The sequence below is a fragment of the Toxotes jaculatrix genome, chromosome 2 (genome assembly GCF_017976425.1).
Source record: "Toxotes jaculatrix isolate fToxJac2 chromosome 2, fToxJac2.pri, whole genome shotgun sequence".
In the NCBI taxonomy this organism is placed as follows: domain Eukaryota; kingdom Metazoa; phylum Chordata; class Actinopteri; family Toxotidae; genus Toxotes; species Toxotes jaculatrix.
In genome coordinates, this window is record NC_054395.1 from 19,242,210 (window position 1) to 19,530,567 (window position 288,358).

At 42.4% G+C, this 288,358-nt stretch overlaps 7 protein-coding genes across 11 annotated transcripts; 1 reads left to right on the forward strand and 6 right to left on the reverse strand.

Moving 5' to 3' along the window:
- Positions 1 to 13,298: 13,298 nt before the first annotated feature.
- wnt5a (wingless-type MMTV integration site family, member 5a) lies at positions 13,299 to 25,870 on the reverse strand. 2 transcript variants are annotated; one of them, XM_041055593.1, is made up of 5 exons: positions 25,405 to 25,870; positions 21,696 to 21,844; positions 19,117 to 19,364; positions 15,845 to 16,137; positions 13,299 to 15,249 (listed from the first exon to the last, which is right to left on the reverse strand). In XM_041055593.1, the coding sequence occupies exons 2-5, from the start codon at positions 21,830 to 21,832 to the stop codon at positions 14,791 to 14,793; spliced, it is 1,137 nt and encodes a 378-aa protein (XP_040911527.1). In that variant the 5' UTR covers positions 21,833 to 21,844; positions 25,405 to 25,870; the 3' UTR covers positions 13,299 to 14,790. The 2 variants fall into 2 exon arrangements, with proteins under 2 accessions (XP_040911527.1, XP_040911519.1); XM_041055585.1 differs by having other exon boundaries at positions 24,808 to 25,869.
- Positions 25,871 to 46,718: 20,848 nt separating this feature from the next.
- LOC121192311 (ERC protein 2-like) lies at positions 46,719 to 192,441 on the reverse strand. 3 transcript variants are annotated; one of them, XM_041053946.1, is made up of 16 exons: positions 192,353 to 192,441; positions 188,726 to 189,867; positions 184,230 to 184,976; positions 172,323 to 172,490; positions 159,143 to 159,310; positions 139,959 to 140,096; positions 135,937 to 136,125; positions 131,966 to 132,007; positions 131,011 to 131,204; positions 123,607 to 123,700; positions 118,295 to 118,447; positions 114,130 to 114,290; positions 89,308 to 89,455; positions 84,780 to 84,941; positions 80,481 to 80,546; positions 46,719 to 47,922 (listed from the first exon to the last, which is right to left on the reverse strand). In XM_041053946.1, exons 2-15 carry the CDS (start codon positions 189,587 to 189,589, stop codon positions 80,520 to 80,522), a joined length of 3,255 nt encoding a protein of 1,084 aa, XP_040909880.1. In that variant the 5' UTR covers positions 189,590 to 189,867; positions 192,353 to 192,441; the 3' UTR covers positions 46,719 to 47,922; positions 80,481 to 80,519. The 3 variants fall into 3 exon arrangements, with proteins under 3 accessions (XP_040909880.1, XP_040909895.1, XP_040909888.1); XM_041053954.1 differs by lacking the exon at positions 46,719 to 47,922 and adding an exon at positions 58,656 to 58,689; XM_041053961.1 differs by lacking the exon at positions 118,295 to 118,447.
- Positions 192,442 to 215,833: 23,392 nt separating this feature from the next.
- tlr9 (toll-like receptor 9) lies at positions 215,834 to 220,708 on the reverse strand. Its single transcript, XM_041051338.1, has 4 exons — positions 220,630 to 220,708; positions 219,625 to 219,683; positions 216,349 to 219,321; positions 215,834 to 216,233 (listed from the first exon to the last, which is right to left on the reverse strand). The coding sequence occupies exons 2-4, from the start codon at positions 219,625 to 219,627 to the stop codon at positions 216,027 to 216,029; spliced, it is 3,183 nt and encodes a 1,060-aa protein (XP_040907272.1). The 5' UTR covers positions 219,628 to 219,683; positions 220,630 to 220,708; the 3' UTR covers positions 215,834 to 216,026.
- apeh (acylaminoacyl-peptide hydrolase) lies at positions 219,926 to 228,456 on the reverse strand. 2 transcript variants are annotated; one of them, XM_041051361.1, is made up of 23 exons: positions 228,381 to 228,456; positions 227,767 to 227,896; positions 227,540 to 227,666; positions 227,346 to 227,433; positions 227,089 to 227,164; positions 226,891 to 226,982; positions 226,180 to 226,254; positions 225,924 to 226,061; positions 225,708 to 225,799; positions 225,572 to 225,612; positions 225,247 to 225,368; positions 224,968 to 225,028; positions 224,781 to 224,878; positions 224,563 to 224,614; positions 224,346 to 224,434; positions 224,025 to 224,163; positions 223,026 to 223,109; positions 222,573 to 222,653; positions 221,928 to 222,016; positions 221,471 to 221,661; positions 221,029 to 221,131; positions 220,831 to 220,937; positions 219,926 to 220,737 (listed from the first exon to the last, which is right to left on the reverse strand). In XM_041051361.1, exons 1-23 carry the CDS (start codon positions 228,390 to 228,392, stop codon positions 220,632 to 220,634), a joined length of 2,193 nt encoding a protein of 730 aa, XP_040907295.1. In that variant the 5' UTR covers positions 228,393 to 228,456; the 3' UTR covers positions 219,926 to 220,631. The 2 variants fall into 2 exon arrangements, with proteins under 2 accessions (XP_040907295.1, XP_040907285.1); XM_041051351.1 differs by lacking the exon at positions 228,381 to 228,456 and having other exon boundaries at positions 227,767 to 228,054.
- Positions 228,457 to 228,897: 441 nt separating this feature from the next.
- On the forward strand, positions 228,898 to 232,152 carry capza1b (capping actin protein of muscle Z-line subunit alpha 1b). Its single transcript, XM_041051100.1, has 10 exons — positions 228,898 to 229,024; positions 230,208 to 230,271; positions 230,419 to 230,470; positions 230,603 to 230,666; positions 230,746 to 230,952; positions 231,036 to 231,115; positions 231,245 to 231,323; positions 231,436 to 231,507; positions 231,679 to 231,741; positions 231,897 to 232,152. Exons 1-10 carry the CDS (start codon positions 228,986 to 228,988, stop codon positions 232,035 to 232,037), a joined length of 861 nt encoding a protein of 286 aa, XP_040907034.1. The 5' UTR covers positions 228,898 to 228,985; the 3' UTR covers positions 232,038 to 232,152.
- A 428-nt stretch (positions 232,153 to 232,580) lies between these two features.
- On the reverse strand, positions 232,581 to 248,930 carry cttnbp2nlb (CTTNBP2 N-terminal like b). Its single transcript, XM_041051088.1, has 5 exons — positions 248,817 to 248,930; positions 246,139 to 246,246; positions 238,137 to 238,388; positions 237,451 to 237,558; positions 232,581 to 236,081 (listed from the first exon to the last, which is right to left on the reverse strand). The coding sequence occupies exons 1-5, from the start codon at positions 248,820 to 248,822 to the stop codon at positions 234,780 to 234,782; spliced, it is 1,776 nt and encodes a 591-aa protein (XP_040907022.1). The 5' UTR covers positions 248,823 to 248,930; the 3' UTR covers positions 232,581 to 234,779.
- Positions 248,931 to 262,690: 13,760 nt separating this feature from the next.
- Positions 262,691 to 267,060, reverse strand: LOC121197987 (cytochrome P450 3A27-like). The gene is made up of 13 exons (XM_041061786.1): positions 266,911 to 267,060; positions 265,871 to 265,964; positions 265,712 to 265,764; positions 265,506 to 265,605; positions 265,281 to 265,394; positions 265,071 to 265,159; positions 264,778 to 264,926; positions 264,559 to 264,686; positions 264,384 to 264,462; positions 263,739 to 263,899; positions 263,430 to 263,656; positions 263,180 to 263,342; positions 262,691 to 263,084 (listed from the first exon to the last, which is right to left on the reverse strand). The coding sequence occupies exons 1-13, from the start codon at positions 266,979 to 266,981 to the stop codon at positions 263,001 to 263,003; spliced, it is 1,512 nt and encodes a 503-aa protein (XP_040917720.1). The 5' UTR covers positions 266,982 to 267,060; the 3' UTR covers positions 262,691 to 263,000.
- Positions 267,061 to 288,358: the final 21,298 nt, after the last annotated feature.

Consider the following 288,358-nt stretch of genomic DNA (forward strand, 5'->3'; position numbering starts at 1 on the left):
TGTGTTTGTACCAGGTATGTGACTGTGTGTGTGTGTGTGTTCAATCACAGAAGTTTATGTAAACTGCCAGGTGTGTGTCTCGTCACCGGTAGTCAGTGGAGTGCAGAAAGTGGACCCAGCAGGCGAGTGTGTCTCATGTCACACAGTGATCACAGTTGACAACTGCCAAGACCTACCTCTAAATATCAAACACACCTGTTTTGGAAGCAGAGGGTTCCAAGCTGAATTTAATGCTTAAATCTGATTGTTCTGGAACGACGGTCATCCACTGAGGGAATCACTGAGCAGCGGAAGGTGTGTGTGTGTATGTGTATGTGTGGACTGAGGGTGGGGCAGCTGGAGCACAGTGTGAATGTGAGTTAGATGATGATATGTTGTTGGATAAGATCTCCTCTGTGCAGATATAACAAGGAATATATCATTGTTCAGCTCTTCCAACCCGCTTATGTTGCCAACAGTCTTGAAATTGACAATCCAACCTTCTGAGGTCATATCCGAGGTTAAGCCTGTGCCTCACTCCTGATCTGACAGTTCACATAAAAAGCAGGGTGTCACCTTTATTAGTGTGGTTATCCACAGGATTCTTGTTATTCAAAAGGCTTCATTGCTCAAGCATCATGTTTTGGTTTTCTTCTCTCTCTTTCTCTGTTTTTCCATGGATGTATACCGTAAGCGTGTACATGATGTTTCATATGCTTGTGCAGAGTCACGTCTGTCATCCGAGGCAAAACAAAGTTAAACAGTCCCCTGCAGATGTTATTGTGGAGTGGAAAACATTTTGTCACTTCTTTGAATGGCTACTCTGGTGATGATGTTTAGCTGGTAATCCCCAATTTTTCATTCCACAAAATTAATGAAAAAAAAAAAATGCCACCATAGATAAACACAAGTCACAAATATTGATATACATCTGTAGAAATATGAGTAATCAGTGATGGTAGAAGTAATAGATTTATTGGATCAAAAGTTCTGTTATGTCCAAACTGTCAAGCACAAATAGTCTTTTTAAAAATGCTCACAAAGATTTAAAAACAGAAAGATAAAAACAAAAAGATGCTTATAGGGGGTAATGAGAGAGAATTAAAGCTTACTGCACTAGTGGTGCACTCAGCTGGTCTGGATAAGAGTGTCAGCTGAATACCTAAAATGTAATGTTTTCATAACATGAACTATGTTCTATGATAAAACTCACCAGAGTTTATTTTTGTAAATGTTTAATGAATACCCACTTCCCTCATTAATCTCCCAGCTAAGCACAAGAAAGATAAACAGTAAAGCTGTTAAACAGCTGAGCTGTCCCGTTTTTTTTTTTTTTTTCACCCTGATACTCATACCTTCTTATAAAAACCTGGAGGGCCGATACACACTCCAAACTTGGCAGATCTGACTTTGGTTTGAGGACTTCCCTAGTCTTTCTCTCCCCGTACTCTCTGTAGTTCTCTGTCTCTTTCTCTCTCTCTCTCTCTCTCTCTCTCCCTCTCTCTGTCTCCCTCTCTCTTTCTTTTTTTTGGAATTCACCTCCATAATTTATTTCATGCAGGAAAAAGACATTGTGGGCTCATAAATCAAAAGCACTTTATATAAAAAGAAATGAAAGCCGTCTGCATATGGGATGTTTTAGCTCACATTCTTAGCAATTCGACATGTAATAAAAGAAATATGGAATTTTCACCTCAGGTCTCTATCAATAAAACAAATGTGAGCACTGAATATGCTCTGTGTTTCTGCACTCACACCGTATCATGGCATTTACATAACTTGATTTGTTAGCCACAGGAGTGGATGTGTGAGCTAGTCAGGCAAACAGAGTGCAAGTACAGTAACTCTGTGTGATCTACACCCGTGCAAAGATAATTCTTATCATAGCAGATATATGGTTAAAGACCCTTTGATGACTGAGTTCCCAGAACACTAAAAAAGGTTTGTACACAGACAGGTTTATACTTGTTTCTCATTGAAAACTCTTAAATCTTTTGCTCTGGAATTACAAGTAAACTATTTTTTCTGGTTTCCCAAAACAAAACCAGACAGACTAAACACACTCTTGTTGGAATTTTCTGAGCGACCCATACAGCTTCTCAGCAGTCACTCATTTTTCTGAGATGCAATCAAAACAAATTAAACGTCAGATGTTTTTGATGTGTGTACACCCTTAAAACTGTATACCTGTGGTCTGAAGCTTATCTGGGCACTCTATGTGGCAGCTCCATTTTATTTTCCCCTGTCAGATTGAATCTATCATTCTGCATGCCATTTGACTTATAGCATAACTGCTAGTCTGCTAAAGCCAGCACTGATCACTTTAATCTGTGCTGCTGTTTGCGGATTTGAAACGATCAGGTTGTGTGAAGCTGCACTGATCTCCCCCATGGAGAGATCATGTTACCCTGGGACACCACTAATAGCTCCTACTACTGTCTCTTGCGCATTTATTATTTAATGGTGCTAGATGGCCACTTATCCTCTCCACAACTTAAGCTGAACTATATAAAGAAAGCATGGTTTTCTAGCAGTATTAAGGCAAAGGCAGGCGTTTGATTTTTAAATTATAGAACTAATGGGAGAGGTTGGATCAAATTGCCATTGTCACCTCTGCTTCCTGAGTCTGCTTCGTTTCATAGATGTGAGTTGTTTCTTTTAAATATGCCTCTAAGGGCTACTCAGGGTCACAGGCTCATCTGAAACCCTGCTAAAGCTGGAAGGCATGTTTGTGTAGCTACCTGTGAATGTATGTGTGAGCATGCTTACATCTATGCAGGGTGGTGATTTGTGTTTTCTTAAAGCCCTCCGTGCTCAGGGGAACAGTCATATATTACCACAGTGGAAAAGACAACCGTGTCCTCCTCCTGTCTCTGTACCCCCCCCCCCCCCCCCCCCCCCCCCCCCACCTTTTTTCTCTGCCCCTCACTCCTTTTCTAATTGCCATGAATGTTATGCTGTCTGACTTTTACAGCAGAGGCCGCAGAATGCAATTGATGACACTATGACAGTTGCAGATATATTCCTGGAAAAATGGCGCACGTCTACGGTGCTGTGAAATACAGTTCTGTAGAATTGCCATGTAAATGAACGGCAAAAGAAGGCTGCGAGTTGGTGGCTGCAGTAGGTTAAGTTAGCACAGTCTCCCCAGAGCTACAAAGAAGAGGGACAGGTCGAAAAGGAATGTCAGTCTCCTAAAACCCTTCGGGTAAGGACTTAGGAACCACGGTCTGACTGAAAACACCTGCACCTTATAGAGGCCAGTGTACAGAGAGCTTCAACATCCTGATCCAACATACACATTCATGAATGTACGCTTTCACACAAACACACGTGCATAGGCTAAACACACATGCACACACACACACACACACACAAATATGCATAAAAGCCATTTGTGCTCACACTCACAGCGATGCAAAAATCCCTGTAAATATTGCATATACTTCATAGCTTGTGTCATCTTTTCCATGCCTGCCTAACCCTCTCTAACATCAGCAACATTTTTTTGTATCTTTGCCTTCAATAGGTAAAGTGCAATGAAATACTATCCATGCGTTATAGACATGGACAAGACCCAAAAATGCTCTACACTCCCAACGAAACTTCCCCTCTGCTCCTTTTCAGTCTTTCGGGAGGAAAAAAAAAACTCTTCTGTAGACAGTGAGTTATTTGTACAGGTCTGCAGCATGTCTGCATGCTTGCACTGGACTGTCACTGGGATGGGTGACTGGTTTTACTGGTCTACCTCTGCTCCCTTCAGCAGGAGCCACAGGAGAGGGGCGAAGTGAGCAAAACAGCATAACCGGGCGTAGCAGTGGAAACAGTTTTCCTGGGCAGACCTGTATGTGGGGCCATGCAGGCAACTTCCTCATTAGTGTAGCTTGCTAAAAATCCCATTGATTGCACAGGATGTCCTCAGACCGAATTCAGATTTATTAAGTCTGAGATTTCCACACAATGTACAGAAGCATGCTCGGTCCTTGCATGGTCAGTCAAAGTATAACACCTGGTATATTTCAGGTTCCCCTCCTAAAGACTAGAGTTTAGTTAAGTTTCAAACAAGTTCCAGTGTGTGTGTTTTGGGTTCTTGCCATCTAATGCGACCCAATCTGAGTCATATAAAAAAGAGGTGGCACAGCAGGATACCTTTATAATCTAAGCGCGTCTCATTAGCCTGGCCTCAGGTCTGATGGCAGACTGCACTATATGCATCAGGTTAACACACTGCCTTAGTTAGTCTTAGCTTGTTTTCCTAGGCAGACGTTACACTGTGGTGCTCCAGCAGTCATTAAGAACCACAGCACGAGTGATGAGCTAAAGGCTGAACTGGAGACTGGCCGGGAATCAGAGCGTTAAAGACACACACATAGCTTTCATAGACAGTGACGGCTGGGCCCCATCCAACACCAACCTTTAACACTGTAACACCTGATGTAGCTTGTAAAAGAAGTACACATGTATGAGGCTCCACTAAGGACAGGATGATACCGGTGCCATGTGTTGTTTGGGGACAGAGCACTGCTCTCACTTTTGTTTCAGGCTGTCTTCTGTATAAACAGGAAATCGTATTTCTCTTTGTTGACATCCAAAAGAAATCTTGGGGGAGCCAGGGGGGAGGAAGAGAAGAGAAATACAAGGGATTGTGTGAGAGTGAAGCACAGAAAGAGCGAAAAGTAAGGGGCTGTGAGGAGAAGAGAGACAGTGAGGGAAACATTGGCACCAGATATTTCCTTATTGTATTGCCCACTAAAAGTTATTTTTACCACTAAAGCCAATCTGACACACTTTCAGTTTTTTTTTTTTTTAAATCTTATTTGCATTTCCTTACATTCAAGAGTTGTCATCATTACATTTTTTTCTTTGCCACTATTAGAAATATACACATTGGTAATCAATAAGAACTAACTGGATTAGTGCCACATTAAGTTTGTGCCTACAACCAGTACAGTTGAATGTGCTTTAGGGAATAATATGCCATGGCTCATGCATTTTACTTGTAGTATTCAAAAGTCAAACATGATTTCTATGCCATTTAGAGTTGCTGTTTCATTTTGTTTGCTGTGAAATCAGCTTCCATTTTGGCATAGGGGCAAGAGTGGAAAATGGATAAGGATTCCAAGTGAATATGAGGTATGTCTTTCCCATAAATGAGATAACTGGCCTTTCTAGGCTCTGAACTCAAGTCAAGTCAGACTATATGAATTGAAGTCAAAGTATATGAGCTCTCTGGGTTCAAAAGCACATTATTATTCTTTATGTCAGTAATGAATAATGTTTTCCATCTCTCAAGGATGAAGGCTCAGGAGAACTTCACATGTAATGACGTGCGCTATTGTGTGGTATGCATATGTGTGTGTGGGGGTGTGTAAATATATGCTTGTTGGTGGGTGTGTGCTCGCATTTCTGCATGTGTCTGAGAATCTTAGAGACCCCGGGGAAGCAAATTTCTGGGTGTAAGAAGACCAAAAGCTGGTCCTCTCATTCTGCCTGACATTGTGGCCAATCATAATCTTTCTCTAGGTTCCCTCTGTAACTCAGATCAAGCTTAAGGGGGCCTTAAAGCCACTCCATGTGCTTGCACACACACATGCACACACAGACTCACACACATCACCAGCCCAGTGCCAGAACCCATTCATCAGGCCCTCATAGCTGGGCCCTGTCAACCTCCAGCCCCAGGCCTGTAGGCCTCATTCCAGGGGCTCGAGTTCCGGGCTCCCCGCCAGTCTGTCATGGCGCTGGGCCACGAGCCAGCCCTCCATCAGCTTTGATGTGAGCTGGATAACCAAATGGCTGAAGAAGGGTGGCCCCTCAGCACAGGAGTTACACAGCACACTGAGTGGGTCAGTGAGCTACCACAAGCATCGAGTATGTGCATACACACACATGCGCACACCAATAGTAGATGCCTCCAAAACATGGCTTAGGGAAAAGTTTTAGATTTTTTTATTGAAATTTCCATTGCATATGCTCCCTATTATAAAATTAAATTAACGCTTGAAATATTTTGTATTCTAATATGATTAAGTGGGCCTAATTGTTTGATTTGGAGGCTTTATAGAACTCTACCTAATTAACATTGCAATAAATACACATTTTTTATTGCTCCACATGCTGAGCTATAATTTGTCAGATTTTCATCATGTTGAAGACTGAAATATGGCGTTTTATGGCACTGGAGGCCTGTGAGATTGATTACATTGGAGGAAAGCAGGCAAAGGCAACGAACTGTTGAATTATGTCGTGTTTTAAACTAGTGTGCCAACTCTCATCTGCATAGACAGGTTACTACCCACTCTCTGCCTCGCTCTCTTTCACATGACACATAAATACCCGCAGGCACCCATGTACAAAAACCTCACATTCAGACTCTCAGACGCACCACCAGAGCACAAATCTAACAACGCATTGTGCAATACGCGTTGCAAAATATTTTGGTCGACTTAAAACAACATTCATGTTTCAAAAACAACAGTCATTGATAAGCATGCTCGTGCTGATTGACAGTTGTTGAATATTTTCAGTGTGATATGAATTATGAGGGAAAAACTCGTGGTATTTCGATCTAATCTAAACCATAGTTTAGTTAACCGTTGTCTGACCTTGATATTGTTAGAGGAGGAAATGATTTTACCAAAATGCTGGACTGCAGCATCACATCATGTCATATCTCTGGCTGCTTTTTTGTTTTGTTTTGATTTGGGTCCCTCTCGATCTCACTTTTCCTTTATCTTCTGTTTTTCTTTTTTTCTCTTCCTGCACTATATCACAAGGAATGTTTCTGAGCAGTTCCTCTGTCAGCTTGTTAAACATAATCAGTTAGTGATGATTAGAAAGAGTATTCATCTTTCTTGGAGGTCAGTAAGGCCAGTGGATCACCCAACTCCAGTTCATTGCTGAGAGTGTCACTCTCTCATAAACTCGGTTCTTCTTTAGAGAACCTGATAAACAAATCCTGTATGAAGAATTCAAAATCTCCCTTCCAGTGTTTATCTGTGGGTGTGGTCCTAAAACAACAGTAAAGAATTACTACCAAAATGTAACAGCAATATTTTTGAAAAGCTTCAGTCCTTGCCAAATCAGACAAATAAACACGACATACAATATGTGGGAATAAGGCGGCCTTTCCGAGCTCCCCTCTAAGAAAAGTCAAAGCCAATAGGAAGTATGAATGTTCCACGAGCAGACACAGGGCCTTACAGAGGGATATTCACCTTTAAAAAGGTGTTAGGTTTATTGGATCTAGCAGGACATTACCTGCATATCCAGCTATTCCATTTTTCCGTCTGCACTGTGTTGATTCATTAACCACAAAGACCTTAGTGTAAAGCCCCTGTTTAAACACCTTATTTCATTAAGTGCTTTTTAATGAGGGCGCTAACTAGCCTGGGTGTCAGTCATCAGGAAAGAAATGGCCAAAGCTGTTGGAAAAATATGTTTTTCTGTGGTCTATTACATTTTTCTTGTGATGGTAAAAGTTATGATGAGTGTGTGTGTGTGTGTGTGTGTGTGTGTCAATTCTTCTCTAGTTCTCGGTCCAAGCGCATCCTGTTTGACCTTATGTGAGGGATTTTTTGCATTGCTGTTCCTTAACATTGAGGCAGACAGTGGCACAGTTCTCTCTGTTTCACAATTGCATGACTGCGCCTTCACGCTCACTTGCTGTAATAATACGGTCCATTTGCTGTATTTCTTTTCAACACAGCAAATTAGTAGGTTTGTCTATTTCTCTTATTTATTTGACATTTCTTGAGACGATGGTTCATCTTCAATCAGGACTTAATTCTTGGCACTTAGTTTTAATCCATTTAGAGTATCAGATTTTCACCCAAAAAATCCATGTCCCAGACTACACACCTGTCATTTACATTTCCAGGTTCTCTGTATTATATGTAATCCATATTTTGTTTTCTCATTCAGCATAACCACTTTCATGTCCATGGCAGGTAGAAAGATTCATTTTTCTTCTTGGTCTTGTTACACCATTCTCTCTAAAATACTTCAGAACCTTTATGCATCACATTGGTGGGATTGATGAGCATCTATGTGAGAACTGGCTCTCAGCTGATTGATTGTCTCCGATGGCCAATGACTCACTAGGATCCCTCTTAAACCTGAACTTCAACACTTCACTGATACGCTTCATTAATATGAACATTAAAGCAAATGACTTCATCTCAGAGACCAGGAGTGCATCAGTCACTGCCTGTCTGCTTCCTCTGCCATTTCCCATTCACCCCCTGTGATTTTTTTTTCCCTTACAGTTTCACTCCTCACTCTGATGAGAGCAAGAGTGTTCAGTTGATTGTGATGTATGACATGAATCTATCGAGAATTGTCACAGCTTTTTCTTTTGTCCATGTTGTCATCCTGTTTCAAATTAAAGGCAGCTGATCCAGATAACTTTCTTTACAGAAGGACGAATTCTGCGAGGCTGAGGGTCACATGAGGTGAAATTTGAAGAAAGGGATGGATATACTGCTGAAATCAGTAAATTCAGATTTTGAGGTGAGTTTGACATAATTTGTTTAAATTATTATAAAGGATATATTCTGTACTGTTAACACCCCAAAGGGTTGCCAGAAAAAGAAGTTTGTCATGGGGAAAAGCAACAGGTTGCACTTATCTTGCAGATTCCCTAAGTTCTTCAGTTTCTGCCAAAGTTCCTGCATGTACCAGGAGTCTGTTCAATTGGTATTATCTCTTTGAACTTCCTGTTTGCTGTGTTGAATGGCACAGCTTTTAAGAGTCAGTTGAACCATCTCTCGTAGATAGAGCATGGAGTTATGATTAGAGATAGACAGATTATCTGCACCAGTATTCGGCATTTTGATGCATTTTGGCATTGGCCTTTTTTTTAATCTGACGGCCACTTGACCTGATGAGGAAGTGTATAAAAGGCAAAACCACAACAGAGGTGGGTGGCGGGCTTTGGGGCCTAGCCTGAACTCCCTGCACTTTTTGTTAGAATTTTAAAACAAAGAAAAAAGCCTTTAACGTGTTGCAAATCTGAAAAGCTGTTTAATAAACATATGCTTAAAGGCATTTAAACGAAATTAAGTGTTTGAGTTTGTATTATTCAAAATTTTGATGCCAAATTTTCACTTTTATTTTAAATGAATATTGGCTCCAAATATTGGTTATTGGCCTCCTTGACTACTAATAATCTGTATTGGTATTGGCCCTGAAAAAACCATATCGTTCTATCTCTAGTTATGTTAGATGTAACGTTAGCACTAGACACGGAGGACAAGGATGGAAAAGGAAGCTCAATAACTGCAGTATGATACTTTAACCATAACTGGGCAGAGCTGCACTGATGTCAGAGCAACCCCAGGGGCCCACTTTAGTATAATCCATGAAGGCTTAACAGGCTGACAGAATCACTCAGCTACTGGCTCTGACCTGGCACTCATCTTCGTGTGGGGCAAAGCTGCACGCACACACACACACACACACACACACACACACGAATGCACATACACAGATCACCACCACCACCAGGGAAAAGAAAAGATAGAGAAGATCCCATGGCAAACCACAAACAAGCAAGTCAGTTCTGGGCTTGTAAACATGTCTGATTGTGTAACATGTTGGATGCAGTCTGAAAGGAAATTGAAGATGCGATGACAGTGAGAGTGTATGTAACCTACACTGCACTAAAAATGGAGCTGTGTGAGAGCAGGGCACTGAGATGACAGGAGTGCAGAGCATCAGAGCCTATAAGAACAACAGATCAAATGTCAGAGTGGAATACTCCACAGTGAATATTTACCTTTTTCATAAAACTTCTGTAAAATCTATCAAAGTGCTTCTATTCAGAAAAACTTCATTTGGTAAAGAGGTCATTTTGTATGACATTTAAGACAGAATAACAGATTGTAATCCTTTACTGTCATAGGAAGGTGAATATGTTTCCACATCTGTGAGCAATCAAGCAAGATGAGCTGCCGTGCACTGTACCACACACACACACACACACACACACACACACACACACACACACACACACACACACACACACACCAACAGCTATTCTGCTATGTTTACCTTTCCATTTGCAATTTTCTCCTGGGATATCCTTGATTCTTCTCCCTTGCAACTGTATTTAGTACTAAAAGCTCTAATAATCATGGTTATAGGACATGGTGGTAATTCATAATTGAGTAACCATGGTGACCAGTTCAGTGCAATACAAACTTCTGGAATAATGGTATTGTTGGGATAAGAACAGCAATTGAACTGAAATTGATTTATCTTAATACTCATTCTTCCATTTCACTCTCTCTCTCTCACGCACACACTCACACTCACACAGAGACTCATACATGTACACACAAAACCCTCAGTCATGCACATTGAGAAATTGTGACCTCTATGTTTAACCTTTCTATTTTCAGCCACAGTTGTGCCCCATTGAAACAACTTGTGGTGTGAGTGGTTTCGGGGGGGGGGGGGGGGGGGGGGGGGGGTACTCTGGGATAGAACTGGCAGTGAAAGAGGATGGGGCCGGTAACTCTGTGGCACCGACCCGTCCCTCTGATCCAGTCCAGACTGTTTGCGACGTCACAGTGCAGTGTCCTGCCCTCTTTCTCTAAAACACACAACCACAATCCCAAATAGCTCTAAATGCAGCTCTGCTGGCCGCTCTTATTTTGGCCCAGTTGTTGCTTTATGAGAGTTTTACAGTAAGAGCCGGGGAATGGAACAAGCTCCACTTTGGCTCAGAGAGATGAGCTTTGCCAGAGTAGTTGTGCTGACAGTTCATGCATTCTGTATTGTGAGGCTTTAGAGCACGAAGCTGACCAGCACTGATCACACAATAGAGACTATGTGTTTTTATCTAACTCTAGGTGTTTTCTGCAGTGACAGTTTTATGGTGCTTGAGGTTTGATGTAGTGATGTGAACAGGATTAAGACTGTTCCTATATACCTCAAAGTTCTTCTGGCCATGGCGTAGCGTGGTTAAAAAAACAAACAAACAAAAAAAAAAACAGAAAAAAAACGGAATAGGCCAGAGTTCAGGCTGAGGTTTTGTTTCACAGATGGTAAAGTGTGGTGTAAGTGTATTACATCAATATGTGTAGCCTGGTATATTGCAGTTACAGTAGAACATTAGTTCAGCCTTTTCTATTACAGGAACAGAATCAACAAAATATTTATGAATCTACAGAGTTGTGGTCGACAGATCTGGCTTCAGCAGAGGGAGGTTGACTTACATCGACCAGCTGCTTTGTTTTAGGAAAACATAACTTGTCACGTAATCGTCCTGAAGAACCTCTGAGGAATTTTAATGCAGTGGAAGAAGAATAGAGTAAAACCACTCAGTAAGCTGTGTGGACCTCAGTTTTTATCCAGCCTGTTCTCTCCATCGTCATAATTATCACCTTTGCATGGATACAAAAACACATATGCACGCACACAGAAGCAAAGAAGCATTTAATGCGCAACAAATGCTTGAGTTATTTGCAAATTTCCGCATTTTGAAAATGTGAAGCCATGAGAGTTCCTTTTGAGATAAAACCATTTCTGCAAACATTTGATTCTGTTTATTTTCTGTGAGAAAAGGAGATTGAATAAGGATGGAAATATGAGAGCAATGTGAGATAGATGGAGGAAGGCTACATTTAGACAGGCTGTTGTTTTCTTAGATAAACTGCGAAGAGCTGATGACAGAGATGGCAAGTTTTACACCAGCTTAAAATATCTGCCGAGCACCTCCTTCCTCTTAAGTGTGTGTGTGTGCACTTTTGAAGCTACAAAGTGCTCTTGTGGTGAACAGTTAATTGTGTGTGCTAACCTAAATCACAACCATATCACCCTGAGACCACAGCCACAAAAAGACGTTGTTGTTCTCTGCAGAACAGGCATATAAATATTTACACAGTCGCCCGCATTATCTATCTAAGCAGAGCAGAGAAAAGGGACAGGCGGAGAAAGGCCTGCCAGATTTAGACTTCCAAGTATTTTTGTTTGAACATTTGGAAGTATCCTGTGCCTCTTTCTTTAAATGAGTGTGTCAGGTAAGTCATACCTGTGCACCTGTGGGTTTCAGGTTTCGCCCGCCTGCTGTATCAGCCTGCTGTGCACCTGGATTTCTGTTTATGCTAACAGTTAGACGAGTCCTGCTGGTATGAAGTCAGTCAGTCACTCAGACATCCAAGGAGCCTCGTCCAGCATGTGCAAGTAGTTTCTGACCTTCGTGTACGTAAAAAAATACAAAGTTGAAGGGTGATTTCATATCCTTATAAACCCTGCTGTTGACAGAAGGTTCAAATATGTAAAACTTCTTGCTGGCCTTGGTTTCCTTTGAGTTTTTTTTTTTTACATTTTACTCTTGTTCACTTTCTCTCCCTTCTTGCTAACTTTGTATCTCCTGCTTTTGCTTATTGGCCTGCATGACACCAATCAGAAATGTAAACACTTGTCATGATGTAACATATTTTGTGCAAGTGGGTGCATATGCAAGTATGCAGACACACATATGGGGCCAATTGACAGGGTCACATATGGGATGTGCTCCTAAAGTCAGTATCATTTTACCAGTGTAAATATTAGTCAATGTCAGGAGCGTTTACACTGTAATGGCAGTCCTTCAGCTCTACTTTCCTTATAGCACTTTCTCTCTGCTCCTCTCCCTTGGGCCTCTCCTTTCACAACCCCTCTCCTTATTACTCCCCTCTCATCCAGCACTCATGTAATCCCCCGTTTCTCATTACCCAATCTTCTCTCCTGTTCTCTGCATCTCCTCTTGAGCTCCGGCAGTCTCTGACAAGGCCCAGTCGTCTTCCAGACGGCCCCGTTCCCCCTACATTGAAAATCCCCCTCTTCCTATTCTCCTGACACAATATGATTAATCATCCCATTAACTGATCCACTGTCATTGGATTGTTGAGGGGTGCTTATAATACAACCTCAACCATCCCCCTGAGAGACACCCAATCTCCAGACTATCTTCCAAAGCTCTCAAGCAAACTCTCCTTGTCTTTGTTCACTCCACGTCTAAAACAGCTGTCATCCAGTGTGGGTTTGACTGTCTGTTACTAAATCTGCCCATGGGTGAGGAGACTGAATGAAGGAATGTAACTGGTTCGTAAAAACCCTGAAATGCTGCTCAGTCTTAAAGAAAAGATGATGTCTTATTTTATGGAAGCAGTAGTCAAATCCCTACTAAGGAGAAGAAGATACACTTATTTAATGATGTACATGTAGAGAGAAAAAAGGTTTATGTCAGGAGATTAAAAAAACAAAAAAACAAAATCAAAGGCACAAACAAAACTGGAATAAATACTGTGAGTTACTACTTCTCTGCTGGTTTTACATTTGATATTTATTGAAACAAAGTAGAGCATTGAGCCAATTTGTAAAAAGTAACAAAATATCAGCTATAACACATTAAGTTTAACAAACCTCAAATTCATGGAGAAGCTTATAAATATACATAATTGGATTGGTAGAAATAGTTTTGTCTATTGAGAATCATCACAGGGATAGTGAGCAGTTAACTGAGTGGTTTCGGAAATTTGTGGCATTGATAAAATTGGAACATCTGTGACATACGTGTGTAACAGTAAAGCTGAACGTGAGTGAGGAAAAAAAAAAGAATGTTTCAAAACAATAAGGTGCTTTTCCCTTTACAAAAAAAACCAAAACAAAAACAGTGAAGAGCCGCATTAGTGAGAAGAAACTTTTAAAAAGTGACTCAAAAATCTGGGGATGTCCAACTAAATATTGATCTCTGACAGAGATGCTTTTCTGTTTTAAGCTTAAAGGAGGATCTGGCTAAGGAAAATAAATACAGTTTACTGATTGGTTGGATAGACATACTATATACACAGAGCATGGAATATTTCACCACTGTAACCACAACATTGCCCATATATATTCAAACCATGTTAAGTATTGTAGAATAATGTTAAATGGATAATCTGAATTAATATGGAAAACAATGATGGCTATAATATTGATATATTTGCTGATGCACTGTAGTAAAAAAACAAAAAAAAAACAAAACAGCTGAACAGACACGTACAGACGGGTTTAAGCCTCTGTATCAAAGTGCATAATGGTGGAGGGCTTGTTGCAGCACCTGGGGAACTCTAAGGCTTCTGGGACAGCTTAATAAATGGCCCAATCCCCAAAACAGCCCTCTTATTGTAGCCACTGTACTCCAAGGACTCGAACGAATCAGCAGCGTTCGTTACTCTACATGCGATGAGAGGGGACAAATAGACTTCGTTAAGGATGTGAAGGCTTGTTTGAGACTGGACCCAAGAAAACACATCCATACACTAGAGCACACAGGCGTTCTCCTCTCAACACAGTCTCAAAAAAAAAAAAAAAAAAAAAAAAAAAATCAGGACCGCTTAGTCAATTATGCCACAAATATAAACCTCTACTCTTGTTAGGAAATGGGAAGCACAGTCCAATTTTGCAATCAGTGTGACCCATCTGAAATTTTAAAAAATGGTGCAGGTGGGATGGGGGAAGATTTCCAGCCATAATCAGGCACTTGAAGGGGTTAAAATCAGCTGGTGATGACTGGGCCAAAATAAAACATAACAATCTCAAAATAAATATTTCACGATACTCTCAGTTTCCGAAGACATAAGATTTTTTTTTTTTTTTAGAAAAAAAGAGTCAGTCTTTTCGCAATGGCATAATTGTTTAACTCTATAAATATAATTTATATAGTTTCTTTCTTCCATTCTCTCACTGTGTTCAACTCCTTTGCTCCTCTGCTCATGAATACACACAGATGTACGCCCATCGTCTGCAAGCAAACACACACAGGCAACACTCGTCTTCTCACTTGCAGACGAATTGGTCTACGATTTTGGTGCAGCGCTTGCACTTGACATAGCAGCACCAGTGGAACTTGCAGTGGCAGCGCTCCACTATCTGGGCCTTGTACTGGTCATAGCCGCGGCCGCAGCACATCAGCTCACACCCATCCATGCCCTCCGAGGTCTTGTTGCAAAGGCGCCCCACTGTGCCCAGGGAGCCCGTGCTTTGGTTCTTCAGGCAGTAGTCTGGACTGGACTCAATGTACACCAGGTCATGGCTCGTAGGAGCGTTGAACTTGCTGTGCATTTGCACCAGCTTTCCGCGCGAGTTGAGCTTCATGGCAGCAGCACTGTCATACTTTTCCTTCAGTGCATCACCCACCTTGCGGAAATCAGCCAGCTGCAGCCAGCAGGTCTTCAGGCTGCAGGAGCCTGATACCCCGTGGCACTTGCAAGACACGTGGGCGAGGTCCGACACCGTCTGAGAGTGGAGGGGAAAAGAAATACTTGATTTAAACAGATGAAAAACTTGCAAAAGTGCTTATTTTTATGGGGGAAATTACAGAAAAATAACATGTCCAAGTGACACATGCTTCATATTTCTAATTTGTCCTGTCTGCATAAATATTTGCACAATAAGCTGCTCATGATCTCATAAACCATTAATTTCCCATAAAGGACCAAATGATCCTGTCCATGTCTCTAGTGGTGTACTGAGTAAAATGTTGTCCACTCATTTGTCCAACTTGAAAGAGAACAGCCTGGCAACAGATATCTCGTATTACGTTTCCTTTGAGGTGGTTTCAAGATGTTTGGAAAGGAAAAGAAACCCCAGAGCTGCCTCCAGTGACTCCATCTCCCCACAGATCAAAGCCTCAGGAGGGGAGAGCAGACAGAGCTGTTACACAGATGATCAGCGGAGACCTATCTGATTGACCTGGATTGTCTCACTTCCAAACTCCTCATGCTCTTTCTATCACTGGTTGGTCTCACTCTAGGGCCTGCACTTTATATCTTTCTGCTTGTTTCTTATCTGATGACATCCTTTTATGAGTGTATCTGTGCATGTAGCTTACCCTCCTTCCAGCCTCGTTATTGTGGAGATTCATCAACAGCCGTGCGCTCTCATACGAGCCTTTGGGGTAGCTCTTCTCCCTCTCGCGTGCATCCACAAACTCCTTGGAGAACCTGTAGCCGTAGTTGAGGTTGTCTCCGCAGCCGCCCCACAGCCAGTCTCGGGGCAGATCTTTGGGGCGAGCCGCACGGCTGCACCCACAGCTGGAGAGCTCCCCCTCTCTGCAGGCACGGCTAACCGCGTTCACCACCCCTGCTGCGCTGATGGCATAAGTGAACGCTGTTTCTCGACTGCCTGCAGAAACACAAAACCAAAACATCATGTCACATTTGACACAATAAGAGTCAGAGTGAATTATAAATGTAAAAAGGCATTTTTTATTATTTGGTAAATCCATCCACTGTTTCAGTTTTTGTTGGTTATGAATGTGTATTTATTTTGTACTGAGTGTGTCTCACTGTCACTTTGCTTTAAGTCTTTGCACAGTGTTATGAGATGTGATGTCATATGACAGCATTCACCATACACTTTAGATTACAGAGCGCTTCAGCCAAGTGCTGCAGGCTCCTCATCACCAACATTTTGAAAAGTGGAATCTGGTTTGCTGTTATTGGGCTTCAGCCAGAGAGAAGAGAGCGCCCTCTAGTGACAGAGATCCTTCTTAACAAGCAGCTGCCATTTCACCCAAATTGAAAGTGACAATGAATCTATTATTTTATCTGTCACGACTGAGAGATTCTGGAGCCATTGCTCATTAACTCACGCTGTTTCTAACCTCAACTTAAAAAAAAAAAAAAGTAAGAAAAAAATACACGTAAGCAGTTTTTTCTATCACCAAATGCTCTATCCATTACTACCACTGTACAAAGCCACAGTCTACAAGAGAAAACCAAAATGAGGAGATAAGCAACTCAAGACGAAACAGCTGACATTACTATGAGGCTTTGTGTTGACAGTGAAGACAGGGGTTGCTGCAAAATAAAAATGCACAGCTAGTATACCTGCTGAGCTAAACCTTTAGAGAGCGTGCTATAATGGCAGTAACAGATGGACAGAGAATGGGAGATGAGGGAGGAGAGAGAAAAGACGACTGAAGAGATAAGAGAAAGACATTGGAGGAAAAAAAGCAGGCAAAATGGAAAAGGAGACAGATGCATGCACTTAATTTCACAACAGGCAAACAAAGACAATGATATAGAAAGAAACTCTGGCAGGAGGTGATCAGAGAGGTGCGGCGGGGGGATTTATTAGTCTAGTACAACTTTTAAACCAGCCTAAGGATACTGGCCTAATAGTGGACCTGTAGACAGACAAACTGTTGTCTCCCACATTGCAGCCTCCCTTCTCCTGTACCCCACCCTGGAGCTAGCCAAGCCAGGCAGGGGAGAGGGTCTGAACCCAACCACGCCAGCACCCCCTGGAGCTCAGCTTTAAATCACCAACAGTGTCCCAAGCCAGCAGACAGACAGTAAGACGGGTGTTCAGATAGACGGACATGCAGTATAGGGGAGGACATGTTTACTTGGCCCAGAGTGGTCTGAGATAGGAGCAATGTTGACGAGGGAGAGGGAGGGGGAAGAGGAATGGGAGACCGGCTGCTGATGAGGTTTCTATGAAGACTGATCTGTGGTTAGGGACTCAGCAGTGCCAGAGCCACAGACAGGCAGAATCACCAAGAATGGTGTAAACACACAGACCCATGTGCATGCATGCACACTTTGGCATGCAGGGTAAGTTCACAAGCACAGCACATTTAATGGTTGGTTCACCTAAACCAAAAAAACCAAACATTAGTCCTTACCCCGAGTGGTAACTATCGATGCAGATAGTTTCAGTTTTATACGCTGAGGTTTTGAGATGTCTGTCTCTGAGATTTCTGCCACTACACCAGTATAAAACAAGCAAATGAAATTTTGTTTTAGTTGCTCACAATGTTACACTCACCGTCAACCTCTCTTTCCAAACGGAACATGGTGTGATCAGTTTTCAGTGGAACTACTTTCTACAAAAAAACCTTGTCACTATGAAAACTGTTGACAGCATGTTCTGTGAATTACCCAGAGCAATGGGAACATTATTTCTGGAAAGACAAGTTGCCACCGCTGATCGCATTAAATGTTGTTTTTTTTAAAGCTGTGAGCACCAAAAACAAAATTCCATTCACCATATATTCCATTAGTTGCATCATGGTGTGGTCAGAAATCTAAGAGATGGATATCTCATCTGGACAAATAAAAAAGCAAAACTTCCAGCATGCATAGGCAGGAAATAAATAAATTTATTTATTTATTTATTGCAAATTTGGGTAAACTGAACCTTTAAAGAGTACCAACATGGAGAAAACGCACATCTTTCTGCAAGCATTACGGAAGAGGAATTTTGAATAACGGCAATATGTGAGCACCGCAAGAGCTGACTGTTATCAAAACTACAAAATGGGGCCTCTAATGCAGCCAGACCTGCTGTTATGATCCTAAGACAGACATTGTATAGATTCATTGTAATTCAGCTGGAGAGTTATGATCAATAAACGGTAAACCACCTTTACATTAGCCCCTGAGGTGAAGGCAAACATCCAAAGCAAACTAAAACAAACCATGTGAAATGATAGGATCCAGGAGGGGGAATCGCTTTTAAGAGAGGATTGTAAAGCTCTTGACTTTTCTATAAGAGATCTGAGCACACTGTATGAACATGCACACACACACACACACACACACACACACACACACACACACACACACACACACACACACAGTGTAATCTCTGACAAGGTGATATATTGGTGCATACACTCACTGCACTCTTATTACTTGTAAATACAGGGCAGCTACAGTCCAGCTCCACAGCGTGTGCGCCCGTGTGTGTGTGTGAGAGAGTGTGTCAAATTGTCTCCCATTCATCAGGGGAAAAGCAGATTCTCTGCCTCCCTCCTGCTCCATGTCGGGAGCTGGTTTAGCAGGCCAAAGCCACATGTGATTTATCCAGCAACCTCACCCACCAACTATTCCCTCCACACAGCTGCTGAGAATCAGCAGCCCCATACATTTCATACACACACACACTTTCACAAACACACACAAAAGAGGGTCAGTGAGTCAGAGAGTGGAAGAACGAAGAAAAGTAAGACACACAATGTACGGATACTAAATATTAGTGAATATCTACTGCAAATGTGAATATGGTGATATTCGTGAACACAGCTGTGTTTGTATCTGTATTAATCCCATGTGTGTACATGTCTGAATTCTTACAGCTTTCCCTATTTCTTACCTATTTGCATGACTCGTCCAAAAACAGAGGAGTTGTCGACTGTGCTGCAGTTCCAGCGCCGATGTCTGAACTGGTACTGGCACTCTCTGATGCCTGTCTTGGCACCTTCACCGATGTACTGCATGTGGTCCTGGTAGAGCTGGCACAGCTTCTTCTGGCCCTGCGACAGGCCCACCAGCTGGCTGCACAGAGGCTGGGCACCGATGATGTAGGCCTCCGGGATCAGTATAGGGTTCATGGCTAGAGACCTGGATGAGCGGAACACATAATGCAGTTGTTTTCACTTGTGTGCCATTGTAACATGTGTGCAAGTTTTCAAGCCAAATTCACAATCAGCAGCTGATTTCATTTGATTGGTTTCTCCCTCTCACGGATGGAGCTTTGTTAATCACTGAAATGAGCTGCAGTTAGTTACTGGATGGAGTGAAATCCTGCAGACTCCAAGAGCATAAGTGTAAATGGAAGCATAAACAAGAGAAGTAAAAAAAAAAAGAAAAAGAAAAGAGGAAATGAGGAAAATTTAAAGTAAAAAAAGGGTAAAACAAAGAATACATCAAGAAAGAAAGAGTTAATCTGAAACAAGCACCATTTTTGTAACTTAAAGCACTGGTTCCCAACCTTGTCAACTCAACTTGTGACCCTTTATAGTTAAGCAATAGCTACTTATGAACCCCACAGGTTGCATACTGTACGCCTATGAACTGTGAGTATCCAAGACCGTTTCAATTTTATCATTTTTTATTAGAGACCTTAGGAGCCAAACCTCTCCGGTATTTTACACAAAACAAAGTCAGAAAACATACAGTTTTGTGCGGCAAAAATGTGATTTTCCTTCTTTCTTAACTTGTTAAAGAGTCCACAATCCCTTCAGATTTATCTTGTGACCCCATGGTGTGTTTCCTTAAGTTGGAAACCACTGTCTTAGCGGGTAATATTTAGCTGACTATTCACAGACTATGCTTGGTAAAAAGAAACAATGAATTTGGATTTTTTTTTCTTGCTGAAATGTTTGCCACTGAGCAAACAGCTCTTAGCTATGAATGCTGTATACCCTTTCGTGGTAAAATCGGATAATTTCATCTACTGCCCCATTCAGTTCTGTCTGAGAGAAAGAAAGAGAAATAAAAGATGAACTGAAAGGGAAAGAGACAGGAACAAACATGGTTGAAACAGAGGGAGAGAGAGAGAGAGAGAGAGAGAGAGAGAGAGAGAGAGAGAGAAACACTAGTATGAGCATCTGGTTCCAGGCCACAGGACAATTAGAGCAGCCCATCCCTGAGCCCCAAGAGAGAGACAATTAGCCCCCAGTGTAACCTGATCGACTGGGGAAACTCAGCAGCAAGGGAATGCAGACTGAAAACACACACAACATATACACAGACGTACACACATAAGCACCAAGACAAAAAAAAAAAAAAAATCAACATGCACACTGTTAGTATGCTCTGTCTCATACACATGCAGTCAGCAGATCCTCTGCTCTGACACTCTAAATCATTCACACCTGTATCCTCTCAAAGAGGAAACTCAAAGGCATACACAGTTTGTTCCTCAAACCCAGCTTTCCAAAACGTAACGTGCGAGTCCTCAGCTGGGTCCGTAATCCGACTCATTATTTCAACTAATGTAGTCGCCTACTGAGCTAAGCCCATTAAAATATGTTTATCTATAAAAATCCTCTACAAATTAATTGTTTAAATTATTATTTTCACATAATCAGGCCATCACCACATGATGTCACCGCTTCCTTTGATCTGCTCGTTTTAAGTAAATAAAATTCTATCACAGGAAGTGTGGGTTTACTGTAAAAGCTTCATGTTCTTCCACAAGCACTCAAGTTTGGATACACAATTATGCACAAGTGCACAATTAGATGAAAACACAGAAACAACCACAGGATGTGAAGAGTTGTGATTTGCTTTAAGTAGTGCTTCTATGGTGACTGGTAAACAGTATTTTCCCCTCTATCAGAAGTACTCAGAGTGTTTAAGTGCAGCATGCTCAAATATAGACTTTTCTCCTAATGGCAGCAGGACACATGTGTACACAGGCACACACACACACAAACACACGTGCAGTCACACACGGTGTTCGTGTTTGCACATATTTGGACACCAACTCGTAGACCACAGCATTCTATGTTTTCTATAATATTCATAATTTTGGTTTGGCAATATGTGAAGAAAGAAAATAAGGGAGAAAAAAAAGTTCTTCCTGAAAAGCTAATGTGCCACAGTCAGCATGTTGTATTACTTCATAATATGTGGTACAACTGAAGTTGAGGAGGATTACTTAGCAAACACGCACACACAAGCCTGAAATTGACTCTGAAACTAAGTAAAAAGCAAATATAAACAGTAATTAAATTTTTTTATTTTCAAAATCAATATCAATCTAAATCTTTAGGTTTTTAGGCACCATTTACAAATGTGATTTGCTTATGAAAGAAAAGTGAAAAAAAAAAGCCTTTTGAAAGCTGACAATCTCCATTCGCCATTTGACACACACAAAAACACACTGTGCCCAAATTAAGACGCATGCAGAAATACTGTACATATGGAGAGAAAATTAATGCATACCACCATGAGTTGGCCTCCACCACCACCTGCATGAGGAGTGTGAGGAGTGTGAGGGCAAAGACGCAGTGTCTGGAGTCCAACACGCTGCCAAAGGGCCAGCAAACCGGCCGACACACACAGCCCAACCCCAGATTCATACTGCCGCTGATCTGAGGGAGGACAGAGAACAGGATGCATGTCAGTCTGCCTGCCTGTCTGGATGTTTGTCTCTCACACACAGTTTATTATGCATAATACAGAAAAAGACAGGGACAGACATATGGGATGTCAAAACGTATATATATGGAGAAAGTAGGAAAAATTCTTTCAGCTACAAGCCTGTGTATTTAAACTCTCTCCTTTACATGCAAACAGGACTGAGATTGTGTGTGTTTGAGTGTGTGTGTGTGTCATGAGTGCCTTGAGGCTATCAGTGCTCGCTCTGCAGAGCAGTCATTTGGCAGCAGGTCTGAGTGTGAATCACATAGGACTGATAGATGTACAGCCGGAGAAGACACAATGACCATGTAACCACAACTAGACACATTCCTGACAGTCCACTTTACTCAGAGAAAGAGACACACAAAGGCAAAGATTTATGTGAGGCCTTGTCACAGACCGTGTGCGCCTGCACCTTCTTTTAAAAACTAAATCTTAAATTTTAACCCATAATTAGGATTGCATTTTAAATGCAAATATGATTCAGTTTAAAAAAAAAAAAAACCTTAAAAGACTTAAAATAAAATCCATCATTTTGGATTTCTGTAAATAAGAAACAGGTTTTGGGGGGAAAAAAACAACAAAATTTTATATAAATTCGTAAAATTAGCTTTCATTATAGTTAATTAAAAACGTTTTAATAGGATTTAGCAAGAACAAAAAAAAAATAAATAAAAAAATAAAAAAAATAAAAAAATAGGTTTCTCTGTCAAAGAAATTTCGCATTTGACAAATAAGTGCCATTCCGGTCTATAATTATAGTTAATTTTTATATTTATTAATTGATTGTGAATCGGTCTGTAAGGAGCCACGTCAGCGGATGATGGTGTATGGTCTGGTTATATTGTGCAGCCTTTTGCCTAACGAAAACTACAAGGAATTAAGAGGGAAAAAAAGTACAGAATTATGTACAGACAACTGCATGGCTTTTGTGATGCAGTTTGGCTGCTGTGTAGGCAGAAAATGAGTTAAAATAATTACCCCGAAATTTGCGAGTTAAACCGACGTGCCAGCCTTCCAGTTGGGCCGTGTGTGAATTTTGGGTCTGAGAGCAGCTCTAATTTGTCATGCTGCGTTATTTTCCAGGGTTGAGTCGTGGAGACCTGGGTCTGCCTAATACTCATTAAAGACAAGGCCAAGTTCACCATCATTCACCCGGCGCGCACGCGTGCACGCACGCACGCGAGCATGTGCTTTCAGTTTGTGCACTGCCCCAGAAATAGTTGGTGAGGTTGTGTTGTGTTCCTCGCAGTTCATCCACATAAATTTAAGCACTAATCCACAGAAGGCGGCGGTTTTTACACTGATTTTAAACCAGCAAATTGGAGATGTTCCTTCCGCAAGGAAGAGGATTTGAAAACGTGCTTAAATTTATGTTTAATTAAGATCTCCAATTTTTTTCTTTTTGCCAAACTGGACACTTCATCGGCAATAAGCCGTCACTAGTGGAGGTACGGAGGTTTGAGTCTGAATATTCATATTTAAATTACCTGTCACGGAGCCACAGGTGCGCGCAGTTAGGCCTAACATTTTACAACATACTGAGCCAATCAGTGGAGAGAACAGTAGTGATTCGTTTTAAAAGAAACAATGGAGGAGTTATTTATGAATTCATATCTCTTATTGCTGTTTTAATCCTTTCAGTGGCTGCAACTATTTAACCGTGCACACAACTTTATTATTAGTATTATTATTATTCTTTTCGTAAACTTACATTCCTGCATTTGGCATCGCCAGTGAAAGCTGCGTAAATCCTGCGCTCCGTGACCCCTAGAAACGATCTGACCCGAGTAAAGTATTCATAGGACTTGACCGGATGACTGATGACTACCCTGCTGATTTCTGTCGGTAAAAGTGGCATCAAATTGAGCAAATTACAGGAAGAGAACAGTTAGAATACCGTTGTCAAAATGATAAAACATCGAGCTCTGCTGTTGCATTGGATCATTTAAGAGGCTATTTCAAGGGACTAAATCGATATGAGAATTACGGAAATTACACAGCTCTTTTCTTATAAAATTAGGAGAAAAACGTCTTAAATTAATTTAAAATTTTAGACAAATCTCCTTTTGATTTTCTCTAACTTGAATCTTTGGTTCTAAAATCTAAAATATTATTTCAATGAAATATAACAAAATCTAAATAATTGTGATGTGATTGTGATGAAAATGTGAAGGGAAAAGCATCAAGTCGCTTTGAGTGTCGAGTTATGGCAACTTCTAATGAATGACCGGGTTGTTTTTGAGTGATAACATTTACTGTATGGTCTGCGCCTTTAAGCCTTTGGATAATGTATATGCTGACAGTCAATTTTTTGGAGGTATGGATGTGTGGGTGCTGGGCAAAAATAAAATATAATAAATACACCAACATTTATATAGCAACTGAATAAAAATTACAGCTTTTCCCAAACTGTGCGGCACCGTAATTTACTGACAAATGAAGTAAATATTATCCGCATTTAACAGATCAAACTGATGAGTGTCTTTGCCTGCCTGCCCTGATGATTAAAAAAACCAGGAGAGGGAGCCAGGTACAAGGATTTGAAGAGGAGAAGCAGCACAAAGAACAGTGCCTGACTTTAAATAGGCTCTGTTAACAACAGAGAAGAAAATGAAGACTATTTTTAAATAATCTCTATGTATTACTTTATATCAAATAATATGACTTATTTTTGCTGAACTTATTATTTGCCTAATGCAGGATACTGACATATGGGTCACAGTCAATGCAGTTGGGGATTGGGGGGTGGGTGCATGTTTCACACATCACATCTGTCAAGAACTTTTATCCAAACCCAAAGAACCACTTTTAGTCCAAAAAAGTCCGCACAAAACACACATTTTCCACTGTTTAAGTTAAATCGCGGCTGCATGGAAAACTGAGTGAACCAGGAGACCTATAGGCTACTCACCAGGGAGCACAGCCCGTTAGAAGTTGTAATCCACTTTCTGCAGACGATATCAAACCAATAATCCCAGTGCAGGCCAGGTGGATTTAAGATTTCCTTTTCCGCTGAAGTGAAGACAGGTCTCGTCGTTTTATCCGGATCTCTTGGAAAGTGCTTTGTTGGGGACGCAGAAAGCGTAATGCTAAAGCTAAGAGTTCTTCAGGTTTTGGTGTTTTTGGTGAACACGGACGCCCCAATTATCAGTGAATGCGCTCCGTGCGCCAAACAGCTTAGAGGACTGGTAGGAGGCAGCGAGATGTATAAAATGTCCAAGGACAGTGTGTGAGGAAATGATCAGTTCCTTTAACGAGTCAGTGTGCGACTTTGCGGCAACTATTAACAAATAAAAACCATCTACGGCAACCCAAAGTGCAACTGGCGGAAACGTCGCATGAACTTTGTCGATTCTCTTCTAATTGAAAGCGGCCTACTTTTATAGTCCCTATCCAAGTGAAGACTGTTCCAGGTTATACCTAAGCTGTATCAAACCAAAAGCATGTAAAATATTGTTAGGAGCATTAAATCCAACCGCTCGTTCGCTCAGGTCATAGCGCGTTTTACCTGCGGAAAGATCCACACGGTGATCCTCGCCACAAACGACTTGTCAATTTACCTTCCATTCTGTGCAAAAGCGACTTTGACAATCCCTCAGCTTGAGTACAAAGTCTTCACATGCATAACAGTAAATCGTCCGCCTCGTAAAAAAAAAAAATATATATATATATATACAAAAAACAGATGCAACAATTAATCGGCTCCAGGCAGTATGCTCCAAAAAACTTTCCGCGCGGACTATCTCCAAACAGTGAGGCTTGGCGAGCGCGCACCGTGCCAGGGGGAGTAAAAGAACACAGCGTGTGAACAACAGCGGCTTTTCTGAGGCTCCAGGTCTGTCGTCTTCCCACACCGTATGTGTGTGTCTGTGTGTGCTGAAGTGCAGAAAAGTATCGCCGACTATCCCTCCCTCTCTCTCTCTCTCTCTCTCTCTCTCTCTCTCTCTCTCTCTCTCTTTTTCTCTCTCGCTCACCTGCTTCAGTCGCCTCCTCTCACAAACTAGCACACTGCAGCATGGATGCGCAGCGCAAAACCTTCAGATGGCGCATGCGCTTCACATTTCTCCTGAAATCCCTTTTTTCTTTTGCCAGTCACCAACTTTGGAAAAGTAAGGAGTGTAGGTAAAATTGTAGAGAGAGGGAGAGAGAGACAGGAGCGAGAGAAGGGCGGAACAGGCTGTAACAAAACAAGCGTCTCTATTACCTAAAATAAACTTATAAAGCACCCGAGGCTATTACCCTATCCATACCAGAGCAAAGTTAGGATTTTCACTGGCAGCAGATCGAGTTACCACTCAAGTAAAATCAAGACAAGCAGGTCCATATCGAGTGCTTATACAGGCTGCTCTCATCACCTGAAGGCCTGCGAGCATTACGGTAATTACGGTAATTATTATTTTATGGTACATTATCCCAAAACATGCGGCAGGAATCCGTCGCCTTACAGTTCGATATTTTTCAGTGAACCCGGTGATGAGTGTCAGAGGGCAAAGTGTTTAATAGTTTAACGTGTGTCACTGTAGATTTTCAGTCTGTACACAATGAAGGCACTGAAGGGTGAAAAGTGGTGTTATTTTCAGTTGCGCGGGGACAGAATTTCATGTGGATTGAGGAAATAGAGATAGAATAACAGTCAGTAAAAGGAGTAAAACAATTCTAAAAATTAATGGAAGGGGACAGTTACCCGAATATCTGGCTGTATGCCCGAAATAAAGACTTGCCTCAGGTGACAGAGGGAGGAGAACGAGAGAGGGGGAGAGAAATTCATTCAGACTAGTGATGTATCTTTTCTGTTTTTTTTTTTCTCTTTTTTCTTCAAACCGCACGTGATTGATCAATATGTGTTTGCGGCCTGTGTTTGCGCTGAGTAGAGGGCGGAGGGGGGGTAGATACACTTACATACTTACATACTTTAATATGGCCTCAAAATATGCCCAAAAAAGGTCATAGTATAGTAAGGTTTCAAAATAGGCCAAAAAAAGTCATACTTTAGGATGGCCTCAAAATGTCATAAAAATGGTCATAGTATAGTAGGGCTTCAAAATAGGCCAAAAAAGTCAGGTTTTAGTAAGACCTCAAAATGTCATAAAAATGGTCATGGGGGTGGGGGGTAAGGCTTCAAAATATGCCCAAAAAAAGTCATATTTTAGTAAGACCCCAAAATGTCGTAAAACACGTCATGGGGAGGTAAGGCTTTAAAATATGTCAAAAAAAGTCATATTTTAGTAAGACCTCAAAATGTCATAAAAATCTTCATAGTATAGTAAGGCTTCAAAATATGCCAAAAAAAGTCATATTTTAGTCAGACCTCAAAAAGTCATAAAAAACGTCATAAGGTGGAAAGGCGTCAAAAAATGCAAAAAAAAAGTCATATTTTTGTAAGACCTCAAAATGTCATAAAACATTGTCAAACGGCCATAAGGCGTCAAAAAGTCAAAACATTTTTTGACCTCAAAATGTCATAAAAAACGTCATAGTATAGTAAGGCGTTAAAATCGATCAAAAAAAGTCAAAAATTTTTTGACCTCAAAATGTCATGAAAAATGTCATACGGCCGTAAGGCGACAAAAAAATGCCAAAAAAACTCAAAAAATTTTTTGACCTCAAAATGTCATAAAAAACGTCATTCGGCCGTAAGGCATCAAAATCGGCCATAAAAAGTCAAAAAAATTTTTGACCTCAAAATATCATAAAAAACGTCATAGTATAGTAAGGCGTCAAAATCGGACACAAAAAGTCAAAAAAAATTTTGACCTCAAAATGTCATAAAAAACGTCATAGTATAGTAAGGCGTCAAAATCGGACAAAAAAAGTCAAAATTTTTTTGACCTCAAAATGTCATAAAAAACATCATAGTATAGTAAGGCTCAAAATCGGACACAAAAAGTCAAAAAAATTTTTGACCTCAAAATGTCATAAAAAACGTCATAGTATAGTAAGGCGTCAAAATCGGACAAAAAAAGTCAAAATTTTTTTTGACCTCAAAATGTCATAAAAAACGTCATAGTATAGTAAGGCGTCAAAATCGGACAAAAAAAGTCAAAAAATTTTTTTACCTCAAAATGTCATAAAAAACGTCATAGTATAGTATGGCGTCTTTTTCGGACAAAAAAAGTCAAAAAAATTTTTGACCTCAAAATGTCATAAAAAACGTCATAGTATAGTTTTTGTCAAAATCGGACAAAAAAAGTCAAAAATTTTTTTGACCTCAAAATGTCATAAAAAATGTCAGTATATTATGGCGTTTTTTCGGGCAAAAAAAGTCAAAATTTTTTTTGACCTCAAAATGTCATAAAAAACGTCATAGTATAGTAAAGCGTTTTTTTCGGACAAAAATAGTCAAAAAAATTTTTGACCTCAAAATGTCATAAAAAACGTCATAGTATAGTATGGCGTTTTTTTCAGACAAAAAAAGTCAAAAAAAATTTTGACCTCAAAATGTCATAAAAAACATCATAGTATAGTAAGGCGTTTTTTTTCGGACAAAAATAGTCAAAAAAATTTTTGACCTCAAAATGTCATAAAAAACGTCATAGTATAGTATGGCGTTTTTTTCGGACAAAAAAAGTCAAATTTATTTTTGACCTCAAAATGTCATAAAAAACGTCATAGTATAGTAAGGCATCAAAATCGGACGAAAAAAGTCAAAAAATTTTTTGACCTCAAAATGTCATAAAAAACGTCATAGTATAGTATGGCGTTTTTTTCTGACAAAAAAAGTCAAAATTTTTTTTGACCTCAAAATGTCATAATAAACGTCATAGTATAGTATGGCGTTTTTTCGGGCAAAAAAAGTCAAAAATTTTTTTGACCTCAAAATGTCATAAAAAACGTCATAGTATAGTATGGCGTTTTTTCGAGGAAAAAAAGTCAAAAATTTTTTTGACCTCAAAATGTCATAAAAAACATCATAGTATAGTATGGCGTTTTTTTCAGACAAAAAAAGTCAAAATTTTTTTTGACCTCAAAATGTCATAAAAAACGTCATAGTATAGTATGGCGTTTTTTCGGGCAAAAAAAGTCAAAATTTTTTTTGACCTCAAAATGTCATAAAAAACGTCATAGTATAGTAAGGCGTCAAAATCGGACAAAAAAATTCAAAAATTTTTTTGACCTCAAAATGTCATAAAAAACGTCATAGTATAGTATGGCGTTTTTTTGGGCAAAAAAAGTCAAAATTTTTTTTGACCTCAAAATGTCATAAAAAACATCATAGTATAGTAAGGCGTCAAAATCGGACAAAAAAAGTCAAAAAAATGTTTGACCTCAAAATGTCATAAAAAACGTCATAGTATAGTAAGGCATCAAAATCGGACAAAAAAAGTCAAAAATTTTTTGACCTCAAAATGTCATAAAAAACGTCATAGTATAGTATGGCGTTTTTTTCGGGCAAAAAAAGTCAAAATTTTTTTTGACCTCAAAATGTCATAAAAAACGTCATAGTATAGTATGGCGTCAAAATTAGACAAAAAAATTTAAAAAAAATTTTGACCTCATAATGTCATAAAAAACGTCATAGTATAGTAAGGCGTTTTTTTCGGACAAAAATAGTCAAAAAAATTTTTGACCTCAAAATGTCATAAAAAACGTCATAGTATAGTATGGCGTTTTTTTCGGACAAAAAAAGTCAAATTTTTTTTGACCTCAAAATGTCATAAAAAACGTCATAGTATAGTAAGGCGTCAAAATCGGACGAAAAAAGTCAAAAAAAATTTTGACCTCAAAATGTCATAAAAAACGTCATAGTATAGTATGGCGTCAAAATCGGACAAAAAAAGTCCAAATTTTTTTTGACCTCAAAATGTCATAAAAAACGTCAGTATATTATGGCGTTTTTTCGGGCAAAAAAAGTCAAAATTTTTTTTGACCTCAAAATGTCATAAAAATCGTCATAGTATAGTAAGGCATCAAAATCGGACGAAAAAAGTCAAAAAATTTTTTGACCTCAAAATGTCATAAAAAACGTCATAGTATAGTATGGCGTTTTTTCGGGCAAAAAAACTCAAAAATTTTTTTGACCTCAAAATGTCATAAAAAACGTCATAGTATAGTAAGGCGTCAAAATCGGACAAAAAAAGTCCAAAAAATTTTTGACCTCAAAATGTCATAAAAAACGTCATAGTATAGTATGGCGTTTTTTTGGGCAAAAAAAGTCAAAAATTTTTTTGACCTCAAAATGTCATAAAAAACATCATAGTATAGTAAGGCGTCAAAATCGGACAAAAAAAGTCAAAAAAATGTTTGACCTCAAAATGTCATAAAAAACGTCATAGTATAGTAAGGCATCAAAATCGGACAAAAAAAGTCAAAAATTTTTTGACCTCAAAATGTCATAAAAAACGTCATAGTATAGTATGGCGTTTTTTTCGGGCAAAAAAAGTCAAAATTTTTTTTGACCTCAAAATGTCATAAAAAACGTCATAGTATAGTATGGCGTTTTTTTCGGGCAAAAAAAGTCAAAATTTTTTTTGACCTCAAAATGTCATCAAAAACGTCATAGTATAGTAAGTCGTCAAAATTAGACAAAAAAATTTAAAAAAAATTTTGACCTCAAAATGTCATAAAAAACATCATAGTATAGTAAGGCGTCAAAATCGGACAAAAAAAGTCAAAAATTTTTTTGACCTCAAAATGTCATAAAAAACGTCATAGTATAGTATGGCGTTTTTTTGGGCAAAAAAAGTCAAAATTTTTTTTGACCTCAAAATGTCATAAAAAACATCATAGTATAGTAAGGCGTCAAAATCGGACAAAAAAAGTCAAAAAAATGTTTGACCTCAAAATGTCATAAAAAACGTCATAGTATAGTATGGCGTTTTTTTCGGACAAAAAAAGTCAAATTTTTTTTGACCTCAAAATGTCATAAAAAACGTCATAGTATAGTAAGGCGTCAAAATCGGACGAAAAAAGTCAAAAAAAATTTTGACCTCAAAATGTCATAAAAAACGTCATAGTATAGTATGGCGTTTTTTTTCGGACAAAAAAAGTCAAAATTTTTTTTGACCTCAAAATGTCATAAAAAACGTCATAGTATAGTAAGTCGTCAAAATTAGACAAAAAAATTTAAAAAAATTTTTGACCTCAAAATGTCATAAAAAACGTCATAGTATAGTAAGGCGTCAAAATCGGACAAAAAAAGTCAAATTTTTTTTTGACCTCATAATGTCATAAAAAACGTCATAGTATAGTAAGGCGTTTTTTTTCGGACAAAAATAGTCAAAAAAATTTTTGACCTCAAAATGTCATAAAAAACGTCATAGTATAGTATGGCGTTTTTTTCGGACAAAAAAAGTCAACTTTTTTTTGACCTCAAAATGTCATAAAAAACGTCATAGTATAGTAAGGCGTCAAAATCGGACGAAAAAAGTCAAAAAAAATTTTGACCTCAAAATGTCATAAAAAACGTCATAGTATAGTATGGCGTCAAAATCGGACAAAAAAAGTCCAAATTTTTTTTGACCTCAAAATGTCATAAAAAATGTCAGTATATTATGGCGTTTTTTCGGGCAAAAAAAGTCAAAAATTTTTTTGACCTCAAAATGTCATAAAAAACGTCATAGTATAGTATGGCGTCAAAATCGGACAAAAAAAGTCCAAATTTTTTTTGACCTCAAAATGTCATAAAAAATGTCAGTATATTATGGCGTTTTTTCGGGCAAAAAAAGTCAAAAATTTTTTTGACCTCAAAATGTCATAAAAAACGTCATAGTATAGTAAAGCGTTTTTTTCGGACAAAAATAGTCAAAAAAATTTTTGACCTCAAAATGTCATAAAAAACGTCATAGTATAGTATGGCGTTTTTTTCGGACAAAAAAAGTCAAAACAATTTTTGACCTCAAAATGTCATAAAAAACGTCATAGTATAGTATGGCGTTTTTTTCGGACAAAAAAAGTCAAAACTTTTTTTGACCTCAAAATGTCATAAAAAACGTCATAGTATAGTAAGGCGTCAAAATCGGACAAAAAAAGTCAAAAATTTTTTTGACCTCAAAATGTCATAAAAAACGTCATAGTATAGTAAGGCGTCAAAATTGGACACAAAAAGTCAAAAAAAATTTTGACCTCAAAATGTCATAAAAAACGTCATAGTATAGTATGGCGTTTTTTCGGGCAAAAAAAGTCAAAATTTTTTTTGACCTCAAAATGTCATAAAAAACGTCATAGTATAGTAAGGCGTCAAAATCGGACAAAAAAAGTCAAAATTTTTTTTGACCTCAAAATGTCATAAAAAACGTCATAGTATAGTAAGGCGTCAAAATCGGACAAAAAAAGTCAAAACTTTTTTTGACCTCAAAATGTCATAAAAAACGTCATAGTATAGTAAAGCGTCAAAATTGGACACAAAAAGTCAAATTTTTTTTTGACCTGAAAATGTCATAAAAAACGTCATAGTATAGTATGGCGTTTTTTCGGGCAAAAAAAGTCAAAATTTTTTTTGACCTCAAAATGTCATAAAAAACGTCATAGTATAGTATGGCGTTTTTTTCGGGCAAAAAAAGTCAAAAATTTTTTTGACCTCAAAATGTCATAAAAAACGTCATAGTATAGTATGGCGTTTTTTTGGGCAAAAAAAGTCAAAATTTTTTTTGACCTCAAAATGTCATAAAAAACATCATAGTATAGTAAGGCGTCAAAATCGGACAAAAAAAGTCAAAAAAATGTTTGACCTCAAAATGTCATAAAAAACGTCATAGTATAGTATGGCGTTTTTTTCGGACAAAAAAAGTCAAATTTTTTTTGACCTCAAAATGTCATAAAAAACGTCATAGTATAGTAAGGCGTCAAAATCGGACGAAAAATTTAAAAAAAATTTTGACCTCAAAATGTCATAAAAAACGTCATAGTATAGTAAGGCGTCAAAATCGGACAAAAAAAGTCAAATTTTTTTTTGACCTCATAATGTCATAAAAAACGTCATAGTATAGTAAGGCGTTTTTTTTCGGACAAAAATAGTCAAAAAAATTTTTGACCTCAAAATGTCATAAAAAACGTCATAGTATAGTATGGCGTTTTTTTCGGACAAAAAAAGTCCAAATTTTTTTTGACCTCAAAATGTCATAAAAAATGTTAGTATATTATGGCGTTTTTTCGGGCAAAAAAAGTCAAAAATTTTTTTGACCTCAAAATGTCATAAAAAACGTCATAGTATAGTAAAGCGTTTTTTTCGGACAAAAATAGTCAAAAAAAATTTTTGACCTCAAAATGTCATAAAAAACGTCATAGTATAGTATGGCGTTTTTTTCGGACAAAAAAAGTCAAAAAAATTTTTGACCTCAAAATGTCATAAAAAACGTCATAGTATAGTATGGCGTTTTTTTCGGACAAAAAAAGTCAAAACTTTTTTTGACCTCAAAATGTCATAAAAAACGTCATAGTATAGTAAGGCGTCAAAATCGGATAAAAAAAGTCAAAAATTTTTTTGACCTCAAAATGTCATAAAAAACGTCATAGTATAGTAAGGCGTCAAAATTGGACACAAAAAGTCAAAAAAATTTTTGACCTCAAAATGTCATAAAAAACGTCATAGTATAGTATGGCGTTTTTTCGGGCAAAAAAAGTCAAAATTTTTTTTGACCTCAAAATGTCATAAAAAACGTCATAGTATAGTAAGGCGTCAAAATCGGACAAAAAAAGTCAAAATTTTTTTTGACCTCAAAATGTCATAAAAAACGTCATAGTATAGTAAGGCGTCAAAATCGGACAAAAAAAGTCAAAACTTTTTTTGACCTCAAAATGTCATAAAAAACGTCATAGTATAGTAAGGCGTCAAAATTGGACACAAAAAGTCAAAAATTTTTTTGACCTGAAAATGTCATAAAAAACGTCATAGTATAGTATGGCGTTTTTTCGGGCAAAAAAACTCAAAAATTTTTTTGACCTCAAAATGTCATAAAAAACGTCATAGTATAGTAAGGCGTCAAAATCGGACAAAAAAAGTCCAAAAAATTTTTGACCTCAAAATGTCATAAAAAACGTCATAGTATAGTAAGGCGTCAAAATCGGACAAAAAAAGTCAAAAATTTTTTTGACCTCAAAATATCATAAAAAACGTCATAGTATAGTAAGGCGTCAAAATTGGACACAAAAAGTCAAAATTTTTTTTGACCTCAAAATGTCATAAAAAATGTTAGTATATTATGGCGTTTTTTCGGGCAAAAAAAGTCAAAAATTTTTTTGACCTCAAAATGTCATAAAAAACGTCATAGTATAGTAAAGCGTTTTTTTCGGACAAAAATAGTCAAAAAAAATTTTTGACCTCAAAATGTCATAAAAAACGTCATAGTATAGTATGGCGTTTTTTTCGGACAAAAAAAGTCAAAAAAATTTTTGACCTCAAAATGTCATAAAAAACGTCATAGTATAGTATGGCGTTTTTTTCGGACAAAAAAAGTCAAAACTTTTTTTGACCTCAAAATGTCATAAAAAACGTCATAGTATAGTAAGGCGTCAAAATCGGATAAAAAAAGTCAAAAATTTTTTTGACCTCAAAATGTCATAAAAAACGTCATAGTATAGTAAGGCGTCAAAATTGGACACAAAAAGTCAAAAAAATTTTTGACCTCAAAATGTCATAAAAAACGTCATAGTATAGTATGGCGTTTTTTCGGGCAAAAAAAGTCAAAATTTTTTTTGACCTCAAAATGTCATAAAAAACGTCATAGTATAGTAAGGCGTCAAAATCGGACAAAAAAAGTCAAAATTTTTTTTGACCTCAAAATGTCATAAAAAACGTCATAGTATAGTAAGGCGTCAAAATCGGACAAAAAAAGTCAAAACTTTTTTTGACCTCAAAATGTCATAAAAAACGTCATAGTATAGTAAGGCGTCAAAATTGGACACAAAAAGTCAAAAATTTTTTTGACCTGAAAATGTCATAAAAAACGTCATAGTATAGTATGGCGTTTTTTCGGGCAAAAAAACTCAAAAATTTTTTTGACCTCAAAATGTCATAAAAAACGTCATAGTATAGTAAGGCGTCAAAATCGGACAAAAAAAGTCCAAAAAATTTTTGACCTCAAAATGTCATAAAAAACGTCATAGTATAGTAAGGCGTCAAAATCGGACAAAAAAAGTCAAAAATTTTTTTGACCTCAAAATATCATAAAAAACGTCATAGTATAGTAAGGCGTCAAAATTGGACACAAAAAGTCAAAAATTTTTTTGACCTCAAAATGTCATAAAAAACGTCATAGTATAGTAAGGCGTCAAAATTGGACACAAAAAGTCAAAAAATTTTTTGACCTCAAAATGTCATAAAAAACGTCATAGTAAGGCGTCAAAATCGGACAAAAAAAGTCAAAATTTTTTTTGACCTCAAAATGTCATAAAAAACGTCATAGTATAGTAAGGCGTCAAAATCGGACAAAAAAAGTCAAAAAAATTTTTGACCTCAAAATGTCATAAAAAACGTCATAGTATAGTAAGGCGTCAAAATCGGACAAAAAAAGTCAAACATTTTTTTTGACCTCAAAATGTCATAAAAAACGTCATAGTATAGTAAGGCGTCAAAATCAGACAAAAAAAGTCAAAAAAATTTTTTGACTTCAAAATGTCATAAAAAACGTCATAGTATAGTAAGGCGTCAAAATCGGACAAAAAAAGTCAAAAAAATTTTTGACCTCAAAATGTCATAAAAAACGTCATAGTATAGTAAGGCGTCAAAATCGGACAAAAAAAGTCAAAAATTTTTTTGACCTCAAAATGTCATAAAAAATGTCATAGTATAGTAAGGCGTCAAAATCGGACAAAAAAAGTCAAAACTTTTTTTGACCTCAAAATATCGTAAAAAACGTCATAGTATAGTATGGCGTTTTTTTCGGACAAAAAAAGTCAAAATTTTTTTGACCTCAAAATGTCATAAAAAACGTCATAGTATAGTAAGGCTTCAAAATCAGACAAAAAAAGTCAAAAAAATTTTTGACCTCAAAATGTCATAAAAAACGTCATAGTATAGTAAGGCGTCAAAATCGGACAAAAAAAGTCAAAAAATTTTTTGACCTCAAAATGTCATAAAAAACGTCATAGTAAGGCGTCAAAATCGGACAAAAAAAGTCAAAATTTTTTTTGACCTCAAAATGTCATAAAAAACGTCATAGTATAGTAAGGCGTCAAAATCGGAGAAAAAAAGTCAAAATTTTTTTTGACCTCAAAATGTCATAAAAAACGTCATAGTATAGTAAGGCGTCAAAATCGGACAAAAAAAGTCAAAAAAATTTTTGACCTCAAAATGTCATAAAAAACGTCATAGTATAGTAAGGCGTCAAAATCGGACAAAAAAAGTCAAAAATTTTTTTGACCTCAAAATGTCATAAAAAACGTCATAGTAAGGCGTCAAAATTGGACACAAAACGTCAAAATTTTTTTTGACCTCAAAATGTCATAAAAAACGTCATAGTATAGTATGGCGTTTTTTCGGGCAAAAAAAGTCAAAATTTTATTTGACCTCAAAATGTCATAAAAAACGTCATAGTATAGTAAGGCGTCAAAATCGGACAAAAAAAGTCAAAATTTTTTTGACCTCAAAATGTCATAAAAAACGTCATAGTATAGTAAGGCGTCAAAATTGGACAAAAAAAGTCAAAATTTTTTTTGACCTCAAAATGTCATAAAAAATGTCATAGTATAGTAAGGCGTCAAAATCGGACAAAAAAAGTCAAAACTTTTTTTGACCTCAAAATATCGTAAAAAACGTCATAGTATAGTATGGCGTTTTTTTCGGACAAAAAAAGTCAAAATTTTTTTGACCTCAAAATGTCATAAAAAACGTCATAGTATAGTAAGGCTTCAAAATCAGACAAAAAAAGTCAAAAAAATTTTTGACCTCAAAATCGGTCATAAAAAACGTCATAGTAAGGCGTCAAAATTGGACACAAAAAGTCAAAATTTTTTTTGACCTCAAAATGTCATCAAAAACGTCATAGTATAGTATGGCGTTTTTTCGGGCAAAAAAAGTCAAAAATTTTTTTGACCTCAAAATGTCATAAAAAACGTCATAGTATAGTAAGGCGTCAAAATCGGACAAAAAAAGTCAAAATTTTTTTTGACCCGAAAATGTCATAAAAAACGTCATAGTATAGTATGGCGTTTTTTCGGGCAAAAAAAGTCAAAAATTTTTTTGACCTCAAAATGTCATAAAAAACGTCATAGTATAGTAAGGCGTCAAAATCGGACAAAAAAAGTCAAAAAAATTTTTGACCTCAAAATGTCATAAAAAACGTCATAGTATAGTAAGGCTTCAAAATCAGACAAAAAAAGTCAAAATTTTTTTTGACCCGAAAATGTCATAAAAAACGTCATAGTATAGTAAGGCGTCAAAATCGGACAAAAAAAGTCAAAAATTTTTTTGACCTCAAAATGTCATAAAAAACGTCATAGTAAGGCGTCAAAATTGGACACAAAACGTCAAAATTTTTTTTGACCTCAAAATGTCATAAAAAACGTCATAGTATAGTATGGCGTTTTTTCGGGCAAAAAAAGTCAAAATTTTATTTGACCTCAAAATGTCATAAAAAACGTCATAGTATAGTAAGGCGTCAAAATCGGACAAAAAAAGTCAAAATTTTTTTGACCTCAAAATGTCATAAAAAACGTCATAGTATAGTAAGGCGTCAAAATTGGACACAAAAAGTCAAAAATTTTTTTGACCTCAAAATGTCATAAAAAACGTCATAGTATAGTATGGCGTTTTTTCGGGCAAAAAAACTCAAAAATTTTTTTTGACCTCAAAATGTCATAAAAAACGTCATAGTATAGTAAGGCGTCAAAATCGGACAAAAAAAGTCCAAAAAATTTTTGACCTCAAAATGTCATAAAAAACGTCATAGTATAGTAAGGCGTCAAAATTGGACACAAAAAGTCAAAATTTTTTTTGACCTCAAAATGTCATAAAACACGTCATAGTATAGTATGGCGTTTTTTCGGGCAAAAAAAGTCAAAAATTTTTTTGACCTCAAAATGTCATAAAAAACGTCATAGTATAGTAAGGCGTCAAAATCGGACAAAAAAAGTCAAAAAAATTTTTGACCTCAAAATGTCATAAAAAACGTCATAGTATAGTAAGGCTTCAAAATCAGACAAAAAAAGTCAAAAAAATTTTTGACCTCAAAATGTCATAAAAAACGTCATAGTATAGTAAGGCGTCAAAATCGGACAAAAAAAGTCAAAAAATTTTTTGACCTCAAAATGTCATAAAAAACGTCATAGTATAGTAAGGCGTCAAAATTGGACACAAAAAGTCAAAATTTTTTTTGACCTCAAAATGTCATAAAACACGTCATAGTATAGTATGGCGTTTTTTCGGGCAAAAAAACTCAAAAATTTTTTTGACCTCAAAATGTCATAAAAAACGTCATAGTATAGTAAGGCGTCAAAATCGGACAAAAAAAGTCAAAAAAATTTTTGACCTGAAAATGTCATAAAAAACGTCATAGTATAGTAAGGCGTCAAAATCGGACAAAAAAAGTCAAAAAATTTTTTGACCTCAAAATGTCATAAAAAACGTCATAGTAAGGCGTCAAAATCGGACAAAAAAAGTCAAAATTTTTTTTGACCTCAAAATGTCATAAAAAACGTCATAGTATAGTAAGGCGTCAAAATCGGAGAAAAAAAGTCAAAATTTTTTTTGACCTCAAAATGTCATAAAAAACGTCATAGTATAGTAAGGCGTCAAAATCGGACAAAAAAAGTCAAAAAAAATTTTTGACCTCAAAATGTCATAAAAAACGTCATAGTATAGTAAGGCGTCAAAATCGGACAAAAAAAGTCAAAAATTTTTTTGACCTCAAAATGTCATAAAAAACGTCATAGTAAGGCGTCAAAATTGGACACAAAACGTCAAAATTTTTTTTGACCTCAAAATGTCATAAAAAACGTCATAGTATAGTATGGCGTTTTTTCGGGCAAAAAAAGTCAAAATTTTATTTGACCTCAAAATGTCATAAAAAACGTCATAGTATAGTAAGGCGTCAAAATCGGACAAAAAAAGTCAAAAAATTTTTGACCTCAAAATGTCATAAAAAACGTCATAGTATAGTAAGGCGTCAAAATTGGACACAAAAAGTCAAAATTTTTTTTGACCTCAAAATGTCATAAAACACGTCATAGTATAGTATGGCGTTTTTTCGGGCAAAAAAAGTCAAAAATTTTTTTGACCTCAAAATGTCATAAAAAACGTCATAGTATAGTAAGGCGTCAAAATCGGAGAAAAAAAGTCAAAATTTTTTTTGACCTCAAAATGTCATAAAAAACGTCATAGTATAGTAAGGCGTCAAAATCGGACAAAAAAAGTCCAAAAAATTTTTGACCTCAAAATGTCATAAAAAACGTCATAGTATAGTAAGGCGTCAAAATCGGACAAAAAAAGTCAAAAATTTTTTTGACCTCAAAATGTCATAAAAAACGTCATAGTAAGGCGTCAAAATTGGACACAAAACGTCAAAATTTTTTTTGACCTCAAAATGTCATAAAAAACGTCATAGTATAGTATGGCGTTTTTTCGGGCAAAAAAAGTCAAAATTTTATTTGACCTCAAAATGTCATAAAAAACGTCATAGTATAGTAAGGCGTCAAAATCGGACAAAAAAAGTCAAAATTTTTTTGACCTCAAAATGTCATAAAAAACGTCATAGTATAGTAAGGCGTCAAAATTGGACACAAAAAGTCAAAAATTTTTTTGACCTCAAAATGTCATAAAAAACGTCATAGTATAGTATGGCGTTTTTTCGGGCAAAAAAACTCAAAAATTTTTTTTGACCTCAAAATGTCATAAAAAACGTCATAGTATAGTAAGGCGTCAAAATCGGACAAAAAAAGTCCAAAAAATTTTTGACCTCAAAATGTCATAAAAAACGTCATAGTATAGTAAGGCGTCAAAATCGGACAAAAAAAGTCAAAAAAATTTTTGACCTCAAAATGTCATAAAAAACGTCATAGTAAGGCGTCAAAATTGGACACAAAAAGTCAAAATTTTTTTTGACCTGAAAATGTCATAAAAAACGTCATAGTATAGTAAGGCGTCAAAATTGGACACAAAAAGTCAAAAATTTTTTTGACCTGAAAATGTCATAAAAAACGTCATAGTATAGTATGGCGTTTTTTCGGGCAAAAAAAGTCAAAAATTTTTTTGACCTCAAAATGTCATAAAAAACGTCATAGTATAGTAAGGCGTCAAAATCGGACAAAAAAAGTCAAAAATTTTTTTGACCTCAAAATCGGTCATAAAAAACGTCATAGTAAGGCGTCAAAATTGGACACAAAAAGTCAAAATTTTTTTTGACCTCAAAATGTCATCAAAAACGTCATAGTATAGTATGGCGTTTTTTCGGGCAAAAAAAGTCAAAAATTTTTTTGACCTCAAAATGTCATAAAAAACGTCATAGTATAGTAAGGCGTCAAAATCGGACAAAAAAAGTCAAAATTTTTTTTGACCTCAAAATGTCATAAAAAACGTCATAGTATAGTAAGGCGTCAAAATCGGACAAAAAAAGTCAAAATTTTTTTTGACCTCAAAATGTCATAAAAAACGTCATAGTATAGTAAGGCGTCAAAATCGGACAAAAAAAGTCCAAAAAATTTTTGACCTCAAAATGTCATAAAAAACGTCATAGTATAGTAAGGCGTCAAAATCGGAGAAAAAAAGTCAAAATTTTTTTTGACCTCAAAATGTCATAAAAAACGTCATAGTATAGTAAGGCGTCAAAATCGGACAAAAAAAGTCCAAAAAATTTTTGACCTCAAAATGTCATAAAAAACGTCATAGTATAGTAAGGCGTCAAAATCGGACAAAAAAAGTCAAAAAATTTTTTGACCTCAAAATGTCATAAAAAACGTCATAGTATAGTAAGGCGTCAAAATCGGACAAAAAAAGTCAAAAAAAATTTTGACCTCAAAATGTCATAAAAAACGTCATAGTATAGTATGGCGTTTTTTTCGGACAAAAAAAGTCAAAAAAACCTCAAAATGTCATAAAAAACGTCATAGTATAGTATGGCCTTTTTTTCGGACAAAAAAAGTCAAAAAAAATTTTGACTTCAAAATGTCATAAAAAAGTCATAGTATAGTAAGGCGTCAAAATCGGACAAAAAAAGTCAAAAAAATTTTTGACCTCAAAATGTCATAAAAAACGTCATAGTATAGTAAGGCGTCAAAATCGGACAAAAAAAGTCAAACATTTTTTTTGACCTCAAAATGTCATAAAAAACGTCATAGTATAGTAAGGCGTCAAAATCAGACAAAAAAAGTCAAAAAAATTTTTTGACTTCAAAATGTCATAAAAAACGTCATAGTATAGTAAGGCGTCAAAATCGGACAAAAAAAGTCAAAAAAATTTTTGACCTCAAAATGTCATAAAAAACGTCATAGTATAGTAAGGCGTCAAAATCGGACAAAAAAAGTCAAAAATTTTTTTGACCTCAAAATGTCATAAAAAATGTCATAGTATAGTAAGGCGTCAAAATCGGACAAAAAAAGTCAAAACTTTTTTTGACCTCAAAATATCGTAAAAAACGTCATAGTATAGTATGGCGTTTTTTTCGGACAAAAAAAGTCAAAATTTTTTTGACCTCAAAATGTCATAAAAAACGTCATAGTATAGTAAGGCTTCAAAATCAGACAAAAAAAGTCAAAAAAATTTTTGACCTCAAAATGTCATAAAAAACGTCATAGTATAGTAAGGCGTCAAAATCGGACAAAAAAAGTCAAAAAATTTTTTGACCTCAAAATGTCATAAAAAACGTCATAGTAAGGCGTCAAAATCGGACAAAAAAAGTCAAAATTTTTTTTGACCTCAAAATGTCATAAAAAACGTCATAGTATAGTAAGGCGTCAAAATCGGACAAAAAAAGTCAAAAAAATTTTTGACCTCAAAATGTCATAAAAAACGTCATAGTATAGTAAGGCGTCAAAATCGGACAAAAAAAGTCAAACATTTTTTTTGACCTCAAAATGTCATAAAAAACGTCATAGTATAGTAAGGCGTCAAAATCAGACAAAAAAAGTCAAAAAAATTTTTTGACTTCAAAATGTCATAAAAAACGTCATAGTATAGTAAGGCGTCAAAATCGGACAAAAAAAGTCAAAAAAATTTTTGACCTCAAAATGTCATAAAAAACGTCATAGTATAGTAAGGCGTCAAAATCGGACAAAAAAAGTCAAAAATTTTTTTGACCTCAAAATGTCATAAAAAATGTCATAGTATAGTAAGGCGTCAAAATCGGACAAAAAAAGTCAAAACTTTTTTTGACCTCAAAATATCGTAAAAAACGTCATAGTATAGTATGGCGTTTTTTTCGGACAAAAAAAGTCAAAATTTTTTTGACCTCAAAATGTCATAAAAAACGTCATAGTATAGTAAGGCTTCAAAATCAGACAAAAAAAGTCAAAAAAATTTTTGACCTCAAAATGTCATAAAAAACGTCATAGTATAGTAAGGCGTCAAAATCGGACAAAAAAAGTCAAAAAATTTTTTGACCTCAAAATGTCATAAAAAACGTCATAGTATAGTAAGGCGTCAAAATTGGACACAAAAAGTCAAAATTTTTTTTGACCTCAAAATGTCATAAAACACGTCATAGTATAGTATGGCGTTTTTTCGGGCAAAAAAACTCAAAAATTTTTTTGACCTCAAAATGTCATAAAAAACGTCATAGTATAGTAAGGCGTCAAAATCGGACAAAAAAAGTCCAAAAAATTTTTGACCTCAAAATGTCATAAAAAACGTCATAGTATAGTAAGGCGTCAAAATCGGACAAAAAAAGTCAAAAAATTTTTTGACCTCAAAATGTCATAAAAAACGTCATAGTAAGGCGTCAAAATCGGACAAAAAAAGTCAAAATTTTTTTTGACCTCAAAATGTCATAAAAAACGTCATAGTATAGTAAGGCGTCAAAATCGGAGAAAAAAAGTCAAAATTTTTTTTGACCTCAAAATGTCATAAAAAACGTCATAGTATAGTAAGGCGTCAAAATCGGACAAAAAAAGTCCAAAAAATTTTTGACCTCAAAATGTCATAAAAAACGTCATAGTATAGTAAGGCGTCAAAATCGGACAAAAAAAGTCAAAAATTTTTTTGACCTCAAAATGTCATAAAAAACGTCATAGTAAGGCGTCAAAATTGGACACAAAACGTCAAAATTTTTTTTGACCTCAAAATGTCATAAAAAACGTCATAGTATAGTATGGCGTTTTTTCGGGCAAAAAAAGTCAAAATTTTATTTGACCTCAAAATGTCATAAAAAACGTCATAGTATAGTAAGGCGTCAAAATCGGACAAAAAAAGTCAAAATTTTTTTGACCTCAAAATGTCATAAAAAACGTCATAGTATAGTAAGGCGTCAAAATTGGACACAAAAAGTCAAAAAATTTTTTGACCTCAAAATGTCATAAAAAACGTCATAGTATAGTATGGCGTTTTTTCGGGCAAAAAAACTCAAAAATTTTTTTTGACCTCAAAATGTCATAAAAAACGTCATAGTATAGTAAGGCGTCAAAATCGGACAAAAAAAGTCCAAAAAATTTTTGACCTCAAAATGTCATAAAAAACGTCATAGTATAGTAAGGCGTCAAAATCGGACAAAAAAAGTCAAAAAATTTTTTGACCTCAAAATGTCATAAAAAACGTCATAGTAAGGCGTCAAAATTGGACACAAAAAGTCAAAAATTTTTTTGACCTGAAAATGTCATAAAAAACGTCATAGTATAGTAAGGCGTCAAAATTGGACACAAAAAGTCAAAATTTTTTTTGACCTGAAAATGTCATAAAAAACGTCATAGTATAGTATGGCGTTTTTTCGGGCAAAAAAAGTCAAAAATTTTTTTGACCTCAAAATGTCATAAAAAACGTCATAGTATAGTAAGGCGTCAAAATCGGACAAAAAAAGTCAAAAATTTTTTTGACCTCAAAATCGGTCATAAAAAATGTCATAGTAAGGCGTCAAAATTGGACACAAAAAGTCAAAATTTTTTTTGACCTCAAAATGTCATCAAAAACGTCATAGTATAGTATGGCGTTTTTTCGGGCAAAAAAAGTCAAAAATTTTTTTGACCTCAAAATGTCATAAAAAACGTCATAGTATAGTAAGGCGTCAAAATCGGACAAAAAAAGTCAAAATTTTTTTTGACCTCAAAATGTCATAAAAAACGTCATAGTATAGTAAGGCGTCAAAATCGGACAAAAAAAGTCAAAATTTTTTTTGACCTCAAAATGTCATAAAAAACGTCATAGTATAGTAAGGCGTCAAAATCGGACAAAAAAAGTCCAAAAAATTTTTGACCTCAAAATGTCATAAAAAACGTCATAGTATAGTAAGGCGTCAAAATCGGAGAAAAAAAGTCAAAATTTTTTTTGACCTCAAAATGTCATAAAAAACGTCATAGTATAGTAAGGCGTCAAAATCGGACAAAAAAAGTCCAAAAAATTTTTGACCTCAAAATGTCATAAAAAACGTCATAGTATAGTAAGGCGTCAAAATCGGACAAAAAAAGTCAAAAATTTTTTTGACCTCAAAATGTCATAAAAAACGTCATAGTATAGTAAGGCGTCAAAATCGGAGAAAAAAAGTCAAAATTTTTTTTGACCTCAAAATGTCATAAAAAACGTCATAGTATAGTAAGGCGTCAAAATCGGACAAAAAAAGTCAAAATTTTTTTTACCTCAAAATGTCATAAAAAGCGTCATAGTATAGTAAGGCGTCAAAATCGGACAAAAAAAGTCAAAATTTTTTTTGACCTCAAAATTTCATAAAAAACGTCATAGTATAGTAAGGCGTCAAAATCGGACAAAAAAAGTCAAAAAATTTTTTGACCTCAAAATGTCATAAAAAACGTCATAGTATAGTAAGGCGTCAAAATCGGACAAAAAAAGTCAAAAAAAATTTTGACCTCAAAATGTCATAAAAAACGTCATAGTATAGTATGGCGTTTTTTTCGGACAAAAAAAGTCAAAAAAACCTCAAAATGTCATAAAAAACGTCATAGTATAGTATGGCCTTTTTTTCGGACAAAAAAAGTCAAAAAAAATTTTGACTTCAAAATGTCATAAAAAAGTCATAGTATAGTAAGGCGTCAAAATCGGACAAAAAAAGTCAAAAAAATTTTTGACCTCAAAATGTCATAAAAAACGTCATAGTATAGTAAGGCGTCAAAATCGGACAAAAAAAGTCAAACATTTTTTTTGACCTCAAAATGTCATAAAAAACGTCATAGTATAGTAAGGCGTCAAAATCAGACAAAAAAAGTCAAAAAAATTTTTTGACTTCAAAATGTCATAAAAAACGTCATAGTATAGTAAGGCGTCAAAATCGGACAAAAAAAGTTAAAAAAAATTTTTGACCTCAAAATGTCATAAAAAACGTCATAGTATAGTAAGGCGTCAAAATCGGACAAAAAAAGTCAAAAATTTTTTTGACCTCAAAATGTCATAAAAAATGTCATAGTATAGTAAGGCGTCAAAATCGGACAAAAAAAGTCAAAACTTTTTTTGACCTCAAAATATCGTAAAAAACGTCATAGTATAGTATGGCGTTTTTTTCGGACAAAAAAAGTCAAAATTTTTTTGACCTCAAAATGTCATAAAAAACGTCATAGTATAGTAAGGCGTCAAAATTGGACAAAAAAATTCAAAAAAATTTTTGACCTCAAAATGTCATAAAAAAACGTCATAGTATAGTAAGGCATCAAAATCGGCCAAAAAAAGTCAAAATTTTTTTTGACCATAAAATGTCATAAAAACGTCATAGTATAGTAAGCCGTCAAAATCGGCCAAAAAAAGTCAAAATTTTTTTCGACCTCAAAATGTCATAAAAAACATCATATTAAAGTAAGGCCTCAAAATCGGCCAAAAAAACTCAAAAATTTTTTTTGACCTCAAAATGTCATAAAAAACGTCATAGTATAGTAAGGCCTCAAAATCGGCCAAAAAAAGTCACATTTTTTTTTTACCTTAAAATGTCATAAAAAACGTCATACGGCCATAAGGCGTCAAAAAAATGCCAAAAAAAGTCACTTTTTTTTTTTGACCTTAAAATGTCATAAAAAACGTCATAGTATAGTAAGGCGTCAAAATCGGCCAAAAAAAGTACAGCTGATTCTATCCACCAAAATGTTTTCAGATCACTCATGATCCTTTTGTGAGGGCCGTCATTTTGTCTGAATGGGTGTCACAAAGTGTGTTTATCCTTTAGGGTTGAAACTCTTCATGTGACTGTGAATACCTGCGGCAGAACCGAGAGTAAAACGCCAGCAAATCTTGCATGAGTTCTGTTCCCAGCTAATGTTACTGTGGTGGATGCTGGAGAGGCTGTGACTGCGTCAAGGGGCGCTTAAAACATGCTCAGCCACATTTCTGATCCCCACTCACTCCCTCACCATGCTTCACTACCCCTCACTCCTCCATCCTCCCACGTTCCCCTAGGAAGAAAACTGGGCAACATCTGGCTGAGTTTATGAGAGAGAGACAGGGAGAGAGAGAGAGAGAGAGAGAGAGAGAGAGAGAGAGAGAGAGAATTGGTAGACCATGAAAACTGGGAAGAATTCTTTCTTGGGCAGTGCAAGAGTCTATTGTTGTAGTTGCCATTAGTGGCGGTGAAACTTTAATCTTGTGAAAATACCCATTGTTGCACTCAAATTTACCAATAACACTGACGATGTCAATGTTCACATTATTGTCTTCCTGATAAAACACATGTTGCAGTTCTTGTGAAAACAACTTTTATTCAAACAACAGAGACAAGCTGACCACTGCAAAACACTGTGGAACAAGTCAAGGGTGAATACGGTTACCCCCAAACTTTCACAGTCATCACAATCATGACAGCAGCACAAAACCATACACACAGACACACACATGCACACACACACTGTACAAAAACTGTACATATTAGGTAAGGGCCAAATGGAAACACTGTTAAATTGAATCAAAACACAACAATACTGTTATATAATCGTCACCTCAGATCCACCTCCAGTACAGTGAAAAAAATAATAACACAGTGCTGTAAAATGAAGTCACTTCATTATAAACAGATTAGCCACTCAGATTCACAAGATCAATAAATAGACGACAAAATAATACATCACTCATCAGCGTATTAAGTCACACACAGCTGTTACAACTTCAAAAAAAGAAAAAGAAGAGTGGCACTCAAAACTGTTTCGGATGTAGAAAAGCCAACAGAACATGATATTGGTTCATTAAACAAACGCACAGCAGGCTAAAAGAACACAAGGAGAAATGTATAAACACACTGTTCTTACAGTAATCTGGCTGATTTGAGGTCAGCTGCGTTTCCTCCCCTGTTAATTAAGGTCCTGATTTTTAGAGAAGGTGTAAACTGATCCTCAGAACTGTTTTTTTGTGGGGAATCTTCGAGCCCAAATTTGACTTTTCTTGTTGATCTCTCCGCAGGAAGTGGGAGATAGTCAGACAAATGAATAACTGGGTTGGTTTGCTGGGTAGTCCAAATGATTTAAATGTAGTCCCATTTCAGTAATTTGTTTCAGCCGACAGGGACGTCTCCTTTGGCACGGTACATTGAGAAGGTCTCTGTGGATTTTGAGGTCCATGTTGTGATATTTACAAAAGTCTGATATTTAGCTGCAGAAGTAAGCACAATCATGCCATCATAAACCAGCTTAGAACTGGCATGGGTTTACGGCTAGTTCCAAGGGCTCAGCTTAGCCACGCTAGTAGTCAACAGTGGTTATTGTCAGTTGATGTGAAGCCAGAACTCTGTAGCACCGTGGTACTGTAAAATGAATCCAGCTCCTAGTCTATTGGAAACAGCTAGGGAAATCAAGGCAGTGGACTGCTTGCCAATACCTTGAAGCTGCACACTGATGACTGATGCTCCGGTGGGGGACTTTCACCCACAGCGGGCCACTGTGCATGTCAGTGAAGGTAACACTCCTGCAGTGTGCGTATCTGTTTATATGTATCTCTGGTGGTTGTGATGTTGGCAAGTTATGGGCCGGTCGAGCGTGTACGCTTGCAGTTGAAGCTCTCGAATCTCGTGGTACAGGGCTCTACAAGCGACTGTGGAAAGAAATATTGAGAAAAAAACAATCAGTACAAGAGGTCAACCACAGAGAATGAAAAACAAATGCAGAAATCCACACAGGGATGTGAAGATACATTATCTAGCCAAGGATTTTAAGTTGTTTTTAATTTCCTTGGTTGTCTCCTAAAAGGTTACATCATACAATTACACTGCCTGGTAATGGATAAAAAGAACTCAGACACTCAGGTTAGTTTAGATATTTGAGCTATAGCTTGACCATTTTCTTCCTCTAACTGTCTGGCAATTTTCCAGAGCTCCTTAAGAATGCTCTAAATGCAGTTGGCAGCGGCCCAAACATCAAGTGCTCATTAATAATAAAAAAAAAAAACTATCGGAATGTGTCTGTTATTCAGGCTCTGCACAGCAGTCAGCAACAACTCACTTCTTTCCTGAGGGTTAGGTTGTGGGAAAAAAAAAAGAAACAATGATGTATGTCTAGCATGCTGGGGGCGCCTCATTGGCTGAGCAAACAGGCCCCAAAATAACTACCAATCACTGAAGACGTTATCATCAGTCACTCAGAGAGGGCATGGTGAAACCACTTTAATTCTACATAGGTAAAGTTTTGGAGTATTCTGTGGTGGAAATGATTTGGCTTGTCTGTTGACCCAAAAAAGATTATGCATAAGAGGACACCCAGTTTTTAACAGTGGCATCTTAGGTTAGTGTGTGTTGTGTATAAAGAGGAATGTCAGGTTGTAAGGAATGTGTCTAGTTCTGCAGGGCTGTTCACACTCTTCCTGTCTCACTCTGATTGGCTGCCAGGCAAAGAAGGACCATCCATTACATCCAGGAGTAAATAAACAGGCACAGCAATTAAAGTGCCATCATTTGTTATGCAACACAGGGCGTATGTGTGTGTGTGTGTATTCCTGCTTGTGGCTTGTGCCTAAATGTGACCAAATATGTGTCTGCGCATGTACATGCTTGTGAGTTTGTGTATGTGCGTTGGACGCCATTCTCAGGTTTCTTTGCCGTCGTCTGCACTTAAATTAATGATTTGGGGGCCAGAGAATCAACAAATATGGCCCCCGGCAGGGCATAATGGAGAGCATGACCTGCCTGTGGATGTGTTTGAAGACCGCTCCTCTTTCTTCTCTGTCAGCACCTCCCTACCTCTACACAACAGACGCATTCACTACGCAAACTCACGTGACGCCTGCGTTCATGCTGTTAATGAGGAAGCGTGTGTCGCTATGTGGTCATGAATGTGTGTATGCTTATCGGCCAGTGATTATTTTACATGTCAGCATGTTGTGACAGAGTGTTAAAATCAAAAAGAATTTTATGTTCCTGAGTTCAAGTGTTGCATTTGTGGTCACGATTATGCCCGATTTAGAAACATGTGACAAAGCAAAGCATATTATATCAGTCAAGAAAGCCAGAACCATGCTCTGGATAATTTAGTGAGCTCAAATGGCTCTGACAGGCTGCTTAAAGCTCTTTAAGCCCAAAGGTCATTGTCCACAATTTTCTGCATCATCAGCTGCTAAAAGCACCAAAAAAAAAAGAAAAAAAAAACCCTGCCAGCTACATGTAGACTGCAGTGCACAATGAGAACATTTTAACAACTTGTACGCTGTTGTTTTTCTGAGTAAAAGTGTAAACCGCAGCTGTGTGAGGGAGCACTCGTCACTATTTCTGCAAATGATTTAAAGAAAATATTGAAATAAGTACAATATGATTGAAAACAACTGTAATTAAACCAGCTGCTCTGACTGTTTGAGTCCAGACATTTCAGCAATTTAAACGTCTTGTTCCAGTGGATATTTTTCCAGTGTTGGAATAACATGGGACATAAAACGAGGCTTGCAGATGATTCTTTAGGCAGCGATGCCCACAAGGACTTTGGACATGAAGCGGTGAACACACATAGGGTTTCCATTTATCAAACAGACACTAGCGATGTGCAGAAATCTGGCCACATGGCTAGGAATGTGATGAATTGCACTGCAATACCCAAACCCTGACCTGAATCTTCACAGGAACAGCTACTGATAAAACTAAAACATTAACACTTGACACTCACTCCAACAGATCAGACGCATCCCTTCCATTATCATACTGAGCTACTTCATATAAAGTAGGTTCAGTGAGAGGGAAAAAATAAAGGTATTTGCTAATGGCTTTATTCCCACAAGTATGAATTTACAAATTTCAGACGCTTTTGTCTTTTTGTTTTAAATCACGATTGCTTGTACAGTCCTTTCAAATTAAAACTTTGCTGCCACATCAATGCATTCCTTTAAATGGCAAAATAACATTTCCTTCTCTCCCTCACAACACTCTGCCATCATGTCCTACTCAAATCAGCCATTCCTATCTTCTCCTCCCTGTGTAACCCCCCCATCCTCCTCCCCACTCCTCCACTCTGTGTTCTTGATGGTGGGATCAGACAGGGTGAGCACTTTCTCATATTAATACTGCTTTATCCTGTGTCTGGAGACAGGAAAATGATTGACTTATCAAAATTTTCAGTTGCCTGCTACAGAAACAGGGTTTTAGTTAAACTATTTATACTGCCTGATGTGTTAATGAAACAGTACTCATCTTGTTGTCAAGATTAACTGGTATCATATAAAGTCTTTTCAAGTGAATAGGTGAACCACAATTTGTTCTTACTCAGTTATTCTACCTGTATTTTTCCTACTAGTCTGTCTCTCTCTCTGTCCATCTGTCTATCTTTGGCTTGAGGATTGCATATCAAGCCTGAGAGTCTCGATGCGAGCGGCTGAACCCCTTCTTGTCTTTAAGTGCTACTAATATAAACTGCCTGTTAAATGGATCCTTGCAGAGTTTTGGGACCACCAATGTCAGAGTGCTGCTCTTTCACTCGGAATTACCCTGTGGTTGGTGTTCTTTCACTCCTACAGAAAAAAGAGAAACACACCAAATTCAATTACCAGTACAAAGATTCGCCACCCCCACCCCTCCCTCCTCATCCCACTCTACCAAGAGGAGAGACATAAAAGAAGCCATTTGGTGGTATGAAGGGGCATATTTTGGGGGTGAAATGCAACGGGGGGGAGAGAGAAAAAAAGTGACAACTAATGGTGGAGCTGAGTTTCTCACCGTTCTGTTTAAATAGCCCTACATATTTCTTTGTGTTGAGATACTTTGTGAATGCAGGCCTAGTATGTGACAGAAAATATCATGTTTCAGAAAGGATGGTCTACTTAACCTAGGAAAAGAAGGTCAGAAGAGAAGCAGTTTTGACAAAATGCCTTGCAATGAAAACAACAACATAACAAATCACCGCTCTTATCGTATGTCTGATTTATTGAATGGAGAGCCTATGGTGTAATGGTGACTCAACACAGCCACTGATGGTTAAAATATCAGCATCTCCATTGCAAGGAAGCAAATGTGAAAAGAAGCACGAGCAAGATTTGGTCCAGTTCCAATTCATTGATCTGAAGTCTAAAGTTCCCACGAACTAAAAACTCAGATTACATTAGACGGGTAAAAACATGGATGGCACACATTCCAATCCAATCATTCTGAAACCATAGCCTTTTAAAACTCTTAAAAAATATGGTCTACATCAAGCCGTCCCAGGAAGAGAGAACATCTCCTCTGCAACAATTGCTTCAAGAGCTTGCTCTTTCTTCCCTACATTTCTCCTTTTTTTCCCTCTCTTTCTTTTTTTCTGCCTGACTTTTACAACTTCCTCCTGGTTGGGGCTGCAGCTCTAACCCAAACAAAACTCCATTTTTTAGTTATTGGCCCTCATGGCATGTAATGGAGAATCAAGCTAATTATCCCTACAGCTGTTTTCACTTGCTTTTTATGTAAGCAATACCTGGCTGATCCAGAGAGCAACAGTGAGGCCCTTCTTAGCGCTCCAGGCCTCCAGGCCGGCTGGAATTAGAGAGCAAAATGCCAGGTCCCCCCCCCCCCCCCCCCCCCCAGCTACTGCCCGTGTGTACCCCCGCACCCATCTCCCAGCACACAACCCGACCCAACCAAAACCCACCATGACACAACCCCCGCACACCCAAAGCTTCCATTTCCACTCCCTCATACACCTCAGAAACTCCACCTTTGATGTTTGACAAAGCTGCTCTTCAACAGCTAAGATGGATCTGTATGACAAGTGCTCGTTTTGTTCCACTGATGGTCCCTGGCAATTAATGAAGGAGGTGAGCTAGGGTGTGGCTGGGATTAAATTGGAACCATCTCCTGCTGTCATAGGACTAGAGAGAGAGAGAGAGTGAGTGTGAAAGAGAAGAGGGAGGGAAAGAAAGAAAGACAGAGGGGTAAAGGCAGAGAGCTGGGGGGGGGGGGGGGGGGGGGGGGGGTAAAGAGTGAAAGAAAACAATCCCTCACAGGCTAATTACATAATTTCCTTCATCTGAGCAAACACATGCTGGGTGAAAGCAAGTGTGAGCAAGCCTCACAGATGCCAGGCCAAGAGGTGCTACTAACACAGTCTACAACTGCTCTCCAGCAATGGACAGCCTATGGCACCAAGGCATTGAGCCAGGTCTCAGAGGCAACATTATCTGCACAGCTTGTAGCTTTTGAGGGTTTCATATCAAAAACCTAACTAGTGATCTTCCCTTTCCCAGCAATCTCAGGGTAAAGTGACTCAGCGCAGATAAACAATTGCCGGTGTAATATTTCCCTCCCAACAGCTCATTCCTCACTGCAGCCAGAAATCTGTTCAGCACAAACACCACTAGGTGGAGTTGACTGTTGATGAAAAAAAATATATCTCATGTATCAAACTCATTAAACTCCCATGGAGAGGCAGCGTGTATCTGTGAGTCAGAAGAGGTGCATGCTTCACATGTGCCATTTCCAGAGCTTTCCTCTTGTTCAAACACTGCTTTGCTAGCGTGCATCGACTCCTTGTGCCTCCTCAAATTGACATCTGGTTTAAAATTGACAGAGACAGAGAGGGAAAGAAACAGAGGGAGACACTGGTAGCAATTTTAAAACTTCTATTATTTCAGCTAAATTATGGTAAAGTCTCTGCCAGCTACAAAAAGTTAAAGCGCAAACCCTGAAACTTTCTCCCTCTCCCTTTCTCTTTTTTTTTGTCTCTAATCCTGTGAGGAATGATGGAGGGCTCTCAGTGGAATGGTGGTGAGTTCCCCGGGTCCAGCCAAGGTGTGCCAATGAACAAATGATACGGGTGGAATCTGCAGTACCTACTCCTAATGTGAAGATTGTTTTGACTTACTTTGCACAGACCCACACAACCCTCTTTGCACACACACACACATATGTGCATATGTATGCTTGAATAAAAAGCAGCACAGCGTCTTGAAATCCACGCATAAAAATACAAATACATCGGAGATGAAGATTGAAAAAATGTTATTGACAGGACGTGCTAAAATATTCATTTATCTCTTAAAAGCCCCAAGGGGAAAAAAAAAATTCATAAAAGTGCATAATGTTCATGCAGGTCCAAAATACAGGTTTGCGCAACAACAATAAAAGGTGCATGGAATTCTATCTATCTGCTCCCAAATTCCTCTCTCCTCCTCCTCCTCCTCCCCCCTTTATCTGTCTCTCTTAGCGCTCAGAAGTTCTTCTCTAACTAATCGCACTCATTTATTCCTTCAAGCTTTTTTGGGGGGGACTTCTCATAGGATTCCTTCTCTGTTCCTCTCGCTCTGAGCACAGTGTGAGTGGCAGTGTTTACGTTACTGAGAGAGAGGTCGAGAGCTCTACTGTGGGCCAGCTGCATGTGTGTCAAAGTCTGCCTGTGAGTGCCTGAATAGCTGTGTATACAACCCACCAGCCACCTATTTTTCACAATAAGAATAGTGTGGGGACCCTGGTGAGCTTGTCTCCCATAACAACACCTTGACCTGGAGCTAAACTTCGAAGTGGAGCAGCAGTGGCCCATCAGAGCCCAGGCCGCAGAGCCTTGAACCCGCCTGCATCCTGACACCAGCGCAGGCCCAACCAGACAGGGGAGACAAGTGAAACCCGAGCCCACATTAAAGCACCTCCATCAGGTAGGAGATCAGGGGAGGCCTCCATGCTCTCAGTGTCTGCGGGGGTCCGGGCCTCTGAGACCCTATCTCACCTCCATCTGGAAAGAGAATCTGAGGGTAGTCTGATGGTCCGATAAGAGGCCATGTCGACTGACATGGTAACAGCCTCTCGCCCCCATTCGGAAAAACCGGAGTGGATGCAAGCCTGGCTGCGGTGCACTCTCATGCGGGTATTGGAGGGAGGGTGGAAACCTTTGGCTGGGGTTGTGGGTGCATGGTGGCATTCACTTTGCTTTGAAGGTTTGACCCAGTACCCTGAAATGCATGCACAGGCACTACGTTTACAGAAACAAGTTTACAGTAAAAAAAAAAAAAAAAAAAAACTTTCCCTCGTGCTTTCTTCGCTCTTAGAGAAGTGAAACATCGAGGTATACACACACAAATGTGGGTAAAAGACATGTCTGACATGATGTCATAATTCATACTTGTGTTTTATAAGGGGAGGAAAGTTTCCGTGAAGGAGATACAGTGTGGGTTGGAGTCAAGACCTTGTTCCTGAAAGATGGAAAAGAAGGACAGAGAGCCAGACAACTGGTGAAAGTCCTACTTTGCACAGGCATTAATGTTACTGAAACGCATTTTTATTCACCGCAAGTGTTTCATCTATTCTAACTCTCTTTCTTCCTTTTCACATTTGTGTTTGTGAGTTTATATTACAAAAAAATACTGCTGTGCTCATTCATGCAGTCACCCCTCTGTTGTCTGTTGTAAGGGTGCTATTAATGTTCCACCCTCCTCCTGATGTCTTCTCAAGATGACTCAACTCCACTGACCCACCAGTCCTCACTCCTGACCCAACTAGTCTCTTCCTCTCTCTCACTGCCCACAGACTCACCGTTTCGCCATCTGTTCTTTATTGCCCGTGGTCCATTTCCCTCTCTTAACTGATTTGCCCTTCTACCACACCAGGCTTGAAGACACAGAAGCATCTTTTTTTTTTCCTGTTCTGTGTTTCTATAACTGAAAACTGATTCCTAAAAGGCTAAGACTGAACACACAAATTTGACAGAATACAGATGATAAAAACTGAACTTCACATTTTGTAAATTCCTGTCTGACTGGTGTAACACACATGAATAAGAAAAGGCTGATTACTGAGCTTCATCTTGGCCACAGCAATAGACATTTTTGGACAAGAGCCTAATATTTATGTAGAGCAGGGAGTGAAATCTCTGTGTGTATGTGTGTGTGTACTTGCTATAAATGGGCACAGAGACAATGAAGCAGCAGCTTTGGATTTAAAAAGATTTGGTTTGGTCTGGTTTGGTCATCTCTATTTAGGATCACTTGAACAAGTTAAGAAAATAAATGTGATCCTTCAGATCTCAATCTGCTCTCAAGGAAAAACAGGCTCACCTTTACGTAGGTGTGTGTTACTGCGTGTATCTGTGCATGCATGTGGATCGGTGTGTTTGCCTATGAATCTGTATATGTGTGTGTGTGTGTGTGTGTGCAGGACACTTGTGTCAACAAAATCTGATAATAATGTCTATTCAGTAGCTACAAGTATTTGAGGTGGACAAGTTCAGACAGGGATTTACACAGTCAGCTAAGATTTGTGTTTGGTCATCAAACATTAGAGCCCCTGCCCATCCAATGTTAACAACGTGTTCATTTATTCATCCATCCCACTTGGACGTGGGCTAACTTATTTTGTTTTGTGCTTCATTCTCTCTTTATTAAGTGTGTGCCTCCTTCTTGCACATCATGGATAGGTACTGTCTATTTTTTGAAGTTCAAAATGTGTCTACAAAACAGGATTTAAGACAGAGTGACAAAGTCGAGATTGATGTCAAGTGGAGTGAGTGTGTTTGTGCTAGCACAGCTGCAATGTGGTGCTTAATACTAGTTAAGTCCGGTCTCAGGAAGAACCAATCATGTTATTGGCGGAGTCTGTTGGTGCTCCTGGGGTCAGTATAGCCCGAGGACATGAGACACATAGAATATACGCTGGGGATAAAGAGAGAGGCTTTCACATTGCCTGGTGGTCTGCTAGTGATCTCTACCTCAGTATGACCTCTATGTCAATGCGTGTGAGAGCTCAGGGTGAATGTTAAAAAAAAAGATGCCAAAAACGTACTTTTAAAGCTGAATTCTGAGCAGTGCTCTCTCACTTTTGATTCTTTCAACAAATACAAACGTCAGACGAAATGGAGAACTGTATTTTTGTGTGTCTGTGTTTGTGTGTGCAGTAAGTACACCTACAGCAGTGATAGGAGTGGGAAAGAGAAGAGGTGAGGGCGAATGTTTTTTGTGAGGAAATACCCACTTTTTCAGCCTTAGGGTAGAGAGATGAGGTGTGTGGTGGGGCCTTGTGGGTGAGACAAAGTGAGGGAGAGGGGTAAAAAGATACAGGATAGGATACAGGATACAGGCAAACTTGACAGGAGAGGGAGGCCAGAAAACACACACATTTAAGTGAAAAACAGTTAAGATATTTGAGTCACTTGTGATTCCTGAGATTTCTCTGAACTATAAAAAGGCCTCCAGAGCGCTGTAACCCCCCCTAAACATGTAAATTCTTCTCTCTGACTAAAACCACCGACACTCCTTGTGCAGCCATCTTGAACCTTTAACAACCTTTTCGAGTGCTCTGTGTGACACTTTGGAAGGCCCTGCCAGTGAAACTTAAAGGGAGATACTGCGGATCATAAATAAGCATCGTAGAAAGTGACAGAGGTCTGGCTCTCTGCTCAGATAGAGAGTAAATAATCCTCATTAGTTTTGACAAAACGACTCATAGTTTTGTGATATTTACTGGCGAAACATACTGTACCCATTAAACAAGCACTGATAGAGTCATCCACACTGACAGCGCAAAGGCTAGCACTTAACATTTAGTCTTGCTGTGGGATTAATGGAACAGGTTATGATGCAGTGGCTGGGTAAATACTCTTTGTTATGATAGCCAAAGATAGAGGGGAGTTGGGACTGTAATGTATGTAAACCTGTCCTCACCGTGTATATGAAAGTCTGTGATGTGGAATACTGATGTGCTGGCTAAGTTAGAGATCCTTTTTCAACTCTGGTTCATTTAACTCAGATAACTAAAACTCAGAACATTCTGTTCCAAACATCTTATTGATATGAGGACTGAAAAAAAAGAGATAGCTGATAGTGTGCGCTAAAATGACCTGTGAAAATGTGATTTAGTGACATGTGCACAGACTTCCAGTAACTCATAAAACCTGCAGTATGAAATATTGGAGCGTGTGTGTTTGTGTAGGTTTGTGTGTGAACTTGGTCCATTTTGTCTGGGTTGTGCTGGGAATAGTATCGGCTTAGGGCTGAAAGAATTCAGGCCTCCCAAGCAAGGTCATGTGCTGATGTTTAGTAGGAGCTTTCTCAGGTCACAGACTGTGACTTTCAACCATCACTCACATTACCCCACATCTTTGAGTAGTTCTGTTTAACTGGCATACCCCACAGCTCTACTCCAGTTTGCTGTAATGGCAGGTGACAGCCATCTCAGTGCACTTACCTAGTTGAAGGAGAAGTCAACCCAAATAGTTGCTAGATGTGAAATGGACATTGCATAGTAGATAGGTTGTGTAGCTTTGCAAATATGTGTGACATATATTTAGACTCAACTTAAAAATGTGTAATTTGGAATTCCTAGAAAGCACCTCCATGCCTTATAATAATATTTCTGTATTTAAAAATGATAAAGAAAAAAAAAACATCAACAGAAATGTGAGCTCCTGGTTTTGGATTGATTCTTCCTTTTCATTTCCCTCAACACGTAAACACTTAAAGATGTAACTTGTGATAAATATTGTACAAAACTAAAATGGCTGGGCTATGTACTCAAACCTTAAAGGATAGGTTCACATTTTGTCAGGTATATCTAAAAACAGCACTCACATGCCCATATGAACATTGAAACAACTTTTGCGTGCTATAACCACGCTGTTTCATAGCTGTTTTGAGAGATCTATGCCAGTAGAAGTCCTCATTTTGTGCTAACATGCTCTCCAAAATTCTGATCTAATCAGAATTAGCTAGTCTGAGGTTTCTTTACCCTAAGTTATAAAAATGAAGAGGGTAAATTAAATGTTTTAGTTTTTTTTTTTTTTTTTTGGTACAAAATTCCCTCTCTGGTTTCCTTGCTGAGCTTCACGGGGGGAGGAGGGGATAGAAGTCAAGACCTTGGGGGATAGTAACAAAAAGAGAGAATCTCATACTAAAAAGACTGTAACACTAGAGGATAATCACTTGATTTGTCTAAGTCAGACTGCTGAAGCTTTATCTTTAGTGAGATGCAGTGGCTACACATGATGTTTTCTATGGTTACACAAGCCAGCTGAGTGGTAAAAGTGTCCAGCAGTGGTTAACCAAACAGGGACTGCTCCCTGAGGTGCCCTGGCCCTGCCACACTCTCTACAGTAAAGCTCCACACCACAGCTCTGATTTCTACTCTTTTGAACTGAGACTAATTCTGCAATAGTAAAAGATTTTCTTATTTAACTCAATTAAAAGCCCCACCATCGCTTCTCATTGTCCCTTTGGCTCTGTTCCCACTGTTGTTGTCCTTCTTGGTCTGCAGAATACAACACTTAAAATAGTACAGCTCACCACAATAAATTAGCATCAGCCCCTGTAACTGCCAGTACACGTGTGTAGTGTTTGCTTTACATGGATAGTGTTTCACAGGGATAATTACATTGTCTCTCTCCCCACCTGGACTCTGACACATGTTCAGCAGCTCAGACAGCCACGCCCAACCACCTGTAAGAAATAACACACCAGCGTGAGACGGCCAGAGCATAGAGCAGAGCATAGAGAAAGACGGAAAGGGAGCGAGAGACGGAGTGTTTCCCTTGTCTCTCCTGTTAAAGTTATAGAGAGACAAACTGAGGTGCTATGTGTTATTTCTCACATCCACAACCCTCTTCAATTACAGTCACATGCTCTCACACATGAATGGAAATAAATGTGCAACATTTACAGAAATATCATACGTATCATTGTATCAGGGCCAATTTGTCCTCTTTGAAATGTGGGAACAGTGATAAAGGAGAATAAGCTCCAGTGCTGTCCTATTCATTTCCACACCTACCTCTACACATCTGGTCTTTAGTAGCAGCATGGGTAACCTTGGCTTTGACTGCAGGATTTAGTGGCGTTTTGACTCCAGCTACGACTGAATGCAATGGCTACTGCAGTAAATATTACACAAAATCCCCTCCAGTTTCAGATTTACAGTATGGACACTTGCAAGCACATTCATAGCATATGTACGTAAGGAAGCAGCAAATGACAAAGACAGAACAAGACAAGGAGAATGAGAGAGAATAAGAGACAGAGACAGAAACAAGGAGTGATGTTTAAAAAAAAGGGGGTGTAATAACAGTGGTTAAGGTCTGCTCTTTCATTGAGTAAATCTGGCCGGGGCTATTTCACACTGTAGGAATCTCCTGTCGACGAGATCAAAGGCTCGCCCAGAGACAGGGCTTGTACAGAGCACAAGGAACAGGTGACAGCTCCGACACACACGGAGGCATTTACACGTGCACACACAAACCCTCTACCACCAACACCACACACAGACACACATATTTGAATGAACACACAGTGAGATCAGAAAAGCAGAGAGTGACAGCTTCTTTTGTGTCCAGATGAGCCTGTGGGGGGAAGTCTTTGTGAGGAACCAGAAGAAAACCATACATCTATCATCCGAGCTCCGAAAACCACTTAAAGAGAGTCAATACAGGCTGCGCACACACTAATACACACACTAAGTATGCAGTGGGTATGACAAAGTAAATTCAGACTTTACAAGTATGAGCGTGACATGTACCATATGAGTAGAACATTGATGAGACTAACACATGTACAGTGGACATCTAGCTATGAATGGTATAGGAAGCATGTGGGACTCGAGTGCAGCCTTATGATGGATAGATGTAATATAGAGTAGGCCATATCCAGAGGGGGTGAACATAAGGCTATGTCATCACTGGCCCATCTTTCTCCATACCTTCCATCACTTTTCACTCCCTCCTATAAACAGCAGGATGGGGGTTACTGTAACTCCCACACACAAGGACACACACACACACACATAGACACATGCACTTTCAGAAAAACACACAGAGATTCAGGCATATGTGCACACAGGCCTACTCATTTAATTGCAGGAGAGTCCAGACATGCACACAAACGTATGCATGCATATACACAATAACATTTTCACAAAGAAAAATTAATCCCGGGTGGTCTCAGACGCAGCAATGTTTCCACTTGAGAAAGCTCTGGTTTTGAAATCACGCAATCCACCACATTCAGGGGGTTCAAACTGCATTCATACACATATACACACATAACTGTAGAGTAATTTTGGTGGAATGAAATAAAAGAGAAATAAATGTGTACAGTAGAGCATGGAGACAGAATATATGACTGCAGGGCTTCTGGTATACACCCAGCATTACACACCCCACCCTCTCTCTCTCTGCTATTCAGTCCCAGGCCGTATCAAGCTAAGATGCTGTATGTTTAACATGGGAAGGTCCCACCTTAAACATGGCCATTATGGCCAATAGCTTTTGCTGTTTTCATAGAATATGAGAAGATTACACAGCACTATGACGGGCCAATTACGTCCTTCACTAAAACACACCTCTGTACCAACAACTCTCTAATGATGATGGCTTAAACGTTTTCACCAATAGCGCTCTTTCAGCTGCCCAGGCAGTCACACACAAACATACTCTGCTGGTATAGTTAAATACACACACACAGGCACACACACACCCACAGATGCTGACTGAGTCAAATTGAATCCTTGTGTAAGTGTATAGATCATCCCTCCATACCACAAAGGGCTGTCTGTTTTTGTGTGTGTGAGTGTGTGTATGTGTATGTCATCCCCACGGGCCAACTTCTGCAATCAGGTCAAGGATTGCTTAGTATTGGAAGTGAGGAAGAAAGAGACGGAGGCTGAGACAGACTAGAAGGGCCAGTCTTCCTCTCACATCTTCTCAACATCCTTTCTCCATCCCCCTCTCCACTCAAACCTGTGTCACCTCTGACCCTGGTCCAATTCACTACTGTCATTATGCAATTAACACCAATTAAGTCATTTGGCTGTAAGAATGTGTGTGTGTGTGTGTGTCTGCATGTATGTACGTGCATGCTTGTGTGTGTGTGTGTGCGTTAAGTATGTGGATGTGTGTACGCGCGCATGATAGGGCAATTACAGCAGCACAAGGGAGCCTTTTGGAAGCAGAGAGCACTGCAATCAACCAATCAGCCTTCAGATGGTTTTGACATGAAAAGAGAGCGTGGCCTCTGCTAACCCTGGGGGTCAGCCCCAATTTACTCTGTTTACCCACTCAGGAATGACTCTCTGTGTGTGTGAAGAAGGAGACACAGACAGGGAGGGAGAGGGAATGATGAAGAGGTATGGAAATGTCTATGTTAGAGAGTGGGACCGAAATAGAAAAGGGGAGAAGGGAAGGAAGGGAGGGAGTAGGCAGAGGGATGAGAAGCCTTGGGGTTGTTGGGCAGGTGAATAGCAGTGGGTGGGAGGGTGGTTGAGGTGAGGGTGGTGGGGGGGTGGTTGAGTGGAGAGAAGGGAATATGGGGAGAGGCCTTCAGGTTGTGTTTGCAAAGCTAAAAGGCCAGCAGTTGGAGCCCATTTGCTAACAATTTCCCCTTGGAGAGTGGCTCTACACAGACACACACATACACACACACACTACACACACACTTTTCCTGTCCTACGGAGCACAGATGAGGAATGACAACTTTACACTTGGCTGGAGCTGTTAAACAGTGAGATGCTCCATCAAGATAATAGGGCTGTTTCTGCTAAACAGAATGTAAAAAATTACTAATATAACAGCGAGGGATTATTAGATTACGCCAGCCTCTGTCAGTTGTTTGGAACCACTTTGTTAATAAGACGATACTTTTGCATGTTTTGCATGATTTATCCCATTAAATGCAAAGTTTATACAAATACAAATCATGTTCACATTACTGCTGCCCATTTTTGCATACCAATGCACTATGAACATTGTACGAAAATTCTAGAGAACTCTAACCCTTGAATGTCTCAACAAAAAAAAGAAAAGATGTAATAGATCACCTATCTAAAAATTTAAACGAATGGAAACAAATTCTGGCTGTCTGGACAGTAGTACATTTTATCTCATGGTGTTTTTGGCAGAATGGCTGGCAGATATGTACAAATATATGCTGTCCAGATTCTAGAATAAAACATGCAAAACTGCTTATATGGTTCTGTAACTGCTGGATCTCAACTGAAATCAACAGACAAAGAAGGTTTTTGTTTCCTCAGCCTCAAATTTGAAATTAGTCAACCTGTATTGATTTAACAATCGGAAATGTCACTGTTTGTGTTGCTTTCCCCACAGAACTAACCAACTCGTTAATCAATAGCCCTGCGTCGAAGCCTAGTGCCAAGGCTGGGCTGCAGATCATTGAGTAAAATACAACAGGATCAGTCAGCCCCTCATCACACCAAACAACCTCCTGGCTACAGAACAAGGGACGGCAGAAAAACCAGAAACAGACAGAGAAACTTAAAGAGAAGAGAAGAGAAAAGAAAAGAAAAGAGAAGTAAACACAGATGCTCGGTATTTCCAGTGCTCCTGGTCAATAATATCACATATCTGACGAGAGGGACACAGGTTATTCTATATCTATTGTGTGTGTGTGTGTGTGTGTGTGTGTGTGTCAGAGCAAAACTGTCCTGCTCCAGGGGTCTTAGATGTAGTCTGTAATCAGGTCCACATGACTCTGCCACAGGAAGTCCTCAAGCGAAGGACAGGAAGCAGGAACACAAGGACCACATCATTAGTTTCGCTAGTCCCAAACCCCACAGCCGATACAAGTGTATAGTATATGTCCACGAGTGTGTACATGTACAATACATTTGCATTTGTGTGTGTGGAGCCTGCAGGCTGGTATTAATGAGTTATTTGTTTACTAAGTGTAATGAGTCCAGGTTGTGTGTGTTTAGTAGAGTCAGAGCAGAACTCTGGAGCAGGATTGGGCCTATCGCCAGAACACTGGAGCTAAGTTAGTACAGCGCGCGCACACACACACACACACACACACACACACACACACACACACACACACACACACACACACACACACAGATCCCCAGACAGTGCAGACAAATGAGAAACAAATGGTTCCATTGTATGGTATATACCTTGTCTCCCCTTTTCTCTGTCTTATGATGGTGCAGTAAGAGTGCAGTTTTGAAAATGGTCAGTCCAAATATCCTCCACCGCACACACACACACACACACACGCACCTCCTCAAAACATCCACCAACAGCCCTCCTACCACATTCTCACCGCCCCTTCCTTCTCTGTTCTGCAACCCATCAAAACTAAAGAGGCTAATTTCTGTCGATGGCTTACAGGTGGCCAGTGCAAGGTGAACCACATCCACTCTGCTGGCCAACACACAGACACACACACACGCACCAACACTTTGAAAAAATTCATGCCTTTAAAAACCAACCCTTTTATAAACCCAATGCCAAACATCAAAGAGACAAACACACTTAAACACACCTCAAAGGCACCAGAGACACACAGTTACACGTGTGACACACACACACACACACACACACATATTACAACATCCAACCTCAAACATATACACACTCGTAAAACTTAAAGCACGAAGGATTCCCAACAAATGGTTTGAGGGTCAGTCCTAGGCCTGGGACTATCTCATGTTTCCAAACAGAGGAAAAGCCTTCCAGTGCTTTCATAAAAATCTTGTACGTTTTAGAAATTTTTACGTTCTAGCCTTTAAAGACCATTGCTCGGTTGCAAAGAGTTACCAGCTTCAATCTGAAAATGAGACTATGAATCTTTTCTTTCATCCTGGAAAGTTGCCTTTTGGAAATAGAAATTCTTTATCTGACAGCAACAATCTACTGAGTGCGAGGCGACTGTTACAAATGACAGCAATATTATGTGGAATGAGGTTTGCTCCAGCTCTAAGCTTGCTGTAATTCAGTTCCCACAATTTGCCCATTAGCTCTGAAATTTCATCATTCCTCCAACTTAGCACATGTCACCTTCAATATATATCTGTGTACCAGAATATATCATGACACAGAGACAGGCTCTAAAACACAAAGCAAAACACAATCCTTAAAGTGTCTGAGGTTAACAACGTCTTGTGAAAAATTATACATTTGTTCGAGCGGAAAACATTTCAGTTGAAACTGAAATTTCTCGTCAAATTTTGTTTTTGATCGTTCACTCCCTTTCATACAAATTTCACATTCTTGGATATCAATCGGTCTCAGTCATCCTATGAAGGTTGTGCTGCCAAATTACAACACAGGGTCGAGGGACTGAGTTCAAACTCTTTCATTTCTTCCAACCAGCAGAGGTGTATGTGTGTTGTGAGTGCATGAGTGTGTGTATGTGTGTGTGTGTGTACATCTGCACATGTAGATTGGATTGCAGCTCTTTGAAGCCATGCCCTTGCCTTCATTAAACACAGTCCTAGAGCCTGGAACAGCTTTCTGGGAATGTGTCGATAGCTCACACAGACACCCACACACGCACAAACACGCACGCACCGCAGTGCCAGTAAAAATGACCAGAACTCTTTGAAGCCTGTGTCACTGTGCAAAGTGATAAGATGAAAGTTGATCATCTCTTTCAAAGATTCTTGCAAAACATCAAGTGCACACTATGCTGACAAGCCTGCACCTAGGCCAGGAGAGCTTGGCGGGTGCCAAGCTAACCGCTACATGCCACACTTATCAGCTGCTATCTGATTGGACAGCGATTGTAAGCTGCCACTTGGCAGTTATAGATTAAAAATGGACAAGATCTTCTGACAAAAAAGGTCCTTTGAAGTTCTGTGGCACACATGGATTCCAGATCTGACCTTGAGAAACAGGTAAATGGGTGAAACTGAAAGAATGAAATGTAAAATCAATGTGGATATAAATATATTCAGTTTTTTCTCTCCCTCATTGAGTATATACAGTATGTATGAGTGTTTTGCATATCATGGCTATGATAGAAGGCATGGAGCTGGGAAAAGACATAATAAATTGACTATATTGAAATCTATAGAGGTAAGACAACCAAAACACAATACCCACCAATGTATATGTTTTTTTTTCAGTCCTGACAGACATAAACACACACTGAACAACTGAGTAAATGCAGAGGACACACACTGGACCACCTTTCAAATCCTGTGAGAACCTGTACCAAAACAGGAACAATTTGACTTGCTAATTAAAGCTGTGATTTATGTAGAAAGGATAGTAACAGAACATTCTGTCAATGCACTTGCTCACTATTTTTTGTCATTTTATAAATGTGATTATTTCTCCTGCCACATTAAGTAGAAAGCAAATAATATTATGATGAGCAGTAATGTGATAATGAGGTAAACCACTGGCTTTCTGATTTCATCTTCTAATTACCAATGCCATCTTGCTCAGACTGGAACAAAATCCCAACTTGGAGCGATCACTGCCGACAACAAAATCTTATTACAATCAACAGTCATTAACATCTTTAGGAATGCTCTTCAAGCCAGAAGAGTCTGACAACAGAGAGCGCAGTCCTGGCTCAAAAGACAGTTCATAAACTCAGTCTCTTTCTTTGTATACACAGAATATGCTCAGGAACACACAAATTAGAAACAGAAAAAGAGAGAGGACAAAAGAGATTGGGAAAGAGACATAAGTGGAAAAAAAAGGAAAGATACAGTGAAAGTAAAGAGGGGTAATCCCTGTACCCTCCCTGTCGAGGCGTCAGGCAGTGATGGAATGGCCTGTTCACACGCATTTAAACAGGGGCTTATCCCAGCACTTTGATACACCTCTCTATAATTGCCTGTGTACCTGTCTGTGTGTATGTTTAGAGTGCATGAGTGTGTATGTGTCTGTGTAAGTGTACAATGTTGTCCTGTCTGTCATTCTTGCTCATTATGCTTAATCCCAGGGATGACACTCTCAATCCTCTCTGTCAACCTGGGCCTTTGCAGCACCACTCAGGCAAGGAGCTGGGTTTAGCACTTGCTCACTCTCTCCACACACGCACGCACGCACACACGCACGCACACACAACACACACACAACACACACATACACACTTGTCAGGTAACACCAAAGCGGGTCACAAAGAGAAGAAAGCATTTTTGCTTGGCAAGAAAAGCAAACAACTATCCCACATCTGTATACGTGTGTGAGAATGTGAGTGAGAAAGGGGAGAGGGAGTGAGTGCAACAGGGAGAGAAAGAAAGAGGGAAAGACACATGCACACATACACACACACACACAGACACACACACATGGACTTCAGACACAAAGAAAGAGGAAATCAAGCAACACTTCCTGTGTTTGGAAATTCAAAACTGCCACAAAGCGATGATAGAGAATGACTACAGGGAGGCTTACACTGATCACTGAACAGCAACACAGTTTAAAACCCACAAAAATATCTATAGCCATTCATTATTCTGTTGACTCCCCCCTTTTTCTTCCCATCTCTCCCCTTCTCTCCTCTCTCCCTCTCCCTCTCCCTCTCATCTCTCCCCATTTTTCTTTGCACCAAAAGGGAATCCGAGAAATGTCCACAAAACATCTTTCACCAGTTGTTAATACTGTTTCTGCTTTGCCATGATAAAGTCACGGTATGTTGCCTCATTCCATCCACCCTACCCACACACAGACACACATATACACAAACTCACACACATACTGTATACAACAAAGGTGGACCTCATGCAAGCAGGCATACAAACATGCACTCACTTGAAGTTATTTTGTAGCGCGATGATCAGCACACACAAATGGATCTTAAGCCATTTGACAGAAAAAAAACAAAAACTAAAAATGCTGAACTTCTTTCTGCTTCATCCAACACACACAAAATTTAATCAGTTTCTCCACTCGCTCTCTCTTACATCTGATGATAATGTGCATGTGTGGCGGTGGGATGAGGCAGAGGTAGGGCTGACATAACAGCTGAGATCACTGATAAAAACCTCTGGCTGTGTGTGGTACTCGACTCACCGACTGGCAGCAGCAACGCAGATCTGGCAACCCCTTAGCTGATCTGGCAATTATTGGCCCCCGTTGACCCCCCCAGAATTGAGGGGAAATATTCTCTCAGTAGGTGGTGTGCATAGGTCTGTGTGTGTGTGTCTGTTACACTTCCAACCCTCACACGGGATCAATGAAGCCTATCAGTATGTAAATGATACTAATCAGTGTATTTGAACTTTATTGGTGCACAGAGGCTGTGTTTTGCAGACTTTTTAACAGCCAAAGTTCTTCTAATTTCCATTTTGAGGGAACAAACGGAAATCTGAGACTAAAGGGGAGAAAGAAACAAAAAGACGAGACAAAAAACCATTCATTTGTGAATGGCTTGTTTACAGGTTCAAAGGGACGGGCTTCTCTTTATGTGGATGAATGTGTAAAATGCAAGGGAGTTATTCTTTTGAATGCTCACACACACGCACACACACACACACACACACACTCACACACACACAGAAACTTACAGACACACAAACATATATGCACACAGACAAACATACACGCAAACAAATTATGGCTAAGCCCAGTTATTACCTCAGCAAACAGAGTAAGTCTGAATGGAATGCCTGCTGTGAAACACACCAGTTCCAGACACAAAGCTTTGCGTTACAACAGGGAAGCAGACACACACACACACACACACACACACACACACACACACACACACACACACACACACACACACACACACACAGAGTTTCGACACACACACACACTTTAAACCCACTGTGTAAGAGAAATAACTATGTGTATATGTAATTAGAAGGCAAAAACAAAGCAAACACATGTTTGGGTCTTGTTCACTGGCCTGCACTTCACTTCATTTGCAGTGTGGCGCAGAAGGTTTCTGCTAAGCTATTGTTTTCAGTTCTGCTAAACACATGGTGTCTTGCTCGAGTAGCAGGAGGTTGAAGCTAGCCAAGGATGTTCACACACACACACACACACACACACACACACACACACACACACACACACACACACACACACACAGTGTGTGTGGAGTTGGCTGGGGATTATTATTAGCACAGAAAAAATAAATACTGTAAATATTGGTTTTATCGAGCAGTGAGTGTTTAGATTATATTCCCAAAAAGATTTTGGTTTTTCTTTTGTGTTGACCCGAACATATGTATATTCAGAACGGCACACACACAATCACACATGGACACATTATGGTTTTCTATTCCAGAAGACAAACTTTATTGGTTAGGAGCTCTTGCTAAATAGGAGCGAGTGCGTGTCACATTTTTGGTGCATGTTCACAAATTCCTCTTCTGAAATATCTCTAAAGAACATTCAAACAAATAATTTAAATAGCTTTAAGCTTACATTATCAGTCGCAAAACATAAGTGTGATGAAATCGACGTCAAACCCAACATTAAAAATTGCTTCAACACTGCTCTGATTTACCTGTTATTGAAAATGTGTTGAATAATTACTCTGCACAGCCATTATTCACAGAGGGGGAGATAAAAGCAGAGAGAGAAACAGTGGGAGGGTGTAGAAAAGAAAGAATGTGACTGAAAGAGAGGAAGGCTGAGAAATTAAATTGAGACTCAGAAGAGAAAGACAGATTGCGTCCGCTCTGGTATGCCATCTTTACGATCTGTCTGTGAGAGAGCTAGTGAAATTGAACTCAGGTGTAGGGTGATGCAGAAAAAGCCATTTCCCCATTAGGGCTACGGAATCTCACATAAACAAATTACACAAATACTTTCTCTATAAAGGAGAGGGTGAGCTTTCTCTAACTGTGCAGTGAAACCTGAGCGGGACCTTGTTTATGTGTGTGACAGAGTGTTTACATTGTCCTCCGCTTCCATCCCTTCAGGTGGGGAGAACGCCAGGCCGCCGACAGCTCTGCTCCTGTCACACTACCTGTCTGTCTCTGGGATTTCTGTTATGGAGAACATGTGCTGGCTCTGTACGTGTCAGTGGGTGTGTGTATGTGTGTGTGACTGGGAAATGCCTACCAGTGATCTGTCCCCATTACAACCAGTTTAACCACTCAAGAGTGGGGAGTTCAAGGATGCAAGGCAAGTTAGGAAGGCAAGGAAGAGAGAGAAAAACATATGACTAATGGTTGTGACTCTGAGCTGCAAATTACCTGTGATTATAACTCTTCTATGTAACATCACACACTCGTCACAAACATGACAAACTGTTCTTTTTTTCCCCTACCCTTTAATTTATCCAGTAAGTTTACTAATGCCAGCAACACCTCACCTCCCCTGATAAACTGTTCTGGCAGCTGACAGTGACACCAAATACACTCAGCACACATGTCAATCACTTCACCTTGTGGACTGATCTGCCTCGTTCAAAACAGCAAGACTCACCAATATCCAGGCAATTTCAGAGAAAGGGTGAGACTGACCTTTCATCCAGGAGGTACTGATTTTTGCCTTTTTTCATGTTTGCATAACTGCATGGTGAATGAAAACAAGCACCATCTGGATGGCTGGCAGTGAGTGCAGGGACAGGGTAAATAAAATGTTTGATAAAAACAAGGATCATTTTCAACCTGTGGAATGCTAATGTTAGCTGGCTAGCTGATACTTGCAACCCTGCCCACACTATTTCCTGTCCCGCCTGCCGTTCGCCACAGCAAGCGAGTCAATTTCGAGTTGCCAGTACTGGTCTGACCGCGGCATAATACAACCACAGCTTTCGAATATTGGCCACTGAGAAGTAACACTAGAGCGCAAGCAGAACCCATTCACCCAGCCAACTTTTCTCAACAAGACGAGGGATACAGTCCAACAATCTTCAAGTCACAAGACCCTTTGTCTAACCTTGAGGCTTTTCTCTCATAATCAGTTTACAAAAACAATTGCAATATGAAAACATATTCAATTGAAGGCAAATATCAAGTACAATAAGCTTGCAATGGCCGGACCCAACCTCAGTGGTCTGACCTGATTCATAATCCTGACACCAGAATGAGCGCACTGTAAATTGTGATGCTGTTCTGGGATCAGCAGGAGGAGGACCACCCAGCAGTGGAGCTAATCCCATAGCTGCAGGGTTGAAGCCTTGCTGCGTACACACTCTGACAGGCTAGGCCACTCCTGGAGAGCGGAGCTAAAGTACAATAGCACCTATTGATGACTGGTGTTAGGTTTTATCCTGCCATGCTCTACTCTGCTTTTAGTGAGAAAGAGTAATCTTGCAAGCCTCTCTTGCCCAGTTACCTCTCTCTCACACAGTTCATGTTCAACACAGATTTTTATTACAGGTGGGAGATGGTAATGTTTTTAAAGACCAGGTTGGGTGTCACAGGAAGATTAATGTGGTTCCTCTGAGTATTCTGATTTCAAATGTTAATATCCTCCCCATATTTTCAGGCCTTCTCATGGCAATAGTGTGTAGTCTGAACAAAATACTCAGCATAACAAGTATAATCTTCATAAGAAGTCTTTTCTAAAACGAATAAAGGGTTAGAAGAACATGCTATTATTATCACTCAAGGGTTTTCACAGAAACTTGGATGACATACTCGCACTAGTATCAAAAAATCCCTAAAAATACTCAGTCTTAGCCCTAATTCCAAAACCCACTTCTAACTCTGTCAATCAATACAACCACTCAGTTTTGATAAGGCACATTATAACTGACCACTTAGCACCTAAAGTTGCTGTGGGCAACCCTCTCTACACCGAGCATTGCTGGCTGGGCAGAAACACAGCACAGCCCACTGCTGGTTCTGTTTTAGCCCGTCAAACACACTCACATCAAACACACAGCTAGCGGCACTCTGTAAGATATAGAGATGGAGAGGGAGAAGAAAAGAAACAGAGAGAAATGGAGAGGGAGTGACAGAGATGCACTGATTCAAAGAAACCCCCAAAGTGGAAGCCCCAGGATAAACAACCAATCAGAAAAGGATCGCTGTCTTGCCCAATCAGAGCGCATTCCAATGAGAATCCTCTCCAGACCCAACCAACCAACCAACCCCTGGAGGTATGCACAAAAAATAAGACACATACACACAATTTGACCTAGATACACAGCAGCATCTTAACTAAGGCCCTGACCATGTCTGGCTTTAGTATGACTAAAACCCAGGGAGTCTGTGTTCAATCTACCCCCAGTCTCTATCCCCTCTCTCTACTGTAACAGTTCATCTCTTTGTCCATCCTGGCAGTTCTAGTACATACAGTGTGTGTGCGTGTGTGTGCGTGTGTGTGTGTGTGTGTGTGGGGGGGGGGGGGGGGGGGGTGGGGGCGCCTTGGGCGTGGTAGGGGTCCATGATTCCATTGCAGACAGATGGGATTGGTGTCTGGGCTCATTCATGGCAAAGATACTCTTGTTTCATAGAGAAGAGCAGGGATGATCGTTGTGGGATGTGAGACAAAAGGATGTCAATGTGTGTATGTGTGTGTGTGCACATGCCTGTATGTGCTGTGTGTGTACATGACTGTGTATCACTGTGTTTGTTGCTGAAATAGACTTCCTTTCGTCTGGAGTAACAAGAGGACGACATGCTAAGCAACGAGAGTGCTGGGAGGTGTGTAAATGTGTGGGAACCAAATGAGTTGGCGCTCGCCTTTTTATAGTATGTGTGTCTATGTGCATGCAGTTGTGTCTCTGCCAGTGTGTGTACAGGGTTGCATGAAAGTGTGTGGTTGTATAGATCTCCTCTTGGCAGCAGCAATGTAAGCTGAGGAGGGTCTTACATGGGCTTTAATCCTGTGCTGAATGTCATCGTACAAGTGTGGCTTTTCCACAAGCCCAGATAAGAGAGAGAGAAAGAGAGGGAGAGTGAGTTCTCTTGCACATGTGTAAGTTGTATGTATGTGGGCATGCGAGCATAAGTGCATACGTGTATGGGAAAGACACCCTTGTAAAGTAGTCTGACCTATTGGTTTGATTACAAGGATTACAGCAGTGACATACAGTAAGCTGTGAGGGACACACAGAGCAGCTACAGCACTAATCTGCTTGTCTGAGCTGATCTAGTGACAGAGAGAGGCCACTCTGGCATCCATTTCTAAGGTTTCACTGGAAAACACAACCTGGCTGAAAACACACCAGCTTGTTGGACTAACTTTTGCTCAGGCCAGGGGTTTATACTCTTTTTTTTTTTTTTTTTGCAGAGTGGGGCCCAAATGAGAAGTTTATTCTGTAGCCTTAAGACTCAGGGGCTTTAAAACATTTTACTACCCATGTCATATGGGTACCCTGCAGCAATAAGCCTGTGACCCATTTTGGGATTTGAAGCCTAAGTTCAACAAACATTATGCAGGTTTGAAAAGGTCACTGATATAGAATGTCAGTGACTCTTCTTTTGAGAAAAAGAAAGCTATCATAACTAATTACACTGCAAGACATCAATTATGGAGGAAAGTTTTGTTGCTTTGACAAATGGCAACACAGCACATCTCAATTTTTACAGGCTTCCTAGATGTGGACGACCTTTGGGAAAGTGTTGGGCTAGCGTGAGAAATAAACTGCAGCCTACTGTTATACGAGGCCTAATTAGTGGTCAGCCCTTAATGTTGAGTGGCAGTGCAAAGGTTGTTGATGTTATTACAGTAGCTCGGTGATAGCCCAAGTTTTGAAGCCTCTCCTCTGACTCTGCACTGGGATGACTTTCAGTGCGAGGAAACAGGTAAATTCCTGTTAGTTTTCCTCTTCAAATTCTACATAGAGTGTCCGATAGCAGCTCTGGCATTTCTAGTATAGGGAAAGAAAACAGTGAAATTCCTTCTACTGTTACTTATTAAAATACATGTAGTGTTATTTCTCTGCCACAGTATTTCCGTTGGTGTCAATCTTGATCATAAATGTTTGCTTTCTATTAGGCGATTTAAGTGTACGCATGTCTGCGTTTGTGGGCGGGTCTGTGTGCAGTGGGGCTGGAGTTGAGGCATTAGAACTGCTGTATGTTGCAGGGTGTGACATCCTTTCAGCAAGTGGTACAATATCAGCAGTAAATAAATTGTCACTTCTAGTAAAGTCAGCAGGTGTGAGTCTTCTAGTTTGCAGCAACCCCACTATCACCTCCTTCTCTCTGACCCTGAATATCACTCTCTGCCTTGGAGCAGTGTCCACGTCTATGATTGGCAGCCTAGGGGTGGGTCTATATGTTGAAAACACCACGTTTGGGGAAACAACAGAGGCCTTACCCAAGACCTGAGGCTGTGTGGTATTTTTAGTGCTTTCAGTGTGTGTGTGTGTGTGTGTACATATGTCTATGTGTGTTTGTTAAAGAGAGAGAGAGAGAGGAGCACAGGAAGTCTGAAGAAAATAACAGGTTTAAAGTGAAAAGGCTGTGATTCCCTTTTCTCTGTCTCCAAATCCCTATACCTACCACCATCAGAAAGTCTTTGTGGATATTCATACTTTCTCTTTGGGATCTAATCCAGCTTGAACAGCCGATCTGACCTCTAGAGCATCCTTGCGAGAGGTCTCTTATACAAAGTGATTTTGCTCTTTATCTCACACACGCACACACATACCCACGAACGCACTCAAATGCTCACAAGTGCCTCCCCAGGTGCAAGTTTCTCCTGAGGGAAGGGCTTTTGTGTGCTGCTATCTCCCTAAGCTCACAAAACACCCTTATAATCCTGCCAGGATCTCTCCCTCTCTTGTCTCTCTTTCTTGATTTCTCTTTTACACACACACTCACATTCACACACACACACACACACACACACACACACACACACACACACACAACCAATTTTTTCAATTTGAGCTCAGCATCATACATTTCCCCCACAACATTTAGATCTGCATCTCTAATATTCTTGGTCTCTGTGAGAACACCACAAAAGTACTTGGATGAATCTTGTGGCAATGGCATTTGAGGCGATGGAGATATCTGATAAAAAGTAAAATAGACTGTTTTTCCCTTTATCAGTTTTCTCCATCGGAGTGAGAGTGAGGTGAAAAATAGCAACAGCTTGAGGTGTACAGATTTATGACTGTGTACTGGCTGAGCCATTTCTGCAAAGAGAGCAAACCAGAGAGGAGAGGCTGAATCACACCTGACATGTTCAGACAGAGGGTAGGATGAGGTGGTTCAGTAAAAGTATTTCAGCTTATTGACGTATTGTATCTAAACTTTGAATGTTTAAGTAACAGTTCAAAAAGTCATGTATATGCCCAGTCAATCAGGACAAACCCATTTTTGAGGGTTAGTATTACTTGCACAAGGAGAGCATGTTTGAGATTATGAGCCCGAGCCAGAGAATTAGTGGTCATAAAGGAAAAAGCACTAAAGCGTCATTTCAATTACATACCCAAGAAACAAAAGTAAGTGCTTATTGTCTTTTGGCAGATGTGTTTATGCACTTGAACTAAAAAAACCCAACAAATGTCAGTGCTACCCTCAACTGCCTACACAATCATGTGTTTTAAAGAAGAGACACATGCCTAAAAGTTAGCTAACAATGCCAGACCAGCACAAATGGAAAAAAAAAAAAAACACTGAACCACCACATTTTGTAGCATCATGCTTTAATAAAGCTGGTGAGATCAGAGCACTCAGAAGAATAAAAGAGGACACAAGCTGGACTGAGATTATTTGTTGAATAGGAGATGTCAATAAAAGTCAGTACTTCCAAAACCAAACTGGAACTAAAGTGCTAATAAAATGAAATCCATAAATAATATTAAAGCAAAACTCATTTTAAAAACTTGGGGCACTGGACAACATGACAAGTGATACTATCTGTTCTCATGACTCCACTCTGCTCACAAGAGGATGGCAAATCCCATTTTGGTCCCCGTTGGCCGGCTGGATGACAGACAGGCCTGTTGCTTTTAAAGAGATTTTTACATGACAGGCCTCTAAATCGCTACCATCATCTCCACACTCAAGCAGACAGCAGACCTGTTAGGGTCAGTTGAGTGAAGGCAGAGAAGGGGCTTATACAATTAATTGGCTGCCAAGCTTGTCAGATTTGCATGTTTCGGCTGTGCTGCCGGGGTTGCCCACACAGGGCTTCACAGATTCCTTCTGATTAGATGAGCACACACATGCAAATTTTTGCTGCATGGATAAACACTGATCGGTAGGGATTTGCCTGTGATAACAGAAGCAGAATTACAAAAACCTATCCTTGTTCCTGAACATTTGCAGGTTTGCACGAACGATTGTGTGTGTGGCCGTGTCTCGGCGTGTGTAATGAGTGTGTTGTGGGTGGGGAAAGGGAGCTTACCCAGACAAACTGCCTTATGATCCGCACATCAGGTGTCTAACTGTCCTCTCCTTCATTCAACTTCAAGAAAACCACAAAAAAAAACATGAATAAACTTGTCTGCTTCACAGTGATTGCCCGTCCTTCCTTTTTTCCCTCAGTCCCTATCCCTGTCTTCCTCCCTCACCCTCACCCACCCCCACCCCCCCTCCTCTGTCTCTGGGTCCTGTCTGTCTACAGCTTCACATTGCTGACAGTGACAAAGCAACTCTATTGCTGCTCTTCATTTAACTACTTAAGGGTGATATTGTGCATGGCATTTAAACACCAATATGTCTTTGTCAGATCAATCATGATGCCACAGAATAACAGCAGTAAACAAATGAGACTGTGGTGGAAATGACTGAGTTTGAGTTCCTGTCTCACATATTTCAATATGGTTTTCTAATTTGTGCCATTTATGCCAAATTCTTGCCCTCCTCTATTACACAATATATTTTTACATAGATGATTACTAACATTTTATTTTCTTATGGGGTTTTCTAAACTGCTGTACTGATGGGTAAAAATCAGAGCCCTTTTTCACATAATTATTTTTTTGAGGATTCAAGAACAACTGCCCACATTAGTGCTTATTTCTGAATGCTCCCACTATATTTTTTTTTCCTAAAGTCTCTGCACCCATAAAGACCCATAAAGACGGAAAGAAGTAAGGCAGTTTAGAAAATGATTCAGGTGTTGTGTCAGGATGCAGTGAAACAGATATCAACGTACAGCCCACTCAGATGTCAGTGCTCAGGTGTTGCTGAGTTATTGACTTCTCTCCACTCATGTTCAACCTGGTGGAACAACCTTTGACCTCAGAGACTGATGATGATGACAGCTGGCTGAGGGATGGCCTCGGTTAGACGCCTCTGCTGACCTCCAAGCTGTGGTTCACTAGTCACCAAAGACACATAGCACAGCACGGCTACACATATGTGCGAGGACATATCCCCATACCCAAATATTACCCAAATGCACACACACATGTGTATGCACATGTGCACACGTTTGTTTACATTCAATGGCACACACACACACATTAGTGGAACTTCGGACTTTTTGGGCACTTGCTCAATGGGCTGAAAGACTACAGCCTGGAACTTAATATAGATGTTTAATACTTGAATTGAAAGATATTTCCATGACTTAAACTCAGGGTTTCTGTATGTTCTAGAAATCAAAAGTGTACTTTGACCATATATATCCAACAAAAATGCAATTTCAAAATAAAAAGTGTGGAATAATTGAGATCTTCCTAGAACAGACCAAACCATGAATAGCAAATGAAGTATAGTAGCTTAAATTTAAAGTCAACAAACCATGAAAACATGATGGAGAATACTGGAATAAGACTAAACCATTATTCCTGTATTCACTCCTGAATGTCTAGAAAATCCATAATTAGACCAGTGTATTCATAAATGAGCACTTACTGAGTTGTGTTGAAAACATGGGGCAGATATTTCTTTAGGCGACTTGTAAAAATATGTGCCATCAGCTTGTAGTAATCATCGCGTGGGATAATAGTTGTTTACACTGGAGATTCAACCTCCTGGCACACAGGGCAGAAAAAGTGGCAGGGCCTGCTCGACCATTTCAGATGCCGCTGGCAAACTTGCCAATTATAATTCATTAAACCTGACATTTAAGGCATGGTAGTTTGTTCACTCTTAAAATGAATGTGAACACAGTGGCATTAGAAGCAGACACATCTGAGCTGCAAACTGTTATGACAATACTTGCAAAACCGAAGACACTGAGAGGTGATTTAATTTCACACAGGCAAAACCAATGCATTTTTATTTTCCATTATCACTTCTATGTACTGTAGGAGCGTTTGGTTTTGAGGTTTCATTAATTTCAACTGCTACAGGCCAAAAACTATTGTGATCTCAGCTAGAACTGTGGTTACAGAAAACTGACTTCACTTCTAACAGCCGACATTAGCTGTGATTTCCGTTGGACTGCATGTATGGTCTGTACAAGCTCATTTCCAATTCCATATTAAGTATATACAGAAAGAACTCCATATGTACGCTGAAGTTGTTGTTTTATTTATTTTTATCATTTTTTTTAAACCTAATAACAGTAAACTGCAGCAAGAAAGAAAAACCTCACAGTATGTCAGATGTACCCACTAAATGTCTACAGACTTGACTGACTTTACCAGTTTGAATGAGAATGTATTGTGATGGACCCACAACCTTATAGAAATCTACAGATATTTGTACAGTACTCTTCTCCATATTTCATTTCACTACCAGTATATGGTGAAAAACATAATACTCAGTCTTAACATGATAAATGCTGGATGAAACCTATGTGTACATTCAAAGGGAAGGCTTATCTGTACAAGGCATCCCTATGAGTCTTCCAGTTCCCCACAAAACTCCTGACAAGAAAGTAGAAAGGCCACCAGGTGCCTCCCACAGTCAGCCACTGGAGGGGTGGGTTGGGGGGGTCTATCATCTTGTCAATAAAATTCACAGTTTCCTGCTTGCTTTGCTTCCATGGGTGCTCTAGTTTGGGTTCATGAGTTACATAAGTTGGCAATTTCGGTAGAGAGGAGCCCTTGGACTCGAAGGCAGAACCAAACAGAAACAGCCGATCAAGAGTCAAGCACAAACATTTCTGTGACACTATAACTAAACTGTTTTTTAGAATAATAAGTGGGATTGAGAATCTGCTGTCCAGTTTCAGTTTCCCACCAAATTTACACTCCTTTTTCTTGACTTGCTTAAGTCGTGCATACACGAGTTTGATACTTTCTGACATTCACAATGCAGGCATACAAACACAGCATTCAGAGCAAACACAGCATGGGCAAATGAAAGCCATCTTCTTGACTTGTTTTAACCTGAACAAGGCCTCACTCCTTGCAAGCACACACACGCACACACACGCACACACACACACACACACACACGCACACAAACATATTTCTGTCCCCACTTGGAAAGCCTCTCAGCTTCTTTTCGCTTCATTCAGTACAAATAACTTCACGGTGGGATAAAAGCATAATGTTTCCAGAAAACCTCTCCCCCCCCACTCTGCTTCACTCTTTTGGCCTCATGTTCTCCTTCACTTTTTCCTCCAACCCCCTTCTCTTGTGCTCTCTGTCCAAAAGGACATTCTTATTTCATTAGAGGGGGGTCCTGAAGGCCAAGAGGGTAAACAAAACCTCTGTAATCAACAGCAGGACATATACAACCACAATGAGCCAATCAGAGCCCAGTGTCCTCTTAGACAGAACCACGGCTAACCAATACAAATCCACACCTGGACGCTCAGAACTCAAACTTGCCAACTCAAACTCAACACTTCGGTTTGTGTGGAATTCAAAATGTAGCCTAGCACTGGGAGCCAAGGCTATCCATAAGAAACACCAATCAAAGCTAACATGTATGCCTGCAAAGACACTGATATACACACATGCACGGAGACATGCAGAGCTCCGGCTATTTGTCTATCGGTGCTGTCATCTCTGTTTGCTCATATTAGGGAGGGCTCACTCAGGGACAGGATATGGGGATTAGGTCTGGCCTTATTGTGCTGTAGCTACACACCGCTAAATGGCTCCCATCTGTTCTCCCGTAGAGGATGGCTAATACACGTTAGCTGCGCTCGCGTTGTGCACTGCCAGAATAACAGCAGTGGATAGATGAGCAGCACTGATATCGCTAGCCACAACACCACTCTGCGCTAAAGGCTAATGTGCCTGGCTTATTCTATTAGATTGGGATAAGAAGCACTAATACAGACACACATACACACACACACAGACACACACACACACGATATCTGATTGGAGATACCAAAGCAGTAGGCTCGTCATGGGTCCAACTCTAGGTTTACCTTGAAGGAATATACGTTAAAGCAGGGCAAGCTAAAAATCTGAGTAGAGGTGGAAAGAACGGGAGTTATGGAAAAAGATGGAGAGATGGAAAGAGAAAGAGGGCAGTGTGGTCTGTTTCATTACGGTGAATCCTGACACTACTGCATTCTCAGCACACATGGACTGGATTATAGGCTATGTGGGCTGCTCCGGCACTGTATAGCTCAGCGACGCTCTCTTGCGCACACATACTCACACGCACATGCACACACTTGCAGATGCACACACAAACATCATGGCTAAACACACTAAAGTTTTGCACTGCAGGAAGACAAACTATTTTGCTCACACACAAGCTATATGACTCTTAATCCCAAAAGCAGCGCTGGGGCAAAGTGCACAACTACTAAGTCATTGAGGTTAGAGACAGATTTTGCTTGTGATGGTCCACCTGTGGATTACTGGGGGAAAAGAATGAGATGCACTGGAAACTATGAGTATACCATGCTGCCTTGTTTTCTCTCTCGCTCCCACATAAATACATAAGAACCCTTCCCCTTTCCTCCTCTTTCCCCTTCTCTCTTTCTCTATCTCTCTTGTCTCTCACATGTACATTTATAAATCTCTCTTTTTCTTTGTGTCTCTTTGTCTTGCACACACTTGTATTAGCTCCAAGCAAACCATAAACCTCCCTGCACAGACTTCTTTCCGCACATCTACGTTCAAAGGCATCCTGAGTCTATGGGGGGCTTCGATATAAAACCCCCAAAACAGGAATTATCCTTTATGACTCTGCATTCTTCACTTTATGCTTTTTCAGCTCGCAGCCTTAAAAAAAGGCTTCATGACTGTTCTGCGTTGTATTGTAATTAACTACCCCACACACTGGCACACAACGGGGTGGGGTAGCGCGGTAAAACTTTACTACAACTGAAAAAGCGGGGCGTGGAGAGACAGAGTCGTCCATCTCTGGTTTTTCTCACCATGTCGTTTTTATCACCTTTGGGCCCTGGTACGTTTGCTTTAGGCCGCTGGGTGTGTATAGGTCTAATACCACATAGTTACCTATATGGCCACGGCATGACCAACATATGAACACTACACAGAAAGCCAGCCGTAAACCTCTGAATCAACTGAGGCTCTTAAGTCGACTGAAATTCATCAGCAATGAGACAAGAAGCCGGGTTCTATTACACTCTCTTCTGTCAGAGCTGGGTAATGGTGTGGTTATTGTGGTACCATCAATGTTCCCGGCTAATGGTTACTTGAGCCCACTGAAGAAGCCTATTGTGTAGAAGATCATTAAAATATTTGGAGCAGATATACAGTACTACACACTGGCATGGAATATATTAACTCTAAAATTAGCAAAGAAAAGTAACAGTCGCAGTGTAAAAGACACTTACTTTGAACAAATGGATGCCGGATTCCCATGGAGGTGGCCATCACGCCCATATTCCTTCTTCATCATCCTGTGAGAAAAACAGGGGGAACATGTTGTCATCGTCACCATCCATCCATTGACCATCAGTTTACATGTTATACTTCAAAAGACACACAGTATGTGGCAAGAAATGGCTTCCCCTCAAAACAAATGATTACTGTACAAACTGGCTCAGTGGTTATGTCTTTACAAGTACAGTCTCATTGTTCAATCTTATGGTCCTCCTAACCCCCTGTGGCTTTTAATCAAAACAAGCCTGTTCATGTTCCTCATTCAGAAAAGCTGCGCATGATATCATGAAATGCTTTCCTCAGTGTGATTGTTAGGAACCAATAACTAAACACACAAGGGGTTTCCTTGGGGCTGAAACTGTGCAGACAAGAGCCCTGCTAACAGGAAGGCTAATTCACTCAGACACTAACATTACGATGGTTAGCATGAGCTGGCAGCTCACTATAGCCAAGCCCATGCCTGCATAATGCTAAACTAAGCTCCAGCAAAGCAGAGTCTATGCTAACGCTGAGCAAAAAAACACAAGGAACTTGGCTGCAGTCCACAGTGGCTTTGGTTGGACTGAATGGTTGTGACAGGCTCGGTAAACTCAGTAGGCTACACCTAAGCAGCTAAGCTATAGATATAATGGCCTTTCAATGGATCATGCTAGATGCTAAATGCTAACATGCAATGAATGGCAGTGACAGGCCCTGTAAACAGAGCCAGACCTATAACCACTCATTCTGCCAGGTTAAACACACACACACTCTAGGACACATACACACACACACACACACACACACACACACATACACATACACACAAACAGGCCAAATACCATGTGCTACTTCTCATAAACCTGAAGCAGGCAGCATGTTAAGGCTTAGAAAAAAATAACAACAACCCAAAAGAAAAGGCTGTATAATTCTGTCTCTGATAAACACTTTATGGCTGTTTTCTATTTCCTTCCGAGGCTGCTGCCAAGTATCTGGCAGTGGTGCTGGCATGGCTAAATGAGAACAACATGAACACAATATGCCCGTCAAAGTGCACACACTCCATGCTGAGATGCAGACCTAGGGTGCATCTCAAGAGGCTAAATCAACTTCCTGTGCTTGTCCACTCCGATTAAATTTCACTTGGCCAATGACTAAGTCCATCACGGATTAAGTACTGGGTGTATATTCAGAGGATTGGGATGGACCCACTAACTGTAGCAATGAGCTTTGAATGACATTTGTTTTGGATCATTGAAAAACCTTGAAGTGTGTTCTTGGGTCTGTGTGTCCACTATTCCAGTGCATTCATTCATGATTACGTGTTTCAAATGTGTCAGTTGACAGTGAGTACTGTGTGTATGTGTCTGTGTTTGAGCACATGCAAATGCAAAAAAAAAAAAGAAGAAAAAAGAAAGGGGCATGCGTGGTCACTGCTATGTTATTCATGGCCCTGGCTGTATCTTGGAAAGGCACTGCGGTCTCCAGGGTGAGCGTGCAGACCCTCTTCATCATCATTATCATTATCATCATCAATCATCCTTCGAGTGGCGTTTCTGGACCCGGCAATGCACTGAACCACTGGCCTGGCTGTACTTGGATATTGTATTTGAAAAGAGAATGATGGAGGGAGAGGGGGGACTGAAGGAAAGAATGAGAGACAGGGAGAAATGGAGAGAAAGAACATGGGTGGGAAGAAAACACACCGGGAAGAAAAGTGATGTTAAGGGGTAAAAGAAGAGACAGAAGAGGTATGAGAAAACCAAGTGAGCATAGTGGAGAAAGGAAGGAGAAGGCAGTAACATAAGAAATAAGAGACAGACAGAACAAAGTGTTCAAGAAAAACAAACAGGGTAATTAATCACATTTAGATGAAAGAGTGAGATTAAAGGAGATGTGAAGTCCTGTGTTTAGAGGGAAAACAGTCTCACCTCAGGGACTTCAGTGACATCCAGACTGTGTGACCTGACATCCCCCATCACCAGTGCGCGCGCACACACACACACACACCTTGGAGGCCTTGCCCTGGACCTCTGTTGAACTTCCCCATGAGGTCAAAGATCAGATATGAGGAAAAGCTCAGAGACAGAGGTCATTGGCTGACCTCTGTCAACGGGTTCTGTTGGCTGTTTCTGACGAGGGTGTGTTGCACAGAAGATCAGTTTTGTTGTAGTTTGTGAACAGAAGGGGATGATGATATCTTGCTACACATATTTGATTAGGACATTTATACATATAGTTGTAGCCCTGCGATTGACTGGCGACCAGTCAACGGTGTACCCTGCCTCTCGCCCATAGTCAGCTGGGACAGGCTCCAGCTCCCCCGCGACATATAGTTGTGCCTCCTTTAGAAACCAGTTTAACTTTAATTTTTTCCTAAATGTTGCATGTAAAGTATGAACCACTACATTTGTAGACCTAAAAAAGATCAACTTTAATAGAAAGAACACTTCAGCCAATCAGCATGGATTTATGAGTTATTTGGTTATTCTTTAGATTCTTAACAAGATTTCCCATTAATCCTAATCATACTTTCTTTGGCTTTTTCAGTTCAACTTGAAAAGCTGAAAAATCACATGCAGAGAGCTACTGTTTCATATGTCAAACACTATAAACACTGCTGCAGTAAAACAGTGTTGTGTAGCCATATTGAGGGAAAGATATTTATAAATGCAAAGTGAATGGGAGTAATGTGTGATACTAAAAAGTCACCCCCTGTAGCTCCAAGTTTAATATAAAACGTGCTGTGGTCACAAGTATTCTGCAATACAAAAGTACAATACAGAGACTTAATAGATGGAAAATATTATTTTAGCAAGTCAGATGTAAAACATAACATAGCATAACCTAATAACTACACAGTAAGAATTTAACAGTGGTCCTTGTGGGATTACAAGGTGATTTTGAGGGTTAAGCTACAGTGTGTTCCATGTCAGTTTCTTCAGTTTAAACTTCCCTATATCAAAGCATGTGAATGCCAAAAAATTAGATGTAGATTCATTCTAAAACGCCTGAAAAGGATGCAAATGCCCACATAAATATACTCTACTGTAATATATAACTCAAGTGTGTCTGAGGTTCTTGAGTGAAAAGTGTGCATATGGATGTCAATCAACCCCAGACCCTCACATTCTTTTAGGAATCAAAACCAGAGTCCTCCCACAGGCGTAAAAGACAAAAAAAAAAAAAAAATTAAAACCAGCGATCCTGTCCTCTGACATACTGCCAAAGTATGTGTGGGGTAACACATGGATATGACTGTATGCTTGTACGCATGCGTGTGTGTTTTGGAGATATTAAGGACAGGGAATCCCCAGTGCATGTTTGAGTCCAATTTAGACAGCAGTTTCAGAAACATTTATAAAGTCTAGAAACATGTAATACCACATATCAAATAGAACAGATGTTGGAATATGGAAATCCCCAGGTACCAGCTATTTGTCTTAAACCCCCAACACACACACACACACACACACTTCATCCTCATAGTTTGGAATCCCCCCCAATCACTGCCTCTTGACAACAATAGGGCTGTGATGGGTTTATATTGCATTCAAATAATTAGAAGCTTTAATCAGCTAATGGAAAGATAGTGAAATCACCTCTATCTTTCTTTGAAGATTGCTTTCTCCCGTTAGCGATTTCATCTGGGTACATAGTATCAACTAAGACTCAGGTGTGAATCTCCACGTGCATATACACATGCACAAGTACAGGCACGCGCCTATGTGCACTGAGATGCGCTCATGCTCACACAAATACAAAACCACTTTGTGCTGATAACAACAGTTTGCTCTTCAGCTGTCTTCAAACAGACAAGTTTGTCCTCAGGGCAGTCTGGATATGATACTCAGACAGAGAATAGGAGCTCATATGAGAGATGAATGACACATAAACTAATCTTAAACACAAATCCCATCGATCAAAAACACTCATTTGGCAGTTTTCCCCTTCAGGCTTCTTATCTAAATGAAGAAACCGAGTTGGCAGAAAGTAATGGGTTTGAAGAAGAAGAGAGAGAGGGAAATTTTATGCTGCTGTGTCCAACTGCAACTGACTAGTGGCGGGGATGACAACTATAAAATTGCATCAACTTTAAAAGCATGAGAATGAGAGCCCACAACATGTCAACTTATGTAAACAAGTCCAAGCTTTAAACTCATTGGTGTGGGTGAGTGTGTCTGTGTGTGTGTGTGTGTGTGTGTGTGTGTGTGTGTGTGTGTGTGTGTGTGTGTGTGTGTGTGTGTGTGTGTGTGTGCATTCATATTTACCTGGTCCATAGGGGGTCGGTGGTTGGCATGGGGGGCCCCTCTTGGCAGGCTTCGGTGGTGCACGTTTGCTGGATGCAAGTGGTGAGCATGGTGAGGATGATGCTGGGGGTGGATGTGATCTTCCTCGTAATTATCTGCTATCAGCTTCATTCTGCTCTGAGTCTGCAAAAAAAGGAGATAAACAAGAAAATGTATGACGCAAAATTATAACACGCATACACTAAGCCATTTATTTCCCCAACACTACTTTTTTGTTTCTTGAAAATGATCTCGAGGTCTTAGAATGATTAGGCTGAGGGATTCTTGGATGGGGGAAAGCATGTTGAAAGCCATCGAAGATGATAAAAAAGTAGCACTAACAACACTTGACAGGTCATAAATTGAGTGAGTCGGAAAGCCTGATGAAAATATCGTAAGTCTGTCAAATGTCATCCATATAGTAGATTATCATTTAATTGGATTAGACGAATCCTAGTAAGAACAGTTAGTGAGTATTTCATGCAGCCTAAGGCCACAGGCGTCCTGGCTCGGCTGAAGCAACCTCATTTTAGATGTCACTGATGAAAATTGCACTCAAATATGCATCTTTCTGCATGCCTGTAAATGACTAAGTAAGACTATGTGTCCTTTGTTTGTGCGTGTGTCTGTGCATCTGTGTGTATTTGTGTGAGTGTTTGTGGAATACGCTGTCATACTGCCAACATCATTGCTTTGGAGAGAGATAACAGCCTAGGCTGACTAACATTAACAATCAGCCTAACTCCAGTGAGGCCAGCAATCTGGGAGACAGACAGAGACAGAGTGGGTGCAGATATATTGACAGGCTCAGCTTTATTCCTTTAACGGCAGATACTTCCCCCGAGAGCGGATATGACTGCAGAGCGGTAGGTGGGATTGTGTATGGGATGAAGATGATTCGAATGAAAGATATGCACACGTCTCCCATCCAAAATGTTGTGGCTTTCCTTGTTTAAATGAGAGACAGCCGCTGCAGGAACAGACAAAGGGCCTGAGTCAGCTGTGGAGGTAGGAGGGAGATGGTGTTACAGTAGTCACCAGCCTGGGGACATCATTGCTGAGATAAGGAACTGAGGCCTAATGACTGAGGAAACGAGCCAGTCAGGATCACAGGAGAGGATGTGGCTAGTATTAAAGAGGTTAGCAATTAGTTTAAACTCAAGAAGTGCAGCTTAGATAAGGTGAGAACACTGACACCATGGTGAGAGGGCAAGAAAGAGAGAGAGAGAAAAAGATGAAGAGTGAGGGATGGAGGAGGGCTCAGACAGACACCAGACCAGTGGTTAGAGCAGTTAAAGGCTAGGTTGAGGTGTACGGCCCTCCATGACCTCAGGTGTTGACACTAGCAGGTGTTACTGGGTGGAGCTGGCCTCAGTGCAACAGTTACAGAGCTGACACCTGTCATTGAGGTGAGGACAATAACTATCATATACCATGCAGCTGATGAAACAACTGTGCTGCTGCACAGTGTATACTGTAGGTGCTTCCACACAGACTCTTGACAATGCTGTTTAGCTCTCACAGAGAAATATTTTCAAAACTAATTTGTGGCTGAGGGTCAAACAGGCTGATGTGTGTTTAGTCCTTACTGCTAATCTAATAAGAACCATATTACTTGTTCCTGTTCATATAATTACAAACATATTTGGTAGCATAAGAAGCCAAATATCCTAGAATGTGCTTGTGTATATATATATGTGTGTGTGTGTGTGTGTGTGTGTGTGTGTGTGTGTGTGTGTGTGTGTATACATACTTAATATTTAATGACCTGAGACACAAACACGAATGAATGGAGTGATGAATTGCTTCTGGAACAGTGTGACTGTGTGGTCAGGACACCCCACATGTGGCCATCCAGTTTATTCAAACACACACACACACACATTCACTCTGCTCTTACGGACATATTCCTGTGTGCATATGTAAAGAAGGTGTGCACACACAAAATGTCTGCGTGGTGGAATGTGTGTGTTAATTAGTGTTAATTAGTGGCTTTACAGTGTAAACAGCTCAGTAATGGCCTCCAGGCCTGCTTGCAGATCAGGCAGCCTGGAATAGACACAGGTGGTACTACTGGAGAAAGAGGAAAAGAGAGGAGAGTTCTTAATTGACATCTCTAACCATAACAGATTTGGCCTGTACTGTATGTCTGCGCAGTGCTTGTGGGTCTGCATGTGTATCAAAGTGCAGCTGCTGGTGTAAACATGGCAGTGATGATTCCGCTGCTGTGCTTACAGCTGCATCCCAAACCTCAGTCCAAGCCCTCTGTAAATCACAAGCCTGTCCTGATTAGAGCAGGGCTGTATTAACACATATGGACGCAGGAGGCCGACAAGTAAGGCCTTAAACAAACAGGCAGCTGGGGAAAGCGACGTACTCCTTTAATCAGGTCTGTGTGTGCTTATGTGCATGCATACAACATTGCTATGCTATGCCAGTAAAAAGAGAGTAACACAGTGACCCAGCTCTAAGCAGCCAGATTGTTTTACATAAGCTGTTCTCAATGGCACATCTGAGAACACAAAATCCATCTTTTCAGCAGGGAGAGAGACTGGATATTTGAGTGCATCCAAAAATGAAAGGGAAAGAGTAAAGCAATGAGGCAAGAAAGAGAGAAAGTCATAGAGAACGGCACACAAAATTCATCTTTTCTCAGCTTCAAAGCACCACTGACTTCCACTGGCCATCCATCACTAGGATAGGACCACTCAGAGAATTCCCACACGGGGACACATTTGTTCTGACTCTCTCCTCAGGAAGTCTAAACACTATACTTTTCGTGTGTGTTTGTGTGAGTGTGTGGCTGTATATTTGTATATGTGTGTTTGTCTGTGCTGAAGAAGGCCTATACCTCAAAGGGAAGCAAACTGACGGAGAGAGGAAAGTTTGTCTTAGACCGCCTGCTTTATGCACACACGCACACAAGATCTTCCAAAGGAGGGATGTGGGGAGGTCAGACAGGGCACTGCTATCTGTAAATCTATCTGCTGTCTACAGATCAGCTTTCTCCTTAGAGACTCTGAGTCCCATAATTCTTTGGCATTTCCTGGGCAGTTTCCTTCCGCCATTGGCTTTTGAGGACCTAAGGAAGGCAACCTATCCTGATATGTGTGTCAGTGGGTCAGAAGACAGAGAGTTGGTGTGTGTCATGTTGAACAACATAACCTCCAGAGAGCTCATTCTGTGAAATGGAAGGAACCCTAGTAGTGCAAAGAGGAACTACTTACCTTACAGCATCCATAACATGAATAGATGACAAAGTTCCATACTTTTAGGGCCCTTGTGCTAGGTGGCCAAAGCACTGCCTGGTATACAGTTGCACTTAGTTATAGCAGTTTACACTGTATGGATTTACACTGTATCCATCTGTGCCTGAAGACTTTCTAAGAAATCAGGTTTGCATGCATGAGAAACTGGAGACAAAGAAAGTTTATGTTTGTGTTGATCACTCCTCTCACATCCCTGCTTTTCTTTACTTCTCCTCCTTTCCCTTCTTTTCTCCGCTCCACTGCTCCAGACCCGGAGGCCACATCATGGAAATTAGAGCTCATCACATCATCAGGTGGACTTTAATTGCTTGTTACCCAACGGGAAAACATGACGCATCCAATGGCGATAAACAGATAATAGGCTTTCCTTGAAATTCCTCAAATGGAATGGCACCCCCTAGGAACTGTTTACCGTTTACGAAACACGAGCAAACATAGGTTCGAACTTAAATGCATACCCTGGCACTGCATCTGTTGACTTTTAAATGCACCATCGTTTCCCAGAAGCTCCTGTGACTCAGGAGATTGTACATGTTTACTCCCTGCTGTTGCCTCATTATCGTTAGCATTCAAGTTTGCTCAGTCACTGATGTGGTCTGACCAGACCTTAATGACCCACATACCTTCATCAGCCTTGGAACATACTGAGAACCAGGGCAACATGGGAAATAGGTGTGTGTGCATAGGTATGTGTGTGGCTGTGCGCTGGATTTTTGTCTCTTTCACCAGAAGACATCAGAAAGAAAAGTCTGCCGGTGACTCACCAATGATACCAACCTACATCTGCGACTTGAGTGCATCTAATAGCTCTGATTGCAAAATTATTTTTAAGAGAATAGCCGTCCTCATGTGTTTATGTGCCTGGATTTGGAATCTTAGCTCCTGCTTGACTGGTTTGGCTTATGATGACTGAACGCAGTAAGTGTGGTTTGAGGCAGGGAAGTCTATTCTGTTAACTACCAGGAACCATTAACTTCTATCTGTTCCTGGTTTTAAAGTTCAAAAGTCTGCCCATGAAGCTGTTTTAATGCAGGCAAGGCTTAACCATCTACAGCAGGTTTGAATTTGGAGTCCTGCTTTGATACACAAAGCCAGAATCTGTCCTAAACGGCGACCGCAAGGGCAGGCTCCATTTGATTCATGTGCCGGCCAGTCAACCTCTTAGACCAGGAGTGCTGAAAATTTGATTCATCGTTTATATGCATGTATAAATAGCTTGTGGTCACATGTGGTGAATGTACCTGCTGTTTGAGCTGGTGCATGAGCCTGTCTTTCTCCCTCTTCAGAGCCATCACTTCCTCTTGGGCTTTCTTCCGTTTGGAGGAGGATAATTCCATCAGGGCAATGTTAGCATCTTTCTCACTGATGGCTGCCAGCAAAGCCTGCTGCCTGGAAGGGGTGAGAGTAGGAAATGTGGGTGCAAAAGGTAAGAATGTTATCATATAAGGAAAAAAATGTTATATGTTAACATAAAACGTAAAAATAAAAAGTTAGAATGTGGAAATATTTGTTTTATAGTTTGAGAATACACAGGTGGACAACACAGGGACACAGATCCACACAGCACCCACATCTACAGCTGTAGGCCCTTCTGTGTATGCAGATGTCAGAGCAAAGTCACTCATTCCAGAGCTCCTTAAACTCAGACAGAGATTCCACAGAAAAGAAGCAGACATCTTTGAAGTGGTCTGCTAAGTGCTGTATTAGTGGTACCTCAGTGTGACTCATGGGCATGTAATAGTGTAATGGATCTTAATAGACTAGGCTGAGGAGGATATGACATCTTTCTTCTGTCACCACTGGTTACCACAGTGAGTGTCTGTGAGTGTGTTTTTGTGTGTGTGTGTGTGTGTGTGAGTGTGTGTGTGTGTGTGTGTGTGTGTGTGTGTGTGTGTGTGCATGGGGGGGGGGGGGGGGGGGGGGGTGACAACAAATGACTGTCCACAGGTGCAGGGGGGAAAAACTCCACTCAAGCGTCATCATACACACACCAACCAGATGCAGAAGTTTACTCCCACAGGATTTAAGTGAATGCCTTGCGTAACACGTCTACAGAGCAGATTGGTGATGACTATCCTCGTCATCAAGCAGGATGTTGTAAATCCAGTGTTGTGACAAACACATGTTATTCGCCCACTCTTGTAAACTCAGACACACAAACATATTCGCATTGATAGCTAGGCAGACACACCTTCTCTACTTAAGCCACTGACCCCACTGTATAAATATGATTAAAAAAGAAAAGGCGAACCTAGAAATGCACATTTTTTTGTACGGTGGACCGTGGCTTAATTTCTGTATGGGTCTTTGTCTCTACAAAGTTCATCTGAAAGACCATCCCAGGAGTCTCAAGCTCTGAGTTTAGGTTCTGAAGGTATTTTAAGTTAGATAAACATACCATGGCTGAACTCCAGACTGTTAAATCACATTTGAAATTAGGAAGGCATTAAACCGGCATGGTAAGGTAACGTGTGTGTTTGTGTGAGGTGAGGGTTAGAGGAAGAGGAGGAGGGAGGGTGCATTCAAAATACACTTTGGACTCAATTAAAAATTGACCTGCATTGGAGTGTTTTTATTCCATGATTTAAGTCCCTGCAGAAATAAATCAATTGTGAAAATAAACATGCTGAACTCAGAATAAAGTCTTGCTGCTCTGGGACTTCACATTTGGTGTTTTTCGTACAATTATCTGCACGCCGCATCTGGATTCTGGATCCTCGCATTGAAGGCCTTTAATAGGCCCCTCTGTGTTTGTGTGTGCTCAAGTGTGTGCTCGCATGTTGTGTATGTATTTGCGTGTGTATGTGTGTGTGTGTCCTGACATGGATCGGAGCAGCTAATCACACCATTCATCACAGAGCTGGACCAACATGACACTTTTCGTCTCCCCACACCTCCACTGTTATTCCTTTTAATGCTCACTGTAATTGGAACACACACACACACAAACACATACACACACCTACACTGGACTTGTACCAGAGCAAGTGCTTTAGACTGTAGGCTTATTCTGCTAGACCTGGCAACTCACAATATAAAATGGTTCTTAAAGTTTAGTAAATCCACAAATAAAACAAAAGTGTGACAGATTTTTAACTCCTTCAAAAGGTCCACTTTTTCATCCATGGCCTAACAAACATAATGATAAATTTTGCATTTTTGTGACTGGTATCCCAAATCCATTACTTTATCTCTGGTTGTGCTTAACAGAGTGAAAAGGTGATACACAGAGTCATATATGGGCAAGGAATGTGGCACAATGTGTCGCTGTTCATAAACAGTGTGTCAGATTAACAGCCCTAACCTACTCACAGCATGGCCATCTTTGCACCACACTGCCGAACTTGGAAACTCAGCAACATCAAATAATGTCCCAGTAGTCTCATAGCCACACCATTCCTTATTTCATTCAGGATTAACTGCATGCAAACACAACTTGAGAATTTTGTCTATTAAGGTCAGTATGTAACTGTGAAAATCTACACATAATAATTACACTTTTCTGTCCATTTCACCGAATTATATAGTCACCATTAAGAATGAGACAGCATTTTTAGAATACTTGGGCAATTTAAGAGGGTGATGCATGAAATGTAGGGACAATATGGTGCACGAAGGGTGTGGTAAAAGGTTGAGACCACTAACCCCTACCCCAGTTAAAGGAGAGGTTTATCTTATCTCTGTATGCATCTCAAAATGCCAAAGAGAGATCGATCTTTTCCTGACCACCACTGAGTCACTTTATCAAGGATTGTCACACTCCCATTTATCAAGCCTCCTCCCCTGAATCAGCTAATGAAAGACATGGTTTGGGTGCTAGATTAATCACAAAAAGATAATAATGAGTGACACACTATCAGTTTTCATAACAAAATCTGAGACAAAGAAAAGCCATACAAAAAACCTGCTTAACCTAACCTAAGTTATTTCCGTCTGTCTGATATTTTAGATCTTATATGCTGCAACTGTGACCCTCTGCAAGGAATTAATTTCTACAGTTACTGTATGCTGTCTATTTATGAGCAAAGCATACTATGTGCTGCTGTCTGTGAAGACATGGCTCTCACATTCATCTCACCTGCACTCCTTAGGTACAGACTTTCCCAATGAAAATTATCAATTGACCATGGGACGTTCTGAGCCTGATTGAATGAAACCTCTGAAGCAAAGTGGCCGCCATGCTTCACTGCAATCTAAATCACTTCCAGTCTCTAAATTAACACAGTGGATTACGGTGCTGTCTCACTGTGGCTGCTCTCTGAGTAGTAACTGCAGGATTCTGCTGAGTGATGTCTTCCTAAAACAATAAAAGGGGGCATTATTGTGATTAGCCAGCCTGTAAACTCTGTCTCCCACATCCTCAATCAGTGACTGTGGGTGTGTGGTGTGTGTGTGTGTGTGTGTGTGTGTGTGTGTGTGCGTGTCTGTGTGTGTGTGTGTGTGTGTGTGTGTGTGTGTGTGTGTGTCTGTGTGTGTGTGTGTGTGTGTGTCTGTGTGTGTGTGTGTCTGTGTGTGTGCTGATTAATATTACTAACAGTCTTTGAACCTGAATCACATTAGAGTATTTAATCACATCTAATTTGAATGGCCATTTGGTATTTGATGTAGAACATGCTTGCAATGTCCATAAGTCAAGCAGACAGGATTCATCTATCTGATACACACACACACACACATACACACACACCATACACACACGCAAAGACAAATGCTTGTACTGTATCTGCTGGCTGATCTTGAGTGGGTGAAGCCTCTCTTTTTCCTCCCTTCTTGTCTCACTCCCTGCTGAACTTAGACTTGGCGTGTCCTGGACAAACAAAGGATTATCTTCATTTCCCCTCCAATTGAAAGGGTGACAATGAAATGTTTTTTTCATGACAAACTTGTGATTAGTCTTCATAAAAGTCAGACCCCTTGATCTGAGAAGTCAAAAGGCACTCCAATAAAAGGACAAATAAATCCCACTGCTGCACTGCCAAAACACTCATCTACTTTAGTTTTTCTATTCTATGAGAATAGAAAGGCTATATTTTGGCTGTTAAGATGAAGATGATGCTCACATAAACAGCTGTGCATTTATATACATCTCACACATCTCATATTTGATTTCAGTGTTGCGAGGGAGAATGCAAGGCTCTGTAGAATAGCATAGGCTATACTGACATCTTATTTACAAACGGTGAAATTCTCTGCTGGACTACAACATGTGATTCTAATTGAACCTTCATGTTCCCTGGGACACATTGAGACATTTGGATCTACAGAGGTGGGAGATGGATGGCTAAAGTACATGACCATGCGATGAGAGGTGAGAGGGAAAGAGGGAGGAGGGAGGTCAGCGGAGACAATATGGAAAGAAAAACTGGAATGCAAAGAGTGGAAGAAGAGAAGGGTAGGGAGATGTGAGGCGGAAAGAGATAAGTCAGGGCGAAGGAAAGAAAAATGAGGAAAGAAGACTTTGATGAAGACATCTTAGAAGTGGGGCTGCTGTCGAAGGATTGTGCGTCACAGGGCAGATGGGAGACTGGCAAGCCAGACAGACAGATTTCTGGGTGACGAGGGGTTAAGAATGGGTCAAGAGTGAACATAAACACACACATGCGTACATTTGCGTAAAACAAATTCAAAGGAAAAAGATGTGAAGTGATGTCTACTGTAGCTGTGAAGGAGCGGAGAAAGCACGGCAGAGCCAACAGGTCAAGAATAAAAACAATCAAAAAGAGAAGACATGGCAAGAGATGAAGGCAATAGAACAAGGGCAAGTATGTGTTAGACAGGAGTGACTGCCACCTGTGCTGCATGAGAGAGAAAAGAGGGAAGAAAAGGAGAGGAAGAGGACAAGAAAGGAGCAAAGGTAAAGATTTAAGAGTCCCAGACTACTCTAAATCAGCTCAGCGTACTCCATGTTGTTATTCGTAGGCGTCACGGTTGAGGGATATGTGTTTATAATTTGTGTTATGACTTACTTGAAATTATGAGTGTGGAGAGTCAGTGGGACAGAAACAGATGCGTCCGTGTGATGCCCGAGGGAACCATCAATACTGTCTGCCCTTAAGTGCAGTGTGTGCTCACACACACACAGCACTTAGGGGTGCATTTGCCTGTCTGTGCACACGTTTGTGCTTTCATGTCCTCAAGTGCATGTGCGATGTATTTTGTTAGCAAAAACATGGGGAGTCTACTAATATCTGTTCCCAGAACATCCATTATGAGTCCTTCTAGTTTGTGATCATGCATTTCCACCACTTAACTGTGCAGCTCTGCAGAAACATTCCACAAGCATTTTATGGCCATTCCTTGATTGTGAGTGTGTGAAGGTGCGGCACAAAGCTGGGGGCCCCTGGCTAGGCGGTACTAGAGGCCTGTGGCGAGAGCAAGCAGAGGACATGAGAATGGGGCATGGTTGAGTGACACTATTATTTATGGCCTTGGAAGACTATGTTATTTACAACTGAGGAGGTAGGGAAAATGTCTATTTCCAACATAAAACACATGCTCTGGCTTCATTTGGTAAGCTTACTGCAAAGCCTGTTGAGATGGTAAATCTGTGTTTCAACCTTAAATGCGGGTTAAATGCATTTTTATGAGGTCCAAGTTTTGGCTACCTTAGGTGGGATTAGCTCCATGCTAACCTGTAGCAGCTAACCTGCAGCCACATGCCAGATCTACCTATTACCCACTTCCTTCTGTTTGCTTCCATGGATTAAAGACTTTATCTATCTTAATCTGTAAAATAGGATTTATCCATACCCACCACAAACAAAATTTGTATGCCTGTCTTGTTTGGAAATTTATGTCAACTCCAATATTCCTTTTGCGCAGTTGTATTAGACATTACATGGTAATCCTGAGCTTCAAGCAAGAATGCTAAACTTAACATGCTAACCTCGAGCTGTGCTTCCCAAGAAAAATCCATGACAGCAGATGGTTCTACCAGAACTTGGCCAGGTTGTGTGTGTTTTCACTTCACTAATAAAATATACAACCCACTTACTCTGCTCACCCCCACTCCCACACTAGTGCGCTGACTGGTGGGATGGGGTGGGGGGTTGGGTCTAATTGAAAGAGTATGTATCAGTTTTACAGCAACAAGGGGGAAAATACGAGGGGACAAAAATCAACAAGTCTGCCAAAACTAGCCAAATGTTTAGAGTGGGAGCAGGGTCGAGGAGAGATGGCTGACTGCTCCCAGAGATGAGCAGGACCAGACGACCACCACTGCATTCCAGTCAGAGAGAGGGAGAGAGAGACAGAAAGACCCAGACAGAGAGAGAGAGTGAGACCAGGTGGCTGTGCATGTGTGTGTGTGTGTGGGTGGGTGTGTGTGTATGTGTGAATGCAGACAGATGAGATGAAGAAAGCATTTTAACTTCCTCTCAAAACTTCAACTATCTTGTCAAGGCAAAAACAATATCTAAAAGACACAAGGATGTAATTTAAATTTAATATAATATGTTTTATCAGTTGTTCATTTTTGCATTCTTTCCCAAGAAAGTGAGATAGAAAGACTGATGTTAATCTCATGTCTGTGTGTAAGTCCACAGCTAGACTAAGAACAATTAGCAAAATATGTATATCAATGTATCTGAAGCTGACTAGTGAACTGGCAATGAAAACTACAGCTGGAGATGAACTGAGCAGATTAAAAAAACGTTGTCTGTCAAAATATACAGCAGCTCCTACACTTAACTCCCCTTAAAATCGCAAATTGACATTTTGTGTTTTCTGTTCATGTAAGGATTAAACAAACAATTCCCTCTTTTACAGTCTTTTATGCTAAGCTCAGCTAAACACATCCAGCTCTATTTAATGCACAGACATAAGACTGATATCGATCTTCACATCTAACTCTTTGAATGAAAGCAAATAAGCATATTCCCTAAAGTGTTGAACTGCTGAAGCACAGACTGCAGACAGAACAACTGGTGGAGGGTTCGTGTCCTCTCTTTCTTCTAGCTCCATTGCATCACCTTTTGAGGATCAGCGAGGGGCTGGTGGATTCCTGTTGTTGTAAAAACAGGATGGATAAATAAACAAGGCATAGTGGGATGTCAGTGAAAATTATGAAGTCACCAACAGCTTTTTCCCATTTGGATGACCTTGGGTATCTCCATGTGTGCCCGTGTTGGCTTGAGTACGTGTGTGGGCGTACTTTTTTCTGTGTAACCTCGGTGTTTCACATTAATGCGAGAAAAACACAATCCAAATCAGATTAGTCAAAGCCTCTGCCAATCTCCAGAGCTGTCTGGCTCAAGGCCCGCCTACACAGTTTCAACCAATAATGTGAGCTCTGACCCTAAACCTCCAGGGACCCTACCAATAGTCGAGCAGCAATTTTCATTCTGTTAAAGAGGAGGTTTGTTTTCTGTCTTTATTGTCGCTCAGCTGACTGACAGTGTCTCCCCAAGGCACAAGAAACAAGACAGGGGGTGCTACACTGTACCATACACATGTAGGACTCCCCTGCCTCCCAGTACATGTCTGACACAAGTACAGGCACAGGCACACAGACACAGACACACACACACACACACGCACATGCACACGTACACACATACAGCAGCTGGGTTGTTTAAAGCTCCCTGTCATCTGAGAGAGAAAGGTGAGGGTCACAGAATGAGAAACACTGCTCCAGTCACACTACTGTAAGAACACACACACACACATAGACAGAGGGAGGGGGAAACATACACACATATGCAGCGTGTTAAGAAAGAGCACTAAGGCCTCAGTATAAACACTGATGAGTTATGTCCCCCTGACTTGTCTGTCTCTGATCCTACCAGAGCGCTGTCCCACAACCCCCTCCTCCCCATTTTTTTAAACATCAAGAAATGAAACTACAACATGTGGCAAAAGAGAAGGTGGTTTTTTTGAGGTCACATTAGAAAAAAAGGAGAGCCACCTGTCTCTCACAGGATGAAAAAAATGTGAAAAACAATAATTTCCCAGAGCTCAATGTGAAATCTTAAACTTTCTTCTTTTGTGTGACCAAACCTCTAATTCCGCTCTTAACCGGTTATCAGAATTGTTGTTGTTTCATATTCTCTCGGCTGACAAATTTATAATTCGATTAATCATAATTTCAGCACTTGAAAGCAGATCCTCTATCACATTTTTTTTCTGTTCCCTTTCTGTGTAAAATAAAAATGAAAAGAAAAGAAAATAAGCTATATTTGCATATTAAGAACAAACAGGAGCATCATTAATTCTCTAACTCTTTATCTCTCTTTCTGTTCTGGGATGAGACGAGCTACAGTAAAGCTTTTACTCTAAACTGTCAGTAATGTAAACTGAAAATACCAGGAGGACACCTTCTGCATTGCGTCATTTAAAATGGAGGTCCTCTGTGGTGTCTTGTGAGTTCCACTGTGTTGAAATAATCCTCTGTCAAGTTCATCATAGGCTCTCGGGCAGGAGGGCCACCACAATATGTGGTCTTTTTCTCTCTCCATCCTCATTCCATCACTCTTTCTCTCCCTCCTTTCTTTCGCTAATCAAAGAGAGGAGCCACTCATCAGAGGAGAGAATGGCATCACCTCCGCCTTGGACTTGGACCTCTCTATCATTCGACTCCTCACTCCCTCTATCATTCTCCATTTGGCTCCGTCGTGCCCTATACTCACTCCAGAGTGGGGCTAAATATTAAGTTCAAGGAGGTTATGCAAACACGTTGAAACAGCCATCCTTGGCCTAAGTATTACCCTGAACCCTTCAATTACCCGCCTTGCTTTCCTCTCTCCCCATCCCTCCTGCCTTTTCCTGTCCTCTGTACGGGTTCTCTCACTCCGGTCATCTAACTGCAGCCTGGAAATACAGCGCACACTCATGACGTGGGGCCAAAAAGCCTTAAAATATCAGGGGCAGAGAGTACAACATAGTGGCGCACTATTACACATGCACACACACAAATGTGGACTAACCAAAATACACACGTACACACAAACCGATGAAAGACGGGTCCAGAAAACAGAGGGAGCGAGTACCCCTGGTGTATTTTCTGTGTTCCAAATGTAGGGCCTGGCGGTGGACCACAGCTGAACCACAGCCGACATGCGGTGGAATGGGAGGCCACCACACTCACTTCCCTTAAAGGAGCCATAGAAACACATACACATACAGGCGATTACAGAATAACGCACACACAGACACACACATGCTTAGACACACATATCCACACATGTTCAACAATTTCCTGGATAGCACTGTCATGACGATGGGAGTCCATGTTTAAAAAGTGGTTTGAGGTGAAGGGACAGATCTGTATGGGCTGTTTCCCACAATGCTTTGCCAGACAATTACACAACCCAATTAATGTGGTTACTACAGCACAGCTAGGACTTTGCTCGGTGCAGGCCGAGTGTGCATGTAGGCGTGCGTGAGAAAGAAGATGTGTGTATGCTCCTTTGGCCTGTATTACTCTCAGAATTATAGCTTTCCTTGGAGCTTGGACTAGTCGATTTCCCGTCAGTGTGTAAAGGACACGCAAGGTCACACTAACATTCACCCCACACTCCATCAGCCAATCACAGTTATTTCCAATCACAGCCACATGAGCTCAACCATTATAAAAGCTGCAAAGCTGGAAAACTACATAGAATACGTCTTTCCAGAACAGAGCTCTGTTTCTTTCATAGAATGAAACCTGAACCATAACTAAATGATGAGAGAGATGTTCTTTTTAAAGGAAAACATGGTTTTGAAACTTAATTATATAGTGTAAACATTTTTAACGGATACTGCAACATAAATCCTTAAACAATGTGCACAGTGCTAAAAATAAATGTAATACATACATTCTGTCATGCTCTGTAATACAACCTTTCACAGACTCATATGTAAACAATGCGACGCACCTGTCTACCTTTGTTGAAACTGTTACTACAATGTAAAGAATACTCCATTACAAGTGAAAGTCCTGCACTCAAAGCTGCAATGATCCTTCCAGTAAAGGAAATGTATTTCTTTTCTTTTTATGTGATTATATTGTTTTTACTTGCGGTAGCATTTTAATGTTCTATCTGTTTGAGGTGGAGCTAATTTAAATTAATTTATATACTGTTGGGGGGGGGCTAAGAATAAGACACTTCATCACTGTAATCATGAGCTGACCATAGATTTGACATGTAAAATTACTACACCTGTCAAATAAATGTAGTGAAGTCAAAAGGACAGTATTTCCTTCTGACACATAGTGGCGTCAAAGAATTAAGACGCTATGGAAGTATGTGTCCTTAACCGCTGTGCTTGAGTAAATGTACTTACCACCTGCATGTACAAAGCTGCATGCAAGTAGATTACTGCATAGACTGAGCACATACACATAGAGTATACAGACACATCTGCTAATAATAAGCAATCCTGTGATTCCAACCTTGGTTAATAGTTTTCTTTTGATGAAGGATGGTAAAATGTAAGCAAAAAAAAGCTCAAACTGCTCTGCTTTGTGTTGAAGCAGCAAGAACCACATGCTTTCTTTACAGTCTGCTACACAAACACACTCTGACCACATACTAACTTATATAGACTTCATTAGCCCAGCTTTAAAGTGCTTTAAAGTGTGGAGGGGGGGAAAATACATTCAAGGCAAGAAATCATGAAAGAGAGAGATGCAGACACAGAGACAGACAGTCTTTCTCTCTCCCTCTCTCCCTCTCTCTCACTCACACACACACACACACACACACAGTGGTCTGGGTGAGGGTGCTGATTAGAGGAGCTGTTGCCAAGCCTGGACAGGTCTGCTGTATATTTAGACAGATCAGCGAGGATCATGGGATCAAAGAGTGACATGATTACTACCTGGCCTTCTGATAAAAAAAAAAAAAACCTCACTATTATTTCCCTGTCAATACACACAAGAAAACACACACTGCGCAAGTACATACATCTGAGCACTTTCAGACACACACACTCTGATAAACTTAACAGACATGGGTTCCAACATTAAAAGACACACTGAGCTGTACTGGCACACAGCAGACACACAGGTAAACACAAGAGCACACAGAGGTAAACACAAGAACACACACACATACACACACAGACATATACACCCACACCGCTCTATAATCTGGGTAATTTGTACGTTGCAGCTAGTGTAGACAGATCATGCCTCTGGTACATTGAACCTGTTGTTCCATTGCATTTTCTTGTTCGGCAGCTGGTGTGAATTCCCAATAGAGACATACCCTCACTTGTAAAGTATAGTTATGAATAAGCTTTGTGTGCGAAGACACATTCAAACAACTCGAGCTCTTATCATAATGGCACTTCTTGCTTGTAGAAAGTCGAATGCGTGTTTATATGTTTTACGAGAGTACGAAAATTGAAGCTGCAATTGTGGACGCGAGTGTACACACACGTGCATGCAAGCATGAAACAGCAAAAGTGAGTGCCTTGTAATCACTGCAGCAAAAAAGTACACATGCTCTTTGACCTTTCTGCTCCAAGACTCTGGTTTTCTTACTGGACTGAATACAGTTTCCTTTAGTCCTTGTTAGGTCGTGTCTGTAGTCTGCTTTTTCTCACAAAATCAAAACATGCATAAAAAATATAAAATGATTCACAGACAACATACGCACATAAACCCAGGCTGTGCTGTACTGAACTGTGGTAAGTGCTCAGCCAAGCCCTCCCACACCTGTGCATGGACTCCAGCATATGTCTGGTTTTTAATAAAGAGACCAGTGGTAGTGTGCAGTCAGATGCTGCTGACAGACTCGCTGATTTCCAGATAGATAACACGCACATACACAGCCAAGCCAGCTCCCTTGGTAGATTACATCACAGTTATTTTAACAATGGCTTCCACTCAGTGTTTTTGCTGGCTATGGTTACATTCAGGAGTGTGTGTATGTGTGTGAACAAGTTGTTTTATTTCTTTTTCTAGTTCTTGATTCTTAAATGATCATTCCGTGGGCACTCGAATGTGATGCCCTGAGTTTCAGTAGGAATTTAAGTTTGCTATAATGCTGCACTAAATATATGCCAGGCCTCTTAAAATGGATACATAAACATAAAACACAGAAACAAAGTTGAAATGTGTTTGTGTTTATATGCAGAGGAGGGACACGGCTTGATGCATCGGCCTCTATCTGTGTGAGTGCGAGTGCGCATGCTGTGTCCAGGCAGTTAAGAGTATTATGATGTGTTGTTCTGCGTAAAAACGCGTAATGCGTAAATGCGCTCCACTGACATTGGAGAGTTGTGGGCGAGAGCATGTTCATTAACTAAATGAGTTCCTCATGTATGCTCACATTTGCACTCTCACTCTCTCTCTTTCTCTCTCTCTCTCACACAGACATACACACACAAAACTATGGACTTATGGGGGCACTGCACCTTTGCTGACCTTACATCACTCCTCTCTTTGTGAATGCCATTCAGCTATGACACTCGACATTACATCTTCATAGGTATACCCCACATATGAAAGAGAAAATTCAGACTTCATCTCAGTTTGCTTAGGTATGGGTCCCAGATTGAACCTGCCATCAACTTCCTCATACAGATCTGCACGTAATCATCAATAACAATAACTGACAATAAATTCAAACCTTCAGTATTGTATTTTATTCTCTGTTATTGATTATCAGAAGCACATAAACACCATGATGCCATTTTGCAAGTGACAAAATTTCCTGCGGATTTCTTGACAACTGTGACCTAAAAACACTCATAGACTACAAGCTTATGCTACAGTGTAAGAAGGTGCTATGCGTGGTTCTCAGTGTGCCTTTAACTTTGATTGGCTGATCATACAGTAACAACTCATAACTGACCTACATACAGGACGTCTTTCTGTTCCCTCTGAGAACAACTGAATCTGATTAGACTGTAAAGACAGTGCTTTGTCTGCATGCAAAGATTTGTTTAGGTGTGTGTGAGTGTGTTATAAATATTGAGAGCATGGTGTCTGTTTCAGAGTTGTTAGGTCTCCTGCCACTGTTAGATACAACAGAGAGAATGCAGGTGTGTTTTTGTGTTTCCTGGAACTAAGGAGAAACCTACTGAGAGACTGCAGAAATGGACTATTACATGGAAAGTGGCATATAGTCAGATGGGAGAAAAGAGTTTAAGAAAGATCACATCATTGCATCACTTGCAACTCAAAAAGCTACAGCTACACTATGATGGCATGGTGTGCATTAACAAACAGCTCTTATTTCTGTGCAGAGGATGGACTTGAGACCACCTCAGAGCTCCAGAGGATCCAAAATAGACTGCGTTGGGAAGGGTTCAGACACACGTACAAACATTTTGACATGAAAATCTGTCTGTGTCACAGAACATCAACTTTAAAAGGAGGTGAGGAGCATGTGAGGAATATGAGTTAGCAAGCAAAGAAATGTTTATTGCTCTTTTATCTGCAGTCATGCAGTCAGACATACCAGGAAGCTGCTTAGAGGTTTGGGGAAACACTGGCACGAAACACACTGTGACTGACATGTCAAGATGTCTGCAGTATGGCGTGCGTGCAGATACATGTGGGCTTGTGCTTCTGTGTGAATGTGTATGAATGGATTTAGTGTTTATCCTGCATGTGTATTGTTTGTGCCAGTGACTCTGTGTGCAAGCGCATGTGTTTATTGTGCATCGAGCTCCCAAAGTGACATGTCAGGACACTGATGTCAGGAAACTGAGACACTCTGAGTCTGATAAACAAACCATGCCAGGAGGAGGATCTAAACAATGTGCCGCAATTGCTTTATTACTCAGTGTTTGCCCTAGGTGTCATGTTACTGAAGTCTTCAACACCATAAAAGCCTCCTCTATGGTTCAGCACTGTGTTTGTGTGTGTGTGTTTGCTCTGGCAGAGGCTCCCCTGTGACTGGTTATATTGGACATGCTCAAACAAAGCTAAACACACAACAGGAGCCGCAAGCAATTAGGGCCTGCCATAGTGCATAACTCCTCTCTGAACACCCTCAGTTTCCCCCTCACCATCCACGAGTCTATGCTACCATGAGCCTCCATCCACACACACACTTACATATCAGTCTCAACAACACTTGCGTGCTGACTCTGTGCTGGCATCCTGTGTGGCATCAGTGGCAATAATTCTGTTTGTGTGTGTGTCATCTTCAGCATTAAATGTTAGCCTCAGTGGGCAGAACATCGCTGACTGGCAGGGGAATGCATGCAATGCTAGCAGGCAGCCTAATCCTCTGGATTAATACACATTAGGATGGTTTAGCAGAAAGCCGGGTGGGCCCTGTGTCTCCATTTCATCCTGTCATTGGGACAAATTTGTCTCTTTCCACATTATGATGATACACCTACTTGCTTTCCTGGCTGAACTATTGTCTGATGCAGTTTAAAATATACATTTTTTATTTCTTAACCCTCATTCGATTCTAAGCTCACTTCTGCACAGTAGATGATTAAGACATCCTGTTGTGGCAGAGCAAGGCCACTCAAAGTGACTGATGGACATCCAGTTTGAATCAGATCCTCTGGAGCCTGAGCAGAGGGTGATATCTCACTGCCTGTGGCTTGGACAGCAGACACAGTGGAGATCTGTTTCAAATCAATGTAAGAAAAACGGGTAAACTAAATCTGGGTCGACCTCTTTCTCCCTCTGCACCCCCCCCCCCCCCCCCCCCCCCCCCCTCCCCAACTCTATCCTCCCCTCTCTTTGTCTTTCTGTCTCTCTCTTGCTTTATTTGGGTGTTTCTTTGGCCTTCTGTCACTAAACACCTCATAAGGGAGACTTCTCTTTCTGCAAAAAGTGAAAGAGGACAGGATGGAGAGATGGAGCAGTGTTGCAGTTGTAGAGAGGGTGTTGGGTTAGGGTGTGTGTATCTGTGTAGTGGGGGTACGCCTGTACCAGTTGTGTACTAATAAAGCTAATGATTGCCATCTGGCCAGCGAAACAGATTCCTGAATTCTTGTTTTTTTTTCATGTCGCAGAGTTACCAGGCCCTTATTGCAACCCAGCCTGTGTGCCACTTTTTTAAACCAAACCATTACTTGAAGCTTAAGACCCAGTTAGAATGAATGAATGTGCTCAGATGTTACTGATAATGTCAAAATGATATACATATGGGTATGTGTATTTTTGTGGATATGTGCATAGGCATACTACAAGAACTCCGAACAACGACGCACTTTGGTGCCTACTTGCACCACAAACACACACACAGCAATGTTTTGGTGTGTGGGCATACGTATGTGTACTTGCACTAAAATGCTCATCAATTTGCGGGTATGTCAAGAGACTGCATACCTCTCTATGTTTGTCCTATGTGTGTAAACCTTTTGTAGTGGCTTGCGTAGCTCTCCTGTTACCCACACACACACAGACACACATGTTCTTTATGGGTTGGCTAATGGAGCTGAGCTCTTCCTGCCTCTGTGATGTGGTTTACTGTTGTTTGATGTGCTCAGGAATCCTGCATAGGAGAGCACCCAGAGCTGATCTTATCACATAAAAGCCCTTGCAATGGAAGAAGACACTCAACTCTCTTTTTTAACTTAATAGAGATCTGTGTCCCTGTGAGGCTGTGTGTGTGTGTGTGTGTGTGAATAAGTTAGCCCTTGTGCACATGCACACCATTTCTCTAATTCAATCGAGTGTGTAACCCAAGGCCAAACACACACATTTGATTTCAGTAAATGCTGAACCCAGGGACCTGTGGCTAGAATGGACCAGAGACATGTCAGATATGGAAGTGCAGGTTACTGAGCTTGTATGTGTGTGTGACAGAGGGAGAGTAAGTAAAGAAAACAGGGATTTTAGTTTTGTTATTTGTTTTTTGATTTCATATTCAAATGATATCATGCGTGAGAACTGTATATTTAAGACGCACGCATTTAAGTGCACCTGCTCAGTTGGTGTTGGTCGCAGTTAACCCTTTCAAAACTTTGAAGGCTGTTTTTTTCTCTCTATTTATGCACATTCAGTCCATGTCTTAGCTAGGCATGCCATTTATTGTTATTCGCTACGTAAGCTAGGCAAGTTAGGAAATCCCAACATCAGGCATGTTAGTGGTGTTAACAGTTCACTGCAAGTTTAGCAGGTTTTGGAATTTGTCATTCTTTTTTTTTTTAAATTTACTCTTTAACCTGATGAGGGTGTGATGGTAGACACACTGTAAATAAAGTACAGTGATTGGCCGCTTGCAGGATCATTTGGCTCTTTCAGTCACGGCTGTTGATCCAGTGCATTCCCTTATAAAACTCCCTGTTGTGCAAGTACTTAGTAGTACTATAATATTTTTATATCATGGGAAACGTAGGTTGCATCATTTTTAAAAGGTTTCTGGAAAAGTCATGCTCTTTTAATGACTAGCAGTGCCTGTTCGCACTGTTACCATGGATGTACAGATATCATCTCCATTATGTTTGATACTGAAGAAAAAAAATAGATGATAAAGAGGCAAGATCTTAAGTTCTAGGGAAATCTTTTTTTATACTGTATGTCAAGTAATTTTTGGAGATTCCTGCACCGTGTGTATGATGTTTGTGCATTCCAGTTCAACTACGTTATGAGAAAATAGTGTTTTTTCATGCAAAACGCATCAATGGGTTCTACAGGTTAAGCATAAACACAGACAGACATAAAAGGAAACACACCACATCCTCTGTAAGAATAATGTCAACCTCATGCTCTCTTCAAACGCTTAACACTTCATAATAACAGAAATGTATACATATTCAAAAAACCGAGGTATCAGTTACAGTACTGTCAGGGTACACACATACTGTGTTGTTCAAGCTTTGAATATTGCATGTTAAAATCACACGCCAAAATGACACAACAATATATCCCACAGTTCTGACTTAAATTACTCCAGACATAAACATGCATATCCCTCATATCAAGACATTCATGAATGCCCCCATTTTCAGTCACGCATACGCACACTGTCTATATTCTGTGTTTCATCTACAGCCTGAAAATCATGCCATTGTCTTTGCTCACACTCCCTCCAGTCATTCTTGTCTCTGCAGGATTCCTGTTTTGTTTGTTTAGTGGTGACCAGTCCTGTCTCTACGCAGTCTGTCCGCCCACATGAAGGCCTATTCTGTCTTACTGATGCTAGCTTTAAAGATGAAGGACTACACAGATTAAACTGCGGTTGCCATTTTGAATACATGTGACGCTTGCTCCAAATAAACTTTGGGTTTTACTTTTGTGTGTTTTTTTCCTCTTTCCTTTTCTTTTCAGTTGGGTTTGCTCTGCTTTTTCATGGACATCAACTCTGATATCGTAAAAATGAGACAAAACTTTTACTGCAGAGTTGTGAAAGTTAACAGTGTCTGTGATGCTTGTGAATGGTAATTTCTGTCCACAAACAAATAAGACAAATGTAGTTTTTGTTTTTATGAGATTTGAATTCCAGTGGCCCCTTCTTTCTCTCCTGATTTTATCTTTATTTTCTCCTCCTCTTTCTACCCGTCTCTTTTCATTCCCTCTTTGCCAACTATTCCTTTCATTTCTTCTTTTCCTCCACTCTTTTCCAGTCCCAAACTCTGGATACCCACCAGCCCCAAAAGAAGTCATGTTTCCAATATGTCTCCATTTAGCAAAGACCAAATGAACAAGAGCAGGGCCAAAACAAGAGCAGGAAAAATCATCACATCGCCACTGGCACAATCTGCTTATCTTTCACTACTAATAGCTCTCATGCTCTTCACATCATTACTTCACACACACACACACACACACACACACACACACACACACACACACACACAGAGAGACAAATTCATGTATGCACATGTTGTCCTTTGCACACAAACACATTCAGTGCACATCAGTAAAGATACACATGCTCATCCAAACTTGCTTGGGCTGTTTCCTGCCACTGCCGAGAAGTACATAATGATAATTACAGTTTGGGTCTACATCCCTGAATTAACCAGATCAGACACACACACACACACACACATACACACATAGTCCAGAAGTGCCAGGGGCTGCTGTGGCGTACAGTGACTGGTGTGCAGTGTTGGAGCAGCCCAGTGCTGGGAAGTGGTCCGTTCTACTATTGTTCTCTATTAAAACCTCCTGGGAACCATCTCGGCAAGACTGAGAGATGTGCAGGGCCAATAAAACCCCAGTCAAACAAACAAAGAGTCAAAAAGACTAAGCCCTTTCTGAAGTCTTTCTATAACAATATGTTACTGTGATTGATGAAGACTAGATGAGATTGTGTAGAACTAAAACTGCAGAGAGATGCAGAGAAAGTGCAAAACATTCTGACATTAAGAGAATTTCTAATCTGATGTGTACAAACGTGAGAAATGAAAGGAGAGAAAGACACAGAAACAGACTGATAAAGACAGAAGTACTTACACCCAGATAAAGACAGACATATGCAGCCAGAGAAGCCGCAGAGGAGAAAAACAGGAACCAGAGCTCAGGTGTGTGTGCCAACCACAGAGGCTTGGAGGTGTTTACAGTGTGTGAATATATGCCAGTAAGCCCCACTGACTCACTTGTGTGGGTACACCAGCATTTCATGTGCCCATAATGGTAAACCATGAGGGCATTTCACTAAGCCACTGTTTTAAAAGCTGTTTTACAACGCAGCACATCCAACAACATATTACATGCAGCTGCATTTAAAATAACCCATACCTCCTCCTTACTACAGTCTCTCATTGCTGCAAACTGTCTTTGCACGTTCAATTAACCCTTCCTCCATTTCCATCTCTGCTACTATCTATCTGTACATGTATCTCTGCACATCTGTGTATCTCTCTCTCTATTCTATACACACACACACACACACACATATATACATACAGATATATATCTGTCTGTGTATATACCTCCTGGCTTGACTCACCCCCTCCTTCCCCTCATTCCTCTGGTGACCCTGAGGGCAGGACTGCCGTTAAGGAGGCCGTCACTGGTCACCTCTCAGTGCTGTGTCCTAGGCTGTCTCTTTATGGCTGCAGGGCCCATCTAATCAATTGCATACTCATGCACACACTTAAATGCTCCCATGCATACACACACACATGCATACACACACACACACACACACACACACACACACACACACACACACACACACACACACACACACACACACAGGACTTCCAATCAATTAGTCTTGAGATTTATACAAGCAGGTAAACTTGGGGGTGTTAGTCTCCCTAAGGCCAATCAGATTGGGCTTTCCCAAGACTTCTACACCAGCCAAATGACACTAATTAGCTTTGTGTGTGTTGTGTGTGTGTGTGTGTGCAGACAAGTATGTGCACGTGCATGTGTGTTTGCGACTGACACTAATTAGCAGGCCTAGTGCACCCACTTCCTCAGGACCATTTCCTGTGATAGTAATTATTAGGTATGTGTGATAAATTCCAGGCCTTGTTCCACCCGTCCAGAGATACAACAAGACAAAAGGAGAAAAACAGACAAAAAAGAGAGGGAGGTAGACCATTACCAATACTCAGAGGAAGTTAAGGAGGTCAGTGTTAAAAGAGCTATGAAGTAAAAGTAAGAAGAGAGAGAATGAAAGAATGATGTTACTCTAGTGGGACAAACTGTGAGTCAGTATGGAGATGAAAGCAGTTTGCACATGCAACATCTTCCCATTGCTTCTTTGACATGGCCTCCCTATCTTCCTCTCTAGTTGTCAATCATTACATTCTTTTCTGTTTTTGTGTGTCACATTTGCCCCATCTTCACAATGTCAGTCTTCAGATTAGGACAAGAAGTTCTTTCTGTCTCTGGAAAGACTCTTCCATCTCTGTCTATCAGTTTAACTAAACACAACTAAACACACACATACTTGCACTATCTCCCCTTTTCGACCGATGTCTTCTGAATGTCAACATATCTTTCAGTCCAACATCAACTTCATAAGACAGCTCAAGCCTTCCAGTCACTAATTCATTGATTTTAAGAGACAATGTCATTTCACCCAGCCACTCCATAGCTCACAAAGGCACCCCACTATGTCAACAAACTAGCAATTACCATACTGTAGGCAAACAGAGTGTACATACATCTGTGTGCCAATTTTATAAAAACTTAAGTCAGGGTTTACATACTGTACAGGATGCAAAATGTCCAATTCATATTTGCTGGGTGGGCCATTGCTTGCCAAAAATACTATGTGGAATATAAGTGCCAATAAAATATTAATAAGTAGTGATAAAAAACATAACCATAATTGATGCTAGATCAGCCAAACCCTGAGAGAAGTGAGTTCAAGACATGACTGTTGCAGAGTGTAGTCCAAGAGAATAACATGGTCTGGGAAAATGGAATTTAAGGCACTTAACTTCCTGTTTCAAAGACAATGGCAACGAACAGTGAAATATCCAATTCAAAAACTCACTGCTCTAAGCAAACTTCACACGCGTGTCTTTGGACTGTTCTCTCAACCCTTGAGGCGTACTGTATGGGTCCCAGGTAGAAGTCTGTCATTACTGTACCATACTGAACAAGGACTTAGAAGCAGGGATTTCCATGTGATGAAGCCCTCCATTGACAAAACCTTAAAGGAGGAGGAGGAGGAGCAGGGTGGAGCATGCCTAGGCCCTGACATAATAACACACCTACAGGCCCAACAGCCGACACACATGTCGAAGGTAAATACGCGTGTCAGAGGGCACGGGAGCATGGACAGACATGATGAATGGCCCGAAGATCCCACGAGGCGACGCACATACAAACGTGCTTGGAGAGAGAGGAAGGTGATGTGTGGTCAGCCCCTCCTCATCACTGCAACACAGAGAATCCCATTCACACACTGCACCGACCCTCTATGTCTCATCATTACCTATCATAACAATGGCACTGTAACACCATACGTTTGTGCATGTGGCTGTGTAAATGTGCATACGTGTGTGCATATCCTATGCGTTCTTGCATATGTTTCTGTGTGCTTGTAGCTATACATGTGAATTTGCCCAGTGAGTGAACGCAATGCTGTTTGGCTGAATATGTGATTGTGTAAATACAGTTTTTCAGTGTGAATGTGCTGTGTGTGTGAATGTGCGTGAGTGCATATGCTATATATGTGTGTCCAGGCCCCTTAGAGAGATCAGTGAGCGGGGACATGACCTTGCCAGTACAGCTGGTCTCTCTGTGTGTTTAGTCAGTGTAACCATGGCGATGGCGCTCTGCAGACAGGATGTCTATGATGGGGATTTGAAAGTCATAACGTCGCTACTGCTCTAAGCTTCATTATGCCATGGGTTACTGTAACTAGCCAACAAATGGATATATGAGCACACTTGAACTTCGGGGTTACAGGTTGGGGCTTATTACATTTCCATCATGCAGAATAGCTCATTTGTCTTTGAGTGAGGTTTTTGATTTAATGACATGATAATAAGGAATCAGAAGAAGATGAAGCAAAAGCAGGCACCTACGGTAACACTGTCATTTATTTTAAATCATTTAAAACATCTCTTTCCATTGTACCTTTATTTATTTATGTATTTGCATCCACATTAGTTACCAGTGCAATAGTTGTTCTTCCTGGTGTGAACAGAAAAATACTACAACAATTACACATGATTATTTAAATAAAAGTAAGTGAAAGTAATATTATATACACAACCGTTTATATACATATATGCCATATTTAAGAACTAATTTGCATATAAAACATGTAACTACATTTAGAGTTTTAATTTCTTGCATTTCCATTTAAGCTTTCTTGTGTGGAAATGAAAATTTATATCAACAGGTGTATGAGCACATTCTTTATTGTCTGATGTGGCGCAGGTGGTACATGTGTACGTGTGTTGTGTTGTTTTTAGTTATTTTACTCTGACCCATGCGTCTCCTTTTCTCTGGCCCTTTTCTGCTAACCAGATTCGGCTCTCTCCCACCCTTCACAGCTCTACTCCATCTTCTCCCTGTTCTTTCTTCCACCACTCCCTTCATCATTCTCCTCCTCCCTTCCTCCATCCATCACCCCCTCCATCAATCACTCTCGCACTCTATCATCTGTTTTTTTGCGTCATTTACTATTTCCTCCCTGACTCTCTACAGCTCTACAGCTTCTTTCTTTTCCTTCTCCTACTGTCTTGCAGAGTGTATAGAGCCTAGAAATGTGTGCATGATTTCCCCTCCATCTCTCAAATTGTCAACTCTGTCCTTCTCTGCCTCTAATAATTTCAACATTGTCAGTTCTGCATCTCTTTATGAGCCTGCTTAAAAGCTGCCGCTACCATTTCTTTGCTCTATCATCATTTTCCATCACTAAAATGTAAACAGAGATAATATCAGCTACATTCCCAGTGTCTACGGGAGGATCAGGTTCAGCAAGCCACTGTGATGTTGTGGCATGTAGTATTATCCCATTCAGACTATGGAAACATCTCAATGACTAGCTATTCAAAATGTCCAAACACATAATTTCTCTATTGTGCACCTACTCCCCATGACCCTAGACTCATTTAATGACTAGCTCCTCTGGAGGCCATCTGTGTGTGTGTGTGTGTGTGTGTGTGTGTGTGTGTGTGTGTGTGTGTGTGTGTGTGTGTGTGTGTGTGTGTGTGTGTGTGTGTGTGTGTGTGTGTGAATAGTGTACAGTATGGAGGAAACCCAATCTGGTGTGGGGTGACAGAGCAGACCCTGCAGCACTCCTTATACATCAAGCATTCGGCTCTATATCTGAAAAAGGTCGAATATGAAAATTCTCTGTCTCTCACACACACAGAGAGAGACAGAGAACACACACACACACAGACATACAGACACAGACACACACATACACACAATAAGAGCTAGGAAACCCAGCATGCAATGAGAGGATATTGAAAATGATTTTTTCCCCTCTTGTCTCTTTCATTAACAGTGTTGAAAAGCCAAGATTCTGCTCTCTCTGTCTCTAGCTAGCTACACACACACACACACATTAAAAACACACAGAGAGCTCCCCAGTTCACTGGGGAACGTGCCTCACATGGTTTGCTTCAGCTGGTCTTCTTGACAAATGCCACATTACAGCGGAGAGAAGGAGAAACTTGGCATGCAATCAAACTTCTCTCATGATTTCTAAGATTTGAAATACTTCAGTTTGTATAGCCCCTCCATTCCATCCTCACCTCCCTCTCATTCTCTCTCTGTCTCATTTTTTCTTGCTTTCACTCTAACTCCCTTTCTCTCTCTCTCTCTCTCTCTCTCTCTCTCTCTCTCTCTCTCTCTCTCTCGTTACCTTTCTTTCTCTGCCCTATCTTTCCTGTTCAGTTTTCCTTGTGCTAACTTGGACCAGAGCTGTGCTGTGGGAATATGGCCCCCTTTTAAAGGAGAAAGCCAAAGTTTGTGTAAGTGCGTGCGTGTCTGCAGACATGAGTGATTATATGTGAGTTCCACAGAGATTGTGTGTACATTCTGCGTGCGTATCTTTGTGGCTTGTTCAGATGTAAGTCAGTCTCACGAAGCTTCGCTGCTTGCAATTCAACAGTCCTTTAATCCTCATCACCAGTGACCCCAAACCCCAGCCTCCGACCTCTTCGTACACACAGACACACACAGAGTCCAATGCACGAGAGACCACACACATACTCATGCCCCCTGTGCCCCTTCCATTAGTTCTTACCAGTGTCGACTTGTATTCAGTCAAAGTCCCAAACACAAAGGCAAAGAATGCCATCTACTTTGTTGGTGTTTACGTCAACCAACCATCACACTAACTTTCTTTCTCAGACATCAATCTAATGGTGATATAATAATGATTTATGCCTAGTGCCAGTTAAATACAAAAGTATCATTCACATGTCAGGTCTGTGAGTGTTTTCCCAATTTCACGTACATACCTGGAAGCCCGGATTGTGTCTGTATCATATGTAATACATTTCCTCTGTTAAACATCCCTGGTAATGTTTGGATGGTGGAAATTGGAACAGACAGGAAGATGATTTATATCACGTGTGTGTGTTTGTGTGTGTGTGTGTGTGTGTGTGTGTGTGTGTGCACAGATACACAGGGAAGGGCACTGTCTTTTACAGTCTCCAGCAAACTGTACACACACATACAGCAGGCAGACAGACACATATACACATTCTTTTAGAGTTAGTGTGATCAGAGGAGCTTGTGAGGCATAACTGATTTTAAAAGTTGTGTTTTCAATACATATGTGCCAGCCTTCCCTTTTGTACTGTACTGAGTGGCTGACATTAAAGGCAGTTCTCTGCCGCACATGACAACCAGATATGTGGCTCCATGCTCCTTCAATCAGAGCGCTCAAAGCAAACACACATGTAGCCACTCCACTGACAGATCACTGAACTCGCTCACACATTCATACATACCCACTGACACACACTCACACATGGAAATGCAGCCAGTCCTGCAATACGTTTTGTTTTTTTTTTGGTTTCCTCCTTCTCTAACTCTCTCTTTGTCACACACCCAGACATCCACATGAAAAAAAACAGCTGCACACATATTTCTTCTGACCTGCTGTCTAAGGCTGCACCACCTGTCCTCAATAAATGTAACTTTTCACAAGGCAGCGAAAGACAACGGCTGATCCTGCTTCAAAACACACCTCAGAGCTGATGTCTATATAACACTCAGATGCACAGATGCACATGTGAACAGGTGAGTGTATAATACAGCCTAATACAGTATTAGACACAGGTTTCTGTTGCAGAAATAAAGCTGCTGTGCAGGGTAATGAAAATGCTCCCGATAAAGCACTGAGTGAATCATGCCAATGTTAATAAAATATCCTTGATCATATACTTTTATGGGTTGGGTGTGCAGTCACTACTGCTAGTACTTGTGGTTTATTTTCTCTGACTGTACATCTTACTTCAGTTACCAGCACCCCTTGCTCTGCAGTCCACACTGTGCTTCCTCCTCTAGTAACTACACCTGAATTAATTCAAATTACTGAGTCCTAAGTTAAAGAAATGCATAGTTATGAATGTGCAACATATGCTAACAGAGTATGTGATTATTATTCTGTGGGGCCTATTCTGATCCTCGTCCTGAAAGAGTTACATGAAAAGAATATTACATCTGTTGAAGTGAAAAAAAATAGGTACACAGACAGACTAGATAGATAGATAGATAGATAGATAGATAGATAGATAGATAGATAGATACTGAAGGGGAGTGTGAGACTAACTTCATCTCCAGAATCTCCTCCAGCTGTTTGCGTCTCTCCTGGCGCAGACTGTTGAGGTGTCCATCTCTTTCATGCAGGGACTGCTGAGTGGAGGACAGACGGAGTTTGGTGGCGTCCAGCTCTTGTCGCGTCTTCTCCAAAGCTCCCATGAGCTCCTCCAGCTATTGAAGGAGAGATACATACACACAAGTTTAAGCTGAATGAAAATATGTCAGGATACTCACGTACATAGCTCTGTTACCAAACGTAAGAAGTGTTGATTAAAGCATATAACATCTCGCATAAAATCCAACATGCAAGATCTGTTTTACACTTGTGCATGCCCAGTCTCACACACACACACACAAACACACACATGGAAATGGTACAGTGAGGTCATCAGATACACACATAAGTGCAATTTTATTTGTCTACATATGTGTATTTCTGAGGGTGTGTGTGTGATGGAATGCTACAATGGAGTGAAATGACTGCCTAAACATGAAAAGGAAAGGCCAGTAGCAGTCGAAACTACTCAGTTTCAAAGGTTTGTTGAATGATTTGTCCACTGACCCTTGCGCTTGAAATAAGGCTCCACCTTTCTCCACTTATTTTATCTCACTCTCAAGTGTGGTTCTACTTTAGAGCAGGTGAGAATAAGGCTCAACCCCTCAACTACATCTCCTCCCTCTGCACTCACATGTCCTCCAGCCATGCACGCCTGTGTGTCCAACCTGAGTGTCTGATAGACAGGATGTGACCTCAGGGCATCATTATCTTAAGACAGGAAGTGTCTAATTGTCTAACAACAAGTACTTCACAACAGAATCCGGTACCAGACAGGACTGCCCAGATGATGTAAATGGAAGACCAATAGAATATGATTGTATGGACAGAATATAGAATAAGATCTTTGTTCAGTTCTGATGATTTTGAGATTTGTGATATAAGACAATAAGTTCTTAAATGTAGAATTAATGAAATTCTCAAACAAACAAAAGGAAATAAAGTAAAGGAGAAGCAAAGAAAAAAGAGTGAAAAGGAGTATTAGGGAAAAGCACTGCATGGGGTAGGACATGAAAAAAGGAACGGGCCTCTTTTATGAAGGGGCCAAATCGTTCACACATTTTCAGGACACCCTCCGTCTCCGCCGGTTTTCTAGGTGTGTTTCACAGATGTCAGATAATGTGCACAAGGACTGTTCATGAATATCACATATGGAGTAAGAGAAGAAAGGGTGAAAGTAAAACAAGTGTGAAATAAAGAAATTTGAAATGGTGGGAAAGTGACAACTTTTAGTCATAACTTTATGGAAATGTAACAAGGCATTGTTTCAAATAAAATATACACCATATCCCTGCCAACAACAACTGACCTCTAAAGTCTCCAGCAGCTAATATACCCAATTTCATCAAGACATCCAACTGTCCAAAACCAAACCACGGTTAATGTTTGATGTCTTCTTTCAGGCTTAACTGAATCCAAAGCCAATCTTTTCATCTTGAAAGCCAAGGGTCTCACACACACACACACACACACACACACACACACACACACACACACACACACACACACACACACACACACACCATTTACACCTACCACATGTCTATCAACCTTTATGCGCCAACTGCTCCCCTCCCAGTTCCCCATTAGTCCACCACCCAAGCTAGCCCTCACTTCACAATCACATCATTAATAAGGAATACAATGCATTTTAGTGAAATTAGGGACCTAATCAGCTTAACGGAGAGCCTGTGCGTGCTAATTTAGCTCAACTTCAAGGCAAAGCCCCCCCAGCCAGCCTAAGGCTCGCTAAGACTGGCCCAAAGCCCCTTTAGTTGCTAAGCTGATTGGGGGCTCAGAGGTAAGGGCCAAATCCCTCTTGTCCATTTGCGTCGGTGTTGCTGGTTCAAAGGCCTAGTTCAAACGCCACAGGGGGGGAGAGAGGGAGAGAGACAGGAACAAAAATGGAGAGAAAGGGAGAAAGAGTAGGGAGATAATTGGGTGAGACAACTTAAGAAGGCAGATGGGAGAGAACGAGGCTCAGGACAGTGGATGGACAGCAGAAATGATGCCAGGAGAAAGTCAAGAGACAGAGAGAAGCAGAGGCGGACTCAGAGACTTAGAGAGCGGGGGTGTGAAGAAAAGTGACCCAGGGCATTACCCATGCTCCATTTCAGCAGGTCAGGCTGATGGAAGACTTTCAGCGCATTACACATCATGAGACTGATTACTCTGGGACAGAGGAGAGAAGAAAGAAGCAAATCAAGGAAACCGCAAGGGCGGGTGGTGGGGGGAATGTGAGAATGTGAGTCTGGCAGGGCGCTCTGAAATGGTGCCAGGGTCAGGTGATGTTTCAGAAAGACCTGTCCCTCTCTCCATTGCCCTAGCATCCCTCCCCACACACACTCTTTTTCTGCAAAGTCTGAAGCAAGAACGGCACTTGACTGACGAATGTGAAACTACATGTTCATGGCACGTTGACTCGCTGCCTCCTTACGCGGTGATGTTGTGTTGGCTTGCAGAGTTCAGTGTGTTGTCAGCATCTACCAGTGAGCATCAGTGACTGGGCAGCACCTCTCCTTGTGTCGACAGCGCGACTGTAACTCTTTTCTTGCTCAATACATGTCACGTTCAGTTGCCAGTATGAGTGCATGCTGGCTCAGTGTGTTCTCTATGTGTAAGGTCTGGATTGACTTGAAAATAAATTAACTTGACTATTACTTTTGGGGTCACTGAGTGTTAACATGTCACAAGTTAGGAAAGGATTTCCTTGACTCTCTGGCTACACACGGGTAAACTTAGGTCAATGCTGAATCATCCACTTCTATGCATGCAAAAAGTCCCACAGACATAAATATACTGTTCTTTCGGACTTCACAGTGGATCAGAATATTGTTTGATAAACACAGTATCCATGCTGACTATAAGTCAAGCGTGTAAAGTACAGAAATTGTGAAAAAAAGAGGAAAAAAACAAGCCACAGTTAGCATTGGCTCTCACTGAATTTTCTAAACTGAGTTTGACCCTTATTTTCCCGCTCTGTCCACCAATCTCCTCTCTTCATCTTTTAAGTTCCCCTCTATCAGCTTCTATCTTTGAATGTGTGTGTGTGTGTGCGTGTGTGTGTGTGTGTGTGTGTGTGTGTGTGTGTGTGTGTGTGTGTGTGTGTTTGAGAAGGAACATATGTGTGTGTTTGAAGCAATACAGCTCCCATTCTCCCTAAAAATGTTAGTTCTTGTTTTAACCGCTGATCGCTCTCATATTACTTGCGGCACGCATAAGTAATGCAAGGTCATTCTCATTCAAATGCACACTCACACCAGGAGGAAACACACTCCCTCGCCCTGTTTCTCTTTCTCACCACAGACACACCTACGCTCTCTCTCACACACACACACACACACACACACACACACACACACACACACACACACACACACACACACACACACACACACACACACACACACACACACACACACAAACTTTTTTGGACCCACTTAAAGATGCAGACCGACCAGCTGGCAGTCAGAAAGACAGATAGATAGCAGGTCATACTGAGTAAAAGGGCAGCCTGTACTCCATCAAGACCGCAAGCCCAAAGTCTAAAGCTTTGTTAATGAATTCTGATTACATGCACATAAACTCACAATAAGTCAAACATATGCTTACATTTTGAAGCATGCAACAGAAAACATAATGAGAGGAAGAAAATGAAAGTAGGACGAGGGAACTTTTTTGTTACAGTTTTAAATTTCAGTTTAGAGGCAGAAAATAAATGCAAAAATAAAAGAATGTTTAGAGAAGTAAAACTGAATTAAAAATCAAAGAATATAAGAGATGGGAAGGAAAAAGCAACTGTCTACTAATGATATTTGATGGTTTAGACATGAGACATATGAAATGACTGAGGCTCACCCAAGAGTGTAACTGCAGTCTGCCTGCAGACTCTCTCTCCCAACTGCAGTCTGCCTGCAGTTACACTCTTAGCCACATGGGGGCGTAGTTAGGCACCTAACATTTTCTCAGTGGTCCTTCTTGGTCCGAGCTGAGCCGATACCTGCACTCATTTTAAAAGATAGGCCAGGTTGCTTATGTAGAGGTGCACGCGACTGTCTGTATGTATGAGTGTGTGTATACAGTATGTGTGTGTGCTGTGTGTGTGTAACATCAGGTAAACCTCTCTCTGGGCCTGAACACGGTCAGCTTCCTCCTGCGCCCAGAGAGCCTCCCTATGTGCGGATGTGTTCATGCTCTCCCTCAGTGCCATCTCCAACTCCCTGATCCGCTCCGCCGTCTCCCACATGGCATCCTGGGAAGCTGAAAGAGGTAGCTGGGAGGGGGCAAGGGTTGGAAGCAAAGTAGCAAATGCATGGGAGAGAGTGTTTTTGTTTGAGTATATATATATATATATATATATTTTAAATCATCAAATGTTTTTGCACTGGAATAATACTACACTGGCAAAAAATAATAATAATTTGAGGAAAAAGTGTATTTGTTGGTCCCTCTGCTAAAAGGAATCCGATCCTTGTAAAACAGAAACAAAGGAAAGACCCGGTGAAGTCAAAAGCTGTGGTGACAGAAGAGCAAGACTCTTCTTAGAAGAAACCGATATAGCCAAGAGAGAAAAGAGTGATAAGTGATGGTGAGGTGGAGAGTTAGTGTGTGGCCTCTCTGACACCCATGGTGAGTGGAGGAAATGGATCCTTCTCCACACTGGGTGATGGAACTGTGAAAGAAAACACTGGACAGAAATAATAAACGCCCCAATTCTCTCTCTCTCTCAGTTTTTTCTCTACTTTCTCTCCGACTCCTACAAAGTTGACACACCTTCGGGTTCACACGTTCACACGCTTCTGGGAGCAGTACAGAAGCCTTCGAGTGACATGGACAAGGAGACACTTTCAAACAGTTCAGTTAAACTCAGGGGTATATCCTTGTTGCAGAACAGTCAGACTAATGTTTTGATGGTGCAAATAAGGGTTGTGCCAAGGAGACACTCACTATAATTATATCCACACTAGCCAAAAACACCAGATCAATCCCTGAAATGTCACATAAACACTTTTAAAGTCAGACCTTGGGCTTCCTTCCACAGCAGCTTCCTGCTGCCAAAACAGCAGAAAGCAAACCGCTGCAAAATAGGTGTTTTGAGGGTGTGAATCAGCACTGGAAGCTTCAACACCACAAACTTGCTAACACACTTGTAGATGCATCAAGCAACAACAAGTACAAGCAACAAGTGGCAAGAAGGTGTGTCGGAAGAAACAGACCTTGGAGGCAATGGAGATGAGCGGGAAACTCTCTCCAGATAACAACAAAGCAAAAACTGGTAATGGGGAAAACTGCTGACTTAGTTGTGATGGATGACAATTCATTGGCTGAAATATTTCAGTGTTTCATTGAGCCTCACTGCACATTCCTAAACTGACATTTCATCTCAGAACCGGCTGCTCCATGTTTGTAGAAGTGAGTTAGTGAAGAGTTAGTGAATTCATATGTTTGGCATCAGCTAGAAATACAGCTGATGGTTGTATACCGAGAGCTCAACGTGAATGTGCATGTGTCTAATACCAGCACTAAGTCTGACAGGACTCTGAATGACTAATTTTTGTACTGCATAAAGCAGAGCTCCAGGCTAAACAGTACCATGGCTCACACATGGGGAATCCATTGTGATGGCAAAAAACACATGTCAAACTGAAAAAAGCAGCGTGAAAGTAATTTTATGAGACATTGCCAGGAACATGTGAGATGCATATGAATGGCTTACTGACTGCCTCTAATAAATATCAAAGAAGAGTAAATGAATTTTAGGTTACTATCGGCACATGCTCAAATTTGAGGTAACAGTATTGAAAAAGAAAAAAGTGCTATCAAGACATCTCTAAGGACGTATCGTAATCGTATAATAAACAGATGAAAAAAAGATCTATTACTGACCAAAAAGTAATAGATCTAATTCAGTGATTCTAACTAAAACAGGAGCAACGGAATTATCCCTGAGCGCGATGAAAATAGCACCAAGACAGCCAAATCACAAGTGGATACTTGTGGCTCGTCATGTCAGCAAGACACAGCTGGAGGTGAGCGACAAACACCCGCACACACACATACAGAGGCAGGCTGTGTGCGTCAGCAGTCCAAAGCTGTAATTGGATGTGACAGACGGGCAGTAATTCGATGCACCAGAATCAACAAGCACTGGTCTGACCCCGCCCCATACATATAAACGCACGCACACACACACATTAACACACACACACACACACATCCCACTGAGATGGGGGCTGCAAGTGCTGGACCCCCAAGTGAAACCTAACCAGAAAGCTGTGTCTGCCAGTGTGTGTGCGCACATATACAGTATATGTGACAGTCTATATGTGTGTGTGAGTGTATATCCGTGTGTTATGTGAGTTTTATTAGTAACAAGAGAATATTGCTGGCTGAAAACAAAGAATGGAAAAAAAGGGCAAGAGAGATAAAAAGATTCAGAGAGTGGGGAAAAATGGAAAGATAATTGCCTCTGCAGCACCAATCATCACCTAATGCCCTTGGGAAGGATCATTATGGAGTCTGGCCCTTTTTGGTTTGATGGAGGGATTATAATCACTAAAATAAACGAGCAGAGAGTGAGAGAATGTACATTTCCAGAAGTTGTGTACCTATGATCCTCATTTTCACACACACAGGCACACACACAAACCACTTACCCACATAGCCTGATCCAGGCAGACACAGACATCTGTCTCTGTAAAAAGCAGCATCAACCTCTATGTTCCTATTTCATGATTCAAAAAAGTACGTGTGCAGAACCAGAAGTTTCATATACAATTTACAGACTGTGGAAACAAGCCTAGAGTGAATGAAAATCCTGAAATATTTCTATCTTCTTTCATTTTCTTCAGCTTAAAAAAAAACTGTAATCCTTGTGTCTCTAAACAAAGTATTGAGTGTCGCTGTTGCCTCTCCATTACAGATAAAAGAGAAATAAAAGGCCTGTTTGAAGGCTTGAAGTGAACATTTCCGATGTGAGTTTTCTCTGTGCTTGTGAAGTGCAGCGTGGCGCGATGGAGACGATGGAGCGGAGAGATGCTATCTCTCTATCCCACATAAACTCTCCTGGTTGGATGGGGGGACGAAGCGATGAGGGAAGGCCCTGTTTGTTTGTGTTTACCCTCGGAGCGTGCTGTGTTCCCGATGGACCCGGTGATAAATGGAGACACAGAGCAAGCGGGGAAAAGGGAGAGAGACAGAGGCAACACTGCAACCCGACTGCTGAGAAAACACAACTTACAGAATACATACTGTACTAACACTAACATCTCAACATCACAGATAGTGAGCTGGAATGTGCAGTCACTTACTTTTAAATTGTTATATTCTACAATATTTCTCCTACTCTCTTTAAATAAATTGCGGCTGTATTTAATCATACTAGTCTTGATATTTATTACATTATATTACATACAGTCACATTTCTCAGGGACTTCTCTTCAAATGTTTTGTCTGGATTATTGTGTTAGAGCCCAACAGATAAGCTAATCAAAGATCGTATATGTTGACTTATAATAAAAAAAAAAAAAAAAGAAAAAGAAAAGAAAGAAATTGCAGTACAGAAATGCCAAAGTTCTGTTTGAGTTAATTTAAAAAGACTTTCCATTACAGTTTGTTTACCAGAAAGAACTTTTTCAACTGTAAAATGTTGCACTCACTCTTTAATTACCAAAATTAAGGGATTCTTATAAAAAATGTTTATTTTATGGGTTTATGTTATATCAAAAGTCTACAGCCATGTTGTGTGAGGATGTACCACCACCACAAAGCACAGCAGTGCTTTGAGCCAGCATGCTAACATCACAGTGCTAAGATGATCATAATGACAATGCTAACAAAGTTTAGCAGGTATAATGTTTAACCATGTTCACCATCTCAATTTGGCAAATTGGGAAGCTAACACTTGCTACTTTACAATAAACACAAAGTACAACTGAGACTGATGGGAATATTAGTTTTTAGGCATTTGGTTATAAACCAAACTTTTGATCTGACCTTGGCACCAGATGAAAAGTCAGAGGATAACCAAAGTGATTAGAATTCATGCTGACATAAATGTGTAAACCAAACTTTATGGCAAATAATCCAATAGTTGTTGAGGTATTTCTCTAAAAGCCACAAAAATGTCAACCTCATGGTGGCACTAGAGGAAAAGTCACCAAGGTTAACACAATTTATCCTCCGGGCACCATGAATGTGGATACCATATTTCATGGCATTCAGACAGTTGTTGAGTTATGTCATTCTGGACCACACTGGCATGAATATTTGGAAATAAAAAAAAATCAGATAACATTGATGCCAGTGTCATCCTCAAAAATCCACTACTGGTACTTTTAAATGAAAAGTACAGTATACTTGACTGTGAGCTTGATTTCCTGCCTGTGCTCTGACACTAGTATTTCCCTTGGTCAATATTTTATAATACATGGATTACATACATACTAAAACAAATTCAACCACCTCTGAAACTTTCCATTCTGCTCTTTTTGTGGACGTCATCTATCTCCCCTGACATCAACCCCACTACTCCCTTGCACTTGTCCCTGTACCTCTTTCTTTCTTTCTGGCACTTGCTTCGTGTCTCCTTCCAAGTTGTAGCAATATTAATGTGTACTACTCAGGCACTGTGTTTAGAGGAGGAAATAGGATGTTGGATGCTGCTTGCCAGCACACACAAAAATAACAAAATAGCTCTACCAAAAACAGACTGACAGAGGGGCTCTGGCTCTGTATGCCAGAGAGGTACAGGGAGGTGTACTTTACTTCATCGGTCCTGTGGGAATAACCTGGCACGGCTGCACTCTGCATATTAACACCTCAGCATAGGTTTTCAGGCTAGTAGACAAGCAGGCATACACACACACACACAACTCATGTTGACACCTAAGCAGGTATAAACCTTTATAAATAATATCAAAAATGGTACTTCAAAATTCTCTCTCTCTCTCTCTCTCTCCTGACTCACTAGACACAGTCCCTTACTATTCCCATCTGAGCCATTATGCCGCTGCTCCCGGCTGGGGTATGGAGCTGATTTCTGGTGGACTAAATGCCTGTCTCTTCCACTTAGGACTGACTCTGAGATGCACTGGGGGAGGGTGAGTTGGGGGGGGTGGGGGGGGTGGGGGGGGGGGGGGGGGGGGTGTAAGAGGCTTGCAAGACTGGAATAGGGGCTTTCTCTGCTCGGAAGAGCAGAATTGTACAGAAAAGGACTGAGTGACAGTGAGCAAAGTGTAGAGAAAGATAGATGAAGGGGAAAAGATAATACTCTGAGGAATGGCTCACAAAAGAGGTGAGGAGGAAAGAAAGAAGAGCATGAGCCAATCTGAGCCCATCTGGGAAGAAGAGGTGAAGAGGAGCTAATTTAGAAGTCAAAAGAATATGCACGCGCACACACACACACACACTCACAAACACACATATTCAAACCTGCGATAAAGAGTGCGGATGTCCATCAGTCAGGGCATCTTTCCTCATCTCACCCGGAACCGTCTGCTTCTGGATGTTTGGAGACTTGATTTGCCTTCAGATAGAGAAAAATAGATGACAGCAGATGAAGAGAATCGTATTCACATATATCTGTATGTATGCATACACATTATACACAATATACAATGGCCGCGTTTTACTTAAAATGATCTTTTCTACAATACTAATTGTAGTATTGATTTCCAATTTATAAAATACATATATGACATGTATAGAACTTTTGTTTCATTGTCCTGATTTGATTTATTTTCAGTGTTAAAACAAGGCGTGCATATTGCATCATACAGGTAAATGGCAGCGCTACAGTGGGTGCCAGACAGCATGGCTGTGCATGTGGCTTGTCTTAGAAACATGGCAGACTGGGACAAGACTAGACTTGACTGATGGATGTGAGACACTGCTGTGTAAATCTTTCAACAAGAAAACACACAAACACATACAGACTGGAGGCGCAAGCACAAGCATGCACACAAACACACAATCATTCTCAAAAATAGATGCGAGAAGTCTCCAGAAAACAGGATGACACTACACGCACACACACACACACAACAGCATGTGTTTTTAAGAAATAAATTGATGCAAGTCTATAGACACTGCCAGAAACACACACACACAGGATAATAAATCTGCTGTCAGTGTTGTGCATTTCTGAGGTGCTGATTACAGAGCTAAACCATGTATTAACCAGCCAGGATGGCTGTGTACTTACCTCCACACTAAGGCCTACTCCTTGTCATTTACCGAACTTACTTAGCCGGAGAACTATGGCACATGCACACGCACACACACACACGCACACACGCACACACGCACACACACACACACACACACACACACACACACACACACACACACACACACACACACACACACACACACACACACACATAAACATATAAACATAAACATCCCTGAACACACAAACACAAATACACTCACTGACAGACGCACATGAACCTCCATGTCCCATAAGGCGCACACACACAGCTGCACTTCTACACAATATATCTTCTCACAAACACACTCAAAATAGAATACAAACACATTCTTTGAGCTCCCAGTTCAGCCTTCGCACTTAAAAAAAAAAAAATGCACAGAAAGTGCGAAAAAGCTGACAGTGACAAATTAGCGCTTAAGAGAACCCTCCAATTCTGTAAACAGGCTGTGACCAAGCAGCTGCTAAAATGCGCCACATTATTATTCTATATCCACACTGGTGTGTTTACTCTGGGCAAAACCTACAAGCTGCCCCCACATATGGGCAAATATTTGCTGTCACCGGCCTTAGAATGGTGTGTGTGTGTGTGTCAGCTGAGTGATGTTGGTGTGCAATTAATGTGAAATATAGCTGACAAAAAGATGAATAAATGTAATACACACCAACCTTTCCACACACACAACAGTACCTTTCAAAACCTTTGAGGATTTTTTTGTTATAATAAGAGAAGATGGAGCAGGATGGGAGTGTTCAACATTTATATCAATATTTATATCTGATATTACTCCCTCTATACAAAACTGCACATACAGTTTATTGGGCTTGTCGTTTCACGTCTCTGGCTTGTATCTTTATTCCTTTTTTTAATGACTCTGCTGTTGATTTTATAAGTTTTTATCATTTTTACGAGTGGGTTTTGAAAAGTGCTGCGTAAATCAAGATTATCATTCAATTCTGTTACTGTTATGAATGAAACATATGTACACACATGTGTGCTGGTGCACACATATTTACACAGCGAGGAGGAGGAGGAGAGGAATTTGTTTATACTCTGATCTTTGATGTCGGTGTGTGTGTTTTTATAAGCTCAGATGCATGTCCATGGAGAACAAACTTGCCATGAGGGCATATCAGCTATCACACACAGCCGCTACTGGCACAGGTGCATAAACCAACGGACACGCTGGTTCCTTTTGATATACCCCCATCAGCCCATCAGCGTAAAATAAAATAAGTGTTTTGACCAATGTGAAGGCAAATGAGGGCATGTCGAGGGTGAATAAGGAGCAGACGGGCTGGGCTGAATGTGAGTGGAAAATGTGAAGCAGAACTGTGATTTGTTGATTACTGAAATGAGTAAATTCATGGGGGGAAAATAGTATTTTATTGCTGTGACATTTCTTTAAAAAAAAAAAAAGATGAAGTGAGAGGGAGAGAGGAGTGTGCCTGAGTCCAGCCATTTCCTAAACTGAGCGTAATAAGTAATTTTTCACATTTCCTCTCGCTTCTTCCACCTGGAGCACTCGACACATCCGCCTTCCAACATAAGCAGCTCCGCTTTATTTCTGGCTGTCAAAGCACAGCTCTGTTTTTTTTCCCCTTGTATATCTCTATACATATTTCAATCATTCTCTCTTTATCCCTCTTACTCTCTTTTTCCATCATCACTTTAATGTTCTTTTTCTCATTTTCTTTTCTAGTTTGTCTGTCATTTTTTGTCACTTGCAACTCACATCTCAGTGGGATAGCACAGAGAAATAAAACGAATTAATAATCTTCTGACCTCCCTCAAGAACTACTGCCGACATGCCCTTGAGCAAGGCAACAAAAGTAACCGAATGGCTCCAGTAGAGCTGTTGAGTGGCCGACAGCAGGAAGCTGCGGTCCCGCTGGGCTGCTCCCAGATCGGAATGTGGGAAACTGTGAATATTAAGTAGGGTGTTGCTGGAAAAGAGAATGCATTCTCAGTTGACTTTTCCTGGGTAAATAAAGGTTAAAAGGAGTAATAACCTTTTAAGAAAAAATCCAGATTTTTATCTCTTCCTTCATAACTCTTCTAATTCTTACTCCATCTCCTCCTCTTCTCTTTTAATAAACAGCAGAGTGGAACAAAATCCTCTGATTTAAATCAGACTGGGACACATCAGGGCAGTTACTACTCAGGGTCAGGGTTGTACACTACATGGAGTCAGATATGATCTCAATCAAATACATTCTCTCTGTTGTGCAAAAAAAAAAAGAGGTGAAGCACAGAAAAAGGAGAGCGAGGAATGAGAAGAAATGAAGGGACTCTGAAAGTGTAGCGTGAGGCAGTTGGGTCAACACTGGGAGTCTGAAGTTTTATCTGAGGCGCTTGTCTAGATGCAGTGCTGAGAGATCCAAACAGAACAAGCCTGTTTATTACTGATAGATGCTTTATGGTGCTTAGACATGTCTTATCGCAAAACAAATACCAGCTCACTGTTGCCTTTACATATTGTCTGTGTGTGTGTGTGTGTGTGTGTGTGTGTGTGTGTGTGTGTGTGTGTGTGTGTGTGTGTGTGTGTGTGTGTGTGTGAAAGGGTGAAACAGAAATGAGGTTAAAGGGGAAGAAATTGTTAGTCAGTTTGTGTTTTTTGAAATTTCTGGTGCAGGTGCAACTATATTTCAACAACAAAACAGGAAGTCGACATTTTCCAAGATAAAATGGACATTCAAATTGTATGGACACCTGCAGACACACATAACGTAACACTGTTTACAAATATTTTTTAATGTAGAAATATTATATACAGAGACTTCTGAGGTAATGTGTGTTTTGGCATGCATGCATACTGTGTGTGGGTTTTCACAAGATTGATTCTCTCAACATCTGGAGTTTGATTGTGGTTATAGGAATAAGGCCCAAAATTATGTGCGTGTTTACGTGTGCACATGGTTGTTTGTGAGCGTATGAATATTTGTCAGTCAACAACCATTGATTCCTCCCAGCCAACAGACGCTTGCGAAGTTCGTTGCTGCTGCTCTTGCTGTATTCTCCTCAGTCTCTTGAAATATACATCCACACTCACACACATACATAGGTACATGCACACACACACACACACACACACACACACACACACACACACACACACACACACACACACACACACACACACACACACACACACACACACACACACACACACCTCCCTTTTCCTGAAACCCTCCCTTACATACCACAGCGCTTACCACGTCTATAGCTGTGATATGGTGAGACAGGGAGCCTGATTTATTTTTCAAAGTTTAGCCCTCACATCACCACCGAAACATTAACAGTATAGGACTGTAACCACATTAAGATGAGTAATTCCACTAGTTCACAATATATAGCCACCAAGGAAGGAGTGAACGAAAAGGAAACATGGCTTTATATTCACTTGACATAAATAAAAAGTAAAGCATCTTTCTAATTTCCATGAACAATTTTTTAGTTAGAACTTATACCTCAGATTTCCGAGACATTTCTGATGCTTATCAAATAGACCATTTACCTTGTACTTGTACCATGTAACCATCTACATAAATTGTAGGAACATGATGCAAGGGAAATACTCAAATGGTACTTAACTGAACTCCCGGTATGTCAGGCTAAGAAATTAATTCTTTTTTCCATTTTAGTCCACTATATCTACACAAACTGCGCCAAGAGATCAGTAACCATGACTTTCAGAGCTATGTTTAACAAATCCAACTATTGGCATTAGTGTTCACAGCTGATACAGATGCTCTCTACAAAGCCTGATCAATTAGGCAGATTACTTAGGAATTACACATACACACATAACAGATTAAAAAAAAGATATAAGAACAACCATAAACTACCTATTCTTATTACTGATGACTTGCAGAAGATTACTAGGAGATCTATGCTATGAAATAGCTGTGAGTGTATCTCCCCTGTGCTGGAAGGTATTTATTACAATGACCTGCTGGCTACATTCATCTTTGACTCTCTCTGCTGCATTGCCAACTGGATGAGAAAGTGTCTATTTCCTCATCTGTTCTTCTCACTCTCCATCCAGATAGTGGTTAATAGGCCATCTGGCTGCGTTCCAACAGAAACACTCTGATTAAAAAGACATTCATCCTCTGCCCAGACACATCTTGCACAGTCTGACACAGAAGTCCAATCAGCGCACAGACACTCGTACGCCCATTCTGTCATATACCACATGTGGACAGACACACACGTGTAAAACACACACATATTTTTAGTTCTGGTGTGTTAAATCAGATCATGAGTGCAGTAACTTGATGCCCCACTAATCTCCACTGCACTCACACAAACACAAACCGTACATTTGTTCATGATTTTACATGTGTGTTTGCAGCGGCAGTGTATGACTGCAGTGGACTCTCCTCTGATAACCTGCAGCATGACCTCTAACCTGTACATGCTGACCAGAAGGGAGGGGTTGGACTGTTAGGAATGACTGTTTGACACTAATGAGACAGCAGTCCTGATAGGATGGATGAGCTGTGGGGAATAGAAACCCCTCCAATGCTTGATCCAGAAACTAAACAAATAGATTAACACAAACATGTACATGCACACAATCTGGTGACAGCTGCATGTGACCAGCTTTCACATGAAGTCTTAGATGTAGAGGCATGACGCATGCACACAAACACATGGAAACAGAGAGAAGACTGTGTGAACAAACTCTGCGGGAGCTACTGTATCCCTATAATACTTGATGCTCATGCGTTCCCACAGAGTTTGACTCAGCACACGGTTTCCATGCCAGAGTGGAGAGTCTGTAAAACGGGTAATGAATGAGGCAGGAAACTGTGTTGGATCCAGTACACGCAGACCATCCAGATTCATTTTAAACCATTCAGAACCACAGCTATCGTTAACACACCTGATGGGGCTTTCGTGTGTTAAAAAATTGTTCTTTTCACGTACATTTTTCACACTCGTGGCTTCTTCTGTGCTGCTGGCAATCCACCAAAAAATATGCCACACACTATCAATCAACATATACAGACACACTGAGCAGCACGCAGCTAAATATAACTGCCTTAAGTTCAGATATGTACTCTGCACAGACACACATACAAAAACACACCTCTTTCTTTGCTTCTTTTTTCACACATGCACACACACGATGTGTTGCCAACAGGTTGAGAATTTAATTGTTGTGGTGGAGAACAGATAGTGCCGCATGTCAGTGATGTGCATGCAGAGACTAATTCAGTTTAGAGGGGGAACCCAGGTTGTCTTCTGTAGCTACAATTTACAGGTGTACCCTAAACGCCTCTCATTCAGACTATCAGCAGACACTACAACTTACCAATGTGATACTGCGGGCTATATGCAGGCTATCAGTAGATGCTAGCTAGGCAGCTGCACACAGAGAAGTCTCTAGCTCCTACTCAGTTACTGTTGCACATGCAACTCAGACAAATGTGTGGCCAAAAATTTATTTGAATAGATTGAAATAAGGCGTTCTAATGTAAGATTTACTTAAGCTGAAACCACGCGATTTTATCGTCTTGGGCGGGCCGCCCAAGTAGAGCCTATGTATGGGAAACGCTGCACATATTAAGTAAATATGCACGCAAACACTCACATTCTGTTCATCTGTGTTGGCACTAAACAACCACTCATTTGGGTACATGTACACACCATGCCAATCCATAAATCAGATGATAATTGAGTAGCACTGTGCCAGTAATAAACAGAACAGTATAAACAGCCAGTGTCTGGGCTGGATACATCACCTCCCACTGGCATGTTGCTGGCTGCCTGCCTGGCAAACTCAGTAACACACACACACACAAACTCATTTACCGTATGCATTTACTGAAATGCAGACAGAAAGAAAACAAAACTTATCTGTTGAGTTTACAGATATGTGAAAATACACACGCACATAATTTAAACTGACTATGAGGAAACACACACGACAGCACTCATGGTAACAATGAAATGTGAAGAAGCTTTTCAGATGTCAATGCAACAGAGAAGCTATACATATAATCAGATAAATCTGGAAACATATAAAGCCTCTCACTGTGTTACTGTTGTGACAGGAATGAGGGCCGTGATTGTTTGGCGTAAATGGGCTGTACATTAACCATCCCGTTGGGATAGTCAAATCTGAGATTTCTGGGGATCAGGTTTGAGCCAAAATTCCCCAATTTCCAGCTTTATACCTGGGAAAGTTTAAGATCAGCCCAACAGTCATGGCATGATGTCAAGAGTAATGACTATGGACAGTGTTGGCAGTATTACAATGGTATGTTTAACAGGCACACTAAGAACTACTTACCCGGGTCTGCAGACAGAGAAACAAATGATAAGACATTAAGCAAAATGATTAAAAGTAACACATGTACATACATGTGGGTCACAGCATTTCTAGTGTGATTACATCAAGCAAAAAGCATGACAGCATGGAAGTGGTTTCAAGTGCTGGGAGGACACAATCTAGACAGTTTATGTCTCGTGGATTACTCCTTTATAAATAGAGCACTTAGGAATGAATTGAGATGTTACAAAGATCCGGTCACTTGGAAGGACACTGCTCTCTGAGGACACCCAGATGGTGTCTTGTGATGGATATGAATGTCACTGAATTTTTGACCCTCACCTCTCAAGATCAGCAATTTTCTTCTCCTTGCACGATTTGTCCATCTCAGCGTCCCTCAGAGCAACCATTAGCCTCTCCACCTCGGCTTGCGATTTCCCAGACTCTTCTCTGTAGCGGGCCACTTCCTGCTCCAGGAGCCTCAGACGATCTGTGATATCTGGACACTTCCTGACCGCTTCTTCCGTGTTTTGGGTCTTTGAGGTTTGGGAGAGAGGGGAAGCAGATACATTAGGTACAAATATACCCACAATACAACATAAATTATTATTAGACCAGTGTCAAAGAACATCTACAATGGCAAGTCTAGGACATCTCTGACTCTGTTTTATAAGATCATTGCCAGACTTTAAGACACTAATCTAAACATTTGTTAGCCTTAGCTGTCCTTTGTCAGCAAATTCAATACCAAAGAAGCCTTCAAAAACCAGCTGCAGATTATTTTTTGACAGTGCAATATCAGGCTTAATTTAGTTAACTATTTAATTGTAAAATGTGCACTATGATCATAAAGCTGTACCTTCAGACAACACATTTATTTAAAAGTGATAAGACTCAACCTTGTTAGATTGTCTCTGTCAGCACAGTGTGATGAAACTATGGTGGCATGTAGATGCGTTAGTATGTTACATTGCTGACTGAAAGTATTAGCATTCAAACGTGAGCTGCTGAAACTAATGATCTACAGTTGAGGCTGACGTACGGAAGTACAGCTCAGACTGACAGTGCCTCTGAGACTGACCAAGTAAAGTTACAAATGACAAATTCTGACAGAAAATGACAAAGGACAGACAGGGCTGTTGCATGCTGATCTAAGCATAACAAAATACAGCTCAAACTGATTAAAGTTAAGCCAAGTCTGGTAACAGAGAGTGAACTGGAGACATCCTAAAATGGCCTCTGCACACACACACGAAAGCACAAACAAACAAGAGGCACAAAATAACCAAGAACCTACCGTCGGGCTTACTGCTGGTAGCCCATCTACTTTAGCTGGGACCTAGAAGTTAATACAAAAAGATATCAGTTGGGGAATAAGAATGTAGTATAAAAACCAAGAATCGTCTTAAAATAAAATTTTAACGTCCTCTAGGACTGAATGATTGGACACTGACAGTCACACAGGGTCAGATATAAGATCAAATCAGAGGGGTAGCTTTGAAACCTAAAGGAAAAGGTAAGTCAACCCTGTATATGTGGTTAGGGTCACAATCTAGCTGAAGCAGAACCAATCTGTACCCTCATCCGCTCTCATCCCTTCATCACCCCCTCCCCCCAGTTCCCCTGCTGCCTGCTTTTCTGTGGTTCACTTCTATCAGTTGCCTCCCTGGGGCGTCCTTCATGTGGAGTTTGGAGTTCAGTCATTATCATTATAAAATTACCGTCTCCCTCTGTTTGGCTGCGATTTTATGAGACCACCAAACATCTCAATTTTTTTTCTAAGTAAAACGTTGAAAAAAAAAAACAGAGAGTTACACTGATGAATTCTTTCTTCTCTGAGAAAAATATCCCAGAGGAAGTTTGTAACCTAGAATTATCTTTCTCTCTACTTCTCTCCTCTTTCTCTTGGTCTTTACCTTTCTGTCTGCTGTGTTTGTGAAGATTGTTTAACTTGTTGAGACAGCTGAGGCCACTCGTTTAAACATCATCAAGTGAGCGCACACCCGCACACACACATACACACAGAATAATTTATTGTCAGGTCTACATAAGTCTGGGACAGTACACGTAGCTCTGCTCGAGTCTGTCATTAGAAAAAAACCCCAGGGAGTGTCTGTTAACTATTACCACTAGCCAATCTGCACAAATGCCTCCTTCCAATTATCACAAATCCAGCAGATAAACAAAATGCACAAGTTGGTCTCTGCTTATGTGAGATACAGCCATGGCATATGGAGCACTAATAACTGACTGAAAGGTCTTGCACTTTAGACACAAGCATGCATAATGAGGCCGCTTAGCAGGAACAAAATATATACTCAAAATGTCCATGACTGCATTATTGTAGTCTATGAATTTTACTTGTGTTCTGCTCACATGTCCACGGAGTCTGGCTAACCTGTCTACAATACATGTGTCAATATGTGACCTTAAAGAGCCCCATGGGCTCGTCACTGTACTTGTATACACACATGCCTGCAGAGAAGAGTAAATCCTGTGAAAAAGGGGAACACTTGTCCCTCTGGCATGGCGAGCCGACTCATTGTTTACCTTGTACTCACCCCATTACCTCCACACCTAGCCCCATACGCTCGTCCACACATATCAAGCCCAATCTAAGCTTGCACAAAATGCATTAGCCCTAAGTGGACCGGAGTTTGTTATGTTCTTTCAGCGAGAAACACAGACAGGCAGAAAGCAGTGGGGCTGAGAGGACGACGGGTCCAAGAGGAATTTGTGATATTATGACAGGAGGGGGAAGGCCAGTAAAGATACGATTACATATTTGGTCAGAGAAATTATTATTATCATTCCTGGAAATTTCTCTGAAGTGTAAATATTACAAATAAGTTAAATATGTGTGTCCACCAGGCTCTGGATTGGGATATTCAACTCCTGGCCGGAGAACACCCAACAACACTGAGGCTGGGTAGCCTTTAAAAAACACCTTTGTCTCCCAAACACGATATCTGTCTCTATATATCTTAGATATGACTGCATTCAATCTCATTTTCTTTCTGTCAGATAAAAAATACCAATGTCTGATCTTCTTCTCATCTTCAATCTGCCATCAAAAAGAAAGAAAGAACAATGAAAACCAAAAAAGAAACAAGAAAAGACAGTAAGTACAACAATGTGCCATCCACCTGGTTTAGATAAACCAAAATGTCTTTTGAATAGAATTGAGAACAAAGTGAGTTGAGGTGTGGCGCCTCTTTTCTGGTTTAAACCAACGCTCTCTGGAAAGGTTACTGCCTTCCCTGAGGTTCGTTGCTGTTTTTCTCTTTGAAGAGCTAGTGTTTAGTTCCAGAAGTCCTTTATTAACCCTCGGAATCAACAAATACTGTTTTATGGGAAGAGGATGATGATACAGTGAAGTCAACAGAGCTCTGGGGTCAAGGTAAAAAGTTCCGCTAACAGCTTGACTGAGTCAGTAATACAAACATCAGTGAGTGGGCCACTGTGTGTGTACAACCTGATGGCAAACACAAACTCTACATTTGCTTGAGAGGTAAATTGCTATGTGTCAGCGCTGTCAGGCAAAGAACTTATTTCTCCATTTTCAGGGGAAATTTTTGATTTACGTCAAATGAGGGCATTTCTCATACAACTATTGGATTAATGGTAGAGTTAATGTATAGTTACTGTATACGAAGCCTGTTTGTGAGGTTAAAAAAAGTTCACATTGTGGAAATTCAACCATTTTGCCCACTTACAGTAATATTCTAGTAGTATTAACAGTGGTTATGATGAAGAATAGGGTATGACCATGTCTTGGAAGTGTATTTTCACCATTTGACTGTCTTTTGAGTTGTTTTTTTCTGCTAGATTCCTGTTATCTACAACACCTCGGAGTGAAGCTTTTACTGTGCGTAACACACTGCATTCTGGGATCTGATTTAGCAGCAGTATTCACAACTGAAGTGCATGCACCAGTCTCTATCAGATCGTGCCAGAATGTCGGTTTGATCAGGATCTAATCTCAGGCACCATGTCAGTTCACCTCTGACCTCCTGAATATCACAGCCTCACAACATGTCACAGTCCACTGCACTACAATGGGCTCAAACACATCGACACACTTCGCCACATGCAAACACTCACACATACGTCAACAGTTGTGTTTGTGGTGGCATGCATGAACAGGCGCACAGAGAGAAACACACACACACACACACACACACACACACTCACAAATATAAACACATAAACATCATCCGTCTTTCTGAAGAATCTGTAAGTTTACATAACAGGTCTGATTGCTGCCGAGTACACAGAATAGTCCAATTATGGCAACACTTCTGTCAGAGTGTGAATCTGCTTGCTACAAAGACTTATTGAGCTGCTGTCCCTTTCATGTGGTGCCGCGTCAACATTCAACAAGATATCATTTCACAGGAATGAGATGTGTGTATGCTTTTTATGAGTATAAAAGAAAACATTCTCATAAATTCTGGCAGGGCGAAAGTCTGTCCTGGCTTGTAAGCCTGGGAGAGGAAAGAGAAAGAGAAAAAAGACAGCAAGGCCTCTGACTTGGCACCAGAACAGGGATAGAGGGATCTTTTACATCCATAAATCACTCTCTCTTAATTCATCCCTTTATCCTGTGGGACAAAGTGCAGGCAGGCCCTTTGCTAGGGAGTTGCTAACAATATTGTGGATGCTCACAGGGAGGTAAGAGAGTGGAATTACTATTACTGTAGATGTTAGCAGTGTAAATACAGGGTGCGAGTAGCATATTACAACCACTGCGGAGGGGTTATAAAAGTTAATTCTTTTAATTCTTTTTGTACAATAAAAAATAATTATAAAGTGTCATTATGTTTGACGTCTTCAACCGTGAAAAATTTTGCGAAAGATACCTGTTCTTTGTTTTATGATATCTGTGAAGTGAGATTTTTGTGTTTGTGCTTATTTAAGATCCTGGCACAAGTGATGCAAGTCTGTTATAGTGTGGATAACGATGAAATATTAATGGCTGTTTGTCTGCAGTCCACACACATACCAGACTGGAAATCTTGATTTGTTGTGCGCAGTGCTTGTATCAACATGCATACTGTTTCAACCATGAGTTATATTTTGTTTTGGATATTTCAGATTACGTGTAATATTTGGGGAATGAGTACAACAATAGCAACAACATATTTACAAAAATAACCAACTCCGCATACCACACACATACAGACACACGTTCACATACCTTTTTTGTTATCTACACATCATCACTTCCTTAGATACTGTAGCTGCAACAAAACATTCCATACTGACCTCTCCATCGGGTTTCTGGTTCTGGGTCGGGCTGGGGTTGGTGGCCTGGCTCTGGGACAGTTTTGGGGGCTGCAGGGCTGAGACTTTCTCCTTTAATTCCTGGTTCTCCTTCCTCATCTGCTCCAGCTCCTCCAGCCGAACCCTGTCATCCCGGTCTTTCTGCTCCCGGAGGTTCTCAATCACTCGCTCCTGAGATAGTAACAGAACAAGGACAAAGAGAGTTTGGCGAGAAGTGTGAGTAGGAATATAGTAAAGGCCTGGATAGCTATTATCTGCATAAGAGATTGTCCACATTTAAGAAATTACGTAAAATGGATGTTGTTTATTCTCCAGTGTGCGACAGATTGTCAACCTTGTGTGATTACTGTTCTTCCCTATCATTATTGAAATATTTAAGCCAGTCTCTTGCTGAATAGGCTCACCAGCATGCCTCGCAAAGTGCAGCCAAAGACAAACTCATAAATGCCCGTCATAAATAATACTATAATAAATAATAGTAGGCACACGAGGAGGTCAGAGCCAAGTAGTACAGAGGGAGAAGGAGGAAGGAAGAGGAGAGTTGAGGGACAAAGACAGATTTATTGCGAATGGATTGGACAGTACTGTAGATCACTTTCCAACAACTCCATGTTGCCTACTGATAAACCAAGTTGGAATGTTTACATCATCTTTTTCTCTGTTCTGTAATCACATTGGACAGCAGGAGGACCATGGCTTTGGGGCATTGGCCTGAGACCAGGTCCACACCATGGGTGGCAGAGCATGCAAGGTGTGTGTAGTAGATGTGTGTTAAGGTGTATGTGTGTGTGTTTAGGTGTGGACTGAAGTGATTATCAAGGTGTTTATTCAGGTGTTTATTTAGGCACAGAGTACAGCTCTGCAATGAGACTTTACGATGTGGCATCACGGCATGATTGGCAGCTTTAAACCCCTGGGTAATTGGACAAATACACCCACTAACTAGACCTGGCACAGTAACACACTGCACAGTGGGCTTTGGAAGAGACGGCGAGTGAGAGAGAAAGGAGAGGGAGAGAGACCACATGGCTAATAGGTCCTGGGTGTTTTCCCCACGTTATGAAATATCTCAAGGATGTTTGGGGTTTAGGGAAAGAGACCAGGATGTGATAATAAAACCTGCCTCTATGAGGCTTAAGTGTGGAGCACACATAAACACAACACACATAGCATCACAGACTGGCACACACAAAAACACACACACACACACACGCATACAACAAAGAGCAGGGCCCAACATGGGCACAGTGCCCCATCCTGTTAATTAGAACCACAGTACTGTGGCTAGCGACTGGCTCCAAGAGCAGGTTTGTGACAGGGTGTGTGATTAGCAACACACACACTCGCTCTTGTAAACACATTACACACACCCTGTGTTGACCACAAAGTCTGAAAAGCTCGCCAATGTTCTCCTCATCACAGCTGAATTATATGTAAGCTGCATCAGAAGTGGTTTCTGGGTAAACAGATGGGCCGACGCAGAAAAGGGATTTACAGTTTATTGTGCCATTATGCTATTCATTTCAAAGTCTGTCGGCAACAAAAACAAATTTAGGTGATAAAAGATCATTTTAAGTGAAAACATCTATGTACTGCGTCGGTCCATGTGTTGCAAACACAATGAAACACAAATCAGCCAACATTTAGTCTATTAATAAACTGATGTCTGTGAGCACAAAAGAAGAGGATTCATGATTGAAAGATATAAATTCAGTGGAGTTCAATAAAATAAAATAATAACTTCAGCCCAATAAGACAGCGATAAACATACACATCTGTTAAGAACTCAAGCATCCCTGCGTCTGACTCCACTTAAGCTGCTGTCACATGATAGATGTCAAATCACTTAACATTATGTAAGAGCAAAGAAAAAAATCTTCATAATTAGGAAGTGTTGTTGGCTGACTTAGCACTAATGTTGTACCTGCAATACAGACATTAAGTTGTAATGAGTTGAAAATGAACTTTGACCTGGTTTTGACATCAACTTTTGAAATGTTGCTGGCAGGATTGATACGCACCACTCAAATTTGATTGTGGAAGATACTTTTGGAACATCTTCTATTGTCTGCTCCTTCAGTTGCTAATATGAGTATATATAACAACAAATGCAAAGGAATAAATATACACATATACAGTATGTGCACATTGGTACACATAAAAATTTGGCAGCCACTGGAAAACAAGCAGTACTGCTGGACATCAACATCTGTCCTAAGTTGGAACTCTGTAAACTCTTAACCAGCAACCGGTGCCAACAAAATGTAAACCCGCATCCATCTTTTAGCCTGCAGTACAAACAAACATGTAAATGGGAACCATTTTTTAGCCTGCAGCGCCAAAGAAATCATTTTTTACACTGTAGCACCAACAAATGTGTGCTAGCAACAACTTTAAACATGTAACAAAGCTAAGCAAGATGGAGTCACTCTGAGATCAAGCCAGTCAGTTCGGAGTAGCATGTATATACTGTCAGACTAGGATTTGACTTCTCCATGGTCATGGTCAGTACAGTGTATATCATCAAATCTGTCCTGTGTTCAAGCCTGTCTCCAATTAGAAATCGCTGGCACCCTGTAAGCATGAGTGCAAATCCATAAACACACCGCTAAAGGCTTGTGTAGACAAGGAAAAAAACACCATTATTCAAACCAAGAATCTGCATCAGCATTCCAGCTTCTCAAACGTAACATATTTCATCAGGTATTCTGCAAAAATCAGTGGGGTTTTATTGGGTAGACGACCTGTGCGATTAAACGAAGTGCACTTTACTGCAAAAAAACAAAAAAAACAAAAAACAAAAAAAAACAAAAAACAAAACACCACACTGGCCAGCAAGGCCATTCATCTTATAATGTTAGTGGCGGCATGCTAGCTCAGTAGTGTTGAGGTGAGGCTTTATGGAGACCAGCTGCTCTCTCATGTTGCCAGAAAACAACAAACACTGAATGTTTACGACCAACATCCAGCACATCTACTCACCATCCGCCCATATGGCATAAGCCTGCTTAATTCACCTTGAATCACATAGTTATTCAGAACTACAGTTTTTCGCTGTGCGTCCTATACTACTAGCTTCAAGACACCAGTAAATCCAGTTTAAAAAAGCAATTAGATCCTTTCCATTGAAAGTAGTCGTTTATAGAGGTTCCACAATTGTTTTCAAGTACGCCCTCAATTTTGCACATTGATTGGTCCAGCCATATACTACGTTTTGACCTAATCTTGTTCTATATGTGTGTGTGTGTGGCTGTGTTGCCTGTTATTAAATTTCCATCCCTGTCTGATTCTTGGTAAATGTATTTCTCCTTCCAGCTCTGTTCTTTCTCTTCCTTCATAGGCTTTCACAGAAGTTACTCATTTTTTATTCTGTCTCCACCCTTGCATTCCTTGACCTCTCCCTCCCTTAATTCTGAGGCCACCTCTTCCATCAGGGCTGTGCCTCTTCTGCCATTCTGCTTTTCCACCCTTCCACTACTGCCCCTTTCAAAACTTCTATCCTCCTCTTATTCTATAGATCATTCCCTCCCTGTGTTCAGCACAGTCACAGACAGGGACTAATCCTCTGTCTATGTTCACCTTAGACCTCCCTTCTCCCCGTGCCTCCTTCTCTCCCTTGCTGTTTTCAGACGAGACCTCATCTAGTGTGGTCCAAGGTCTATAAATTAGGAGACTGCGTCCGTAAATTATGGCAGTGAGTCATAGCGAAGCATGCAACTTAATTAAGCAGTATGCCGTATACCAGCTTCCTGAAAGACAAGTGTGCCTCAATGGGTAAAAATTTCCAGACCGTTCCAGACCAAGTGGTGGTCTAATGGTTTCACTGTGTGAGTTTTTATTGTCTACATCTGACAAACAAGTTTTTGCCTCTTCATCAATAGCGTGCTTTATTCCTCACACCATCCATCCAACAAAAGAGTAACATCTCCTTCAACCTTGATATCCTGCAGATTTTTCAACAAGTCCAATCCCACCCTCCCCTCGTTCTTCATTTTGTTGTGTACCTTTTCTGACAGAGCCTCCTCCAGTGTGGCCAGGGCTGTGTCTGTGTTGCTGGAGTCAGTCTGGAGGCCCTGAACCCTTTCCCTCAACCCAGCCAGCTGTTTGTCCTTATCCTTTAACTGCTCCAACAGGTTCTCAATCTGGAGAAAGAAGGACAGAGACAGAGAAAGAGGGGAGCTGAGGTTAGTGGAATAGTTATGTGAAACAAATACATAACAATGACAAAGATGAAAAGAATCATGGGGAGAAAAGTTTACACTGAACCTGAAAGGTTAAGTAGAATTCATACAATGCACCTAATTGGGTTATTGTGACTGGAAACTTCGTGGTACCAAAGTACCACAAAAAGAAATCATTCCATTGACCACTGATTAGTCGCAAAGATGAATCTAGACACTGAATAGTAGGCTCAGCCTCCGGCTGCATTCTCTAATTTCCTGCTGTAATGTCTTCCATTCTGGCCTGGCATCTCAAAGATGAGCAGCAAAGAAAGCCTCCACTGTACGGCTTAGGTCAAGACAATTATGGTTGGATCCATGAGGAAAGTTAATTCTACTTCTAAGTACAAAACTTAGGGAAGAGGTGTAAACAACAAAGCCACTCAGAAAGAAGCATGAGGTCGCAGTGCTCCATCCGGGCATTCTTTTTTATTTTTCTGCACTACACGACATATTTGGGTTTTTTTTGTTTGCTTGCTTTTAATTATCGTAAGCAGCACAAGCTTTCCCGGTAGTTTCCCGTAATATTTTGAATAGTGCCATTTTTTTGTCTGTATTAATCTGTTGTGGCAGGTGGACTGAATCAGATTAAGTTTTTGCTGAAATGCAGTTTTCCACCAACAGCAGTACTTTAAACATGACTGTGTCCACTGGACAGTCAGACCAAATGGTGGTTCACTGTAACAGCTTGAGTACCAGTTTAAGTGTGTTATACTAAGAGTTAATTCAGCCCATTGACTTTCAGGACTATGTCCCTGCATCTGCCTCTCTGTGGCTAACCCCATGTCGCTAAAGTGGTGGTGTAATAGCCAGTTGTGGTGTTCAACAGCCTTTATCTGATGATCATTTGCAAAACAGAACACAAACAGACACATACACAGGCATAGACGTACACACATAGGCACACACACAACACAAAGCGCCCCAAGCTGTACCAAACAAAACACTAGCAGATGCAGCTGGAGTAGGACACAGTGCACTGCAATGAAACTCCAGAGGTCTACAAATTAGTTACAAAGGGACAGCACATCTGGTGAAAGGACATGCTGACATGGTGACTTGCTTGTGGCTTAGTATAATTTCTACAAACACACTATACATTCTTCTAAATGCTGAGTTAATGTTATTTTCATTTAAAAAAAAAAAAAAAAAAAAGGTTGTTCAATTTGAAAAGTTGATGGACTCCCTAAAACTCCTTAAGATTTATACACCAGTACAGAGCACTTCTTCAGACTCTTTTCATTGTTTCTCCACAGACAGACAAAGCACCATTGACTCACTGCTGCAAAGCATTAATACCATGTTTGACCCAAGCAGTCCTTTCTCATATCAGGGCCTGTGTCTTACAAAAGAGAGGCATATGCTCTGAAAAGAGTTCATTATTTAATGAACATGAGAATCTAATAAAAACAAGAAAAGCACTTCAGGCCATCAGGAGACCACATCTTAACTGAAATGGTGACATGGAAAAAAATGTCCAGTGGGGAGAGTAAGCTGCATTCCAGTCATGGGTACATAGATAGATAATGTCCAAATCTCGGCTATTTTACAAATGAATCCAATTAAACTGTAGACTATGGTGTTCTCTGCTCCCTGGAGGGCAAGAACAAGGACTTAAAGGAGCCATCTTGGTTTTAGAAATGAAGGGAAAGTGGCAGGAGGGGGTGGGAAAAAGCAGCCAGGACCCTTTGGCAGATCTTGATAGGTTAATGACAGTCATTACACAACCAAGCTAAAGGCTCTGGTAGGTCAGTGCATAAGCGATAGGGACATAAAACCCTTCAGGGAATGATGGGAAAGCTTCACACTACCAAAGTCAGATAAAATTCCCAGCAATACATGATTGCCATGGGTGTGTTACATGGGATTTTAGGGCAGACACTGTGAGAGAGAAAGGAACTGAGAGAGTCTTATGTTTCTCTCATTTGAATTAAGTGGGCTGAAGAGGTATGTTTCACTTATTTTCTAACGGAAGTAGGACACTTAAAACATTCACAATTTCCACATAATCAAGCACCGGTGAACCCCCCACAGATTACTGACACTGTAACATGCTTATCTGGACACACAGCAAACACAGGAGGAAGTACAAACAAACCAAATATCAGTTAGTTAGGCCCAGTTGTAGAAGCTCAGTAGCTTGACGTACTTTGTTTTCCTAAATATGAACCGAAGCATACACACACGCACTCATGCACATTCTGGCTCCCTTTCCCTGTGGGCACCACAGAGCCCTATTATAGGTCAAATTGAAAATGTCGCCCCTGGTCTTAGATAAATGATTACATTCTTTACCAGGCCTAAGTTTGCTTTGGCCTGGTCGCTCAAAATAACAATCCCTAGATGAAATATTTGTTCGGCCTTCTGTGAAATTGTGCAGAAAAACATTAAACACAACTTAAAACTTGTGCCAATGGATGAGAAGGAGTCACGTGAGACACGGATATGGGAAAGTGGGCAAGGAATTCTATCAAAATTCTCAAACTCAAAACACACTCGACAAAGAGAAATGCCTTTTGTGGACAGGGGAGGCGCAGGGCAGCTGTATGCCTTTCTGGGAGAGAGGAGGGGGACCTCTCTTCCAGTAGCTCAGTTGTTATGATGAGAACAGCAGTCATTCATTTTATCTCAGTGTATGAGGCTACCTCAAACTATACTCCCGCATCTCTCTATTTCTTTCACACACACACACACACAGACACACACACAGACACACACACAGCCAGACCCACACACACATACAGAGGCTTTTATCATTAAACCGCTGTGCATATGTCATCCCACTCTCCAACCACACACACCTCCCGCTGAAGCAGACCACCTACGATAGGCAGCTACCATGACTCTATGGGCCAGGCACTGCGGTGTGGACTGTCTGTCTCAGTTGAGTTTGTATCCTCTTGAGAAATCATGACGTCTGTCTCAGTCATCCCCCACACATATGGCTCCCCACTGTTTACAACCGTACTGTTTTGACTCTGATAACTTTATCAACAAGCTGATAGGACGGAACCAGGTTCTCCTTACATATGAGAGTGTTGATGCACAGTTACCTTCCACTGACCTTGACTCTGCAGTGCTATTGACAGCCGTAGCTCTAAAACACAGTAAATTGCTCTAAAATCTTTGGAGGCTGTGGGTTATACAGATTTCATGACTAGTGATTTTTAATCATTCACAGCTTTTGCAAAATAGTAGTTGACTAACTGACTAGTCATCATTCACATAATTATGTCAGAAAACAGATGCAGAGGGGGCATTAAAGCTACAATTTTAGGAATTATTTCAGTACTGTAATGCAAAAATTATAGTGTACATCTAAGAATATGGGAACAAAGATGGATTACAAATGAGCTTTTATAGTTTAACAACTAGTTTGTAAAACTAGTGAGTGAAAAGTGGGCTGTGATCTTCTCATCAGTGGAACAAAACATGATGACATTTATTCATTCTGGAGTGAGTGGCAAATCTTTAAAGCGACGGGGAAGTCACAAGCAAAAGATGACATACTTTCATGTAAGGTTAAAAAGTTAACAGCTGTCAACAAAACAATTTCCAGTCTTCATTCAGCGTGCTTAGAAACTCATTGGGAGCCTTGTTGTTACACTGTAGTTGCAGTCTGTAAAGTATGACTATGATTAGAAGAAATTTAGTTCTAATGTAATGAGAGGGAAGTTAGTAAAAGGGTATCAGGCCCTGTCTCACTGACAAAAAAAACGTAATCTAAAAGCAGCTTGTTCCGCAGCAGAACCACAAACCCGGTCGACCCGTCTGTCTTCCATCCAAACTCAGACACAGAACTCGGTGGCCTCAAGAGGAATCATTTCTGCAGAACACAAAGGAGACCAGCATGCAGCGTGACCACTATAAAAATAAAATCATTTGTATTTTTAAAACTCTTTTGGAGCAATAAAAATACCAAACAATAATTGGTCGCCCTTTTTTGTAAGGCAACTCATTTCTCTGTGCTTGTCATCGCCTCTGAAAATATGACAGGGACACTTGTAAAACCCAAAGATTCTGGCACTGACGTATGTGCATGCATGTACGAAAACACACACACACACACACACACACACACACACACACACACACACACACACACACACACACACACACACACACACAGAGCCACACACAAATACACAGTTAACAATAACCTTAAACTGAACAATATGTAGGAACATAGTGTGTACTTCCCCAGAGAAATCTAGGTCACAGTCGAACAGAAACACGATGAAAGACTACATACTGGAAATATCATACTGCTACTTAAAGGACGCCAGAATCGCATACAGTAATCCAAGTAAAGCATGTACATATTAAATTTTGAATTTTATTATGTTTGTGTGTATGTGCATTTGTGTATGTGTGTTTGTTCCAGCATACTTAAACATGTACACCTGCATACTGTTCTCATCTCCCACCATCAGAGCTTGTTGATTCCCACGTTAATAAAGGACTTCCTCCGACTCCTGAGCACTCAGCTGTGGCTCTTCAAAGAGAAACACAGTCTGCTAATGAAGCTCAGGGAAGACAGTGACCTTTTCAGTGTGAGGAGGGTGTACTTGCACTTCATTTAACCCCTGTCCCACCACCACCCCATCTCTGCCTGTGAAACAGAACAACATGGGCAGCTCCGATTGACTGTAGAAGCATTGATACTGTGTAAGCTGGCGCCCCCATGTGGCGATTTTCTACCACAGGCCAATTTATCCACTCTGACAACTCTGAAGTTTATTTAAAATGGGGGGAAAAAATGTTCAGTTTATGGTATGTTTTTGTTTTTAAAGCATCCACCATGTGAGGACAGCAGAGTAGAAGAGGAGACTCAAATAAGTTCTTTAAAAAACTATATGTGATGTGATACATCTTCACTTCACAGAGCAGGCTGACACAGTCCAGATACTGTCCTCTTTGGTCCCAGATTTTACTTGTGCTATTTTAAAAGACACACACATTCTATAAGCTACTTCATTATAATTTTCTTTGAATAAGCAGATTAATAAAAATGTCAGAAAGCGTTACACTGCACTTGCGACTGAAAGGAAACTATCAGCATTTGTTCAAAACTGTGAAGTTCCCTTCGTATCTCTATAGACTGCTGAGTCGTCTGCTTGGGAATATGAAGGGACAACGTGACACACAGAGACCTTCAAAGCTGAAAATGGCACCTCTCCCCCACTCCACTCAAATGACCTTCTTGATGTCATGCTGCTTTGCTCGAGGAGTCATTACTCATCTGTTATCGACCGGAACGACGGAGCACTGTGAGCACAATGACTTCATAAGACGAGTGGTGCCCGAGAGAGGGATGGGGAGAAAGGAGGGTCAAGAGGCACGATGTTCAGGTTCTGAAATCATCCACACTTTTCTAAATGAGGAAAAGTACAACTCATTCCTTATTTCTGTCAGAGAACAGTTTTGAATTTTTTTCTCCCTCAAAAGTGTTCAGGAAATGTCAAAGAGTGCAAAAGAGTTGCAAAATCTCTCTCTCCAATTAAGGAATGTTGATCTGTTGGCCAAAACCTGCTTGCAGAAGAGGGCTGGGCATAAATGCATGATGTGTTGTGCCACAGTGTACCTGCATGTGTGCTAGCTTGCCTGCATGTCTATCTAAATCTGCTGTGCTGTTCTCTACCAAACTTTTTTTGCCTACAAACCAACAACAGCCATGCAGGGGCAGGATCCAGTGTTGACAAGCCAAGCAGGCAGGTCTTTGCTTATCACTCCTACGGCCAAGGAAAAAAAAAAAAAAAGAAAAGATTTGTCAAAGTGGAACAGGGAGCAAATGAAAGAGACAGAATTTTCTATGGGTTTCACTCTGATTACGACTGAGGCCTGTGACTCTCACAGCAACTTCCTCTCCATTGCCCCGACATTTATTTTGCCCCTAACCACGAGCGCCTGTTATGAAATACAAAGGTGCTCTGTGTCCATCAGAAACACACGTACTCTCACTCAAATGCAGACGCACAGGCACACAAACACGTACAAAAGCAGACAGACACACACTTTATGCAAATAGAGGAACAAGCATACAGAACACAGACAAATCCATATGATGAGTCTCTATGTATAAATTTCAACTTTCTCTGTATTTGTTCAGATACATGAGGTTGACAGCGTGCATTCAGTGATAAATCCCAATCATTCCTAAAATAGAAGTGAACTCACACGCCCTCCATCACATTCCCTTAGTTATTATAAATTAACATTATGGCACAACCTCAGAAACATCGAATTAAGTAACAGAGAACACCCACAAGGATAATTACATTGTGAGAAATGATGTCAAATACACCAAAAAAGATCTGGGAAAAAAAAGGTAATTCTAAGAACTGTTCTCCAGAACAAACAGATTTTATTTAGTGGCCAAAAGGTTATTATTTAACAACAATTTACAGATAGCATTAACATAATTTCATTTATAGAACGCCACATGAAAGAAGTGAAATGAAAATGGCATGAAATTAAACTTGAAATTTAAAAAAAAGAAAAAAAAACTGCGTGCAGACAAAACTGCAGGAGGGAGCCAAGGAATTCCAGATCAGATCTCCAAAACAGACGAGTGCAGCTGCCATCACTAGCAAGGTGGTTAGGAGGCAAAAGTATATTGTATTATTTTAACTTTGCATTTGGGCTGAAACCACAGTAGAGTCTTACTCTGAAGAGGTTGATGTTTGTTTGTTCAAAATGCCTGGACTGTTGGTAACTGGGGGAAAAAAAGCCCTAAACTAAGTGACTAAACTAAAAACAGCCTTTCACAGATAAAGTTTTAGGGATAGAGACAAAGTGCAAGTTCAAATGCACTAACAATTATTTCACCGCCATAAACGTCTCAAAAAAAAAAACACTTCTTAAAAAGTAATAATCTGTGTTTCCATTAAACCATTATTGCCTGTTTTAGAAATGAATACAAAAACATTTAGAGGCAATGTGAGCCACACATCGCCTGAGTTATTTTCATAAGCTGCAATTAATCTTTCTTTATGATATTACCCAAAATGGAGAAAAAATGTTGCCCAGAAAGTATTTTTAATCACTTCTTTAATAAAAAAAAAAAAGTGAAAGATTAACCATGAAAATTTGACTGTTCAGACAAATCCTAGTTTTGGGCTATGGTTTTTGTAAATTTTTGTCCAATGTCTGGAAAGTCAACCTCCCCAAAAACTTTAATCAATCTTAATAACTGAAACAAAAATATTTAAGTAGCCTGATAAATGAGGCCCACTGTTTGTGTATGTGCATAAAGAAATTTGTTTATGAACACACATGCACAAACAGGAAACCATATCCACTTTTCTAATTCTGGTCATCCATTGTAACATGTGGCTTATTCTGAACATACAGCGCCGATCTCTGAGGAATACACACACACACACACATACACACACAATCAGGCTGCGATTATTATCATGAATGTCGGGCCAGGTTCAGGCGATGGGGGCTGCATATAGCACTTACACACATGACAAGCAGACATCCTCCCCCTCTCTCCACACATTCCTCCAGAAAGTCATTCACACAAAGACCCTCCACTGCATTCATACATATCAATTAGACACCCAAACACACACACACACACAACACACAAAGGGATGCCAGACATGCTCGCAGAAAATGGCAGAGAAACAGCGGGAAAGACGAAGCGAGTGTTGTTTTCATAGTGATTTCTCCTGGTCGACCACAGAGCAAAATGAGCAGGGTGAGACTCCTGCAGATCCAGAGCTGTTCAATGAAGACAGATTGCACTTGTGCAAGCTAGGCTGTACGTGAGTGCGAGTGTGTCTGTGTGTGTGCCGGCCAAGTTGATCCACGTCCATGCTCTTTAGGCTCAAGACCCTATCTCTGCCCCCCTCAGCTGCGGAATGCTGCAGTGATTGCTGGGTAATTACCCTGACGCTTTATTCCTCTGCTCCCAGCACCATTAGTATTAATTCTTTTCTTTTTCTCCACTTTGGAGAGGGGGAATGGGAGCCCTTTGATCTGAAAGAAAGTAAGGAAGGAAGAATGAAAGAAAGAAAGACAGAAAAGAATAAGGAAGAAATCATATGTGGCCACCCTGCAGGGACCACAGCTGCTGTGTGTCAACCTGTAGCTTCTGACCCAGCCCCACGTTACAGAGATCTGGTCAGACCGGTCAAATGCAGCATACAGTCATATGGTTCAATGGTAGATCAAGAGTCAAACTGTGACCCACTTTCATTTGAGAGGGTTAGACAGAGACTGAAGTTCCTGTCTAAGATATTAAAGTATGAAAAGCTAACACTGGACTGCCGACAGTTTAGGTCGAAACAGGTCAGTCTGAGTTATGGCTTGTGTCATCATACAGTCATGTTCAAGATCTTCATCAAGTAAGAGAGTCATCAAACATTTCTGATTCCTTGAATTAAAGAACATTGCGTGCCTGTTGTGGTCAGGCAGAAGACAAACTTGAATAGCTGTAGCCTGACATATGGCCCAACACTGGGTTTGTCTTGACTGATGTGTAGCCTGGCTCCAATCAGCCAGCCTCAGGCTCTCACCATTAACCCCGGCTGATTGCTGATAGGAGCAGAGTGGGATACAGGGGGGCCTATCACAGGCTGTTTACCGGAACCTCCCCAGCTCCAGCCGGCTTATCTGCAGCCATGTCTCTGCACTGTGATTGGTCAGATGGAATCCATTAGGATGAAAGGCATTGGTGGCCTCATCACAGATCTATCAAGATCACACACAGGCTCACACGCAGGAACATAGTTGTACAGTAAAGAGTTATCTCTAAGAATCTCTGAGAAATACAGCTGTTACCCCCACAGTCGCTCACCTGTAATGCTTTGCAATGCATCCTACAATGTATCTAGCTAAGGTATGTTTGTCAGTCATTCACTGTTTAATGACCCGTGTGCCTTACAACATCCTCCTATAGGTTCAAATATCAGAGGAAGCCAACGCAATTTGCTAATTTTGTGTTGAACAAACTTTCATAAGCTGATGCCACCACACAAACTATACTGTAGCTGTTACAATATGAAGTCATGTGACTGCTTCAAGCATTAAACATTTTAATACAAGTCTTTAGAGTCAGTGATGATATTCAGTTATTTAGTAATGCACCTCTACTGTACAATATCATTTTGGTGTTAAATTACAGGTAGTAATAGTGCTGGTTAGGGATGGATATTGGAGCTGCAATGATTAGTTGATCAATGGATTTAAAAAAAAAAGGAAACCGCAAATGGCCAAATATTTACTGGTTTTAGCTTCTCTCTTTTCTCTCTTTCTCTCTTCTTACATGAAATTTCTCTTCATTTCTTTGCCTTGTACCCTGTTGTCCAGGCAAAACAAGCAATATGATGGGTATTTTTCACTTTTTAATGACATTTTTGTTGAGGATTAAGCAAGAAAAAAGCCTGCAGATTAATCAATAATGAAAGTAATTGTTAGTTGCGCTGGTTTTAGAATTTTTCAATACCAGCACTACCAGGATATATGAGAGTTTCAGTTCTGAGTTTGACAAAAACATGTTTTTCTAAAAATCCCCATTTTCATTTAGCAAAATATGGCACGCCTCCTAATGCATCAGTTTTAAATGCTGTCATTGCTGAAGCAGCAGTAGAAGAATTTTGTCTAAATAAATTTTGTAAACATTTTCTGACTTAGATCAGGACATTTCTGACCAAAGAATAAGTAAATACATCTAAAAATCTGACAAAGCATTGGATCCCAACTTGCTGAACTTTTTTTTTTTTTTTTCTTGAACCTCCATGCTATGGACACATTTCAGTCAGTACTCAAAAGTACTGAGGTTTGATACCCAATCCTTGTGATGGTGTGTCATCACAGATTTATTATATAACTGTTTTAGGAAGTAGTTTAAACTGTGACACATATCTAGACACCCTCTAAAAGAAACAAGTAAGGTTCACATTTGTCTATACACAGTATACAGACACACACACACACATAACCACACAAACACTATGCCAATGCTGGACTAATATTTTCCTTTCAATCAAAATGAGGCACTTCCCGTTGCTATCCATATGCATCACACTCAACAGTGCCAGTGTTGTTTTGGGGCGGTGTGTAAAACATGCGGGAGGAGGGAGAGAAAAGAGTGAGAAAGGAGCACTGAAGGTTGTTTTGGGAAAACAAAGTCAGTAAAAGCCTGCATGGGTACAGCGGTTTGCTCAAATTAATACAATGTTCACAGTCAGTAGATGGTATGCATCCATTTATTCAACAAGGCACATGAAAATGGAGTGTGTTTCAACTAAAGTGAAACCTCATAAAATTATGAGAAATGGACAGACAGAGGAGCAATTGCTCCACAGAGAGAGAGAGGGAGAGCAGAGTGGGGGAGAGAAAAGAGAGGAAATGTAGAGGGAAGGAAGGGAACATCTCTATATCACGCTCTCTCTCTCTCTCTCTCTCTCTCTCTACTTTTCTTCACAATCAAAGGCATAGCCGTGCCGATGACACCAGGCCAGAGCCAGCGATGACACCAGGCCAGAGCAAGTGCTGAAAGAGTCTGGCAGAGGGTGCACTGAAACAGAGCTGGGTTCCCCTGAGAAAGCCTAAGAGAGAGACCTGCTAGACACTATTATAACTAACAGAGACTCTTGTGTACAGGACATCCTTCTATATAGAAACACACACACACACGTGCCCAGCACAAACCAAGCAGACGTAATCGAATCTCCCTGTCTGTGGTTGCTATAGGAAGGGAACATGATAGGGGATACTATACTTCGATGCACACAGCCTGGCTTTTTAAAAGCATGAATATGGATTGAGATGACCACAATGTTTGAACATGAATAACACATGTATGCCAAAACCACACCACAACCGGCTCTGCGTGTGTACCTACCACACCCCTACCCCCCCAGCGAAAGAAAAAAAAAAAAAGAAAGAAAAAAAAGGAACCAAAAATGAAAAAATAAATAAATAAATCCATCATTATGCATTGGTCATGGTCTCGTAGACCAAGGGCTCAAACAGAGCTCCCACTGTTCTGTGTTGTGATACGTATGTTCAAAAATGCCTGCACAAACCTAGCATATGCATTTTCTTTCTTCATTTACAGACCAGGTCCTCATTATTTTTAGTTAAATTCAGCCTCTAACTATTAGGATCAATGTAGGGCTCCAACTGCAGCAATGACTTCATGGTGTGATGCTATGAGTCACTGTGACTGCCCATGGAGAGGCCTGTAGGAAAAGATAAAAAATCCTCAGACTCTCCTGAGACAGAAAATAGGGCACTGAGTGATACACACTGCAGTTTAATTCCATCTCTGCAGCGTTGCACTATAATAATTTCAAAATGGGTCATAGTGGAGATCACTGTGCTTAGCACTGGACTGTGTGTCTATCTGTGTCTCATCTGTCCACCAGCTTGGGTATTACTTCAACCATGTCAGAAGTTTCACTTGCTGTATTGGGGACTAAAGAGGGGTTGTTTACCATTCAGTTCCACACTTCAAAAAAATATGGGGGCAACAGACCCTCAGACTTCAAAGTCAAAAGGAGTGTAAAAGATAAATGTGAGGTTTTACTGAAGTACTCTCATTTGTATCAACATGAAGCAGTCTCTTGATGATTCAAATATGCGGTAGAAACCATTAATTATGTTGAAAGTGATTGATGCCAAAAGAGTCCAAATTTTAATTACTATTTATGAATTAAAATAAAATAAATGAAATTCAGGATAGTCAAGAAAAAAGAAAACATTAAAAAACAAATGACTCAAAACATCCAAAACAACACAGGACCAGGAAAGAAAGCGATGATTTACTAGTCAAAGAATACAAAAATGCAACATGAGGAGATTCATGACTACCATTTGATACACCAAACAGACTCCCTGTTGTTATTTACATTTAATTTTTTTTTCAACTTCTTCCGTTCCATTTTATATTACACCCACACACACATCGTACAGACTGTTTTTGCTCTTAGTTCTCCAGATGTCAATTCCTTATGACTGGGAACAGAGCAGGTTTGCATACACACACACACACACACACACACACACACACACACACACACACACACACACACACACACACACACACACACACACACACACACACACACACGCACACGCACACAGAAACACATTATCACACACCAGCTGACCTGTCATCAGCCTCTGTGAGCTTCACCAACACACTGGGTGGTAGGGAATTGGACCTGTTTGTAGTGAAGATAAAGAGTCTGTTGCAATAACAGAGATGCATCATCTTAACCCCTCAAAGCTGTCCAGCAGGATGACACATGTCAGTGTGTGTGTGTCTGGTATAGATATTGACTCTTTTCATCAGTGGGGGAACATATACAAGAGATTAATAGCTCCATGAAATGTGTTTCCTTGACTCACTCAGAGCTGATAATTTTATGAGGAGGAGGCCTGCCACTCAATTGATTTTCAAATGATCTAAGCTGAACCTCATTCCAGTGTGGCATGAAAACAAAAGCAGTACTTGTTCACAGCAAGGTGCAAAAAATACATTCACAAAACTTCAATAAGCTTCTGCACTGACTCACATTCAGCTGATCTGTAGTATATCTGCCCTTTTCTAGAATAGCCTGTCATATAAAAAAAAAGCCCCCCGCCCCTTTAAGTGAGGAAAATGTACCCTTGATATTTAGATACAATAAGATTCAGGAAAAAAGCTTTATCCTGCTCTGGAAAGACTTCAAACACACAGGGTTGGTCTATGTCTTTTACATTTGGAATGCAATAACTTATGCAGTATGAAACCGGGAAGGAAACACACTATGATTCTCCTGTCCTTCCCCTTGTATACAGATCTTTAAGTTATAGCCTCCTAGAACTGCTGAGAAACTGGAAATTTGGAAAACAAATCAGACAGTGAAAGTCAGAGTACACAGTGTGGATTCAGTGTATACATAGTTGTCAAAGGAGATGTACTTTGTAAAGAAAAAGGGTGGCTCCTTAAATCCTAGCTAACAAACCCAGGTGTTAGTATTTTGGACTCTGATTTAAGTTTTGAATTCCTTTTGAACAATGTCACCAAACCAGCACTTTTCTTGTGAGAAATATTCCCATGTGATGATTAGTCAACACATTACAGGGTTGGTTCACCCAAATTACAGAAACATTTTTTCTCATGTCCTCTAGAGTTATCTAGCCATACAGTTTTTCTAGTATTTGGCCAGTTTTTCTGGCGCCACCCAAATACAATGGAGATGAATGGAATTTCATTTGTGGTGCTCCCAACACTGAAAAAATACATTTTAAAAACACTACAGCAACATCTCTTTCCAGAAACAATGCCTTGCTTACTCTGGGTAATCCACAGACCTCACAGTTAACAGTTTGTATTGGAACTACTGACTACTGAAGAAAGAGTCCCTATAAAAACTGTTGACAGGATCTTGATAAATGGATTTGCTCCTGGTAAATCTTGTTACTGAGGATCAAAACAGGCTGAACAACACAATAGTGTCCTGCTGTTGCATGCGTCTTCATTTTTTAAATAGTCATCACCTCCAAGTGTTGAGCAGGTCTGTATCTGTATCGCTCCATCATCTCTGGTTGCAGGTGGCTACAGCCCTTGACAACTCTTGCCAACATTTACTTTAGCTTGCTAATATTAGTATTAAGCTGACAAAGTACAGCTAAAGAAGATGAAGCACACCTCAAAGATGAGTTGGCACATATTAGGATGACAAACTACAGCAGAAGTTCATAAAATAAAGCTGAGCCTCATTGATAGAGAGCAAGAAAATCCCACAACTTAAACCTACAGAGGTAGATTTAGAGTTTGAGATGGCCTAAAATACTCCACATAGTCACTTGATTATTTTTTAAACCAGTAAATTATCAGTGTAATGATGATATGTTCATTTGAAAAGGTGATTTTTGGGGATTTGATGTTTGCTGGTCAAATGATTTATGACATGACAGCTTTATTTTTAAACTTTGTATAATATTTATCAAGATTGTTTGAGTTAATCTGGCTTTAAATTCACCTGTGCATTGTATGAACTTGAGAGTTTAGTAATTTGAGGTAAACTTGGCAACGGCTGTCATGCACACACACAATTTAAAACTTAGAACTTAGAACTCAGAGGTTACTCAGGAGAGATGTGAACTGGAGAGCAGTCACCTCAGTACACAGAGCACTGAGGATTGGACACACTGAGACTCTGAGCAGCAAAATACCCACTGCACTCGCAAGAGTACTCTCTGAAGCTTCACTAATGGAACTTCTACAGAACCCACCTGTTTTGGTGGTAAGTACTAGCCAGCATGTAAGACAATGCTTTGTGTTATGTTTTTGACACAGATTCTTGTGTATCTTTGAGTTGTAGCACTTGTGATGGAAAAAAAACATGTCACATCAATCTGGACGGTTATAGATAGTTGGTTAAATGACACTGATCTAATAATCAATAGCAAGCACAGGGCACAGGGCACAGGGCAGAGAGCTGAACTGGCTGGCACCAAATGACCAGCAGTTTCAGAGAAACAAGGTCTCTCTGGACAATGAGGCTGTCTCCTCTCCCAGGACGAATGAACCTGGGGGAATAGAAGTAATGCATTTATTTAAGTACTTTTGTTTTGTTTTGTTTTTGCTGTTCTCACAAATAGAAATGACTGAGGAGTCACACATATAGATATTATAGATATTACAAAGTTCTTCAAATTACTTAAAACACACAACTTGTCCTCTTTATGATATGTCAAAAATATGTCCTTTTGTTCTAGAAAATTACCGGTGATGGTAAAGAACATGATCACGTCCAGCCAGAAATTACTAGAGTGATACAGAGTCAGTCTGTGCATCCCACCCAGAGCAGCAGAGATGACAAGATTCTGTTGTGTGAAACAGCAGGATGTTTTCATCTCGCTCTGGAGAAAGACACGCTGGAGGGTCAGATTGAGGCAGAAGCCAAAACACTCTCTGTTGAGGAAACATGGAGGAAACTTTTGCATGAAGAGTCACGCATAAACAAGATGAAGGAGGAGTTGGGGATGGAAAGGCAGAGAATGAGCAGAGAGACAGAGGCCTTTCAAAAAGAGTGTGCTAAAATGGATGAGATGAGTAACGCCTTTCACTTAGAGATTGAGAGCATGGAAAAAGAAAGAAAAGCCTTCAAGAGAGAACTCAGGGCAAAACAGAGGAGAAGGAGGAGAAGGAGGGCCGAAAAGGACAATTTCTTTGAGAAAAGGAAGGTCTTCAATGTAGAAAAGGACAAAATGGCTGTGACTAGAGAGGCCTTCATTCAAGAAAAGACAGACTTCCAGAGGATAAGGGAGGCTTTCCAGTTGGAAAAAGAGAACATAAAGAAAGAAAGAGAAAGCTTCAACAAAGAACTTAGGGAACAGCATATGAAGAGGAAGGCCTTCATTGCCGAAGAGGATGCTATGATTAATGACAGAGAGAACTTCAAGATAGAAAAGGAAGAGATGGCAATGATGAGGAAGGCCTATATTCAAGAAAAGTTCAATATCCAGAAGATGAGAGAAGCTTTCCAGCTGGAAAAGGAAAATATAGAAAAAGAAAGAAAAGCCTTCAAGAAAGAACTCAAGGCAAAACAGAGGAGAAGGAAGGCCTTTAAAGCCAAAAAGGACACTTTCATTGAGGAAAGGAAGGTCTTCAATGTAGAAAAGGACGAAAAGGCCATGACTAGAGAGGCCTTCATTGCCGAAGAGGATGCTATGATTAATGACAGAGAGAACTTCAAGATAGAAAAAGAAGAGATGGCAATGATGAGGAAGGCCTATATTCAAGAAAAGTTCAATATCCAGAAGATGAGAGAAGCTTTCCAGCTGGAAAAGGAAAATATAGAAAAAGAAAGAAAAGCCTTCAAGAAAGAACTCAAGGCAAAACAGAGGAGAAGGAAGGCCTTTAAAGCCAAAAAGGACACTTTCATTGAGGAAAGGAAGGTCTTCAATGTAGAAAAGGACGAAAAGGCCATGACTAGAGAGGCCTTCATTGCCGAAGAGGATGCTATGATTAATGACAGAGAGAACTTCAAGATAGAAAAGGAAGAGATGGCAATGATGAGGAAGGTCTATATTCAAGAAAAGTTCAGCATCCAGAGGATGAGAAAAGCTTTCCAGTTGGAGAAGGAAAACATAGAAAACAGGGCTGTCAACGTGCCAGACAATTCATCTCTCAGCTTCACGTCAGTTTGGATCTGTAGGGATGAACATGGCAACTGCAGCTGCACCAAGAAATGTAAACAGCGAACGTGGATAAGGCAGTGGACTCAGAACGCTCTCTCATCCCATTCAAATGAGCCAAGCCCTTAAAATTCAAATAAATATGCATATGAAATAAAAAGACACCATTGTCTGTTGACACTGTATACATATTTACTATAAATAATTTTTTTTTCTGTTTTTTATTTATGAAAGTCCAACAACATTTTGAGTCTTAGAAAGAATCACCAAATAGCTTAGGGGAGCAAAAACATAATAGCATTAAAAAATGAATAAGATATATTTAGGACTGCACAGTACTGTTGCAAGTGAGCAAACAGCCCTCTGAAATCATCAAAACCTATCACTCAGTGATTGGAAGATGTGAAACTAGTGAAACACACAGTCAGAGACACTTCAGCCCTCGTCAGGTCGGATTTTCCTCAAAAAAGTAAGAAAAAAATCTACATCTAAGAGGTTTTCAGAGAGTGAGTGGAGGGAAACTAGAAATACCATTGAAAAAAAAGGGGTAAGTGGCCAAAGTTAAAATGTTTAGACTAAGGTGCACTGATTTTAGAGTACACTTCTACCAGCATTTAAAAATGTCATAATGATGAATGAAAGTGTCTAAATGAGTTATTTGAGCCATGGTTGACAGCAAAGACTATATTGTGCCAAAATCTGAGAACTGCAAATCTAATTTAAACTACATCATTCAGGTCATCCTCAGTACAGTTGATTTGCTGGATGTAGGATCAGTGTAATTGCTGAAGAACAAGCAATCACCCTTTAGTTAGGAAATACATCCTTGGCATTGAGATTTGTGTCTCGGGAGAACTTACATACATCCTGCACAGTCTTCAAACACGCCCAGAGCTTGTCAGTGTATTTTACAATAAGCTAGCAGTAACTTATAGATTCTGAAGCCCAGAAAGGAAACCAGCTTTGACTCTTAGCTCCACTCCTGCCTTTCCCCTGGGAAACAGCAAGTAAGTTATAGCCCCCTGGGACTGTTGGGAAGTAGGAAGTTTGGAAAACCAATCAGATTGCGGTCAGTGTATACAGTGTAGCTAATGGAGTGAAACACCTGTCAGCTCACAATGTAAAATACTGCTTCTTCATTCAAATATCACTTCTTCCATTCATTTTTTATGTTAACGCGTGTAAGAAACGGGGTCGTAATATTAAAAACACACATTTTTTTATGTTCTAATCCGTTTACTACAAGTAATGTATACTTCATTTTACTGCTGACCATTTTCCAAACTGTGATATATCACTGCTTACTTTTAGAAATAAATTTTGGCATGATGAAACAACTGGTAAAAAGACTTTTAAAGACTGGGAGTAACACTATGTCTTAGGAGTGCTAGACAGAAAAAGAGGAGAAAAGGAGAGCCTTTCTGCAAAGCAACAGACAAAAAACATCAATGAAGGAACAAAAACTAGTGAGTGAGAAACCAGCCATCAAAATAGCAACAGAAGATTACAGTAAAAAGAAAAAAAAACTCTTTAAAAAGTCTACAAATCATTATTTAATTTTTTTTAATGTAGACTATGAACTTTCAACCAAATCCCTGCAAAATAGCCAACAGCAAATATTTTAATTCTAAAGATAAAGTTCACATCAGACATGAATGAAATGCCAGTAAGCAGAGGGGTCCCATTTATCATGTACAAACAAGCTTATTATGTGCCTTGAATAAAGGGCTATAGGTGAGAGCCAGTGGAGTACAGCACAGTATAGGGTGCATATAAAGGTCATCTTTAAACTTCTCACACAGAAACACATGGGGGTCACATAAACATAAAAAAATATTTGAACATATTCACACACACACACACACACACACACACATACGCACACGCACTCACACAGATTGATGGCACTGCATGTGACCTTTGGAGGCCTTTTTCATTAAACTCAGCAAGGGGGAGGGTGGGAGGAGAGAGAGGGAGATCTAATTTGAGGACATGAGAGGAAACAAGGAAGTTAAGAGGGGACCTTTATGTGTGTGTAATTGGTCTATAGAGGAATTGCCAACATGCGCACCACAGGTGGCCACAGGCCCTGTCTAAATAGCTAACCTTATAAAAGTCATTAAGGCCTCTGAGACATGCCATGCGAGTTTGTGTGTGTGTGTGTGTGTGTGTGTGTGAGAGCAGGTGTGCATATATATTCACCATATGTAATGGTGATTGACTGTGAGTAGCACATCTCACTACATACACACTCAGTGATACATATAACAAACCTTCTGTTGCATCTATTCACAATGCCAGCGACGTAACCACGTGGCCAGAACATTTTAACCAGCCATTTCCAATATGGCTGGTTAAAAAGGGAAAGTTACTACAGTGAACAAATCTGTCACTGCTCGAATATCCACACTTCTGCCAGGCAAATGTAGAATGAAAAAGAATTGCAGTTGCAGTTAAAAATTCCTAGTTTTCTACTTTTTTTTTTTTTTTTTAAATCTAACTAACCATGGTCCTAATCCTAATCCCATAATCAGCACTTGCTAACTTTAAGTAGTAATAATTTATTTGTTTTGGCCACATGGGGGCAGCTGAACAAGTTTAAAGCACAACATTGATATTTTACCACCTTATGTACAACCTGGAGAATGTGTTGGTATATAGCTGCATACTTGCACGTCCACTACAAATGGAAATGTTGAACCAGTGAAAGATCTGGCCTCACTAATATATGTAGACTCACTCTTTCAATGTTGCAGTTCCCTTTAAATGAAGCCATTTCTTTGATATGTAATTTGCTGTAGTTAGCTGGATTCACATACCTTCTTCTGCAAGACATTAATCTTCCTTTCCTTGACGTCCAGCATGTCCTTCATGTCTCTGATCTCTCCTGTTAGTGTGCTCTTTTCATCTGTCAGGTCCTGCAGTTGCTTTGTCTTCTTGGTCAGGAACTGCTCCTTCTCCTCTAGACGCACCCTCAGAGCATCTACCTAGAATAGACCAAAAAAAAGACGTTAAGTGCAGATAGGCAGAAAAGAAGTCAACAGGGAGTTAAACTGACATATACTCAGACAGAGATTGGAAAGGAGCTACAACAACAACATAAACATTTATACTAAAAGACAGCTCAACAAAATGAGAGAAAGTGAAATTAGAGTCAGTGTGGGTCATAAAACCCAGTATTCATACAATATATTGTCCAAGCAGACTGTTTTAGAAGGAGGCAGAGCAGACTGACTGACAGGCCTAGAGAGAGAAAATCAGAAAGACTCACAAACTTACAAAGAAATTCACAAAAAAGATCAGGAAAGCTTACACCATTTTTTCCCCCATTTCTCAGTCAGGTGGCCCATATGTTATTATTCAATACTGGAACTGACATGTCTCAACACATTTACTTGTTGACATTTGGAAGTAGTAAAAGTTCAGCTTTGACCTAATGTCCATAATATGAACCACTGTGGACTGATACAGTAAAAGTGTGTGTGTGTGTGTGTGAGAGAGAGAGAGAAGGAGCCTGGAGCCCATCCCATCATTTGTTATTGAGAGCGTTGTATGATTGGGCCAGCGCTGCCCCAGATCAGACTGCTCACACACTTCACACTCACACATTAAAATCCTCCGTATCTGGCTGTGTGCAGTGAGATGAGTGATATCTGAGCTCGCTCCAGAAGTTCTTATTGGACATATATCAGTGTTCTGCTGCACCGCCTACAGTTACACGCACACACACACACACATACACACACACACACACACACAAACACATGCATACATACACATTCTCAGCTGGCTGTCATGAACAGAATATGTGATCCTCTGTTGGTCTTCAACACCTGATTACATTTCCAGCAATTTTTGCCATGGAGCAATGAGTGAACCCATTTGAACCCAATTTTAAGGTGTGCATGTGTGTTTTATATGAATTCAAGAGACACACACACACACACTCAGATAAAGGGAAGCAGTAAGGGAGGGCGTGTTAACAGTTGTTTTAACAAGTGTTACTTGGACACAGAGGGGACGGTGTGAGAACACTTAAAGCACAGGCTCTGTTGTACTCTCCAGCTCATCTCTCAACTATTTCACAGGGCTCTTCAGGAGATTTATAAAGGGAAGGAGTGTGTTAGGGCCACTTGTGGAAAGTAACTAAGGGCTTTTACTCAAGTACTGTACCACAGTACAGTTCTGGGGTACCTGTATTTCATTTGAGTGTTCACCTTCAGAGCAATAACACAGTGTCCATTTTACTCTAGTACAATTCATTTATTTGACAGTTACAGGTTCTTTGAAAACTGAGAATAGAAAACTTACAAAGAGCATATAAAATATGAGGCACTGTCATACTGCATGCTTAACCAACAGTATGCTACAACAGATAGCATAGCTCCACACAGCTCTGACATTAAAATGCTTCCTACAGATTAAAGAAATAGTTCATGATTTTGGGGAAAAGGCCTTTTATCTTTCTTTCTGATAGTTGGATTAGAAGATCTATTATTCGATATAGGGAGGCAGTTAGCTTAGCTTAGCCTCAAGACTGGAGGTGGGGGGAAGAGCCAGTCTGCATTGCTCTCTCGATCATTCAAAAATACATCTTCTAGCACCTGTGAGACTCTATGTATGCAAGATGTCTATGGAGTTTAATGAATGAAGTATGTTTGCATTGTAATTTGCTGATTTAGTATTTTGGTAACTAATAAGTAAAGATCTTTAGTATGGGAAAAAATGTGGCTCTGTTAACTACAGAAATGGCAAATAACACAGCAAACATACTAAGAACACAATTGAGAGGGACGGCTGCATTGGACCACACTTAGTTCCCACCTGCTTGTTATGTGTGTGTATGTGCACATGTAAAATGAGAGGGCATCCTGAAGGCACTAAGACCCACAGAGGGCTCCTCTCAAGTAGCAGCATTAGAAGGAGTCCAGGACCCCCAGGTGTAAGATGGTGAAGTATTTATCTCATATTGCTTCTCTGGCAAACAACCAGAGTCCAGTACTGAGCCCTGCTCTGTCCTCCCGCCTCCACACTGGCACACACACAAATGCACACTAGTGACACCACTAATCCTTTGTACATACAGTACGTTAGTGCCCAGACATTATCGTGCACTTATGCCCATGTGCAGCTACAGAAATGTGTGTGCATGCGGGTGTGTGTTTGTCACTGTGTCTATGAGACAGAGAAAGAGAAACCCCCCTCCCCTCTAACCCCACCTGGCAAGGAGCAATTTAGCAAGAATGTAGCAGAGAGGCCTAACAGGAAATCCCTGCTGTCTCACCTGCACTGGCTCACTAAGCTGTGATAGTACTGTAAGGACGCCCTGCTAATACCCTCTTAAAGCACTCATTGCTGCCAGAAACAGTACACAAAGAAGAAGGAGAAAGGAGGATAGATGAGGAGTGATGGCTGAGAGGACAGAGAGGAGTAGGGGAGAAAGTCTGAGGAGACCTAAATGAAAGAGTGAAAGTTGCTCGATAGAAACACTGGGAATTCTTAACAGATCATTTGGCCTGAGAATATTAACACCACTGACATGCTCCTCATCCATTGGTTAAAACTACTACTCCATCAGCAGGTCTGTTACAGGACATTCTGTCTGACTTTATCAGCAGGCAGACATGCTGAGATGACAGACAGTTAACAAGTCAGGGTGATTAACCTCTCTCTTCTCCTTCAATTTCCTCTCCAATTCCCCCCCCCTTCCCCTTTTTCTCAATGTCATCTTCCAGCAACGTCTCTCTCTCTCAGTCCGCCACTTCTACTTCTCTTTCAGCACTCCATCCCTCCAGCCATGCTCCAAACACTCCAGGAGTTTTCCTATTGCTGTTTAAAGGTGCGGGTCCTGTGGCGAGACAAAGTGATGTGTCTGTGTGAGAAGTCCCTCAAGTCCTCGAGCCAGGTTGTCTATGGGACAGGCCTACATTTCCCAACCATGACTTTGTAGGTTTGTGTATTTCTGTTTTTGTGTTTCCATATGAGAGAGAAATCATGCAAAGCAGAACTCCTTCCGTCTCCAGGACAACCACCTCATTCCACCTCCGCAACTGGACACAAGGGATTTTTTTTTATTTATTTATTTTTTAATACATGAGAGAAAGCAAAAAAGATAAAGGTGAGGGAGAGATGTAGAAGGGCTCACTGCTGTCCAGTTTGGCCCAGTTAAAATCCAAATAGACTTTGGAGATTGCACTGAGGCATTCCTCTGAATAGATGAATTAAAAACACGTCTATATCACCCCATCTTCCACCATAACCCTTCTTAAGCTTTCCAGCCCTTCACTCAGCACTATATCATTTTAAAAAATGACCTTGATATGTTTTCAAGAGTCTGTGGTTGCAAAACTATTAATTCTTGGCAGTATGTGGTATTTCATTAAACAAATAAAGCCACAAACTTATAACCACTTTAAGGTGTGCATGCTTACATGCGTATATTCAGCCATATTCTGCATGCACACATGCATGTACCTGCAACTAAACATGCAAGCATGCACACAAGTGCATAAACTCACTTAGTCTCACACTCATTCTCCTTGACTTCCTCTCTCATTCTTGCAATGACAGCCAAATGTGGATTCTGGACACTGGTTAGCAAAGTAAAACAGAGGCTTAAAGAAAACAGCTTCTCTGTTTGTCCTCACCTCCCTTTTTCCTGCCTCACATTTCATCATAAAAGTTTTTCTGGCAAGCAAATCTGCAAAGGTATCAGGCCCAGCGTCAGCTCTGGTCCGCAATAAACAACACATGGATTATATGAGTAGACCACAGTTAAAACGGCAGAACCAGAGACGACGGGAAGACCGCGGCAAAGGCCTGGGGACGCACCAACACTTGCATACTAACAGTTGCACTTTCACTCGCACGCCTGGGAGTCCAATATTGAAAGTAGAGTTGTAGGTTAATGGGAAAAACTTTCCTAATATGCTCTCAAATCCTCCCAATCTAAAGCTTTAAAATCTCTGACCTTCACAAATGTACACACACACACACATGCGCACACACACAACACGAGAAATACACATTTTTTGTGTTGCTGTTCAGAGAAAAAGTTTGAATGTCACCTCAGCACCAGTCTAGTGGAGTGTATTTGGAGTGTGAACTCAGATCAGCTCAGGCTGCTGTGGTGCACTACACACAGCTGTGTGAGCGATTCACTTCTCTAGCTGTACGACGTCCAGCCAGCCTGTATAAATACAGCACCGGGCTGCCATTAGACTTAATTTATTTAAAGGCTTGCACTGTGAAATTAATCATCTAAATTTATGACATAATATTCAACTAATTCATGTTTGTCTAACCATTAATGTGGCCAAGTCTGGATTGTATCACTAAAAGAAAGAGGGCTATTTCATTTCAAGATGATGCTGGACCACCAGAGAGTCTCCCATACCAGATATAATCACTCAAATATCTCTTTTTTCTGTGAAATGTACCCATCAAAGAGAAACCAACACACTCACACTCAAATGATGAAGAAGGAAGAGAATGAATGTGGACTACTGGGTTCAAACAGCCAGTTGCTGTTAGTTTTGCTTTCACTCTGACTAATGTTTGCATTATTAAAGACTGGTGAAAGGTGAATATAAAATTGGCTGATCCAGGTTACAAAAGACATATGTATACAGTATATACACTATACTGCCTCACACAGATGGTGCATAATCACCTTACTGTGGGTGTCTTTTACTCACACAGATGGGAGAAGGAGTGGCGTTAAATGATCCATAGTTTCCTGATGAGGCAATAGAAACTTCCAGAAGATTTCAGGAGGTCACTGTTGAAGGTTCGAAAGCCTTAAGACCAAAGTGATTTTTTCATATGAGCCCATTCATGCATGTTGGCTGAATGTGTGTGCACAGGTGCAGGTGGAAGTTGCAATGTCAAATGCAAAGAATGGAGCTCAGGGCAACTGTAAACAAGGGCTTTCTCGAGACCCTGCACTGGATTGCACTAGATTCTGGGTTCTCTTATTTCACACACACACACACACACACACACACACACACACACACACACACACACACACACACACACACACACACACACACAGAGAGAGGAATATACTGTATAAACAAGTACATGCACGCAAACTGAAGATTTCCTCTCCACCTGAGCTGGCCACACCAGACATGACGACACTAGGGCTGATCTGTGCGGAAATGAGGGACGTTCCCTGTCCTGGGGCTTAGGCTGGGTGTCATTTGAGGTGTGTCATCAAAGCCAGGGATAAGGCAACAGTCAGAGCTCCGATCAGGAATCGTATAATGGACGGATCACCTCGGGGCCGGCTCGGGATAATAAGCGGATGTAAACTGCCTCACAGCAGGGGCTGCAGGGTGGAGAGTGGGGCACAGACTCATTGTTCAACCGCAACATCTGTTGATAAAACCATGGCAACACAGCTGCCTGCCCACAGGCTATAGAGAGAACATGGGAAAGCACAGATGTAAAAAAAAAGGAAAAAAAAAAAGACAAGGACACACACGCACAAACACATGCACACACAGAACTCCCAGGATCCCCTGACAAAAGGATCTTTGTCACCAGAATGAATGAATGTTTTCTGCCAAAACATAAAAGTCAATCATGCCATGTTTTTGGTACTGTACCAGTGGGTGGATATATGACACAGAAAATGAAGGGGACTCAGCCCCAGTATCATCACACTGACCCTCACTGCACACAGCTGCCTCAATCCCTCTTTCGTCCACCATCCATCATCATTACATTCTCCAGCAGAGAGAGACACACACAGAGACACAACACACACATATAAAGGAAGAGACGCTGCAGGCGTTCCCCCTCATTAACACTTGCTCCTTCTTTGATTATTTTTCCTGATCATTTCCAGCACCGCACGCCAGTTGCTACATCCTGTTTCCAGGGTATCAATTTCCTGTCAAACCACACTGAACGCTCTGGCAAACATGTGGAGAACAACACCGTCTATCGTAGGTGCCTGAAATCTTCTTGATTTCCTCTTGATCAACAAGTGAAACAACTTCTTCATTTTGTTTGTCCGTCAATCTGGCGGTATGTTTAACACACCCTCAGGACCTTTCAGTACAGAAAACACTGACTTGAGACTGGATGAAAAGTATTTTATACATATGCTATGTTGAGCTCAAATTGTTGTGGCTGATGTTGTCTCCCATGGTGGCTCATGCATATACATCAGAGACATAAATAAAATGGAGCCGATCTGACCGCATTTGTGTGTGTTCCCTTTATGTTCTCCAGCAAAATCCTGGGGGGCATCAACCACCAATTACATTACATTATTTCTTTAATTGAGGATTCCTCTGGTTCTGACATGGTTTACCTAACTTTCTGAGGGAGAATCCTTTTTTTTACCAGATGTGTTTTAGTGGATCAGCCAAATGATCCACTAAGAATCTTATCTGTGCTCATACTTCGCACATGTATTTCACTAGAAATGTTCACTTGATCTGAAGTCTTTCTCCTTTATTACTGCATTTACCATTTGCCCCCAGTAGCTGTATTGTAACGGCCACTGCAATCTGTAAGTATTATAATGATTTTGTTTTTGTTCTTTATTCCACCACATTGGATTTGAAATGAACTGTGTAATATGGCAGCCTTTTTATTTATATCCTAGGAGTAAAAGGAGCTGTTCACCTGATATGGATGCTAGAACTCCTTAATACCCCCTTAATACCAGAAATACAGTATGAATCATAGGACACTCCAAGATCCATACTGTATTTCTGCTTTTCTCTGGTTCAATCATTCTAATGAGAGAGACTTTGTATTAACAAAGACTGAACTTCCTGTTACTACATCTTTGTATGTTCGCTTGTGCATGTGTCTATATGTGTGTATGAAATTAGAGGTTAAGTGGTCTGAGTAAAGCAGGGTGACCCTGAAAAAGAGGAGGTCAGAATAAAAACAAAGGACCATGTTGTCCCTGGCTGTCTCTATCAGCACCTCACTGCCTTCTGGTTAACCAACCGCTGACTGACAGCAGACCAAGCAAAGCCCTCATTTACTCTCTGTGTTTATGTGTGTTTTTGTTTAGCTCCAAAATGTACAAAAAAAGAAAACGTGGAAAAATGCAAGGGAGCACACACACACATTTCCCAAAGACCCTGATGTGAGATAAATAATCACACAAATGAAATTTACCTTAGATGTCCTCTAACTTAACGCATCAGTTGCGCTGAAGCATGCGGTATGCGTACATGCATGGCAACAGTAATATGAGTGTTTTCATGCGCATATGCATAGGTAACCTTGCACACACACGTGTGTTTGTCGGCTCCTTCAGTCGTGCACATATTTACCTCGTTCCCTGTGTAAACCATTAAATATCTCATCCCCCTTCTGACCCCTATAACTCCACTTTATGGCTTTTCCACATGGCCTCTGAAGAACTCGCGGGGGCTTTATTTTGGACCATGCCATGTTTGTTCTGGGGGGCCCCAACGCTTTGCTACTCACACTGCATCCCAAACCACACCACCCCAGGAACCCGGGAGCATGCTGTTGGGTCTGAGAATGGTGACCGTGGTCAGTCAAGTTCAGATGAGGTCATATTAAAACTGGTCTGCAGTGGTTGGGACTCATTACAACAGGTCCAGTGTTTAAATGTGAAGTTGACAATTAGTGGTGAGCCTAAAACACACCATGCCAACAACCTCACTGTCCTCTTCACTGAGTTCACAAGGTTCTCACCTTCGTTTAATTTGTTAAACACCCTCTACTGTGGAGGTATCAACAGATGGGGGATGAGAATGAACAGAGGAAAAGGAGAGGTAGGCGACAAAATGTGGGGAGTGAAGACAGATGGATGCAGATAGTATGAAGGAAGAGAAAATGTGGACAAAGGGAGCAAAAGGGAATGAGGCAGAAAGAAAGACAGAGAGAGAGAGAGAGAGAGAACACAGCTGGGGAAAGTCCAGGGTGGAGTGTAACCAGGTTTAAACCACATCTTTTCTCCGCCTCACTACCTATATGCATCATCAATCAGCAAAGAGAACAAGGAAAGATCAACAAAAATAGTCCAGCAGGGACCACAGCACACCGTACCATCACATCATTCACTGACAAAAGCCCCCAGTCTTCTACATCCATCAAGAAACTCTATTCTCTCACTTCTCACTTCCTCCTGTTGCTCCATCTATCCTCGTTTTCGTTCCCTCTCACACTCCAGATTCTTTTTTTTTTTTTTTTTTTCCTCTTGTTTTCCCTATTCATCACTGTCGCCATGGTTGATGTTAGCGAGTCATTTTTGAGTCATTTATATCTTCTTCGAGTCATTACACCTCAACCTCAAAATCAAAACTCAGTGGAGGTCTTCTGGCAGACGCACTGCAAACGCTGGTGATGAAAGAGAACACAGATATTTGAGGTCACATCTGAGAAACTTAAATTGAAATAGCACAGACTGTGTTCTCTGTAAACACAGACATGTTGCCACATTGCAAAATGTGCATTAAAGGCGTGCTGCTTCTAACACTTCTGCTGGCATTTGGTGTGGAGCAAAATATCAAATGTTACGCGGTGGTGTTATTTATGTGCCTGATTCAGACTCTGACTTTAGCACCTTGAGTTTACTTCAGGTCTGGATTTCCCCTGTGTGGGTTAGTGGCCACCTGCAAAATGTGCACCTCCAGCTATGAATATGTAAATCAAAGCTTATCAATCTTCTCAAAATGAAATTCTAAACCAATAGCTGACAAAGACATTAAATACAATATGATTTATTGCATCCAAAAAATTGAACGTAATAACTCAGATTATGTGACTCTCCAGGATTTAGAGGTGAAACTAAAGAAGACAGAAGAGATAGTAATAAGAGGTCACACAATGAATGCAAAGAAATGATTCATGCTAAGAAAGCTTTTGACATAGAATTGGTTCAGGCTACGGCTCCAAAGTCTTTTCCACAAAAAAGGATTGTTATCCATATTGTATTATTTGAAATACTGCAGGCATTTTGGCCATTCAGAGGGTTAAACCACTGACACAACAGCTGCCGTATCACAGACAGTATGGGGAGCTGGAGTGATACCCACTTTGTGCTGCAGTTAAAAAGAAGGCTGCAGGAAAGTAAAGACACTAAATTCAGTAAGAATATTTACAACTATTTGCTTAACTTAAGCTGCTAGCCTGGAATTTGTTTCTACTTCAATAATTTGTCTCACTGCAGCCTTCCTGTCATTTTTGGGGAAGGTGCTTCTAACCTCCTCAAGAGTAGCTCTTCTAGAAGATGAGGCCCAAAAGCTGGCTTGAGTAGCTTTATTTATTTTACTTTATATTTTAAGCTGTTAATATCCAGTGATTTCAGCCAGATCGAGCAAACAAATCATTGGTTCTCCAGAAAAATAACAGCACTGTTTACAACTGGCAATATTATGTCCTTTCTTTCTGATCTCTCACACTCTGTAAGGACAATGATGATGAGAATGCCTTCCAACACATTCCTCTTTAAGGCTGCCGCCCTCAAGAAGATGAGGCCCAAAAGCTGGCTTCTTGAAATCATCTTGAAAGGCAGCACTGCGCTTAGGGCAATGTGCCTCATGCATGTTATGTGTGACCAGGCACTGCTAAATCAAACAAACAGGCCCACAATCTGATTTAGCCTCCTTAGTCAAACGCTCATATTAAAAACTAAGAAAGCTAAATATCGTCAAAGAACCTGCAAGCCCCTTCTCCACTGAGGTTGTGGCTTGTTGTCCCTTGCCGCTGGCTGATTAAATATGCAGGAAGGTCTCTGATAGTTTACCTGATCTGCTGGAGTATAGTTACAGCCCTGCATTGTCCTGATCGGGGCAGGAAAGACACACACATCTACTGTATTAAAGGGTTAAGTTTCCACAGACGTGAGCAGCAGACTCACAATGCTCACGCACACTCATTATTTTCCACATTTTCCAGTTATCTGGAGACAGATTCAATCACGCCCATTTAGAAGTTGTCTTTAACTTTGACTGACAATTAAATACACTTCCATTTTCTCATTCCCTTGCTCACAGTGCCTGCTCTGTTCAGCGGCCAGTCCCCTTCTCGGTCCCATCCTGATGTGAATTGCTTTTAGAGACAAGTGTCTGTGAGATGAAGCTGCTGCTCAGGTCTGGGAGACACCAGTATGTCTCTGGGGGAGTGGACTACTGTACCAATCACTGTCATTCATGATGAGACGCACCTGGCACTCGCGCACACACACAAACATAAACGTGGGGAAGGGTACGATGGGCCACTCATGAGTGAGACAAAAAGGAAACAAGGGGCTCTTGAGGAATTTTAAATGAGGGAAAGCTGAAACAAACTGCTGAGGAGAGATGAAGCAATAATGAGTGGATGGAAGGAATGAGGTGAGAAGGGAGATCCTGTGAGAATCACTATCCTCTCTAAAATGACTGACAGACAGCAGAGGAATGGAGACCTGGCTTCAAGTGCACTCAATATCTCCTCTGGTTTGTCCACTTAGTCCAGGAAACCTTAGCTTTCTCCAAGTGGGGGGAAAATGGCACTTCAATTGCAGGGAAAAAAGAACTTCCCCAGATCAAGGATGAGAGTCCAGTAATAGGCACTGACAGCATATGTGTTTTTTGTGTGTATGTGTCTTTGGTGAACAGCACTGACGGGGATCAGGAGTGCAGTAACCTATGAGAAGTGACAAGAAGACAGGCTACAGAGCACCTTGATGTGCCCAGTGTCAGGAGCATTATAGTCAATTATATATCATTCCTTTGTCATGCACCCACATGTTAATACATAAACATCCATTCACATATTTTAACAGCTACACTGCGTGCCCACTCAATAGCATAATTTTCATTTCAGCTGTGGAAGAGACATTTACTGGAAATAACAGCAACAATTATAGTCTTCACCGACAAGATAATATGTTTTAATGGTATAATACTCATGTGTAATATACTGCATAAACTGTTTTGAATGCAACCCTTTGGCAACTAAATTGAAATCCTAACCTAGACAGTTTATTCAGAAAGGGGTATATTAATCAATTATGATCTGTGTTGAGTTAAGTTGTGTGCATGAACACATGTGAACTCTAAATTTCCTTTTTGGAAATGAGAAATTATTTTTCTTAAGATAAGACTTTTCAGAGCAGCCGCAGTCGTCCTGCCAACTATATTTTTAACTCATTAAAGAGTAACTTGACACTAAATTCACTTTTCTGTGCCGTCATCCTCGTCCAATTTTATACTGTTTATTACAGCAGAAGTTATTTTCCTTTTTCCAGAGAAAAACAGTAATTCTGTCCTCTAGACCCTAAATTATTCTGTGAAATATCAATGATGTACCCTGGGACGATCTGCCCCCAGATTACGAGACAACATCGCGTTCACCTCTCTTCTGTCACTCTCCACTTCTGCTGCATTTGGTGAAGCCTCACTAAGTTAACATTAAGCTAGCAGGTCAAATGGCCCTGAACCACCGCCTTGGCAGGCATTGATGGTGGACACTTGGGGAGACTGTCAGTTATTGCTCTCTGCTGTACTGTGTATCAGGGTTCTGTCAGTTGCCCTTTAAAGAAAGGTTCAACACACTGAAACATCTCTTCAGAAGCTTCGGGTAGGTAACCTTTAACTGAACCTGCCTTTCGCCCACATACATGAACACGCTTCCAGATTTTCTACTGCATCGACATGCAATGAGTTTTCCACTGATGCTGGATAGTTTGCACCCTAAAACTGATACTGACTTTTTTCAGGAAGTTAGAGGACAAAATGAGCAATTAGTAAATTCTCCCTGATACTGTTCGGCTTCAGTCAGCATAACTTGTCGAAACTGAGAACGAGGGAGATGTGAAAGTGAACCACAGGCTGGGGAGCCCCTGTCTGCATTTATCTCTCTCTCTCTGTTTGGGTTAAGATTGCAGTGGGCCTATTATAAAGCTAATTTGGGAGGGCAAATCATAAAGTGATTGCGACTGAAATGCTTTCTGATCATGCCATAAAGTTACGTCAATGGCAAAAGGACGCGCGCACGCACACACACACACACAAATTTACTTACATGCCATTTCAGTTGGACACACAAACTAAAACATGAACACATAAAAAAAAACCACCCACTAAAAACCAATTCCTTTAAGTATGATGTATTCAGTTGACTGCAAGGGCCAAAATTCCTTGCACATGTATGGACAATTAGGCCTAATTTTGGCCCAAATTGCTTCCTGTAATGATGAGTGGACATAGTTAGCAGGCCTCTCTCAACTGGCGAACACAAAGAGATCTAAAGTATCAGTTCCAAGTCCAGAGAGCGATGGAGAAAAATGCTAAATGATCTACTCCATACACATACACACCTCCATCTCCCAACATGCAGCCCACCTCCATTCCTAACAGCAGTGATAAAATCGTTACTGTTCCAGAGTTAAAAAACTTCAAAGACGAAGGAGAAAAAGCTGCCAGCTTTCTCCAGCCTTCTGACTGACTGACCCGCCCACACGTACAAGCCCACTGGTGGACTAAAAGAACCACACGCATAGACATTTTTTCCACCCACCTCAACGTCCTTTAAAGACACAGAAAGAGAAAGAAACCAAGGCAGAAAGGACAGGAGCTTGTATACTTCTACAGTTTCTTGTAGGGTATCTGAGAACAGATGCATTATATCGCAGGTCCTTGCATGTGTGTTGTTGCGATGACCTCTTGTCATCTCACAAGTGCAGTAGGTGGGCTATAACAGAACAACATACACACTAAAATGCAATAATGTTTTAATTCCAATGCCACAGAAAGCTCCACAGCCTTAAAATATTATGGCCCTCAATAATGTCAGTATTGTAGCAATGTACAGACATCTTCATTTTCAGGCCATCTCATCCATTTGAGGCTGTGTGTATCTTTCCAAGTGGCTCTGTGCATCATGGTGAGAGTTTGTATCTGTGTGGGTGTATTTGTGTGGGTTCATACATCTGGAGATTTTGCATGTCAGTGTGTATGTGCAAGTGCGTCCGTGTGTGCGTTTGTGTGCGAGCGCCTGCACACTGACCTCTGTCTGCAGTGTACTGGCGCGTTGCTCCTTGGCGCTGAGCGATTCCTTTAGCACCTCGATGTGTTGCTTGCAGTCCGAGTTCTGATTGGTCAGTGTTTCCAGCTTGGTCTGCAGGGCCTGCATCTCTGACTCCTTCTTGTTCAGCTCCTGCTTCAGCTGCTCTATCTGGCAATCACATACACATAAATTTGTTCAGAAAAATTTAAGTGATCATTGAGTGAACTGATAGACTTGCAGATAACAAAAACTGTCAAAAGCGAGAAAAAAATATGGCTTTTCACTCAGGCAAATACACACACAAAAACATATCACACACAAACCTCCTGCAAATGTCTGTGTTGCTGTTATATATTACTGAGTCTGACTTTTTTTGCCCCCACACTTTGTTCCCTATGAACAGACCTTCCAAAACAAGCAAGTGATTTGAAAGCACACATTCATTTGAATGCAGGCTTAAACATGCTATTTAATATGGCAGTGGCCAAAATGAATAAGGTGACAGCTCGCTCATCATTCAAAATCACACGGTGAAAAGAGCAACTTTTTCATTCTTTTCTTCTTCATTTTAAAAAGAAAATCTCAATATTTCCCATGCTGTGATCCAGAACTTTTCATAATTCATTTAGACATGAAATTGTAAACTATAATATCTAAATATGCCAATTGTGTCATGAGACATTTATTTGGAGAGATGATGAATCACAATAATGAATTATCACTCAGCCCTACAATATCAGTCCTCACTCAGGCCTACTGTCTGCGCAGTGGACACACCAAACCAAATAGCCGAAGGGTGAAAAATACATGCAGGAAAAATATTACACTCACATAGCTGAAGGATTACAGATTGTTTTAAGGAAGGCCATACAGAACAGGACAGAGAACCACAAAGGAAATCAAATGCACTAACAGAGGGAGGTTTCTGTGCTGAGGCTAGCAATGTGCAGAAGATTGGCATCTGTCTACCGGTGCCAAAAATGCAAAAAGCTGATTCAAAGAGAGATTTCTCTAATTGTGTGTGAGCAGGGTTCACCTCATAACAGGGGAATTCTGAGTGGACCACAGCTTGGCCAATCAGCCCTCACTCAAAGAAAGAGAAAAGAGCCCAAGAGAACAGGGAGGGACAGAATAAAAGCAAACAGGCGGCCAAAATGTGAGGTGGAGTTAAAAAAAAAAGGGGACTCAGAGAGAAATGATCAAAGAGGTTACACTGGTGAGAAGATAGTAAGACAATGAGAAAAGGGAGTTGGAAAATGGGTAGAGAGTGGACCAAAAAATATGACGAAGTGATGGAGTATTACAGATAAAACAAGGAGCAGTGAATTAAAAGAATATCAGGCAAAATTAAAGAAATAATGAGACTAATGAGAGGGGTACTTCTGCTTGTTCTGTGATCCAAGGCTGTTGGGTAGGGAGGAGGAAGGTGGGAGATGGTCTGATGGAAGACACACATGGTGACAAGGGCTGCTCCTAGAGGGACACAAAGACAAGAAGACAGCAAGCCAAAAAACTACGGCACACAGTCAGCTGGGAAAAAGATACAGTTTTCCAGCTAGCTATGTGCTCAGCCACGCACGTCCACACTTTGCACTCCTCAATCATACAACTGAGGCTTCGAAATTTTATACTTGGTGAAGTTCAGCAAAAATTGATTATCTGGATAAATAAATTGACTAATGCCCACTTATACTTAAACAAATCTTCGAGCTCTCAGATGCTGCTTTATAGTGTTCAAGCAGATCAAAGCCTGGAGAGGAAACCGAAGCGGACAGCATCCCTGTCATCTCTGGTTTCTCTCTTATCACAGTCTCACCTCAACACCAGTCACCACCTCTGCTGAAAGACTAGGACCCTAAACACTTCAAGGATATAGAATGAATCTGTGCGCCTGTGCAAATCCGTGCGCGTGGTGTCTTTCTGTGTTTCTGTGCGACTGAACGAAGAAAGATGGGAAATGGGAGAGTGAGCCAGGGCCATCCCTGTGATGTATATCATCCCTGAGCAGTATGGGTGAGGAGAGAGCTCCTTCCTCTGTCGTTGTAAGTTCACATTTATCTGTCAGGGCCCCATTCATAAAAACATCTCTTTTATGATTGCATCAGGAACTTCCCCAGTACAATGACAAATGGGCCCTACAAAGAACGCCATTAATGAACCAAAGAGAAACATTTTCACATGGAGAGCTAATCATGGGCTTCAGCCATCCTGGACACACAGCTAGAAACTCGGTGAAACCTGAAACTAAATTTTTTTTAACCGTGGTTCCTGTAGGACCATGTTCATGGGCCTATTCTTATGTCCGTTTGTCAGTCAGCACACTGGTGTGTCTCAATGAATAAAACAGCATACAGCCAGGGTTAGAGAAATGTTAGCCAGGTCTTTCTGCCAGCTAAAGGTAGGACAGTAAACAGACACGGTGAACTGTAAGCTGATAGGCCTAAGTTTGCTCCCTCCAAACAATCAGCCGTTACAGAGCAGTACAATGCTTGGTCATCAAATAGGTAAAGTACATAGGGCACACAAGAATTGAAGGAATGCATTCCTGAGCGTTGGCTTTGCAGGTATCCAGGCAACACAGGGGGTTCAGAGCCTCAATATAGCCGGCAAAAGACATAACATAAGATTTCTCCATACTTAAGCTTGCTTTCTATGAGCATGCAACAGAAACATACAGCATGCAGATGACAGGTTCTCAGGCAGTAGTCATTGATGTCTTATTAAGGCAAACATGCATCACTCATGCATGCATCACAGGTCATGCAGTGTGGAGTCATCTCAGGTGACATGCAGAGACATTCTACCTTAGTCTTCATAAATTTAGCATGGCTCTTGTAGACCTCCACCTGCTTGAGTTCATCCTGCCTGTCGTCAGGGTGCAGCAGGCCACTGGTCTTCAACATCTGGACCTCATCCTCTAAGTCTCTGATGTTCCTCTCCAGGGAAGAGATTTTGGTGTCCTACACCAGCAACAGTAGGCAGGCAAAGAGTAAAGAAAGATCTGACTATGGACATTAGGTTCTGGTCCATAATGAAGCCTCACATTTTTTTATGTTATTGTTTGTCTAAATGTCTGTCTGTCCATCTATTGATCTATCAATTTGTCTTTCTAAAATGTCATGTACAAGAGGAGGGAGAGAAGAAGTTGACAAAATTTTGTTGCTCGGAAAAAGAATAGTGGCCTTTACAATTATAACAGCTCTCTCATTCACCTAGTCATTACTATGAACTCTATCTGTGGATGAACTATATGAGTTACATTGAAACTAAATATATAACTACTAACAAGGGGGGAATAATAACCCTGTACAATATCTGCATGGATCACTTTGAAAAGTATTTGGATTTCAAAAAAAACAAAAAAACAAAAAACAAAAATAGCATTAGCAAGCATTCAGCATATTCACAAAAAACCTCATAGCATCCTGTATCTAAATTATAACATATTAATGTATAGCCCTACATCTGACTAAAATGTCTGGAAAAACAGTGGAAATGCAAGCAGTTGTGTGCAGTCAAGATGTTTTCCTATGCTGTATCTATGAGGGAATGGAAGGATCTGTCATGGACAGGTCCTGAGGTTGTTTAGCTGCATAGGTTCAGACATACGTTAAATGCTAAACCTTGGAAGAGAAGAGAAAGGTAATTGAATAAATGGAAACAGACTGCATGATGCCATCAGCACAAACCACAGGCAACATGTAAGCATCTGACCTCTATTACATCCTCTGACATCAGCCCTGTCTAGCACAAGGTGCTGGATTTACCATCCTAAACACACAAACACATATAGACCAAGCGGACAGTAATTTATAAAGGTACATATAACACACTCACAAAAAAAAGGAGTGTATGCAAGGACAAAGACTTTCAATGTACATCCCGAAAAAAGTCAAGGTGGGGCAATCACTCATTCAGGGGAATCCCTCCACCTTACCCAAAGCACACAAACACACAAACAAACACACACACACACACACACACACACACACACACACACACACACACACACACACACACACACACACCTGAAAATGCCCACACATGCACTTTGCTATTCAACCTTTTCCTGATTGCTATCTGTTTCTGCCCCAAAGCATAGAAAGGGAAAATTTAATCCAGAGGAAGAGAAACAAGGCAAATCCAATGAAAATACACAGGGTAAACAGCATTCGGTACAATAGGAATACATGAAATAAAAGCTGTGCCGCAAAACCACTGAAACACAAACTACTGTACTCCAACCAAGAGGGAATTTATAACAGGGATAGAGGGAAACACAGATGCTGTATATATGTAGCCCATGCTGAGTAGACTGAAGAATCAAGAGGTGAGCACTCATTACCGTACCTGCCAGATAACATCAGGGTCAAAACAGAAAGGGGGGTTGGTGTTCTGTAATTACAAAGATGAAATATACACCACTTAGAAGCACACACACACACACACACACACACACACACACACACACACACACACACAGACAGCACAGACACTGGGACAAACAAATGAAGTTATTGTATTTCTCTCACTAACTCTCCCCCTTCATATGGCTAATCCCTGTGGCAATGTTTGTTTTGCCTTTTCCAATTAATGCAGTCAGATTTAATTTGGCTTCTCTCATGCATTTACAACACTATGGGCATCCCTGGCTAGCACATGTGCAGTTTGTTAATAGGCAGACAAATCACAAAGTATGTGTGAAAAATAACTGTGGTTTTGCTGTAAAGGAGCCACTTTTGGAACAAGCGTTAGCTGAATGAACACTAAATATGTGTGTGCGTGGGTGTGTATGCAGACACATGTGGAGTCAACTGCATTTTTCACAGCTCTAATGACTTCAAAGGGCTGAGATGAGAGTGAAAGCTTCCATATGTGACATTTGAAACAAATTGAATAAGTGCTCAACTCTGCATGGGCCAATAATGGACTCTACTTGGGCATGGCAGCTGTATAGACACGAGGCAACAAGAGGAGAATGTTACTTAGATTATTTGTGCATGTATGTTTGTGTCTGCACCTACAACCAAGCCAGATCCTCCGCTACTGCTCACATTACAGCCGTGCTCATCTATAATTAAAGTTTTGTTGGTATGAAGCTGATATCAAACTATACCAGAAAACATGCAGCAAAGAGCACTGCTGAAACAAGATCCCAACATCAGATTTACATTTTTTATCAAAATACACCTACCACAGTTTAAACTCACTGATCTCAGCTAACACAGCTGATGTTACAAACCTTAAAAAAATTATGAAGCTGAGAACTGATCTATTACAGCAATACACACTTATCATGTAGCACATTATTACTTAAAATAGGCTTTTAAAATTGCCTGCTCTTGTTTCTTGCATTAGTCCTACCTTCATATCAATGACAGTCTGCAGAGCCCTGGTCTTGGCCGGATCGGCCTGGAGCTGGTTCCGACGATGGAGCTCCTGGGGAGGGACCCGGTAAAAATAAGCCTGGCGGCTCATCATCTTTAGGGCTTTCTAACACCCACAGCTTCAAAGCCACTTAAAAAGATACACTGAGCAGACTGACCAGTCAATCTTTCCCTGTCTTTTTTTATATCACATTTTTCATGTCTTTTGTTAAATATTGCTATGTTTTCCCAAACTGTACATCCTCAAAAATTCTTGTTTTGCAAAAAAAAAAAAAAAAAAAAAAATCCTGTGATCTTCAAGCTAAGTAGGTGTCTGGTTTAATACTCTCCTGAAGACTCCCGCTGGTGTCTTTTTTCCCTACTCTCTCTGGCTTCCGTCTTTCTGTCTCTGTTCGTCAGCAGGCAGGAGACACACTCAGCTATAGGTCATATGAATCTGTCTCCATTACTCTTTGAGTCTGAATCTTTCTATTTGTTATCTCTCACTTGTATTCTCTGTCCCTCTCACAGATGTCTCTGGCATGCTAAAGCTCTCGCTTAGCAACACTTTCTGCCAGCACATGCGCTAAGCTTCTTCTATCAATAATTAATGATAGCTCTGACCTACAACTATGCCTACACAAAAGCACACACACAGTCAGCCTAATGGGCACGCAAACACACACACATACTGAAACACAAAAAGGGAAATGCACGCGTTAAAAGGAAAAATTGAGTGTATTAGGCCATGTTGTACGTGTGCCCACCTCGCATATGTAAGTGGGCTGGACAAAATATTAGAAAGACTTTCAATATCAAGTGCAAAGCTACAGATACAGCTAAATCAACACCTCTATGCAGGCATAAGAGTGTGAAGTCAGAGCAAAGATGCCAAACATTAACTGCCCTGCTATGATTCTCATGTAAATTAACTCTCATACTTAAGTTGAGACCCAGCACAACCACAGTCTGATCTTCTGGCCACTAAGCAGCTACAGTGAAGAAGTTGGGGGTTCAGGACACCTCAGTTGTGGTAATGAGGGAGTGGCCCTTGCTCAAGGACACCTCAGTGGTGCCAAACACGGCCCTTTCAATCCCCACCCAGAATTATCTGTATCGAAGAGGCTTGTCAAAGCTTTAAGCCACCACTTCTGCCTACATGGAGGACTCTTTTCACTGCTATTGTATTTGATTGTACACTGCTACAGTGTATGCTGTGCTACAAGGAAACAAATTAAGCGGCAGAGGTACAGAAAGACGCAACAGGCTGCCATTGCTCCCACCTGTCCCAGTTCTCCCAGTGAGTTTAAATGAGAGGAAACAAGGGCCTTATCCTCTTGTCCATGTCAGCCATGGATAAGGAGGGATTACTGTTCCTCCCATAGACTGGCATGTCCACTGCTGCCACAACCCTAATCTTCTATTGACCATATGTGTATTAATGTGTCACTCTGAGTGTGTATGTCACCGTCTGCCTGTCTGTCTTTTCGCCTGCCTGTGCACATTTATCTGTCCCTTGGTCAAAGTGTGTGTATTAGCTCCTTATCAACAACGGTTAAAGCGCAGTTCTCAAATCTGTTGTGTCTCTCAATGGGGGAAATTAAGTCATGCAAGAGAGCATGTCATCAAAGACTGTCTACTCTGCTCCACATGTGTCAGAGGACCGAGCATATGGAATGAATAGGATCAAACGTAACACTATAGCAATAAGTGCCGGCATCCTGAATGAAGGATACGGTCAAAAGGTTCAATTCTAGCCTGAAGGCAATGGTGTCATGTACGCCATGCACAGACTAGAACATGCACAGATTACTACATAAACACACACAAACTCTCTCACACACACACTCATCAATCACATTCCCATCCTTTCTCCATCAGTGAGAGAAAAAGGGGAAAAAAAGGAAACACATTTGCTTGCCACAAATGTGAAAATGCGTCCGCCCATCAGCTCAAAAGAGCAGTTTGAAAAGACAAAGGGAGGATCATAGGGAATCAAAGCCTTGCTGAGAAACAGGGAGAGGGTGAGGAGAAGGTTTGAGGGGTGTAATTTTGTCCCGATAAACTTTTCCGCTCAAACATTCTGGGAGATCAACAGAGCGTGGCGAGTATGTGGTGCCCGGGGTGTGGTGGGGTGGGGAGCACTGTGTGTGTGTGTGTGTTTGCGGATGGTATTTACAGTGGTCTTCTAATGTTAGTTGAGAGGGGCTTCATTAGCGGAGGCCAAAAGTGGCCAATCAAGAACAGAGCCCTAAAAAGCTCCACCCAGGACAGGCCTCTCAAAGATTAAACTAACCACAACACATAGCATATCAGCTCGGGGAGAAAGAAAGAGTGTGTAGGAAATGTTGATGGACAGACAAACAAACGCAGGCAGAACAGGAGGTGAGAAATGAGAGAGAAGAAGACATCAGCATTTTGCAGCTGATTGGCTGGTGGCATTCAAATGTGAGGACAAAGAAAAAAGCAGGAAAGAAACTGAAAAAAAATGGTGGATCTGCTGACATGAACTTCCACTTCTCCTCAACATGCTGGCACTAGAAAGTTTTAAAAAGCTTCACTTCTGAAGTTTCATCAATGTTCGAGAGAGGGTGCGGGGGCAGACAGAGAGGGCCTGCCAAAAACAGCAGCAGGACTTCTGAAGCCAGTCATACTATAGAAAAACAAGGGAACCATAAGTGCTTGGCCCTTACATTCTGAACAGCAGAGCAATGCCACATACTCAGTTTTACGGATCCAATACTGAGTGAGATGTCTTCATATACAGTAGAGGCCCTAACTCCTACCCAGAGTCCCTAAGGGCCATATGAAATCTGCAGTACGATATGTATGAAAGTAGATATGCCATCTCCAAGTAAAAATCTCACAGTGAGAGTATGCATGTGTGTGTGTGTGTGTGTGCACCATTGGCAGCAGGTCAGGGCTGGGCAGGAACAGAGCAGTGGTGCAGCTGTTATTATTGGGTCTACAGGGACCTGGCGGCTGGGGAGAGTCGATTAGGCCCAGATTTATGCCTCTCAGCGTGTGTGTGTGCGTGTATGTGTGTGCCATCACACATAACTTAAGCTCACAGTCCGTGCATGTAACCGCCACAGTGGTTGAATTCTAATAGAACACTGCCGCTTTTTGGACAATGCTGGTACTGCAGAATTATAGAGTATTATAGAGGAGAGGCTTTTTGAAATGAAGAAGTCAAACATACTACTTTATATGCGGCTTCCATGTTATTCTAAAGAATTATGGTGATGTTAAGTGTGATCATTCTAAGAGCAAAGTGAACAGGCTGACATAGACGTGCCAGTGTTTCTCTCTCGGACCTGTGCAGCTAAGACAGACTGACAGCTGACAAAGAAAAAAAGGAAACGCAAGCGAGAGAGCAGCACTACACGCACCATCCCCTGACGACGTACAGCAGTAGGTGAAGGAGTGATGGAGTGAGACGTACATCTATACATACTGTACACCAGCTGATCATAGACGCACAAACACAAACAGCTGCTTCAAGTAATTCCACATCTGGTCATGGTCTATACATGCTGAGTGGTACAACATAGACAGAGAGAAAAGGGAAAAGACAAAAAAAGAGATTTAAATTCTCTGATTGCCTCTTACTCAATTCTCTGATTTGAGTAAGAGGCAATCAGAGAACCCATTCAGGTTTATACATTTTCTCACCTATCCGCTTAACTCTCCTTACATTAAAAAAAAAGATAATATAAACACAAATTAAAGGTGATAATTTCTCTTCAAACCAGCATAGAACACCACGAAAGCCCCCATGTCAACCCTCAGACATGTTTGAAGGATAAATGAAAAGAGAGGCGAACCGAAAATGAAGGCATTTATTATCCCAGCTCAAGCTAAACAAGCTCGGCCATTTAAGAGAGAGTAATGGGTGCAGTAATGAAAGGCAGTTGGGGCTGGTTTCCTTTGGAGCTAATCAAAAAAACTGAGAGTAGTGCCCCCTAATAGAGGCAATAGCTGCAGTACCATCATCGACTTTCCTTCCCCAACCATGACAAGTGCAAGTGTAAGGCCAAATTACCCCTCTGACACATAAACAATGGCAAGAGGCCTTCACAGGAAACAGGTTTCTTCTTACAGTTAAATGAGTGCATAGAAATCTCTCAGTTAATCTGTATTCAACCCAAACTTTAATATTCAAATTCCACACCAAACACAAACTGATGAAAACATCAAACTGTCAGACTTGACAATGTTAAGTTATAAAAAATGCAGAATTTCTATTCATAAATGTTGAATTTTTGAGGGTCAGAGATTTAAAAAAAATATATTTTTTTTTAACCTTCTAAAAACTGATTGATTCAGCTGTGGAGATTTATTGAGACCTCATTCATTTGTTGTTGTTTGTGGTGAATCTGCACAACGCACCCTCAGAACTACATTATTCACTATCTTCAATTTGTTTAAATAGTTCTCATATCTTCATTGAATTTTGGACTGGCTTGTCATTATTATTAAACTATTATAAAAAATGACATTCAAAATATTTAAAATATATCTTTTTACTTTCATGTAACGGACCTTGCACACTGTTAAACATAAATCTTAACTTGGATACAATCTATGATCTTAACATCTGCTGTTCTGTATATACAATCCACACTATTAAAAATACAAACAGCAGTTCAAATAGCTTGGCAGCCTATGAATATTGAGTTTGCTGCTTCTTTCAATTTAAGCGAGGCTTTGGTTTTGGCTTCAAAACTGAAAAATTAACTGCTACACTAACTCCAATTTGAACAGTAATCAATTCAGCTCAATTCAACACATCAAAGTATGCAAGTATGCAAGCAAACCTGTCTGCAGTCTGTATGTCTGTGTGTGTGCGCGTGCCTCTCCATCTCTCTCTCTCTCTCTCTCTCTCTCTCTCTCACACACACACACACACACACATATATACATGTATCCACACACGGAGACTCCATCACCCCATCTCAACCTCAGAAGAGAGGAGGCCAGAAGGGGACGAGGGAAAAAAAACGAAAGAACAACAATCACCTCTCTTTTCAATCAGGGCGGTCAGAGTGTTTTCCCTCATTAATCATACATTAATATTCAGACAAACACAGGCTGTTTTTCTACCTTAGAAAAACACTCCTTTCTCCCATCTCTCCCACTCTCTCACCTCTCATACCCAGTCACCCCCTCCTCCTCCTCCACTGCACACACAGTATGTGTTAAGCTGTCAAGCAGTTAAAAATAGCACAGCACACAGAGTGTGTGTGAACAGGTACTCACCTCTTACACACATAGCATGGTTAGATCCTATACATATGCACAGAGGCACTCAAGTACACACATGCACAGCACTGGCTGCATTAGCATGGGCTGAAACACTCTTGTTCCCCTCTGACAAAACCACCACGGTGACCAAACACCCGGCATGGGTGGATATCCCATCAGCCACTGGCAGCCCAGAGAGGGAGTGTCCTCACTAGAAACGCTAAGCCGACAGGCCCCAGATGTGCACACATGCTCACATACACAGAGACACACAAACACGCACGCAATCATTCTGACTGGGCACGGCAAACAGAGGCAGACAAACAACACAAAGACAGAAAAACAAGAACGTCATGACACAAACAATAGTGAAGGCAAGCGTAGGCATATACACACACACGCAAACACACACACACACACACACACACACACACACACACACACACACACACACACACACACACACATATACACACACTGACAGAGAGGTAGAGAAATTAAAGGCTAAGAAGATTTAGGAGGTAAAAATAAACAAGGCAGGAGTGAGGAGCACAGAGCAGCGTACCGCTAGCCCTCCTGGCAAAGGATACAGACGCACCTGTGCTACACCAACACTCTATGGAGGCCTGGTACTTCTAAATTCTTAATCAATCAAATTGAATCTCTAATGTGTAAGACAGAAAAAAACAGGAAACGTGACTTGGCTCCAAAATCACAAAATACGATTGGTTTGTTTTTGTATTTTGACTGAGAATTTTTGAAGAGCTGAAATCAAAATGTCTACCCCATTAAATTATATTTAAATTTTTATTGCACAACAAGCTCACTGCATGTTATGTGCTGTAGAATAAATTCTAAATGGCAAATGCTATGTACAAAGCACAGACAAGTGCCAATTAAGCAACTGCAATATGAGCATTTGCACACCCAGGAACACAGATACACACACAAACACAGAGTCAGATTGTAAAACTGCATGGCTGAGCAAAGGCTTAGAGATCTCCGTATGTTAATCTGGCCCATTGATAAGACCTACTGAGCTGCTTTCCGCTCTCACCACACAACACAGACACATTCACAGGTACACACACACACACACACATAAAAAATTCATTAATTAATCTCATCACTGAATATGCAATTTAAAATAAATACATACGTAATTATTTGGATAAAGCATGAATATCGTGCTTTATTGTGTTTATGATTCATGATTACTAAACAACACTACTACTGTTAAAAAACACTTTTTCATTCTCTGGAGCCTTAAAACATTTGAGGAAGAAAAACACACCTCTCTCACATGCATGTTCTCCAGCTGAGCCTCAGCCTCCTGCGCTGCCATGGTTATGATGCCTGTCCGCTGTCCCCGACCCCAGTTCCCCTGACCTTGACCTTGGCCCTGAAGCATCTCCAACAGCCTCTGGATGCTCTCGTCCCGGGCGCCCAGCGTCTGCTTTTGAGAGTCGATTCTCATCTCCATCTCTTCCATGGTCTTCCTCAGCAGGAACAGCTCTTTGGCCTGCCGCTCGTGCTCCGACTGCAGCCGGAGGAAATTCTCCTCTGAAGGATCCAGAGGAGGGGGTGAGGAGAAGCCGTCACACCCAGGCACCTGGCAGGGGCTGCATGGCCGAAGAGAACTAGGCGCTATCACTGGACCTTGGCTGGGACTGTAGAGAGGCTGATTTGGGCTGTGCCTTGGCCCAGGCTGAAGGGTGTTGGCTGGGCTGATTCTCTGTGTGGCTACTGCAGTGTTACAGCCATACCCAGGGCTGTGAATGATGATGTCAGCTTCCTGTTGCCTTGGATTGTAGGTGTTGGATGGGCTGGCTCTGGGGCTATTTTTCCGTCCAGGACTGTGCAGGTTGCTAGGGCTTTGTCTGGGGCTGTGGCCAGGACTGAGCCCCCCTCTGTGGTCCTGGTCCATATGGAGTTCCCGATAGGAGCCAGAGTTCCCCTGCTGTCGCTGTTGCTGCAAACGACTGTTCATCTCCCTGTGAGCCCTCAGCTCTTCCTGAAGCTCCTGAACTGTTAACGGAAGCTGATAAGAAGAAAAGAAACAAAACAACTTGAGCTCCCATGCATTTGATAAACACACAAAGATACCACACACAATTATAAAAAAAAATCCTAAATACATGATGCCACACACACATATATAGATATATATAAAAAATATATATGGTGGAGTACATAAAACAGACCTTGTTTCTTCTGATATCCCCATGCTGCAGCAGAGAGATGTGACATAAGAAAGACACACACGTATAAAGCCAAAATAGAAAGCAGACAGAAAAGAAAAAATATACTCTAACTAGCAAATCATTTAGATTACTTCAGTCTCCTTAATTTGTAAAGTTGTTGGGTGATAGTCACATGTTTTGGCCACAAGGGGGCAACATATCACTTCAAAACACAAGGAGAACATACAGTATGGTCTGCATTTGAAAGTCAAAGTGACTTGCAGTGAGAACACTGAAAGGGGGAAAAGACAAGGTAAAGGGTGGTGGTATTCTACATGAAAATTTCCAGATTTAGAAATCAATAATCAGTTAAGGATTATTCATTTTAAATATCTGCAGACAAGTGGACGGACTGATAAAACAAATACACTTTCCCCCCAGTTTCTTGGCTTTACAATCATATAGAACAGAAAACGCTAAATGTCATGTGCACCATCTCATCAGTGCATGGATAAGACTGAAGAGGCTTACCAATGCACTGGCTGACTTATTTGTCAATACATTTATTATTTGTCGATACATGCATTTGTCAAAATATTCATTCCATCAAGAACTGATCACTAAATGACACAGATGGATTGTGTTGCTGAGGAAAACACATTTCATGTAACATGCCTGCTTTTGCCGCATGTTGCAGTGCTAAGCAATACAAAATACAATATGTTAATTTGCATTCACAGCTCTCATCTTTCCTGACTGGTCAATGGAAATTCAGTCTGCGCTTGAAACCATGGTCACAGAGAATTCTTGATGACTGACTGACCAAGCTAAGAAAATACTCTAAGTCAAAGTCAAGGAAAAAAAAACCACACAGCACAAGTATCCAGAAGAGTGTGAAAGATTCAATGAATCAAAGTTGAATCACTAATCTTTTCATCTGTGTGATATTACTAATTTTTCTCAAATATCCTAACTCCTCTGCTCGAGTCCAGAAGGTGGGGAGCGCCAAGGACACGGAATTGAGATGTAGGAGGGAGGCGAAGGTGAGCATGGATAATCAATGCAAAAAGCTAGCACTGAATATCAAGTCAGAGTGGGTGGACAATCACCACACACTCCAAACACGCACACACATACACATACACAACCGAGACTGTAGACACAAATGCATATGTACAAAATGTACACACCACACATACACACATACACATACTCCACACAAACAGATGGTTAGGGGACAAGTCTGCTGCAGCTGAGAGAAAAGGTGACATTCCTTATGCTAATGATAAAGTTTGCTTGTCAGACTGAACTTCTCTCCAAGTGTCTCAAAGGGCATAAAAAAGGGGAAATGGAGAAGAAAAAAAAGAGGAGAAAAGTGATAATCACAAAGGAGAGATGGGAGATAGAGGTGATAAAGGAGCATGAAGTGACAGCAGATAAGAGTTAGAATAACATCTTCTGCATGAGGTATAGCTTTTCTGTTTTTAAAACTAGTACATGAAAGAAAATGGTATTTTTTTTTATTTTTTACGACAGGACTGTAAACATTGCGAGAGAAAGTAAAGGTCAAGCTGAAACAAATAGGGTTGTTAACAATTTAATGAGTGATTGATATTGCTATCGAAGCTGCGATCGTGTGTCAACTAGGGTTACATAAGAAAGAGAGAGAGTGAGAGTGTAAGAGAAAGAGACGGAAAGAGGAGAGAGAAGAGCTGCAACTATTGGTCAATTAACTTATTAGTCAATCGACAGAAAATTAATTTGATTGATTAATTAATCAATCAATTGCGAAAATAACTAGTAGGTGAATGAAAATATTTGTTAGTTGTAGCCCTGACAGAGAATATAATCCTGGTCGACTTATTTGTTACAAATCACACCAACAAGAGAACTGGATGACAACTGACACTAAATTTGGACACATTACCGCTATGAACTAAAATTCAGGAGAGTGATCAGGAATTCTGCATGACAGAAAAAGAGTAAGTCTGGAGGGCATATCATAAGTCGTGCATTAATGGATTCCATTAGCTCTGCTCCCAGTAGCCTATTATATTCTCATACGTGTTCGCAAAAGGTACACAACAGTTAGGTTATCGTAAATGTACAGGTACAGTAAGTGGTTTCAGCAGATAAACAAAAATAAAAGGAGGGTGAAGGGTGAAGATAAAATGACAGGACAAGACAGCGTGTTAATATGGGAGAGACAAATGAAAAAAAAGTTCCAGTTTTATGGGTTTGTCACCTGAAGGAGGAGAACAGACCCAAACACATCCATCTAACACAGACAGGGCCAAGTCAGGACCAGACTGTAGATACACAGACTGCTAACATTGACTGTCCTGTTCCATTTTAATGCCGCAGACACAAAAAACACATTCATTGTCTATAAATCTTACTGAAATCCCTCTGGCAGCTTTGTGGGTGGTGAAATAGTGTGTGTATCTTTTTGTGTGTCTGTATGTGAGTTGTGTGTGCATGTGGCTTTCTCTTCAAGAAGAGAATGTTTAGTGGTAAAGACAGAATTGAATGCAATCTTGCATTCAATTCTGTTTGTTGAAGAAAATATTTTTGGATCTCCCTGAAAAAGTTTTTTTTTTGTTTTATTTTTCCAACTTTTTGTTTTTAGATTTTTGGTTTCAAAATGAGAAGAATGTGTGCGCGTGTGTGGGTGTCTGTGTCACGGTGTCCACACACTGTATGACAATGTGAGATTAAAAAAGCTATAAATACAAATGCAGAGGTGGCTCCTTGGTTACAAGAGGGAGGAGTCAGGTGGAAGAGTGCGGATATAATTAAAGTTTCTGCATGCTTCTGTGAGAGAGGGGAAGAGGAAGAGAGAGCAATAACGAGATTCAGCAGAACCCACATGAGCTGTATAGTGTGAAAGAGTCTCAGAACAGATGAAATATATCTTATATAGATTTCCAGGTCTTTCCCTCCAGAGAAACACTTGTGTTTTACCAGCAAACAGACACATGAGAAAGCAAAACACACAAATGGAGAAACAGAATGCCTGCAAGATAGAAAACAGGAAGACGGAGAGCGAAAAAAAAGACACACAGTGTGTATATGCAGTGAGACAGACAGATGGATAATGCCTGAGACTGAGTGGGCCAGACTCCAGGGAGAGGTAGCACAGGACAGACATGGTCACTATTCCTTCATGAGTCGCTGTGAGTTTTTTTAGAATCTGGCTAACACTTAGACTGGCTGCCGCTGGGGGCACGTTCCCATGGAAACTCAGACAGTGCTGAGCCTGGAAAACATCTTTACAAATGAACTACACAAAAACCTTTCTATGCAACCTTGAAGATGGGAACAAAAGGTATGATGTGCAGAGGAGATGGGCGGGTCGACACAAAAACTCTTTGTGAGCAGACAAATCAAAGAGTTTCATTTTAAACTGAAATTTCCACCATTTGAAAATGGCGAGGCCTTCTCTGACAAAGACTTGTAGGTGTTAGAGTGACTCATTGTTTAATACTGAAGTTATTGAGCATTGGATGAGATGGTCTGTGTTTTGTTCACAGCCGTTTAAAAATCTTCCTCAACGTGGCCAGAATGTATTTTTGAAACACACTGTTCGATTTGTCAGTTTTCTCACCTGTAAGTCCTCTTGGTTGGTCCTGTATTGGTCCTTCAGAACTGAGGTCCTCACTCCCTCCTCCCGCCTAGCTCCCTTGTCTCTTTTTACATCGGGACTCCAGAAGTTGACGCTGTTCATGCTGGGACCTGTCCTTCCATCCCTCCCTCCATCTAGTTCTCTCCTCAGATTTTCATTCTCCCTCTGCAGCTCCCTCAGCTGAGCCTGGAGATCAAATGTGCAAACCTCTCCCCGTCCAGCAGAATCCAGTGTCTGTGGATGCCTCCCAGACTGGCGCCGCAGACTGGAAGTCCCTGCAGAAAGCAAGGTTTGGTCTCCATAGTTGTCTGATGGGTGATGTAGCCCAGAGGAGGTGATGTTTGGGCTGCTGCCCGTGGCTGTTGTCCGGCCAGTGTAGGAGGAGCGGCTGGTGCTCCTGCCAAGCGTCATGGTGCCTTTGGGGTACCCACCAGAGGGTTCCAAGGAATCCCGCTCACTGGGGTACATGGTGCCTGAAGTGGCATAGGCAGCACTCAAAGACTGGATATTCTCCATAGACAGGGTCTTACCCCCGGGTGCTGTCGCTGAACCATGAGCTGCTCCTTTGTCTGCTGCTGTGGCTGGTTTGCTCTTTGAACCTGGCCTTGACACCGACCCTTGACCTCCTGCCAGTTTAGACGCTGGTGCAGGCACACCCCCTGACACAGAGCCGGGTTCTAGCCCTGAGCGGGAGCCCGGTGCTGAGCTAACAGCCTGTTTGCCTTTCCCTTGTTTAGGGGATCTTGAGAAGCGTGAATGAGATGTGCTGCCGTCAGCATGGCCACTACTCTTTGGGCCAGCAGAGAGCTTGCTCTGCGAGGGCTTGGCTCTAATATTTAAAGGCATTTTTTATATGGCAAAAGTGGACTTCTGAAGGGAAACTGTTAGGGTTGGGAATATTTTCATGCCCCTTTATGGAACAAGACTGAATAAAAAGGTTTGGAATAAAGGCCACCTCTCAGCCTCTCACTTTTCACCTGTCCATCCCTGATTGTTTAGGGCTTGAGGCTGAGTCTTATTTAGTCCTATTAGAGGAAAGTGGAAGTGACTGTTGGCTACACGGCTCCCAGACACAGAGGCCAGAGGTCTTGTGGTTTCAGCTACAGTGAAGGACATCATGGATTCTAGACAGGTAAAAGTAAGACAAACATTGAGAAAAGACAAATCATCAGTTTTACTTTTGCTTTCGTTTTTTTTTATATTTGCTAATATGCATTTCTCAATACCAAGCTCACTTTTTCAAAATTCCTCACGCAGTCAGCCTAACAGAGGTCAATGTGGACTAAACTGTAGATACTTTTCATTGATCTGACACAAAATGCAATCAATGACCACAACTTTTAAAATTCATTAACTGTTTTCTCTCTCAAAGTCAAATACCACCAAAACTCTGAAGAATGTAGACATGCAAAATGGACTGTAAATAGATTTCATTGGTCCTTGATGACCTCTATGAAAGACTTGAGAAAGGTGAGGAAATAGGGGCAGGTAAGGCTAAATCCAGAAGGTTTTTTAACTTTATGGGATGCTGTGGCATTTCACTGTTCTCTCCCAAATACAGAGCGGTTATCAGCCCTTCCCAGGATGCTGTCAGTCTTCCTTCTGCCTTACTCTTCATCTCTCAACTCCACAGAGGAGTCCTGTTCCTCATAAAGGTGAAAAGTTTCAAACATCATCCACTTGAGCAAAATGTCTGGACATATTTGTAGACGATTGCCAGGGATGGACCAGACAGGCAAAAAGATTACTTCCCAGGTGTAATGCAAGAGAGGATATACAGTAAGGTGTAATGTGGATGAGAATATGCAGCCAAATGCATAAGACAGGGCTGACTACTGCATTATTGGAATAAGCAAGCAATACGCAAAATAGGGAACCACTGATCTCATGGTCATCTTCACTTATAATTACTCTCTCTTCCATATCTGGGGTTATGAGAGTGATGGGACAGGAGAACAATCTCTCTAATCACCAGGCTATAGATTAGTGTTGCAGCAGGTACTACTGGTGACTCTTAGGCCCTTGGCAATTATGCTTAGAACGCACCTTGCATAGCCACAATCACCACAGTAGGTGGTGGGAAAAAACAGGGATAGAGGGACCAGCTGGATAATTTCAGCACCATGGACAGCACTAAATCTACTCGTCATGAAGCTCGGGGATTCCAGCGCCAGCGCAGGTCTGAAGGAAACTGGGAGAAAATCGTGTAATTGGCTCCACCCATGGCAGCAGGCAGAGGGAATTGGGAAACCAGTCTTTATTATCTGCCATCCCTCTGGGCCACTTGCAAATTCATGGTCAGACTTTATCAGGCTGCAGACATATCAGAGCCTTAGGCTTCAACTAAAAATAGAGGACAAAAATAGGCACTTGGAATTTAGGCTAAATCATACTTGGAAGGTACAGCATGTTAAGACTGTGACTATATTAGGAAAAAATCAACATATATTAATATCATATTCATATATCATACTAAATGGCACGGGGTCATTTGTTGTATTTGAGGTGTAAAAAAAACATACATTAATACAAGCAGGTAAAAAAAAATATCCTCAGGGAATCAAAGTAAGCACAGCCTAGTCTGTGATGGACCAGATATTGGAGACTGTCTGCAAAGCAGAGGCAAATCCAAATCATAATCCCTCCTCTAATCCAAGAGGATTGGGTGCTGGGAGTCACTGCTCAGGATTCAACTGCGAGATTGGTTAAGTCTGCTTGTCAGTCATAACATAGCTGTCAATCCTTTATCCATCATTGTTTGAGACAATGAATTTAGCCTTATGTGCCACCAATGAAACCATTAATTCCGTGTATAATTTTACTACATTAGATGTAAAATACATATATAAAGTGAACCTACGTCTTCAGTGATGATGATTAAAATAAAGCAACATATCATAGTGTCTCTAAGCCTTTCAAAACAAGGAAACTGCAAACGTGTTGTACCTCGCTACTAGTAAAGCTCCGTGTATGGTTTGCATTAAGATGGAGACATCATAAGTCAGCGTAGCTGGTCAGTTTCGATGGGTATGCGCCAAGTTTACGCAGCTGTATAACCCTCACGTCAAACCACACTGACAGAGCCAAACAACTGACACACAAAGATCGGACTGATGAAAATGCAAAACTAAAATGCCACAAGTAGGTAACGCCTCACTTCAGACCGGTCACTTACTTCTGAGTTGGCAGCCAGCTGTTGCCGCGAAGAGAAAAGTCGAGTCACCACCCAAACTGCAACAGTCGTTAATATGCATGATAATATATTGTCCATACGTTCCCCTCTCATGAAGCTCAACATGCTGCCAAACTAACGCACCACGAACTATCAAGCAGACATCACTACAGTTCATGAGTGGCACGAGTAAAGCGGTCGTTGTGCATGTGACCGCGCAGCCTGGACACAGACGCCCGAATAACTCTACTACGACCACGGCATGAAGGATTAGTTTCTTGCTCATATGCACACGGCTACATGAGTTCGAGCTAGTACCTTACATAATAATTAATCTGCCGCACAAAGTGAAAGCACACAGTTGCATTTGTTTAAAATAATGTTGCGAAACGATGCCACGAAGTCCAGGTGTGCGCTCAGTGTGTGCTCCAGCTTACCGGACAGGCACCTCTCCATCACCGTGAAGTCTCAGCCGTACCCTGTCCGACCTCGGCGCAGGCTCCATGATCTCATCGGCTCAGCTCTCTCATGACCTGTCCTGCCATCGGGTCCGCGTGGGCGCGCTCACCCAATCTGGCGCGTGCGCGTACGACACTGCGTGGTGGGGCAGCACGAGCAGCAAATGATTGGAGGTTGTTGTTGTTGTTTTTTTTGTTTTTTTTCATAAACCTACATGAGCGTCAGTTGGGCATAGTAAATAAAAATCAATTGCATGTAAATTCAAACAAATAAATAAATGAAATTGCGGTCCAATCATTTTTCCTGCACAACAAATATCCTGACATCCATCAGTAATTTAATCCCATGAAAGTGAGTTTATTATGTTAGATGTATGATAACTAATCTAAAATTGCACCACGTGATAGGATAAAGCCACAACTAGTATTGAATATGTTAAAAAAAAAAAAAAAAAAAAAAAAAAAAGCCCAAACAAAACAAACAAACAAAAAACAAAATAAAACAAAAAAAACACTGTAGACCTGGGACAGGGCTGTTCAGCAGTCTTTAGAAACTTTAGGCGGGAACTGCAGCTGTTCAGCTTACTGTACATTCACTCATTACAACTCATTCAGTAAATGAGTAAGAAAGTGACATTCACTCTCACAGAAGAGATGCTGTTTGTCAGTCGCAGCTCCCAGATCACGAGACAAAAAATGAAACTGGGATTCCAGCCCTACAGGCTAACACAGGTGTATAGTGCAACCAGCTGCCCTGCCCCAACAGCAGGTCTTTTTTGTTTACTTTCGGTACCTTTGTGTGAACTTCTGTCACCTATCACTGGATCTCCTCTTTTAGTCAGCCGCCTGCAAATTGGTGTAATGACACATTAGCCCTGTCCCAAGTTTTCCCCTCAAACTTCATGAGAATTCACGTTTGACTTTTTTCTCAGTTTGAATGGATGCAGCTGATGAAGTTTGTTACAGGTCATCTGTAACCTGTAACAAATACTCACCAGTTTCATTTCCTCTCAACATCTATACAAAGAGAAGTGAAATTTTGAAATAGGGGATGGGGGTGTTTAATATACAGGTACACTCCAGTATGTTCTTGCAATACAACTACTAATACTATGAATGAAATAGAGCCAGTGGAGTGAAATCGGGCCCAGTTTATTTGTAAGGTCCAAAATCAGTGTCTCTAATTTAACTTAAAGTTAACAGTGCCTTAACTTTACAGCCTACATACAACCCAAGCTTTCTGAAGCCAAGGATTAAATCACTAAATATAAAAGAAAAATAAAAAACTGAAGAAACTTCTGAATTGGAAAGAATTCATGACAAAGTCAAATTATAAATTAAAGCTGCAAGCAGCGATGACGGGCCCTCGCACCCCTTGCGACCCGCGGGAGTCGCAGCCGGCGCAGCCAAGAGTACCAGAGTCCTCCTATGTCCTCTCCTCTTCTCCCCAGTACACGTCATATTACAAACAGGTTATTTCCTGTTACCAGCAGGGGGCGCCACGAGTAAGGCGGGAGTTTGACATATGGAGCCGTTCAGGGCAGAGCCCTCATCATGCTCATAAAGTTTGAAGATGTTTGGATAAAGTATGTGGACGTGAGAGCCATTCAAAATGTCATGGCAAATTCACCAAACGCCACCTAACTTTGGCGGGCCACAGAGGCCACGCCCTTTAACTTAGAGAAAACTCTGTTATAACTTTTGATCATCATGGTCTTGAGGTGAGGTCCACCAGATATGAAGTCGATCGGGTGAAATCCCTAGCACGAGTTCATCCGCATACCAATGGTGGAAAGCACTCAAATTTGGCCGCCAAAAACAAAATGGCCGACTTCCTGCTAGGTTGAGGTCATGGTGTCAAGAGACTTTTTTGTGCGTCCCGAAGTGTTCTTTATGTGTACTGATTTTCATCTTCGTATTCCAAAAAAACCCATATGGAGAGGGGTATTTTAAATCTTCAAGGGGGCGCCGTTGAGCCATTTTGCCCCGCCCAATTACAAAATCCCCATCAGAGTCTAGGACCAGCTCCCACGAACGTGTGTATGAATTTTTAGGATCATAGGAGGTGGTTAAGGTCATTACAAATCCAAACGTAATTTCACGGCGAGGGATCGTCAGTTGCCGCGCCGCCACACAGATGCCATTGCACCCAGCTTCACGGCCTTTATAATGTAGCTTCACCAAGTAGTTGGGAAGGTTGTAGAGCAGAAACGAAGCCGATGGTGTCAACTATTAAGGAGCAGTACACTTCAGAGTAAAAATAGGTCATTTCCTGTTACCAGCAGGGGACGCCACGAGTAAGGCGGGAGTTTGACATATGGAGGCGTTCAGGGCAGAGCCCTGATCATGCTCATAAAGTTTGAAGATGTTTGGATAAAGTATGTGGACGTGAGAGCCATTCAAAATGTCATGGCAAATTCACCAAACGCCACCAAACTTTGGCGGGCCACAGAGGCCACGCCCTTTAACTTAGAGAAAACTCTGTTATAACTTTTGATCATCATGGTCTTGAGGTGAGGTCCACCAGATATGAAGTTGATCGGGTGAAATCCCTAGCACGAGTTCGTCCGCATACCAATGGTGGAAAGCACTCGAATTTGGCCGCCAAAAACAAAATGGCTGACTTCCTGCTGGGTTGAGGTCATGGTGTCAAGAGACTTTTTTGTGCGTCCCGAAGTGTTCTTTATGTGTACTGATTTTCATCTTTGTATTCCAAAAAAACCCATATGGAGAGGGGTATTTTAAATCTTCAAGGGGGCGCTGTTGAGCCATTTTGCCCCGCCCAATTACAAAAACCCCATCAGAGTCAAGGACCAGCCCCCAAGAACGTGTGTATGAATTTTTATGATCATAGGAGGTCGTTAAGGTCATTACAAATCCAAACGTAATTTCACGGCGAGGGATCGTCAGTTGCCGCGCCGCCACACAGATGCCATTGCACCCAGCTTCGCGGCCTTTATAATGTAGCTTCACCAAGTAGTTGGGAAGGTTGTAGAGCAGAAACGAAGCTGATGGTGTCAACTATTAAGGAGCAGTACACTTCAGAGTAAAAATAGGTCATTTCCTGTTACCAGCAGGGGACGCCACGAGTAAGGCGGGAGTTTGACATATGGAGGCGTTCAGGGCAGAGCCCTGATCATGCTCATAAAGTTTGAAGATGTTTGGATAAAGTATGTGGACGTGAGAGCCATTCAAAATGTCATGGCAAATTCACCAAACGCCACCAAACTTTGGCGGGCCACAGAGGCCACGCCCTTTAACTTAGAGAAAACTCTGTGATAACTTTTGATCATCATGGTCTTGAGGTGAGGTCCACCAAATATGAAGTGGATCGGGTGAAATCCCTAGCACGAGTTCGTCCGCATACCAATGGTGTAATTCGCCAAAATCGCCAACTTCCGACCACAATGGCGGACTTCCTGTTGGGTTGAGGTCATGGTGTCAAGAGACTTTTTGGTGTGTCTCGGTATGATCAACATGTGTACCAATTTTCATGCACCTATGACAAACTAAGCCCAATGGGAGGGGGGTTTTGAAAATTTCAAGGGGGCGCTGCGGAGCCATTTTGCCCCCCCCATTTACAACGACCACAAAATATCAAATTTTTCACCAGACCTGATGAGTGTGCAAAATTTCAGGCGTTTTAGAGCATGGGAAGGGGTTGAAAAATGCAGTTGTTTGGGAGGAATAATAATAATAATAATAATAATTAAAGCTGCAAGCAGCGATGACGGGCCCTCGCACCCCTTGCGACCCGCGGGAGTCGCAGCCAGCGCAGCCAAGTACCAGAGTCATCCTATGTCCTCTCCTCTTCTCCCCAGTACACGTCATAGTACAAACAGGTTATTTTCTGTTACCAGCAGGGGGCGCCACGAGTAAGGCGGGAGTTTGACATATGGAGCCGTTCAGGGCAGAGCCCTCATCATGCTCATAAGGTTTGAAGATGTTTGGATAAAGTATGTGGACGTGAGAGCCATTCAAAATGTCATGGCAAATTCACCAAACGCCACCGAACTTTGGCGAGCCACAGAGGCCACGCCCTTTAACTTAGAGAAAAGTCTCTTATAACTTTTGATCATCATGGTCTTGAGGTGAGGTCCACCAGATATGAAGTTGATCGGGTGAAATCCCTAGCACGAGTTCATCCGCATACCAATGGTGGAAAGCACTCAAATTTGGCCGCCAAAAACAAAATGGCTGACTTCCTGCTGGGTTGAGGTCATGGTGTCAAGAGACTTTTTTGTGCGTTCCGAAGTGTTCTTTATGTGTACCGATTTTCATCTTTGTATTCCAAAAAAACCCATATGGAGAGGGGTATTTTAAATCTTCAAGGGGGCGCCGTTGAGCCATTTTGCCCCGCCCAATTACAAAAACCCCATCAGAGTCTAGGACCAGCCCCCAAGAACGTGTGTATGAATTTTTAGGATCATAGGAGGTGGTTAAGGTCATTACAAATCCAAACGTAATTTCACGGCGAGGGATCGTCAGTTGCCGCGCCGCCACACAGATGCCATTGCACCCAGCTTCACGGCCTTTATAATGTAGCTTCACCAAGTAGTTGGGAAGGTTGTAGAGCAGAAACCAAGCCGATGGTGTCAACTATTAAGGAGCAGTACACTTCAGAGTAAAAATAGGTCATTTCCTGTTACCAGCAGGGGACGCCACGAGTAAGGCGGGAGTTTGACATATGGAGGCGTTCAGGGCAGAGCCCTGATCATGCTCATAAAGTTTGAAGATGTTTGGATAAAGTATGTGGACGTGAGAGCCAGTCAAAATGTCATGGCAAATTCACCAAACGCCACCAAACTTTGGCGGGCCACAGAGGCCACGCCCTTTAACTTAGAGAAAACTCTGTGATAACTTTTGATCATCATGGTCTTGAGGTGAGGTCCACCAAATATGAAGTGGATCGGGTGAAATCCCTAGCACGAGTTCGTCCGCATACCAATGGTGTAATTCGCCAAAATCGCCAACTTCCGACCACAATGGCGGACTTCCTGTTGGGTTGAGGTCATGGTGTCAAGAGACTTTTTGGTGTGTCTCGGTATGATCAACATGTGTACCAATTTTCATGCACCTATGACAAACTAAGCCCAATGGGAGGGGGGTTTTGAAAATTTCAAGGGGGCGCTGCAGAGCCATTTTGCCCCCCCCATTTACAAGGACCACAAAATATCAAATTTTTCACCAGACCTGATGAGTGTGCAAAATTTCAGGCGTTTTAGAGCATGGGAAGGGGTTGAAAAATGCAGTTGTTTGGGAGGAATAATAATAATAATAATAATAATAATAATAATAATAATAAACATTACAAAAACAATAGGGCCTTCGCACCACTCGGTGCTCGGGCCCTAATAATAATAATAATAATAATAATAATAATAATAATAATAATTAAAGCTGCAAGCAGCGATGACGGGCCCTCGCACCCCTTGCGACCCGCCGGAGTCGCAGCCGACGCAGCCAAGTACCAGAGTCCCCCTATGTCCTCTCCTCTTCTCCCCAGTACACGTCATAGTACAAACAGGTTATTTCCTGTTACCAGCAGGGGGCGCCACGAGTAAGGCGGGGGTTTGACATATGGAGCTGTTCAGGGAAGAGCCCTCATCATGCTCATAAAGTTTGAAGATGTTTGGATAAAGTATGTGGACGTGAGAGCCATTCAAAATGTCATGGCAAATTCACCAAACGCCACCGAACTTTGGCGAGCCACAGAGGCCACACCCTTTAACTTAGAGAAAAGTCTGTTATAACTTTTGATCATCATGGTCTTGAGGTGAGGTCCACCAGATATGAAGTTGATCGGGTGAAATCCCTAGCACGAGTTCATCCGCATACCAATGGTGGAAAGCACTCAAATTTGGCCGCCAAAAACAAAATGGCTGACTTTCTGCTGGGTTGAGGTCATGGTGTCAAGAGACTTTTTTGTGCGTCTGGAAGTGTTCTTTATGTGTACTGATTTTCATCTTTTTATTCCAAAAAAACCCATATGGAGAGGGGTATTTTAAATCTTCAAGGGGGCGCCGTTGAGCCATTTTGCCCCGCCCAATTACAAAAACCCCATCAGAGTCTAGGACCAGCCCCCAAGAACGTGTGTATGAATTTGTAGGATCATAGGAGGTCGTTAAGGTCATTACAAATCCAAACGTAATTTCACGGCGAGGGATCGTCAGTTGCCGCGCTGCCACACAGATGCCATTGCACCCAGCTTCACGGCCTTTATAATGTAGCTTCACCAAGTAGTTGGGAAGGTTGTAGAGCAGAAACCAAGCCGATGGTGTCAACTATTAAGGAGCAGTACACTTCAGAGTAAAAATAGGTCATTTCCTGTTACCAGCAGGGGACGCCACGAGTAAGGCGGGAGTTTGACATATGGAGGCGTTCAGGGCAGAGCCCTGATCATGCTCATAAAGTTTGAAGATGTTTGGATAAAGTATGTGGACGTGAGAGCCATTCAAAATGTCATGGCAAATTCACCAAACGCCACCAAACTTTGGCGGGCCACAGAGGCCACGCCCTTTAACTTAGAGAAAACTCTGTGATAACTTTTGATCATCATGGTCTTGAGGTGAGGTCCACCAAATATGAAGTGGATCGGGTGAAATCCCTAGCACGAGTTCATCCGCATACCAATGGTGTAATTCGCCAAAATCGCCAACTTCCGACCACAATGGCGGACTTCCTGTTGGGTTGAGGTCATGGTGTCAAGAGACTTTTTGGTGTGTCTCGGTATGATCAACATGTGTACCAATTTTCATGCACCTATGACAAACTAAGCCCAATGGGAGGGGGGTTTTGAAAATTTCAAGGGGGCGCTGCGGAGCCATTTTGCCCCCCCCATTTACAACGACCACAAAATATCAAATTTTTCACCAGACCTGATGAGTGTGCAAAATTTCAGGCGTTTTAGAGCATGGGAAGGGGTTGAAAAATGCAGTTGTTTGGGAGGAATAATAATAATAATAATAATAATAATAATAATTAAAGCTGCAAGCAGCGATGACGGGCCCTCGCACCCCTTGCGACCCGCGGGAGTCGCAGCCGGCACAGCCATGAGTACCAGAGTCCTCCTATGTCCTCTCCTCTTCTCCCCAGTACACTTCATAGTACAAACAGGTTATTTCCTGTTACCAGCAGGGGGCGCCACGAGTAAGGCGGGAGTTTGACATATGGAGGCGTTCAGGGCAGAGCCCTCATCATGCTCATGAAGTTTGAAGATGTTTGGATAAAGTATGTGGATGTGAGAGCCATTCAAAATGTCATGGCAAATTCACCAAACGCCACCAAACTTTGGCGGGCCACAGAGGCCACACCCTGTAACTTAGAGAAAAGTCTGTGATAACTTTTGATCATCATGGTCTTGAGGTGAGGTCCACCAGATATGAAGTTGATCGGGTGAAATCCCTAGCACGAGTTCATCCGCATACCAATGGTGGAAAGCAGTGAAATTTGGCCGCCAAAAACAAAATGGCCGACTTCCTGCTAGGTTGAGGTCATGGTGTCAAGAGACTTTTTTGTGCGTCAGGAAGTGTTCTTTATGTGTACCGATTTTCATCTTCGTACTCCAAAAAAACCCATATGGAGAGGGGTATTTTAAATATTCAAGGGGGCGCCGTTGAGCCATTTTGCCCCGCCTAATTACAAAAACCCCATCAGAGTCTAGGACCAGCCCCCAAGAACGTGTGTATGAATTTTTAGGATCATAGGAGGTGGTTAAGGTCATTACAAATCCAAACGTAATTTCACGGCGAGGGATCGTCAGTTGCCGCGCCGCCACACAGATGCCATTGCACCCAGCTTCACGGCCTTTATAATGTAGCTTCACCAAGTAGTTGGGAAGGTTGTAGAGCAGAAACGAAGCCGATGGTGTCAACTATTAAGGAGCAGTACACTTCAGAGTAAAAATAGGTCATTTCCTGTTACCAGCAGGGGACGCCACGAGTAAGGCGGGAGTTTGACATATGGAGCTGTTCAGGGCAGAGCCCTCATCATGCTCATAAAGTTTGAAGATGTTTGGATAAAGTATGTGGACGTGAGAGCCATTCAAAATGTCATGGCAAATTCACCAAACGCCACCGAACTTTGGCGAGCCACAGAGGCCACACCCTTTAACTTAGAGAAAATTCTGTTATAACTTTTGATCATCATGGTCTTGAGGTGAGGTCCACCAGATATGAAGTTGATCGGGTGAAATCCCTAGCACGAGTTCATCCGCATACCAATGGTGGAAAGCACTCAAATTTGGCCGCCAAAAACAAAATGGCTGACTTCCTGCTGGGTTGAGGTCATGGTGTCAAGAGACTTTTTTGTGCGTCCCGAAGTGTTCTTTATGTGTACTGATTTTCATCTTTGTATTCCAAAAAAACCCATATGGAGAGGGGTATTTTAAATCTTCAAGGGGGCGCCGTTGAGCCATTTTGCCCCGCCCAATTACAAAAACCCCATCAGAGTCTAGGACCAGCCCCCAAGAACGTGTGTATGAATTTTTATGATCATAGGAGGTGGTTAAGGTCATTACAAATCCAAACGTAATTTCACGGCGAGGGATCGTCAGTTGCCGCGCCGCCACACAGATGCCATTGCACCCAGCTTCACGGCCTTTATAATGTAGCTTCACCAAGTAGTTGGGAAGGTTGTAGAGCAGAAACCAAGCCGATGGTGTCAACTATTAAGGAGCAGTACACTTCAGAGTAAAAATAGGTCATTTCCTGTTACCAGCAGGGGACGCCACGAGTAAGGCGGGAGTTTGACATATGGAGGCGTTCAGGGCAGAGCCCTGATCATGCTCATAAAGTTTGAAGATGTTTGGATAAAGTATGTGGACGTGAGAGCCATTCAAAATGTCATGGCAAATTCACCAAACGCCACCAAACTTTGGCGGGCCACAGAGGCCACGCCCTTTAACTTAGAGAAAACTCTGTGATAACTTTTGATCATCATGGTCTTGAGGTGAGGTCCACCAAATATGAAGTGGATCGGGTGAAATCCCTAGCACGAGTTCGTCCGCATACCAATGGTGTAATTCGCCAAAATCGCCAACTTCCGACCACAATGGCGGTCTTCCTGTTGGGTTGAGGTCATGGTGTCAAGAGACTTTTTGGTGTGTCTCGGTATGATCAACATGTGTACCAATTTTCATGCACCTATGACAAACTAAGCCCAATGGGAGGGGGGTTTTGAAAATTTCAAGGGGGCGCTGCGGAGCCATTTGGCCCCCCCCATTTACAACGACCACAAAATATCAAATTTTTCACCAGACCTGATGAGTGTGCAAAATTTCAGGCGTTTTAGAGCATGGGAAGGGGTTGAAAAATGCAGTTGTTTGGGAGGACAAATAATAATAATAATAATTAAAGCTGCAAGCAGCGATGACGGGCCCTCGCACCCCTTGCGACCCGCGGGAGTCGCAGCCGGCGCAGCCAAGTACCAGAGTCATCCTATGTCCTCTCCTCTTCTCCCCAGTACACGTCATAGTACAAACAGGTTATTTCCTGTTACCAGCAGGGGGCGCCACGAGTAAGGCGGGAGTTTGACATATGGAGCCGTTCAGGGCAGAGCCCTGATCATGCTCATAAAGTTTGACGATGTTTGGATAAAGTATGTGGACGTGAGAGCCATTCAAAATGTCATGGCAAATTCACCAAACGCCACCAAACTTTGGCGAGCCACAGAGGCCACGTCCTTTAACTTAGAGAAAAGTCTGTTATAACTTTTGATAATCATGGTCTTGAGGTGAGGTCCACCAGATATGAAATCGATCGGGTGAAATCCCTAGCACGAGTTCATCCGCATACCAATGGTGGAAAGCACTCAAATTTGGCCGCCAAAAACAAAATGGCTGACTTCCTGCTGGGTTGAGGTCATGGTGTCAAGAGACTTTTTTGTGCGTCCCGAAGTGTTCTTTATGTGTACTGATTTTCATCTTTGTATTCCAAAAAAACCCATATGGAGAGGGGTATTTTAAATCTTCAAGGGGGCGCCGTTGAGCCATTTTGCCCCGCCCAATTACAAAAACCCCATCAGAGTCTAGGACCAGCCCCCAAGAACGTGTGTATGAATTTTTAGGATCATAGGAGGTGGTTAAGGTCATTACAAATCCAAACGTAATTTCACGGCGAGGGATCGTCAGTTGCCGCACCGCCACACAGATGCCATTGCACCCAGCTTCACGGCCTTTATAATGTAGCTTCACCAAGTAGTTGGGAAGGTTGTAGAGCAGAAACCAAGCCGATGGTGTCAACTATTAAGGAGCAGTACACTTCAGAGTAAAAATAGGTCATTTCCTGTTACCAGCAGGGGACGCCACGAGTAAGGCGGGAGTTTGACATACGGAGGCGTTCAGGGCAGAGCCCTGATCATGCTCATAAAGTTTGAAGATGTTTGGATAAAGTATGTGGACGTGAGAGCCATTCAAAATGTCATGGCAAATTCACCAAACGCCACCAAACTTTGGCGGGCCACAGAGGCCACGCCCTTTAACTTAGAGAAAACTCTGTGATAACTTTTGATCATCATGGTCTTGAGGTGAGGTCCACCAAATATGAAGTGGATCGGGTGAAATCCCTAGCACGAGTTCGTCCGCATACCAATGGTGTAATTCGCCAAAATCGCCAACTTCCGACCACAATGGCGGACTTCCTGTTGGGTTGAGGTCATGGTGTCAAGAGACTTTTTGGTGTGTCTCGGTATGATCAACATGTGTACCAATTTTCATGCACCTATGACAAACTAAGCCCAATGGGAGGGGGGTTTTGAAAATTTCAAGGGGGCGCTGCGGAGCCATTTTGCCCCCCCCATTTACAAGGACCACAAAATATCAAATTTTTCACCAGACCTGATGAGTGTGCAAAATTTCAGGCGTTTTAGAGCATGGGAAGGGGTTGAAAAATGCAGTTGTTTGGGAGGAATAATAATAATAATAATAATTAAAGCTGCAAGCAGCGATGACGGGCCCTCGCACCCCTTGCGACCCGCGGGAGTCGCAGCCGGCGCAGCCAAGAGTACCAGAGTCCTCCTATGTCCTCTCCTCTTCTCCCCAGTACACGTCATAGTACAAACAGGTTATTTCCTGTTACCAGCAGGGGGCGCCACGAGTAAGGCGGGGGTTTGACATATGGAGCCGTTCAGGGCAGAGCCCTCATCATGCTCATAAAGTTTGAAGATGTTTGGATAAAGTATGTGGACGTGAGAGCCATTCAAAATGTCATGGCAAATTCACCAAACGCCACCGAACTTTGGCGAGCCACAGAGGCCACGCCCTTTAACTTAGAGAAAAGCCTTTGATAACTTTTGATCATCATGGTCTTGAGGTGAGGTCCACCTGATATGAAGTTGATCGGGTGAAATCCCTAGCACGAGTTCATCCGCATACCAATGGTGGAAAGCAGTGAAATTTGGCCGCCAAAAACAAAATGGCCGACTTCCTGCTGGGTTGAGGTCATGGTGTCAAGAGACTTTTTTGTGCGTCTGGAAGTGTTCTTTATGTGTACCGATTTTCATCTTCATACTCCAAAAAAACCCATATGGAGAGGGGTATTTTAAATATTCAAGGGGGCGCAGTTGAGCCACTTTGCCCCGCCCAATTACAAAAACCCCATCAGAGTCTAGGACCAGCCTCCAAGAACGTGTGTATGAATTTTTATGATCATAGGAGGTGGTTAAGGTCATTACAAATCCAAACGTAATTTCACGGCGAGGGATCGTCAGTTGCCGCGCCGCCACACAGATGCCATTGCACCCAGCTTCACGGCCTTTATAATGTAGCTTCACCAAGTAGTTGGGAAGGTTGTAGAGCAGAAACCAAGCCGATGGTGTCAACTATTAAGGAGCAGTACACTTCAGAGTAAAAATAGGTCATTTCCTGTTACCAGCAGGGGACGCCACGAGTAAGGCGGGTGTTTGACATATGGAGCCATTCAGGGCAGAGCCCTGATCATGCTCATGAAGTTTGAAGATGTTTGGATAAAGTATGTGGACGTGAGAGCCATTCAAAATGTCATGGCAAATTCACCAAACGCCACCAAACTTTGGCGGGCCACAGAGGCCACGCCCTTTAACTTAGAGAAAAGCTTTTAATAACTTTTGATCATCATGGTCTTGAGGTGAGGTCCACCAAATATGAAGTGGATCAGGTGAAATCCCTAGCACGAGTTCGTCCGCATACCAATGGTGTAATTCGCCAAAATCGCCAACTTCCGACCACAATGGCGGACTTCCTGTTGGGTTGAGGTCATGGTGTCAAGAGACTTTTTGGTGTGTCTCGGTATGATCAACATGTGTACCAATTTTCATGCACCTATGACAAACTAAGCCCAATGGGAGGGGGGTTTTGAAAATTTCAAGGGGGCGCTGCGGAGCCATTTTGCCCCCCCCATTTACAAGGACCACAAAATATCAAATTTTTCACCAGACCTGATGAGTGTGCAAAATTTCAGGCGTTTTAGAGCATGGGAAGGGGTTGAAAAATGCAGTTGTTTGGGAGGAATAATAATAATAATAATAATTAAAGCTGCAAGCAGCGATGACGGGCCCTCGCACCCCTTGCGACCCGCGGGAGTCACAGCCGGCACAGCCATGAGTACCAGAGTCCTCCTATGTCCTCTCCTCTTCTCCCCAGTACACTTCATAGTACAAACAGGTTATTTCCTGTTACCAGCAGGGGGCGCCACGAGTAAGGCGGGAGTTTGACATATGGAGGCGTTCAGGGCAGAGCCCTCATCATGCTCATGAAGTTTGAAGATGTTTGGATAAAGTATGTGGATGTGAGAGCCATTCAAAATGTCATGGCAAATTCACCAAACGCCATCGAACTTTGGCGAGCCACAGAGGCCACGCCCTTTAACTTAGAGAAAAGTCTGTTATAACTTTTGATCATCATGGTCTTGAGGTGAGGTCCACCAGATATGAAGTTGATCGGGTGAAATCCCTAGCACGAGTTCATCCGCATACCAATGGTGGAAAGCACTGAAATTTGGCCGCCAAAAACAAAATGGCCGACTTCCTGCTGGGTTGAGGTCATGGTGTCAAGAGACTTTTTTGTGCGTCTGGAAGTGTTCTTTATGTGTACTGATTTTCATCTTCGTATTCCAAAAAAACCCATATGGAGAGGGGTATTTTAAATCTTCAAGGGGGCGCCGTTGAGCCATTTTGCCCCGCCCAATTACAAAAACCCCATCAGAGTCTAGGACCAGCCCCCAAGAACGTGTGTATGAATTTTTAGGATCATAGGAGGTGGTTAAGGTCATTACAAATCCAAACGTAATTTCACGGCGAGGGATCGTCAGTTGCCGCGCCGCCACACAGATGCCATTGCACCCAGCTTCACGGCCTTTATAATGTAGCTTCACCAAGTAGTTGGGAAGGTTGTAGAGCAGAAACCAAGCTGATGGTGTCAACTATTAAGGAGCAGTACACTTCAGAGTAAAAATAGGTCATTTCCTGTTACCAGCAGGGGACGCCACGAGTAAGGCGGGAGTTTGACATATGGAGGCGTTCAGGGCAGAGCCCTGATCATGCTCATAAAGTTTGAAGATGTTTGGATAAAGTATGTGGACGTGAGAGCCATTCAAAATGTCATGGCAAATTCACCAAACGCCACCAAACTTTGGCGGGCCACAGAGGCCACGCCCTTTAACTTAGAGAAAACTCTGTGATAACTTTTGATCATCATGGTCTTGAGGTGAGGTCCACCAAATATGAAGTGGATCGGGTGAAATCCCTAGCACGAGTTCGTCCGCATACCAATGGTGTAATTCGCCAAAATCGCCAACTTCCGACCACAATGGCTGACTTCCTGCTGGGTTGAGGTCATGGTGTCAAGAGACTTTTTTGTGCGTTCCGAAGTGTTCTTTATGTGTACCGATTTTCATCTTTGTATTCCAAAAAAACCCATATGGAGAGGGGTATTTTAAATCTTCAAGGGGGCGCCGTTGAGCCATTTTGCCCCGCCCAATTACAAAAACCCCATCAGAGTCTAGGACCAGCCCCCAAGAACGTGTGTATGAATTTTTAGGATCATAGGAGGTGGTTAAGGTCATTACAAATCCAAACGTAATTTCACGGCGAGGGATCGTCAGTTGCCGCGCCGCCATACAGATGCCATTGCACCCAGCTTCACGGCCTTTATAATGTAGCTTCACCAAGTAGTTGGGAAGGTTGTAGAGCAGAAACCAAGCCGATGGTGTCAACTATTAAGGAGCAGTACACTTCAGAGTAAAAATAGGTCATTTCCTGTTACCAGCAGGGGACGCCACGAGTAAGGCGGGAGTTTGACATATGGAGGCGTTCAGGGCAGAGCCCTGATCATGCTCATAAAGTTTGAAGATGTTTGGATAAAGTATGTGGACGTGAGAGCCAGTCAAAATGTCATGGCAAATTCACCAAACGCCACCAAACTTTGGCGGGCCACAGAGGCCACGCCCTTTAACTTAGAGAAAACTCTGTGATAACTTTTGATCATCATGGTCTTGAGGTGAGGTCCACCAAATATGAAGTGGATCGGGTGAAATCCCTAGCACGAGTTCGTCCGCATACCAATGGTGTAATTCGCCAAAATCGCCAACTTCCGACCACAATGGCGGACTTCCTGTTGGGTTGAGGTCATGGTGTCAAGAGACTTTTTGGTGTGTCTCGGTATGATCAACATGTGTACCAATTTTCATGCACCTATGACAAACTAAGCCCAATGGGAGGGGGGTTTTGAAAATTTCAAGGGGGCGCTGCAGAGCCATTTTGCCCCCCCCATTTACAACGACCACAAAATATCAAATTTTTCACCAGACCTGATGAGTGTGCAAAATTTCAGGCGTTTTAGAGCATGGGAAGGGGTTGAAAAATGCAGTTGTTTGGGAGGAATAATAATAATAACAAGCAGCGATGACGGGCCCTCGCACCCCTTGCGACCCACCGGAGTCGCAGCCGGCGCAGCCAAGAGTACCAGAGTCCCCCTATGTCCTGTCCTCTTCTACCCAGTACACGTCATAGTACAAACAGGTTATTTCCTGTTACCAGCAGGGGGCGCTACGAGTAAGGCGGGGGTTTGACATATGGAGCCGTTCAGGGCAGAGCCCTCATCATGCTCATAAAGTTTGAAGATGTTTGGATAAAGTATGTGGACGTGAGAGCCATTCAAAATGTCATGGCAAATTCACCAAACGCCACCGAACTTTGGCGAGCCACAGAGGCCACACCCTGTAACTTAGAGAAAAGTCTGTTATAACTTTTGATCATCATGGTCTTGAGGTGAGGTCCACCAGATATGAAGTTGATCGGGTGAAATCCCTAGCACGAGTTCATCCGCATACCAATGGTGGAAAGCACTCAAATTTGGCCGCCAAAAACAAAATGGCTGACTTCCTGCTGGATTGAGGTCATGGTGTCAAGAGACTTTTTTGTGCGTCCCCAAGTGTTCTTTATGTGTACTGATTTTCATCTTTGTATTCCAAAAAAATCCATATGGAGAGGGGTATTTTAAATCTTCAAGGGGGCGCCGTTGAGCCATTTTGCCCCGCCCAATTACAAAAACCCCATCAGAGTCTAGGACCAGCCCCCAAAAACGTGTGTATGAATTTTTATGATCATAGGAGGTGGTTAAGGTCATTACAAATCCAAACGTAATTTCACGGCGAGGGATCGTCAGTTGCCGCGCCGCCACACAGATGCCATTGCACCCAGCTTCACGGCCTTTATAATGTAGCTTCACCAAGTAGTTGGGAAGGTTGTAGAGCAGAAACCAAGCCGATGGTGTCAACTATTAAGGAGCAGTACACTTCAGAGTAAAAATAGGTCATTTCCTGTTACCAGCAGGGGACGCCACGAGTAAGGCGGGAGTTTGACATATGGAGGCGTTCAGGGCAGAGCCCTGATCATGCTCATAAAGTTTGAAGATGTTTGGATAAAGTATGTGGACGTGAGAGCCATTCAAAATGTCATGGCAAATTCACCAAACCCCAGCAAACTTTGGCGGGCCACAGAGGCCACGCCCTTTAACTTAGAGAAAACTCTGTGATAACTTTTGATCATCATGGTCTTGAGGTGAGGTCCACCAAATATGAAGTGGATCGGGTGAAATCCCTAGCACGAGTTCGTCCGCATACCAATGGTGTAATTCGCCAAAATCGCCAACTTCCGACCACAATGGCGGACTTCCTGTTGGGTTGAGGTCATGGTGTCAAGAGACTTTTTGGTGTGTCTCGGTATGATCAACATGTGTACCAATTTTCATGCACCTATGACAAACTAAGCCCAATGGGAGGGGGGTTTTGAAAATTTCAAGGGGGCGCTGCGGAGCCATTTTGCCCCCCCCATTTACAACGACCACAAAATATCAAATTTTTCACCAGACCTGATGAGTGTGCAAAATTTCAGGCGTTTTAGAGCATGGGAAGGGGTTGAAAAATGCAGTTGTTTGGGAGGACAAATAATAATAATAATAATAATAATAATAATAAACATTAGAATTACAATAGGGCCTTCGCACCACTCGGTGCTCGGGCCCTAATAATAATAAACATTAGAAAAACAATAGGGCCTTCGCACCACTCGGTGCTCGGGCCCTAATTAAAGCTGCAAGCAGCGATGACGGGCCCTCGCACCCCTTGCGACCCGCGGGAGTCGCAGCCGGCGCAGCCAAGTACCAGAGTCCCCCTATGTCCTCTCCTTTCTCCCCAGTACACGTCATAGTACAAACAGGTTATTTCCTGTTACCAGCAGGGGGCACCACGAGTAAGGCGGGGGTTTGACACATGGAGCTGTTCAGGGCAGAGCCCTCATCATGCTCATAAAGTTTGAAGATGTTTGGATAAAGTATGTGGACGTGAGAGCCATTCAAAATGTCATGGCAAATTCACCAAACGCCACCGAACTTTGGCGAGCCACAGAGGCCACGCCCTTTAACTTAGAGAAAAGTCTGTTATAACTTTTGATCATCATGGTCTTGAGGTGAGGTCCACCAGATATGAAGTCGATCGGGTGAAATCCCTAGCACGAGTTCATCCGCATACCAATGGTGGAAAGCACTCAAATTTGGCCGCCAAAAACAAAATGGCTGACTTCCTGCTGGGTTGAGGTCATGGTGTCAAGAGACTTTTTTGTGCGTCCCAAAGTGTTCTTTATGTGTACTGATTTTCATCTTCGTACTCCAAAAAAACCCATATGGAGAGGGGTATTTTAAATCTTCAAGGGGGCGCTGTTGAGCCATTTTGCCCCGCCCAATTACAAAAACCCCATCAGAGTCTAGGACCAGCCCCCAAGAACGTGTGTATGAATTTTTAGGATCATAGGAGGTGGTTAAGGTCATTACAAATCCAAACGTAATTTCACGGCGAGGGATCGTCAGTTGCCGCGCCGCCACACAGATGCCATTGCACCCAGCTTCACGGCCTTTATAATGTAGCTTCACCAAGTAGTTGGGAAGGTTGTAGAGCAGAAACGGAGCCGATGGTGTCAACTATTAAGGAGCAGTACACTTCAGAGTAAAAATAGGTCATTTCCTGTTACCAGCAGGGGACGCCACGAGTAAGGCGGGAGTTTGACATATGGAGGCGTTCAGGGCAGAGCCCTGATCATGCTCATAAAGTTTGAAGATGTTTGGATAAAGTATGTGGACGTGAGAGCCATTCAAAATGTCATGGCAAATTCACAAAACGCCACCAAACTTTGGCGGGCCACAGAGGCCACGCCCTTTAACTTAGAGAAACCTCTGTTATAACTTTTGATCATCATGGTCTTGAGGTGAGGTCCACCAAATATGAAGTGGATCAGGTGAAATCCCTAGCACGAGTTCGTCCGCATACCAATGGTGTAATTCGCCAAAATCGCCAACTTCCGACCACAATGGCGGACTTCCTGTTGGGTTGAGGTCATGGTGTCAAGAGACTTTTTGGTGTGTCTCGGTATGATCAACATGTGTACCAATTTTCATGCACCTATGACAAACTAAGCCCAATGGGAGGGGGGTTTTGAAAATTTCAAGGGGGCGCTGCAGAGCCATTTTGCCCCCCCCATTTACAACGACCACAAAATATCAAATTTTTCACCAGACCTGATGAGTGTGCAAAATTTCAGGCGTTTTAGAGCATGGGAAGGGGTTGAAAAATGCAGTTGTTTGGGAGGAATAATAATAATAATAATAATAATAATTAAAGCTGCAAGCAGCGATGACGGGCCCTCGCACCCCTTGCGACCCGCGGGAGTCGCAGCCGGCGCAGCCAAGAGTACCAGAGTCATCCTATGTCCTCTCCTCTTCTCCCCAGTACACGTCATAGTACAAACAGGTTATTTCCTGTTACCAGCAGGGGGCGCCACGAGTAAGGCGGGAGTTTGACATATGGAGGCGTTCAGGGCAGAGCCCTCATCATGCTCATGAAGTTTGACGATGTTTGGATAAAGTATGTGGACGTGAGAGCCATTCAAAATGTCATGGCAAATTCACCAAACGCCATCGAACTTTGGCGAGCCACAGAGGCCACGCCCTTTAACTTAGAGAAAAGTCTCTTATAACTTTTGATCATCATGGTCTTGAGGTGAGGTCCACCAGATATGAAGTTGATCGGGTGAAATCCCTAGCACGAGTTCATCCGCATACCAATGGTGGAAAGCACTCAAATTTGGCCGCCAAAAACAAAATGGCTGACTTCCTGCTGGGTTGAGGTCATGGTGTCAAGAGACTTTTTTGTGCGTTCCGAAGTGTTCTTTATGTGTACCGATTTTCATCTTTGTATTCCAAAAAAACCCATATGGAGAGGGGTATTTTAAATCTTCAAGGGGGCGCCGTTGAGCCATTTTGCCCCGCCCAATTACAAAAACCCCATCAGAGTCTAGGACCAGCCCCCAAGAACGTGTGTATGAATTTTTAGGATCATAGGAGGTGGTTAAGGTCATTACAAATCCAAACGTAATTTCACGGCGAGGGATCGTCAGTTGCCGCGCCGCCATACAGATGCCATTGCACCCAGCTTCACGGCCTTTATAATGTAGCTTCACCAAGTAGTTGGGAAGGTTGTAGAGCAGAAACCAAGCCGATGGTGTCAACTATCAAGGAGCAGTACACTTCAGAGTAAAAATAGGTCATTTCCTGTTACCAGCAGGGGACGCCACGAGTAAGGCGGGAGTTTGACATATGGAGGCGTTCAGGGCAGAGCCCTGATCATGCTCATAAAGTTTGAAGATGTTTGGATAAAGTATGTGGACGTGAGAGCCAGTCAAAATGTCATGGCAAATTCACCAAACGCCACCAAACTTTGGCGGGCCACAGAGGCCACGCCCTTTAACTTAGAGAAAACTCTGTGATAACTTTTGATCATCATGGTCTTGAGGTGAGGTCCACCAAATATGAAGTGGATCGGGTGAAATCCCTAGCACGAGTTCGTCCGCATACCAATGGTGTAATTCGCCAAAATCGCCAACTTCCGACCACAATGGCGGACTTCCTGTTGGGTTGAGGTCATGGTGTCAAGAGACTTTTTGGTGTGTCTCGGTATGATCAACATGTGTACCAATTTTCATGCACCTATGACAAACTAAGCCCAATGGGAGGGGGGTTTTGAAAATTTCAAGGGGGCGCTGCAGAGCCATTTTGCCCCCCCCATTTACAACGACCACAAAATATCAAATTTTTCACCAGACCTGATGAGTGTGCAAAATTTCAGGCGTTTTAGAGCATGGGAAGGGGTTGAAAAATGCAGTTGTTTGGGAGGAATAATAATAATAATAATAATAATAATAATAATAATAATAATAATAATAAACATTACAAAAACAATAGGGCCTTCGCACCACTCGGTGCTCGGGCCCTAATAATAATAATAATAAACATTACAAAAACAATAGGGCCTTCGCACCACTCGGTGCTCGGGCCCTAATTAAAGCTGCAAGCAGCGATGACGGGCCCTCGCACCCCTTGCGACCCGCCGGAGTCGCAGCCGGCGCAGCCAAGTACCAGAGTCCCCCTATGTCCTCTCCTCTTCTCCCCAGTACACGTCATAGTACAAACAGGTTATTTCCTGTTACCAGCAGGGGGCGCCACGAGTAAGGCGGGAGTTTGACATATGGAGGCGTTCAGGGCAGAGCCCTCATCATGCTCATGAAGTTTGACGATGTTTGGATAAAGTATGTGGATGTGAGAGCCATTCAAAATGTCATGGCAAATTCACCAAACGCCACCGAACTTTGGCGAGCCACAGAGGCCACGCCCTTTAACTTAGAGAAAAGTCTCTTATAACTTTTGATCATCATGGTCTTGAGGTGAGGTCCACCAGATATGAAGTTGATCGGGTGAAATCCCTAGCACGAGTTCATCCGCATACCAATGGTGGAAAGCACTCAAATTTGGCCGCCAAAAACAAAATGGCTGACTTCCTGCTGGGTTGAGGTCATGGTGTCAAGAGACTTTTTTGTGCGTTCCGAAGTGTTCTTTATGTGTACCGATTTTCATCTTTGTATTCCAAAAAAACCCATATGGAGAGGGGTATTTTAAATGTTCAAGGGGGCGCCGTTGAGCCATTTTGCCCCGCCCAATTACAAAAACCCCATCAGAGTCTAGGACCAGCCCCCAAGAACGTGTGTATGAATTTTTAGGATCATAGGAGGTGGTTAAGGTCATTACAAATCCAAACGTAATTTCACGGCGAGGGATCGTCAGTTGCCGCGCCGCCATACAGATGCCATTGCACCCAGCTTCACGGCCTTTATAATGTAGCTTCACCAAGTAGTTGGGAAGGTTGTAGAGCAGAAACCAAGCCGATGGTGTCAACTATTAAGGAGCAGTACACTTCAGAGTAAAAATAGGTCATTTCCTGTTACCAGCAGGGGACGCCACGAGTAAGGCGGGAGTTTGACATATGGAGGCGTTCAGGGCAGAGCCCTGATCATGCTCATAAAGTTTGAAGATGTTTGGATAAAGTATGTGGACGTGAGAGCCAGTCAAAATGTCATGGCAAATTCACCAAACGCCACCAAACTTTGGCGGGCCACAGAGGCCACGCCCTTTAACTTAGAGAAAACTCTGTGATAACTTTTGATCATCATGGTCTTGAGGTGAGGTCCACCAAATATGAAGTGGATCGGGTGAAATCCCTAGCACGAGTTCGTCCGCATACCAATGGTGTAATTCGCCAAAATCGCCAACTTCCGACCACAATGGCGGACTTCCTGTTGGGTTGAGGTCATGGTGTCAAGAGACTTTTTGGTGTGTCTCGGTATGATCAACATGTGTACCAATTTTCATGCACCTATGACAAACTAAGCCCAATGGGAGGGGGGTTTTGAAAATTTCAAGGGGGCGCTGCAGAGCCATTTTGCCCCCCCCATTTACAACGACCACAAAATATCAAATTTTTCACCAGACCTGATGAGTGTGCAAAATTTCAGGCGTTTTAGAGCATGGGAAGGGGTTGAAAAATGCAGTTGTTTGGGAGGAATAATAATAATAATAATAATAATAATAATAATAATAATAATTAAAGCTGCAAGCAGCGATGACGGGCCCTCGCACCCCTTGCGACCCGCGGGAGTCGCAGCCGGCGCAGCCAAGTACCAGAGTCCCCCTATGTCCTCTCCTTTCTCCCCAGTACACGTCATAGTACAAACAGGTTATTTCCTGTTACCAGCAGGGGGCGCCACGAGTAAGGCGGGGGTTTGACATATGGAGCTGTTCAGGGCAGAGCCCTCATCATGCTCATAAAGTTTGAAGATGTTTGGATAAAGTATGTGGACGTGAGAGCCATTCAAAATGTCATGGCAAATTCACCAAACGCCACCGAACTTTGGCGAGCCACAGAGGCCACGCCCTTTAACTTAGAGAAAAGTCTGTTATAACTTTTGATCATCATGGTCTTGAGGTGAGGTCCACCAGATATGAAGTCGATCGGGTGAAATCCCTAGCACGAGTTCATCCGCATACCAATGGTGGAAAGCACTGAAATTTGGCCGCCAAAAACAAAATGGCTGACTTCCTGCTGGGTTGAGGTCATGGTGTCAAGAGACTTTTTTGTGCGTCCCAAAGTGTTCTTTATGTGTACTGATTTTCATCTTCGTACTCCAAAAAAACCCATATGGAGAGGGGTATTTTAAATCTTCAAGGGGGCGCCGTTGAGCCATTTTGCCCCGCCCAATTACAAAACCCCATCAGAGTCTAGGACCAGCCCCCAAGAACGTGTGTATGAATTTTTAGGATCATAGGAGGTGGTTAAGGTCATTACAAATCCAAACGTAATTTCACGGCGAGGGATCGTCAGTTGCCGCGCCGCCACACAGATGCCATTGCACCCAGCTTCACGGCCTTTATAATGTAGCTTCACCAAGTAGTTGGGAAGGTTGTAGAGCAGAAACGGAGCCGATGGTGTCAACTATTAAGGAGCAGTACACTTCAGAGTAAAAATAGGTCATTTCCTGTTACCAGCAGGGGACGCCACGAGTAAGGCGGGAGTTTGACATATGGAGGCGTTCAGGGCAGAGCCCTGATCATGCTCATAAAGTTTGAAGATGTTTGGATAAAGTATGTGGACGTGAGAGCCATTCAAAATGTCATGGCAAATTCACCAAACGCCACCAAACTTTGGCGGGCCACAGAGGCCACGCCCTTTAACTTAGAGAAACCTCTGTTATAACTTTTGATCATCATGGTCTTGAGGTGAGGTCCACCAAATATGAAGTGGATCAGGTGAAATCCCTAGCACGAGTTCGTCCGCATACCAATGGTGTAATTCGCCAAAATCGCCAACTTCCGACCACAATGGCGGACTTCCTGTTGGGTTGAGGTCATGGTGTCAAGAGACTTTTTGGTGTGTCTCGGTATGATCAACATGTGTACCAATTTTCATGCACCTATGACAAACTAAGCCCAATGGGAGGGGGGTTTTGAAAATTTCAAGGGGGCGCTGCAGAGCCATTTTGCCCCCCCCATTTACAACGACCACAAAATATCAAATTTTTCACCAGACCTGATGAGTGTGCAAAATTTCAGGCGTTTTAGAGCATGGGAAGGGGTTGAAAAATGCAGTTGTTTGGGAGGACAAATAATAATAATAATAAACATTAGAATTACAATAGGGCCTTCGCACCACTCGGTGCTCGGGCCCTAATAATAAACATTACAAAAACAATAGGGCCTTCGCACCACTCGGTGCTCGGGCCCTAATAATAATAATAATAATAATAATAATAAACATTAGAAAAACAATAGGGCCTTCGCACCACTCGGTGCTCGGGCCCTAATAATAATAAACATTAGAATTACAATAGGGCCTTCGCACCACTCGGTGCTCGGGCCCTAATAATAATAATAAACATTACAAAAACAATAGGGCCTTCGCACCACTCGGTGCTCGGGCCCTAATAATAATAATAATAAACATTACAAAAACAATAGGGCCTTCGCACCACTCGGTGCTCGGGCCCTAATAATAATAAACACTAAAAAAACAATAGGGCCTTCGCACCACTCGGTGCTCGGGCCCTAAAAAAGAAAAATTAATATAAAAAAAAACCTACAGAGCACACAAGTCAGATAAAACAACAGAACACAAAAAAAAGAAAAGTAAAACATTTACATGGAAGAGACATCATTAATCAGGGGGTAGCTTTGACAGAGTGAGGTAACGGGAACAGGAAAGGCTTTTTTCCACCTCAGTGCTCACTATCAGCAGTTAAAATGTAGTCATATAAAACTTTCACTTATGTTGTTGTCATAAGATTTGAGGTTATCTGACGACAATGCCATTCTCATTCGATTCCAGAAAAGGGGTTGGGCCCTTGGGTTTCTCGGCCAGGACAACACAGACTTTCTGCATAACCTCTTCCTCAGCTGAAGGTACTTCAGTTTGGGAAACATCTCATCCAACAGAACCAGCACAACTGCATCCACCTTATTTGGATATAATCAAAGATATATTTTTTTGTTGTTGTGAAAACATGGTAACAACTCACAGGGGGTGACATCCACAAAATGCGCATGTAAGTAAAAAGTAAATTTTACTGACCTTCTCATCCAGAAGTCGCTGCTGAACCATGAAGAAAGCCTGGCGGATCACACCATTCACTGTCTCACCGCCATTAAAACCACTGGACAGCACAAACACTGTCTTCATGCTGTTATAGACAGCATTGTGTAGATTCTCAATACACGAAAGCCCAGGAATCCAGTCCCTCTCTTCCAAACAGAGGCAAAATTTCCTGTGACCCGAGTTCTCCAGATTGACAGTTAGCTCGTTGTAGACCCAATCCCTCACGGCCTGGTTTGTGGTGTCAAACACCACAAAAGCATCATAGTGATACTCTGAATCAGTACCAGCCAGCTGGGAATAGCCTTTATATCCTGCCCAAAGCACCTGTAAGCAATACCACATATCCCAGCCATAGAGATGCTTCAGGATGGGTAGAACGGTGAATGTCACAGCCAAGAAGGAACAAACAAGGAAGGCAAAGCTTCCATATATGTCCTGGCAGGAACGCTGGTCCATAGATAGTACACTCATGCCCTGTTGTGACTCTGGGAATTCACAGTGTATATGTGTTGTGAGATAAGGAATCTGTACTGGAGTAGTACGCAAGAAGTCTGCAAACCAAGATGTATCACAGTCACATTTAAAGGGGTTAGCATGCAAGGTGAGTTTTTGAAGGGCACTACCATTTTTAAAGGGGGCAGGGAGATATTGATGGTTAATTTCTTTGATCCGATTATGGCTGAGGTACAGATATTGCAAGGATTTTGCTTTTCTGAAGAAATCCTCAGGAATAAAACTGAGGTAATTGTGACTGAGGTCCAAGAAAGACAAATTGGCTCCAAATTCTATTACTTCATGAGGCAAAAAAAATAGAGAATTTTGACTGAGGTCCAAATGATATAAATTGCTGAGTGCTGAGATGTTCTGCCATGGGAAATAGATCAGCAGATTGTCGCTAATGCTCAGGGCCCGAATGTTTCCTGGGAAGTTGCACAGTACTTCTGGTGAGATTGACATCAGATTGTTGTTGGAGATGTCCAGGTAGATGAGGCTTGTCAGGTTTTGGAAGAAATGAGTGTATTTATTGTTATCAGATTCCCACATTATGTCTAGGTGATTTCCATTGAAGTAGAGGTACTTCACAGAGCTGCTGATCAGCCTTTGATTTATTCTCATCCCAATGCCATTGTTAGCTAGACTTAGGACTTCCAAGTTGGTCAGATGTTGAAGGAACTCAAAACGATGGCCCATGCCCCTCATTTTGAAGTGAAAGTCATTGTTACTAACATCTAATACCTTCAGAGTATTTTTAAGCTCACTGAAAGCAGTTTTGTAATAAAGATCAAGCCTATTGTATGACAGATTAAGAAAAACTAAATTCTTCATGGCATCAAACTCCCCACTTGTCAATGCCTGGCTCATATAATTGAAGGAAAGGTCTAAACAAACAGCATTTTCCATGCCTATAAACACATGTTTGTTAAGAGACAGAATGTCATTTTGAGACAGGTCAAATGTTAATTTATGGTGGCAGAAATGGTTTCTAAAGTCCCATAGGGACGGAAATAGTGACGCATTATCCTCCAACATTTCCAGCAAACTTGACTGGTTGAATTCCCAGATCTCATTTCCAAAAGTGACTTCTCGATCTCTTACAATAAGGGGTTGGTCACCAAAATTATGTGTATACAAGTTCTGGTTCTGACAACTTTTCTGTGCCACAATCTCAGAGGATGGACCAGAGCAGCATGGAAGGAAATTAAGCATGTTTTGGGAGAGGTCAATAAGAATGAGAGATGGTGACTGTTTCAGAGCTGTCGGGTTAAAAGTATTAATGAAGTTCATTCTAAGTTCTAGTCTCTTTAGATTTTTAAGCTTAGACAGAACATTAAGGCTCTGACTTGAAATCCTGTGGAAAAAGTTACCACTCAGAAGAAGATATTGTAGACCAGATATATTGTCAATGTGTGGGGAGAGGATCAGTTCATCAAATGTCCACAGTGGTTCATAGTTGTAGATAAGGCTAATCCAAGTGAGGCCCCTCAGCTCTGTGAAGAAGGTACCATTTTGTATAGCAAATGCCAGGAGGTTGTCAGAGAGGTCCAATCTCTGTAAACTCTTCAAAGGCCTGAAAAGGCCCTCTGGAAATGTTTTAAGAGAGTTGCCCCTCAAGCTTAGGTAGGTGATGGAGCTGTTCCTGGCATACAGTGAGTTTGGATAGAGATGTAGAGGGAGATTTTTTGGGCAAGGAAAACAGGGCCTCGCTGCATGGTCACAACGCTGGCAGTTCCACTCCAAATTCAAACTCTTGAGCATAGTCAGGTTGGCAAATGCTCCCTCTAAGATCTCTGTAATTGTATTCTCTTTTAAATCCAGACTCTCCAGTGAGGGTGGCAGTCCTTTAGGTACAGCTGTCAAATTATTATACCCTAATGTAAGGTTTTTGAGTTTATTGAGCTCTCTGAAAACCCTCTCGCTGATGTAAAAAGACTGGTTGCAAGGGTTTGCATAAAAGCAGTTCCTGGTGAGGAAGAGCTCTTCGAGATTTGGAGTTTTTAATGGGTCGGTAATGTGGAAGATCCGATTATTTTGTAGGTCGAGAACCCTCAGGGATTCAGGTAACGAGGGTATAGAGGTGAGACTATTTCCTGACAGATACAGAAATTTAAGCTTCAGTAGGCTCTTGAAGGCATAGGGGTGGATCTCCATTTTGCATGAGATGTCCTCTAAGGCTCTAAGTTTACCTGGCTGACAATTCCCCATTATTTTCAGAGTGTGAAGATTTGGGACGCCAGTAAAAGCACCCTGGCTCACATGTTGTATCTTAGTCCGACTTAAATTGAGTGACACTACAGTGGCAGACTTGATGAAGGGGACATGCTTGAGTGATCTTCCATAGCAGTCTACTGTGGTGACATTGTCATCAGTGTCACATGGGAAGAATTTGATATTTATGGTCCTCACTAATGGAAGAAGCTGACTAAGGATGAGGATATTTTTCAAAAAAGCCTGAGGAAAAAAAAAAAACACAGAAACCAAATGCATCTCAGTGGTTTGCTGATGGCTCAGAAAATGAAATCTGAACAGGCAGTTTCATTTCACATAATATCACGTTATAAAGTAAAGTCAAACAATATCACTCTAAGCGTACTAGAGTTAAAGTGGCTTCCAACAACTGTGAATGAAATCACTTTGGTTTTTTCAAGCCTTTACAATCAGCCGTTTCTGTCTCTTTAATGTTACAATAGTGAGAGTTAATCATTTTCTAACAATCAAATGTAGTATATTGTGGTAGAATATAATCGTACTTACCATTGCAGTTAGAGCTTGTTTAAAATTCAAATCAGGAGGATGATGAGGCAATCTTTAATCTAGATGCGCGCGGGATAGATTGAAAAGGGGTCTCTAAAACTGTGCAGTGACAAGAAACGGGATGCATTTATGCAGAAGTGAAAGCGTGTGGTATTACATACGACAACTGATGCAAAACATGTGACCTGAGTCAAATTCATGAGGGACATTAGACAGACACCACCTCAAGTGATTTATAAAAGAACTAAAAGGACTTTACAAACAGTATAGTCTTTTAGATCACTTTAGAATATATAGTCCATTTTACTCAATTCTTTGATTTTCTGACAGCACAAATAGACCAAAAGAAATGGAAGAGAGAGATGTTTTTTTTTTCCAATGGTCCAATGAATGCATTTTCTTTAAAGAGGTGTAAGAAAATAATACACCACTGCTTCAAAAATCTGAATAGATGGTTATGTATCCAAAATCCATCCCACATTGGTATTATTTTCACAATCACTTTATTAAGTGTACTGAATCTTATAAACCATGGAATCAAGACAGAGAAAGTGATTTTTTTTAAACCAAACCCTATTAGTGAACAGAAAAAAAATGAGTATTAAGTTAATTACCTTTGTTAATATAACCTCAAACACTGAAAATCCCTTAATTTTCTGTGTTTATGAAAAAACTGCAAAAAGAATGAACAGTATCAATAAAAATAAAGAATCAGAACTGCATAAAAACTGCTTGTATTCAAGTACTGTGTTAGAACTATTATTTCCCCATTCACTTGTTGAAAGTAACTGTGGAAATCACCGTGGCCACAGATGGATTACAAGTAAAGGACAGTTAAACAAAGTGTGTTCAGATTGGAGAGCACATTCAACCCTTTGGCTTTGGATTGGACCTCAAACTGTTCTCAAAACAGAAGTATAACATCCCTTAGGTGCAGTAGTGGCTTGCTTTACCTGGAAGCAACAGTAGCATTAGCACACTACCACATATCTGTCTGATATTTACCATCACTGACTCAAGTGTTGAATTATCCACAGAGCGATGTTCATAAAGCCATCGGACTCAGCGTCCACCTTGGAGAGAGAGTGGTTGTTTCCAGGGTACCACAGCAACCTAAACAACACACATCAGAACATTAGTGAATGAACAATAAAAGTCCTGTCATGCAGTGAATATCTGAGATAACCAATAAAACAAGCTGCTTACCGGACTGGGACCTGCTTTGCTTTCAGTGCTCGGTAATATTCAATTCCTTGTTTGTTAGGTACACGCTTGTCATCTTCACCTAGGGTAAGAAGTACTGGTGTCTGTACCTAAATGAGAGACCAATGTTACTGCTGTGTGTAACAACACCAATGAAGTCACATGCACAGAGTCACGATGTATACTAAGAAACCCTCATACCTGTGGAGCGTATTTAATGGGGGACTTGTTCAACATCTGTTCCCAAACAGCAGGGTCAGGTAAACAGTCTGGGCTGTAGTTGTAGCCAGCCTCAACCATGCACCTACAAAATCCATAGTTAAACACTGACAGGAAGAAATTTTAAAAAATAAAATAAAAAAAATCACTGAATGGCTTTGAGGTCTTTTGTTCCTGCAGTGTTTGTGTGCATTATTGAACACTTCCTTCCCTGGCAGTGAGGCAGACACATGCCCTTTATCCCACTCACTCACAGCTGTCAGAGGGGAATGTCAGAGATGCTGTGTCAGAGATGCCAATGATAAAAAACCACAAATGTGTAGTCGTCCACAACTGACACCGTCGCAGAAAAAGTTACCCAAAAAAAATAAATAAATAAATAAAATACAGGCAAGAGTGTGGGAACGTAAATGCCAAGACATACCAGTCTGGGATGTCTGTGCTGCCAATCATCGATGCCAAGTTGATGACAGGGTTGCGAGCCACACAGGCCTTGTAGAATCCTGGGTACTGGCCAATCAGATGACAGGCCAGGAAACCACCATGAGAGCCCCCAGAAACTGCCACCTTCTGCATGTCAAACTCGCCACCTTTCAGAACACTTTCAACAGCAAACTGGTGGGAAGAAACACATGGAAAAACTGTAAGACTACATTTGAAGGACATATGGAGAACAGCAAATCAGAATCTGGAGGAGTTATGTATACTTCTGAGAGATGATTCGACAGAAACTACGACAACTAGCATAAATGAATTATAGAAACCGACTGACTCTATAGCATAATCTTCACTAGTAGGAGCAGAAGACACTCAAATTCATGACTTCAAAAACTATAGATCTATTGTTTTAAACCGCAATTGTGGTTCTTTTTTGTCCTTACTTGAACATCTTTGACATCCTGGTTGCCAACATTGCCAGGCAGTGAGAGGATACTGTCCTGACCGTATCCAAGTGAGCCACGATAGTTCACTGAAAAAAAAATTAAGCAACCAAACCCAAAAACACATTACTATCTATGTATGATGGCTATGGCTATGGCTATGGCTAGATATTGCGATGTATTTTTGTACGGACACATGAAACTGAACATACTGCAAGCCCTTGAACAGCAAGTACGGCCTTGCAATTTTTGAAAACTAGGCTAAAAGTTTCAAGTTGACACACAGTTATCAGCGGTCCACCAGCTAGAATAGTTCTGCAATGAAAGTAATTTCTCTTTAGATAAATGTACCAGGCAACACCAAACTATAATTTGCAGCATGTACCTAATGCACATGAGAGCTCTTGCAATGATAGGAAAAAAATGTAGTGAAAAAGTGTCTTGATGAGGCTTCAAATGTGTATATTAAATACCTTCTCTAGCCAAACCAACCCTAGCAAAGTAACCAAATCATACGTGAAACTATAATCCACCTGTAGAAGACAGATTGTGAGCCTTTCTCATCCTCTTTTACATACAGAGTATATATTCTATTTTCTTATGATGGATGCTTGTCCTCTGAGCAGGTATCACACATGAACTTACCCAGCAATATAGCAAAGCCCATCCTGCACAGCACAGAGGAGGACAGAAGCCACTCAGCTACAATCACTGAGTGGGGACCCCCTAACAAAACAAAACAAAACAAAACAAAACAAAACAAAACAAAAAAAACAGGTTATGTTTATGTATCATACAGACTGACAGTTTGCATCAAATGTTACATATCTTTGTTAACTTAGTCCTGCAGATGCATAAATGTCAGACACTAATTTGCACATAAATTAAAATATATGAAAAATATTACTGTACTGTGAGCTGTGTTACAAAAGACCTTGCTTGGTTTTGAGAATATCATTAAACACTCTGCCATTGAAGGCACTATTGTCATAGTAACCACTGTTTCCAATGCCAATCTTATCTGTAGCAGTAGCTCTTTACATGTTGTTTGCACTAGAAAGAAGAAATGACAACAGAACAATCATGAGAGTGACCAACCATGAGGAGTGACAATTAGAGGCAGCTTCACTCCATCCTTCACCTCCTTTGGTTTGATCAACAAAGCTTCAAAATCAAGGCCAGCTAGAACATAGAAAAATGAATTAGTACTATTAAGATAACATGCACTGTTCTACTTGCGTCCCATAAGCACAAAAATCTTCCAACCCTTCGTAAAACTAAGCAGTCACCTCAGAAACCTTCTCCTGTAAACATTACTTATATTGGCATATCATTTATTACTATTTTATAGAAAAATGTACTTTTAGCAAATCAAACAAACAAATCTGTTGATAAATATGTTAAACGCCATGATTATTAAATTTTGCCTATGTCCATTCTTTAAAAGGCAGTCAACTGTTAACTTTATGTATAGCCCCAAATATTATATATACTTCCTGCCCAGTTTATTAGGTAAACCTGTGAAAGCTAATGTAATCCAATTTGATAACTTTGCCATAGGTCTTACTTTTGAGATATCATAGTTACAACTTTTGTGGATTCTGTCAGAAAGGTGTTGAACTATGTATATGCACTTTACTGTTGCTGTGCACTTTATCCTTAATCCTTTAATGCTGCCACTGCCTGCTGTTTACTATATATTCACTGCAATACACCTCTCAGGGAATGCTACAATTTTTAGATTATTATTGCTTGTTTACTATTGTTATGGCTATTGTTAGTTATTATCTTTATTAGTATTACCTACTGCTGCTGAACCAAGCCAGAGTTCAGTATTTTGACTCGGTGTGTTACAGGTGGAAATTACAATAAACTTATAAATTATAAATATCTTAAATCTTGAATCTAGATAGTAGTGGCAATGTCTACAGTGCCTGTAGAGGTGTTTCTTACATATTCTACACTCTTTATATATGTGAAACAAAATGGAGAGTGGACAAAACTAACTGCATCCCTTCAAGAAAAGAAAATACGTATTTTTATGTCCTTCTGCAAGGACTCCTGTCTACTTTAAAAAGGAAGAATGTGTGTTCTTACGGTACTGAGTGTTGTCCTGCTCTGGGGGAGGGCTGAAATTCAAGATCTGCCAAGAGATATCTGGCAGCACCTGAGAGTCTTCCAAAGTAACCCACACCACTTCTTCCTGAGAATCCCTGGCTGGAAGGAAACCAACCCTCTGGACATAGAAATTACATTGCAATAAGCAAACAGAGTAGATTGTCCATCTTGTGAAGTTTAATTTTTTTGTGTAAAAGAGTACAAATATTCCATTAATGTAACAGCATGCTTAATATGTACTATAACTCATAATATGAATACTTAAACAAAGACAATTCCTAATGAAAACACTGATCCTACCAGACTTGGAGGACAGTTTGGAGAGGAGTAGCTGACCACCATCAGATCTCTCTCTATGTTCAGCAGACACCAGCTACCACCGTCAGACTCTGTATACAAACAAGGAGGATCATTAGACATGGGCTGACATTAACCTGTTCAAGCTCTCCCAGGACACTGCTATGGTAAACTACATTGACTAAACCCAAGCGTCAGATAAATGTGTCTAGTAACTCACTTGAAGTCAAAGAGGTGATGCTCCCTGTGCTTATATCCACCATCAACAGATCCTACAAGAGAGATCATAACAACTTTTTTCAGGTAAAGAAAAAAACACATGAAAACAACATTTTCAGTCAAAACACTTTGTAAGCATAAAAAATCCAGAAAAAAACAGCAACCTTTATTGTCTAATTGTTGTCAACTAACAAGCTATTGTCCAGGAGTTGACTGTACCTTGCGGCTGCGCTGAGGACAAGCTATGATAATGCGCTGACTATCAGCAGACCAGCATTGAGGGGACAACTGAGAGCTGTAGATACCAGTAAAGCCATCTGTAAAGCCACAGCAATCCAGACAAACATGATAAGGTTTATATACAGTGAAAAAAGGACCATCCATGTGATTGCCAAGTATTCCTTACCTTCTCCAGGTCGCTGTACCACATCCACCACCACTGAGGTCTTCTTAGTGTACCAGTCATACTAGAAATAAAATATGCAAGCACAGAGAAAAGCATATGTGAGTACCCAAATGTATTTCTGCTTCAACAAAAATGTCACAGAATACAAAAGTACAAGAGGGTGAATTGTGTGAAGAAACATCCATTCTAACCAATTATGTGGAATCGAAAACAAATCATTTTGTAAAGAAGGGAAAGTAGTTGGGTCTTATGTGGAAAAAAGGCTCCATTCTGTCTTACCATACAGAGCCTGCTGCACTGCATGTGAGGCCCATAGACAGAACATTCCAAGTAGACAATTCGACACTGGTCTGGACTCAGCCTGGGGGAACACACTGCACTGGTGCCTGATGACAGCTGCTCTGAGGGACACAAACAAATACACGTGAACATCTGCAATCTTGAGGAATTTTACACTAAACTAGTTGCCTGGTGTGAAACACATAAATCTGTATGAAATTCAGATTTGAGTCACATTGCTCATCATGCCTTAGCTTACCTGGATCATGCTTATTAAATATGTATAATAGACTTAGATGGTCCAAATGAACGAGTATTCACTTACCACAATTCCCACCAGTAAGATCCACATAGAATAAAGACGACCTGACAGAGAAGAGGGAGCCTGTGAGCCTTGCTGAGGAAAGTTCTAACAGTCCAGCTTTAATTCCGACTCTGATCAGTGTGTAAACAGTAATTACCTCCTGTTGGGGCAGTACTTGAGGCCAAGTCTGAAAGGCTCATGCCACCAGCCTACAAACACCACACCTGTGTCACCTGGGGCCCAAAATGCCTGCAGAGACAGAGACAGAGTGGCAGCCCAACCAAGAGAGAGCAAAAACAAAACAGTATGAGAACACTAGAAATGGAAAAATATTAAAACAAAACCACTCATCATTGCAAATCATTGTACTAACCTGTCCAGGTGAGATATTTTCAGGCACTCCTTCCAGCACAGAGACGTTGTCACCCTCGATGTCCAAAACACAAAGCACTGGACAGCTCTTACTAACCAGTGCCTCTCCCCAGTCCTCGTAGAAAGCAAACTGCTCCCCCTGCAGGATTTTTTTTTTAAATAGCACAACAACTTAAGCTAGAGGAACGTAACCTAAGAATGCTGAATTAATCTTTGAATAGATCAAATGTTTTGTTTTCCGAATAGTATTAATTTACTTTTACAGTCTCCTTTTTGTCCACTCTCATAGTCTCTTCCTCATCCCCAATAGAAGACAACTCTGGTGACACAGTCTATAAGCAGAAAAAGAGACACAGAACAACAACAATTTATTAACTTTTACCTTTTCATTATACAAATTCTAACAGTACAATGAGTTACAGTAAAAGGTGAGTCAACACTAAATCACATACAGGGCAGAAAACACTCTTGTCATGGCCACATTCCAATGAGTGTTGTCAAGGTGCTGTGCTTTTGAAATGTAATGGAAAATACCTCGGATGCATTCAAAATGAAACCATTTGCAAAATGTGCCAGTTAGCAGTGTTGTTACGGTTGAGCAATAAGGTGCCTTTCAATGCCATGCAACAACCTTTGATATATAGTTGATCCGGTTTGGTAACTGTGTATGGAGTGGAAGTAATTTTGCATCATACAGAAACAACAGTATTTAAAGCTTTCTTTTCTATTTCCAATTGAATCCTCAATCCAAATTCATTACAGAAAACCACAGAATAGCTTGTACCAAAACTCTACTAAAACTACTTTTAAAAAAGTCTCCTATGCTTTGGGCAGTACTAAACACAAAATTTGCATTGAAATCATGCAATATCAACATGCCTGAAAGTCTCAACCTATAGAGAATACTGCAGCGGTGCCCCATGTGATTCAGTGTTGATTTAAGTTCATAGCCAGTTCTGCTGACAGACCTGGAAGAAGGATTCTGCCTTGGGTCTCTTTCTTTCCGCCACATACAAGAGGTGAGTCTCAGAGTGGGACCAAACCAAGCAGCCAAACTGCTCTAAGAATGCAAAATAGTGTGATTAACACCTGTTCTAGAACAGGTAAAAGACATTTATAAGAAACGGGTTAACATAAAATGAGGATTTTAAGTGCAGATAACTCACCATCTTCATAGACTTTTCCATGCTTCTTTAAGGCTGTTAGATCGATGCTCTTCATCTTGATGTTTTTACTCCAGATCTATGGGGTCGTAAAGAAATCAGGGGAAGATAGAGCTCAAAGATCTCAGGTTCACAATGCAAAATGCAGAAGAGCAAATATACTGACGAGCACCATAGTGGAGGCAATAAATAAGTACAGTGGAACAAAGACATTTTTCATAATGGGTGAGCCTTTCTGAGCTATAAAGACACTCACACACCTCCAGAAACTGTTTGTCCTCCCCTTTGACTGCGCACTCTCTGACAACAGCCTTCATTTCACCCGAAGGGGAATCCTTACTTAGCACCCTGACAGGAGAAACACATTGGTGAGACACTGTTGAGTTTGCTCAGGACTGGGTCTAGGAGAATGTCTCTTACTCCACTCCAGACAAAATGACAAAATGCTACATACTCTCCTTTGATCTCAGTGCAGTTTCCTGAAGCTCCAGAGTAGACCACCGACTTATCATCGTGGAATACAATGTACTGCCGGCAAAACTTGACATTCTCATTCCTCTCCAGATCACGCTGGCTCCATTCTGCAGAGGAAAGGAAACATAAAATGAGGCAACATAAAATGTTATCATTTTCAATGAACAACCTAATACCTGAGCATCTTAGTATGGCACAGACACACACCTGTGTAGATGTTGCTGTATTTGCCTCCATACTGAGAGGTGATGACAGGTCCCACATCTGCTCTGCTCAAAGAAGGGAAGAGGCTGAGTTCTCTGTAGAGCCTGGCAATTTCCTCAGGGTTGGTAACCACCTGACAACACGCAGCAGAGTAACTCACACTACGTCTCAGTGACACAAACTGTCTCACCACGAACAATGCCTTCTTCATGTCCTAGCTAGGAAGCTAGCCGGTCATTCATAAGTTCAAATTGTTTACACAGTTTACCACCAAAACCAGAGGTCAGTTGATCTAATTCGCAATGCAATACAATCAGGCGAATGCTGGGCGGCTAACAAAGCAACCGAGTGAACAAGCTAGTTTGTTTGTTTCTAATAGTGGCGGATTTAATTTGACCAGGAACTTCCTGTAGCAGCTGACACCAAACAACCGGACCGGAGTCCGTCTGCTAGCTTGACTTGAAAGCTAATGTTACCTCAGTTATTCAGCTAACAGTGTTATTCAAAAAACAGTGACAGCGTCATTAACGCAAGCTAAACATTTGTGCCTTCATAGCTAAGGTTTATGTTGGCAGAGTATGTTATCTGTTCAAGTAGCCAGTTAAGTTTAATCTAACCTGTGACTCCATGGTAGAGACGGTGTGTGTCGCTGGTCCGCAAATGCAAACCCGTTGAAAACACAATGAAGTAGGTGTTTTAGTACAAAGCTAGCCAAAAACTAAACGCAATACCTCTTACAACTTCCTCTTGCATCTTAGAAAATAAAATCCACCTCTCTTCAACAGTTCCCGGATGTATCAAAAAAGAAAATTCTGGAAAATATAAATGACCAATATGAACGAATAAATCGAATACAACAGTCTACAACATGTGCAAGACAAATTGGAATGTTTTCCGCCACAACAAACAACCTATTAAGGCAGTAAGACATGCCTGTGCTTTTATTTTGTAGGCAAATCACCTCTGCAACACCCAAAGGGAAGAAGTAGACAAATAAAATAACTGAGCTTTTAACGCCCTCTTGTGTTGCGAATAATAGTGTGTAGACTATTTTCTTTTGTGCCAGTGCATACCTATTAATTTCAGAAAGTGGCATTTATTGTCGGAGCACAGTTATAAATGTATTTTGGCAGGGCATATTTCTAAATAACTTTGTGTTAGTCGGGTTCTCCGCACTGGTTCTGCCAGTCAGCTGAGGTAGGTGGGGTCACAAAGAGCCAAGATGGCTGACTTTGAGGAGCCGCTGTCAGATGAAGAGAAGGTTGGGAGATTATTTTATTCTTTATTCAGTGTCAGTTTCTCCTATTTGTAGAGAGCTACTCATGTGTTATGTTCACACGAGTGAACGGTTATTTATTGGAGAAAGAATGGCAGTTTTTGGTCAAGCATCCAAATGATAAACTTGTGTTTTTAGACTACGATTAGCTAACTAGCCAATGTTGGTTAAAGCTTACAGTTGGCTAGCGTCTGAATAGAACACCGATAGAGGGGTTCAACCACTGGACACTTGTACTGAAAACTTTTCAGTGGTTATAACTAAATTAATAGACATAGATTGCCGATGCACCTCCAAAAGTCGCGCTGCAATGTCTACAGTAGTTTGCAATAATTACAGTGTGGGCTACGTATTCCTCTCATATAAGGTTAGCTAACGTTAGCGGCTAACGTTACTTTGCTTTGGATTTCTGGGTCAAACAGATTCAGTTGCAGCTCAAATACTTGTTAGCCTCGCATGGCTTGAGATCAGGATATGTGTGCCTACAGTTTAGATGGATCCTGATTGCGACACTCTCCGTAATACCAGTGGCAGCTGGAGGCAAGGCTCAAATTATTATGAATGACAGACTTTGCGTGGGCTAGGAAAGGTGAATACAATTTCATGTTCCGTGTGCCCTACACGACAACTATCTGAGCAGAAACAGAGCGATTTCAAAGCCAGAAACAAGACTGGCAACATTGTCCTGATAACATCAAAAGACATTTAAGATTAAAGGTCTGTTGATTGTGAGCGGGACAATTGAGGGCAGGGTGATGACTTGACATGACAGAGATATGACACTTAGCCTAGACAAGTCGTTTCAGATTCATTGTGAGTCCATTCTGCAGTGGAGTGGTGCAGTTCTTACAGTGTCTTGAAGTTTATTCCTTGGGAAGCATTCCCCTCTAAATGACAAAGTCTGGAATTAAAATTTATCAACTATAATCTCTGAAGTGCATGATTATTTAGTAAATTGTGTTATCGGCTAGTTGGGTAAAAAATTACATTTTCTTGTTTGAGCGTGATTATAGATTCGTTTTGCTTAATAAAACAAATCTAAAACCCATAATCAAGTCATATTAATTATTGGTTTTAGTCTGTAGTGTCTGTTTTTCTGCTGATTGAGTGACAGCTCGTATTATCATGATTGCTGAATTAACTGATTGCTTTCAATTTGCTTCAATAGGTCCGCATAGCGGCCAACTTCGTGACTCATGCCCCCCCGGGAGAGTTCAATGAGGTCTTCAATGGTAAGGACTAGCTGTGGCAAGGTGTTTGTGATAGTGAATTTATATTAGGTGTAAGCTACGTTACTTTGCCTTTGTTACTAATGCAGAGCCCATTGTTTTGTCTCTTAAGAGCACTACGCAAATAGTGGTTTCTTTTTGTCTTGCTAGATGTGCGGCTTCTTCTGAATAATGACAACCTCCTCAGGGAGGGGGCTTCACAGTAAGTAACATTCAATTACAGGTGACATCAAAAACTCAATTACTCATTCATTATTTGTTAGGCATTTTTGAAAGCATCTTGATTTCATATTATGAATGTCTGAGTACCTTTCTGCCCATTCTGTTTGTCTAGCTCCTTTGCCCAGTACAACATGGATCAGTTTACGCCTGCCAAACTAGAGGGCTACGATGAGCCGGTATGTTTCATCATTAAGTCTTTCCTAAGCAAGTGTATGAGCCAGACTTTATCAGTCTGTTGTTCTCCCTTCTTTATAGGTCCTGATTACAGAGCATGGTGACTTGGGACAGGGACGTTTCCTGGACCCACGCAACCGTTTGTCATTCCGCTTCGATCACCTAAGAAAAGAGGTGAGCGACGTTCAGCCATATGAAGGAGATATGGCCCTGAGAAGCTGGAGAGATGCCTGTGATACTGCCCTTAGTGCCTATGTCAAAGAGCACTACCCTACTGGAGTCTGCACAGTAAGCCACTCAAAAAATGTGACAAAATGTGTAATTTAAGCAATGCAGACTACATTTTACCCATACCATGTGTGTGTTTGCAGGTATATGGGAAAACGGTTGATGGTCAGCAAACTATCATAGCCTGCATTGAGGGACATCAGTTTCAACCTAAAAACTTCTGGTATAGCGACCTCCCTGCAAACAGCTGTTTGTAAACATATCAGGAACAATTGGTCTCCCGGTTTTCTAAACTTTCTTGATGCTGCTGTCTGATAGTAATGGAAGTTTTCTCTTCATTTCTTTAACACAGGAATGGTCGCTGTAGGTCAGAGTGGAAGCTTACCATTGGTCAGTCCACTGCTCAGGTGGTGGGAGTGTTGAAAATCCAGGTAAATTCAACTCAGTGTGCACATCTGCAGAAATAATAGCAAGCCAAGGAGATATGTTTATATACAAGAAAAAAAACATCAGCTTACAAATTAAGTTCTTCTCTGTCTCCAGGTGCACTATTATGAAGATGGGAATGTGCAGCTGGTTAGTCATAAGGAGGTAGAAGAATCAATACCTGTGACTGTAAGTAAAGATTTGAGAGATAACCACAAACACACTTGAGCAGTCTTTCAGCATAGCTTAAACCCTACTTTTCTTACATAGTGGACTGGCTGTGTCAGCATCGGGTATATTCAAAGGAGGTCATGCATGTATGGATAAAGGGTGATGACTATATTTGTGTTTTTGAAACAGAATGAAAGCCAGACAGCCAAGGAATTTGTTGACATTATTGAGAATGCTGAAAATGACTACCAGGTAAGCTACCTTTTGTTGACTGCACATTTTATATGCTAATGTTTAAGCTAACAGGTGTTTTTTTTTTTTTTAACATATAGAAAGAAACATTTTGAAATAAGTAAATGTACATATACTGTACTTAATACCTGTTCTCCTCCACTTTTTGCCCTCAGACTGCAATCAGTGAGAACTACCAGACCATGTCTGACACCACTTTTAAGGCCCTCCGTCGTCAGCTGCCTGTCACACGCACAAAGATCGACTGGAATAAGATCCTAAGTTACAAAATTGGCAAGGAGATGCAGAATGCCTAGTGGAAGGTCAGGGACTGACCAGGGAGACCCAAGCTCCTCTTGTCCTACAACCCACCTATACATGCGCAAGGACTAACCAAAGCAAAACTATGTCAGTATGGGGCAAGAAATTTAACAAAAAAAAAAAAAAAAAAAAAAAAAAGTGTAACTGAAGATTTGCAGACTGTTAGGCACAGATATCTGTCTGCTATAAGGAAGTTGCAGAAGTTATGGAGATAATCATGGTTTGGAGAAACTGGTTCCTTCTGGTAGCGTTGTGAATGAGTTGTGTTGGGTCAGTGTGCAGGGCTGTGCTCAGGACTGCTACAGTAAAGGAGTAAATCTTCTTTCAGCTGTTTAAGGAATTGCACACCTCTCCCTAGATTCAGGTGTCAGAGGTTCCATTTTTTCTTTGTCAAACTGATGCAGAGCTGTGATTATGTCACAGTGGAGATCTCAGCACACAGGTACAAAAACCAGAACTGCACAAGCCAGCTGATGAGAGAAATTAAGCACATCATCACATATCAGGGATTGATTTTGGATAGGGGAATATGATTTTTCTTTTGTGAAAGGTTTTGTTTCATCGTGGAATTGTAAATCAGGTTCATCATTAAACTGGGACATTAGCAGGAAAATGAGTAGCAGTCATCTGATATTGTAACTGGTACAAAGCTTATTGTATTGCTGAACTGACATGGAACTCAGTAATACGTATATAATGAAACTGACAGTATTCTTGGCTGTTAACATTTTGTAGTAGCACGTTCCTCAGCATAGCTCTGTTCCTGCACTGTAGACCTTTATGTTTGTCGGTGTCTGTCAGGGCTGAGGGAATGTTTACTTGTTTTCTGTTGCGCTCCACTGATATATGTGTCTCCACCAATGCAAGCTATGATGACTGAAATAAGATAAAGCAACTTTTATGCTGCTGCATCTATAATGTATTCTCTGGTCTCTTACTTTGGCAACACCACCTCCATTGCTGTACAGCTTTTCCTTTGTGAAAGGAAAACATACACATAATAACCAAGATTTATTTGCCAAAATCTCTTTCCTATGGTAAAGAACTCCATCCTCCCACCCATGTATGCAAATTTCTATTTTAATATGCTGGTTTTTGTTGGAGTCTTATAATATTGCACTCTTAACTGTAACAAACTGTTTGTGTATTGGTCAATGCCAAGTGAACGCAAAGCAGTTGCCATGTAAGGCAAGATCATATACTGTATATGTTACATGGCTTCTACAAGGCCACATCATACTGTATGTGTTACATGACTTCTAAGTAGGCTGACTCTGGATCAGTTATTTGTTAGCTAGACTATGTGCTGTGTTCAACCCTCACACTATACTACAACTGTGTGCCGATCAGTTATAAAGTTAAAGACAGTACTGCCCCATTCTGTTGTACAAATAAACGGATTGAACATCTCGGCTGGATTGTTTCCTTGTCATGCTGTCAAATATGTCTTGCGCAGCTCACCAGCAAAGATTAAGGCCGTTGCCAGCTGGAACTGTCTTAATAGAAAAACCCTCTAAGCTTTAAGGCATTGGTAATTTATTTAAAATAGCACTAGGTGTAGGTGATGCAGGTGTCCATGATATGCATATTTACTAGAGACAGCTGAGGGGATGTTGCCCCTCACAGACAACCAGCGTATAAATCAACAGATTTAACTTGATAGGCTAAAATAATGACTTTTGATCAATTCTTGGTTTCAAAGCTAAAAAACAAAACACAGTAAACCTTAAGAAATATCTGATATGGAGCACTGTCGGGACAACACACAATACTATGTAAATTATTTGACATATACTATAGGAACAATAGTTACAGTAGCAAGATTCAAACCTTTAGTCTGCATTATCTTCATTGATGGAAGAGTATAGTTATCAGATAACTATGACACATAGTCCTTCTTAGTTTGAGTGAAGCAGAAATTAACCTTCCCTGAATTAAACATCCAAAGTTATAGACATAGAGTTATGTTACAGTAACGTAGTGCAAAGTGTGCTCTCCCTTTTCAAAACAAGATTCAGTGTATTCACGACAAGTGTAGCAGAAAAAAACAGCACATGTAAGTGATGTTGTTCATTTAAACTATTTACATTATAATATTGTTTTCATGGACCATCTTCACAGGGACTGCATACGAATTCATTGGGAAAACATTTAAAAACTACTCACTATTTTATTGTGAAGTGGTGATGGCTACACATTTGCTATACTCTACATCCATGTTTTAACCCTTCTACTTGCTATACAGTATTTGTATCTAACAGGACGGGCACTTTGAGCATTAAAGGAAAAGGAGTGTAGTGCTATGAAATCCCATTGCTATTTCTTACTTCAAAATCAAAATGTCTCTATATATGGTTTCTCAATACCCTCAATATAATAGGGTTAAAGTGGAAAATAACTGAGATAAAATGGGAATGTAATTTTCAAATTTCAAACCTACAAATATTCCATATAAAGACATAAAGACGGAAAGTTGATATACGAAATATTAAATCCAATGAAAGAATACATAATGCACTACATTATATTCTTTCCCAATTATTTCTCAAGTTGTGGCAGAGAGGTAGGGGTGCAACAAACTCTTAAATGCATCTGTTTGCACCAGTCCAGTTTTGAAGTGCCTATACTACGGATTATGAGAGCAATGAAGTGGGCTCAATGGCTAGCAAAGATGAATATTACAGTAACTGTTGATTAAGGCCTGACTCGTTTAGCATTTCAGTTGTATGATCTGGCCATTAGCTGCTAGAAGATAAAACCAAGTCTGGCTCCTTGGCTCCCTCCTGCCCATTGTTACTGTGCCCACAGCTCCCGGTCAGCTCTGGGAAGAGGCTGGTCCGAGCAGAGTGACTCGGGGAGCCTGGAGTTGGACTCATGCCTGGCTTCTTGGGAGGGATTGGAGGAGGATGGGTCTTCTCTGAGCGAGGAGTGAGGGGGGAGCGAATGCCTGGTGATAGGGGCCCTGAAGAAGGCGACCTCCCCCCAGGAGGAGTTGCTGCTAGACTGCGGTAGTCTGTACCAAAAGGCGAGCTGCTGATTGGTGCCAGCTTGACTCCAGCTTGCTGGCTGGTGAAGCGGGACAGCACCTGAGTGACAGTATTGCGGGCCAGCTGCTTAGCTGTGCTGTGCTCTGGTGGGGGAGGAATGGAAGAGGTGGTGGGTGAGAGATCCCTGGGAGAAAGAGGGCCACCTTGCTGCTGCTCCAGTTCAGCCTGGCTCTGGAACTTGTGCCTGGCGGCTTGGAATCGCTGGTTGACTCCAGCCTGGTAGGAGGACTGATGGAAGCCTGGGCTGCCCAGACGCTTGGCAAGAACCGGGGAGGAAATGGGGGAAGAGGAGAGAGAAGAGGAGGCTGTGCTGGAGGGAGAGTGAGGGTGAGGGTGAGAATGAGGGTGAAGAGGGGAATGCAAAGGTGCTCCTCCTCCATTCTCTACCACTCCTCCATTTTCTGCTCCCCTCCCTTCCTGTGTCGCTTCTGTCTCCTTATGAGTGTGATGGCCATTGACCTTAGACTGTGAAGCGGATTTAGGAGTAACAGTTACCTTTCCATCTGGTTCGGTCTGAACAGAGGTGGACACCACCATCATCTTGGAAAGTGACTCTTTCACCTCTGTCACAGCCTCCTTTACCTCTTCTTTACATCCCTCAAGTTCAGCCAACCTCTTCTTCAGTTCCTCCACCTGTCGCTCTAGCTCCCTACTCCTCTCCTCCTCTTTGCTAATCCTGGCTTTCATCTGCTCTCGTTCTGTGTCAAACTCAGCCAGCTGCCTCTCAGACCTGGCCTCCAGCTGGGTTGCTCTGCCCTTCTCATTTTCAAGAACACCCTGGAGCTTCTTCAGGGCACTGGTCTCTTCTTGGAGCAAGGTGCTTAGTTGGGAGGCCTTCTGAGCCTCCTCTTGAGCCTGGCTGCTGGCTTTCTGGAGCTCCTGGGTCAGAGTTGACGAGAGATGCTGCTGCTGGGACAGTGAGTCCTCCACCTTGCTCACCAGCTGTGCCTGTTCTTTCTCTAACCTCCGCACAGTTGCACGCTCCACTTCCAACTAGAATGAGAGGGAGAGAAAAACAAGTTAAGGCAAGGGAGCTCTTCCAAATTTGACCACAAGGAGGCAAAAGAGAACTGCTTTGTTGCATTAAACCCAACACAGAATAGAAACAACTGAAAATATGTTTTTGGTATAAAACATTTGCATAATGTATTTTGCTCTATTCCCGTTATTAGCTGTATACAGTGTCTTTTTTTAAAATAAATGTTCATATGGACCTTATTTCGGTCTATTTTAGGCCTTCTGTAAAGATAATTTAAATCTTTAATCCTACATTTTTTCATTGCTTGTCATTGACATGACATTCGTAACACCGACTCTAGTGATGTTATTTTATTCAAACAGCTCATCTGAAATAAATTAAGTGGTATAAAATATCCATTTTTGCTTTATTAGACAGAAAGCTTACAAAAAAGGGGCCCACTTGGACAGCACAGAGCACTGGGTTTCAAAATGGCTGACATCCTTTGTTGGCAGTCAGTTCCTGTTTCTCTCGCAACATTCTTGGTCTTATCCACATTCAGTTCTGTCTGATAAACTTCACTTACATTAGCCCACCTTGAGTCAAACAGAATCGGGAGAGGGGATGAGGTACAGTATGTGTTGTTTCAGAGTTAGAAGAGACCAGTAGAGGGGCAGTTCTTAATGTTTCACCCTGTTTAAGAATTATTTGCTTGCAAGGCACGTTTATGGAAAGTTCAATTTGCTGTGAGGCCATCAGAGGGTGACTGGACTGCTTAAAAGCTTTGATGAGTAATAGAAGGAAATGGGAGGTGATGAAATACAATCTAGTGTATATGATTAGTGTACAAAAAAAACAACACCGGCAGGAAAGCCTGAGGAAGGCTGGGAGACACTCAGGAACCCCTTCTTACATAAGGCCCTTGTGCTAAGTGCTGATTGTGTGCTCACAGTGTGTGTGCGCGAACTGACCTTGCGCTAGACATGGACATCCATTATCTGAGGTTTCCTGAGGCCATAAAGCCCCATGGCTGCTGCACAACTAAACAATGGCCTCTTCCTCCTCTGTTTCCTATAGAACAGCCCTGTGCTTGTGCATACTTGTGCCTGTGTGTATCTGTGCTTTAACAGGCCAAGCCCTCTCCACCCTAGCTACACAGTGGAGCTTTTAAATCACAGCTAGCACTATGGAGAAGGACGCCGTGCAGGCAGGCAGAGGAGAGGGAAAGAGAAGGAGCAAAAGGAGGGAAGGGGAAGCAGGAAAATCTCTCCCAACAGATGTTCTCATCTGTCAGTAAGTGAGCACTTGCTGAGACTTCACTATCTTTACCTAACGTAAATCCATTTAAATATATGCACACGCAGTTCAACAGTACGTGTAAACTCAGTGTCATGTCAGTCACACCTGTTGCAGCAGTTTGCCTCTTTCTGTCTGCAGCATGGCGGTGAAATCATCACTCTGCGCAGAGTCCTGGGCACGCTGTCGTTTCTCCTCCTCCAGATCTGCTATCATCTATCAAGCATACAGCCAAATGAAACAATTATATGACATGACACGCAGACAGGTTTCTTGTTGCAGGATTTGACATCATTCTCAAACTGGCAAATTACATTTCTCTGATTTATGTTTCTTATAAGAGTTTTTCTTCCCCACACAGTATTGCTGCTGTGAAACTCATCCCCTGACTAATCAGCCTGCGTAGCAGAACCCCCTCTTCATCACAAGGTTTCATCAATTCTCTCAAGTTCACTCAGAGACAGTCTATCAGTACAGGGTTTATGACTCCCATAAATCTGCTGTGGTAAAGTTTCATATCACCCCTCTAAGCCCCGGGTGCGGCTTCTGTCTGTCTGTCTGTCTGCCTCACTCCCCCCAAGACAAGTCTACAGTGGCTGAAACATGAAGACAAATAGATACATGCTGCACATATTCACACACACAACAAGCCTATTGTACAAGTGTGAGATCCTTGTGTGACACTGGCTGAGAACTTGGTTGCAACATCCATCCCCACACACAAATCTGAAATGCAGACAGGAGAGCTAGAGAATTCACAGTGTGTGTGTATATGAGTGTGCACTGTCTCTTACCCTCCTGTGTCTGCTCTCAGCAGCAGCCAACTGTCCCATCATCCTGTCCTGCATCCTCTTGCAGTGAGCCATGACCAGTTTAAGCACAGCCAGAGGATTTGGGCCCACCGCCCGACCCTGCAGGTGTGTGTGAGGCTGGGTGACGGTATTTTGGCACTCCACGGCTTCGCTATCCCGCTGCAGCGCCAGGAATGGATCGCTAAGGTCATACTGGCCGTAGCGCTCCTGGATGAAAGCATCTCTGTGTTGAGCCTAATACACACACACAAACATAAAGAAAGTTAATTTTACCAAATGATGAACAAACACACACCACGGAAAGATATGGATAATGATACACACACGTGCAGCTCAGAAGTGGTAATAAGACTGCAAGCATCAGATGAAATCAAGCCCAGAGCTCTGTCTTCCCTCAAACAAACTTGTGGCTTAAAGGAAGACAATATCAAAACATGTCCATGTCAGTCCCAACTAAGCAGGAAAAAAAAGAGACCAGTGTGTTTATGTATGTCAGTAAATGGTTTTGATAGGATGAGTTCTCCTTTCCACACTGCAGCACAGGAAAGAATGTGTTAAGAAAATAACATGAGGCCCGACTGCCAGTGCCAAGAAGAACACAAAGTAACTCATCACAAACACACTGTATAAGCACAGACGCATACACACACACACTTTAGCAAATGATTCACAGGAGAAGATTGGCTAGTCTATAATAACTTTAGGTATTCATATCACCATCGAACATACACTCAGAAGTGTGAGTCTGTGAGTGGGCCAGAAATCTGTGGTGATGATGTTATTGTCAGTGTGAGAGAGGACAAGCAGATGGTCTTTCCCCTCAACCCAAACACAAAGAGGTGAAGCACGGCTGTCCAACCCCCACAAGGGGCAGATGTTAACTCCTCCCCAGGGATGCTGGGGTGAAGGACCGGGCCATGAAATCAGACACACGCACACACAGAGCTGTTTCTAATGAAGTGGTTAGATTATGTCTAAACTAAAACAAAATAATTTAATAAAAAGTCATGGCATACTTGTTTAAGGGTAAAAATTAGATCCTGAGGTATAAAACATTGCAGGAAACTAAACTAATTTCAGCTTGTTTGAGAGAAACAGGCCAGACTGACAAGAAATGAGGTGAAATATGATAGGACCTTGCTGATTTCACTCCTCATCACCCTGATATATCATCAGGAGGTCTCATTAGGTACATACAGTTGGTAGGTTTGAGTTCTGGAGGCATGCACGGTCAGCTGGCGGTGCTAGTGATGCAACCACATGCCACAGAGCTCACTCCACGTGCCTCCGGGACACCCGTCTCTGTCTCCCCATGCAGTCCTCATCAAACACCCCCAGTGCTCCAGCCCCCGCCATCCCCCTGCCCAAACATGCATGGCACCACATTCCTCTGCCGGTTCATCATCATTTCTCAGAAAATGCCGCTCTCTACTTCCGCCTCTCTGTCAGACAGACTCTTTTTCTCACACGCTCTCAGACTACTGCAGCACAATTACACACACACCCTGAGGGCATCTGTAAGGAGGCTGTATTTGAGGCTTTTTCTCTGGCTGGACAAAGAATGCGACCCTCAGTGAAGAGATTACAGGACTCGCACAAAGACACTGTCTCAATGCCTTCAGTCTCATGCATTGTCTCCATGTCTGACCCAGTAGGCTTCAATATGTGAGATGTGAGAGTGGGCACAAGTGTGTCTATGTAGTATATCTGTGTCTCTTTTCCTTTTCTATGTGAATAGAAAATATGTGTGTGTGTGTGTGTGTGTGTGTGTGTTAGCCATTGTGTGTATGTTTACTTGTGGCTCTGTGCATGTAAGTGCAGCGGTAAAGCTTTTTCATCTAGCTAGAGACAAAACTGCAGCTTCCTGAGTTAAATAACTGTTTAAAGAGGCCATTAAGGGCCGTGCTGAGATTGGATTGTGTATATGTGTGTGTGTGTGTGTGTGTGTGTGTGTGTGTGTGTGTGTGTGTGTGTGTGTGTGTGTGTGTGTGTGTGTGTGTGTGTAGTGGCCCTAGTCTAGGGTCTGGTCTCTCATGGTTTTCCCTGGATACTTCTGATCATAATGACAGAGTGTGATTTCCTTTATGAGAGAGCATAACAACCAAACCCTCTGTGCTAGAAAGCTCTCATTTCTGCCCAACTACTTATGACAAATGTCTCTACAACTAAGTTGTGCGTAGAAATATATTACATGCTATTAATTTACTTTTTGTCCACAGTTTCATAATCAATCATTTGTTTTTGAATTTGAATCAAGGATGTGAGAATTCCTCTACAATTTCATGCAGTTTTGTAGCTATTGAAATGAGTGCGCTACAGCTTGTTTAATCGTTGTCTTCTTCAAAAGCCTGTATCCTCTAATGCATTCCCACAGCTGTAACAAGGCGTGAAAGACAACCTGATGCTTTTCACCTGGAAGAATTCTCTGTTAGACAGCCTCAGGGCACAATCATGCTCTTGTGTGAGCTGAAAAGAGCCAGGGAGTCCTGTTTCCTTACTGAGCCTCTGTAATGACTGTCACACAATGAACTCAGCAGCTAGCATGGACAAAATTACAGCTATGAATGGTGTCGGGTACTTACCTCTTCTTATAAATGTACAGTTTGACCCTAACTCTAATTTCTAAATACTATTTTAAGTCTCAGAAAAATGAATATGGTGAAACTGGTGTGTGGATACGTATGCACATGTGAGTATCTGTTTTATATGTGTGAATTTATGAGCGTGCAGCTGGTGCATGTTTGCCGTAGTGTGCGTGCACCACGCTGCATAAGGTTCTTAGCATAACCGGCTGTCTCCAGGGTAACATCTCAAATCCAGAGGCTTTGCAGTGGGGCTTATGGGCAAAGTATGCATTCCTGGTGAATTAGTCTGTTCCTCAGAAGAACAGTTAGACATACATAGACAAAAGGACAGCAGGAATGGACCTGTCAGATATGAAAAGCCTCTTTCATGGAACTTAACCTTAAAGAGTCCAAGCATCTTCCTAAGAGGACAGAGGACAAAGCCTTGAGATGCACCAATATCTTTCGTAAACTGTCAAAATAAACTGGTGCATGAGGTTGTCTTTCTGTTTTATTCTGTTTTTTAAAACCCACAAAAGATTGTTTATTTTTCCAGTATTCTGATTACAAGCCTGCAGTGCAAGAAAAGTGCAGTGTCAACTAACTGTTTGAACAAAAGAAGGCAGTAGGTCAGATACAGACCTTCCAGTATTGGATCCTTTTCACATTTCTGTCTCTGGTTTCAGTGTTTTCCTAGGTGAAAAGTAAGACTTTAGTAGTGTGGTTTTCATCCCGGTGACTGGACAACTACTCTGTCCTACTGTATAGTGGAAAAGTAAATATAATCAGTGGGTCACTTGTCATCAGTGTTGAATGGGCCTTGGCAGGTGAGAGGTATCAATCTACTGGCAGTCACATCTGATTTAACAGAGCTGGCGAGACACAAAGGACTCTGACCAGCTTGGTTGGTGCTTGTCATCAGAGCGTTAAGAACAGATCACAGAACAGGTGAAATGGGGACGTGAGATGGTGTCCATGACGACACACAAAATAAAAGCTTGTAGTGCAATACCTGTCAATCTAGTCCTCGAAAGATTCAATCACACCTGATGTATGCTATGAAGTCTTTTTCTAAGGTGCCACTTGAGCAAATATCTGTCTTTATAATAAGGACTAATACACATACACAGCCCATCAGTATGGATGCCTTTGTTGTTGGGATAAGAAGAATAGAAAGAGTTTGGCGTGACAGTCTGGTGCTGGGGACTAATGACTAGCTAACTACAGTAGGTACTCTGGGGCAACATAATAATTAGCTAAACAACACTTAGACAGAATAAGAGTCTGCAGTATTGTCTTGGGAGAACCCATAGACTGTCTATGGGAAAACCCAAATTGCATATGTACCAACTCAAAGCTGCACGCAACAATTTTTTTGGCCACTTTTAGGGAAAGGAGCTGTACAACAAGCTCCAAGGCAGATGGCTTGATGTATTATCACCTGATAATGTTGTTATCACTAATATGTTAGCAAACACATACTTACACTTGCACTTCCAGTTTCGTACACAGAGATCGTACAGAATGTCTTCTGAAGTCAGTCATTATTGGAAATGAATAGCTGGTTAGTGTTTTGCATCATCTATGTCACTGCATGCTTTGTTTAAAGAGCAACAACTGAATTCAAATGTGTACATTTAACCATCTAGGAAGTTAATTTAAAACAAAAATTTGGAACGTGCAGACTGCACAGAACAACTTGTATGTGTAATGGACCCCAGATGCTATAGCTAAGATGCGAATTTGTACCAATGCAGCTGAAAAAAACTGTACATCTACCTCAGTCAGTTAAGGTTGTTTATTTTGTACACTGTATCGTTTGCCCAGATGATGCAGAGAGAAAAAAAAACACTAACTATTGCAGAAACCAGCATTAAAGCCCCTGCAGAGGGAGAGAGAAAGATGAGGTGCTTTTTGAAGTGTAAGCTAAGGTGTGTGCTTAGGGCTTAAGCCGTATCCTCCACACCTCCCACCCACACATTAACCACAGATGGCTCTGAGATAACTGGGAAGACGCCGAACAAAACCTCACTTAACTTTATGGGCAGTGCAATGAGACAACAAAGTAATGTTTAACTGCCTCAAATGTTATTATCAGTGGTTAGTGATGAAACATGGAAGCAGGTGCTCTTACCCTTTGGTCAGGCAAGGGTTTTGGTGAAGCATAACATATAATTAGGCAGAGCAAGGAACTGTTCTTGCATTTCTTAAAACAGGGTCAAAAATTAAACTGATGGGACAATTCACAGATACTGACACAAGCACAAACTGGAAAAGCAGTGATTTTTCTTATCTCAGACTGGCTGTTGTCTTGGTTTGGCTTGACCTCATTTCTCACTATTTCATTTGTAGCAGGCAAACAAGCTCGGGTTCAGTGCAAATAGAAGTAATGGGTGGAGTTCATCACCATTACAGATATGAATGGTAAGATACAGAAGTCTAAGGATAAGAGAGGCTGCCATAAAAAGGCTTCTTAAGGCAAACATTACTTGATCTCTGTCAGTCATATGGCCACGTCATTGCTGTGTTTGGGTGGTGGCCTGTGTGTAGGTGTGTGTTTCCGTTTGAATATATATGTAATATATACACACACACACACACACACACACACACATTTTTTTTTACCAATAAAAGCATGAAGGTAACATCAAACTACTTTGATGTCATCTGAGCATTTTCAGGTCAGGGAGCTTTACTCTCTCAGGCCTCAGGCTCAGGATGCTGATATGGAAGCACTTCACTGACACACAGATCAGTGTGCATTACGGGTTTTTTCTTTTTTTTTTTCTTGCTTTTACAGGTACCTTATGTGCAGTTTATGCTAAAATTAAATTAAAAAATTACATTTTCCCCTACCAGTCCTAACAACACGTCCAAATTGTGCAATGCTTCTTGTAAAGTAACAGAATATACAATCTTATCTGAACAGCACACTCTAGCCAGGCCCTATTGTTTATGGAGTCAGGAAAACACGTCAGGCTGCAAAAATAGACAAAGCATTTTAGGATTACAGGACATGACATCATATGAAAAACAAAACAGGCTCTGCTGAGCGTGACTGTAACATTTTAACCATACAAACCCGATGGCCTGATTTAAATAACACTTCACTTCACAAAGTCTTTGAAAATAAAAAGAACGCAGTCCCTTGGTGCAGACATGAGGCATATTTCGATGTAACAGAGTTTGTTTCAGCATTCAGTGTTGGTTTCCCACTGTGTTCACATGTTTACTTAGTGTTTCAAAAGCAATGTAGAGAACAATCAAGAAGGACTGACAGAGCTCCCTCAGTGAGTATTTAGGGGACAGGTACTCAAGGCTCTCAACCAACATTCCTTTGAGCCACCAAGAATTTGCTTGGTGCTGGGCTTATGCCAACCATGCCTGACAGAGAAAATAATAATAGAATTAGTTCCTGTGTCGATATAGACAATCATCAACTCAAAAGATATGCCACTCCTGTTGGAATGCCAGACCAGTTTCTGGTGTCATGTTCTCAGGAATGTTCCCTCTAGTAAAACTGCTTATCTGTGTCCTTAGTGATGAGAGCTAGAAACAGTACAATCAAGAATCTGTAGAGACAAGTCCCATAGGTGATGTCATCTCACAGTTGCTAAGCAGGTAAACACTGAAAGAGTTCAAAATTTTCAGGGGTTTCAGGTGAATGACGCGTTCAAAAGCGCCTGAGTACGGTTGTCCCGAGCAGTGTACAGGAATTACAAGTACTCGCTGCTGAAAGGACAAAATATTTAAAGTAGGAAAAGAGTGGGAAGGATCTGAGAGCCTCTTTGCCTTTCTCAACCAGCTGAGCTCGGTTAATGCGCCATGTTAGCTGACAACACCAAGACGAGAGCTCTAGTTAAAGAAGAACACTGTGCTTGAGGCACATCAAGATCCTGGGGAACACTACAGAGGGAAGATGAAAAACAGCTAAAACAGAGAAAGGCAGGCTGTACAAACAGACTTCCTGGGTCCCAAATTATTGCATAGACACAGAGCTCAATATTGGACATATTAGCCTGCCATCAACCCCTGACACTCCCCTGTGCCCTCTCATGGACCAGTCAGATATAATGGTGTACAGGCCCCCAGTGGGAACAAGGGAAGTCAGTGATTTGAGCCTACCACTCTGTACATCCTCTCCACAATAAACAGTGCAGCCTCAAACTGGCCCACCAAAGACCACCAGAGTGTGTGTTCGTGGGTGAGTGGGCAGACAAGACATAGGTCATGGTCAAACATGAAAGACCTCCCGTAACGTGGCTGTGTGTGAGGAAGAGAGAGGGAAGAAAGGAAGGAGAGGAAAACAAGCAGTATAGCAAGAGATATGGAAAGAGGATCACGTATAAACAATAAGGCAACTGTACTTTTGTCCCAAGGGAATGACTCTGAATGTGTGTGTGTGTGTGTGTGTGTGTGTGTGTGTGTGTGTGTGTGTGTGTGTGTGTGTGTGTGTGTGTGTGTGTGTGTGTGTGTGTTTGTGTTGAGTTTCGGGTCAAACCCTGCGTGCGTCAGATCTGGACAACTGCCATTCAAGATGCATCTGAGGTGTTGTGTTAAGAACAGTTACCCCTAAGGCCCTGACACTGAAATCATCTCATGATTACAGCACAGCTTGCTAGGTAAACTTCACTATGGTGGCTTATTTATTTGAAAAAGACAGTCATGGTTGCTACATGTCCTCATCACAACCTCAAGCACTATTTCAGACAATGAGTCAAGCATTCAGGGCCTGAGCAGTTTCATCCAAGAATGGACACTGACGGCATGCTGTGGTCATGAGTATGAAAAGTTACCAGGGTCATGGAGAGATCCAATCAGAGCCACACACTGCAAAGCATTGTAGCTATAGAAAGCTACGCTATCTCTTTACAACTGTGTAAGAAATCTGAGATGTGATAAGCTTGTTGTCGAGTCATGTCTGAGGTGCTGTTCAACACATGCATTTGAGTGATTCAGCCCAATACATAAAAATGGTTGTGTAAAATTTGTTTCTGTTTAGCCGCAAAGGGAGTCAGTGGTCGTTTAGACAACTGGTAAAAAAAAGAACATGAAAAACACTAACTTCAACTGTGGCCAAAGACTGGTCTGATCTGCAAAAACGTACGTGGGTAAAAAAGGTCTGGGAAACCAGAAGGGGCTCATGTGCCATTGTCTTTATTAGCTCTGTTTCCTCACTTTCCTGTTTACACATCCCCTCCCTGTTAGCTGACATTCTTTATGGGGATGTAATACTGGAACAGGTTAATTCTAGTGTCTAAGGATCTCTTCAGTAAAGCCAGGACAAAAAGTGTGTTTTATTTACTCAGTTGCTGCGATGGCTATAATTTTATTAATTTACACTTTGAATTACTGTATATACGTACACTCCTTAAGTCCATCAGGGGGTTTGTGTGTGTAGTTCGTAGTGTCCAACTCACCCTGAGTGTATGTATGACCACATCCTGGGCCTCCAGCTCTCCCTCCAAGACACTGAGGAGAGTCAGCAGCTCTGCTCTGCTCAGAGCCTCCACATTCATTTTCTCCTCCTGAACAGAGGGAATGGGAAATTGTAAGAGAAACAGATATTGTTACTGGTACAGATTAAAATGATACCATGCCTGACTTCTTCAAAACTGATTTTATCTTTAAAAAAACAAAACAAATGAGCACAAAATGTAATAAGAATGATTTATCAATAAAAGCTTCAGGGTATTGCAAATTGATTTATTTGCAAAATAACACTTAGTGGTGGCTTGTCTGAGCGTATTTGTCAGTGAGTGGCACACAGCTGATATAGGATGGGACTTGGGGTCCCATCTGTGGCCTCACTGGGTTGTGCTCAGGGTTATAAACAGGAAGTCATTAGCATATCTGCATGTTAAGTTGCTGAGGGACTGAGGACAGTTGTCTGCTCTATTCAGCACTAACTGCAGAGGTTCAGTAGAATCTGAAGGCTGTTAGGTGAATGTGATTGTTTGAAACATATTATTTGGCACACACTTTAAGGTATCAGCCACCCCACCCTCCATCCTCTGACTCATCAGCCACAGCCAGTCTAGTCATAGGGACCAGACATAACACGATTCACACAGCTGACATCAGTCTTGAAAGTAAGAAAAAAAAAGACGAAACACAGTTGACTTCATCTTCTGAAGCAGGGGTAAGGTCACATTCAGATTCTTGCCAGTGCCTTATAATAGCGTGACTGCTTCTCAGAGTGTTAATCATGTGTTTGATAAGTTCTGTGCAAGCTGTGAAATCAGATGACAGAAACTGTAGTGATCACTGTGTCTCTTACCCCTCACACACCATGAATAAACAAACAAATTGCAAAGCTCACTGCAGGATGCCTCCAGAGTTTAAAGTCTGCAGAATGCATACTTGCTGTATAATTTATATGAGGCACAGATGTTTGTCAAATTAATGCAAAAATCCAACATAAGAAGTTGTAGTGAGGTTCACCACAGGATACCAGAATAGCTTCATTGCTCCTTGGCATAGATTCTTCACGTCTCTGAAACTCTACTAGGGTGATTTCTTTCAATAGATATTCCCGCAGTTGGTGCTGTGATTGTGGTCTATCGTCTGGGTCCCATATCTATACGTTTTCAGCTGACTTGTGATCTGCAGACTGTGAAGGCCACGGCTTGATGATTCTTCCTCGTTTTCATACTCATCAGACCGTTCAGTGAATCTGCAATTGTTAAGTTACTCCACTCAAGTTTTTCCTTTAATCTGTGACCCGTCTGCATTAAAAGTGAAAGCAGATGTCCTCATCTTCACCTTAAACAAAACCTCTCCTCTCCTCCGCACTGAAAGTGAAGGTTGAATCTCAAAGTGTGCTGTTTACTTTCTTGCTGCAGCGTCCCAGAACATTCTACGTCTCTCCAAAAATTCCTTGGTGCATTCTGTGGCTAACCGCACATGCACAGCAAAGCAACAAAGTGTGAATCAGTAGTTATTTACAGGCCACTAGCTTGACATATATTGCAAAGGTGGTTTCCAGTCCTGGCCAACCACACACATACACACATACTTTGATATTATAGTTAGTGTAGTTTAAATATTAGTGTGTATTTGAGCTATTGGCTGTCAGTGTAGGTCAAACTCACTATGTGTCATCTGATATCTGTAAATCAGCTCCATGGAAAATCATTCCAACATTCCAGGGATGCCCACACCATGGGAATCGTCACTCAAGAGCAAATCCCTGAATCCCACTCTGTATCCCGCATGGTTTCAAGTGGCAGTGTTGCAGTTTGGCTGTTGCTAGATGAACTAATGACAGGCCAATATAAACGTTTTAATGGTCTTGTCATGAGATGTTACATTCATGCATGATGATCAAGCAAGATTTACAAGTCAATATAGCAGCATATTTACAGCTAATTTGTCAGTGCTGGTCTGTGGTGAGGGTCAAAAAACGCCAGTGTCACCCTGTTCCTCTGTGAATGTGTGCATTCAGACAGTTCATTGTGTTCTGATCCTGTCTTTTTACAGTCATAGCAAACACAGTAGCAAACAAAGTGTGCATGAAACTTTTCTCATTCTGGCCGAGAAACCAGACCTGTGTTCAACCTGCACGACAGACTGCTCAGTGTGTGTCAGAGCAATAAATAATCGCATCGGTTGCTCAGGAACAGCAGAGGATCCACCTGCCGTCCTGGGCCTTTGTCTGACACAAGGGGCCCGTCATTATTTTCCGTGCTGGCAACATCAGTTCAAGTACTAAGTGTCGCAGAAAAAAAAAAATCACTAAAACATTAAGTTCGTTGTCATTTGTATAGATTGCCTGGAGTGATAATGGCGAAATCGATACAGCATCAATATTACTAAAGTACTCACACCCATTAGCCTGAAAACGAACTCAACACAAGACACTCTTACCTATTTATCTAAAGACTGGCAGTATTATTCAGCATAAAGTCCTATCTAGTAAAGTTTTAACCAGAAATGGCAAAGCCCCTTGTAGTACGAGCAAATGTCAGATGAAGCAGAAACCTGACTGTGGACTGCATTTTGATTTCTAACTTAAAAAAGCCCCACCAAACTGGAGAATGAATCTCTGGAAACCTACTAGCAAACATAGCCACAACCGTGTTCCGTGAAAACATACCTTCATGCGCTCTGTTCCGGCCACATTAATTGTTCTGCCAATCCAAAAATGAGGCTCCACAGCAGCATGAATCAAAGCTGAGCGGTGTCACAGGCACTCCTGCTCTGAGGCGAGTGCTAACAACAGACGATGATCAATGACGAGGCTACCAGCCAATCAGAGGGGCGTAGTGCACCAATCTGACCAACAGCTGGCGGGTATGTCGCTAGGGGGCGGGGATAAGGGCGTTCCCGAGTCTGTGGGATAAACCTCTTTGTTTCAGACGCGCACTAGTATGTTCCAGCGTGAAATTTGGAAGTGTTTGTCGATTTGTCCTAATCGCAGAATAAAGGTATAGGTTTACTAGTTATATATACTAGATAGGCAGTTTTAGTAATGATAGTTCTACGAGTACGAGTGCGCTCAAGGTGTGAATTTTGTAAAGAAGAAAAAAGTTTTTAAAAAATAAAAAAAAATTAAATTGCAAATTTTGCTTCTGCACAGACAATCTTTACACTTACTTAGAAAGCTGGTAGAACCGGTTATTTCCAGGTAAAAGTGACGCTCGTGGGGAAGAGGGCTTGGGTCGTCTGGTGTTTTACACGGTGTTTTAGTTCCCCTTAATGGCAAAATGACAGCATCACAACACCCTTCTCTGATCCGTGTCTCTGAGACTCAGTGTACCAGATCACGTCTGGATGTAAGCATGCTGAATGCATGTCAAAAGTGCATTACGAAATTTCCACACGTTCCCGTTTAGTGTACTCTCTTCGCCTTTTGCAGCCCTGTATTAAGGTCAGTCCAATCAGTCTAAATTCGTTGACAACGCTGGCTCTTAAAGTGAAGTCGAATTAATGATGCATGTAATATATGCATTCATAGATTAAATATGCTGTATGGTCTTCTCAAATTGCTTTCTCGCATTTGTGTCTCAACAATGTTTACACACCTTCCACAGAAATACTGGAGATTATGATTCAAAACAGTGAAGTAGGGGTGTTGGTTTTGTCATTTAATACTGTAATTTAATAGTGTCATCGGGATCGATGGTGGGATTCATCCCTTTGACAATATCCCAGCATTCAAAAGGCCGGTTATTCAGTGAAGTAGAAAGGGTTGGTTGTGAATAGTCTAATCCGTACCTCTCCTTCTTTTGTTTTTCTGCGACTTCAGCGTCTTCATTGACCTGGCCTGAACCAGGTCTCAACAGAAACCTGATAGATGTGATGTTTTTATGAAAGAACTGGCTCCAAATTGTGCACAGTCATTGTTGAAAAACTAAAATTTCCACAGTGTTCTCAAGCTCTCAGGTGAGCTCTGCTGTCCTACCGCTAGTGATGGTCCTCTGACACCCGAGGCTCCGACACATGCGCGGTAGCTCATGAAGCAGCTGTGTCGAACCAGTATGCCGAGGTGGGGTTTGGTCACGTGAGTTTTGAGGTTCGAAGAACTTGAGTGACGTTCGAAGCAGGTGAGTTTAATTGTTTTTCTACAGTTTTTGGACTCAATCGGTTTCTCTTTTACAAACTATTTCCCCAGCCTTAAAAAAGAAAACGTTCAGACGGCACAGATGAGGCTGGGGTGTGTGTATTTATACGTAATGAATCTATATGTCTTATCTATATCTAATGTTATTTAGGATTATATACCTATATACCTATCTATATAACTCTTTATCTATATCTGTCTAATTTATATATTTTATATCTATTGCTCTATATACACCGATTCTCCAAAAATACACTATCATTGTAAATGCTACTAACTCTTAAAATACCGAACAAACGCAACAAACCGACCTACTCAGCAAAGAAAAATTCAAACCTAATATGATAGATAATAGAAAACAGCTTAGCAGCGCAGATGATTTTCTTTTCACATGGTTGTGCGTCCCCCCATGTGATGCCGCCACTAATCAGGCCTCCCCGGCCACTGAGCTCCCCGCATCCCCAGCATATACAGTGCACAGCCCTGTCACTCGTGGTGTGGCCTCCCCGGCCACTGAGCTCCCCGCATCCCCAGCATATACAGTGCACAGCCCTGTCACTCGTGGTGTGGCCTCCCCGGCCACTGAGCTCCCCGCATCCCCAGCATATACAGTGCACAGCCCTGTCACTCGTGGTGTGGCCTCCCCGGCCACTGAGCTCCCCGCATCCCCAGCATATACAGTGCACAGCCCTGTCACTCGTGGTGTGGCCTCCCCGGCCACTGAGCTCCCCGCATCCCCAGCATATACAGTGCACAGCCCTGTCACTCGTGGTGTGGCCTCCCCGGCCACTGAGCTCCCCGCATCCCCAGCATATACAGTGCACAGCCCTGTCACTCGTGGTGTGGCCTCCCCGGCCACTGAGCTCCCCGCATCCCCAGCATATACAGTGCACAGCCCTGTCACTCGTGGTGTGGCCTCCCCGGCCACTGAGCTCCCCGCATCCCCAGCATATACAGTGCACAGCCCTGTCACTCGTGGTGTGGCCTCCCCGGCCACTGAGCTCCCCGCATCCCCAGCATATACAGTGCACAGCCCTGTCACTCGTGGTGTGGCCTCCCCGGCCACTGAGCTCCCCGCATCCCCAGCATATACAGTGCACAGCCCTGTCACTCGTGGTGTGGCCTCCCCGGCCACTGAGCTCCCCGCATCCCCAGCATATACAGTGCACAGCCCTGTCACTCGTGGTGTGGCCTCCCCGGCCACTGAGCTCCCCGCATCCCCAGCATATACAGTGCACAGCCCTGTCACTCGTGGTGTGGCCTCCCCGGCCACTGAGCTCCCCGCATCCCCAGCATATACAGTGCACAGCCCTGTCACTCGTGGTGTGGCCTCCCCGGCCACTGAGCTCCCCGCATCCCCAGCATATACAGTGCACAGCCCTGTCACTCGTGGTGTGGCCTCCCCGGCCACTGAGCTCCCCGCATCCCCAGCATATACAGTGCACAGCCCTGTCACTCGTGGTGTGGCCTCCCCGGCCACTGAGCTCCCCGCATCCCCAGCATATACAGTGCACAGCCCTGTCACTCGTGGTGTGGCCTCCCCGGCCACTGAGCTCCCCGCATCCCCAGCATATACAGTGCACAGCCCTGTCACTCGTGGTGTGGCCTCCCCGGCCACTGAGCTCCCCGCATCCCCAGCATATACAGTGCACAGCCCTGTCACTCGTGGTGTGGCCTCCCCGGCCACTGAGCTCCCCGCATCCCCAGCATATACAGTGCGCCTCCCGGCCACTGAGCTCCCCGCATCCCCAGCATATACAGTGCACAGCCCTGTCACTCGAGGTGTGGCCTCTCCCGGCCCACTGAGCTCCCCGCAATCCCAGGCATATACAGTGCACAGCCTGTCACTCGTGGTGTGGCCTCCCCGGCCACTAGAGCTCCCCGCATCCCCAGCATATACAGTGCACAGCCCTGTCACTCGTGGTGTGGCCTCCCCGGCCACTGAGCTCCCCGCATCCCCAGCATATACAGTGCACAGCCCTGTCACTCGTGGTGTGGCCCTCCCCGGCCACTGAGCTCCCCGCATCCCCAGCATATACAGTGCACAGCCCTGTCACTCGTGGTGTGGCCTCCCCGGCCACTGAGCTCCCCGCATCCCCAGCATATTACAGTGCACAGCCCTGTCACTCGTGGTGTGGCCCTCCCCGGCCACTGAGCTCCCCGCATCCCCAGCATATACAGTGCACAGCCCTGTCACTCGTGGTGTGGCCTCCCCGGCCACTGAGCTCCCCGCATCCCCAGCATATACAGTGCACAGCCCTGTCACTCGTGGTGTGGCCTCCCCGGCCACTGAGCTCCCCGCATCCCCAGCATATACAGTGCACAGCCCTGTCACTCGTGGTGTGGCCTCCCCGCCACTGAGCTCCCCGCATCCCCAGCATATACAGTGCACAGCCCTGTCACTCGTGGTGTGGCCTCCCCGGCCACTGAGCTCCCCCGCCATCCCCAGCATATACAGTGCACAGCCCTGTCACTCGTGGTGTGGCCTCCCCGGCCACTGAGCTCCCCGCATCCCCAAGCATATACAGTGCACAGCCCTGTCACTCGTGGTGTGGCCTCCCCGGCCACTGAGCTCCCCGCATCCCCCAGCATATACAGTGCACAGCCCTGTCACTCGTGGTGTGGCCTCCCCGGCCACTGAGCTCCCCGCATCCCCAGCATATACAGTGCACAGCCCTGTCACTCGTGGTGTGGCCTCCCCGGCCACTGAGCTCCCCGCATCCCCAGCATATACAGTGCACAGCCCTGTCACTCGTGGTGTGGCCTCCCCGGCCACTGAGCTCCCCGCATCCCCAGCATATACAGTGCACAGCCCTGTCACTCGTGGTGTGGCCTCCCCGGCCACTGAGCTCCCGCATCCCCAGCATATACAGTGCACAGCCCTGTCACTCGTGGTGTGGCCTCCCCGGCCACTGAGCTCCCCGCATCCCCAGCATATACAGTGCACAGCCCTGTCACTCGTGGGTGGTGGGCCTCCCCGGCCACTGAGCTCCCCGCATCCCCAGCATATACAGTGCACAGCCCTGTCACTCGTGGTGTGGCCTCCCCGGCCACTGAGCTCCCCGCATCCCCAGCATATACAGTGCACAGCCCTGTCACTCGTGGTGTGGCCTCCCGGCCACTGAGCTCCCCGCATCCCCAGCATATACAGTGCACAGCCCTGTCACTCGTGGTGTGGCCTCCCCGGCCACTGAGCTCCCCGCATCCCCAGCATATACAGTGCACAGCCCTGTCACTCGGGGTGTGGCCTCCCCGGCCACTGAGCTCCCCCGCATCCCCAGCATATACAGTGCACAGCCCTGTCACTCGTGGTGTGGCCCTCCCCGGCCACTGAGCTCCCCGCATCCCCAGCATATACAGTGCACAGCCCTGTCACTCGTGGTGTGGCCTCCCCGGCCACTGAGCTCCCCGCATCCCCAGCATATACAGTGCACAGCCCTGTCACTCGTGGTGTGGCCTCCCCGGCCCACTGAGCTCCCCGCATCCCCAGCATATACAGTGCACAGCCCTGTCACTCGTGGTGTGGCCTCCCCGGCCACTGAGCTCCCCGCATCCCCAGCATATACAGTGCACAGCCCTGTCACTCGTGGTGTGGCCTCCCCGGCCACTGAGCTCCCCGCATCCCCAGCATATACAGTGCACAGCCCTGTCACTCGTGGTGTGGCCTCCCCCGGCCACTGAGCTCCCCGCATCCCCAGCATATACAGTGCACAGCCCTGTCACTCGTGGTGTGGCCTCCCCGGCCACTGAGCTCCCCGCATCCCCAGCATATACAGTGCACAGCCCTGTCACTCGTGGTGTGGCCTCCCCGGCCACTGAGCTCCCCGCATCCCCAGCATATACAGTGCACAGCCCTGTCACTCGTGGTGTGGCCTCCCCGGCCACTGAGCTCCCCGCATCCCCAGCATATACAGTGCACAGCCCTGTCACTCGTGGTGTGGCCTCCCCGGCCACTGAGCTCCCCGCATCCCCAGCATATACAGTGCACAGCCCTGTCACTCGTGGTGTGGCCTCCCCGGCCACTGAGCTCCCCGCATCCCCAGCATATACAGTGCACAGCCCTGTCACTCGTGGTGTGGCCTCCCGGCCACTGAGCTCCCCGCATCCCCAGCATATACAGTGCACAGCCCTGTCACTCGTGGTGTGGCCTCCCCCGGCCACTGAGCTCCCCGCATCCCCAGCATATACAGTGCACAGCCCTGTCACTCGTGGTGTGGCCTCCCCGGCCACTGAGCTCCCCGCATCCCCAGCATATACAGTGCACAGCCCTGTCACTCGTGGTGTGGCCTCCCCGGCCACTGAGCTCCCCGCATCCCCAGCATATACAGTGCACAGCCCTGTCACTCGTGGTGTGGCCTCCCCGGCCACTGAGCTCCCCGCATCCCCAGCATATACAGTGCACAGCCCTGTCACTCGTGGTGTGGCCTCCCCGGCCACTGAGCTCCCCCGCATCCCCAGCATATACAGTGCACAGCCCTGTCACTCGTGGGTGTGGCCTCCCCGGCCACTGAGCTCCCCGCATCCCCAGCATATACAGTGCACAGCCCTGTCACTCGTGGTGTGGCCTCCCCGGCCACTGAGCTCCCCGCATCCCCAGCATATACAGTGCACAGCCCTGTCACTCGTGGTGTGGCCTCCCCGGCCACTGAGCTCCCCGCATCCCCAGCATATACAGTGCACAGCCCTGTCACTCGTGGTGTGGCCTCCCCGGCCACTGAGCTCCCCGCATCCCCAGCATATACAGTGCACAGCCCTGTCACTCGTGGTGTGGCCTCCCCGGCCACTGAGCTCCCCGCATCCCCAGCATATACAGTGCACAGCCCTGTCACTCGTGGTGTGGCCTCCCCGGCCACTGAGCTCCCCGCATCCCCAGCATATACAGTGCACAGCCCTGTCACTCGTGGTGTGGCCTCCCCGGCCACTGAGCTCCCCGCATCCCCAGCATATACAGTGCACAGCCCTGTCACTCGTGGTGTGGCCTCCCCGGCCACTGAGCTCCCCGCATCCCCAGCATATACAGTGCCACAGCCCTGTCACTCGTGGTGTGGCCTCCCCGGCCACTGAGCTCCCCCGCATCCCCAGCATATACAGTGCACAGCCCTGTCACTCGTGGTGTGGCCTCCCCGGGCCACTGAGCTCCCCGCATCCCCAGCATATACAGTGCACAGCCCTGTCACTCCGTGGTGTGGCCTCCCCGGCCCACTGAGCTCCCCGCATCCCCAGCATATACAGTGCACAGCCCTGTCACTCGTGGTGTGGCCTCCCCGGCCACTGAGCTCCCCGCATCCCCAGCATATACAGTGCACAGCCCTGTCACTCGTGGTGTGGCCTCCCCCGGCCACTGAGCTCCCCGCATCCCCAGCATATACAGTGCACAGCCCTGTCACTCGTGGTGTGGCCTCCCCGGCCACTGAGCTCCCCGCATCCCCAGCATATACAGTGCACAGCCCTGTCACTCGTGGTGTGGCCTCCCCGGCCACTGAGCTCCCCGCATCCCCAGCATATACAGTGCACAGCCCTGTCACTCGTGGTGTGGCCTCCCCGGCCACTGAGCTCCCCGCATCCCCAGCATATACAGTGCACAGCCCTGTCACTCGTGGTGTGGCCTCCCCGGCCACTGAGCTCCCCGCATCCCCAGCATATACAGTGCACAGCCCTGTCACTCGTGGTGTGGCCTCCCCGGCCACTGAGCTCCCCGCATCCCCAGCATATACAGTGCACAGCCCTGTCACTCGTGGTGTGGCCTCCCCGGCCACTGAGCTCCCCGCATCCCCAGCATATACAGTGCACAGCCCTGTCACTCGTGGTGTGGCCTCCCCCCGGCCACTGAGCTCCCCGCATCCCCAGCATATACAGTGCACAGCCCTGTCACTCGTGGTGTGGCCTCCCCGGCCACTGAGCTCCCCGCATCCCCAGCATATACAGTGCACAGCCCTGTCACTCGTGGTGTGGCCTCCCCGGCCACTGAGCTCCCCGCATCCCCAGCATATACAGTGCACAGCCCCTGTCACTCGTGGTGTGGCCTCCCCGGCCACTGAGCTCCCCCGCATCCCCCAGCATATACAGTGCACAGCCCTGTCACTCGTGGTTGTGGCCTCCCCGGCCACTGAGCTCCCCGCATCCCCAGCATATACAGTGCACAGCCCTGTCACTCGTGGTGTGGCCTCCCCGGCCACTGAGCTCCCCGCATCCCCAGCATATACAGTGCACAGCCCTGTCACTCGTGGTGTGGCCTCCCCGGCCACTGAGCTCCCCGCATCCCCAGCATATACAGTGCACAGCCCTGTCACTCGTGGTGTGGCCTCCCCGGCCACTGAGCTCCCCGCATCCCCAGCATATACAGTGCACAGCCCTGTCACTCGTGGTGTGGCCTCCCCGGCCACTGAGCTCCCCGCATCCCCAGCATATACAGTGCACAGCCCTGTCACTCGTGGTGTGGCCTCCCCGGCCACTGAGCTCCCCGCATCCCCAGCATATACAGTGCACAGCCCTGTCACTCGTGGTGTGGCCTCCCCGGCCACTGAGCTCCCCGCATCCCCAGCATATACAGTGCACAGCCCTGTCACTCGTGGTGTGGCCTCCCCGGCCACTGAGCTCCCCGCATCCCCAGCATATACAGTGCACAGCCCTGTCACTCGTGGTGTGGCCTCCCCGGCCACTGAGCTCCCCGCATCCCCAGCATATACAGTGCACAGCCCTGTCACTCGTGGTGTGGCCTCCCCGGCCACTGAGCTCCCCGCATCCCCAGCATATACAGTGCACAGCCCTGTCACTCGTGGTGTGGCCTCCCCGGCCACTGAGCTCCCCGCATCCCCAGCATATACAGTGCACAGCCCTGTCACTCGTGGTGTGGCCTCCCCGGCCACTGAGCTCCCCGCATCCCCAGCATATACAGTGCACAGCCCTGTCACTCGTGGTGTGGCCTCCCCGGCCACTGAGCTCCCCGCATCCCCAGCATATACAGTGCACAGCCCTGTCACTCGTGGTGTGGCCTCCCCGGCCACTGAGCTCCCCGCATCCCCAGCATATACAGTGCACAGCCCTGTCACTCGTGGTGTGGCCTCCCCGGCCACTGAGCTCCCCGCATCCCCAGCATATACAGTGCACAGCCCTGTCACTCGTGGTGTGGCCTCCCCGGCCACTGAGCTCCCCGCATCCCCAGCATATACAGTGCACAGCCCTGTCACTCGTGGTGTGGCCTCCCCGGCCACTGAGCTCCCCGCATCCCCAGCATATACAGTGCACAGCCCTGTCACTCGTGGTGTGGCCTCCCCGGCCACTGAGCTCCCCGCATCCCCAGCATATACAGTGCACAGCCCTGTCACTCGTGGTGTGGCCTCCCCGGCCACTGAGCTCCCCGCATCCCCAGCATATACAGTGCACAGCCCTGTCACTCGTGGTGTGGCCCTCCCCGGCCACTGAGCTCCCCCGCATCCCCAGCATATACAGTGCACAGCCCTGTCACTCGTGGTGTGGCCTCCCCGGCCACTGAGCTCCCCGCATCCCCAGCATATACAGTGCACAGCCCTGTCACTCGTGGTGTGGCCTCCCCGGCCACTGAGCTCCCCGCATCCCCAGCATATACAGTGCACAGCCCTGTCACTCGTGGTGTGGCCTCCCCGGCCACTGAGCTCCCCGCATCCCCAGCATATACAGTGCACAGCCCTGTCACTCGTGGTGTGGCCTCCCCGGCCACTGAGCTCCCCGCATCCCCAGCATATACAGTGCACAGCCCTGTCACTCGTGGTGTGGCCTCCCCGGCCACTGAGCTCCCCGCATCCCCAGCATATACAGTGCACAGCCCTGTCACTCGTGGTGTGGCCTCCCCGGCCACTGAGCTCCCCGCATCCCCAGCATATACAGTGCACAGCCCTGTCACTCGTGGTGTGGCCTCCCCGGCCACTGAGCTCCCCGCATCCCCAGCATATACAGTGCACAGCCCTGTCACTCGTGGTGTGGCCTCCCCGGCCACTGAGCTCCCCGCATCCCCAGCATATACAGTGCACAGCCCTGTCACTCGTGGTGTGGCCTCCCCGGCCACTGAGCTCCCCGCATCCCCAGCATATACAGTGCACAGCCCTGTCACTCGTGGTGTGGCCTCCCCGGCCACTGAGCTCCCCGCATCCCCAGCATATACAGTGCACAGCCCTGTCACTCGTGGTGTGGCCTCCCCGGCCACTGAGCTCCCCGCATCCCCAGCATATACAGTGCACAGCCCTGTCACTCGTGGTGTGGCCTCCCCGGCCACTGAGCTCCCCGCATCCCCAGCATATACAGTGCACAGCCCTGTCACTCGTGGTGTGGCCTCCCCGGCCACTGAGCTCCCCGCATCCCCAGCATATACAGTGCACAGCCCTGTCACTCGTGGTGTGGCCTCCCCGGCCACTGAGCTCCCCGCATCCCCAGCATATACAGTGCACAGCCCTGTCACTCGTGGTGTGGCCTCCCCGGCCACTGAGCTCCCCGCATCCCCAGCATATACAGTGCACAGCCCTGTCACTCGTGGTGTGGCCTCCCCGGCCACTGAGCTCCCCGCATCCCCAGCATATACAGTGCACAGCCCTGTCACTCGTGGTGTGGCCTCCCCGGCCACTGAGCTCCCCGCATCCCCAGCATATACAGTGCACAGCCCTGTCACTCGTGGTGTGGCCTCCCCGGCCACTGAGCTCCCCGCATCCCCAGCATATACAGTGCACAGCCCTGTCACTCGTGGTGTGGCCTCCCCGGCCACTGAGCTCCCCGCATCCCCAGCATATACAGTGCACAGCCCTGTCACTCGTGGTGTGGCCTCCCCGGCCACTGAGCTCCCCGCATCCCCAGCATATACAGTGCACAGCCCTGTCACTCGTGGTGTGGCCTCCCCGGCCACTGAGCTCCCCGCATCCCCAGCATATACAGTGCACAGCCCTGTCACTCGTGGTGTGGCCTCCCCGGCCACTGAGCTCCCCGCATCCCCAGCATATACAGTGCACAGCCCTGTCACTCGTGGTGTGGCCTCCCCGGCCACTGAGCTCCCCGCATCCCCAGCATATACAGTGCACAGCCCTGTCACTCGTGGTGTGGCCTCCCCGGCCACTGAGCTCCCCGCATCCCCAGCATATACAGTGCACAGCCCTGTCACTCGTGGTGTGGCCTCCCCGGCCACTGAGCTCCCCGCATCCCCAGCATATACAGTGCACAGCCCTGTCACTCGTGGTGTGGCCTCCCCGGCCACTGAGCTCCCCGCATCCCCAGCATATACAGTGCACAGCCCTGTCACTCGTGGTGTGGCCTCCCCGGCCACTGAGCTCCCCGCATCCCCAGCATATACAGTGCACAGCCCTGTCACTCGTGGTGTGGCCTCCCCGGCCACTGAGCTCCCCGCATCCCCAGCATATACAGTGCACAGCCCTGTCACTCGTGGTGTGGCCTCCCCGGCCACTGAGCTCCCCGCATCCCCAGCATATACAGTGCACAGCCCTGTCACTCGTGGTGTGGCCTCCCCGGCCACTGAGCTCCCCGCATCCCCAGCATATACAGTGCACAGCCCTGTCACTCGTGGTGTGGCCTCCCCGGCCACTGAGCTCCCCGCATCCCCAGCATATACAGTGCACAGCCCTGTCACTCGTGGTGTGGCCTCCCCGGCCACTGAGCTCCCCGCATCCCCAGCATATACAGTGCACAGCCCTGTCACTCGTGGTGTGGCCTCCCCGGCCACTGAGCTCCCCGCATCCCCAGCATATACAGTGCACAGCCCTGTCACTCGTGGTGTGGCCTCCCCGGCCACTGAGCTCCCCGCATCCCCAGCATATACAGTGCACAGCCCTGTCACTCGTGGTGTGGCCTCCCCGGCCACTGAGCTCCCCGCATCCCCAGCATATACAGTGCACAGCCCTGTCACTCGTGGTGTGGCCTCCCCGGCCACTGAGCTCCCCGCATCCCCAGCATATACAGTGCACAGCCCTGTCACTCGTGGTGTGGCCTCCCCGGCCACTGAGCTCCCCGCATCCCCAGCATATACAGTGCACAGCCCTGTCACTCGTGGTGTGGCCTCCCCGGCCACTGAGCTCCCCGCATCCCCAGCATATACAGTGCACAGCCCTGTCACTCGTGGTGTGGCCTCCCCGGCCACTGAGCTCCCCGCATCCCCAGCATATACAGTGCACAGCCCTGTCACTCGTGGTGTGGCCTCCCCGGCCACTGAGCTCCCCGCATCCCCAGCATATACAGTGCACAGCCCTGTCACTCGTGGTGTGGCCTCCCCGGCCACTGAGCTCCCCGCATCCCCAGCATATACAGTGCACAGCCCTGTCACTCGTGGTGTGGCCTCCCCGGCCACTGAGCTCCCCGCATCCCCAGCATATACAGTGCACAGCCCTGTCACTCGTGGTGTGGCCTCCCCGGCCACTGAGCTCCCCGCATCCCCAGCATATACAGTGCACAGCCCTGTCACTCGTGGTGTGGCCTCCCCGGCCACTGAGCTCCCCGCATCCCCAGCATATACAGTGCACAGCCCTGTCACTCGTGGTGTGGCCTCCCCGGCCACTGAGCTCCCCGCATCCCCAGCATATACAGTGCACAGCCCTGTCACTCGTGGTGTGGCCTCCCCGGCCACTGAGCTCCCCGCATCCCCAGCATATACAGTGCACAGCCCTGTCACTCGTGGTGTGGCCTCCCCGGCCACTGAGCTCCCCGCATCCCCAGCATATACAGTGCACAGCCCTGTCACTCGTGGTGTGGCCTCCCCGGCCACTGAGCTCCCCGCATCCCCAGCATATACAGTGCACAGCCCTGTCACTCGTGGTGTGGCCTCCCCGGCCACTGAGCTCCCCGCATCCCCAGCATATACAGTGCACAGCCCTGTCACTCGTGGTGTGGCCTCCCCGGCCACTGAGCTCCCCGCATCCCCAGCATATACAGTGCACAGCCCTGTCACTCGTGGTGTGGCCTCCCCGGCCACTGAGCTCCCCGCATCCCCAGCATATACAGTGCACAGCCCTGTCACTCGTGGTGTGGCCTCCCCGGCCACTGAGCTCCCCGCATCCCCAGCATATACAGTGCACAGCCCTGTCACTCGTGGTGTGGCCTCCCCGGCCACTGAGCTCCCCGCATCCCCAGCATATACAGTGCACAGCCCTGTCACTCGTGGTGTGGCCTCCCCGGCCACTGAGCTCCCCGCATCCCCAGCATATACAGTGCACAGCCCTGTCACTCGTGGTGTGGCCTCCCCGGCCACTGAGCTCCCCGCATCCCCAGCATATACAGTGCACAGCCCTGTCACTCGTGGTGTGGCCTCCCCGGCCACTGAGCTCCCCGCATCCCCAGCATATACAGTGCACAGCCCTGTCACTCGTGGTGTGGCCTCCCCGGCCACTGAGCTCCCCGCATCCCCAGCATATACAGTGCACAGCCCTGTCACTCGTGGTGTGGCCTCCCCGGCCACTGAGCTCCCCGCATCCCCAGCATATACAGTGCACAGCCCTGTCACTCGTGGTGTGGCCTCCCCGGCCACTGAGCTCCCCGCATCCCCAGCATATACAGTGCACAGCCCTGTCACTCGTGGTGTGGCCTCCCCGGCCACTGAGCTCCCCGCATCCCCAGCATATACAGTGCACAGCCCTGTCACTCGTGGTGTGGCCTCCCCGGCCACTGAGCTCCCCGCATCCCCAGCATATACAGTGCACAGCCCTGTCACTCGTGGTGTGGCCTCCCCGGCCACTGAGCTCCCCGCATCCCCAGCATATACAGTGCACAGCCCTGTCACTCGTGGTGTGGCCTCCCCGGCCACTGAGCTCCCCGCATCCCCAGCATATACAGTGCACAGCCCTGTCACTCGTGGTGTGGCCTCCCCGGCCACTGAGCTCCCCGCATCCCCAGCATATACAGTGCACAGCCCTGTCACTCGTGGTGTGGCCTCCCCGGCCACTGAGCTCCCCGCATCCCCAGCATATACAGTGCACAGCCCTGTCACTCGTGGTGTGGCCTCCCCGGCCACTGAGCTCCCCGCATCCCCAGCATATACAGTGCACAGCCCTGTCACTCGTGGTGTGGCCTCCCCGGCCACTGAGCTCCCCGCATCCCCAGCATATACAGTGCACAGCCCTGTCACTCGTGGTGTGGCCTCCCCGGCCACTGAGCTCCCCGCATCCCCAGCATATACAGTGCACAGCCCTGTCACTCGTGGTGTGGCCTCCCCGGCCACTGAGCTCCCCGCATCCCCAGCATATACAGTGCACAGCCCTGTCACTCGTGGTGTGGCCTCCCCGGCCACTGAGCTCCCCGCATCCCCAGCATATACAGTGCACAGCCCTGTCACTCGTGGTGTGGCCTCCCCGGCCACTGAGCTCCCCGCATCCCCAGCATATACAGTGCACAGCCCTGTCACTCGTGGTGTGGCCTCCCCGGCCACTGAGCTCCCCGCATCCCCAGCATTTGTCCATTTATTTTCCAACAGTGCTTTCTTGAAAATATATTACATGTCAGTTTCAAGCACACATTTTTGAATCTGATATATTTTCATTTAAAAAAGTAAAATATATGTTTGAAATCAGGGGAAAAATTATGATACAAATATGATATATGATATAAGTGAGGTTTCAGGCAATTTATATCAGGAAATACATATTCATTAAAGTTTATGCAAAGGTTGCAGTTGTTCTCAAATCATTTCTGACATGCACCCCTACAGAAGCTGAAATAGGTTCACACCAAGTTCACAGGCAATGCAAGAGGGAGATTTCAAGCACTTGCTCTGGGCTCTAGCTTCAGCTTGATGGGCTCCCTGGGTGAGGTAAATCCATTACTTGACAGTGCCAATGGAATCTAGGAAAACAAAAAAACAAAACATGTCACCAATTAGGCTTTAGCAAAGTTAAAATTGACTGTCAACCAATCACACATAAAAACCTTCTTCTCACCTCTGTCTCCTTGCATGTAACAAAGCTGAAGTTCTGAAGAATCTCCACTATGGCCAGCTTCATCATCAAGAGAGCAAATCTCATGCCAATACAGTTCCTTGGCCCTGCTCCAAAGGGTAGGAAGGCATACGGATCTATGTTGTCTTTGTTCTCTTTGCTGAACCTGAAAAAACAATGAACAAGTGGATTAGCCTAATGACTGACTTTGGGTAAAATCTGACTTTAACCTGCTATTAATCAAGTACATTACCTTTCAGGTTTAAAGGTGTCAGGGTTAGGCCACAAATCAGGGTTGTGGTGGAGAGCGTAAAGTGGCACCACAATGACAGTTCCCTTAGGGATGGTCACACCGTTCACTTCAACAGAAGCCTTTGATATTCTCTCTAATCTAGTAGCAATAGGGTACAGCCTCATTGTTTCATTCACCACCATGTCCAGGTATTCCATCTGCATCAGGGCATCACAGGTTGGTTGACCCTAGAAAGAGGTAAATTTTAAAGTAGTCATTAGCTGGCAACACAGAATCAGTTGCTGATAAATTGCAGTTAAAAAAAGAAACCTTTTCTGGGAAGGTTTCATCAATCTCCTCTTGCAGGGTCTTTTGGATGTGAGGGTGTGTTGCCAGGTTGTAGGCTATAAAGCCCAGTGTGCTGCTGCTGGTTTCATAACCAGCAAAAATGAATGTCACAGCCTGAGAAAGGATTTCGTGATCAGTCAACCCTGCAATACAAACGACGTACCATGATTAAACTAATATTATTATCATGATATTAGCCATGGGCTGGTAGGCAGTGTTGTAGGCAGGTCTGGAAAGGCTTAACAAGCATTAGCTTGGGACAAACTGATTAATCTTTCCTCTGATTATTAGTCTAAGATTCTTTGTTGGACCTTCAACAGTCTCCAGTGGATTGCTGTTTTGACCAAAGGAAACCATTCATAAGGCAATAGTTGTAAGATAACTAAGGTTTACTCTTTATTTCCTTTAAAACTTCCAAATTTTACTTGTTAGTGATTGACAGTGGGCAAAACGATTAGCACAATGAAAAGCAGTGATTTTTTGGTTAAATACAAAAGTGACCTTTGATCTACACTGTTTGTGTATATGCACAGTACACTGACAATAATGAAAAGTAAACAGCAAGTAATTTCCCTCAGACATCACAAATCACACACTTTAATTTCTCCATCTGGTTTCTTTGTCTACCTTTTTGGGAACTGGGATCATCTGTGTTGTCCTCTGAAATCTGACAGTCCACCATCAACTGCATGAAGTCCACTCGGTTCTGCCAGATAAAAACACATAGAAATGTTCAAATGTTACAAACAAAAATAAAAATATTAAAATTAGCCAACAATCTGATCAAATCCATTGTAGGTACTTTGTGGTTATTCTTATTCCGGTCAGATTTGATTTTCTTTATAAACTTGTAGAAGAAATCCAACGGCTCAGCAGGAAAAATTGACACATCCATCTTCTCCAGAAATGGTCCCAAGAATGGAAACATAACTGAAATGAATAAGAATCGAAAAGATGACGTAAATTTGGGTGTCAAGAGGACAAGACAGACATTCTGCTTACAGAATAACGTGTGACCTACAGATTAACACAAAGAAGGGATTCAGGACGTCGAAAGTGACCAGTTTCTTAGCGTTTGCCACAAAAGGATCAGAGGGCTGGTTGATGGAATCAACATCCACACTAAAAGCAGTGCTGGTCACAACATCCATGCTGTAAGGTCCAAATACTCTACAAAAAAAGGCAAATTCATTACAATTAACTATAACAATACCTATTATCCTTGAGTAATAGAAGGTAAAAGAAAAAATTGTGACTGTATAATGATGAAAAGTTCTGTGTCCAAATCGCATCATAGACAGTAACATTACTCACTCTTTAACCTCTATGACTTCATCCGCCGCTGCTTTCTCATGGAGATTCTTGACTAGATTACTTGAGTGCTTCAACATTATTGTATACATCTGCCCCAAAAATGAATAATGAAAACATGAAATCATTAAATATTTGCAAACAATTGAATCCCGAATAATGCACAAAAACAAATAGTACACATTTAAAAATTCTGCAGTGTGCTTTCTTTACCTCTTTCAGTCGGCCGCTGGTGAATGACGGAGAGAGTATGCTGCGAATCCTCCTCCATTCCTCGTCTTCTACTACTGACACAGCATCACGTAAGGGTCCGTTTAGGCCCACATCCTAAAGCACACACCCACACCCAACAGAGGATGCCTTCATTACATTGAGTTCTTTGATTAGTATTGAGGTACTGACTTGAGGAAGTTGTCCCTGCAGTATTTCTTTCCTTACCCGTCTGTTAGTGAAGACAGAATAACACTCCTTAACCAGGATGGCTTTGATCATAGCTGTGTCCATTACAGCCAGGGCAGGCTGCCTGCCATCGTAGAACCTTGTAATGCAATAGTGATATTGTAATGACTAATTTACAGCCTGGAACACTGCCTGAGACATGTATGGTATGATATATTCTTTCCTCATTAATATAAAACACTTACCCCCATATTTTACCATATTTCTGAAAGCACTGTGTATCAAAATTGTGGACACCCTGAGGAATAAAAATGAAAGCAGAGTGACAAAGTCATAAAAACAGTCAAAACCATGATCAGCAGAGTGTCCACTTAGATCACTGTACCTATATCATAGCGTCTCACCTTTCTGTACTCCAAAAGTGTTCCAAAAAAGGGCAATGGTTTGGGTCCACGGATGCCAACTTTCTTGAAAAAGCCATATGGAGCATATCCATATCTGAGGATTGATAGCAGGATTAACACACACAAGTTTAAATATATACTTTCTGAATGTTGGTGTGTATTTCTTTCAGACAACTTTTTTTTGCCATTGTTATCAGTACATGGAATTTGGTTCTATGCACGGTTCCCCCCATCATTAACCAAAGCAGAGTTCTCATGAGAAACTGAAAAAAAAAAAACAATGTTGGTGCAAAGACCATTTATAATACTTACAGTATAATACTGTGCAATAATCCCTAAATCTACATACTGCAACTTATCCCTATCCACCCTAATGGAACTTATATATTCTGTATAAGATTACTTTTTGTTGGACACACACTACATTCAGCTTTAAATCCTCAATTTCACCTTTAGTCCCGTAAAAGCATCATGTATGCTGACAGTTATTTCCTCCTTAGTGTGTAACTGAAGGACTGTTTTCATATTGCATCATATAAAGGCTGTTTCCATCATATAAACTTGTCAAACTTTGCAAAGTGAAACTGAGTCGGACAGTATGCTATCACAGTGAAAATGAATTCCGTTTTGGGCGATTTCCCTTTGAAATAATTATACTCTGTTCATCTGTAGATCTATTTGAAAGGATCAGGAAACAGCGTCTAGATGAGTTTGTTTTGGAAGAAATGGGAGGAACAAAATAGGGCGCACAAAATAAACCAAATTCATTTAAGGCAGTGTCCTGTTGTCCTGCTCCACAGCCGGACAGTTCCTTTCATGCCTGCCACAATTTTACTTGATGGCCTAGATTGAATAAAAAAGGTTTAAAAATACTCACACAGCCTCCACCTATAAGCATCTTTTAGAAAAGTCAAAAGTAATTATGTCCACTTTTTTGCAGAATTTGTTTGTTTTGTTTGGAGACGAATCAGATATTTAAAAATAAATAAATAAATAAATAATCAGATGTAAAAAACAGAGAGAAACAAGGTCATACTTACACTGCAATGAGAGCAATGAAAATTGCTATTAAGGTCCAGGTTTCGATGGAAAACTCCGGGAAATAGCCCATCTTTTCTCCTGTGCACACCACTGTCGACTGTGGTCGATCACTTCTCACTGTTGGGTGTTTAAGCTCCTCTCAGAGGCGGTCCCTCACAGCTGGAAAATGCAAAGTTACACAACTTCATATCTGCCCGTTCCAAAGGTTTTATCCAATGTTGAAGTACATGTAGAGACCTTTTGCCTACATGACCATTGCCTACTCCTTAAATCTCCAAAAAACACTCTCCAAAAGTGTATATTATTTTTCTTTCAGCTCTGTAAGCATTTTCTATTTCTTGATCAAATGTTAAAGCCACAGCTGTACAGTTTGTGCAGTTTAACAACAGGTCTCAGGCAGCAAGGTGTACTTAACTTTGTACACCTCAACTTTGGTCTGATTCCTGTCATAAAGAACATGATCCCGTTACCTTTGTTACCTTTGTCATATTGTGATTGCTGCTGTCAGCTCTTGCATCAGTCAGTTTCACCGACGGCTACATGGGCAAAGGTTTGGGGAAGATCATGGGGCATTAATCAGTGAAGTAGTTTAATTTTATATTTTTCCTGAAGCTCTATTTGAATTAAGCAAGGACATGTCATGTAAGGAAGTGAGACAGAGGGAAACAGATTGCCGGTGAAAGGTTCACACCGTCAGCTGTGCCTATCTGAGTGAACTAATGAGCAGTCTGTGACCAGGACTGGCTCATTTCCAAGGCTGTGGTGTAAAGCAAGAGCAAAGAAAGACATTTACCTGCCAGGAACAACAAGCACTACAAACAACAAGCTGCCTTTTTGAACCCAAAGATAAAGGTTCAACTAGTACAGAATGTACACCTACCTGCATTTTCAGTCATCTGTTTACCTCTACCTATGCAGACACCAGTGTGTGTAGTTCTCTAGTTTCCTGTCAATCTATCTCCCTTGCCTCATCCTGATCCTGATTTTAGAAAAATAATATGGAACAAAACGGCAGGAAAAACTCCATCAAGAAGTCATAAAAAGACAGCCACCTGTCAGCTCAGTACTAGAAAAACTATTCAGTTGTGATGTGAGGAGGCTGCCTTTAGCTGTGGCTGGGTCAGCTGAGAATAAATAGAGTTGTTTTTCTCATTTCTTCTCTCGTATTTCTGTGATCCCTTGTGAATGTATCAATGTCAACACGCTGTGTGTTGTGCGTGTGTGTGTGTGTCTGCGCACAATTTTGCAAATGCCTGTCTGCCTGCAGCACTACACTGAGTGGTAACAGTGCTGTTGCTCTCTATTTGGCTCAGATCAATCTTGTAAAGATGAGTTTCCAAGAAGCAGTGAGAGAAGGCCATAAGAGACAGAGAAGGTATTGAGGAGAGGCCATAAGGAACAGAGGAAAAAAGCACAGGATAGAGAGAATAAGGGTACACCCTTATGCCAAAACGGTGATTGTGTGTGCTTGATGTAAACATTTGGGTGTGCTTGATGTAAACATCGGCTGTAGGTCCTTTTTCCTTGTGCTGTGGTCACATGGAAAAGAGTGCTAAGTGACAGAGTTTCAGATCAAACATATGCAATGTTGTAGACTCTAAGGCGTCTCATGACAAAGCATTTGTTGTTTAGGGTGCATCACAGAAAAATAAAAACAGAGAAAGGTATAAATGTGCAAGCGAGAAAGTAACATCGGTACATAGGGATCGGACTACACCGACAAGATGACTCGTGGTAGGAATACGAATTTATCAGCTTGATCCTACGGCTTTTAAAAATTTCAAAAAAAAAAAGAAAAAATCAAATAAAACATTTAGTTTTTTCTTAGAGGTTACCGTTTGTGCCGAAATACACTCTCCTCCGCGTGAAAACTTGTTTACCAGTCTGCTCAGAACAGCTATTCATTTAAACGCCTTATTTTTAAAATTATTTAATGAGGGTTTCTCTTGTTAAAAGTGACTCCAGAGGAGCTGGAAGGCCTCAACTTAACGCAGTCAGACTACAGTAAGAGAGTATCTGAATCATAAAAAACAGCTGTTGACAACAAAGAGTTGTATGCAGGTCACTCACTATAAATACTTACAGATTTAGTAGAACGCGCTGAGCGGTGTTTTGGGAGATCGGATACGTCTGTCGGAGTGTGCGGACGAGACAGCGGGGACGAGGATTTTGTGCCGATCGTCCGTCGGTTTAAAAACCGTCTGAGACTCCGCCGTGTTAAGCGTCAACATCAGTGGCGGTTTTTGGCACGGGCGAACCGGACAGACGCCTGGGGCGGAATCCCATGGGGGGCGGCACAACCACGTGAAAAGAAAATCATCTGCGCCGCTAAGCTGTTTTCTATTATCTATCATATTACTGTCTGGGAAATTGGCCAATTCGCGCCATCCCCATCTCCCAGCATGCACCACCAGCATATGCATGTAGAAACGGCACCCTGACTCAAGGTGGTGGTTAGGTTGGAAGAGTGTGGGAGTCCTCCCTAGGGATGGTGCGCTAACACTGGAGGCTCCGACACATGCGCGCCAGTGCATCAGACAGTTGTATTGAACCACTGTAACAACATGTGTTTTCGTCACTGACGTTTGAAGCACTTGAGTGACGTTCGAAGCAGGTGAGTGCTTCAGACGTCATACGAATCACCTGATTGGTTCGGTTTGTCATGTGAATCACGTGGCGGGATCGAGTGTGTTCAGGGATAGGGTAGCTCTGTATAGTGGCGCTCATTAGAATTTTTCTTTGCAGAGTACGTTGGTTTGTTGCGGTTGTTAGGTGTTTTGAGAGTTAGTGTTGATAACGTATTTTTGGAGAATCAGTGTAGATAGAGCAATAGATATATAATATATAAATTATATAGATATATAGTCCTATGGGTTTTTCCAAGGCTGGGGACATTGTAAAAGAAGAAACCGTTTGAGCCCAAAAACTGTAGAAAAACTGCTATTTCTTAATAAAAACTTATAAACAGCTACACAAGCACACCCACTGCCCCGTTCTTTGAGCAAACTGCCCTGTTACAAGCACACCCTCTTTACCTACGTACACGTACTATGTATCTAGCTTCATGATAGTCAGACTTGGAGTCAGACGTGTGTGTTTTGGTTAGGAAAAATGATGTGATTCATGACGTATGAACTACTTTACTGCTACATTCGGTATCGAAACCCTGTCATTGGTTTAGTTGTCTTGCAACAATGTAGCGTGGGTTCGATTCCCGTCAGAGCTGCGTGTTATTTAGCTCATGAATTAGACATTTGGAATGAGATCACATTTGCCATCTGGGGACTGAACACCCAGTATTCAACATCTTTTAAGACTATTTAGACTTGTATTAGGATAGCTCACGATTCATAACACAAATTATCAGGCCAAGTATATCGCTGTTTCCTACAACAATCAGACGTGTCAAATAAAATGGCCTATGTATTTAATATATATATTTAATATTTGTATTTTATTGTGTCAGCTTGAAACCATACAAACATGTAGTGTAGTCAAACAAGAACGTGCATGCCGAATCAAATCCCAAACAATTCATGAACCAATAAATGACACATCTTGATTGCACTTAATTTTATTGACCACTAGATGTCCTACTGGAGTACTGTGTCATTGAAGCCTCGGGCAATGAACCATTTTTTTGAAATCCAGTGTCGAAGCTTCAACAAAGCCTCAGTCAGCCATCACTCGCAAAGGGAGTGACCTAGTCAGGTCCCCTATGTTTCAATTGTACAGTTAGATAAAAAAAAGAGGCTCGATCGCTCCCAGTAGCTGGCCTATCTGACAGGCCGGCCACTGTCAGACAAGCCAGACGTACAGGTAGGCTTGATCTCGCCCATCGGCTGGCCTGTCAGACAGGCCAACCGTGTAAGCAGTCCCTCCAGCCAACAATTTAGTTTTAACAAGGGCTCGATCGCACCCAGTAGCTGGTCTGTCTGACAGGCCGGCCACTGTCAAACAAACCAGCTGTGCAAGCAGGTTTGATCATACCCATTGGCTGGCGGAGCTGTCAGACAGACTCAACGACTCAGCCATACCTCGTACAATCCCGAAGGACAGACGGGCTCAAAATTACCCCTCGGCCGGCCTGCCATATAAGCCAGCCAGCCAGGCCCCCTGGCTGACGGTTTCAATTTCTACACTTAGGAGCTCACGCCAATCGGCCAGCAAGAAGAAACCGATTGAGTCCAAAAACTGTAGAAAAACTGTTGTTTCTTAATAAAATCTCAGTTACAAATAAACAGTTACACAAGCACACCCACTGCCCTGTTCTTCAAGCACACCCTTTTTACCCACGTACACATAAACCTCTTTACAAACGAAGCCCAAAACATACCATGATATAATCTGTATTTTGTATATTGTAACTCTAAAAACACCTAACAAACGCAACAAACCGACATACTCTGCAAAGAAAAATTCAAATGACCGGCACTATACAGACCTGTTCTATGTCTGAACACACTCGATCCCGACACGTGATTTTTTATATATATATATGCAATCCCCGGGGCACTAAAATCCGTTATATGTTTTTTTTTAATTGAACGAATGTCATCAACAGTTACAGAAATATTTCAACAGCTCACAATGTAACGAATATATACAATCACAAACAGGCCACTTGGTTTCCTCTGTGGCAGTGTCCATAGCAACCACATAACAATGGTTTGGTTTGTTATCGTAATAACAAACAAAGATAATTTACAAGAATTGAATGAATATTGTGAAATTTTAATGTGTATTTCTCACTAGAACTATCATCAAAAGGCTTTTTTATGTCCAAACAATCTTGAAATAATGCATTTTACACTGAGAATGAAAGGAATGGCCGCCATGCTTTTATTTTGAGAAGACCTGCAATCAGTCATATGACCCGTCGGCAGGCCAATAGAAAAGAATGGGACAAAAAAAAGTGACAATTTCACACTTTTCAGACCCTAATTGTGAAACTGACACGTTTTGTACTGCGGACAAACGTAGCTATTTCACATTTTGATGGCTTGTCTGACAGGCTGGCCGATTGGCGTAAGCTCCTGTCTAAGTGTAAAAATTGAAACCGTCAGCCAGGGGGCCTGGCTGGCTGGCTTATATGGCAGGCCGGCCGAGGGGTAATTTTGAGCCCGTCTGTCCTTTGGGATTGTATGAGGTATGGCTGAGTCGTTGAGTCTGTCTGACAGCTCCGCCAGCCAATGGGTATGATCAAACCTGCTTGCACAGCTGGTTTGTTTGACAGTGGCCGGCCTGTCAGACAGACCAGCTACTGGGTGCGATCGAGCCCTTGTTAAAACTAAATTGTTGGCCGGAGGGACTGCTTGCACGGTTGGCCTGTCTGACAGGCCAGCCGATGGGCAAGATCAAGCCTACCTGTACGTCTGGCTTGTCTGACAGTGGCCGGCCTGTCAGATAGGCCAGCTACTGGGTGCGATCGAGCCCCTTTTTTTTATCTAACTGTACAATTGAAACATAGGGGACCTGGCTAGGTCGCTCCCTTTGGGGCTGATTGAGGCTTTGTTGAAGCTTCGACACCCAATTTCAAAAAAATGGTTCATTACCCGAGGCTTCAATGACACAGTACTCGAGTAGGACATCTAGTGGTCAATAAAATGAAGTGCAATCAAGATGTGTCATTTATTGGTTCATGAATTGTTTGGGATTTGATTCGGCATGCACGTTCTTGTTTGACTACACTACATGTTTGTATGGTTTCAAGCTGACACAATAAAATACAAATATTAAATATATATATTAAATACATAGGCTATTTTATTTGACACGTCTGATTGTTGTAGGAAACAGCGATATACTTGGCCTGATAATTTGTGTTATGAATCGTGAGCTATCCTAATAAGTCTAAATAGTCTTAAAAGATGTTGAATACTGGGTGTTCAGTCCCCAGATGGCAAATGTGATCTCATTCCAAATGTCTAATTCATGAGCTAAATAACACGCAGCAGTAACGGGAATCGAACCCAAGCTACATTGTTGCAAGACAACTAAACCAATGACAGGGTTTCGATACCGAATGAAGCAGTAAAGTAGTTCATACGTCATAAATCACATCATTTTTCCTAACCAAAACACACACGTCTGACTCCAAGTCTGACTATCATGAAGCTAGATACATAGTACGTGTACGTAGGTAAAGAGGGTGTGCTTGTAACAGGGCAGTTTGCTCAAAGAACGGGGCAGTGGGTGTGCTTGTGTAACTGTTTATGAGTTTTTATTAAGAAATAACAGTTTTTCTACAGTTTTTGGGCTCAAACGGTTTCTTCTTTTACAAACTATGTCCCCAGCCTTGGAAAAAACCCATAGGACTATATATCTATATAATTTATTTATTATATATCTATTGCTCTATCTACACTGATTCTCCAAAAATACGTTATCAACACTACTAACTCGCAAAACACCTAACAACCGCAACAAACCAACCTACTCTGCAAAGAAAAATTCTAATGAGCGCCACTATACAGATCCATCCTATCCCTGAACACACTCGATCCCACCACGTGATTCACATGACAAACCGAACCAATCAGGTGATTCGTATGACGTCTGAAGCACTCACCTGCTTCGAACGTCACTCAAGTGCTTCAAACGTCAGTGACGAAAACACATGTTGTTACAGTGGTTCAATACAACTGTCTGATGCACTGCCGCGCATGTGTCGGAGCCTCCGGTGTTAGCGCACCATCACTAGGGAGGACTCCCACACTCTTCCAACCTAACCACCACCTTGAGTCAGGGTGCCGTTTCTACATGCATATGCTGGTGGTGCATGGCCAATTTCCCAGACAGTAATATGATAGATTATAGAAAACAGCTTAGCGGCGCAGATGATTTTCTTTTCACATGGTTGTGCCGCCCCCCATGTGATGCCGCCCCAGGCGTCTGTCCGGTTCGCCCATGCCAAAAACTGCCACTGATGTTGACGCTTAACACGGCGGAGTCTCAGACGGTTTTTAGACCGACGGACGGTCGGCACAAAATCCTCGTCCCCGCTGTCTCGTCCGCACACTCCGACAGACGTATCCGATCTCCCAAAACACCGCTCAGCGCGTTCTACTAAATCTGTAAGTATTTATAGTGAGTGACCTGCATGCAACTCTTTGTTGTCAACAGCTGTTTTTTATGATTCAGATACTCTCTTACTGTAGTCTGACTGCGTTAAGTTGAGGCCTTCCAGCTCTTCTGGAGTCACTTTTAACAAGAGAAACCCTCATTAAATAATTTTAAAAATAAGACGTTTAAATGAATAGCTGTTCTGAGGAGACTGGTAAACAAGTTTTCACGCGGAGGAGAGTGTATTTCAGCACAAACGGTAACCTCTAAGAAAAAACTAAATGTTTTATTTGATTTTTTTTTTTTTTTTTTGAATTTTTTAAAAGCCGTAGGATCAAGCTGATAAATTCGTATTCCTACCACGAGTCATCTTGCCGGTGTAGTCCGATCTCTATGTACCGATGTTACTTTCTCGCTTTATTTTTTTTTGATGCACCCTAAACAACAAATGCTTTGTCATGAGACGCCTTAGAGTCTACAACATTGCATATGTTTGATCTGAAACTCTGTCACTTAGCACTCTTTTCCATGTGACCACAGCACAAGGAGAAAGGACCTACAGCCGATGTTTACATCAAGCACACACAAATGTTCACATCAAGCACACACAAATGTTCACATCAAACACCCCTAATTTATTTATATTTGTTTATATATGTTTCATGTTGTCTTGAAGGGAATGAAAAAACAATGAAGGGGGTAGGATGAATGAAGTGATGTCATAGGGGCGAGGCTAGGAAGTGACGTCATAAAGGGGCGGGGTTTACGCCACGTGGTGGGGGGTTGGGGGGTCATAAATTAGGGTCATAAATCACCGTTTTGGCATAAGGGTGTACCCTTATTCTCTCAGGATGAAGTCTGAACACAAAGTAGGGGGAAGATTGAAAATAATGTACAAATATATCAAACAGACTGCTGATTGATATAAAATTTCTCTAGCGCCTAAAGCTAACTTTTATGGCTTTGTTTTAAATTGCCCCTGGGTACTTTGCCAGACAGTATTCAATTACACGCCTTAACGCAGTTCAACATTCAGTACAAGTTGAAGATGGAGTCATTAGACTGCAGTTACATAGTGTCTGTTGCTATTCTGAGGAGAGGGGAAATTAAGAGGTGTGTAATAGCAGCTGGGTGGCCAGTGTGTCCTCCAGATGTTGTCTGGGAAATGGTAATTGACCTGCTAATGAAGTCTGGGCTCCCCCTGGCAGCTCTGAGCCTCGGAGAGTCTGTGACATTGGAGGGACACCTGCCTATCTGACCAGATGACAGCAAACCTGAATTGTAATGAGATGCACAACAAACTGACAGCATCTCTTCACTCTCTCTCTCTCTCTCTCTGTCTGTCACAAACTCACAAACACACACGCACATATTCATGTAAATAACTCCACCAAACCGATTTAAGTAAACAGTGTCTGCTTTTAAAGTGCTTCTCAATCAGTCTTATGAAACCAGGCTTTTTTTATTTCCATGTGTGGAGAGTTAATGTGAATTCAAAGTTTTAATCAGACACGGGTATTGCACTTTTCATCGCTCTCACAAATATACACATACAGCAGTCAGGAGGCTCCCAGAGTTAACAGTGCCTTTGTGCAGTCGGCTGTGACCACCCTGGCTAGCCTGGTGAATTGGCTGACGGCCTGGTGAGTGTTACTTTCTATAACCAGTGAGTGTGTGCATGTGTGTGGGTGTTTATGTGTATCTCTCTAGCAGTATATGGTGAGTCATGCTGGGGAGAGGTGGGAATGTCTGGCCACAGCCGCTGGACAGGAGACAGAGATGTTTAAATTGCTGCATGGAGAGGAGGTAGAAGAGTGTTAGTTCCTTTTGAAGGTGAGAGCAAAGGTGCTTTGTATCACAATCATTAACTTAGAGGCACGGCCAGAAGCAATCCGGTCTGTACTTATACATAGAACATAGAATTTTGTTATGACTGCTTTTTACTGACATATAATTCTCATCTTATCCTGTCCATTTGAGACTTGGGTTTGGGTGTGCTTACCAGCAGAGGGCAGTGCAGGGTAACATTTGTGACGGTCACATCAGACAGCAGGGAGTTGCTGGAAGTTGAGATGTAAACAGCCAAATGTCTGTATAGATAACCTTTTTCTGCTTTTTAAAAGGTCGTATAACATAGTGGTCTATTAATTTCACAATACATTCACAATTTGCTTTGATGGAATGATGAATGAAATGATGAGACACACACTTTCTAATATGTATTCTTTAGCTTTTAGTAGCTTATTGCTCTGTGCCTCTGAAGCTCTTCTCTGCAGGCTGCTGCACCTTTTGCCAATTAGTTTTAGTCCTCTGAGCATCAGTCTGGGTGCACAACCCCTAACAGTGTCTCACAGGAAGAGCCACATGGCAGTGTGGAGTCACGGGAGGGAGTCACGCAAGGACAGTTAATGACAGGCAGGCTGGTGCAATATGTCTATGTGCAGCAGCAGGTACAGGGACCCCCCCACCCCAGGGAGCTGAGTAACATTGTGACTGCGTCCCGACTGAGCCACTGCAAAGTCACACTCCTGCATCACTGTGATGGCCTGCTGCAGAGTTTGGGCCCTCTGTCTCTTTATATTTCACATATTTGCGTGAAGAAAACAAAGGTGCAGTTTCTTTTCTCTGTTAGGAAGAAGAGAGAGACAGGAAGAAGAGAGGGTAGGAGAAGGATAGAGAAAGAAAATCTGTATGCATGAACGACAGAGACACTGATGCAAGCCTCCGAGTGTGTGTGTGCGTAATGTTTACTTGTTCAATGCCAACTCTGGTGTCCATTCTATCCCATTAATTTAGACAGGAAATCATGTCCTCCGTCTGGCGGCAACTTTCTATGAGTTATGGCTGCTTGTCCAAGCGAGTTGTTGTGATGAAAGGCAACATTGCTGGGAAAAGTGAATGAAGAAACAAGTGAATACACATTCACAGCACACACACACACACACACACACTCACACACACACACATTCAGTATAGTGACAGGGTGATTTAGTGGCTTTTAATCATTCCTAAATTGCCTGTCGTTGCCTCTCTCACAGCAGCACTTGATTACATGCACCGGTACATTACATGAAGCAGAATCTTGCTCCAGTCAGACACTGGGAGAAACATGGCCCAGAGTTTTGTGGGTGTTTGAACTAGAACACTTGAGAGTCCATTACATTGTTTCTTGTCTGACATGTGGAATCGGAGGAAAAGTGCAGAGTGTGCAGAGAGGGCAGTGAAACCTTCATAGATCTCCTCTGTAAAGAGCAAGACCGTGAAGACCAAGACTCCATCACTGCCATCAGTGGCGTGCGCTAAATCGCTGAATCCACTAAATCCACTTGCTCCACATTCGGCTGGCTTTCCAAAGGATTTCTGAGAGGTACAGAGCCAGTTACTTGTAATTTTAAATCCCAGCTCCATGTAGTGCCAAGCTGATGTTTGAAACAGCCCGAGGGTAGAAAGCTTTGGTAAGAGCTGTGTCCTTATCTGACTGCTATTTTAATGCCCTGTTACTGTTAATTCTACAAATGCAGTATTTACAGAACCATCATTTCACCACTTACACACAGACAGTTATAGCAGTTATGGAGGTGAATAAAAAATCACATTAAACAGAATTTATATCACAACCAGCACATTGGATGGATATATTGATCATGAATAAGACCAGCTTATAAAAACTACATCATGTTGGATGCTGTGACATCTTTCTATTTAACTTTTCTAGCTTAACCTTGTTTGTAGTGTTTGAAAAATCACAAAACGTAGTCACTCCGTACCTTAAAGCAGTGCTTCCCAACCTTGTGACCCATTAAACTGAAGCACTGTCTAACTGCATATGTCTACAGGTTGTGACCAGTTTGACCAGTCATTTCTTTCCCTGTTTTATCTGAATAATTTTGATTTAAATTTTTTTTTGAGGTCTGAAGAGGGAAAACTCATCGGTATCTAACACAAAAGCAAAGGTTACAGGAAAGTGAAAAATAAATGTAATATTGTGCAGCAGAAGTATTTTTTATTTCTGCTTTCATATACTTTTAATCATATTGCAATGCCTCAGATTTATCTTGCGACCCTGTGGGGGCTCCGGACCCCCAGGCTGAGAACCACTGCTCTAAATTAATAAATGTGAACCAACATATGAATCAACCCTACTTATCCAGCTTAAAATAGCACATACAATATGTTTGTGGAGTCTGTTCAGAGCAGATTTAAGCAGTTGTGGACCCTGATGGGCAAAAGCAACATATGTGTTTTGGCTGCAGTTGCAGCTGTATACACTCAGGGCTTTTTAGGGCCATATTTTCGGATTGCTCTCTAATAGTGAGGGCATTTTGGAATGTGCGAAAGCTGCTTGGGAATGAGAGTTCATAATCTCTCAATCCATTGTTGGGCTGTTTTGAAGGGTTTAGAGTTTTGCTGCTTTGTCGGACATGTGCCTGGGTTCAGGATGTGCAGCCAGAATGACAAAGTAGAAGCCACAATGAATTCGCCTTCATTTCCGAAGACTCTCTCGTGTCAGCTGCTTTAAGGACATCATTGTGTTTACCTGGGAAATGTTATAAAGCCATAGAAGATACCCAGGTATATCAGTTCTATCACACAGCATCTATCTGAGGTTTACCAGCATTAGCGACCATATATTGGTCATACCAAACCCAGTGAGGATGTAGCAAGAAAACATGTGAGCATGGCAAAATGAGGAAGGGTGAGTTTTATTACTTATGAAATCATTTTTTTTTTCCTTCTTTCATTAGGTACATATTCTTGCTTTAACGCTGGCAAAACACAGTAATTGTTTTCTATTTCTTTTTTTTACTTTTAACTTGGCTCCCTTTTTGGCCTTGTGGGAGATATTTTGAAAAGTCCGACTATGTGACCATGCTTTTGGAGTTTATTTTAAAGGATACCGCTGGCATTGTTTTCACGATGAAGGGATGTGTCACCCAAATGTGACATCATGCCTCTTTCATGAGATTTTAATAGGTTTTTTTAATCAGACAATACTTTTTAGTAGGATAAATTCATTTTTCATTTTGATCTTTTTGTGGGATTTGTTTCATACTATTAAGAAGACACAGCTTGAGCCTTATTCTTTAAGGAATTCTATGGACTCTGACTTTGAAAATCACATGAGCAAGATAAGTAGGGCATCTTTTCTCACTTGAAAAATATATTAGAAAGTTAGAGGATTTATATCTCAAGCTGAATCTGAGAAACTGGTTCATGCATTCATCTCAACTTTGACGACTGTAATGCTCTCTTTGCTGAAATATCAAGGCTCCAGCTCCATCAAAACACAGCACGCCTTCCACATACACACAAAACTGAACATATCACTCCAGTGCTTAAATCACTTCACCTGCTCTCAGTACAATACAGAATCAACTGTACAATTCTACTCTACTCAGTGAACTACTCACCGATGCACTCTAATCATAGCTCCCAGGTGGAGGTTTTCTATCTGTACCTAGAATTACATGTTACTTGTTGCTGTGTGCATTTTAATGCAAAGAACATTGACATTACACATAAGTGTTATGTAAATCTTGCTTTTAATGAAGAATCAGGAGAACAGTAAGCAAAGTTATGCCATCTATTTAAGTTTAGACCTCGCATGGCTCTTTGTATCAATGCAGCAGCATGGGCAACATCTTTTACAGGACCCCCACAGAATCAGTGTCTGACCACACCTCCCTACACCACCCTCCCTGTAAGACAGTGTCTATTTATGTCTGTCTTTCACCCTGTTACAATGTGCCTCTCTCTCCCAGCTTCTGTGTGTGTGTTTGTATCTGTATCTCCCCTGCAGCTGGTGTGTATGAGTCAGTGTGGAGCTTATTGAGATGTATAGGATGACACAGCCGTTATCATACTAAAGCCCCCAACTATGTCAGCCATTCTGACATTGATCCTGGTTTGGGATTTTCAGAAATGCACCTCAAATATAAAATACACACATAACACAGTTTTCATCATATTATAGGGACAGAAATTTGTGCCCGTGTGCCCACATGATTGTGTGTGTATATCTGTGATGTGTGTCACGCTGATCTTACTTTGCCCTCAGAGGTAGACTCTCTAATCTCCAAAGGAGGGAACAGAAAGGTCCTCTAACGTGCATTAGTTGGATTTGGGCTCTGTCGCTTGTGCAAACCCGACATGGACTTACTGATGGAAAATCGCTTCTCGCTTCTTTAAACCTTACAACCAGAGAGCAGCAAACACAACAGATTAGAGACGGTCCAACCCAACCAGGCTTACCTTGTTAGCTTCTAATGTTAGAGTCAATTACATCTGTCAGAGTGCATGAGAAGAGCTGGACTGCGGTGACGGTTCAGTTAAAGCCCAGATACCTGTATCAAAGCTGACAAGACTCAGGTACTACCTCACCTACCCCAACTTTCCAGATCTATTTTAAAGGATAATTATGGTCCATAACAACTTGGATCTTATTTGTTTTTATTCAATCCTATACTATACAGTAGTTGGTAAGAACAGTGTGCATTGCTAAAAAGGAATACGATGGGGCTAGAAACAATTAGTTTTCCTTTGCTATGAGGTAATATTAGTGACATTTCAGATGTGCTTTCAGTTTTGCTTACAAAAGATGTAAGATCAGGGTTTTTCAAAGTCTGGGCCACCATACCTGAGCTGTTTTTTAATCTACATCTGCCCTACAATCGTAGAGTTATGAGATCATCTTTTTTTCTTTGGTTTCTTAGTTTATGATGGTTTATTCATGATGGAAATAACAACATCCTCGGAAAGTGTCAAGTCACACTGAGAAAAATCTGTGTACAGATTTGACTGAGTTATGATTCTGAGAAGGAGAACAAATTTTGATCCAAATCAATCCAGCGAGCAATAACACTTGTGAGTACACTGTTATCATAACTGATAAAATGACGATAAAAACTATGAAGATAAAATCCAAGTGTAGCGGGAGCAGGGGCTTAAGGAAAGAGGTGTTGCAACAACGCCACCTGGGGAATTTCACCCCAAGAAATAACTAAGCTATACTAAGTGTAGAGTTACAGGTTCTTTAATACCAATTGGACAAGAGACAGTGTAGGAGGGTTTAAAAGAAGAAATAACTTTATTTAACAAAAATTATTAACAAAATTGAAATATCAAAAAGAAAACTACAGATCAGGCACTAAGGAGTTAGCCACCATGAAACTAGCTCTTGGGCCTAGGAGTGCAAGAACAGATAAAACAGAAAACAGAAAAGCAGTGCCTCCCGGGAGTGGTAGCCAGTGGCAGGCCAAGCAATGCCAGGAGTCTAGAAGAGAGAGCACATCATAAATTTAATAATAAGAATAAGAATAATAGTCGGATTACTCCTTTAAGGAATAACCGAACCCATACATACCACTCTCGCCTGGGCATACGGCGCAGCTACGCGGAGGATTAGAGGGCTTGGGCTTCAGAGGTCGCGGCTCGACCACGCTGCGGCACAAAATATATATTACTGGCTGACCTGAAGCCAAGCCACAGACACAGAAAGGCAGTCAGACAATGGCGACTTGCCAAACGGAAACGCGAATGGACCCGGAAGAAATCCAGCGGCACAATCCGTCTCCCACAGCGCCAGCAACCAGGTGCGCTACGCACATAAAACCCATATTAAAAATGCACTCATTACACATGCATATCAGAGGAGGGATAGCGGTGCACCCTATCTGAATGCGTGGAGACCAGTGCCCCGACGGCTGCCACAAACAACAACTACAGCGACCCATCGAAAGAAGTCACGCCAAGCTACAGCCACCACAGGGCATGAGCGGAACGGGAGGAGGAACCGAGGAATGGGCACACCTGCATACTCCGTTTGCCAACAGCTGGCACAGTGCCATGTAGCGGCAGGGAGGGAGAAGGTCCTTCGGCTACACAAGACAAAAACCCAACCCAATAAACTTCAATCTTCTCTAAGAAAGACGCCTGTTGAGCCATTTCATTCACCATTCTCAGCAAATCCCCTTATTGTCAGCATGGAAAAAAGTGCATTATGGGAAATACGTACACACTGGAGGTTCATGACAAATGCCCAGAGGAAGTGGGGATTAATCATACTCCAGCCTAGCCTGTCAGTGTGGTGACGGACTCACTCTGCTCATGGATCACGCAGCCTCCCATGCTGACCCAACATCCATCATTGTAGGAACACGTGTGGCTGTGGTACCCACACACACACAACCACCCATGTAAACACTGGTGATAGTACATTAGGTTCTGATCAGTGTGGATTGATATTTTTAACTGTTGCTGCTGCTCAAAAATGCAGTAGTCTTTAGTGCATGTAAACCACTTAGACAAGAAAAATGGGCAGGTTGTTACATAAATGAACAGTCTTCTTCATATCATTATTTCTAGTGGATGAAAACAATGGGCCAACATCTCATGTCTCAGCCCTATTTATTGGCTTCCTGTCATACTCCACCCACCCAGATGTCCCCAGACTTTGTTCCTGTTTCCAGATCCACCTGCTCACCTGTTCTCCAATTCCAATCACTGGAACTTCTCCGCCTACCTACACACCTGTTCCTCCTTTCCCTCATCTGCTCTGCAGTATTTTTTCAGCCTTTTCCCCTCAGTCTGTTGCCAGATTGGTTGCTAATGTCTGTGTGTGTTTCAATTTGTGCTGCTCAAGCTGTGGGTTCCTTTTCCTATGACTTTTATGTAGTTACCTGTTGTCTGTTCCTACCTGTCTGCCTGTAAGCCTGGTCCTCATCACTTCCTCTATTAAAGTTACCTCATTGCATCAGCCTGCCTGTGTGTCAGTGCCTGGGTCCTTCATACCTGTGCCCCTACCACCAGCCGTGACATCTCATTTTAAATACAAGGCCAATATCTGCCTGATACACAAAGATGAGTGTGCGTTTGTGTGTTTTACCCTGTGGCGCTGTATTTTTTCTGTTTGGACAGGTAGTCCTTGATACAGAGATGTTAGCCGAGTCTTGTTTCTGTGTGTGTGTGTGTGTGTGATTGTGTGTGTGCGCGCGCACGCACAGGTGTGCTTTTATTTTCCTTTGCAAATATTCCTTGCTACTGCTGAACACAGTGCACAGCACTGTGGCAATTGCTGATGTGCGTGTCTGTGTCAGATATAAGGCCTTGTTGTTGACTTATTTATGCCTCTCTGACACTGCTCTGCTGCCTGTTTGAACAGCCCAAGGTGTGAGAGAACACAAGAACGCACACATAAATAATTGAAGGTTGCAACACTAGACCCACACACATAAAATTACACAATAAAAAAGCAACAACTGGCCAAACCGAAGGAACAAAATTCAGGAAATAATCAGCCTCTTCACCACAAATACATTTATGTTTTGAGGCTTAACGCAAACGTTCAACATTTTGGGAAACACACTTAGTTAAGATCAGGTAAGGAATATTTTATTGCCCCACAGGAAACAGCTCCAACCACCTTGGGCTAAAACCACAACCTGAAGTTTTTACCCTTCAGTTTTTGTACGGATCAAATAAAATGACACAGAGTGACAATTAGTAAGCTTCAGAGGTGCTCATAGCAACAGAGTTGTGCCTTAATTCATTAGAATCAGCAATTTTATACATGCTTAACATACATGCTGTGCTGCTGGTAATCTTATTTATGTGGATGCACAGCATGGCTATGTCACTTTTTTTTTGACTGATGAATTGATTATTGATGTATACTTTATACATCAATTATAACATGTTGGTTACTGCATCGTACACACAGCCTTTACTTTAAAATAATAAAAAATTTAAAAAATATATATGAAAAATATGACTTAAAAATGACAAACAGCCACCGGTTTGGTTCCTGAGAATGAAGTAAAGAAGTAAAGAAGTGAAGACTGAAGAGTGTCTGAAGAGGCAGATAGGAGTGACTGCTGCTGGAGTTTGAAGTAACGTCATTACAACAGGCTTGTTTGTGAATTTGGGTGCTAGTGCTAGCAGTTTGGAACCCCAGACTGGCTTGCATTTGGTGGAACGACACCTTTTCAAATAGTGGAAAAGGCTGTTTCCCGTCTTTGTCAGCAACAGGTTGCCTGCATATGTTGTAATTGATAGCACTCTGCTTTTAATCTAGCTTTAGAAATCTGAACCATTTCCAAATCATCAATGCCCCCCCCCCCCCCTCGTTTTAGCCCTACATGTGTCAGCCACGCAAGCTCATTGCTTTGGTCTAATAAGGTGATGCAGATGAAGGTTGACCCAAATGCAGTCACCCAGCCCTACAGTCATGCCAGCACGACAGTTACCACAGCTCCCTCCATCACTCTTCTTAATGTGCAATATATTTTGGTATTTTTAGGAAAGAGGGAGTAGTTCTTGCAGCAGAATCTTTGTTGTTGTTCAGATTCTTTGATGACTCAAAGAGTGAAGCAGAGCAGAGCTGCCATCAGATCTGACTATAACACTTTGCTCTCAATGATCAGTTCCTTGACGTAAGTGTCTCAGCCTGATCAGTGTATTGATGGATGTGTATGCAGTCATGCACATCTCCTTCAGTCTGTGTGTGTGTGTGTGTGTGTGTTATGTTTACATCACTGAAGGGAGAAATTTGTTCATGAGCACAATCCCTGACTGATGAACTACTCTGCCAGAGTGACAATATAGCTTGTGTGGGCTTCACAGAACAGTTCCTTGGTAAATGTTCACAACATTTTAAGCGCACTTCTGCAGAAGTTACTCTACACAGTAAAAGAGATTGACTCACCTTAAACTATGACGTACTTTCATTGAGAAAGCTTGAAGGAACATTTGGGTTTTGGAAAGACTTTCTCATAGAGCTGTCACATTGTCACATTCTGACATTTGCAACTTTCTGTGTCTCACATTTTGACAGCAAATCAGTCAGTCAGCTGATTTCTTTGTTGTTGTCATTCCTGAGATTCCTGTCATTCCATGGTGTATTGGTTTTATTGTCATTCCTGCAATTTTTTTCCCCCACAAAGTTTTGTGAGGTGGAGTCAGAAAAAAATGATAAATTATATTTTATATTACGATGAGCAAACTTAAATAGAGCTGGAGATTCTTCTTCTTTCTTTTTTTTTTTTACTGTGCCTATTGAAGAAAACATGTTTCCTTAGCAGCTACTTATGCAGTCCAGGCACGTTCCTCGACTATTTCTCTCTGCTCTTTTCTATTGCATCACTTTGGAGCTGTCACTGCAGGCACACACAACCCTGCATGTAACATACGGTGAGATGATTACTAATTACTATGCCTCCTGCTTAGCAAACCTCTCTATTACTCATACAAACACACAAAGGCATACACACACACACACACTCATAGACGTATCAGAGGATTTTGACATGTGTAACTCCTAGGTCTCTGCAGGAGGCTGGCAGAGGTGTTGCTAAGTTTAATCTGAGTATACAGTACAATGTTGCAACAGACAGGCTAGTTTCCAATCTGATCCATCTTTGTTGTCAATAAAAAAGATCTAAGGATAAAAGCTGTCTTCTCTATAAAGACATCAGTCTCTCACAGCCCAGGGGAGAGTCTGTGCTTCCGTGACCGGAATAAATAATATACACATATAATCAGTGAATGACCCAGAGACATGTTATTGCAATTATCTCCCAGTAAAACTGATTTTCACAAACAATCCAACTTCTTGTGTAAACAGGAGCACATGTGGGATATCTTTGTTTTGTTTTGTTTTTAAAGTCTGAGATTCATTAATAGATTTTAAGATGGTAATGTAAAAGTAAAGTTTAGGCAAGCAAATCTTATAACAAAAACTTAAATGACCAAGTTGAACAAGGAGCTGATGGAGTTGACTGCTTGCTATACTTTCAACTCTGCTCCTCTCTTTCATCCATGTATGAGTGAAAAGGAGGAGAAATGAGAAGACAAGGGGCGACATTAAAAACGTGATATAGAGAGAGGAAGATATGTGCATGTTTTCAAGAGATAAAAATCTGTCCATCGGTGTAATGTAGCTGTCCATTGAGGAAATGAAAAGAGATCTCTACAAGTCCGTCCATCTGCTGCACAGAGATGATTTTTTGCACAATTTTGACCAGCATGAGAGAAACTATGAGAGTGAGAAAAAGAGGGAAAGATTGTAGATCTGAGAGTATAGATTGCTATTCTGTGTCACTCTCATCTCTCCATGACCAAATCTATTTCCTCAAAGGAGCCTGGAAAAGCTTTTAGCCAGTGCTCGAAAATGTACAGCACAAAAGACACAGTCATGCTGTGATCGAAGGTCATGCTATAAAGTGTCATGTGGAGAGCCGAGCCTTTGTAAGGTGCTCTCAACCCACTGCTCCAACACTGAGACCTTTCCACCTCCCAGGTCTTTTTCCCCCTCCCCATCAGAAGGCTGTAGTTGTGAGACAGTCACATGGCAGGTGAAACACAGTCTATAACTCCTGCCCTATAACTTCCAAATGATGTATGACCTACAGGTTAGGTTGTAAATCACGTTAAATGATACATGGACCTAGTCTGTGCGCTTCAAGTGGTTTTAGAAAATGGAGAAAATGGATCCCTTTAGGTAAAATGTTAAACCATTCCTTTATATTGCTTAAAATCAGCTGACAAGGAAAAACAATATGAAAAGATGTCTTCAAAGCACCAGTCAATCTTTTAGTAAATCTACATTTGCATTAATAATTGAAGAGATTGACTTAAAGATGAAAATCAGATAAATACGCATTTAAAACTGAACATATATTTAGTAGGTTCAAATCCTATGTTTTGAATTTTATTAGTTGGCTGACCCCTTGGTTTACATTTGGATCACAGACTCAGTAGTTCAGATAACCACAGTATACAGTAGAGTATAATAACAAAATATTATGATTGCAGAGGCTAGCAGAACTGGCTGGCTGACCAGCTCCCATTTTTCTTCATTGCTTTCATGAAGCAACTGGAACAGCAGTTGCATGGCTTAGTGTTTTCATAGCACCATAGATGCCCCTTTCAGCAGATTTTCAGGGAAACCCCTACAGTGCTAAGAAACACATTTACTGTACCTATCACTTACGCTTGAGCTCACACAAACACACACACCCTTTGAGGAAAAGGTAGAACTCATGAGAAGTAACAGCAGGACGATAGATGAGGCAGAGGCATTCAGACTGATTTAAAGAAAAGCAATCAGCCAAGTGTAGACATCTGGACTGATCTGTATTGCCCACAGACAGCCGAACCGGCCAGCTCAAGGTCTCATTATGGAAACAGAGCAGAAGGAGCAGAGCAGGAAGATCACAGCAGATAAGGTGCTGGTATCTCAAATGTTGGTTCAGTACAAATGTAATCAGCAAAGTTCAGTTCAGTAAGGGCATTCAATTAAGTTTGGTTTGATTGAATTTGCCAATTCAATCAACAGATTAATTCAGTTGGAATCAGTTGAATTGAGTTCAGTTACGTTCAGCTTAGTTGCCTAAATGTCCTCCAGTCCTTTCACATTTGCATTCCCATCATGTCTGACAGAGAGAGAGAATGAAGAGAAAGAATGAACCACAGGTGCACATGAACATTTTCACAGCAGACATTTTGACTTGTCATTGTGGGAAAAGCACAGGTGTAGCTAATAGCCATTAACAATGGCTCAGTTTCAGTGTGTGTCTCAGTAAGCCACCGCATGTGAACCAGCAAGCACAATAAAGTCCCTGGAAATGACTCACATGAATGAAACGTAGACATCATTACTGTTACTAATTACATCTGTGCTTCTCCTACTATAGCATGCTGGAATGTCTGCTGTGAAAAGGGCCTATTTCTCCGTGACTACTGATTGACATCAGTCAACGAACAAGCCACCTTTAGAGGTTAAGAAATACAATTCAGTGTGTTGCCTCGTTCCCTGAAATCTGTCTTGTTCGTACAAGATAGAATTGTAGAATAGTTCAGCTGAAGCTGAACAAGATAGATGGACAGATTCTTTCATACACCACAATCATTCTGTCATGTCACAGTGTATGTCAAAGCACTGTGGCGTGTGCACATTGACAGCAGGAGGGCTGGTGCCACGGCAAGACACAGCAGAGTGACATGTCATGATTTGGTGGGTGCTGGACAACACAGAAATAGTCTGACATATCTGTCCTCCTGTTTCTGTCCCCTCTGCCCATTAGGGGGAAGTTGTGCAGAGAGCATGGAGAGGAGAGGAAGTAGAGTTGGAATTCACGAATCAAGCTGCTGATTTGAATAGTTATCTTCCATTCAATTCAAAGATTTGTGGCGGGTTCTTTTTTTTTTAAGCTAAGCAACTGAATGACTGTTCATAGTATTGTGGGGTTAGGTGCTGGCTCTCAATGTTAAGGACCAGTCTGTTGCTGCGGTTCAGTCATTTTCAGATCAGTAAAGTGCTAATTAGCAAATGCTAGCATGCTAAAATGCTAAACTAAGTTGTTGAACATGGTAAACATTATTTAT

What these genes read in the sequence shown, in the direction of transcription:
- wnt5a (XM_041055593.1), bottom strand. Translation starts at nt 21,832, where the DNA reads ATGAATCTGGGGTTGGGCTGTGTGTGTCGGCCGGTTTGCTGGCCCTTT. An exon ending in GTGGAGGCCAACTCATGGTG is followed by an intron (nt 19,365 to 21,695) that starts GTATGCATTAAT and finishes CCGCTCATCCAG; the next exon opens with GTCTCTAGCCATGAACCCTA. An exon ending in TGGACGAGTCATGCAAATAG is followed by an intron (nt 16,138 to 19,116) that starts GTAAGAAATAGG and finishes GTGTTTCTGCAG; the next exon opens with GCAGTCGAGAAACAGCGTTC.
- LOC121192311 (XM_041053946.1), bottom strand. Translation starts at nt 189,589, where the DNA reads ATGCCTTTAAATATTAGAGCCAAGCCCTCGCAGAGCAAGCTCTCTGCT. An exon ending in CCAACCAAGAGGACTTACAG is followed by an intron (nt 184,977 to 188,725) that starts GTGAGAAAACTG and finishes TCTTCTTATCAG; the next exon opens with CTTCCGTTAACAGTTCAGGA. An exon ending in GTGTTCAGGCCCAGAGAGAG is followed by an intron (nt 114,291 to 118,294) that starts GTTTACCTGATG and finishes CTCCTTCAATAG; the next exon opens with CTGGAGGAGCTCATGGGAGC.
- tlr9 (XM_041051338.1), bottom strand. An exon ending in AGCGACTTCTGGATGAGAAG is followed by an intron (nt 216,234 to 216,348) that starts GTCAGTAAAATT and finishes TATCCAAATAAG; the next exon opens with GTGGATGCAGTTGTGCTGGT.
- apeh (XM_041051351.1), bottom strand. Translation starts at nt 227,974, where the DNA reads ATGAAGAAGGCATTGTTCGTGGTGAGACAGTTTGTGTCACTGAGACGT. An exon ending in ATACAGCAACATCTACACAG is followed by an intron (nt 227,667 to 227,766) that starts GTGTGTGTCTGT and finishes TTTCCTCTGCAG; the next exon opens with AATGGAGCCAGCGTGATCTG. An exon ending in AGGACAAACAGTTTCTGGAG is followed by an intron (nt 227,165 to 227,345) that starts GTGTGTGAGTGT and finishes ACGACCCCATAG; the next exon opens with ATCTGGAGTAAAAACATCAA.
- capza1b (XM_041051100.1), top strand. Translation starts at nt 228,986, where the DNA reads ATGGCTGACTTTGAGGAGCCGCTGTCAGATGAAGAGAAG. An exon ending in GTTCAATGAGGTCTTCAATG is followed by an intron (nt 230,272 to 230,418) that starts GTAAGGACTAGC and finishes TTGTCTTGCTAG; the next exon opens with ATGTGCGGCTTCTTCTGAAT. An exon ending in TTTCAACCTAAAAACTTCTG is followed by an intron (nt 231,116 to 231,244) that starts GTATAGCGACCT and finishes TCTTTAACACAG; the next exon opens with GAATGGTCGCTGTAGGTCAG.
- cttnbp2nlb (XM_041051088.1), bottom strand. An exon ending in TGGTCATACATACACTCAGG is followed by an intron (nt 238,389 to 246,138) that starts GTGAGTTGGACA and finishes TGTGTGTATTAG; the next exon opens with GCTCAACACAGAGATGCTTT. An exon ending in CTGAGAGCAGACACAGGAGG is followed by an intron (nt 237,559 to 238,136) that starts GTAAGAGACAGT and finishes TATGCTTGATAG; the next exon opens with ATGATAGCAGATCTGGAGGA.
- LOC121197987 (XM_041061786.1), bottom strand. Translation starts at nt 266,981, where the DNA reads ATGGGCTATTTCCCGGAGTTTTCCATCGAAACCTGGACCTTAATAGCA. An exon ending in GGAATAAGAATAACCACAAA is followed by an intron (nt 264,463 to 264,558) that starts GTACCTACAATG and finishes TTTATCTGGCAG; the next exon opens with AACCGAGTGGACTTCATGCA. An exon ending in TGATCCCAGTTCCCAAAAAG is followed by an intron (nt 263,900 to 264,383) that starts GTAGACAAAGAA and finishes TTTGTATTGCAG; the next exon opens with GGTTGACTGATCACGAAATC.